General features: G+C 43.2%; 3 protein-coding genes across 11 annotated transcripts in view; all 3 read left to right on the top strand.

Annotated features, from left to right (window-relative positions):
• Nucleotides 1–22,158, top strand: part of Syn2 (synapsin II) — a 155,698-nt gene extending 133,540 nt beyond the window's left edge. The window contains exons 9-13 of the mRNA XM_075983116.1: nucleotides 1–54; nucleotides 1,288–1,437; nucleotides 14,409–14,469; nucleotides 18,314–18,563; nucleotides 21,281–22,158. The exon at nucleotides 1–54 is cut by the window's left edge and continues 49 nt beyond it. Coding sequence (XP_075839231.1) covers nucleotides 1–54; nucleotides 1,288–1,437; nucleotides 14,409–14,469; nucleotides 18,314–18,563; nucleotides 21,281–21,416 — 651 coding nt within the window. The 3' untranslated portion in view covers nucleotides 21,417–22,158. The remainder of the gene's footprint in view (nucleotides 55–1,287; nucleotides 1,438–14,408; nucleotides 14,470–18,313; nucleotides 18,564–21,280) is intronic.
• A 5,772-nt stretch (nucleotides 22,159–27,930) lies between these two features.
• On the top strand, nucleotides 27,931–28,469 carry LOC142855494 (small ribosomal subunit protein uS11-like). The gene has a single exon (XM_075981990.1). The coding sequence runs from the start codon at nucleotides 27,947–27,949 to the stop codon at nucleotides 28,367–28,369; it is 423 nt and encodes a 140-aa protein (XP_075838105.1). The 5' UTR covers nucleotides 27,931–27,946; the 3' UTR covers nucleotides 28,370–28,469.
• Nucleotides 28,470–105,102: 76,633 nt separating this feature from the next.
• Nucleotides 105,103–236,710, top strand: Pparg (peroxisome proliferator activated receptor gamma). Of its 9 annotated transcripts, none has more exons than XM_075983111.1 (8): nucleotides 105,103–105,121; nucleotides 129,967–130,039; nucleotides 184,249–184,476; nucleotides 185,825–185,994; nucleotides 196,792–196,930; nucleotides 209,670–209,869; nucleotides 219,189–219,639; nucleotides 236,261–236,710. In XM_075983111.1, exons 3-8 carry the CDS (start codon nucleotides 184,257–184,259, stop codon nucleotides 236,506–236,508), a joined length of 1,428 nt encoding a protein of 475 aa, XP_075839226.1. In that variant the 5' UTR covers nucleotides 105,103–105,121; nucleotides 129,967–130,039; nucleotides 184,249–184,256; the 3' UTR covers nucleotides 236,509–236,710. The 9 variants fall into 9 exon arrangements, with proteins under 9 accessions (XP_075839226.1, XP_075839230.1, XP_075839222.1 ...); XM_075983107.1 differs by lacking the exon at nucleotides 105,103–105,121 and adding an exon at nucleotides 105,300–105,609; XM_075983109.1 differs by lacking the exon at nucleotides 105,103–105,121 and adding an exon at nucleotides 105,314–105,436.
• Nucleotides 236,711–279,525: the final 42,815 nt, after the last annotated feature.

Below are 279,525 nucleotides of genomic sequence, written 5' to 3'. Positions count from 1 at the left end.
ATCTGTGCAGTCAAAGCTGTGCATGGCAAAGATGGGAAAGACTACATTTTTGAGGTGAGTCTGGTCCAAGGAACAGGTCAGTAGGCAGTGACATCCAGACTGGGACCAGACTTTTGGCTCAAAAGTTGTGTGAGAATCTCACACCACATTTAGAGTCTTCTATTATGAATGTCCATAACCATTCTGGAATGTCCATAGTCCAGATCTGCATAGCCAGCTTCCTTTCCAAGTGGAGGGCTGTTGGCCACATCACACAATAGTACTAGATGGCACTTCTAGGTGCCTGGTTCCTAGCCTACTTTGTTATGAAGGCATCGTAGTGATTGTATCATTTTTCCTCTGAGAAAGCCACCTTTGAGAATCATTCAGTCAAACCTAAATCACTATTAGATGAGGCATTGGGTCCTCTTTACCATGGATGTGTGCTTGTGACCGCAGGGTGAATTGGTTTCAACTTGGCACCTGAATGCAGATGATTCTTTCTAACATCTCTTAGCCTTAGTGATATTGTACTCTGCCTGGTCCCCTAACCCAGCTTTGCTAACTCTCCTTCCCCTGTTAAAGGCAAAGCTGTGGCAGTGAGAGCCCCACAGTACCCCCTCACTGGACTCAGTCTTCCTGGAAGTACAGGAGTTGGTGTTTCCTGAATAGTAGTGTCAGGAGGCCCCAGTGGGTTTCAGATTGAAAATATACTCCATAGCCTGATTAGCATGGAACTTTCTAGATAACCATGCCACCCTCTCTGGGTAAGCCTGTTCATCATCTGCACATGAGAGATGAACCACAGAGATAGGGGGATCATAGGATCCCCATAAAGCAGACATTTCCTAAAGAGAGGAAGTATTGCTGTAGATACAGAATCAAGATCAGTGACAAGCAGAGAAGCTGTCCTGGTCAGGAGCAAGGCAGGAATCAGGCTGTTCAATGAGCAGAATGTTTGGGGACAGACTGAAAAGTCAAAGGATGCAAGCTGCCTGCTCTAAGGCATTCCCTTCCGTGTCTTCCTGCTCTTGTAAACTTCCAGCCCCGGGCCATACCCTCTCCTGCTCTTTTGCCTCTTCCCACTGCCAGCACTCTGCATCCCAGAGCTCTGCTCTGGGTGAATGAACAGGAAAGGGGTCATGGCAAATGTTTGCAGCAGGAGCAAGTGATCCCTGTTGCTGCTGAGGAATGCAGTTCCAGCCAACCTACCTACTTTGCTGCCTTAAAATGTATCCATTCCCACAAAGCACAGCGGGCCTTTATATTTCCAGACCTTTTCCTTACCTGGGCCACATCTTCCACCAGGTCATGGACTGTAGCATGCCACTGATTGGGGACCACCAAGTGGAGGACAGACAACTCATCACCGATCTAGTCATCAGCAGAATGAACCAGATGTTGTCCAGGACTCCTGCCCTGTCTCCTCAGAGACCCTTAACCACCCAGCAGCCACAGGTAAGAAACCACAGGCAAAGACACCCAGCGCAGTCGTGAACCACTGCTTCAGACACTGTGGCTCAAGAAGCAGAGGTCAATACCTATAAAGCTAGCTGAGATCCAAGGGCTTCCCCCTCTTCCTTCTCTTCCATTTCTTCCTCTCTGGCCTCCTCCTCAGCAGTTGGCAGTATCAGCTATGGAACTGTGCAGAGGTAGAGTCCTGGATCTCTGCCCTGAAGACTCCAGAGAAGTACATCCCACTTTCCTGTGACTTGGGATGTCTTGGTTTGAATTAGGAGATCTCTGAGGGAAGCCTGAACCAGATAGTTCACTGGCTCTTTATTGCTATGTGTATAAGATCATCTTTCTGAGAAGGCTGTAGGTTCAGAAGGAAGGGAAAGCTAGACCCCAGTTCTGGGGGAGACTGACATGGTGAAATTCAAATTAGAAATATGCTTTTGTTCCTCTGAGAGAGAGGTGGTCTTCTCCAGTTGATGTGGTACATGACTCTCATCACAGTGGCAGTGTCTCAGGTACAGAGCTCCTGGAAAATCTACACAAACTTCTGTAGAGCCTTAGGCCCAGGAGCTCTACAATAGGCCAAAGAATGGATAGCACCTTGGGCCTGAAGGTCAAAAATATATCCAGGACTCTCACCTCTGAACTTTTATATAATAGAGCGGTAAGAACCTGCACAGTGAATCCATGAGTCTTAGCGAACTTTCCCCTAAACATTGGTGTAACTATGTAAGGAATCATTTCCCTTTAATGAAAGTCAGGTTTTGACATTTTTGTTAGAATTCTCTTAGAAACCTTTCCTTCAAAATTCAACCTGAAATAGTTTAGGGGAATAGAATAGAATAGAATAGAATAGAATAGAATAGAATAGAATAGAGTGTTAGCTTTGAAATGAACATCTCCCAAGTTAGGAATTCTAGACCTGCTTCTGTTAGCTTTATGGCCTTGGACAAGGTCCATAGCAGTAGATAAATAAAAGTAACCATAGTCCACGTCCCTAGAGTGTTATGAGAATTAAAAGAAAAGAAAAAAACCCTAAACTAAGGCGGAACGATATGAGGCACCCAGTGATGGCTAATGTATGTGGTCAGCACATTCTGGGTTTCGATCCTGCAGTCTGAGGCCTGGAGAAACATCAGCACCTTATCTAGAGATGAGCGAATGCCCTCTAAGATTACACTGCACTCAGTTGCAAACCATCAGCTTTCCAGAAATACTTCAGTGGGGAAGAATAAAGGCTGGGAGTTTATACTGGGCAGGGAGAATCAGACTGGGATATTTAGGGTAGGTGCTAATTACCCTAGACACTCAGTCATTGTAGAATCATAGAGGGAGATGTTGATATTCAGGATAATGAGCCTGAACTACCAAGAGAAGAAATTGGATATTTTAGGCAGTAGTATATATGCCACTTAAGGTAGGCAGAAACATGATGTATAGTAAATATTTTCCTGTAGTAATAGGAGCTGCGGGTTGTATTCTGCCACCCAGCTCCTGCCACCGGCTAGCTTTACCAGAAATAACAACACACAAATTATATTCTTTTAAACACTGCTTGGCCCATTAACTCTAGCCCTTATAGGCTAATTCTCATATCCCAATCAACCCATCTCTAATAATCTGTGTAGCATCAGTCTTACTTGGAAAGATTCAGCATGTCTGACCTGGCAGCTGGCTGCATCACGTATCCCCAGGAGAGGGGAGCATGGCCTCTGAGCTCACTTCCTCTTCCTCCCAGCATTCTGTTCTGTTTACTCCTCCCACCTATGTTTTAACCTATGAGACCAAGCAGTTTCTTTATTATTTAACCAATGACCTTCCTCCATCATTTTCCCCCAAAGTACCTAAATTGAAACAATGTGCCATTTGGTAAGTTGGATCTGTTTGTCCAGTTGATTCAATCTAATATCTTTTGTTTTCTAAAATGTTCTTTAGAGCCAGCCCTGGTGGCACACACCTTTAATCACAGCACTGGAGAGACAGAGGCAAGAGGATCTCTGTGGGTCCCAGTGTTACCTTCTGGTGTATAGGCCTTAGTAGATCATTAATTACGGCCTGCAATCACATTGCAGATTTAATTTCCGCACAGGAAGCCTAACGGGACACACCCAAATCATATCTAAACCATACTATCCCTTCTTTTACAAACACTGAATACTTAAGCTTAAGCATCTTATCACACCACGCTGGAAACCTGGATACTTGGGGCGATTCCCTGCTCTATTATAACATCCCCTTATCTCCAGACTGTTTCCTCACTTGTGAAATGGAGTTAAAGTGGGTGATTTTTAGATCTTGTCCGATACCAAGGCTACCTGAAGTTAGCCAGACCACAAAGTCTGAGGCCATAATCCTTCATAAGACTGCCTTCTCTCCTGACATCAGCTGAAAGTTCTGGAATTCCAACAACCCCCGGGGCTGACTAGAGCTTTGCAGGAATCAGGGAACTCACTGGAATTGTATTCACAGGCACTGTTGTCATAGAAAACGACTCAGATTAAAACCAAGTCACATGAAGTTGCACAGCGAAGAATCTGAGAGATCACAGCAGGGCATGCCTCCCTCCTTTCATCTGTATACCATAGCACACAGGAGTATTGGCAACCAGAGCAGCTGCCTGAGCTTCACTGTTCAGTTATGACTGGGACTTCATTAGTGAACCCTGATTGATTGATCTGATTGGACTGTCTACACATCCCGCCTTTTCTAGATGTCAAACTAACGCATGTGGTCTAAGGGGTCCACCATGAATAACAAAGACCCTTTATACCTCAGAAAACCATGGGAGTTTAGAAGCTTCTTCCTGTAAGCCTGATGTAAAAGCTAAGCACCCCCCCCCACTTTCCACTCCCCCTTCCCAAGACAGGGTTTCCCTGTGTAACAGCCCTAGCTGTCCTGGAACTTGCCCTGTAGACCAGGCTGGCCTCGAACTCATAGAGATCCACCTGCCTCTACCTCCAAAGTGCTGGGATTAAAAACCTGTGCCAGTACCGCCAAGCCTCGATTAAGGCAGGGCTGAATTCTTTCCTGCACATGCAATTAAGTTAATATAAATTTCCCAAACGCTTCCTTCTCCTGTGAGCAGTGGCGAGGTTGGCTCTGTGTTTTTCCTTGATTAACGGAGGCCTAATAACCTTAGGACATATGTAGTGGGTGAGATGCGGTTTTGCCCAAAATCTGTTTGTGTCCTGACTTGAAGAGGTGACGGTGACTGGATTCCTGCCTGAGCAGCTTCTTCTGTGCCTTCTGTTAACTTCCTCCTAGTCTGTGCTCTGACCTTATGCTGACCAGAAGCCAATGGACACCCAGTAACAGTCTAACACCTGGCAAGATGTGGTGATGGCCCTTAAGCCACAACTGTACTGGTCACATTTCCAGACCCTGTTTTGTTTTGATAAGGACACTCACCTGATGACTGGGAAGACTTTCGTCATCTAAGCCCAGGCTCACGGGCCAGTCACACCTGCAGACCAGCTGCCTTCTTAACCCTGTTGTCACACCTCCCTGCCCCCTGTACCTTCCCCACATGTGTTTAAGGCTCGGTCTCTGCCTGTGCAGGTCCCACCTTTGCCTTTAAAGTGGTCCCTCTCTTTCCTTCTTAGTTTATCCTTTCCCAAATGCTCACATCCATCTATGAACATCTCCCATTGGAAAACAAAGAACAAGAAAATACCCTTCAAGCCCCGCTCCCTCTAGCTACCAATCAATCTCCCCTGCATTGTTTTCCCACTGACACCTCTTTGTCATACCACATTTCCTCTTCAGTCCACTCCAACCAGCATTCTCCCCCACCATCCCACTGAAACTGCTCTTAGCAGACTCATTTCTGGGTTACCCATTCTGATCGCCACGTCTCTTCTTGCCTTGGTTTCACAATGGCCTTCGATACAGCTGACTCCTTCAAGACAGTCCTTGCTGGGCCTCCGGGAGTGCCCTCTTGCTCCTTTATCCTCTGCCTCCGTGGCTCCTTGTCATGAGAACGCTACATCAGAACAGACAAACACGTTTGCATTTCCACAATGTCACAATTGATTGAGCCATAAATTCTCAGGGTGCAGTGCTTTTAACGGAGACAGTGTGCCAGATAGTCCCACCTTTCCACGGTAACTTAGCTAAGGCAACACACGCTCTTTCCTTACAACCTTAATTGCAAACATTAACTCTATGATGGCGCATCACACACCACACAGCATCTTTCTAGGTGCGTGGAGATTAAAGAGTGACTGCAGCAGTTTAAGCCCAAGAGCTTCTCAGAAGGAGGCTGACAGCAATGTAAAGAAAATCTAAATTGACGAGAGGAGGAACCCCAGCCTCGCTGCAGGGAGAGCAGCTGTCATGTCAGCCACAGGTGTCAGCTGCAGGTCTGAGAGTGGAGGGTGGAGCTGAGTCTGACTGCAGGGGCTGAAGGGCGGGACAGGCCGAGAGGAAGGAATAAACATGGGATGAATGGCAGGTCCCGGCTGTATGGGCAGAAGGAAGTTGACTAGCCATGTCAACAGTGGGGACTGAGCTGAAGATCAGGGATAGTCGGGAGTTCTGTCTGCCAGTCCTCCGTGCACACACATGCTGGCCAGATGACAGGTTAGTGGGACATCACCATTGACGGTCTGGGTGTCTACCTCTGGGCCCAGTGAGAGAGTTAAACCCTTTCTTGTCAGTGTGTCTGTTAAAGTCTTAGGCCCAGGTTCCCTGGTGTGATTTAATACACCCTGATAAATTTCCAAGGTGGTACCCTTTTCACTCCCGGAACAAGTCCTTTGTCAGGCGCTGCTGAAGAGATGGTACTGTGTGTATATGCATCCAAGGGCACAGGCGTCCTCCATCTTCAGCCAAAAGCTACCCATGCAATGGAGTCCCCCGGGGAAAGGCACGGCTGTTTTATGCAGTGTGGAGTAACTTAAACCATGGCAGCATGATCTTAACATTTCCTTCCCAGCTTTCTTTTCTGACCTTCCCACTTCTGATAAATCTCTAGACATACTCTGAACTTGTGAATTCCCTGGGGAGCTTGGCCAGCCCCTGTCTGATTCCTGCCTTGACCACGCCTTGCAATTCCAAGTCACACGTCTAAGGCTTAACACCTTTGCTTACCTGTCTGACTACAGCACAGCCAGAGCACGGATCTTGCATTTCCACCAACGCCTTATCCTTCCCTTTGCCTAAATTTCCCCAGGCTGTTACATAGCCTCTCACCCACCTCTCACCCATGTGCCATCCTACCCTCTATACCTTAGCTAGGTGGGTCCCAAAGGCCTGTGTAGCCCATTTAGCCTCCCCTAAAATGTTTTCCCTCCTTTTTTTTTTTTGGCTCAGCTCACTGTTGGGTACAGAAACTTTCACGACAGTGTGACATTTCTTCAACCACCCAAAGTTGCTATTGCTTAGCTGCTGCTTCCTTTCTCGAGTTCTGATTTCCCACTTCCTGTCAGCTGATTCTTTCATTAGTTTGTTTGTTTGTCACTTCTCCTAGAATGCAAACTCTTTGAAAGTTGGAACTTGTTCACCATTTCATCTCAAGGGCTTAGCAAAGCCTCTGAACTCTGCTATCCATTGAAGATACTCGCGTGGGGCTCTACAGCTGGGATGCTCCTGGAGAGTTTCGATCTCAAGTGACTTCATCAGTGTAGCTCAGGCCTATATAAACTAAGAGGCCATGACATCACTAGGCAGTGTGGCCAATCACTGAGCTAAATATTGTTATGCAGTATATAACTAAATATCACAGGTGTTCCAAAAGGGCGGTTGAGAGCAGTTTCCCCAGGTTGTAGTCGCTTGTTTTGGGAAAATGTAAAGCCAAGTAACAAATGTAAATCTATTTTTAGTATCTCCGCATTTAGTAACAGCTCTTTAAAAATGACAAGGGTACAGTGTTCTTCCTCTCCAGGCAAATCGCTTCCACCACTTTTGTCCCTGTGGTAGGCTTCACAGAACATAATTGATCACGTATCCCCATTTGAAATCAATGCCTTTGATAGCCCTATCATCCTGTATCTAGATCCTAAGGAAGCCTTGGTAGTGCAAGCAGAAGAGATAAAAACCAAGAAACGTTGCCTGGATCCCAGCCTACATGTCATGTTTCCTGCCAGGCCCCTTCATGTGTCATGTATGCCATTTCTCAGTCAAACCACTCTTGTTAGCTTCTTTTGTGGCCATGGAACCACAGGCTGAAAGAGAAAGAACTTCTTGCTTGCATTACATAGGTCTATGATCTACTCTGCTCAGTAATATTGATAATATAGAAGAGGACCAGGACAGACTTGTGACGAGCTTGTTTGTCCCCCCCTTTCTCTGTCCACCCCTGTTCTACCTGTTGCTAGAGCATTCCTTCCTATGATAGAGATTACCTGAAGGAGGCTAAGGGAGGGAGGGAGGACAGTGAGTAGGGAGTATGTTTGCCTGGCTGTAAGCCCGCTCCTTACCTGAAGTGGATACAACATGGAGAACACAAGCTAGCTAACTGTTGTGCATCCTTCCAAGAATCAGGGAGGTATTGATCACATCACCAAAGGCAGAGAGGTGAATAACAAAGCTTTGGATGCCAATGCCTTAGCCTCGGCCTGCGCGGACTTCTAGCTTCCGGGCTGCCCCAGGCAACTGAACCTCTACATAGGGAATACTGTTCTCAGGGTGACACCTGGTGGCCAACAGTTGCAGAGCCTCTGTTGTCTACGCTTAACTGAGCCTCTTTCCTTGTCACCCAGGCTCTCCCATCCCCCAAACAAACTCAATCTCTGAGAGTGGGAAATTGCTCACCGCTTCATCTCTAGGTCTTGGGAGAAATGGAGTACCTAAGGCTGCTGAGTGTGTCACGAACAGCTTGACAGCTGGGAAATCCCTGAGACGTGTGGGGTCTGCCAGCGGGACCTGAGCGCAGCCTGAAGCTGGGGTCTAGAGAGAGCTGCTTTCCAGACCCCCAGAAACAAGGGAGAGACATTCAGGTGGCCAGAACTTTCAGATCTTGTCGAGAGAGATGGTTTCCTTGTTTTCATGTGGCTGGGTCCTGCTTGTTTGTTTTCATGTCTCTTTACACTGATCTCACACTTTTTTATATTCCTGTAAAATCTTCCAGAGATAAAAGGCCGAACAATAATGTAGGGATTTCAGATGCTAACAAGTGAAGCAGGGCCTGGTTTTTGTCAGTGCCTTCTTCAGTGCCCCTTGCTTATGCGTTTAGCCAGCTCCTTATTTAGCTTGTGGGTAAGACCCATAGAGAACTGGTTTAAGACTAGGCCTCTGGAAGCATGAATGTGCATTTGGTACCTGGGATAGGGTAAAGCTTTCTTCTCCCTGAGCTGATTACATCACACATTGGATGTGACTTCTAGTCTGAGGGTAGTAGTATAACAGGATGGATTTGAACTAGTGTGATCAGAGGAGAGACCAGGATGTTGGTGGTTCATCTATGCTATGGACAAAAGTAGAAGGACTGAGGTAGAGGATGTAGTTCAGTTGGTAGAATACTTGCGTAGCATGCATGAAGTCCTGGGATCGAGCCCCAGCACAGGCATAAGCCAGGTATGGTGGCACACCTGCAATCCCAGCATTCGTGGTGGAGGCAGAAGAATCAAAAGCTCAAGGTATCCTTGGCTACACAGCAAGTTTGATGCTAGCTTGGGATACATGGGACCCTGCCTCCAACAAAACAAAATAAGTTAAAGGAGCTGCACTTGGCTGGCAGCTGTTTCCAGAAGCCTATGACTCAATGTCTCTAGCTTTCTGATGCCGTCACGGATTAGAAATGGTCCTAGAGGCAAATTTGCTGGGAGACAGGCTTTGACCTTGTATAAGGAATCAACTCACCGATACTGAGAGCCGAAACTGTCGCTCTGGACCGTGTGACTGTCACATTAATGTTCAGGCTTCAGCGGAGTAAGCCGCTTATTAGGGAGGTAGAGAAAGGGCAGGTGGGAGCGAATGGAGCAAGTAAGACTCAGAATCTTCCAGAGCTAGAGTGTTGTGCTCCAGGATGCGTGCAACCGCCAGATCTGGGAGAAGTAGCAGGAAGAGTTCAGAATAAAAGGTCTGAGGAGTTGGGGAGATGGCTCAGTGGCTAAGAGCACTGGCTGCTCTTGTAGAGGACCTAGGCTCAGTTACTAACTCACAGCTGTGTACCAGGAGATAGTGACACTTTTCTCTGACCACTGTGGGCACTAAGTACACGCGTGGTACCCATACATGCATGGCGGCAAACATTCCTACACATAAAATATAATAAATAAATTTTCCCGTGAGCTTGTAAGTACTAGGACACTAAGACTGAGAGGGACTCTCTTCACTCTGAGAAGCGCAGCCCCTTAGGGAGGGGCACAACTGTCCCTTGGATCCCACTTGTCCTACGAGGTAAAGTTAGGACAAGCCAAAGCCTTCCTGCTTCCCACAGCAGGGCTGGCTTCAGAGAACGTGTTCCCCAGTGACTAGAAGCTGAGAACTCAGGGAGATTGGGGGCAGGTTCAGATAAAGCCACCAGTGACTAGATCCCTTAACGAACTATTAAGAGAAACCGGCTATTTTGGGACTGTCTTTACTTTCAGGGACATCTTTAATCACTCGAAACTGACATTCTGACCTAGGGTGGCCTGATCCTCAGAGCCCCCATAGGACTTGTGGCCCCTGTGGACCATTTCTGGTGTCCTCAGGTTATGGGAGGACCACAAGCCAGGCGATGGTCTTTGCCTGAAGAGTGGCTCCCCCGGGAAGGAAGGAGCATCAGCTCATCCCTGGATACCTTTTATACCCTTGCGGAGGAAGGAAGGGGGTGAGTCCGGAAAGGTCTCAAGGTGCTGAAAACATACCGTCCCCTTTGCTCTACAACCTCCTGACCACATTCCTTCCTGCTGCTTCATTCTCCCTGGAGTCCTGGACCGGGGAAGCGAGGCCTGGGGGAGCTGATCAGAATAGTTCTGTGGCGTGGCCAGCAAGGAGCTTGGCCTGGCCCCTTTCCTGGGGCCAGACCCTGGGACCCTTTCCCAATTTCCTGTCTCAGATCTGCTGAGCAAGCACAGACCTTCCTCCTGGTGGGGGCAGCTGGTGTTAAGCCTACAATTCTCAAAAGTTGAGTCACTCAATGTCTTTCCTTCCTCAGCTTTCCGTCCTGTTGGGGCCTCACTCAAATAGGGGCTCCTCTGCCAGTCTGTCTACTGAAAGCCACGGGTGGAAAATTAGAGGTGCCGTTAGCGAAACCCCACAGATCTTCAGTCATGGGCTTGGTTTCTCTCCTAGGCCAGTGATTTCCTCTCCAGTCACCTCAGGAGCCATTTACTCTTCCTAATCTGATGGTGTTTTTTTTCAACCGAGTGTATCTTTCTAAAACTAAGACATTGATACACAGGGGGAAGGCCTGGTCTAACCTAATTGGGTTAGAAGCCTCCGTGTAAGAACTACTACACACAAGATGGCAGGAAACTATCCAGCTATGCTATGTCTTCTCCACTGATGCATGACATAGATTTATTCTTCCGTAAATAAAAACAATTCTGTTGACTTATTATTTGCTGGCTAGGACTTCACAGTATGTAAAGCTCATCTGTTGTTTCTAAGCCGCATGACCCTTAGGTGAGATAGTGGGCTAGTTACTCTGAGTGTGTTCACGTGTCAGGAAAAGACAATGAAGATGGTTATCCTGAGTCAGCTGGCTGCTAAGCAGAGCTGGATCTCACCCCAGCTCGGGAGGCTCTGTGCAATACCATGTACCATGGCTTTCTGATGTGCCTATGAGGGCATGGGGGAAGGAAAGAAAGAGAAAACCGGGCATCTGTGGTCCTGTATGAGGAAAGCTGCTTTCTCCCTTGATAGCGAAATGCTCACCGGGTCACCTTGAGAGTGTATTTCACCAGCTGCTTCATGGGACCTTCATCTGTCCTGCCCACTGGCTCTCTTGATTGCTAAAGCCCTCTAACCCAGCAGAGTAGGACATTAGCCTCATTAGCCTCGGTGGGCAGCAGCACACTCTCCTCACCGAGTCCCTCCAAGCCTGTGCCTGCAGGATATCTCTGGTCAGGCCCAGCAGCCCTGGGGTTCTGCTTGCCTCAAGACTGTACTGCTAAGAAGGGCTTATCTTTGCACAAAAGAAAATTAATGGAAGCCTGGAGTCAGAAGAGCCAGCAGAAGTCATCTGCCTGTGACGACTTGTGTCCCCTGCACAGTATCTCTAGGTGCTGGTTGAAGAGCTCATGGAGGGAAAGCCACCGTTACCTAGGCTACCCTTGACATGGTTCACATGCCACCCTGGTGCTGCCATGGTCACATCATTTAATCCTTGTAGTCTGACCATTTGGGGAAATTGAGATTCAGAGATGAAGTAACTTGCAAAAAGTCACATAAGGAAAGATGTTTCCAGTCTCTCAACCTCACCTTGCCAATGTCAATGCACCCCTTCAAAGAGGTGCCCGGATGTGGTGACAGTGCTTTCTGGTGAGGACTGACCAAACAGGAAGGCAATGGATCTGTCTCTCCTTATTGAGACACAAATGCACCTTCAGCCGCATCAGTTTTGGCAGCGGCATTAGACTGACACCCTCTAGCCGCCATTCCCTAAGCCCAGAGCTTCGCGAGGCTTCGTTCCCTCCCTTTCTTTGTGTATATGATCACAGGAGCTGGACGAAACATTCTTACCTGTTTGAGTCAACCAGCTTCCCGAGAGCAACCCGGCCGCTCAGGCTGACCATGAGTTCCTGCCTTGGGCTGGCTATAGGCCAAATTTTGGCAGTGACGCCAGAGTGGCCAGACTTCTGTGGAATTCAGCATCCCAGGAGGCTCTTGGTGACTGGAGACAGATCTCGTGGTAGCCAAACCCCACAGGGAATAAGCCCTCAGCCTCTAGCAGACAGCAGGCTTGTGGGAGGAGCCAGGGTGTCTCTGCCTGGCAAGGGACAGTCCTAAGGGACTCTCCTCCTGGCCTCCCTCAGCCCCTGAGAAGTCCAGTCCACAAGCTCAGTGGAAGCAGGGGCAGGAGAAGCTCTTTAGGCGCCATCAAGAGTAGCTGAGGCTCATTCCCAGGCTCTTGCCCTGAGGACTGCCTCTGGGACCTATTCTCCCAAAGCTTTGGGGAGGGCACTTTGACTTTCATTTTCTCCTTGAAGGTCTCACATGTATATTTCTGTGGCTGAGGAGAACCAGGATCAGCCTGCCTGGTGAGTGCCTTCTGGAAGGCCTGAGGAAGACAACAGGCAAGAATGAGTCTAGATGCTCCACAGGTTTGGCTTGCCCTGCCCTATGCCTGAGTAGCTGTCTTAGAAAATGAGAGGCCATGACACTGAACAAATGGCCTAGAAAAGAAACCAAATAATAAGGTTCGGCCCAGAAGGCATAGGTATTTTTCGGATATGTAGGGAATGGAGGCTAGAAAGGTTGATTCCAGCAGTGCTGAAGCGATTGGGAATGTTAGTAAAGCAATATCTACCCCATACAGCCATTGTTAGGTGTAAGGGAGAGAACACATAAAGGGCACATGGTAAACACCCAGGGAACTTCAGTTATAAACTGAGAGAAACTAAGAGGCACAACTAGGGAGAGGTTTTAGGAGGGTGACAGTGGCGGTGAAGAAGGAAGAGCAGAGGTGACTGAAAGGATTAGGGAACTCTCGTGTAAGCCAAACCTGACAATGCTTAACCAAAAATGGCAAATGGAAGATGATGCGGGGGGAAGGATGGAGGAGCCCTGGGGATGAATGGGTTGGGTGCCCACCAGCTGGCTTAATGGGGGGAGGGGCTCAGTGTCAGGACTCAAAGCAGGTCTCCCTCAACCAGTTAGAGTGCTTGGACGAGAGGGCTGAAAGGCTGGTGTCTGTGGTGGTGGTGGTGAAGGTGGCTGATAGGTAAGATGGGCTTCCCTGACGAGGGGTACTAAGGACACCACAAAGGTCATGCCTGTTAGTGAACAAAATCCCGTACCGTGGGAGATGATGCCATCATCGAAAGACTGAGGTACTGAGAAGGCGAACGCTTCTACTTCCAGGTAGGAGCTGGGAACTGGCCATAGGAAGCTAGAGAGAAATGGCCAGACTCACACCCCGGGGAAGTGGGAAGCAGGAGGTGAAAGGGCACTGAGGTGGGAATAGGGCTTATCTCCAGGAGTGAAGGGCACCGAGAGGGAAGTGAGAGCCAGTTCGAAGGCACATTTAGCCCACTTCACAGCGCTGGGTGGGGAGGTCCACTCTGACATCACCATCGGCCCACTTGGCACACCTTGCCTTTAGAGAGTGTTTCCGGCGCACTGAAGACAAGCTCCACACGTGCCTGAAACCCAAGTGTGAGACAAACCAGTCACACGCATCTTTGATCCTGTCAGGACATAATCAGAATCACAGCTGGGCGGAGAGGAAGCGTGGGAGTGGAGCCATGTCGTCAGGCAGGACTGTAATTCTGCAGTTCGAGACAGCAAAACAACGTGGCCTTGAGCACATTACCCGTGTTAGCGTCTTACCCTTCCTTCTGGGTAAGAAGGTTCTGAGAAACAAGCAGCGGCCCCCTCCTTCAGCTCCTTCTCCCTCAAGGGTACAGCCTAGCCCAAAGAGTGGCTCAGACCCCTAGTGAGTCCCCAAACTGAACCCACCCTCCAGTTCATCCCGATGAGAAAGAAACTACATCAGAACTCACGCATCGACCCCGCCCTACCCCAGTCCCCATCACCACCCCTCCTATCAGAAGCCAGGCCTGTGAGTACAAAGTGAACTGGATGTGCGGTGGGAGAACGAAGCACAAAAACTCAAGCAAGGCTGCAGTGAGTAAAATGAAAGAGGCTTGAGGAGGGCTTAGGCTCCCATCAGTAATTCCAAGCCCCGCACGGCCTACTCCTTAACCAGCAGCAGTCCAGAGGCTGAGGGTCCTCGAGGTCTAAAATCTGGATGTCCTGAGCAGACCCGGAGACCCCAGTGCAGCCTTGACACTGCGCTTCTCTTTGGTGTTTGCTTGGAACCTTGTTTGTTTTAATCTCTTGTGGCTTTCTTTTTTGTTTGTTTTGTTTTTGTCTTCCAGAGTGGAGCTCTGAAGGAACCCGACTCCAGCAAGACCCCACCTCAGCGGCCACCGCCCCAAGGTTGTTTACAGTATATTCTCGACTGTAATGGCATTGCAGTAGGTCCAAAACAAGTCCAAGCTTCTTAAAGAGATCGGTAGTTAATTTTTCAAAGCAGAAAATTTAAGCCAAAAACAAAGAGAAGAGAAAAGAAAGGAAGGCAGGGAGGGGAGCGGCGGACCCTCCGGCCAGTGCCGCCGCCATGTCCTTTCAGTGCTGACTGGACTGTTCCTCCTATGCAGGGTCAGCTCCTTGTCCGGTTGTTTACCTGTCGCTGTCTGTGCTTGTAACGCTTCTACGTTTTCTGTATAACTCGTGGTTCCAGGGCTGTTTGTCACCAGTGTACAAAAGAATCGTGCCTCTTGAGTCCAGTGTGACTATCTTCTGGGTGGTTTGATAGTGTTTCTTAAGCATCACACAGTGAGGGCTGAGATCTGAGCCCTGCAGTGGATGGGGAGAAACAGCCACCCACAAAAAGACAGCCAGGCTCCTCTCCTCCTCCCCCAGGCTCCCACTCACCTCCTCCCACTTACCTCCACGAGTGCTTGGGATCTTCAGTGAACTGTGTTTTACTTCCTCCCTGCATGACTAGGGTAAATAGATAGCACTTCTAAGAGATTTTTTCAAGGTCTACTTTTCATAGTTCCATCCATTGGATCTGAAGGCATCCATCTTTTTCTCCATTCGCTATGATCTGGTGCAGTTTGAGTTTGTGTGAATAAGCTGGCTATGCCTGTAGAACTCTTGTGTTTTTAGTGACGAAATACAAAGAAGCAGCTGCTTCCAGGAATGTGTTCTGTATTTTAAGTACCCGTGTTCCCTTCATTTTATTAACTAGCTACAAGGTTAAAAAACTAAGGGGCCGCCAATGTGCAATATCCAAGTGATCTCCTATTCTCTGTGTGTCGATTCTCAGTGCCTGCAGTTGTTTCTTTGTTGTTGCTGTTTCTAAACTGGCCACGTGTGCTTCTGTGGAACTGGGGCTGCTGTGTATTCCTCAAAGCTTGACCTATGAAGAGAGCTGGCTTTCCAGCAGTGCTGAAGAGAGACCCCAGGGAACAACTGACCTGAGAGGGAGTTAATCATTCCCCAGGCTTCCTAACAGGAGACCGAGTCAGCTACGTCTCCTGTCACCTGAGTGGGTTCTCTAGCTACCTAGCTCTGGTCTTGACCACTTTAGTTCTTAGCCTGGCCTCTTTGGAGAACCCAAACCAGAGAGCTTTCTGGAAAACTCTGGCCCAGGTGTTGGTATGTGTGTTGGACAGAGGCCCCATACTTTGGAGAACCCTTGCCAGTGTGTCTGTCCTTCCATCTGACCAAGAACCTTGGGCAGATGATGTAGTTGTTAATTAAGCCAGAAATTGAGGTTCAGTGCCTCATCTTGCCATCTGCAGGCAGAGCTGGGGATGGAATGAGAGGCCTTCTTCAGCCCCAGAGCCCATCCAGGAGCTCAGGTCAGCTTCTGGCTCTACTTTTACATTCCCCACCTTTCTGGCGACATGGCCAGGTTCTGGACTGCCAGGTCTGAGGAAGGAGTAGTATTGGTTGTCAGGGGGCACATGCCCTGGTTTCTCTTCTGGCTTCTGGAAAATTCTGAGGCTCTAGAAAAATGTGTATAATGCGGATGGTGGTCAATCAGTTGTGTGTGTGTGTGTGTATATATATATATATATATATTAAGCATATATATATATGCATATATGCACTTCCAGATGGGTTAAGAATCAGGTCCTTAAACACCTCCTAGTCTAAAGAACTGCTCAAAGAGAGGAAAGGAACATTTCACAGAATGGAGGAATACATTTTTTGTTTTTAAACTTTTTTTTTTTATGTCTAAGCGGTGCGCTGATGGTGATGTTGCTTCTCTGCATGTTATCATTGTGTTACATCCAGGTGCTTTTCATGTGACATTTGTGAGCCACAAAAACAAAGTTGCCATTTGAATTCAGTCAGGCTACAGGATGGTGTCAGCCAAGGCCTCCCCCAGGTGGGGGTTAGCCGCTGATTACAGTTCCCACTGCCACACGCAAGCAGACAGCATCACCTGACTATCACGTTCCCTCAGGCAGCATGCTAAAGGACAACTCTGTGGCCTGGGGGGCACTTTTGTCACATTGTAGGGTTTCTGTTCAGGTGTTCTGTTCCCATTTCTTTTCCAATGTCGTCCCCCTGTTTTGTACTGATCTGGCTGGGACATCATCAGCCGATGCCAGAAGTGTGATGAAGCCCCTCTCTTTTGTGATTCTCTTGTACAGCTCAATGTGCAATAAAGGAAAAGTTATATCTGTCTGCAGTGTTAAGTTGTAAAGTTTCTGGCTACTCGATTACCTCTGTACAAGTGGGGAAGCACTCAGGTTTGTGATACAAGAGGCTGAGCTCTCACCCTGGAAGACACGCTGATGCAGTAACGATGCTCATGCAGGAATAGTCTTGGTGTCAGACTTCAGGGGACAGAAGCTGGTTAACATGAAACAATTGGCAGGTCGTGTAGTTACCTGATGTGGCTTTGAACTCCTTAAACGTCCAGAATTCCACATATCTTACATACGTCTTTTTATGTGTAACATCCCCTGCTATTAATTGGTAACTGATGATAAAGGGGAGCCCGTACCTAGAAGGAAGATGAGCTGGCCATCCCCGGTTCACAGTAGCATAGACACGCTTCAGCCTCCTCAGAGGACATAGGAGTGTTCTGGATTCTAGGAAACTAACAGGGCCAGCCTTAGCTGTGGCAAGCCCACAAGTGTAAACTCGGATGAGGCGAGAAACTGGATTTTCCAGGATAATTGGGAGTCATTTCCACTAGGCAAAGTGTGTCCATGAAGTCATCTTTTGACTTCAAAGATGTGCAGATCCCCTTCTGAGGAGTTTGAATTGATTCCACACCTTCCGTCCTTCACCTCTTAGACAAAGGAGGGCTTTTTTGTCAACAGGCCATCTATCTGATGGTTCTGTGTCTCATGTTGGGTAAAAGGCATGCTGTTATTAAGGGGGCTGTTTGCCAGATAGTGCCCACAACATCCCTGGGGGAGCCTAGGGCTTGAATGTCTGGAGAATTTCCCCCCACACCTGAGCGGTTTGTCATGTCAGGGCCCCCAGGATGGCACTCAGGTAAAGAGGGCCTGGGAAGAAAGGATTGATCCTGGTCGTGGGAGTTAATGCACCAGTGAAGCCCAGGTGGGGTGGGTGTGGCAATCAGACACCTGCAGGCTTGGAGCAAGATGAAGGTAGCCCCATGGAAACAATGTCAGTCAGTGATGATCTTAGAGCACAGAGCCTTTTCTGAACAACTTTCTCATCCGTTATCATCTTTGGAACAACTACTAGCTTTAAAAGATAATTGTAGGACTTTTAAATGGGTTATGTTTGGAGAGACTGAGGCCCAGAGAGGCTTGGCATCTTGTTGGGGGAGTGTCACTGGCAGAGAATCTCTTAAGTGTTCCGGTTCTTATTCCAGTGTCTGTGCCCTGCTCTCTCCCGCATCTTCTGTGTAGATTTGGGGGTTCCTTAGAAGTCCTCAGTGCAGGGTGGCTTCTTCCTGAGGACTTTGTGAGGCAGAGCAGAGTCCTTCTGGTCTGGGGCCTTCTGTAAGGAAGCTTCTTTTTGTGGGGCTTCCCAACCCTTTGCCTTTGTCCCTGCCCTCCTGCCTTCTGCTGTGACTTAAATGGCCAGTCTCTGAGAAGGAGCAAACAGTGATGCTGTTTTGTCTAAAAATTCCCTTCCCTGCCCTCAGAGCCTTGGGTAGCTACTTACAATATTGCTTATCCTTTAGCAATGATCTAACCACACAGTTTGAGATATAGATTCTACTAAGGAAACCCTTTGATATGGTTAAATTATGAAGTTTTTCTTGTACTGAACCTAGGGGGCCCTGGGCAACCCCAAGGAATGCAGCCCCCAGGCAAGGTGCTGCCTCCACGTCGGCTCCCTTCGGGACCATCACTGCCATCTTCCTCTTCCTCCTCCTCCTCCTCTTCCTCTTCCTTGGCTCCTCAGAGGCCGGGCGGCCCCACCGCCACCCACGGAGATGCATCCTCCAGCAGCAGCTCCCTGGCAGAGGCCCAGCCACCCCAGGCTGCTCCACCACAGAAGCCCCAGCCTCACCCACAGCTCAAGTAAGATAACCCAGCAGTTCCTCACCCCCTTCCTGTCCCTCCTTATGGGCTGCGGGCCTCTGACCTGCTATAGAATCACCTTCAGGTTGCCACAGATAGTTGATGATTTGGGGGAGAGATTGTTGGTGGTGATGGTTGTGGGTGTTGTGTTTGTTTGCTCTTTGCTGTGTGTGAGAAGGATGCCTAGATTGACTTGGGAGGGGAGAAAAGAAGGAAATTCAGTTTTGCCTCAGGGTGAGCTAGCTGCTGACACCCACTGCTTTCTTCACAAGGGAATGTGGCAGTGCTGATCCATCTGTCTAGCCAACCACGAACGTGGGGCTCCCACTCTTTTCCCCCCACATGCCTGCCTCCTAAACTTAAAAACAAACAAAAACCTTCAAGTCTTTCCTACTACTGACCCAAGGGTACACAATCAGAAAGGCTACCCAAAGGAAAGGGGAGAGATAGTTAACGCCCTCCCAACGCTGGCCTTCCGCTGTCTGGAGAAAGGGTAGGTAAGGTACCAAAGATGGCACTAGTAGAAGTTCAAAAGAGGGCCATCCTCTCTGGTGCCCCTCCGCGCTGTTCTGCTGCTGCACAGAGAGCCGTCGAGAGCCCTTAGGAAGCAGTAGCTCTGTCCTTGGGAGGGCAGCCCCAGTACAGTCTGCCCCACCCACTCCCCAGAGCCACACACGCTAGTCTTAATATCTCTCTGCAAACTACGTCACCACTCCTGGCAGAGATAGCAACAGCTCTGGGGACATCGGAGTGACCTGCTTGTAGGTCAAAAGCGGTTCTCAACCTGTGGGACATGACCCTTTGGGGGGTTAAATGACCCTTTCACAGGCACCGCCTAAGATATTTACATTATGATTCATAATAGTAGCAAAATCATTACAGTTAGGAAGTAGCAATGAAGATAAAAATTTTATGTTTGTGGTCACTACAACATGAGGAACTGTATTAAAGAGTCGCAGCATTAGGAAGGTTGAGAACCTTGCTCTAAGTGCTGGATACTAGAGAGAGGCTGTGAACTTTCAGAGTCCAGGGAGAACCTGTAGATTTCACACACAGAAGAAAACTTTGCTCAGAGCCCCCATCGACATCAGTGGCAATGTCATGATTGGTGCCTGAGTGTCCAGATGGGCACTTCTCTAAGCGGCATGGCTACTCTTGTTCTCCAGCTCAAACCAGTAGTCCTTCTTATAGCCGACTCTGCGTCACCTCCTCAGTTCAGCAGTTTGTCCTTGCTGATTGGGATCATCCCAGCTGCCCTGGCCGCAGTATAAAAGCGAGCCTTTGGGTTGTCATCGCCTCTGGGCTGAAGCTGACGAGCAGAGGCAGCCTCTGATGAGCTAGAGGCTCGTACCCGGTGCCCTCTGCTTGTGCAGGCAGAAGGCTCCTTCCCCAGAGGCCCACATGCTAGGGCTTGTCACCAGCTTCAGTGAAAGGCAGGACACCTGTCCGCAGTCCCTGTGGGAGGAGAGAATGACACACAGGTGGGACTTTCCTGGATGCACCCAGCATTTAGAGAAGGACGGAGGGCCCAAAGCAGGTCCTAGAGCCAGAAAGACCCAGTGGGAATCAAGAGACAAGCCAGGCCGCCAGGGAAGCCAAACCTCATGTTTCCTCCTGTATTGTGGTGTTGGCTTCCCCCCAGATGCAAGCCTTCAGAGTTTTTCTTTCTGAATCACTTGTTATGAAAGGATAAGTTCCTAAAGTATGTGTGTGTGTGTGTGTGTGTGTGTGTGTGTGTGTGTGTGTGTGTGTAGGGGTGGTTGGGTTTTGTTTTCATTATAGTATTGCTTAATAATCATGGCCCATTAAGGTGCCTCTTTTGCTCCTTTATACCCTGAATCTAACAAAGTGCATATCAAGGTTCCTCTGAGGAAGGCTACGGGGGTGACTGTGATCACAGAAAGGACAAGGACATGGGCTAGAGATGTAGCAGGATGTACAATGCTTGCCTCCCATCCCTGCATAAAACATGGTGTGGTGGGACATGCCTGTCATCCAGCACTTAGGAGATAGAGGCCCAAGGGTATACTCACTGCACAGGGAGTTCTAGGTTAGCCTGAGCTACAGGAGAGCCTGTCTCTAAAAAAAATAATAAATGCAAGACCAGGGAAATGGAGCCATTAGACTTTGTGGATCAGGCTGAAGGTTCCTTTGAAATAAGAGAGAAATAGGAGAAGCCAAGAGAACTCAGAGGTCCTCATTCTACCAGAATCTTCATGCCACACACAAAAAGCCCAGGGTCAGAGTGACACACGGCTCGCCTGAGGTCACTTGGTGGCAGAATCAAGTCTCTGAAGTTGAGTCCATCTTGACAGTGGATGAAAAATAGAGGCCAGACGCCCAAAAGTGCTGGTGTCTCCTTTTATCAGAGGAAAGGGGTGTGAGATGCCTAGATCCATACTTAGAAGCTGAGAACTCTTAGCCTCAAATAAAAGACCCAGCCTTTGAGTCACCCATTCTTCCTGTTTCCCCTCTCACTTTTGCCCTCCTCTCTGGTCCCACACTGCTCCCACCTCTTCCTGTTTCAGTCGCTCTGAAGGTGAGGAAGTAGCGAAGGGCTTCCTAGCGCCTTGCGCAGCTCTCCCGGCCCGTCTCTAGCTACCCAATCCTCCCCGGGGCGGGAGTGGGGAGTTCTTGTTGTCCACCTTCCTCTGACAGCCCTTCGCAGTCTCACCAGGAACACCCTCCTCATGTTCTCTCTGGTTTTTATCTTCAAGCAAGTCGCAGTCCCTGACAAATGCGTTCAGCTTCTCTGAGTCCTCCTTCTTCCGGTCTTCAGCCAATGAGGATGAAGCCAAAGCGGAGACCATCCGGAGCTTGAGGAAGTCCTTTGCCAGCCTCTTTTCAGATTAGCTCTTCAGGTACACGAGGGCACCCGGCCCAACCAGGAGAGGCATCTAAGACATTCACCAACAACAACAGTCTGCCATGTTTGGTGGCGATGTCCCATGACTTGACATGTGTGGCCCCTTCCTCTGTCCCTTGTGCTCAGTAAATTTGTGCAGCCCAGAGATGACCAGGTGACAGTCTCAGGGCAGGTGCCTACCCTGAAAGGTACTGACAGGAGAGGGAAGGGCTGTTCCCCTGTAGTCTTAAGAGCTTTATTCTGAAGTCATCGTTGCTGTGAATTTAGTGGCCTTATTGTGACAGAGCCATTGTGTCTTACCCTTCCCTGTGAAGCCAGGATCTCCATAATGGAGGACACCTGGTAGCTGAACCCAGCTCAGACACAGAACTCAGCATGTCCTTGTAGTCAGTGCTACCTGTGGGAAGTATATACTTAGAAGTACTATTGGCTCTGAGTTTTAGGAGTTCCCCCCCAGAGCCGGGTGTCCTGCAGCACCTTCGAAAGCACACTCGCCTGACCCCGCCCTCTCTAGAATGCTGTGGTGGTGAGGGTCCTTCTGTCTGTTGAAACAAGAGGATGAGGACTGCAGTATCGCCTTTCTCCCCTCCAGAGAGCAGTTTTGTTGTGTGACCTCCCAAAACTTTGCTGTGGAAGAGAATGCATGCCGCTGTAACAGCAGTACACCCACCTCTGTGTTCCTCACCTTGTGATGTCAAGACCGTGGTGTAATAAAAGCGTTAACCGGCATCTGATTCAGCCCTGAGGTCCCCCAACCCTGCCCCGTCTAGGTTGAGCACATACGTGGAGCATGATGGTGCGTCTGTGAGTAGGGAGTGAAAAGTGTAGGAGGGTGAAACTGTGCGTGTGTGTGTGTGCGTGTGTGTGTGTGTGTGTGTGTGTGTGAGAGAGAGAGAGAGAGAGAGATGGCAGGTGTCTCTGTCTGTGCGGAGACTGTGTCTGTACCTTAAATCACATACTGGCACTCCTGACAGCTCCCCAGTGGATCTGTCTATCCTAGAACCACCGGCTTTCCACCAACAGCTCGGCATTTCCACCCATTTGAGTCAGTTCAGACTCTACTGCGCATCACACCCCTGCCTGCATACCGGCCAAGGCGGGCCCACTCCCCGTCTTTCATCAGTATCCTCAGCTACAGTCCCCAGGGCAGGGCTAACAAGACAGAAGCAACTGACTCTGGTGGAGGTGGTCCCCCAGCTGTAGCTCAGGGGGCCTGAAGGCTGCTGCTGGGATGGGCTCTGGGGGATTTTATCCGACATCCTCACAATTCCCTGAGGAAGTTTCCAAAGACAATGCTCTGGAGATAAATTTCACATGTACACATGTTTAAGAAGGATCAATGTGTTAGCATTTTAGCTACACAATTCCCTGTATGTGATACGAATTCAACATGTTAACGTTCCTTAAAATGCCACTGTCGAACCCCTGCTCACAAGCAGGGGTTCCAGGAAGTTGGAGAATGAATTTCAGTGGTACCAGGTCCCCTTTCTGAGTCACATCTATCCTGTGTTGTAGAAGCTAAGGACTGAAGCGGGTAAGACAAAAATGGCATCCCTCCTTGCACAGTACAAATACTTAGACACTTAGGGTACAGACAGGCAAACAAATGACAAGGAGAATCGGAATCAATCTCTCTCCCTCCACCCCCCCTCTCTCGATGGAACCCAGGGCCTCAGGGCCTGCCTCATGCTAGGCAAGCACTGTCTCTCTGCCTGCATCCTAGATCAGCATATGCATTCTGTTTTTATTCCTACTTGTGTGTCTTCATAAGACAAGTGAAGATCCAAAGAAGTTATTAGATCTAAAACATACATATATACCAATGGAAATGATAACTTGAGGATGTAAACATACAAAGGGGTCTGGTCTAAAGCCATGAGCTATGGGAAAGGAATTTGGATACACACAGGGAGATAGTGAAGGGGAAGGGCCACACATCTTAGGCTTTGTTTGAAGAAATGACAGTGCTCCAAAATCCAATAACTTGTTGAAGGTTGTCCAGTTGGCCATGCGGTGGAACGAAGATCTAAACCCAAACAATGGGGGCTCTGAATGTGGCTCCTCGGGTATAGCACCTGCTACATGAGTATGAAGACCAATGTTTGGATCCTCAGATTTCATGACGGGAAAGAAAATCCAGGTAGGCATGGTAGCCTGCCTATAATCCCAGAGTGTGGGAGTCAGAGACAGGAAATCCTCAGAGCAAACTGGCTACCCTGACTAGCTCAGACAGTTCTAGATTCAGCCAGTGACCTTCTCTCAATATATAACATGGAGAACAAAGAAGAAAGACATCCAGAGTCAACCTCAGGCATCCACATGTGTTCACACATATGTATGCACACCTGCATATATGTGTTCACACATGCAGAAGCATACACACATGCACACTACAAAGAGAAAGCCAAGCAATAGCACAGAAGGGCATATGGCCTTAATCACTTAACTGTATTTTATTTAATCTTGCAGGGTCGATAAGAAATAGTTTTTCTGGGTGGCGGTGTCGCACATGTTTAGTTACAGCACTTGGGAGGCAGAGGCAGGTGGATCTCAGTGAGTTCAAGGGCAGCCTGATCTATAAATGAGTTCCAGGACAGCCAGGACTGTTACACAGAGAAACCCTGCCAAAAAAAAAAAAGAAGAAGAAAGAATTTTATCAAATTTTCATAGGGTAACCACATAATAAGGTATATACAAACCTAGCCAAGGGGAAAGAGGGTGAGAGGTTGGTGGGCTTGTCACCAGAGTTGACCCATTGACCTAAAACCATGAGTAACATGCACTGTGTGTCTTATTCTGATCAAATATAATTCTTGTTCTTTAAAAATTACTCATTCTTCCACATGTGATGTCAAAACCAAAACCACAAGGAGCTTATTTAGAAAATGAGTCACCCTGGAGGGACTGTTGGGGCAACAGAAGGGGGGTGTTATATACCAGAGTCATGCAGCACCCTAGTCTAAGGGACACAGGGGTTCTACCCAGAGCCTACTAGTAGATCTGAACCAGGGGTGGGAGTGTTCCATTGAGAGACAGACCTCTTGGTATTTACAAAAGATGGTCCCAGAGCCTTGGGAAACAGTGCCTCCTAATAATCAAACAGCCCATGAAAAGTGCAGGCAAAACGGTCAAAAGTTGGGTCAAGTGGTTGCTCCTAGTCTGCTGTAGATTTGTAGGCATTTGGTCCATAGGCCAACTGCTGCCCTGTAGATTAGATTGCCTCTCTGTAGCTTATTGGAATTCCTTCTGACGTCCTCAGCCCAGATGAGTAAAGCAATCTTCATCCCTGCCCTCGTGGGGCACCCCAGCTCCCCGATCAAGGTGAATAAATTCTGTTTGTTATGTATTTGTTGGTATTTCTTTGTTGTGTACTTACTGGGCTCAACAAATTTCATGGGAAGAATATAAAACTGAGCTACACAAGGTTTCTGCATTCATGAACTCCACAACTGTCAGGGGAGATGATGTAGAAGGAACGGAAAGTGTGCTGTCTTCAAGGAATGCAGTCATGGTATCAGCTTGGAAAATGCTAAAACTCGCTGGTTATCGATGAGAATGTGGGAAACCCTACCCTTCCACACTGCTGGTGGGAACATGTGGGCACTACCACTGTGGGGGATCATTCCCTACATCCAGTCAGTGCCCAACTTCAGGAGTCTCACTTCTGAACACTTCTAAAGACTTCATATACACAAGGAAGCAAACAAAAGAGTGTTGTTGCAACATGAAAAAAACAAAAACAAAAGCCAAACATGGGAACAAACAGCTGTCCCCCATGGAAGAATTAAATCATATATTGTACTCCTTCATAAACAAGAATACTTTATGGCTTAAAATACGTGAGGAATTCAGATAGGTTCTGATAAAATATAGAAAGAGAACGAGTAAGATGAGCTACGCCAGCGGAAGATGGACAGCAAGCAGTACGTGTCTCAGCGGAGCATATGTCTAGCTCCAGGTCAGAAAAGCCTATGCGGAAGGTAGGCCACAAGATCAGGAGGCCTGTCTGCTGGGAGGGGAATGGATGTAAAAAAAATTCACTGGGTTTTACAGTTGAAAGCAGCAGCTTGTCTTATCGCCTCTTTACGGATGAGGACATTTACTACAGTCCTGAAGGGAGTAGTGACAGACAAGTAAATGAGCTTTAGTCCTGTCACCACGGTTGTTCAGAACGGGTCCTTCCTGAGACAAATGGAAAGGGTTTCATTCCCAAGGAGAGTGTAGCAAGGCAGGTGACAGGCCAAGAGGAAGTGGGAAGGCAATTTTAGCTGGTGGCAAGAGCCTGAGTCAATCTGAGTCTGTACCCAGGCTCTGGTAATTATTGGTTAATTGATTTGACCTTACAAGTGATTAGCTTTTCTGTCTCAAGTTTCCCTTTCCTGGGTGAGTTTAAGGATTAAATTAGCTAAATAGCTGCTCCTAACAGTGGCTGTTTCTGAGACTATCGTAATAAATTCCACCTCTGTCTATCTCAAAGAACACCCTTGTCAGCACCCCGTCCCCTTTCCTATGACTCCTCCCAAGGCAGCCAAGTACTTTTCTCCAGCTCCCAGATTGGTGGGCTTCTAGGGCAATTTAAGCCCAGCTGAAGTGACTCGAGGCTGTAGCTGTTGAAGAATTAGAGTTGAGGGTGGACACCTGGAGAAACAGATGCAGCTGCCAGGCTTCCCACTGGCAATGATATATCGTGAGTGCACAGATGCAGACACACACACACACAAACACACACACACACACACACATTCACACACACCAGTAACCTTTGCAGGTATAGAAATGAGAATCCCATTAAATGTTCGTGGAATATTAAATTAGATTTTATTTTTTAAAAGAGAGGGTCTCATTATGTAGCCTTGTTTAGCCTAGAACTCACTACTACCAGGTTAGTCTTAACTCACAGAGATTGATCTGCCTCTGCCTCCCAAGACCTGGGAGGAAAGAGCAGGTAGCACTATGCCTGGCTCATAGTTTTCCAGTATATATTTTTTATATTTATTTAAATTTTTATTTTTTTAACGTGTGTGTATGTGTGTGAGGGGTGTGCCATATGTGAATACTGGTGCCCAAATAAGACAGAAACCTGAGATGGCCCTGGAACTGGAGTTCCAGGCAGTTGTGAGCCAAACTCCTAGCTGAACTGGGAATTGTACTCAGGTTCGCTGGGAGAGCGATGCAGGTGCTTTGCATCTGAGCCGTCTCTCCATCCTACGGTGGTCTAAACACACCTCCTACACCGTCACTCCCGCCATGGTTTGGATTCCTCCAAAGCAACCCCTCTGGGAGACAAAAACATGTATTCTAGCCAGACTGCTGCTTAGACGCAAAGGATAATTGCCTTCAGACCTGTTGTAAGTACATTATTTGAATTTCTGTGACTTTTCAGAAGATCGGGAATTTGAAACCTAGGAATCCAGAGATTTCCTTCATAAACTGTTCTGTGCATTCTCTGTGTGTTTTAGCAGAGTTTTGACACCCAGAGAATAATTGAGAATTGTTGTTTTAGGAATAAATTGGGACTTAAAGGAAACACTCCCTCTGGGAATCAAATCGAAAGGTTGTGAGGTCCAAAGCGTGATGGGACTATAAATGGGTGAGAACTTTTTTTTTTAAAGACAGGGTCTAATAATTGAATGCTCTGTTTCCACTCAGCCTGTCGACTGTGAATATGTAGAAAAACAATTCACTTAATCATCCCTTCTGGTTTAGCCTCTTACTCAACACGCCAGCAGTTTGAGAATTTGCTGTTTCTCTCACAGTTGCACACACTTTATCCACTAGTCCACTGGGCTATGTTTTCAGGCCTCTTCTACTCTGACTTTGTGGACCCTATTCCCCCTCTGCTTTTGTCGGGGTGATAACCTGATGGACAGTGGGGGGGCCATCGGAGACCTGGTACGGGGATTCACCCCATTTGTAGATGAATGCTCCCCAAGGAACACTCCTCTGGTCCTTTCCAGCCACTTCTATATCCACACCCATCTCTTGTGATAAGAGTTTCCACCCGTCAGCTAAATCCTCCAGGCAGAAAGCTCCTCTGGCAGATCAGGTTAAGTTCCGTGACCCTGTTTTTTTTTTTTTTTAAAAAAAAGGCAAAAAAGAAACTTCTAGTTCTAAATCTACTTTTCAGGGGAAGGTTGGCTCTGTTGGATCAATCCTGGGACAGCCATGGCTTGGGTTCTTGACTCCTGGAGATCCGCTGTAATGACAGGAAGTCACAAGATTAGGTCCATCAACAAGTCCAAAAAGGATGAACTACTAAAGAGGAGGTCTCAACCACCCTGGCCCCTGATTAGCTGGGGCAGAGGACTGGAATAAATTTAGGCTGCTCCTTTTGCCTTGGAAGTTTCACTAGGGCTGACACTCCATAACCCTAATCTAGAGAGACTTTTTGGGTTTGCGTACTTAGCATTAATACCAAGGGCTCAGCTGGTAGGGTGCTTACCTAGCGTGAACGCGGCCCTGGATTCGACTCCCCGCACTGTATGTAGAAATGGCTGTGCGGAGACGATGTTCAGAGATGGCACCTCGCAAGGGGAAGGAAAAGAAGGAAGAACAGGTCATCAGCCTTGGGCCTCAAGTGGCTGAAGGAGAGAATGTATTTGGTGTCTGCCACATGTTTGCGTCCTTCAATAACACCTTTGTCCATGTTACCGATCTTTCTGACAAGGAAACCATCTGCTGGGTGATGGGTGGAATGAAGGTCAAGGCTGACAGAGACGAGTCCTCTCCATATGCAGCCATGTTTTCTGCCCAGGATGTGGCCCAGAGGTGCAAGGAGCTGGGCATCACTGCCCTGCATATCAAACTCCGTGCCACAGGAGGAAACAGGACCAAGACCCCTGAACCTGAAGCCCAGTCAGCCCTCAGAGCTCTTGCTCGCTCAGGGATGAATATTGGGTGGATTGTGGATGTCACCCCCATTCCCTCTGGCAGCACCTGAAGGAAGGGGGGTCGTCGTGGTCGCCGTCTGTGAACAGGACTTCTCAAGTTATTTTCTGTTAATAAATTGCTTTGTATCAGCAAAAGAAAAAAAAGAAAAAAGAAAAGAAATGGTGGTGCAAGCTCAAATCCTCAGCATTTGGGAGGTGAAGGTGGGCGGAGTCAAAGTTCCAGGCCATCTTTGGCTGCATAGATTGAGAGCCTCCTGGGCTCCATGAGGCCCTGTCTCTAAAACAAACGAGTCAATATCACAGCAAATAACTGTTCAATATAGTCCACATATGTGAGAAAGACAGTCGGTTATTTCTTCTTGAGACCATTCTTTTGCTCGGCTGGTCTTCCGTATTAGGGCTTCAGTCCACACCCCCACTATTATAGCTTCTTCACGGGGCTTCCTGCTGTACTCTCCTACCCATTTCTACCAGACACACTCTGTCTAAAATATCTGACCTTGTCACTTCCTGATCAGAATCTTCTCAGTGAATCCCCAGGCTTAGGAAGCAGAGTTCAAACTCCTGAACTTGGCGTTGAAGGCCCTGTGGAGGGAGAGTAATCTTTATTTCCCAGGGAGATAGCACGCACATCTACAGGCCGTGGGGTGGTGTTGGTACGTGGTCTCCCACTCACCTGCTGGGAAACTTTCCTCATTAGCCACGCCTGTGGTAGGAATAGCACCTACCTCCTGTGGTTGTTGTAAAGATTTAATGTGATAGCATATTCCAAGCTTCCCGCTGGCCCCTGACGCAAAAGAGGAAGAGCTCCGAGCTGTCTGACTCTCCTCAGTGCGGCTTTCCAACTTTATCTCCCACTTCAGTTGCAACTACATTGATAGAAACTTCAAGATCCTTGTTCCTGCCTTCTTGCTCCACCCACAGGCTCAGGCTACCACTCTGCCCTCTTGTCAGCTCCTTGAAGCTGAGTGCGTGTGTGTGTGTGTGTGTGTGTGTGTGTGTGTGTGCGTGTGCGTGCGTGTGTGTGTTTGTGCGTGTGCATGCATGTATGTGCATGCATCACAGAATGCACGTGCAGGCCAGAGGGTAATTTACAGAAGTCCTTTCTCTCCTTCTGCCATGTGAGTTCTGGGGATCAGACTGGGAAGGCCTGGTGGCAAGTGCCTTGATCCATGGAGCTGTCTTTGCCAAACCCCAAATTGCTTTTCTTGTGTTCATTGCCTCAAAACTATATACATCCTTCAAGGCCCAGCTGTAATAACACCTATCTCATGAAATACTTTCTGCCCCATTAACTAGTCTCCCACGAAGGCTCCCCTTCCTCTGATCTTTTCAGATCTACCCATCACCTCTGATAGTTATATAATGATCTATTTGAATGCTCATACCATTTTGTTAAAAATGTACCATCTATTTTAGCTCATCTTTCATTATTTTAACCACGCTTGCTGATTTTTTTAGTGTGTACATGCTTTGTGACAAGTGTGCTCACTTGTGTGTGCACCTGTCGGGGTCAGAGGACAACTTTTGGGAGTCAGTTCTCGCCGTGTACCATGTGGGTCTGGAGGATTGAACTGAAGTTGTCAGACTCGGTGGCAAGCACCTTTACCTGCTGAACTGATCAAAATGACCTTATGCTTTTGCTTTTTTTGGGGGGGGGTGTCCCTCACTGAGTCTCGAGTTTACCCTTTCAGAGAGGGATCCACCCATCCCCTCCTGCACAGTTGCTAATGCACACCCCAGTGCCCAGATTTCTCAAGGATCTGAGTTTGGGTCCTCGTGCTGGTGTAGAGCCTGCGGGTTTCTATTGCTGTGAAGAGACACCATGACCATGGAAACACTTACAAAGGAAAACATTTCATTTGCACTGGCCTACAGGTCAGTAGTTTAGTGCATTCTCGTCTTGGCAGGAAGCATGGTGGCCTGCAGACAGACATGGTGCTGGAGAGGTAGCTGAGAGTTCTCTATCTGGATCCACAGGCAGCAGGGAGCAACAGTGACACACTGGCCAGGCTTGTGTTTCTGAAACATCAAAGTCCACCCCACAGTGACACACCTCCAACAAAGCCACACCTACTCCAACAAGGCCACACCCTATGGGCCTGGGGGGGATATTCTTTTCAAACCACCACGTGTAGCAAGCACTTCACTCACTGAGCCACTCCCCAGCCCATTATTATTCATTTTTAGTGTTATGTATGCACACATGCAAGTGTGTGTGTGTGTGTATGTGTGTTTATTTGAGTGAGGGTACATGTGTGTGCTTGTACCAGTGAGCCTACAGACCAGAGGTCAGCCTTGGGCATTGTTCCTCAGGTCTTGTCCACCTTGTTTTTGAGAAAAAAAACTGGGAATCAAGTTCAGGTCCTTATGCTTGCCCCACATAGACACTTTACCCCCTGAGCCCCAACTCTCTTGGTGATTTTTAACATTAATTGTTTCTTCAGCTTTTCTTTAAAGGCCTCGTTTGTATCTGAACCCCTTGTTTTCCACAGATTTTTATTACAAAGATTTTCAGAGAGTCTCACCGAACAGCAAACATCTTGTACCCACCGCCTCTATGTACAACTAAAATGTCCCTGTCCTGATTCTCCCACGTGCATGCTTCGCATGGCTTCTGCGAGGCTGTTTATTCGAGTACGCTCTGTAGCCAGTCGCGGCTATCAGTCAGCCTCAGGGATCACTCATACAAAGCAGATCTATCTGCTAAGAACTTTGAAGACGACCCGATTCATCCACCTATCCACATTAAAAAAAACTAACATCCTAAGATATCAAGCGATTAGTTTAACGTTGTTTAACCAAAGACTACAAACTGATCGTCGACTATTCTGCCAGGTCCCAGAAACAAAACAAACAAAGGCTCTGCGCTTGTGGACTGTGCAGTTTAGCGAGGAAGACTGGTGTTGGCCGGACACTATAAAGAGGAAAGAAGTAGTGACGGATCCAGCCGGGTTTGGGGTTAGAGAGAAACTCTAGCAATGAGTTGTTCAAGAATGCAAAGACATCCCAAAAGGTAAGTGCCAGGCCTTTAACGCTGATCTCCAAATGCTTTCATGTGTCAGTCATCTCTTTATCTCCCGCGAGACCTGGTGGCGAGACCGTGAAATTGTTGTAATGGCAGCACATGCCTCCCACGACCCTGCAGAGGAGAGCACGTGCTCAGAGGCAGACAGCAAAGTGCAGCCTGGGCAGGAAGCTGTGGGGCTGTCCTCCTGGCTCCGCAGCTAAAGCAGAGACCATCAGCCTGTGGGGAGCTAGGAAAGGGAGGCCGAGACAAGGTCCCAGGAGGGCTAGGAACTCTCAGGCAAAAGACTTTAGACTCTGGGAGTATGGCTAGGGTAAGAGCAAAGGATCACGGAGGAAACGATTTAACTATGAGGGGTCCCAGAGCTAGGCCTTACTTTCCCAACATTACTGAGAACATATGAAAGAAACATGGCTCTTCCTTAGAACGGTCATGGGTTTCACTCCTGCTGAATGTTTGGCACTTTGTGGTGTTTCCTTCAAGTGTGTGTGACTGGGTTCTCTCTGACACCTGGAAGGTAAAGAAATGGATGCATATCTGATGTGAAGGAAATCAGAGCCAGGGCTGTAGCTCAGTGGCAGAGCACTTGTCTGGCGTGTGTGAGGCCCTGGGTTCGACCCCTCCCCTCGGCACCAGAAAGGCAAGAGGAAGCTAGAGAAGTGTCCCATCAATAAAGACAGTCTTTATACTTCTGATGTCACCGTTTAACCAGGAAACACAACGAAAGGGCTGGCCAAACACATCCTCAGTGAGATCATTTCCAAAGGTGCCTGCGTATCCAGACAGACAAGATTTCCAGGGTTCCTTCCTTTTTTATTTATTTCACATTTACTAAATACACTAGTAATAGACAGTCCTCAGATTTTGCCTAGCGATTAGATGTGAGCAGTGTCTTGGATTCTTCACTGTCCTTTCCTGTTAAGTTGTTGATATGGTCCCACCACTGCCAAGTGAGTCTGCCTTCCTCTCCCTGGCATGAGACTGTGTGCTAGGACCTTCTCAGCCAGTGCCTTGGGAGACAGCGCAATTACTCTACACTTGGAGCAACTCACTGCGCTCTTCCAGGACCACAGAAACAGCCGCCCTGGGCCTCAGAATGGATGGGCAGGTGCAACCCAGCCACAGCCAGCTTGCAGCTGCCGGCATCTGGCTGATAAATACATGCCTATGTTGTAAGAAATCGGCATTTCATACCACAGCTGAGTGATAAATATCAACAAGAATGTATTAAGAATAGGCCTCCCCTGGAGTTTTGCCTCAGGTGGGTGAGATTTCTCAAAAAGCTACTTTTTGAGCTGGTCATTGCAACATGACGTTGCAAGCAGGTGGCTTGGACATGAAAGGAGACGGGCTTGAGTTAAGTGGGTAGCATTCGAGGTGTGAGGCAGACACCCAGGGCAACGCATTTATGGAAATTTCACATATTTGTGTTAGTTTTTGTCTTCATCTTACCCTTGGAGCTCATTCTCTCAGAAGAATGGTGGCCCTTTGAAATAACAGAATTACTGAGAGGGGATTGTTTTTAGTATTTGATGTTCTTTCAAGCACTCTACCCCCCAAATAAACCCCCTCAAAGAGCTGCCCGGTGCCACAGACGCCAACAGGCTTTCTTGTTGGGTTCGTTTTGATTGGTTTCGTGCTCTGGTCCAACCCAGAGCTCTGACATGCTCAGGGCATGCTCTACCACCGAGCTACACCCCAACCCAGGCTTTCTTGGTTTGTTTCTGAAAACACGATACTAGATCTTCTTGTGATAAAATTGGTCACGGAGCAAATCTAGAGAAACTTTCCATCTGGAAGGGCAGTCTAACTTAACCAGGCCTTCTGCACCATCTCCCGAACCTTGAGGGGATGGACCGGCACAAGGGATGGAATGAGTATTTTCTTGCCAAACCAGCCAACCTGCATCTCCAGCTACTCATTAATTAGGCCACCATTTTGGACTTTGATGTTGCAGTTTTCAAAAGCAAACACTGCCTTTGTTTAAGACCCCACACTCTAGCCCCATAGTACGCTTGCAACTCCAAGAATCAGCTTCCCCCATCCTTTCTCAAATGTTAGCCCAGATAAAGAGCCCGGAGCGGTGCTTTCGTCATCGCGCATCCCTGACTCATACCCAGAATAATTCCCCACAGCCTAGGGCACAAACACCACTCTGCCGCTTATCATCAAGGCCCCCAGCAAACAGAAGCCAAATCTACCCTGAACTGCTGCCCCCAAAGTCCCGTGCTCTCCAAACTGTCCCCCGCTACAACCTGAGCTCTCCTGCCAGCTCACATCTGCTCCTCGGGGTTCCTTGTCCACATACTCCCCACCGTTAGAGCCCCCTCTCACAGTTCGCCATGAAACTATCTCTGATGACCCAGTGAGCAGGGGTCCCGGCCTATCTCTGCTGTACCTGACATGAGGCTGCTGAGAACCCATTGTCTGCCTGAAAGAAGTCAAAGAGGAGCTGGAGAGATGGTCCAGCTGCTAAGGGCTAGACTCACAACCAAAAAGAAGTTAAAAAATAAAGAAAAAGAAAACACCCTGTAATTTGTGGGTTTTGTTCCCTTAGGGGCTGGAGCTTGAGCTAAATGTAAAGACTACTCCTAGCTTTCCAGGCTCTTCTGTAGGTCCGGATTCAGCCCCTAAGTGCTCACTAAGAAGCTATTCATTTATTTAGAATTAGAGATAAATCCAAACACCCAAAGCACCTCTTTAAAGCATTGAACATCTGCTCAAAATCCTTTGAGAATCTGGAGCTCCATTCAAAGTTCTGAGTCCTCAGGACACATGGAGAGACAGCCCTGTAAGACAGGGTGTGTGCTAGGAAATCCATAAACCATAATGCCATTTTTAATCCAGTCGCTGTTAAGCTTTCTTTCTTTGGTTCTTGAATACTACTTCTTTTTGTTTGTTTGTTTTGTTTTATTTATTTGATTGTTTGAAGCAGGATTTCTCTGTGTAGCACTGGCAATCCTGGAACTCACTCTCTACACCAGACTGAACTCAGAGATCCACCTGCCTCCGCCTCCAGAGTGCTGGGATTAGAGGTGTGAACCACCACTTCCTGGCTTTGAATACTATTTCTTAAAAAGGTTTTGATGCAGAATTTAAATGTGCAGAACTGTAATGAATTTCTTCTGATTATTCAGGGATGGGAGTCAGACACACCCCTGGTGGCGTTAGTCTCTCCGTAGTTCCCATACTATGTCCTAAGGTGATCCTTGTCCTCTGGATCTTCAAACACAGTTTATTACTGCTGTGGTCCCCACTAGAGCCAGCGCTGCTACCCAGTGTATGTGACAGGTGGTTGTTCCCCAGCCCATCTCCAAATCCCAGGTAGGCATCCCAGCTCAGCTGCAGCTAAGCAGAGTATCGTTACCAACAGAAAGAGGCAGATGTGGCTCAATTCAAACTCCTCCTGGATGCAAAGGGCCTGATGCTTCAACAGAGAATAAAAGGTGTGTGTGTGTGTGCGCTCATGCATGCATGTGTGCATGTGCCTATGTGTGCATGTGTGTGTGTGTGCGTGCGTGCATGCGTGTGTGTGTGTGTACCCAATGCAGCATCTGCAGTGGTGGGAGAGCCCGAATTGCATCTGGATTGGTGCCCACAGCCTCCAACTCAGAGGAGGTGGGCCAGCAGCAGGAGGTGCTCCGCAGACAGCAAGCACCTTGGAAAATAGGATTGGGTTCTCTGGCAGTATTTTATCTTTACCACCGCTTCGAGCCTGGGGCTGCTGGCTGATTAAAGTATCATTTTAATTAAAACATTTACCTGAAGTGACAGGAGCAGTTTAATGAGAGATTACCAAGACTAAGCCCAGGATTAAAACTGTGTCCGTACCCTGCAATTCTGTCACAACAGCGCTCACAAGCCTCCCTTCCGTGAGGAAAGCCAATATCTCAGTAGATGGGGGGGGGGTGGCAGTGGTTAGCAACACTGGTTGCTCTTGCAAAGGACCCAGGTTTGATTCCCAGAACCCACAAGACAGGTCACAACCGCCTGTAACTTCAGTTCTAGGGGATCTGACACCCTGTCTGGCCTCCATGGGCACCTGAATGCATGTGGTGCACATATATGAACACACGTACATAAACACCAATACACATTAATCTAAAAAGATAAAAAACAGATTAGCTAGCTATGATCCGAATATACATTAATTGCTAAGAAGATGGGGTTTAGACAGCTGGGCATGGTTCCCAATACTCGGGAGGCAGAGGCAGACAGATCTCACTGAATCTGAGGCCAGCATGAACTACAGAGTAAGTTCCAGGATAGCCAGAGCTATGCAAAGAAACACTATCTCAAAAAAAAAAAAAGAATAAAAGAAAGAAAGAAAAGAAAAATAAGAAGAAAGAAAAGAAGGGATGGAATAGAGATGTCATGTGAAAGGCATTGTGGGAAGAGAGCATCTTTGTACTGAGTTCCCTGTGCCGGAACTGGGCACAAGTATGCTTTGACATATGTGTAGGAGCAGTGTGGGGAACTAAGCTCCCTACTAGTGGTTTTCCAGAACCTTTCAGTATAACCCCAGGCAGGGCAAAACCAGAACCCCGTCAGCCCTGACGTAGGTGTTATTGCCTTCGGAGGAGCCCTGGGCTCTCAAAGGCCTGAGGGCTCAGAGACAGAGGGAAAGAAAAGGCGTAACTTTATATGAAGGAAGTGACTTGTTCAAAAATCTAAATGGCTCTTCTTATCCTTATTCTGGGTTCCACATCAATGGCTCAGGCTGGCATACACTGCTACCCTGGGATGGTGGCAACTGTACTGAAGACACACAGACCACTTGTTTGTCATTATTTCCTAGACAATACAAAACACCTATACCTGTGGTGTTCCCATGGCGCTGGGCCTGATGGGAAGTTAGGAGGATGTGCCAGATGTATGCAAACATCGCACCGTGTTGTAGAGGGGACTTGAACGTCTGTGGGGTTTCAGCAACACAGGAATCCTGGAGCCAATCTTTAGATAATACTGTGTTTTAAAGACAGCCTGAAAGCCTGGTAAGTAAGGTCGTGGCCACTGAAGCCAAATTAGGAAAAAGCAAGATGGCCAAGGTTAGATTTCTGTACGTATGTTCTAGTCCATGGGTCAAACACCTCTAAGCGCCAGATGGGAACACCGATATCAAAAAACCATGCACAAAAAACGTTTCCGAGAGGAAAAAAGTTTGCAAATCTTCTGAACATAGAGTTCAAGTGGTCATGTGGCAGCAGGAAGTAAACCTTTCTACATCAAATGAACTTCATGGTTCCTACTGAAAACAGTAGCAGCATTGGGCTACAGACCAACGAGGCACAGGCCAAGGTACCAGCACAGCACCAGCGTGGATTGGGACTGACAGACCATCCTGGCTGCATAGCTCAGGTAGAAATAGTGTGCAAGAGTCACTCCGAAGAGACCACAGCATGACCAGCCTGTGGTGGGATGAAGTGCCACAAGTTAGGAGCCCTGCAACCCGAGATCTCTGCTTGGTGGTGGCCAGATTGGGCTTGGAATCTCCCATGTTTACCACCCATGCTTTGTCCTAAGCTCACCTCCTTGAAGAAGTTTTATACCCAGTTGAAGTCACTCCACTCCGCCCCGCAGCCAGGCTAGGCATGAGTCAGGGTATGAAGACACCGGTTTCCTCAGCAAGCAGAAAATCTTTCTAAAGAGAGAAGCAGTCATTAAAATCAGATTTTTTTTACCCTGATCTGCATGTGCATGAAGATAATAGACCCTGAGAACTGGAAGGGATGTCAGAGGCCATCAAGCCCCAACGTACCCATCGCAAACTTGGCACGGAGCTGTGCAAATCAGGTTTGCAAGTAGCCACAGATCAGCAGCAAAACTTCATGCTTTCAAATCCTGTTATTTCCAATTTTGCAATATTGCAAAAGGCATGGAAAAAGATAAAAGAAACGGGAAAGCTTCTATTCTTGAAAATATATTATCAAAGAGCTCTGGGATCAAAGGAGAAACATGAAATGATTCCTTAAATTTTCTAGAAAACGGGTATTTTAGAATCTCAGCAGTATGGTTAAGCAGTGCCAGAAAGAAATTGAAAAGTAAATACCGGTGTTAATGAATATTGAAATAAATTAATTATGTAACGAAGAGGTAGAATCATCAGTGGGAAAGAAATAAAGGGAAAATCAGTAAGAATAAAGGCAGAAGATAAAATTAAAACTGAAATTAAATTTAAAAAGCTGGTTCAGTTGAAAGAATTAGCTAACTTATTTTTTTTAATTCATTGTGTCAGTTGTATTCATGAGTATTGACCACGAACAAGAGTAAACTGAAAAATTAAAAGTCATTTATTGGGTACAGACCTAAACAGAGAACTCTCAACAGAGGAATCTAAAATGGTTGAAAGACACTTAAGGAAATGCTCGACATCCTTAGCAGTCACAGAAATGCAAATCAAAACAACTCTGAGATTCTATCTTACACCTGTAAGAATGGCCAAGATCAAAAACACTGATGACAACTTATGCTGGAGAGGTTGTGGGGTAAAGGGAACACTTCTGCGTTGCTGGTGTGAGTGTAAACTGGTACAGCCCCTTTGGACATCAATATGGTGATTTCTCAGAAAATTAGAAAACAACCTAACTCAAGACCCAGCAATACCACTGTTGGGTATATACCCATAGGATATTCAATGGTACCACAAAAACATGTGCTCAATTATGTTCATAGCAGCATTATTTGTCATAGCCAGAACCTGGAAACAACCTAAATGCCTCTCGACTGAAGAATAGATAAGGAAAATGTGGTACATTTTCACAATGGAATACTATACAGCAGAAAAATATAATGACATCTTGAAATTTGCAGGCAAATGGATGGATCTAGAAAACATCATATTGAGTGAGGTAACCCAGACCCAGAAAGACAAATACCATATGTACTCACTCATAACTGGATTTTAAACATAAAGCAAACAATAACAACAGCAACAACAAAAGAACAACAGCCTACAATTCACAATCCCAGAGAACCTAGACAACAAAGAAGACCCTAAGAGAGACATATATGAATCTAATGTACATGAGACGTAGAAAAAGACAAGATCTCCTGAGTAAATTGGGAGTGTGGGGACCATAGGAGGGGGTAGAAGAGGAGGGGAGAGAAAGGGAGGGGAGCAGGAAAAAAATATAGCTCTATAAAAACAATTCAAAAAATAATTTATCATATTGATTAGGAAGTTAGTTAACTCTTGATATCAGTTTGGAAAGAACTGATACATTTGCAAAGCTAGCACACTAGTCCGCGAGTATGCTATGTCCCATCTATCCAGGTGTTTCATTTCCTAAGTGACTTCCTGTGGTTTTCTCTGTGCAGCTCTCTCATACCTCTGCCAGATCTCTTCTTTGAGTTTCATCTTTTTCCTATTGTGCAGGTACAATTCTAAAATTTGTATTCTCTTAGCAGAGCCTGGTGTTGCAGGCCTGTAATCTCAGCTGTTTGGGAGGCTGAAACAGGAGGATTGCAACTTTATGGCCTTTCTGGCTATAGAGATTTGGAGGCCAGTCTGGGCAACTTAGTGAGAGTCTTGTCTGAAACCTGAAAGGAAGAAGAGGCCTAGGGTACAGCTCAGGACTCGGAGACTTGTCTAACACACACGACACCTTAGGTAGGTCTCCAGTGCTGATAGCAATGAATCATGTTCACTTACTTATGCCTAGCATATAGAATACAACAGATGCTTTTGTAGCTCAACCTGGTACCCAGTAATCCCAACTCATATACTTTAGCAGTTGGATTATCTTGGATTCTACATATTGCAGTCTTAATATTTGTGGACCATGACTTGTCCATTTCCTTTTGTTCTTGTCTGTATGCTTATTTTTTTTCTCTCTGGTCTTGAACTTCTTGTATGCCTTATGTTGATATAGCAGTTACTGTGTAATTTGAAAATTTTTCGTATTTCCCCATCAAAGACAACCTGGTGATTTTTTTCTTTTCTTCAACACACCTTTATCAGATTAAGGAAGTGTCCCTGTATTAACCGTTTATCACATTTTAAACTGTGAATGGATTTTATCCAGTGATGTTTGCCCCTTTGGCAGACCTTCACTAGGGTTTTCATCTTCACACCGTTCATTTGTGAATTAGATTATTTGGTTTTCAAGTTGTAAATCGACTTCTAATTCCTGGGATTAACAAGACAGGAATTGGGGGTGGCGGGAGCTGGAAAGATGGCTTAGTGATTAAGAACATTGTGCTTGCAGAGGTCCGGGTTCAGTTCCCAGCACCCATATGGTGGCTCACAACTGTCTGTGACTCCGGTTATGTATATCAGATGCCCTCTTCTGGCCTGCATGTATGTGGTGCCCATACACACATGCGGTTAAAACATTCACCCACATAAAATAAAAATATATAAATCTTTTTTTTAAAAAAAAGACTTGAGCCGGCCAGTGGTGGCGTACCCCTTTAGTTCCAGCACTCAGGAAGCAGAGGCAGGTGGATCTTTGAGCCTGAGGCCAATCTGGTCTACAGAGTGAGTTCCAGGACAGGCTCCAAAGCTATACCGTGAAACCCTGTCTCAAAAAACAATGCCAAACAAAAAACAGCAACAGCAGCTACAACAACAAAACCCTCAAAACCAAAAACAAACAAATAAAAAACCAAGACTTGGTTATAATGTGTTATTCTTTTAATTTCACACTGGATTTTGTTGGCCAATGTTCTGTTTGCTTCCTATGTGAAGCGTGGCTTCCTTACTGACTTTTAGTATCATCACTGCACTGGGTGGATGAAACCGGCTGGGACAGGATCTCTTCATTTCTTTTCTCTGAGAAAGATTTTCAGGAGTGTAAGTTTTTCCCTTAAATATCTGGGAAGTTTACTGCTGAAGCAGTCTGAGCCTGGAATCTTCTTCACGGGAAGGTAGTTCATCACGATCAGTTTTTTAGTCAATATAACAAAATTCATTTTTCTATGCTTTCTTATGTTGATAGTGGAAGGATGTGTTTTAGAAGAAAATTTTCCATTTTTTTAAGACTTCAATTGTTTTTTAGGATAGAGATTTTTCCACAATGGCTGGCCTCAGATACCATCTGTGTCAGTCTTTGTCATTGGTGATGTTACTCTCTGTGGTGTTGTTGATAGCTACAACAGTTCTCTTCTATTAGAATTTCTGAGATCTCATCTCTACTTTTCTGTGACCCTAGAAAGGTATCTTAGAAGCCACTAATAGTTGGATATAATATTCATTTACTTTGGTAATCTCTCTTTTCCCTTCTGGGAGAGGGCCTTTGTGCTATGACGCAATGTGAATATCATAGACAACTTGAGGGGTCCATGCTTTCCTTCCGCTGTGTGAACCCCCATAATGGAAGCCACTCTTAGTCAGCAGTGCCTTTCCCCCACCGAGCCACCAGCTGGACAGCAGCCTCCCTTCAAACAGAGATGCTCCTTGTGATTGAACTAATCGCACAGTATTTGGGCTCCATCGATCACCTTTTTTCTTATTTGTCAAATAGGCCACTCCCCCCTCTTCATGTTTTCTTTTGAGCCACTCAGAAATTGTTTATTGTCCTCTTGTTTTCTCTATCTTGTATTTTTAATTTGTATTCTCATGTACTACTTAAGGATGTGTTCATAACCAGCTTTATTGACATATACAAGTTCTGTACAAGTCACCTGCTTTTGCTTTAGGTGCAAATTCAGTACTTTTCAGTATGTTCACAGGTTTATGCACGATTGAAATCGAAGCTTAGCACATTCCCGTCACTCAGAAGGAAAGCATGTAGCTGCTGGCAATTGCTCCCTGCTCCTCCTCAGCTTCAGAGGGCCGTAATCTACCATATGTCTTTATAGACTTGCCCATGCTGGGCATTCTCCATAGCAGAGTCAGACAAGAGGCATTTTCTTTGTGGGTGTGCTTGCACATGTGTGTGCATGTGTGTGCGCATGAAGTGTATGTGAGTGTGGAGATCAGGAGGTGACGTTGGGTGTCTTCCCCAATTGTTATCCTCTTCATTCTTTCCCCCCACCCCCACCCCCAAAAATAGGGTTTCTCCGTGTAACTCTAGCTATCCTGGAACTCACTCTGTAGACCAGGCTGGCTTCAAAGTCACAGAGATCCATCTGCCTCTGCCTTCCAAGTGCTGAAATTATAGGCATGTTCCACCAAGCCTGCACCCTCTTCATTCTTTGAAGCCAGGGGCTTTTATTGGACTTGGAGGACCCTTGCTGCCTAGATTGGCTGGGTGGACAAACCTCTTGTCTCTGCCTCCTGAAGCTGGGATTGTAACTGCACTCTTCAGGGTGCACTCTTTGGGGTTCACTCTTCCCTGGCTTTATGTCTGGGTGCTGAGGATTTGAACTCAGGTCTCAATGCTTACAGAGCAAGCACCTCACCAACCGTTCTACCTCTTCAACCACGGTATGTTGCTTTTCTTTCTTTTCAAAAATTTGTTAGGTTTTGCTTTGCTGTTTTGTTTTGTTGAAGACAGGCTCTTGCTTTGTAGCCTAAGCCAGTCTTGAACTCCTGATCCTCCCGCCGTCACCTCTCAGGTGCTGAGATCACAAGTGTGTGTCACCGTACCAGGCACCAAAATAGGTCTTTTGTCATTCAATTCTTTGATTCATCATTTTTTCCAAAATTCATCTATGTTGTAGACTTGACTTTATTCTCTTTGGCCTAATCTACTTTAGGACTCTCTTCCTATCTTCCCCCAGTGACACACACATTGATCTTTCCTTCCTTCCCTTCTTGTCTGATGCACTCAGTTATTCTTGGGGAGGACTGGGTTCCAAGAATCTGTACAGATACCAAAACCCGCAGAGCTCCATTCCCTTACACAAAATGGCATAGCAATGGAACATACCCTACACACATCCTCCTGCGTACTAAATTCTTGTGAGATCCATTACCCAACTCACCATAAGTCTTATATAAAGACTTGATCATGCTGTATTGTTTAGGGAACAATGGCAAGGAAAAACGTCTGTGTGTCCAATACTGAGAATTGTTTGAAATGCTTTTTGGTCCACCAACAGCTGAATGTAAGGATGCATATCTGTAAGTGTTGAGGGTGGTGGTGTGTGTCCCGATTTCTGGAGAGAATAAAATCAGAAAATGGACATTTATTAAGAAAGGGTATCAGCAAGAAATGATTTAAAGTACTACAGGGAATGCCATCATCTAGGTTAATCTCTAGCTATAAATAATTGATATTTCTGACAGCAAAGCATCCATCTTAGGACCTGGTGCTTGGGCCTAAGTGAAATACCTTAAATGGCTGCTGAAGGATTGATAAAAGCAAAGACGTGTCTACAAGGAAGTCATCCCCAGACTTTGTGGCGCTCTAGAATGATCTAAATCCCAGGGCTATGTCGCCAGAGATATTAGAAACGGAAAAGTCTGTCTGACCCAGAAACCTTTATTTGTGTTACACAGGTAACTCTACTGAGCAGACGTGTGTCTGGAAACTAGGGCTTTCCCCCCCTTTCTTTCTTTTCCTTTTTCTTTCTTTCTTCCTTTCTTTTATTTTTACTTTCTTTCTTTCTTTCTTTCTTTTTTCTTTTTTTTTTTTTTGATAGAGGCTCTCACTATGTAACCTTGGCTGACCTGGAACTCACTTTATAAACCAGGTTGGAAAAAAAAAAATAAACCAGGTTGGCCTCAAACTCAGAGATATGCCTGCCTCTGTCTCCTAAATATTGGTATTAAAGGCATATACCACCACACCTTAAAATACTAGCTAGAAACTAGTATTTTAAACGTTCCTAACCGTTTGTTTGTTTGTTTTTTCATTAATGAATTAATTTCTTTAGTTACTGCTGTACTGAGGATTGAAGCCAGGCTGCCTGTGTGCTAGGGAGACAAGGTACCCTCTTAGCTACATCCCCAGCTCCAAGCAATTTTATATAAAGCCAGCCCTAGTTTGCATACATTTATCATGGTCATCAGAATTAAGCTTTCTTGTTTGGAGGGACTTGGATGTAATTCCCTCATTTGATCTCCACAAAGTTCTATAGTATGTATATGTTATTAGGTAAGTCTAAAATAAAAAGGAGAAAGAAACCTAGTATTTATCTTATTATTTCCAAATGCCATGCTAAGTTGTTTTTGCTTGAATTATCTCATTTCATCTTTATTACAGCCCTCTTTAAATTAGTCTTGCCTCCGAGTCTTGCTAGAGGCTCTGAGATCTTGTTACTTGCCCAGGGACATGCAGCTGAAAAATTCTGAACTGTAATTTGAAGCAGGAAAACAGTTTAGAAGTAGGGCTCCAGCATCAGTACTCGAGCTGAATTCCTGTATTTTTTTTTAAGTTCTTGTATAAGTATGGTCGAAAATGCTCACCCTTCCAAGTCTTCCATTGCCCACTCTGTCGCGGGTGATAAGAGAAGCCGGTCCCGTTTCACTGACTCCCATGGGAAGGGTCAGCGACGTAAGGGAGAAGAGTGGTTAGTGTCTGCTGCCAGGAGCCTGTATTGGCCCTCATAAGGACCAGTGGTTGCTATTATTATTAGAATTATTAGGTTTAGCTGCACGTTTGTTCCATCTTGTTAGTTCCTCTCCAAAATGGGATGTACGGAGGTGAAGAATGCAGAAGACCACTGGGTCTTCACCATGGGTTGTCGTTAATGCTGAAGGCCTGAATTACTCAGCACCCTCTCGGGACAGAAGTTTCCACATGTGCTCTGCTTTTTGCTGTATGTTTGCAACCAGCGGTCTCAGGCTGGCATTTTTCTGACTGCCTCGTTGCTCTGATACTCTTACTACTTGACTTTCTATACTGTCTTAACTTGCTTATGTCACTTTGGGGTGTCTGAGGGGCTCACTTCTACCCCGTTCTCGCCGTCACTTGGTATTCTCCGTCTTGTTTATTGCCATCCCAGTGACTACGCACTTCACAGGTGGCTGGAGATGCTAAGCATCTCTTTATGTTCTTCCTGACAATGTCAATCAGTTGTCTGTGACTGAAGCAAAATAATCAAGACACACAAGAGGAGGAAAGCTTTGTTTTGGTTTGAGAGCTTTCCGTTTATGGTCAATTGGCCCATCCCTTTGGGCTTCTGCATCATGGTGGGAGACACACAGTGAGGGGCACACAGTGGGGCTACTGAGAAGCAAAGAGGAAGAGGCTTGAGTCCCAATATATCCTCACAGGGCACACTTCATGGATGTACTTCCTCCTCCAACTGTTCCCCCTGAATTTTCTAGTCACTCCCCACGATGCCATCTGCCAAGGACCAAGCCTTCAATATGTGACCTTTGTGATGAGGGAAAGGTGAAGTTAAAACTTAAAACTGTATTGTTGTTCACCCACCCCCACCCCCTTTTTGGAGAAGTATCTAGTCATATAATTGCCTATTTTTAATTGTTTTATTTGTCTCTTATCACTTAATTATTAGTGTTTCTTTTTGAAATTTTTTATACTTGTTTATCTGTGTGTGTAGGGGTCATGGAACAGTTGCGGAGGTCAGAGGACAACTTATAAGAGCTGGTTCTCTCTTTCCACCATGTGCATCTGAGAGCTTGGGTTAAGGTATTTCACCTTAGTAACAGACATCTCTACCCTCTGAGTCATCTTGCCAGCCCAAGTTATTGTGTGTGTGTGCACGCATGTGTGTATGTGTATGTATGATATTTTAGCTGTGTCTTCATATTTAAAATGTGTTTTTTCTAAAGAACATACAGTTGATTTCACAGATTAGTGGGGCTTGGTGTAATGTTTCCACACATATATCCATTAGCCAGTCACTCTTTCTCCTTCATTCCCCTACCCTGACGCCCCCCTAGAACCCCTTTCCCCACCACTGTTCCAGTCGATAGATGTTTCAATACCTTTTTATCCCTCCTCCCTGCTTCCTGGATTTTAAAAGGAACATCGCCCTTTGATTAGAATGTTCAAACCATTTACATTATATTTATATTTACATTTTTGTAATTGGGTATGGTCAAATTTAGACTGTTGTCTTGCTACCTGTTTCTTCATTGCTGTTGCAATGAATGAGTGAATGAGTTAGAAATGGGGGTTTTACTACGCTGCCTAGGGAGCTTGAACTCTTAATCCCCCTGCCTCTGGTTCCTGAGTAGCTGAATTAGTCATACATCTCTGTACCCAGCTTCTTGTTTTCATTTCTCCCAACTGCTCTCTGTTCCTTTTTTGGTTCTTTTCCTGCCTCTCTTTGAGTTAACCTAACATTTTTAGAACGCTAGCTTTTATCACAACCTGATTGGCATCTGGCCTGCCGCTCTGTGTGTTGCTTTCTGAGTCTGCAGTATGCATCTTTGTGTTAGCACAGCCCAGTGATAGTCTACCTTCCATGCACAGTGTGGTGTCTGAACAAGATGTATGTTCTGGTAATAGAAGCGGAGTAGGTAGCCCCAGAACTCAGCCGGCCACATAGATAAGCATTAAACTGCAAACCACAGTGATCAGAATGGACTCTTTCAGAGCTCTGGAACCTGATCTGACCTTCATATTAGCCACAAGAACACTCAGTAAGGAAGGAGGTTAATGGATCTTAGGAAGAGAATTGGTGTAGATTCAGCCACCCTCTCCTATGCTTCTACTCCACACTGCTGTAGGGTTGGCATCCATACCTCTAGGACACCTCCTTGGAGACAGTGTAAATGGTAAGGACTTTATGTCCCCAAGTCTCTTGTGGTACATTTTGGCTGACATGGTAGTCCTCTGAAGGACTGGATATAGACACTCTGTTTCAACTCCCTTAGGCTATATTGTATTTCTGATGTCTATCAGAAAGTTTAAGGAGACAGAACCTTCCTCCCTTTCAACCTGTGGTCCAGGGACTATATATGTGCCAGGACAGCTAGGAACAGTTTGTAGATCTCAATGTCATGTTGCACTGTCAAAAGGTTGGGTGCCTCTACATTAGGTCCCAGGCTCAGCTCATAGATATCAGAAGAGAAATGACAGTCATCTGCAGCCATCAGTCCCTAAGGAGAGGGTGGCTCTAGCTTCCAAGTAACCACATTATGATATTCAAAACAACTTGATCTAAATAAAAACACTAGACACCGCGTACTGGAACACATGAAGTCATCTGTGTAAATACACTTCATCAACCGAACACTAGCAGACATTTGATGGCATATAATAAGTGAATAAAAATGAATAATGGCACGAAATTTGTAAAAATAATAAAATTCTAGAACTAAGTCCAATACCCAAAACAGCAACAATAACAACAACAAAAACCACACACAGAGAGAAGACACAAACTACCAACCATTTGCAAGCAGCCAATGGCCAAGAAGATGAGAAACTCCGATAGCCCCGTGTGTAGAATGGAAATAAAAACAAGGAGGAGGAAAAAAATTAGAGAAGCAGAGGCACAGTGGGAATAACATCAAATGTGTCAACACATAGGAAAAGAGAAAAGGGAAAAATATTAACCAAGAGTGGCCCAAACTCCTCAGTTTGATGAAAGACATGAACCAAACCTGATTAGCAAACCCTAGGCAGAACAAACTCAAAGCCACAGGAAGGCCATGAGAAAGGAGCAGTTGATGTCCAGAAACCTCCAGTAGGTCACCTGGTCTCTCCTCAGAAACTCCAGAGCCCAGGAGGCATGGTGAAGCCAGACAGATGTAAAGTCCTGAAAGAAAAAAAAAAATTAAAAGAAAAAAACCCAACCCCAAGTCCCATTTCTATAAAACCATCCTTTTAGAAGAGAAAGTAGCACCCTCTTGAATAACTAGAAGTTGGTGGGTCCCTAAACTATGTCTAAGAGCCTCCTTCAGGTAGGGAGGAAATGACAGCAGACACAACCCAAAGCAACATGGAAAATGGGATAAAGGTAACTTCACAGACGAAGATAACATCCTGGGTGATTGTACTTTTGTTGTGTAATCGTTCTTTTCTTCTACGTAGTTTAACAAGCAAATACGTGAAGCCACTGTTTAGATCCGTGGACGGACGCACCAGCTCTAAAGACATAATGTGTGGCAATCACTATCAGACGGGATGGGAAATGAAAATGTCTAGGGGCCAGGTGTGTGTCTAGTTGGAAAACCAAGCTGGCCGTGTGTGAGCAAGGTTGTCGCAAGCATTCGATGTTAATAGCAAACTCCAGATCAGTCACAGGAGAGAGTAGCTGGAAAATGCACAGAAATGAAAGACGAGGGATTCAAACAGTGCTGTGAGGGACAGAAGGCACAAGACAGAGCATAGGAAGAAAGAGAAGTCTTCCCTTGTCTGTGATTGAATTGAGTAAGTAAGGGAAACTCAACGTCAAAAGGCAGAGATTGGCAGAGTGACTTTAAAACATGATCATCTCCACAGTGTGTGCAGGAAATCATAATTGAAAACACCGAGGCTTTTGGGGTAAATGGACCGAAAAAGCTTGTGCCGTGCGGAGAGTAGCTAGGGAGAACTGGATGGCTTCGTTATTACCAGATAATGTAGATTTTTGCATAAATCAAAGTTTACAGAGCACATGCCAGTGAATTTTGATAAAGGCTCAACCCAAGAAGAAATAACAATTGTGTGTGTGTGTGTGTGTGTGTATGTGTATGTATGTATGGAGACCCAAAATATATAAAGCAAAAATGGACAGAATGAAAGGTGACAAACGGACAACTGTGGTAGCCCTTGGAGACGTGAGCAACACACTTTCAATAACAGTAAAACAAGATAGAACCAATAAGGAAATGGGGGACTTGAACAGCCCTAATAAACCAATTAACCCTAACAGACAGGCATATAGCACTCCATCTAATGACTGTGAAATAAGAAACACTCTCAAGGGTAGAACATGTCCAACACTAGAAAACAAGTCTCAATAAATCTAAAAGGGAAGCAGGGAAATAGGTGGAACTCCATAGCCAGAGGGCCAAAGCGGGGACATTGAAGTTTATGGATGTGATAGAAGCTGTACCGAGATGGGAAATTATAGGTAAAACCCACCCCGAAAAAGAGGAAAGCCTTCAGTCAGTAACCTAACCGAATAACCTAAGGGTTTAGGACAAGAAGAACAAAGAGAACCCGAGCTAACAGGAGGAAGAGAACGCTAAACGTCAAAACAAATAGAAACAGAATGAGGAGTGATAAAAACCATAGGAAACATTAGCAAAACCTAAAGACAGCTCTGGAAAAAGGTTGGCAAGACCATTAGTAAGGTGACATGAAAAACCTGAAATAGATTAATCCGAAGCCATTATTGATGACTTTATGTGTGTGTGTGTGGAGCGGGGGATTGTAAGAGAGTATGAGAAATATTTTCACACAAACCGAGTAACCTAGGTAAACTACCAAAAGTGATTCAAGAAGAGATCAACAATCTAAACAGACATATAATACGCAGGGTTGAATCACTAATTAAAAAAACTCCTAGACAAAGAAAGGGCCTGATTCACAGTGGCTACGGTTCCCTGCATGACGGAGGGAGGGGCTCACGCCTGCATGGATGGCTGTTGTCAGCTAAGGGCTGCTAAAGGAGCAGGAACCATTTTCTTGAGCAGTTTAGCCGCTGGCAAATTTCCCATGCTCCAGTAACTACCCCCGGCTCATGTTCCTGTAAACATACTGATCTGTTGGGGATGGATGTCCCCTTGTCTGTCTCCTGGTCACTATTGTATCTTTATATTTCAGAGATATTTTTGCTACGTATCTTTTTCTTTCAGCATTAAAACTCATCTGGCTTGTGTGATTTCTGAAGACAAGTCAGAAGTCACTGTGTCTCTCTTCCCTGGCTGCTTTGAAATATTCTCTTTATACCTTTTGGCTAAATGATTACATTATATTTTGATGTCGCTTCCTTGGTGTTTCTCTTAGTGGGGATTCAGGGAGCCTTCTGGGTTTTCAGGTTGTAAAGGTGTTTTTTTAATTTGCTCTGTGATGCTACAATGAAATACACTAAACGAAAACAACTTAGGAAGAGAAAGGGTTTATTTCATCTTATGCTTCCAGGTCCCGGGGCATCGCTGAAGAAAGTCACGGAGAAATGCTGCTGCCCAGCCTTGCTTTCTCTGGCAAGCTCAGCCTGCTTTCTTAAGTAGTCTACGTCTTCCTGCCTAGGGCTAGTGCCTCCCAAAGTGGACAGAGCCACTCCACAGCAATCACCAATCAAGACAGTTCCCCACAGGCATTCCCATAGGCCAATCTGATGGAGGCGGTTCCTCAGTTGATGTCCCCTCTTCTCAGGTGACTCTGTTTGTATCAATGACAATAATAAAACTAACCAGCGCAAGAGCTTGGGTTGTTTCCCCCCTTCCTCCAACTTTTGCAGTAAATTGGCTTGTCTTTCCTTTTTTTTATTTATTTTTGTTTGGTTATTTTTTGTTTTGTGTTTGAGATCCTCCTGCCTCTACCTCCTCAGTGCTACGATTTTGCAGGTTTACACCTGTACCTGGTATCCTTTATTCATAGTGTTTCTGTCCTTTTTTTTTCTATAACATTAGAGATGCTAATATTTACGTTAGACTACTTAATATTAATGTTTGGTTACTTAACATTCATGTTAGAATACTTCATATTTGTGTTAAGAGTACTTAATATCCATGTGAGGCCACTTCATATTGTCACACAAGCTCCAAAGACTTTCCCTATTTTCTCATGTTTTCCTGCGTGTTTCCCTTTATTTGTTTGTTTATGTGTGATTTGGAAGAGAGGGGCTCGTGCATGCTAGACAGGTATCCCTAGCCCTCTTTGCTGTCCATAACTTCTACAGTTACAGCTTTGATTTTCCTGGTCTGATATCGTATCATCTAAAGTGTTATTAGACCTATCCAGCGGATTTTCCGTATCATGTGTTGTGTTTTTCAACTCGAAGATGCTCTTTTAGCTCTTTAACACATCTTCCGCTTCATCTGAAAGCCTTGCATATGTTTACAGAAACTTCAAGTTCTTGTCTGGCGATTCCATCACCTCCGCCACTTGTAGGGCTGTCTCTGTTGACTTTTATTGTACTTTTAGGTCATACTTCCTGATTCTTCGAGTCTAGTAATGTTTTATGGGATAGTGGATATCATGACGTTTGTCCTAAGTGTATATAGATTGTGTATCTTCCTTCAAAGAGTGTTGTGAAGGTTAGCAGGAGCTATTAAAATACTTTATGATCAGCTTGATCCTTTCTAGGACGTTAAGATTTTTTTTCTTATGTAGCCACAGAACAATCTTTTTTGCTTGTTTGTTTTTCAGACAGTCCTGGCTGTCCTAGAACTCGCTTTGTAGACCAAAATGGCATCGAACTCACAGAGATCTGCCTGCCTCTGCCTCCCAAGTGCTGGGATTAAAGGCATGCACCACCAACACCAGGCTTTACCATAGAACAATCTTAATTTATGGACAATTTAATTCTCTCCCTCCCCCCCTCTCTCTCCTGTGTGTGTATGTGTGTATGTATGTGTATGTGTGTGTGTGTATGTGTGTGTGTATGTGTGTGTTTGTGTGTGTATATGTGTGTATGTGTGTGTATGTGTGTATATGTGTGTGTATGTGTGTGTGTCTGTGTGTGTCTGTGTGTGTGTGTATGTGTGTGTGTCTGTGTATGTATGTGTGTATGTGTGTGTGTCTGTGTGTGTATGTGTGTGTGTGTATGTGTGTGTGTCTGTGTATGTATGTGTGTGTATGTGTGTATATGTGTGTATGTGTGTGTATGTATGTGTGTGTATGTGTGTGTATGTGTGTGTGTGTCTGTGTGTGTCTGTGTATGTGTGTGTATGTGTGTGTATGTGTGTGTGTATGTGTGTCTGTGTGTGTCTGTGTGTGTATGTATGTGTGTGTATGTGTGTGTGTATGTGTGTGTATGTGTGTGTATGTCTGTGTGTATGTATGTGTGTGTATGTGTGTGTGTATGTGTGTGTATGTGTATGTGTGTGTATATGTGTGTGTATGTGTGTGTATGTGTGTGTGTATGTGTGTGTCTGTGTGTGTATGTGTGTGTATGTGTGTGTGTGTATGTGTGTGTGTATGTGTGTGTGTATGTGTGTGTGTGTGTGTGCATGCTGAGTCATGCCACTGCCAGGTATGGAGGCCAGAACACAACTTTTGGGAATTGGTTCTCCTCCTTCAGCTTGTGCATGCTGGGGCTCAAATCCAGGGGGTCATTCTTACCAGCAAGCACCATTACCCACAGAGCCATCTGGCCAGCTCCAAGTTAGCCCTGGTTTTAAGGCTTAGCTTTTCTGAAGTCTCTGACTGAATACCCTGGATATTTGAAGAGGACTATATTTAGTCAGGCTTGGTGATACATGCCTGTAATTCTAAAATTCTGAGAAGCAGAGGTAGGAGGATCAGGATTCAGAGCCAGCCTCAGCTACATACTGAGCTCAAGACCAGCCTTAGCTACCCATTCAACCCATTTCAAAAAACAGAGACGTCTCCTATCGTATTTTAGCTCCTTGAACTGTCTTAGAACATCTGAGAGCTGTGCTCTTTCCAGGGGTTTTGCCTCTGGTAGGGTCATCCTATGGACGTTTGATTTACTATTCAGCCACAAACTAAAGGACTCAGACAATAGTTCTGAAACTTTCCTTCCTCATGAAAAGCTCTACCTCACCAGTCTCCTGGAACTCTAACCTCCGTCTCCGTGTTCAATAAGACTTGCACACTCTTCACACATGTTCCACCCGCCCCGCTTCCCAGGCAGCGGTTCCTGACAGCCAGGGTAAGATCCATTCATCCCTGAGGCCAGGCACACCAGAAATTGTCCTTTCATGATGGGCTTTTAATTAATCATTAGCACCACAGAATGCTGCCTCCAATGGCACTGTCATATTCGCTCCAGCTCTTAAAAGGTGACAGGTGTGGAGTAAGTTCCAATACTGCCTGCTCTACTAAAGAACAAACACAGAGTTCCAGTTTGCTTGGTAATATCAGGAATCAGTCTGTGCTATCCAGGACAGGCACGTTCGTTTTTGTTTTTTGTTTTTTTATCATTTTATAGAGGGGAGAAATTACACAATTTCTTCACAAAAATCTAAGATTCTGCTTTGGGGATTACGGCCACCTGCCTCTCTTGACTTACAATCAGCACACGTAGGGATGTGGTTACTGTTTTGTGTCTCCATGTTTTCTGGTAGATGGCTTTCTCTCTGGGGTCTGTCATGCATTTTATGCTATATCTGAGGGAAAAAAAATTAACCATGCAACTGACTTTTTTGGATTCACCTATACTATGTCTGCTGAGTACCCAGGAAGAGGCTGAAGCGGGTGAGGGAGACCCTGTATTTTCACGTTCATCTGCCCTCAGCATTCCTCAGCCTCGGAGGAATCATTGTTGCTGCAGCTCTTAGAAGGATTTAGTTAGGGGAGATTGTTCAGGTATGGGATCAAGCAACTCACTGCCTATAACTGCAGCATCAGGGGGGTGGGATGTCTCACACGCCCACATGCCGTACAACACACACACACACACACACACACACACACACACACACACACACACACACAAAACTTTAGAAAACTTCTTAAAGAAGACTAAAAACATTTTAGGCTTTAAAAATTTAAGTCCAGTCCTTTAATTTCAGTGCCTCCTACTGCTTTGACTTTATGAATGGAAAAGGTGGCATGTATCCACTAGCTTAATCTAAGGTGTCAACAATCCCTCTCTGAAGTTATTGAAGTAAGGGGAGTGCCCACAATTACTAAAGATCTTCCGGAGATAAAAGAGCAATTGCATAAACTTCTGGCTCCATGCATCACAATGAGTCAGCGTTTCACGAAAAGCTCAACTCCATTGGCTGTCCAGCTCCATACATTCTGAGGAATCATTTCTCCTCACATGTAGGTGAGTCACTGGGGAGGCACAGATACACACGGCTGCAGCAGCCAAGGCTGCCCAGAGATCTACCTCTACCAGGGTTCCCTTTGTCCACTTTCTTTTGGATATTCACTTTTGACCAGAGATGATGACTTGGCCAAGACAGAATTCTCTCTTCTGGCAGTTAAGTTCCGAGCTTACCTAGGGAGAGGAGACAGGATGGCTGTAGAGGCAAAGAGCTGCCTCAAACTCGTTGTCATTAAACTAAGGCACTTACTTGCTGCCAAGCTTTGACAACCTGAGTTCATTTCCCAGAACCCACATGGTGGAAGGAGAGCACTGACTCCCCGAAGTTCCTCTCACCTCTATATGCATATGTGGTATGCGTAGACATATACATACTCTCTCACATGAAATAAGTAAGTAAATAAATAAATGTTTTTAAAAACGTCTACTTCACCCGGGAGATTGTGTACCTGGTCCTATGCTTATCTGTCATGCTCCGTAGGGGGCCTGATTAGGAAGGAAGGAAATAGGATATAGAGGCATGGTACCAGGACACCCTGCCAACAGTCCCAGACTTTGCTGAAGCTGTGCCCATTAACCTCTGCCTTCTGTCCACACACAGAGAAAAACTGGCCCCTCACAACCCTCAGAGGAGGAGTGCAGTCTGGGTAGCCTGGTTTCCTGGTCACGAAGAAGCAGCCAAGCTTATAAAATAGGATCCTTGGCTGGGGTGTGGCTCACGGGAGAGCGTGTGTTTAGCCTTCTGGAGGCCCAGAGTTCCATCCCCGGCACCATAACATAAACATTCCAGGAAGGAAATCCTCCTGACATTGTTTTTTTTCTCCCTTATAAATAAAATAAAGAGTACCATTTTCTTGAAGACATACTCTAAATTATCGGTTGCAATGAACCACAGTGCAGCAGGACCCTTAAGCAGAGCAAGGCACTTAGACGTCTTTCCCAGCCCTGAATAGTTCTAGACTTCTATTCCCCGTACTTATGTTTTCCTCCCGAGTGCCATTCTCTCTGGTCCTTTTCTCGCAGATACATTGAGAGTGGTCACATCTTCTTGTTAGGAAGAAGATATCAAATTGAACTAACTTTAAATAAAAAATCTAACTTCAACTGAATGTGGCATAGAAACTATTATTATCAGATTTTATGTACGGCTTTTATAAAAATAAAGTTCATTAGATTGGGAGCACAGACTTCAGGACACCCATTGTCTGCTTAACTCTGTTTTTCTTTTTTAAAATTGTTTTTATTGAACTATATATCCACCTCCCTCCTTTCCTCTTCCCTCCCCTTCTACCCTCTCCCAGCAAAGCCTAGTTTATAAATTCATATAAAGATATTAACACAAAAAGAGACTAACAATGATGAATAATAAAATAGAAAATTATATACAGTGACAAAAGTTACATGAATGGAGTATCTCTCCCTCCTTCCTTAGGCCCTCCCTTTCTGTCTTTCTATTCTTTCTTTGACGTAGGGCCTCATGTAACACAGGCTAACCTCAAACTAATTTGTAGGTGACAACAATCTCAAACTTTCAATCCTCCTGCATCAGCCTCCCAAATGCTGGGTTTAAGGGGGTGCATCACCATACATGGCCCTTATAACACTTGTACCATTTTACTCAATGGAAGCACCTCTTTTTAAAATAATTTACTTTTATTTTATGTGCATTGGTGTTTTGTCTGCATGTCTATCTGTGTGAAGGCGTCAGATCTTGCAGTTACAGACAGTTACTAGCTGCTGTGTAGGTGCTGGGAATTGAACCCCAGTGCTCTTAACTGTTGAGCCATCTCTCCAGCCCTCCCTCAGTGGACGCACTTGACAGCTTTGCTACTATCGTGTACAACATTCAGGCTGATAACTGAGATGACTACCAAGTGACACACGGGCAGGTAGCGTTCGCAGCATGGATATGACAGACTAAGAGGTGACTCAGGTCTGGGGTGGGACAGGGTGGAACAGGGAGATTTAAAAGTACAACTTAAAACTGAATAATTACCTAACTTCTGGAACTTTCTGTTTCCAGAAAATGACTTCCTATGTAACTCACATCGGCCCCTTGGACTCCATATTCTTCTTCCTAAGTTCCCGTGTGCTGAGATTACAGGTGTCACCTCCACACCTGGCCGCATTTAATATTTGGGGGCCACAGTTGGCACGACAGGTGTCTGAGACTGGAAATCAAACCATGGATAAATCAGATCACTGTGTCAGCTAAGGTTTGCACAAAGAGGCACCATCCCTGACTGGGGTTCTGCCTGCTTATGGCCATGAAGTATCAAGGGTATTTTTATGTTATATAGCCTTGTTGCTACGGTATTAGAAATGTTCCTTTTCATTATCCTGGGTTTTTTTTTTAATTCTTTTAAACCAAAGATTTGCTTTTAAATTATGAATATATATTATCTCCTTTCTTGGTCTTGGAATTCTCTAGCTAGGTTAAGCCTTATATGTTCACTATTTTTTTTTTGATTCCAATATCTGCCCCCACTATTTTGACAGTTGGCTCTGATAACCTCCCTCTGGCATTGATTTCAACTAGAGGTTTCTAGTTCAAAACTATTTAAGTAGTCTGGTTAACCAAGTTGAATATAGGGATTAGAAAAGCCACTGAAGAAAAATCCCAAGCATTCTAATGCAGTACAAAATTTAATTTAGTTAAATCATTTATAAACAAAAAAAAGTGTATCACTGCCCCTAATCAACACGCCATAGACTACTATGACCTGTTTCCCAGATTAGCAGCCACGGAAGGGGGCTTGGACACCAGCCAACCCAACAGATCATTCTACGGTGCAGAGCCCAGATAGTGAGCTCCCTAGGAGATCACACACATGGGGTGGGTACGATAGTCACGAGAGCTGGAATGCACCATCGGATCTCAATAGACTCTTTTATCACGGAAGCGCGGAATTCCTTCTCCTTTCTCTTCAAGTCTCTCTGTGAACCCGGAGTGTTTTCTTGACTCCATTCTTTGGTGACCACAGTTATTCTAACTTTGTTGCCTTTTCAACCTCAAGTGGGTTTCTGGTATTCTTAGTTCCTAATTCAGTTATGCAAGTCCTCAGCATAATTTAACCAACACGAGTTAGCGGGGGTGAGAAACTATGTAGACACTTTCATCAATATCAGCTTTTTTCTAATAGCCTGCTAAGGCTTTTTTATGAGCTCCAATGGCATGTGCTAGACTGATGATCAGAACGTGTGCAAGTTCCTTTCAGAAGGAACTTTGTAACACATTTCTTCTGTGATGGCCTGTGGCCTGTGGTGGGCTGAAACACCTTCTGATCAAAAGTAAGTGCAATCGGATACACTTCCCATGAAATAGGCTCCATCTGAATAAATCGATTCATTAATGGAGAAAGAGAGAAATATCCAGCTATATAGAGAGTGACCATGGGAAGGCATGGGGTGAGCTCTCAACTTAAACGAATCTTAGAATTTCTCAAGGAAGACCAGGGTGGTGCCGAGGAGAGGGAGCAGGGGCCCCGATTTGCTTTTGCAAATATTTTCCTTTCCTATCTCTACTCTTTGTCAATCTCTCTGGAGTCACCAGGCTGACAAGAAATGGACAGCTTCTCTGAGCAAATCATTTTTGCCTAGAAATCCGGCAGGACGGGTATGGCTTGACTTCGCTGCAAGTGATAATCTAGCAATGTTGTTATACAAGTTCCATGGGACCTGAGGGAGCGCAAAGTTTCCTGCTGTGTGGTCTTGATATCTTCCCAGGAAAGCGATTAAGAACCCTGGTGTCCTGGAGAGGGAGAGGGGTGAGGGGGGCAATGTTTCCTTTGAATTCTAGCATGACACCGAAGGCTAGAATTCTCCACAGCTCATCATTTGGGTTAACCTATTTAGAGAAACCCAAATCTTGCCTTGACCTGACTTCTAGCTTCAGTCTCTAGCCACATCGCCAAAGATACCTTAGACTACAAAGATCTTAATTGCAGCAATGTCTCCCTGGTTTCTTATGAAATCTCTTCAGCTGGCTTCTTAATGAATGCTCTTATGCTTTAAGTAGGCAAACCCCACTCTGCTTCTTTTATCTACCTGAAGTGGGTAGCCTACTTCAAGAATGACCATGTCCCCATCCTGGACTTGCCAGGTGCTGACAGCTGTCACTCAGACATGTCAGTATCATACTGTTTCCCTGAAATCAGGCAGTCTTATTGAGAAATCCTTGAGCATCTTCGTATGCCAACCTCCCACCCACCCCAGCATCGCCACCACAGATGCTAACCCCCTGGCATCCTCCTCTTCGGCACCAGCACTCAGGCTGAGACCTGCTTCCTGACAAAGGTGTTTCCTTCCTATCTGGCACATCCCAGGCAGAAATCACGTTTCATAATGTCTCTCTCCTTTTGTTCTCGGATGGCTCCTTGCAGCTCGTGTCCCTGTTAGCACACCTGGGCCAGAGCTGGCTCCCAGAACAAGGGAAGAGACTTGCCAGCAAACTTGCCTAGGATGTCCCTGCAGGAGCAATCTTGGGACTGGGGCCTATTTAGAAATACCAGAGATAATGTGGGAAAAGAAACGCCAACGCCTCCTATCCGAACAAGCCAGAAAACCACATCGATCCTTAAAAAGATGCCAGGCGTAAGGGGGTGGCAGGTGCCCCTTCTTGGTGAGGGTATTTTGTTCTGTGTCTGTTGTCCTGGCTGAAGCAGGTTATCTCTGACCTTCTTAGGACATCCACTGCATAGCTGGGGTCCAGCCACCAGAGGCACGTGGAAAGGCCCTCGAATGCCTGCAAGCATGAGAAGCCCCTCCCTCCACTCTATCTTTTCAATCGCTAAGAATGTTGATTCATTAAAGTCCAAACTTTTGCTGGCACCATCTGGGCCTCCCATGCCCTGCCTTGGTCTCTCATGGTCACCTCCATAAAAGCTCTGGGTGAGTCAGCAGTCTGAGAGAAAAGGAAAGAGGTGTGTTTCTGGCTCTCGCACACATGACTCTGAGCGAGCGAGGGCTGCAAACAAAGGCTTCGAGCTGAAACCCAAGGGTGTGGGAAGTTTTACAGTGAGGAGCAAGCAAGGTTGAAGCGGCGTGTTCAGCAGGTCGGGCATGTGTGCTTGCTTTCCATTTAATAATTAGGAAGGAATTAAGTCCCCACTGAAGTGCGGGCCAGCTTCTGATGGTTCTTGTGGAAAATGCCACTGAGACAATGCCAGGCGTCAAAACGCTGGTCCTAGCCAGAGGTCGGATCTCTTTCTTCCCTGCAGTGAAGTCTCATTTTTGGTCCTTAGTCACTTGTGGTCTTGAACATGGATCCTTTACGTTTGCCTGCTCCGGTTGGTTTCGCCAGAGGTAGTTTTTGAGCGGAAGCAGCTGAACTAGCACAGTGGAGTCTCCCTTACAGCCAAGGATACACCAAGTTCCTCTGACCCATGTCAAAGGTGTGTTTGTGGCCTCGAAGTTCCAGCCTTCAGTGCCATTCAAGTTCTGTGCGACTAGAAGCTGTCTATATCTGCCCAAGACTATGTTAGCCTTCTCACACCTCACGGAATGCTGCTAGGTGAGAGATGAAGACTCCATCCCAGACCTCGAGTCTCCCGTGTCCCCTCATGGACCAGGAGATACTTTGCAAGAATCTTGGATTGTCACCCTCGATGTGAAGCTTAAATATCCAGAGAAACATTATGAAATCTGATTTCTATCTTCCTGGCATAGGGGGCAGCATGGTATTTGGTTGTAAAAGCACACACACACACAACACTGTGGGGGACAGGTCTCAGCCTGTTTCTGCATCTAAGAACCCCTATTACATCCCAGGGGACAGAGAGAAAGTGCTAAGCAGGCCTGCCCCGGTACAAATCCCAACTCGGTCAATGATTAAGTATGAGCCCACGGGCAAGCTACTTGAGCTCCTCTTGAGCAGACCCCACTCCTGTTCAATGGGAATGACCGCAACCTCTGCTTTGCAGGGCCATTGTAAGCATTAAATTATATTTGTAAAATGTTTCAAGAAAAGTACATCATAAAGTGTGTGTTGCGGGACTGGGGAGAGAGGTCAGTGGGTAGAGCGCTGGCTGTGTGAGCTCCAGGACCTGAGTTCAGATCCCCAGCACTCTTGTGAAAAGCCAGGCATGGCGTGGTTTTCTGTGAGCCCAATACTGAGAAGCAGAGACAGGCAGATCCTGGGAGCTTGCTACCCAGACCATCTAACCTGAGCTCCAGGCTCAGTGAAAGACCCTGTCTCAAGAAATACGGTAGAGACACGATGGAGGAAAACACTCTGTGCTGACCTCTGGCCTCCACAGTGTCTGTGTGGATACAGGCACCCCCACACCACAACCATTGTTGAGTAAGCTGAAGTTATGCAATGCGATGTATCAGTGTGTGACAGTTGCTGTAACAAAACGCTACAGGCTCAAACAGCAGCAGTGTGAGAGGGAGATGAGGGCAAGATGCAGCCCACCTAAAGATTCCTTTCAACGCCCGCAGACGGCCCCTTCTCTATCCACCACAAGGCTTTTCCATCTGTGTCTGTGTCCAAAGTTCCTCTTTATGTAAGGACACCAGGAATACTGGATTCAAGTTGGCCCTAATGGCCTCTTTTTATTTTTTTAAGATTTATTTCCATCTCTCTCTACATATAGAGGTCTCTGAGTATATGCCCTGTGTATGTGTGTGTGTGTGTGTGTGTGTGTGTGTGTGTGTGTGTGTGTGTGTGTGCTCACACGCATGCAGCCATTTAAGCCAATTTAATCGAATCATTCTCATAAAAACTGTCAAACCCATCACATTCTGAGTACCGTGGGTTAGGACAGCAGCCCACGAATTTGCTTGCTCCTCCAGGGGCGGTCACATGACACATAGCTGCTCAGGCACATGGGAAGGAGCGCCTTCCCTCCTTTGTTTCTAGCTCAGTGGCTTTTTTTTTTAATCTCACACCCACTTAACCCTCACACGCTGTGTCATCTCCCAAGGACTCCATAAGCAAGCCCGTTTCTTTTTCTTCCCTCTTTGTTGTATAAAATTTATATAAAAGCCACCATTTTAATCCTTCTCAGATGTGCATCCCTGTGGCAGTAATTGTCCTCACCAGCCGGCTCTAGAGCCTCCTTACTGCCCCAGCTGAGATTCTGTGTTCATTAAACACCGGCCATAAAAAGGAGTGCGCTTCTGACGCATGCTGCACTGCAGGTGAACCTGGAGAACAGGTGGTAATGTCACCAGAGGGCAGGTACTGGCCGGCTCCGCTCACATGAGGCTCCTAGAATCGTCAAGTCAGGTTTCTAGAGACACACTGGGCTGAGGACCGGGACTAGGAAAGAGAGGAAGTTACGATTTCATCGGGACGGAGTTTCGGTTTTGTAACGCATTAACCAGAAGTGCAGAATAATAGGAAGATGAAGTTTCTTGCAGGAGGTTTCTTCCCCTTGCTTGCTGCAGGCATCCTGGCAGAGCTCTGACAGGCCAAAGACACTCACTGGATTGGAAGCAGAGACTCCATCTGTCCGGGCCTCAGCCTTCGCTTGCAGAACATCCTCTGCTTGGTCTCTGCACCGGCACCTGTTGCCCACCGTCCGTGTGCCATCCCTCCTTTCCTAGTGTGTCACTGTCTCTCACACGTGCTGTTCACATTTGCTCTCTCAACTGCCACGCTAAAACATAGAACCAGCAGGCAGAAGTCCTACTCTAGGGGTGGGAATGTTGTGCCCCCCCCCACTTGGAGAATCTTTGAAATCTTAGCCACAGGGTGGGGCGGAGGGGAGGGCAGGCCTGGGGAAAGTGACTCCAGAATAATACAGGGCTGCAAAGTCCCTGCCCTAAAGACACAATTCTGCCTCTTCCTTATTTCTCCACTTCCAAGCCAGGTCCACAGATGAGTCTGTAGTCTGAGCATCCCTGACCGAACCTCCCTGACGGTGGCCTCAGTCTCTGTGGTAGAATAGCAGGAGCAGGAGAGAGCTCTTGAGATGTTCTGATGTTTGGCCTCATGTCAGAGTTCAAGGGACAAAGTCCATACTTTTATAGTTTATAGTCCCTATTTACAGATATGCTGAGCTCAAAACGGCTGTTCCTTCATGTGCCAACTCTGAAACCATTTACACACACACACACACACACACACACACACACACCCCTATTTTACTGGGAGTGCTAAATGACTATTTTACTGAAAGTGAATTAGTAAAACCTTCCTTTTAAAACAACCCCTTGCATTGCTCTTATGAAATCCTGGAGGGGAACCTTTGGAAGTCAGTTCTCCACCAAAAAGCATTTCCATCAGTGGCGCATAGATCTTTCAAAATTGCCAGAGTTCAAGCCCTGGGGTTAGCTCCCGGCTGGCATTAGAGCTGAGGAGATTTAGTAGCCGCTCTGGATACAGGAATATAAACATGCCATCTCCACATAAGCCTTTTTAATGATAGCTCAGCTATTGTTTTGGAGTGAGACACTCAGAGCCGAGCGTCAGTCTTCAGCCGAATGAATGGCTTTCTGTTCTCCCGCACCTTGAATTATGTGAAGAAAAGATCAGATCTCTTTAATACGTTGTTTTTAATTGCACTTGGCCTAAGGGATCTGCCAACCCCCATCTTTCTCCTTATTGCTCTTTTCTTGAAGTGTCAAGCCAAGGAAAGCAAGACTCTTTCCTCTCGCGTACTTAAAGCCGCCCCAGCTGAAGCGCTGACATGTAGCAGGAGAAAGTTGAAAATGTGAATGTGTTGTCCTAGGAAAAACAACACAGAGAAATCGCAGACTACAATCAGCAAGTAAGAGCAATGCAAACAACTAATAAAACAATGGCCTATCTGGCTGCACCAGCTCTCTGGGTGATAGACACCGGAGCTCCTGCAAACCACAAACCCAACCTTATAGCAGGCAGAGCCGAACCAGCACTCCCAAGGAGCCCAGCAATGTCCAGCTGTTCTGTTTTCTTCTCTAGACTTAGGCATCCTTTTTGTCCTTTGTCATTGTACTAGTGATTCACGTTGGCTGAGTAAGTCACCTTGAGCCTGCAACTTTCATTTTAAAACATAAAGTGCACTGCACATCTTGAATACTAGTGAACTCGTCATGGCAAGTCCCAGAGTCATATACCTAAATAAGATTCATTTTTGGGTTTTTGAAACAAGGTCTTGCTATTGTTCAGGTTGGTCTAGAATGAAAGCAACTCTCCTGCCTCTGCCTCCCAAATTGTTGGGATTACAAGCATGCATCACCATGCCAACTTCAACCTTAGGGAAATTTATAAACAAATGTCCTTCTAGTCCTTTAAAACTTTATATTCGTGTGGGGGGGGGGAGAGATACACTTGCTGTGGTGTCCATGAAGAAGTCAGAGGACAGCTTTATAAAACTGGTTCTCTCCTACTTTATGTGGGTTCTGGGGATCAAACTTGGGTCATCAGGCTCTCGAAGCAAGTACTTTTGCCCAGGGAGCCATCTTGCTGGCCCATTGTTTTATTGGGTTTTGTTGTTGTTTCTTTTAAACATACTAAAGTAAGTAATATATTCATTTTTCCTGGGAGCTAAAACCTTAGCCTCTATTTCAAGTCCCCCTTAACTTGAATTTCAGTGCAGTTGGGGAGACTGAGCATAACCTGAACATTAGAGGCGGGGAGTGGAAGGAGGTTTTTCTAGGATTCCCTTAAACCTCAATTAATACTTCCGCTTTGGCCAGATCTGTCGTTTTTAAGCACGATGCCCAGAGAAGAAGGAAGAAGCATCTCTGCAGGTCAGGTGCCAGGGTGTTTGCGTCTGCAGCACATTTGATTACTGTTGCCATCATCGCCCTGAAAAGTCCTTATTAAGCCAGTGTGTCTCCGCGGTGCTGTGGTAAGCAGTGTGAAGGGAGAAGTACACGGAGGCAATTCCCATTTTGGTGGGCACGAGAGGAAGCTGATGCAGAGGCAACCCGAGAGATGCAGGCGTGCTCCAGGGAGAGGGCATTAGGAGTTGAAGAAGAAGGGGGGAGGGGTGCGGGAGAGTCCTTCAGTGGTACAGTGGGCACTTAGCCTAGCGAGGGCTCAGTTACTAGCACCAAAAAGAAAAGAAATTGGGGTGTTTCTTGTTTGTTTTCAGAAATGAATTTCTTTACAAAGAGAAGAATCGGCTGGGCCAGGTGGCCGCGCCTTTATTCCCAGCACTCAGGAGGCAGAAGCAAGAAGATCTCTGTGAGTTCAGCCTCCAGCCTGGTCTACATAGGGAATTCCTGGCTAGCCAGTGCTACACAGTGAAGCCCTGCCTAAAACAATAACAAAAGCCTAAAAACAAGGAAAGCAACCGTGGAACTATAAAGCAGAGTAGGCCCAGGCTAACCCTCTGATTTTATAGTTCAGAAGAGTGATAATGGGCAGATAAAGATTACAGCAGCTACCGAAAACTGGACATCCCCGGGGTACAGACTGGCTCTCCTAGTTCTGAACAGAATGTTCCACCCACCACTCTGTTTTGCCTTCGTGCTTGCTAAACACAGTCAGAGTGGTATATAGATGCTCTCTCAGCCAAGATCCAAACTTTTCTTAAAGTTAGCAATTGAAAGATTTGTTTAAAGTGGGTGGTGGTGGTAGGGGTGGCAGGCACATGCCTTTAATTCCAGGCAGAGGCAGGTAGATCTCTGAGTTAGAGGCCAACCTGGTCTACAGAGTGAGTTCCAGCACAGCCAAGGCCACATACAGAAACCCTGTCTTGAAAAATAAAAACAAAAATAAACAAAAAAAAATGTTATTTAAGAAGACAAAGGTTAAAAACAAGAGACAAGGGAAAAATAAGACTGAGAGAAAGATAAGCCGAAGATGAGGGAGTGAGGGCAGGCTGCCCTCCTCCAGGGAGAAGTCGCCACATCTGCAGAGATCAGGGAACTGGGCACAGGGGCCAGCAGGCCTGCAGAATGGCTCTGGCTGTAGGACCACAGGCTGGTCACATCAGCCCTCCATGCCGGCTTCCTCTGCAGATCCTGCTGCAATCTCCTGCCCTGATCTACTTTGCTCTCTGTCTATTCCTCCAGCACAGAAAAGCCGGGCAGTTCCTGAAAGAGAACCGGGAAGAATGAGAGAATGAACAAGCTTCCCGAGGGAGCCTCAGCAGCCTGAGAACAGGAAGGACTGTTTCAGTCCTGGCAACTTCTTGACTCTGGTCACATGTGTTAGAACTGTGAGAGGTAAAGCCTTTGCTGTTGGACTCTAGGGCACTCATAGGTATGTAAACATACATGTTAATAAAGCTGTAGAAAGAGACTCACTTCCTCCTCCTTCCTTCCTACCCCTTCCCTCATCTTTCCTATCTCCCTTCCCCCTCCTCCTTCCCTCTCCCCCTTCTCCTCTCCCCTTTTCCTTTCCCTTCCTTGTTCTTCCCTTTCCTTTACCCTCCATTCTTTCCTTCCTTCCTCCCTCTCTCCCCTCCTGATTCTTACACATGGGCAAATAGGTGAGTTAGGTGAATGGCTCTCCCATCTTAACAAAGTTGCCTTTGGCTGTTGCCTTTTCAGAACAGTGCTGAGGCTCCCAAAATATTCAATTTTGTATTGGCTTTGGGTTTCTATTTTCATTTTTAATAACAATTAGGGCACCCTGACTGGCTGCTTTCTACCGCACTAAAAGCAAACAAAAACTTCCTCTAGCTGTCCACTCAAGTCAAAGTTGACTACTGAACTGAACAAGTCCCTGGTCTGGCTGGGAAGTCTTGGTCTGCAAATCTTTCTGGTTTTTGACTGTGCAAAACACAACAAACTGATAAATGCATATGACCATAAAATAAAGAGTCCCGGTCATAACTGCCGTCAGCAAAGAGCCCAACCTAACTTGAGACAGATTAAAACAAAGCCCAGAGCTCCACACGGCCCATTTCTCGAGACCTGAGATAAGTTGTGTGAGCGTCCTGCCAAACCATCTTGAGCATGCAGAAATAGCTGCAAGGCTCGGTGTTGGGGGCTTCTGTGTGCATGTTTTTTTCTACATGCCACAGAACACCCAGATGACAGACTTGAGGGGTTTTGTTTGATGTGACATTTCCCAATATAACAAAGAAATATTCCCAATTGATAATCGACACTAATAACTTTCAAGAAAGCACCCGCCTCAGTTTTCTTCAAGTGGACATGAGAGAGGAAAGGATGGCCCAGTTGTGTGGAGTTGGGTGTTCATTTTCCATTTGCAGGCATGAAAAGCCTGAAGCTTTGTTTGTTGTTTTTAGAATATTCTTCCTCGTCGCCTGTTTTCTGTCTTTTCTCCCCCCCCCCCCCCCACTTTTTAAACATTAAAACTTGTTCTTTGACTTATTGGAAAGATAAAGAAGGCTGAAGCTGGACAGCCTGTGTTGATCCCGCTCAGTCCCTGTACTTGCACAGCTGGACTGAGACATCACTGGTACCCTTACAGGTGGCTGTTTTTGTTCTGTTTTCTTGACCAAGAAAAGTCAGCACATTTCTTCTTGGCTTTCATATTTCGACCAATGGGGGCTGGGAGGGGGTTGAGGGTAACGGGATGACTGTATACCACCCACACTCTACTCAACTCTCCAGGAAATTTCAGTCCAAAAGGGAACGGAAAGAGTGTATCTTGCTTGGTGGTACCTGCCCTGCTGCTGTGTTTCCCCCTTTATACCCTATGTTCAAAGACCAGAGATAGTAGCTTTTTGTTTTAATTTGAACACTTGACTTTGCTCTTCCCCCATACACCTTCAGCTTTTCAGACACCCCACTATGCAGGAGACTTGGCATTCTTGCACATGAGTTGACTTTGGAGCTTTTCTGGATATAGATTTCATACTTTAGCTCTGTAAGCAACAGCCGTATCCAACCCCAAAGCCTCCCTCAACCCCCCCCCTCTCAAAACCAATTTACATATACTCACCATTTGCAGGCACATAGACCTTTTGGAAATTTAGGGTAATTAGTCTGTTTGGTTCTACTTCTGTAGAATACTGAGGCTAGATAATTGCAGAATAAAGACTTAGCAGGGTGTAGTGTAATCCTCAAGACCTAATCACTTTGTAAAGGCTCCACTTTGCACTGGGGAGTAAGTTTTTCAACACAGGGATTTCTTGGGTCATGTGAAAACCACAATAAACTAAGCTTTATCTTAAATATTTTCTATGGAGCTCTCATCTTTGCTTAGGTTGTATTTTGGTAGCATCTAAAAGAATGGAAACACAGCAAAGAGGTATACAGAGCTTAGAGGTAGGTGTTTGTCCAGCATGCATGAGGCCCCAGGTTCTATTTTCTGCACCCTAATATACCACTAAAAATAACTGAAATACAAAATATTGTGTTGGTAGTAATCATAGCAAGCAGATTTGGGAGTTTTAAAATGTTTATCCAAACATTGTACACATGTCTACAAAGTAAACACAATAACCCTTAGGGAATCATGATTCAAGAGGGGACAGAGGGGTTGTAAAGATCCAGAGACCCAGTGAAGTCCTGGGCAAAACTGTCTCCTAAGCATAACGGGACCAAGACACCCATGAGCTCACAGCATTGTAGCTGCCTGCACAAGGCTCAAATAAGATCTAGCCAGTCAACATTCCAGCATGGAGGGAGGAGGGGCTCACGGGTTCCCACCCTTAGGAATAGCTGTAGACAGTTGATGGCTTTTGGAGAGGGAAGCCAATTTTTGTTAAGGGTGTAACCCCTGGTAAATCAAACATGCTCCAGGGATATATGGACAGCACAAATTGAGATGGGGAGGTGGGGGTGGATCTGGGGGGAATTAGGGTTGAGTACAATCAAAATATAGGAAATTCTCAAGGAATTAATAAAGTTTTTAAAAGAAATCATAATTCACTTCCCTACACCACTAACCCAAAATTCTGTTTTTCAGCTACTTGTTCTAGACCTTCACCCTTTCTTGCTTCACCCACCTTCTTTCCTGATTTTCCCTTGATATTTCTAGCCTATCTGCTCAGGAAGCTTTTTCTTTAACCATCAACTTGGGCGTGGTCCAGGTTGAAATTGTGGAAGGAGTGAATCAACACTCTTACTCCCTTGTTCTTTTTCCCTCCCTGCACAGCCCTCTCCTTTCTTTCATTCTCTAAATGTAATGTTATCATAATTTGGAGGTGTGTGTGAACATTTATTTGCATTATTATTGCTGTGTAAATACGTCACAGTTGAGCCAAGTGAGTCAACCATGAGTATGGCCCACCCCTTTCTTACAGGTTTGCCTTTCCCTAGGGTTGATCACCGCCTCCTCCTTTAGTTTGTCTTGGGTACTAATTGTACTTCCCACCTTCTCCAAAAGAAACTCCTTCCAGCACAAACACATCAGGCAATTGATCTGAAGGTATCTTTCAGAATGTTGGAGAGACATCTCTCTGGCAGTTCCTCCAACACCACCCCAGGCAGGATTAACCGTTCTTGCTGGCTGGCTGTACAGTGTCAGCCTGGCCTTCAGTCATCCTGAGAATGTCTCTTCCTTTCTCCAGGGCTGATTCTTCTGTTTCCCGGATTCTTGTACTCCATTCTTTTGTTAGAGCACATCCTCCAATAGCATCTTCAGAAAAGGTGAGTGGAAGGCAATTTAAAAAAACTCTTTGTAAATACCTTTAATTTTGCAGAAAAGCTACAAGAATAGTACATCAAATATTCACCTCCCTTCTGTTCCAAACACTTTTCCCACTTTGTTGTTATTTGTTTTTGTACATACAAACAGAAGAGAAGGAGAGGGAAGGGGGAAGGAGAGAGGTTGAGAGAGTAGGGGGAGAAAGTACATCTGTATTAAATAAAAAAATTCTGAACTTTATGGAGCTAGCATCTGTGCAAATGGCTCTTTATCCCTAATTGTCAACATCGTCCACATGACTAAAAGTATCATTTTATATATCAGCAACTTTGGTAAATATAATATTGATGTAATAATTTTATCAGATTTTCTCCTCCTCATTCTAACCTAAACTGATCAGAATTGTGCAATGCGTCTCTCTCTGTCCCACCATTCACCTCATAAATAATGACAGAGACTTCTTATTAATTATAAAGATTGGCCTATAGCTTAGGCTTGTTTCTAACTAGCTCTTATAACTTAAATAACACATTTGCATTAGTCTGTGTTCAATCACATGGCATTACCTCTCTTCTATCTTATAACTTCTGTTTCCTCTCCATGTCTCCTGGTGTCTCCTCTGCACCTAGATTCTCCTCCTCTTCCTTTCTCTCCCTGGAAATTCTTCTTGTACTCATGCCTAGCTATTGGCCATTCAACTTTTTATTACACCAATCACAACAATACATCTTCAATCAATGTACAAATATCCCACAACATTTCCCCATTTTTGTCTAAAAGGGAAATTATTATTATTATTATATAAATTATATAGTCTTACTATATACAATAAGAATAATTTATCAGATAAGAATAGAATTGCTTTCACAATGTCCATTGTATTCGTATTTGGCAAATTCAGAGAAAATACTGTATTATCTATCTTATCTTAATGAGTCCAAAGTTTTGTGTCTAATTCACTTTCTACCCTAACTTGTATTAACCAACTCAAAACTATCTTTTCAGACCTCAAAATATTTTCTTAGATAAACAATTTAAGATTTTATATCTCTTAATCTTAAACACTTTATATCTCTTATGTATTTTTAAAAAAATGGTAATAACAAAGACTGTAACTTTTGCTATCTAGTCTTCAATCACATAAAAGACCTGAGGAGATAATATTACCTGAGTAAACAAGAAGAGCAGAGCAAGCAACTTCCAAAACTACAGAAATGACAGGAACAGCTGACTGCCTAGACAATCACTTAAGGTTCTTCTGCAATGGTATGGCATCCATCTTTGGCCTAGAATAACTGATAGACTTTTCTGTGATGTAGGAACTTTGAAGAACTGTCATGTCTTGTCTTCAGCAGTTGCCTTCTTTTGTGCCCTGCTTGTCAAGTTTGGACAGCACTGTCAGCAGTTGAGGCAAGAGACGTTTTTTGCCCAGTGGTTAATTGTGCCACATTGAAAGCAAACTCTATATGGAGGTTCTTCAATGTCCACCATTTTTTTAAGTAAATTGTTGCTGCCAGCAACAGATGTCTCTTGTCATGAAAAACTTTGTTATTAGAATATTTAAATGCCATATTCTACAGGTCTCTGAAGTGTTTGAAGACTACCTATCTATCTCTGTTTAACCTTGAAAACATATCTAACATGACTTCAAGTTTGATTATTATAAACAAATAGCTACTAACCTGTATTTCTTAATTATTATAAATCATTTCAAGGACTAGAACTTTATATTACATTTTTAAATGAGCTACAAAAGTACATTACCTTACACAAGAATAGAAACATATACAGTATAACAAAATAACCTTAAATTTGCATCAACATATGAAATTCAATACTAATGTAATATATTTGAAACTAGTGGTTATTCAAAAGTAGATTCAACAATCTACCCTTTTATCCCATCATTTCTATACTGTATCCTCTTTCCCCCTTCAGAAATCACTGAATCTAGTTTCCTTCATTCATATTTTTCCTGACTGTTACCAATAACAATTTGTAACCACCCCACAATGATGAAAAACATCTATAACCCACGGAATAACCAAAAACTACCCATTTTACTTATTGGGAATATGGGTTTCATGTTCTATAAACTGTTTTTTGTTGTCTGAGGGTGATGGCATTTTTAGAGGACCCTGAGAAAATTGATATAATAGTCAAGTCCTAGAAGAGATTGCTGTTATTATTTGTTTTCCAGTCTCTATGAAATAGAAAAGTACAGGGCTTATCTGAAGTTGTGGCTGGAGTAGTCTGTGAGGCTGAGCCATCTCCTCCAGAAGTTTTGAAATTTTGAAGAAATTGTAACAGAAGCATTTTGAGAGGCTGGATCACCTAGGCGACTTGTCTTTATTTGTGTCTGGTCTTTATTTTCTGAAAACACAAACTTTTAAAGGTAACATATATCTGTATTAACAGAAGTATGGAATATGCAGTGTGCACAAGTCAGTTAAAGATGATTTTTTGCTTTATGTTTTAGCAGGTAAAAGGCATCTGTTAAAGTTTGTTTTAACTGTATAACCAAACCACTATCCATGCCATATGAAAGGATGGCATGTAATAATTCATGAGGACTCTGTAACCAACAAGATTTATCATGTTTCATCTAGTCTCAGAGCTGCTCCCATAGTAGAAGTATCAGCATATATTTCACCTGTCCTGTAGCTTTTCTTGATTTCTTTTTTGCAGGTCCACAGTGGCCAAGAGCCTTGTCTCTGTATGCCAATGAACATGGGCCCACTTGAGAGACTATAGGACGTTGGCTCCTTGTAGTCAGGGGCTGCTCATTCATTTCCCAGGCACCCAGGCCTGAAATAATCACATAGAAATTGTATTATTACAACCATGCTTGGCCCATTAGCTCATGCTTCTTCTTAGCTAGCTCTTATATCTTAAATTAACCCATTTCTATTAATCTGTGTATTGCCATGTAGTTGTGGCCTACCTATAAGGTTCTGTCTGGTGTCTGGCATCTGTTTCCCATGGCAGCTACATGGCTTCTCATAGACTCCACCTACTCTCTCGTCCTCTCTCTGCTCAGAACTCCCACCTTGCCCTACTCTGTGCTGCAATAGGCCCAAAGCAGCTTCTTTATTAATCAATGGTATTTACAGCATACAGAGGGAAATCCCACATCAGCTCCTTGCCCAGAATGTTTCTTAGCTGTCTCAGACCCTATGTTTGGATATTTGGGCCTCTACATTGGACACCATATGTAGACAGATTTTTCTTTGGGACACCAGTTTACAAAAAATGACACAGAGACTTATTAGTAATTAGGAAAGCATGACCTATAGCAAAGGCTTATTCCTAAGTAGCTCTTATACCTGAAATTAACCCATTTATATTACTCTATGTTCTATCACATGGTGTTACCTCTCTTCCATCTTGCACCTCTTATTTTCTCTCTGGTTTTCTCCTGGCTTCTTCTGTATGCCTACATTTTCCCTTTCCCTGGAAATTCCACCTATACCCTCTGCCTATCTATTGGCCATTTAGCTTTTTTTTATTACATCAATCACATCAAGTACATCTTCACACGGTGTATAAATATCCCACAACAGAAATGTTTTATGTATATTTCTTAGAATCCAGTCTAGGTTTCCATGTTGCATTTAGCTATCCTGAGTCTTCATCTCCTTTTATTTGAAATATTGCCACAGCCTAACTTAGTCTTTTATGAACTTAAAATAACCAAAATAACCCTGTCCTTATACTTATTAGAATTCTCCTCCTTTTGATGTCTTCACGCTTTCTAGTGGTTAGATCCAGGTAATACATTCCTGCTCAAAACACCATTATCAGTGATCCTGTGTTCTCCTCAGGACATCAGATTTGAGTGTCTCTCAGAACCCATCTGCCCTGCATTAGTGATGTTGAGTTTGGCAACCTGGTTAAGATGCTGTTTATTTTTGTTTTGTGTAGTTATTTGTTTCTTCCTGTACCAAATGGTATGGGAAGGCCCTTCAAAACCATGCTGATATCCTCTTAACCATTAAAGTTTCTCCTGCCTTTGCATCTAGTAATGATTCCTGCCAGAATCAATATTTACTGATACAGTAAGTGATTTATGGTTGCCCTCCTTTCACCTGGTCAGCAAATCCTCCACATGCTGTCAAAGCAAGCACCCTGCAGCCTGCCTCAAAGGCATCTCCAAAGGCCAATGTGCTACATTAGCACCCAGCCTGGTACCCCAACCTTTAAGCAGTGGTGATGTGGGAGTCTTCTGTTTTGTGTTGATTTTATTGGTTAAATAAAGAGACTGCCTTAGCCCTTTAATAGAACAGAAAATTAGGTAGGCGGAGTAAACAGAACAGAATGCTGGGAGAAAGAAGCTGAGTCAGGCAGTCACCATGATTCTCCCACTCCAGACAGATGCAGGTTAAGATCTTTCCTGGTAAGCCAGCTCGTGGAGCTACACATATTATTAGAAATGGATTAGATCGATATGTAAGAGCTAGCCAATGGGCCAGGCAGTGTTTAAAAGAATACAGTTTTCGTGTAATTATTTCTGGTAAAGCTAGCCATGCAGAGCTGGGCGGGAACACAGCCCACCGCAGCTCCTTCAACAGAGTGGAGCCTCGCCACTCCTAATACATCACAGTGGGGCCTCCTAGGTGTTTTAAGTCATTAGAGGGACGGTGGGCCCCAGGCTTTTGTTCTCTTTCCCTTTGCCACCACCAAATGAACAGTATTGCTCAGCTATCCTCCCCTGTCATGGTGAAATTAGCCCACATCAAAACCCTAAAGGCAGGAACTCTAGCCAACCGTGGACTCAAATGTCTAAAGTAGGAGCCCTAACGAAAAAGGATTGTCTGGGGCATTTTGTTACAGGGCTAGAAAGCTGGCACCTCCCTTTCCTTCCTCTCATTCGTCCATGTTGTCACCACCCTCTACATAGCGTGCATCTACTGTCCATCCTTGGTACGGATTCTTAGTTTTTTTTTCTTCAGTGGTTTCTAATTAATTTGAAAACCTTCTTTACCTTTAGAATTCTTGTTTTCCAAACACTTAAACAAGTCTTTTATCTTCTTATCTTTTCTTCCTCTTTTTGCACCTGGGTCTTCTAGTTCTTTCTGTAAGTTCTAATCCTTGTGTCAACCATTTCATCTTTAGCTATGATCTTTGTAAATTTTAAGAGCTCTTGTTTTTATTCATATTGCTTTGTGGATGCAGTGAGTTTTTTTTCTCTCTCTCAGATATTATTGGCCCTCTATTTTTTCAGTCTTCCAATCTCTCTCTCTCTCTCTCTCTCTCTCTCTCTCTCTCTCTCTCTCTCTCTCTCTCTCTCTGTTTGTCTTCTGTTTGTCTCCTTAGTGTGACCTTCACATTGGCAATGTTCCTCACAGGGGGCCAGTGGTCTTTGGCAGAGTATGTCTCAGAAGAGGGATGGGCAGGATCTGTAGGCTTCTTTGGAGAACAGGATGTTTAGATGTTTGTCACATGGTGGTTCTCTGGGGAGAATCATCTGATCCTATACTTGGGAAGAGTGGGGGAGGGGAAGAAAAAGGGTTGGACAAATAGTTAAGGGAAATGAACTGGGATGCTGGACCCAAAGGCAGGGCTTTTCTCTCCTGCTCAAGTACACCCTCCATCATGCCTACAGTCATGTACCCCAAACCTCTGTCTCTTCCTGTCCTTCCCAAGAATAAGTCTCCTTTCTTCTATAGGGCAGAGAAAAACACTGTTGAGCTGGGCAGACTACTGGAAGAGTCAGAGAAATTAAGTGTTCTGGAAACAGAGTTTAACCAGTCTTAAATTTTCCTGCTCTGGTTTCACTTCTGTTGCTGTGAGGGGAAAAAAAATCATAAGAAAAACCCCACTCTGACAAAAAAGCAACATAGAGGAGGAAAGATTTGTTTGGCTTACAATTCCGAGTCATAGTCCATCGTTTTGGTGAAGTCAAGGCAGGAACTCAAGAAGTTAGTCATATGACATCCACAAGCCAGAGCAAAGAGGGAGCAAACACGTCCCTACTGCCTTGCTCTCGGCTTGACCTCTCTGCTCTTATGCTGCTCAGTACCCCTGGGTAGGGAATGGTGTTGCTCCTTGCCTGAGTCTCCCTATATCACTTGGCAACCAAGACTGCCCTGCCCCCACACATAAAGACATGCCTGCAGGCCAACCTGACCTAAATAATTCCCCATCAAAACTCTCTTCCCAGGTAACCCTAAGCTATAGCCAACCAGCACGCTCTCCTTCCCAAGGCCACCTGATATACTTATTCTGTCACTCTGATAGTGTTTCAAGGGGGAACAGAGGGAAAGGAATGTGTTTGAGCCACTGTGTTTCTCTGGAACATGGATGCACACCTGCCTCCAGACAAAGGAAGCAAAGTATAAAGTTACTGTCAGCGATGGCGGCCTCGTACACGCCTCTCAGAACAGCACCTGAGCTTCAGTGTTGTTAAGTTTGTGTTGTGGTCTTAAGGAAAGACACGACCCTAAAAGTCCCATTTGGGGTGTGGTGTGATGCAGCTGCTCAGGAAAGGATGTAAGGTTATGTTCTATTCCCCTGTTGCACCAGCTTGTGCATGTGTGTGCGTGCACAAGTACACACACATTTCTCATCTATACCACTCCATACAGCTTTGCAAGACAAAAAGAGAAAAACAGAGCAACTTTAGAAGACCCAGGACATGAGGGCCTCATGACAGTGTTAGACCGATGATTAACATGTCACCCTTTACAACAATAATCAGGGGCTGCATTGCTGAACACACATGAATACCCAAGAATTCAGGATCTGTCTCAAAAAAATAAGGTAGGGGGCAGATAGATGGCTCAACAGGTAGGGAAGTTTGTTGCCAAGTCTGACAACCTGAGTTTGATCCCCAGAACCCACATGGTAGAAGGGGAGAACCAACTCCCACAAATTTGTTTTCTGAACTCCACATGGGTTCCATGGTACAAAGTTGTTTTTTTTTTAAAAAAAAAAATAAGGTAGAATATCACAGAGGGAAGTATCAACCCCAACCTCTGACCTTTATTGGGTACATGTATAAGCAGACACACATATAACACCCCCAAATAATGCAAAACTGGAACATAGGGAGAGGCCTGGTAGGAAGTTCCACCAGAAAAGCAGCTATTGACCGTGCACTGGGTGCCTTTTCTATTTGATGGGAGCTAGCAGCTCATTTCCTGGGCTGGTCTTGCTTAGGTTACCATTAACATCTGCAGCAAGAGGAAACCAGTGCTTGACAGGAGCCAGACAAACCCAAGTCCCTGTGTGGCCCTAGGTCGTGGAGCAATTAAGAAGAGTAAACTCCCTGCGACTTGCCCCACAGGACATGAGAGTTAGGTCATAAAATATAACCTAGGAGCCTGCTTTATGATTCCATCACTTACTAGAAACTCCACAATTTGACAGAAATAATGGCAGATTTGTAAACGTTGACTGATTTGTATGAAATCACAGCCAATGACTTAGTTGTGTTTGATTTTTCTAGTGGATGAAGCCAAGCAACAAAGGGCAGGTCCATTGCATGACTCACCAAATGGCCGCAGAGAGAAGCCATTTATCACCTGGTACTCCAGGAAAGCTTAACTAAATCTGAGTGCATACATCCACCAAGGTAGAAATGATGGTGCCTATGACAATTCCTTCCCAGGGTTTATGGGCCTTGGTGTAATGTTCAACTCCCAAGGCAAGGAGTTGCTGCTTAGGTTCGTGAGAAGCACTGTATTAAAGGAGATCTGCCCATTTGCAATTGACTTACACAGCAATAAACAGAGCATAAACAGAGAGGAGGAAAGAGATGTATAAATCGCTCAGAAAATACCAGCAGAGAAATTCAGCTCTACTGGAAATCACAGTTCTGCGATAGGAAACATGCCTGATTGCTTCCATCCATGATCAATTAATACTTACCGTCAGGAGCTAGAGAGATGGCTCTGTGGCTAAGAGTACATATCGCTCTTGTAGAGAACCCAGGTTCAGTTCCCAGCACCCACAGGGGTAGCTTACAACCATCAATGATTCCAGTTCAGGAGAATCTGATGTCCTTTCTGACCTCCTGTAGCACACTGTATGCCACACATGTAGGCAAACAGTCAAACACTAAAATAAAAGCAGACACAACTTTTAAAGTGTGTTGCTGGAATTCAAGGATGTTTCAACAGATGCTAATCATTGAATGTGACAAGCCAGATTAGCAAAATGAAGATAACAGCTCATTTATCAATAGTAATAGAAGCATTCGACAAAATTTATGTGGAGTCAGAAAGCTTCCACCCAGCAGAGGCAGAAATAATAGACAGAAGATACAGCCTATGAAACAGGAGGCAATATTTGAAGATTATAGCTCTGAGGAGGGCCTACTATCCAGAACATGCTAGGAAACCAGTACCACTCCTTAGCAAAACACAAACAAATATAATCTGACTGAAAAGCAAGTAAAAGACCCAACAAAGATGTGCAAACAACCATCAGGTTCATGAGAAAAATGCTCAGTGTCACAAATCACCAGAGAAAAAATGCAAGTCAAGATCATCACATCCCCTCATCCCAGTTGGAGCAGCTGCTATGACAAAAAAGGACAAACATGGAGAAATAGGGACATCCGCACACCACGTGAGATTGTGCAGTTTATGGAAGATATACAGATTCCCAGGGAACTAACAGTCGAGCTCCATATGATCCAGCTTCCAGTCTGTGTTCAAAGGATTTGAAATCAGTATGTCTAAGACACATGTGCATGCGCATGTCTGCAATGGCGAGTAAGAAGCAGGCCGATGTGCACGCACGGGTGAAGCAAATGTGGCGTATGTATACCTTGGACTACTATACATTCCTTACAAAGAAGGAATCCTACCGTTTTGATGATGAATCTAGTTTACTGAGACAAACCCTGGGAGCTGGGGAGTGAGGAACCAGACAAACCATTCAGCATGATCTCACTTGTGCATAGAACCTAAAATAGTCAACTAGCAGACATGAAAATGCAGAGTAGCGGTTTCCATGGGCTGCGGGAGAGTTTGAGGGAGTAGATGCTGGTGAAGGATTCCAGATGAAAGGGCTTAAGTTAGTGTCCTGCTGCACTGCATGGTGACTGTGGTTAGTGGTGTGTTGTGAGCTTTGAAATTGGTAATTGTCTTTAGTCCTCTTCACACACACACACACACACACACACGGTGTAGTAGCACACACCTTTAATCCCAACACTTGGGGCCAGAGGCAGATAGATGTCTCTGAATTCCAGGAGCAGCCTGGTCTACACAGTGAACTCTGGGAGCAGCCTGGTCTACATAATAAGTTCCAGGAGCAGCCTGGCCTACATAGTGAGCTCCGGGAGCAGCCCGAGCTACACAGTGAGATTCTGTCTCAAAAAAAAAAGGAAGTTTTGAGGTGGAGTACATGTTAATTAGCTTGATTTGTTCTTCCTATACTCCATAACCAACTAAAAGTTTGTATTGTACTCTAAAAACAATTATTTTTCAGTGAAAAGTTAAATAAAATAAAACAAAAATATGTCTGCTTGACAGAGTGGCAGAGGTAAAGGGAGCTGAATTCTAAACACTGAAGAGAATACACTGCTCGACTCCCATGTAAGGCCAAAGCGCCTCTCCAGAAGGGAACGTGAGGAGATAGAGTGCTTCACCTCTCGAGCTGACAGTCTACTGTCGGGAAACTATCTGTAAGGGACACTCAGAGCAGAATGTAGGTAAGAGATATGAGAACATACATCGTTCTTCTAGAATGTAAAAACTTCAAAGAACCTAACGTCACTGTACCAAAGGAATTACCTACAGACATTGTGCAACTGAGGCCTGGATGCTCTGCGGTGTTAACGCTGTTCTGGAAGAATTGTCTGAGCATGAGAAGAATGTGTGATGGGAAAGCTCAGTGGTCAGAGCAGATCCTCATGTTAACTAATGATCTGCCAGGCACTGAACAACCTCTGGGACTGGTGTGACATGGCTCTGTGGTAGTTGGCTTGCCTAGTATGTCTGAGGTCCTGGAACCTCCCCCGCCACCAGACCAATCAGAACAATAAATAGATACATTTCTTTTTCTGCTTAAATTATTACATATTAAGCATGCGCCATCTGTTTGCTTGTTTACTTATAGATGGGATTTCATTGTGTGGCTCTGGCTGGGCTAGGATTCTCCCTGTGTGTAGACCAGGCATCAAACTCACAGAAATCTGATGCCTCTGCCTCTGGAGTGCCGGGAATAAAGGATAAAGGTGTCCACCACCACTCCCAGCTTGTTTATTTTTATACTGTTTGTATTGTTTGTTTCGCTAGCCAGGCAAAAGCACACCCTACACCCTTCTGGTGACACGCAGGCCATTTGTGATGTATTTCTCATTTAGCTTTTGAGTTGTATCATTTGCTCTTCTTGGGGTTTTCCCGTTTCCTTTCAGTCCCCTAAAGTCCCAGACATGACGTGTTTGTTCTTGTCGCAGCATCTCTCCACAAGTCACGTATTTTGTTTTGTTTTCCCCGAAAGTCCTAGAGTCTGTATTAGGAGCAGAGCGGTTCATTTCTTCAGAGGAAAGGGTCCTAAGAACAAGACAGGGCCTCCAATCTAGGGAGCTGGGACATCACTCAAAGCAGAACTCAGGAAGATGGCCTGGGAAGAGCCCCTCTTAGGAAAATCCAAGAAACACATTGAAATTAGAGGCAGAGATGCTTGATGCAGCGCCCCCAGTACTGGGCTGATGGCCTCCTGCGATCATTCCTTTAAGCTATTGGGGATGTCCCAATTAATCTGAAAACTAATCTAGATGCTGAAGCTAAATTCAAAAAAAAAAAAAAAAAAGGAATGTCTTGGAATGTCAGTCTTTGTGAATTTTTCGAGTTCTCCGTCCTCATTGAACAAAACCACACTTAGGTGCCGTCTCTGTCAAGACTGATGTAAATACGAGCTTCCCCATTTTTTCACATCATGTAGCTCGTGCAAACCGACTTTCTTTTATGATGCAGAGGGGTTTGTCTCCCAGGCCTGTGTAGACAAAGATGATGAGCCCTGGGTCTCTGTGGGCCCCAGCCCTGGCTGGCTTCCCTTGGGGCTGAAGTGATCGCTATCACAGCCCACCTGGCCTGCTGTCCAGGCAGTGGAAAACTTAGTCTGCTAGCAAATGTCCTCAGGGAGAAAAAAAAAAAAAAAGAAAAAAAAATCTTGGCTCTCCTCCTCAGGTACATTTTCTCTTTAGCTCTTCCTCATTGACCACTAGAACAGCAGCCTCAGTCTCTCTTTTGAACCACACATTTGAACACTTCGGCCACCACAGTCTTATTATTTCTCTGACACTGCGCACAGAACCCAGGACTTCAGGCATTCAGGACAGTCGCTATATCCCCAGTCTCGTGCTTGCATTCCTAAAAGAAGCAACTTCCTGACGTGTTTTCGGTGCTGTGGCATCCTGATGTGACATAGACCTTACCCACAGCGATCCAATTCTGGCTGCCATCTGCAGAGATCTCTTGGTAAATGTGTCTTTTTCTCGGGAGTCAGCAAAGCTCAAAGTAGCTCCAGTCATGTGTGCGTGTGATGTGTGTGCCTGTGCATGTGTTGTGGGGTGGGAGGGCTTCAATAGAACCTTCCAGAAGAGCAAAAGAGAAGGGATAGCAAGAGTACCCATCACAACTTCCTGGTGTTCAGAGCAGACCAAGGTCCTCCATTCTTACTCTCTGCTTAAAGTCTAGTCCTAAAATTGCTCTGCTTGATTTTGGTCATTAAATCTCAAAGGGCATGGATAACGTATGTACGGAGATGCACAATCTAGTACTTACCTTAAAATCTTACTGTTTATTTGCTTGGATGTGTGTGAGACTGCATGAGTGTGTGCACCATATGAGCGCAGGAGCCCATAGAGGCCAGACTGTCTTTTCTGTTTTCCTCTTTTCGTGAGACAGGGTTTCCCTGGGTAGCCCTGGCTATCCTGGAACACCAGGCTGGCTTCAGACTCATAGAGATCCACCTTCCTCTGCCTCCTGAGGGCCGAGATTAAAGGCATGTGCCACCACCTAGTATTGGTAATTTTTTTGTTTGTTTATTTGATTGGTTGGTGGATTGGTTTTGGGAGGGTTTTGTTTGTTTTGGTTTTGTTTGTTTTGGTTTGACACAGGGTTTCTTTGGGTAGCCTTGGCTGTTCTAAAACTCTCTCAGTAGACCAGGCTGGCCTTGAACTCATAGAGATCCACCTCTGCCTCCTGAGTGTGGGTGTCACGCATGCGCCACTACTGCCTGACCCTAGTACTTGTTTTTAAAGGAATAATTTAAATGCTATTCACAAAGCATGTGATAGGGAAAGGATCAAATTATTGGCAGAGTTTTTCTGTGTTCCAGCAGCTGCTTCCCAAATAACTGACACAGCGGCTTAACATTGATTATAAGTGCTTGACAGAGAGCTTAGGCTTGTTACTACCCAACTCTTACATTTCAATTAACCCATATTTCTTATCTATGCTTTGCCATGTGGTTCATAATGTATTACCTTGTTTCCTACACATCCTGCTTCCTCGGTGCTCCTCTGACTGTCATGGACACTCCGGTGTCTCTCTGACTCCTCCCCTTCTTCCTCCCATCATTCTCCTAGTCTGGTTGTCCCACCTATAATTCCTGCCTGGCTACCAGCCAATCAGCTTTCTATTAACAATAAGAGCAACACATTTTCACGATGTACAAGATTATTTCACAGCATCAAATATTGAAATCAAATTTTATTTATTTATTCATGTGGCTGTGTGGGTGTGCGTGTGCATGCACACACTCAACCCATCCGTGAAGGTCAGACAGCAACTTTCAGGAGTGGCTCCTTCCTTCTACCCCATGACTCCTGGGGATCAAACTCAGGTCTTCAGGCCTGGCAGCAAGCATCTTAATCCAACGAACCATCTTGCCAGCCCGTTAAATATTTTTTGACTCTCTGGGTAGAGTGGTACATGTCTGTAGACCCGGAGATTTTAGAGGTGGAGGCACAGATCCCAAGTTTGAGATCAGCACAAGGACAAATAGAAGGAGAACCCACAAACAGGCAAATAGAGTCTCAGTTCTTTAAACTTGCTGATTACATGAACTGTCCTGCATGGTTAATGGGAAGAACTGGTAGTCTAGACGTTACACTCCTTGCTGTCTTTTTGCCCCCATTTCCCCCAGTGCACACAAGTTAGTGCTAAAGATTGTGTATCATTACATAGTGCTAAACACTATCCAAACCATCATATTTTTTACTCTAGTGCTTCCCTAAAGTGAGCACATACTCTGCCCACCCCCACTTTGGAAAGCAATAGTTTCTGGCTTCCCTACCTCCTGATGTCTTTGTAAATAGTCCCAGTAGTGAGTGCGACAACCTCAGAAATGGTTCTGGAAGGGGACTGTGGCTCCAAAAAGAATTTGTCAAATGAAAACTGAAAGCATTCACTGTGTCCAGTGTGGTGATTTTGTGTGTATATGCTTTATGTAGTGGTCACCTCAATCAAATTAATCAACAAGCTAGCTGACAACACTCCTGTAATCCCCATGCCTCTGGAGACTGAGACAAGAGAATTGAGAGTTTAAGGCCAGCCTGGCCATAAGCTGGTGAGACTTCATCACAACCAGAACAAAAGCCAGCGCAGTGCAGTGTGCCCGTCACCGTTCTTGCTGTTCGTTAGAGTTCCTGAACTGACTTTACAACCAAAGTTTGTATTCAGCATATCCTTATAACCTTGCCATCTCTGGCAATCACCCCTAACCTTTGGCCTGTGGCTCCTTCCTTTCCTAGCTCCTTCAGACATATACATGAATTTGTAAGTACTCTGATTGCTTAGCGTCACATCCTCCACATTATATCCTTGTCCGAAAATGGGCTTCTTTCTTTTCTAATGGCTGAATACTATTCCTTTGTCCATAAGTACTGAATGAAGTCCCTGTGCTTGCAGTTTGGGTACCTTCCAGCCGATGAGGAGCAGGACCCACGTTATGGTTTTATGTAGGGCAATCAGCTCATTTCTGGATAGCCAAAGACAGGGACATCCCACAGCACAGTCAGGCACGGTTTTCTTCCTGTGAAATAACTCCAGGAAGGCCACACCTAGGTATTTAGCCAAGAGAATGAAAACACATCTTCACGTAAAAACTGGTACAATGAAGTTCCTGCCAACATATTCATAGAAACTTTCACAGTGCAAACAACCCAAAATGTCTGTCAGTGGAGATACGGTGTGTCACTCAACTTCCCACTGCCATAAAGAAGAAAGCAGCAATCCCTTCTGTCATCTGTAAAGAGAAAGCTGATCTAGCTCCCGTCCTTAGAGGTTTCAGTCTGAGATTGGCTGTCCACACCATTTGTGGGGACTGTGGCAGGCAGTTTATCATGAGCTGGAGGACAACTTGGATCAAAACTGTTCACCTTGGGGCCAAGAAATAAGAGTGGGAAGGGCTGAGTGACCCTGGTTAAGTAGCAAAGGTGACTCACCAGAGGCAAAGCAAAATCCAAGTGGCCCATCTGTGAAGCATGAAGATTTTACCAAATGTTGAATGAGAAGGGCAGAGCTTAAGAAGACATTGGTGGACAGGTGGTGGCGGCGCATGCCTTTAATCCCTGCACTCGGGAGGCAAAGGCAGGTGGATCTCTGAGTTCAAGACCAGCCTGGTCTACAAGAGCTAGTTCCAGGACAGGCTCCAAAGCTACAGAGAAACGCTGTCTTGAAAAACAAGAAGGAGGAGGAGGAGGAGGAAGAAGAAGAAGACATTTATGAACTGTTGATTGGTTTATCATTTAAAAAATGACAAACAAGGGACTGGAGGAGGGAAAGCTCAGTGTCAGAGTGTAAACCTGGCACATATGGGGCCATTGGTTCAGCCTTCAGCACATATACACCAAATCTTAAAAGCAAGTAAAGAAATATGCAAAGATATGGCATTTTACTATTGAGAATAGGAAGGTTAATTTCTGTTTCATGTATCTATTTTTAAAATGTGTTTGAATGTTTGCTTGCATGTGTGTATGCGTACCATGTGTGTGCAGTGCCTGAAGAGGCCAAAAGAGGGCATCAGATCCCCTAGGACTAGAGTTACAGATAGTTGTGAGCTGCCATATGAGTGCTGGGAACTGAGCCTGAGTCCTCTGCAAGAGCAGCCAGTGCTCTTAACCACAGAGCCATCCCTCCAGGATCTCGTGTGTCTATTTTTAAACACATGGCTATAGACATTTCAGAGGACAAATTCCTTCCACAGTAATAAAAATAAATTCTAAACACTGCCTTAATTGAAGTGTGCATTCAAATTCCATCTTCCATGTGCCCATTATGTGAGGAAAAGTGACTCAAATTATGTAGCAAGAATGGTGAGAAGCCTGTACGCACTTGTTTAATTTAGAAAGAGGGCTGGAAAGGAGCCAATAAATTTCTTGGCTTTAAATAATACCCTGGTGACATGTCTCATTTTGATTTCTGAGATTAATTAATTATGGGAAAAAAGCATTTATTTAAAGGGTCACATGGGAAAAGTCGTACACCAGGAAAGGCCTGAACTGAGACTAAGGGACATTTCCAGGATGGGATGATTGGCTGGTGGAAAAGTACTAGGAAAGAAATAATGCCGAATGCTCCTAGTTTCCAAATTAGAAAAGGGAAATTTATTTTTGATGCCACTGTTGTGTTTGAGTCTTTAATAACTTTTGTGTGGGGCAAGATTATGGAGTACCCTGCAAAATGAAAACTTTCTGAGTTGTTCGTTGCTATCTAGCACAGTAGTGGATTTATGCATGTGATTGTATTTATTATGCATTGTCATGCATATGGAAAGGTCAGAGGTTATACCATCAAACATGTAAACGGAAGAGAGAACCTTCCAGGGCAGTTTCTGGCAGTGATACACACAGAAATTGAAAATAAGACTGAATGAAGAAAGAAATGCAACATTGTACCGGGTAGGAACCGGTTGCAACAAAGCCCTGAAGCATTTGTTAAGATCCCTGCAGAAGGGAGCAAAACCCTACTTGCTGCTTTTACAGAATATGGAGTTCAGATCCCAACACCCAGATAGCCTCAGCTACTGCGTATGTGCAGTGGATATACATACATACTGGTATACACACATAAAATAGCAATAACTAGATCTCGTTTTAGTTTTGTTTTATTATTTTCAACTAAGTGCATGTGTGTGAGTATGTACATGTGAGTGAGGTCTCCACGAAGGCCAGAGGTACTGGATCCCTGAAGTCCCTGAAGCTAGAGTCACAGGCAGTTGTGAGCTGCCTGGCATAGGTGCTGGGGACTGAATTTCACTCTGGTTCTTTGCAAGAGCAGTACATGCTCTTAATGGCTGAGCTATTGTTGCAGCTTTGATTTTTTTTTTTAAGGTCAAAACAACAACAGCAACCAGTATTGTTTGGTCTGTTTGTTCTTTTGAAATAGGTCTCATCATGTAGCCTGGTATGACGTAGGAGCCATCATCCTTCTGCCTCAGTTACTTGAGTGCTACAGGAGATTTTTTTTTTTTTTTTGAGACAGGGTTTCTCTGTAGCTTTGGGGCCTGTCCTGAAACTAGCTCTTGTAGACCAGGCCTGCCTCTGCCTCCTGAGTGCTGGGATTAAAGGCGTGCGCCACCACTGCCCGGCTCTACATAAGATTTTAAAGAAACCTGCAATGTTTCTGTTAACATTTAAGATGGCTTAATAAAGCTTATTTATTAGCACACATTTACTATTAAAAAAGAAACTTTAAGGTCTAGCATTTTTATCATTCCACATTGTTAGATGTGTGTTCATTATCTCACTAAGTCCCACATATATAATTCATAACAATGCAACAATGAAAATTTTTAAAAAGAAATTTAAAACACAAGTCTTCTATCTGTGTGTCTGAAAATAGTTTTATATACTAAATGCCCCCCCCTTTTTCCAAGCTGAAGAATGTTTGAGAGATTTTTCTATCATGAAATACTAACAAATTACCTCGGGGATGGGATCCACAAGCCAAAGATCTCTTGAAGAAGCTAAATTTTAACTTGTCTTCCCTTCTGTTCTCTCTCCTCTTTAGTCTGAGGTTTGAAGAAAAGAACCATAATGGCCAAGTCACATGTCGGTCACACACCCGGGTTCTCTGTCAGTTTCCCTCTTTATCACTTGCCTTTTCTCCCCTGTCAGAATTCTTTGACAATCCTGAAACATTTGGGGAGGTCGTAATCACAGTTTGTCCCACATTAACAACTTTTACTTAAAAAAAAAAAGCTTTAGTCACACTTTGACTTCTTTTTAACATCTGCCTGCAACTTGGGATTTTGCCGCTGTCCTCCAAGACTGCCTCCTACATGCCTCTGAAAACGCGCTCTCCTCGTGTTGTCAGACACAGCCCTCGGTTGTGGGCTACACCCTTTCTTCCTGCTTGGTTAACAGGGTAATAAAAGCTGTGCAGAGTACCTGCTCAGTAATGGCTGTCCTGCAGATTCCAGCAGCTTTACACCAAGAACAAAACTTTCACTTTTCTGCACAGTAGCGAGTGGGAAAGTTGACTAAATATTTTTCCTAATTTAGGGCGAGTATTTATTCAGTGGCTGCATTTTGTTGGCGGTGCGTGGGGATACAGGTGCAGTTCCTTTCTAGGTTTTGCATTGTCTGGAATGTTCCATGTTTTGGTCCAAAATACACTTTTACGTTCCTCAAATGAAGGGAAGAGCCTGGAGGTCGGTGTTGGTGATTTTTACAAACACCGGGGCTGAGTTTTGTAATTCTCCAGCATGGTTCACGGGCTAGTGCTTAGCCAGAGTGATGCGCTTGCCCAGGTTTGACCTTCTCTGTTTTACAAACTCTAGAACTAAAGGCTGAATTTCTACAAAATACAAAAACTATCAAGGAAAAAAAAATCACCAGGACTTGGTGCCTCATTGTGGAGATCTTTTTCACAACGTGGCTTCTTTGAGTTCTCAGCTCATTGAAAATGTGACACAAGTTCCATGTGCTGCTTGTGAGTATTGCCCCACACGGCCTCTGCTTCTGACAACCTACGGTGCACGGGTGTGGGGCGTGGGCGTGGTTTCGAGTTACTATTTCCCCCTTGCAAGTGGCCTAGGATTTGATTATATAAAATCGACAGGGTGGGAGACACGTCAGGGATAAAAATAGGTGGGGTTAGTGTGACAACCGTTTGTGACGGGGGACAGTGCATATGCTAACAGCACGCCAAGTTGCTTTAGCGGATCTTTGAAGGGTGTGAATCTCACCCCACTTGAGTCCTCACCAGTAATTTTAAATTTCAATCTGAAAGGTTAGTTATTGGTGGGCAAGCATTCAGAAAAGTATCGGGGTATTGAGAAATATTCCCTGGTGGGTTTAAGTCCCAAGCACTGTTTCTTATTTTCCAAAACCCATCTGATTTCAGTAAAGAGAAATTCCTTCCCTCAACATGTAATCATGTAGCGTCTTGACCATAGTGACCAAAGCCCAAGGTATCACAAGTATGCTGCCTTTCTTAGACAATGCACTCGGCTTCCAGGCTGTCACAGTTCCCTGCTTCAATATCCGCCGTTCCAGGAGAGCAGATCTGCTCATATCTGCCAGGACAGACAGCTTATTTTGTGGAGATATTGGTATATGTTTTTAGCTTTTTTTTTCCTTTTCTGTATTTGATGCTCTATTCCCTCCTGTATTAATGGTCTGAGGGACTTCCTTCAACTTGGATATGTTCTTCATGATTTTCAATCAAATTTATCAAAATGACACCACATGTTGACCTTTGCTCTTTATTTCCCTCCAGTACACATTAGCTAATTCTTGAAGCTGGGAATTTTTTGTGAAGGTCTAGAAAAAGAACACAAGGACACTGTTGCCAAATATCAGGGAGTAAACGGGGATCGTATTTTTGTAAGCGCTGTGTTGATGTGGAGGGCAGTTTCCGCAGAAATAGCTCTTGGTTTCTCAGGCGTTTTATAGCAGAAATTACTACGGTCTCCCACAATACAAAAAAATAATGTCACAAAGGTGAATCTAAGATACATACTGACAATAAAGAGCTGAAAGGACCCAGTGGGCGAAAGTCCTAACTAACTTGAAAAATATTTAACTGAACAATAATGGAGCCTTGCCAGATGCTAAAAGTCACCAGAGATAATTTTAATTGTTGTAGGTATAATGGTGTTCAATGACAGCTGTTTTGGAACAAAAAGGTTACTTCCTGCAAATTTCAGTAGGTTTTCTCCTAAAATAAACTCTCATTGATTGTTAAAAATTACCAATTGTCCTTAATGGCAATGAACACTGACGTCGGCTTTAAACATGGAGTCACTTCTCCCTGCTCATTTGTAAACATTATCTGGAGGAAAAATTAAAGGCATGATGTGGCCCTGGGTTATTTCTCCCTATGGAGAGATTACAGGGCTCTTATGTAAGAGAAGTCATTGAAAAAAAAACAAACAAACAAACTAAGGCAAAAACTCCTTGCAAGCTGTTGCAGCTTCCCTACCGAGTCCAGCTTTCCTGATGTTTTCGCTTTCAAACAAATGCAAGGTGACGATAGGCATTTTAAAATTATAATTGAAAAAGTATTAGTGGTAATTCAACTATGTAAATAAATGTATGAGTATTAGCAGTAATTTAACAAATTTAAGCTAGTATGTGTGTTGTATGTTGGCCCAGTGCTACTAAAGGAAACTGCTTTAGATGTATTTTTCTACGTGTTAAAAATCCATCTTTATTTTTTTTTAACCTAAGACTATAATTGTATGCATTGTTCTTAAATGACCAAAGAAATTTACTTTGTTTTTTTCTTTTGGTGCAGGGCATAGTGCCCAGGACCTTGTATTTATGTGTATGGCGAGCACTGAGCACTGAGTTATACGGCTACCCTGCTCTGTGTTCTCAGATATGTTAAAGATACGTCTTGATACCTACTTTAAGTAAAAGTTGGGGAAATGCCAACATAAGGAGGTTCCATCTTTCAAGTTTTTGGTTTGAGACAGAATGTCTCGAATTTGCTGTGTAGCCGAGGATTACAGATATTCGCCACCGTGCCGTCCTCTGCAGCGCTGAGATTACACTTCTGTCAATTAAAATCTTTACAGATGAATCAAACTCTGGCACCAGTTACTAGGGAGGTCGAAGTGGGAGTTCTAGGCCAAATAGCATTTGCTATGAATTCACTTTAATGCTTCAGTTTTGTTTTAAGTAGGAAAACCAATGTGTGTTTATTGTTTTTTAAATTGGGAGATTCGGAACAAGAGGAAGAGAGTGACCTGGGTACACACAGTGGACAGAGAAAGCTCCTGTTCACACAGGAACTTACGTTCTCATGAGTATGCGCAAATCCAACCTTAAGTGGGAACTGATGAAGACTTAGTGTTAGAGGCAGGGTCTCACCGTGCACCCTTTACTAGCCTGACGCTTAAGTTGTAGACCAAGCGGGCCTCAAACTCACAAAACTCAGCCTGCTTCTGCCTCTTCAGTCCTAGAATTAAAGGCATGTGACACCATGTCTAGATAAAGTTTGTTTTTTTTTTTTGAAAAATATTTTAGTTATCAGCTGAACCACGGTTGCTAACAGATTTTAAAAGAATAATCATTGTTCGTGGATACTGTAAGAGTTCCCATCATCCTAAAGTTATTTAGTGTTTCCCTTTTAATTTCTGCCTTATGAGATACACAGTATTAAGTCATACCTTCTCACTGAATAGAATTCCACCATTTTCTACTGAAACATCTCTTTTAGGAACACTTGGTTTTAAGCACAAATAAGGCCTTTTGTCTATCAGAACAGCACACTAAAACGCATGTTTTTAAAAGAGTAATATAAGAAAATGTTTATGAGTATATAGTCTCAAGTAAGTAATTAAACATGGAAATAGTTTGACGCAATTGCTGACATTTGCTAATTAAGGGCCTTAGAGCACAATTGTCTTTATTTCATTCTTTTACATAGGATAAATCCTAAGCTTTATTCTGTGCATCGCTGACCACAAGCAAACAAATATCACATGTTCTCACCCATAGTGGGAGCCACCGGTCTCATAATAAGAAAATGGAGCGGTGGTCAGCAGACTCTCGGAAGGAGGGGTGAGGTAGGGAGTGAATGAATCATAACCCTGAAATACACTCAGGAGGGATAATGCTAAAGTTCAGGGGGTGAGTATGGTTTAGAACAATTAATTTTCAGTTTATTTTATCTCACCCCAGGGATTAAACCATAGTTCTGGGGATACCAAGCACATATTGTAGCATTTAGCCACGTCTCTATACCAATTAAATTTTTGTAAAGAACTCTGAAAAAATTGAACCCTTTCAACACACAGAAACAAGAAAATGTTAAGCAAATAGAAATATTGATTACCCTGATACGACATATATGTGTATCATTTTGACACTGTACTTCATAAATATGTATAACTTTGTGTCAACTAAAATTTTATAAATGAAGCAGGGCAGTGGTGGTGCACACCTTTAATCCCAGCACTGGGGAGGCAGAGGCAGGCGGATCTCTGTGAGTTCAAGGTCAGCCTGGTCTACAGAGTGAGTTCCAGGACAGCTAGGTCTGTTACACAGAGAAACCCTGTCTTGAAAAAACAATTATAAATGAATATGATTATAGTACCAGTTACTTCAGAGACCAAAGTAAAAGAATCTTGAGTTCTAGGCCAGCATGGGCAATATAGGGAGATGGCATCTCAAACAAATAAATGCAAATTTTCAAAAGTAAAACATACACAAAATTTACCAAGGATAGTTTGATATGTTCTTGAAGGACGATTAATGAAAACTAAGAGACAGATAGATATTGTGGTTCAACATGAAGGTCAGAAAAGCAAAGCAGCCAACCTCTGGCTCTTTCCTCAATCTCAGTTCAAAAATGGCCATCCTGCCTCTAGGTATCTCAGAATGAGACTGAGACTGAGAGCTGTCTCCTCCCGTTTGACAATCCTCTCTTGAGCTGGGATTAAAGGCATGCACCACCCAGTTTCTATGGCAACTAGTGTGGCTATTGGAATTAAAGGTGTGTGTTACCATTGCCTGGTCTGTGAGACTGACCAGTGGGGCTCTTTTACTCTCTGATCTTCAGGCAAGCTTTATAAAACTACAAATGAAATGCTACTACGTGTTCTGATACGAAGAAGGCGCTTTCAAAAGGGAAGCATTCACAGAAAGGTGCACTTAGCATAGCATATGCTAAACACCAATAAAGGTGTGCATGTGCTAAAGCGTGTGTGTGTGTGTGTGTGTGTGTGTGTGTGTGCGTGCGTGTGTGTGTGTAAATACTCTTGCAGACAAGAGACTTGAGAAAAAAGTCTCATTTAGGCAATGAAGTAGATGGTGGTGGTGATGGTAGCGGGGAAGCACCGGTGATGGAGGAAGGTCATTGGTTAAAATAAAAGAAGCTGCTTGGCTCTCATTGGTTAGGAGATAGGTGGGAGGAGTAAACAGAACAGAATGCCGGGAGGAAGAGGAAGTGAGGTCAGACTCCACAGCTCTGCTTTCCGGAGCAGACACCTCAGGAGAGACGCCATGCTACCTGCTCCAGGGAAGACGCCATGCTACCTGCTCCAGGGAAGACGCACGCTATGAAGCTCCGACCCAGGATGGACTTAGGCTAGAATCTTCCCGGTAAGCGCACCTAGGGGCGCTACACAGATGATTAGAAATGGGCTAAATTAATATGTGAGAATTAGCCTAGAAGAGGCTAGATAGAAATGGGCCAGAGCAGTGTTTAAAAGAATACAGTGTCCGTGTAATTATTTGGGGCATAAGCTAGCCGAGCCGGGCGGCTGGGGTATTGGGGACGCAGCCCTGCCGCTGCTCATATTACTACACACCGGCAATTGTTCTAGAGATTTTTGTCGTCCTTTCAATAAAAAGCAAAGCCATACAACAGAGAATAATTATTTTGAGGAAGATGAAATAAGGCAACCCAACACAGTTGGTGGTAGGTACTCTGAATTGCTTTTCCGTTCTGGGAACCGAAAGATGACCTAGCGCATGCTCAGTGAGCACTTTACTGTTGTGATGCGTCCCAGCCTTCCAGTCATAACTCAAACAATTTAATCTCCTCCAAAAAGGTCAAAATCTTGTAAACTGAGCAAAACCGTCACCTGGAGGAATTGACCAAAAGCTCTGAATATGGATTTGCTTATACATCCTTGTGATAAAATTACAAACAAAAACCGGAATGAGTATTTTTGTTCGTAATTATGGGACATTGATCTAAACAATGCTTAAGCGTGTTTGGCGTCATAGGGATAAATTCGGGGGGGGGGGTCAGGGGTCAGGATGCTAATCATTTTCAGGAGCACAACAGCATCTACAGAAAGCACCTCACAGCACCAAGGATCTCTGGGTAACTCTGTCATGTAGCTGCGGTGGAAAGGGGACAGGGAGGCGTTCTCGGAGCCCAGCTCCTTCGCATTCATCCTGGGTCCTGGTAGAATAGGCCTGGGGTATGCAGAAAGGAAGTTCTGAGATGTGAACAAGAATGAGATCTACTTCTCCCTAAATTACACCCATTAGATCAGTCAATTCCAAGTTCCATTGTTTGTGACTTTCTTTCTTTCTTTCTTTCTTTCTTTCTTTCTTTCTTTCTTTCTTTCTTTCTTTCTTTCTTTCTTTCTTCCCCCGAGACAGGATCTCACTGTATGCCTGGTTGGACCTTATCCTTTCTTTTGATGCTTGGGATTTGAACCCAAGGCTTTGTACTTGCCCCACCCCTGAGCTCTGCCCCCTGGTCAGTCCGTCCACTCCTGGGCTTTCTCTGTTGTTTCCCTTAGCATATGGCATGTTCAGGTCTCCTTCCTATTAAAGACAAAGACGTGCTGTTGAGAATTAGTGTCCACTTGTAATCTGCCCTCCTTGTTCCACTGGCAAGACTCAGAGTAGTTCCTTATTCTATACCTGTGCTTTCTCAAGACTGCTGCTGACCAGCAAAGGCCAAGAGCTGCAATCAAAAAATTAGATGAATTCACAGACATCCTCCTGCATCCACCTCATGAGCTCTGGGATTAAAGACTTGTGTCGCTATTCTAAAAAAACAACAAAAATTAACCTGTTTTTTTTAAAAAAAAAAAAAAAGCAAAAAGAAAAACAAACCCAAAACAATAACAAGTACACAAAGAAAGCTAGGTGGAGCCCAGTTAGGGTGGTTGAGGCTGTAATCCCACCACTTGTGATGCTGAAGCAGGAGGATTGCTAAGAGCTTGAAACCAGCCCAAACTACAAAATGAAGCTCTATTTCAAAATACAAAATACAAGAGTGTAATTGCACACGCTTTTATCTCAGCACTTAGGAGGCAGAGGCAGAGGCAGAGGCAGATGGATCTCTGAGAGTTTGAGGCCAGCCTCATCTACAGAGGGAGTTCCAAGACAGCCAGGGGTGCAAAGTGAGACCCTTCCTGCCTTGGAAACAAAATCACCAAGAAGTGGGGCGGAACTATAACCTTAAACCTATCCCCAACTAGTTCTACATCTGTAGTTGAGGTCTTTCTGTGCCTCAGTTTCCTCATCTGTAATTTCGAAATGGCACGTCTGACCATGTGTCTACAGCAGATGTTCAGCAAACTGCCCTGACGGTTTCCACCTTGCCTCCTGCTAAAGCCACCAGGCTGCCCTGATTTACCTCATTGTGTCACATGACAGTATTCTCCACAAGAGTTCGCTCTTGCTGTCTCTACCCCTCCCTCATTTCTCTACCTTCCCTTCTTTTTTCTCCTGCTCCCCTCTTCCCTCTCTCTTTCTCCCACTTGCCCTGGAGACAGATCTCTTTAAATCATCCAGGCTAGCATTGAACTTGAGAGCCTCCTCCTGTGACCTCATAAATGGGATTACAGGCCTTCACCACAATGCATGGATCACACTCTTTTTTTTCTCTTTCTTCTTTCTCAAGCTTGCCTTCCTCTTGCATGAGACTCTTCGAAAGCAGGAATTCTGTCTTTCATGCTAACAGTAGACAGGGCAGAATAACATATCCTGTAGTGTTGGAAAGCGAGCCCTGGCCCAGCCCACCATTTAGCTCAATTAACCACATGGGTGTCTTAGTCATACTCCTATAAGCCTAGAATTTAGCCAGATGATGGCGAGATGGCTCAATAACATTCCAAAGAATTTACCAGAGACTCAATCTGTTCTGAGGTAATTAAGAGTTAACTATATACTAGAGTCCAAGGGAATCTTGCCAAGTCAATAAATTACTTGCTGTTTACTGAATACCAACTGTTTCCTCCACACACTGAATATGTTTACGGTTTCCACAGCTTGCCTTTCTTACCGAGAGCTATTGGGATTACACATTTTTTTTTTCCGTGAGAAGGGAAAGATTCTTTCTGCGAGATAGCATCATAAGTGATGGCTCTCAGATGGTTGGGAAGGCAGTTCTCTGCCTTGACTGGGGCTCAGACTCAGCAATTCACACAATCAAGCACAGCAATGAATTTCTGGCTTGGGCCTTGAGCTCTAGGATGTTTTTGGTTTTTCCATCTCAGAGATGGTGGTCCAGTTTTCTTGTGCATAAGGAGCACTGAATCACTGAAGGAGAAATAGCACCTGGATGTGAAATGAGAATTTGACTTTACCTTCCAATTCCGGAAGACTGCAGGAGGTAAGAATGCTCCATGTAGTTGTTGGAAGACCTAAGTTAAATTCCTAGAGCCCACATTGGTTGGCTCATAACTGCCTGTAACTCTAGCTCTAGGTGTGTCTGGCCTCTGCTGACGCCTGCACAAGTCACACATGTACACCTTATTTTTAAAAAATAAAAATAAACCTTAATACTTCCCATGTCTTATTTGTTTGTTGTGTGTGTATGTGTGCACTCGTGTGCCACAGCCCAGGTAAAGAGATTAGAGGTAGTTCTCTCCCCCCACCAGGTGACTCCTTGTGTTTGAACTTAGGTCATTAGACCTGGTAGCAAGTGCCTTTATCTGTTGAGCCATATCAGCTCCCCCTTCCTATATTTCAACAAGAAAAAAATATTTATGAATATTTGTATGGCTAAATTCAAACCTCTCAGAATCACCTCCAATGCTCAGCTATTGGGTTTCTGAACTTAACCGGGTGGCTCTAATGAGCCCCTGAGTCCTGGGACCCACCTCTCAGGATGAGAAACAAAACAGAACACTAAACATTGGATGTTCAGCCATATTTTCAAAATCCTGATGCTTGGTTGTTAAATTTTTTAGAATCTTAAATGTCAATGGTTCTGGAGTAATATGTCACAAGCGAGTGAGTCAAATAGCAAGCATTACTGAAGAAAACTATCAGTTCAAAGCACTACAGTTGCCGGGCAGTGGTGGCGCACGTCTTAAATCCCAGCACTCAGGAGGCAGAGGTAGGCGGATCTCTGGTCTACAAGAGCTAGTTCTGGGACAGGTACCAAGCTACAGAGAAACCCTGTCTCGAAAAAAACAACAACAACAACGAAAAAAAGCTACAGTTAACACTAAGCCAAACAGCTGCTGACATGCCAGGATTCTTAGATTTATTTCAGTGGTCCAAACTACACCATGTTTTTTTTTCCTTCAGAAAATTTCTCTTCTCCAATGTCAGGTGAGTTAAGGACCTAGGAAGTTCAGTGGACATCGGCTATTATAATCTTTAGGCACCGCAACTAAATAACATTGGTCTCCATTTATTCATATTTATTCACCAACAAACATTGCCAACTTCCAGGACCACAAGCACTCGATATGTCCAGTACTAGGATTTCAGGCTCTTTCTGTTTGGAAGAGAGTGTAACTTTGAACGTAATAGTAATTTAATAAATGTATGCTGAGCCATTGATTCGATTTCATGTAGAAAATACAATTATTTGAGCTCTTTCGAAATCGACAGAGGGATGGATATTTTCAGAGTGGCCTCCAGAGCAGTGACTCCAGAAACCCTCTGGGTCTCAGCATATGTCAGTTCTGAGCCTGGATCCGGCTTAGAGGGGCCACAGTGTGAGTTCCTGAAGGCCTTCTGAACAGAAGAGAAAGTCAGTGTGAAGGAGCTGAACACGCAAGCCAGAAGCCTGTTCTTCAGATGAATCAGACAGCTGGGCAGTGACCTTTGATCCCAGTCCTTAGGACACATTGGCAGGCAGATCTCTGTGAGCTTGGGACCTGGTCTATGGGGACTCTGTCTCAAAAGAAAAACAAAGACTAGCCAGATGATTTTCAACCCAGTTTGCTAAAAGAAGGTTAAGGGGCGCTCCACTCAGGAGGAGGACTTAGAGTGTAAATCGTGATGCTGATCATAGTCATATGAAGGCCCTGATTTCAGATTCAGGATTGAAGACCCTCCCAGCCCTGAATGCTCATGAAAAGACCAAGGTCACTGCTGGACACTCTCTGTGAACCAAAGAGAGGGAGGCCCTTCTTTCAGGAGGATGAAAAGGGTCTTGGATTTCAGCTCCATTGTGTACTCGGTTGGTTACTTTCTGACAAAATCACAACCTACCTAGTACAGGCTGGGAACATGGCAGGCAGGTGGAGAAGGCTAACGAAGAAACAAGTGAGCTTCTGCCTGGTAAGGAGAGGGAGGGTGCAGAGACATGCTGTTTCTCAACATTGTTGTTTAAATAGATTCCTGTTGAGATATGATTCATGTTTTTATTTTATTTTACTATGTAGACAAGGCTAGCCTTGATTTCACGGTCCTACTGTCTTAGACTCCCTAAGGCTATGATCCACCATGCCCAGGCTAAATGCATGACTTAAGCAGCTTTCATATAAACTGTTACTGTCTCATTCTAGAGAGTGGCTCTCACCCTTCCTAATGCTGAGACCCTTTAATACCATTCTTCATGATGTGGTGACTCTCAACCATAAAATTATTTTCATTGCTATTTCATAACTGTAATTTTGCTATGGTTATAAATCATAATATAAGTATCTGTGTTTTCTAATTGTCTCAGGCAACCCTTGTGAAAGGGTCATTAGACCCCCAAGGGTCACGTTCCACAGTTTGAAAACCACTGTTCTAGAGTATTCCATCACCCTCAAAGACACCCTCTGTTATCTGCCATTCAGTTTCCTTCCCCTAAACCCAGGAGCCGCTCCTCTACTTCCATCTCTGAGTCTGCCTGTTGTAGCCACTGCACTATAAAAGGAATCTTATGCTCTCAATGTTTATGTGTCTGGCTTTTTACTCTTAGCTTGTTTGGGGCATCATCCATATTTCAGCACCATTGGTACTTCATTCCATGATGGGGGGATGTAGGAACCTGGGGCCCTGAGCATGCTGGGATAGTGCTTTACCACTGCCACCTCCCTTTTCTGACCAAATAATGACTTGTCTGTCACGAGTTAGCTGCCTCTGTTTATCTGCCCGCCTGCTGATAGACATCCATGGTGATTATCCATAGCCAACACTCTGCAATGCTTCTAATGCTGCGGTGAGAACTCACACACAGGCTCTCTTTCATTGGGAAGTTTCTGTGACCTCTGACATCCAAAGGCACCTGTATACACACGGTGCATATAAATTCATGAAGGCATGCAGTATACATAAAAATATACAAATAGATTTTTATAAAAGATAAGCAAGTCTATTTATCTGCATTAGGAGACTGTAAAAACAATTTTACTAAGATTATAAGTGGATTTTATAAGAGCCTAATACCAGAAAAATACTTTGGGAAGAGAAAAATTTATCTATGCAAGAAAAGACACTGCCAAAATGTTTTGTCAATGAAGTATCCCCCACCCAGTGCATCCTTCCTCACCCTCCCCTCCCTCATGCCATACTACTTTACAAATCTGTCTAAATATGTAAATGTGAGGCATGACGAACCTACTCGTCCCCCGAACATCAAAAAATCCAGCAAAATGCAAAACAGAGCTCCAGCCTGTGCCAAATCATCACACCCCAGAAACGAATTCCAAATTCCACATCCTAAATGTATGGAAAATGCTGCTTTGGGTGTGGATGCCAGGGCTGGCACCTCGAAGACTGGAAGGGAAGTCATTCCAATGGTTGCCGGGGCAGCAAGAATTGTGGAAGCCACTTGACTCACACACCTCAGCTTCTGGTGCAAGAAGCAGGCACCCAAGTGCAGGCGGAGGGGAACCTCTCCTGGAAAGAAGTGGGGGACAGGATTCTGAAGCCACACCCTGAGAAAGCCCAGGTCTGAAACTGTGCACAACTAAGGTCAGGCTTCCCTCAAGAGCAAAGTGGACAGTTGGGTCTAAACATTCTTAAGAAGAAATATCTCTAAAAACAGAGGTTCGTGGTTACCTAAGTAAGGTCCAGATCAGAGGCTGAGCCTGGGAACGGGTTTTTACAAACACCATCAGCTTAATAAATAAGAAGGATAAAGCTTACGACTTTAAGATTTTTTTTAATTCTTTGAAAACTTCCTACATGTGTATAACATATTTTGACCATATTCATCCACCACAACTCTCTCCAACTCCCCCTAGCCCCCTCACCCTATCTTTCTTCCACACTCATGTCTTATTATTATCATTGTTGTTATCATCATCCATCATCATCATTAATCTGAGACAGAGTTTCTCCATATAACCCTGATTGCCCTTGAACTCAGAGAGATCCTCCTGACTTTGCCTCCTAAATTCTGGAATTAGAGGCGTGTGCCACCATGCCTGCCCCTCCCTTCTTACATTTGCTGATAATAACCCATTAAATCTAATTAATATTGCCCATATGTGCACAGGTGTGGGGGCATCCGCCAGGGCTTGGGCAATCTACCGGTGACTTTGTACCCAGAAGAGAGAGAGTGACTCTCCCCAGAAACCATCAGCTGCCAATATCTCCTCTGCTAGGGACAGGGCCTCAAAGCATAACACTTCTGTAAGTGATGAAGTTTACTACTATTTTAAAAAAAATTGACTTTACTTCTGTATTAATAAAATAGGGGTATAGGGTGTCAAGTCTTGGCCTCAACTCCCTACCAGGTTCAGATTTACATGCTTAGCACTCAGAATCTGCCATAGATTACCCACTTATTGGGTCGGAGTCACAGTAGATACAGTGGGTCTGGGTATAAAAGGATGAATCAAGTTTGATTTCTGCTCTCTAGATACTTACATTTCAATAAGGAAGAGAGACCTCTCCAGTACAACCCCCCAAATAACATGAACCAGAGCACTGCACTCCAGGTAGAAGCATGTCCGCATCTCTACGTCATCTGGAAGACACAGCACACATGTAGCAGTCTTCAAGGTAATGAGCACAGTTAGCAACATGCTGGCAATAGACATTAGCTCTTTACTATTTTACTAGACAAAATGATAAACCCAGGATCTTCCAGAAAAAAGGGGGATGCTTCTCAATATTTTCCTTTATTTGCCCCTCCCTCCCTTCTTTCTTCCATTCTTTCATTTTAGCAGACAGAGCTGTCCTCAAACTTTTCCTCAGCCCCCTGTGTGCTGGGTGTACACCACCCACCCTGTACTTCTCAACTTTTAAAAAAAAGAGCAAAATTTTGAGTCAGGTTAGAAGTCTCGTGATGAAATTCACCATCTGGCATTTGCTTCAGAATTATATTTGAGGAAGAATGAGGATGAGAGGGTTTTTTTCCCCCAAGACAGGGTTTCTCTATAGCTTTGGAGCCTGTTCTGGAACTAGCTCTTGTAGACCAGGCTGGCCTCGAACTCACAGAGATCCGCCTGCCTCTGCCTCCCAAGTGCTGGGATTAAGGTGTGTGCCACCACAGCATGGCAAGGATGAGAGTTTTAATAAAGCAAGATTGACATGGAATTCATTGATATTCTGCCTGTTTATGCATGCTTTGAATTTTCATAAAAATCATCTATTCATATTTATGTGTATGTATGTGCATGTGCATACATCTGCACTCGTAAGGGAGTTTTATGTGCACTATGTGTATGTAGTACCCAAGGAGACCAGAAGAGAGCATTGGATTCCCTACAACTGAAGCTACAGATATTTGGAAGCTGCCTGATATGGGTGCCTAAACCCTGGTCCTCTGTAAGAACTTTTAACTTCTGAACCATCTCTCCAGCCCATACTAGTATTTTCTATTTTATATTTAATAGATAATGTATTATAAATACATTTCTTTTAAAAATATATATTAGAAAAATATACATATGTATTTAGTTTTTTATTATAAGGTCAAGGATTTAAATTCTTTCTCCTCTTTCTCTCTCTCTCTCTCTCTCTCTCTCTCTCTCTCTCTCTCTCTCTCACACACACACACACACACACACACACACACTTATACTAGAAAACCATTTTCATAAGGAAATCTTGAATTTGTAGCTTTTTTTATTCATCAGATGGGACTTGTTTTGCATTTATCAGAAAGAGATACAGAAGTAGAATGCCCTTGTAGAATCTGTACTGTAGAGGGGAAGCTAGGAGGGAAACAGCATATGAAAACCATTACATGGTGCTCTGAAATTCATGAGTAACTATCAGAAAGAGATTCGCAATGCTTTTGCACGCTTGATGAATAACAGTTTTTGAGATCCTGCTGGGAGCCTAGACGTGGCATATTCTCATGTCTTCTCACTGACGGAATTTTGAAAATATATTATGATTCTATTGTATAAGTGAGAAGACTAAGCTTCAAGAAGATGAAGTAGGGTCACAATGAGCAAAAATAAAGATCAGGCATTTAAAATTCTTGTGCTGACTTCAGCAATATATACAGAGTGGAGGGGCTGGATCTTGTATGTTTGTTTCAAGACCAGGTCTCATGTGTAGCACACCCTGACTTAGACCTCATAGTCTTCCTCCTCAGCCTCCTGTGTGCTGGAAGTGCAGGTGTGAGCAGATGGACCGTAGACAGCAGAGCCTGGGGGCAGAACACAGGGACAGGGACACCACATGACAGAGGGGTGATGGCCAGCTGTTCCCAAAACCAAGACTTTTCTTTTTAAACTTTACTTACCACTTGTCCTACCCCAGAGACCTGAGAAACCAATCTGATGCACCACCATGGTGGTCCGTGGATAAGGGAAAGCAGAGGAAATAAGAAGGCTGGGCAAGAGGCCCTCCTTTTAAATCTCCTGGAAACCTAAAGTATTATCCAACCGTTCACCATGCTTTCAAACCATTAGAAGCTTAAAATCTAGTCTAACTCAAAGCAGTTCAAATCACCAAATGGAATTTCCTCAAGTTTCCTTAATGATATCATAGGTGTTTACAAATCCTGAGAAATGGAAACTAATGTTTCAGCCACTGAACGAGTAGAAGAAGGCATATGGCTTTACTGTCTGGAGTGTTTCTGAAGAAGTGGTCTGAATGCCGTGTTTCCTTCAGCTTGCTCCTAGAAGCTCTAAGTTGAGATAGTTACATTCTTCATGTATTTTTGCTTGTGTGTTAGTTTTGCTTTGTTTTGAGATGGGGGGGCAATGTATATCAGGGTAGCCCCAAACTAAAGCCCTCCTGCCTCAGTCTCTTGAGGTCCGGATAACAGGTGGGAGCCATTTCGACCAGCAAGTTGACAACACTCCTGACTAATGGGACTTTTGTTTTTTGTTTTCTTTTTCTTTTTTAATTCAGTCCCTGATCAAACCCAGGCCCTGTAACTGCTAGGCAAGTGCCCTAGTACTGAAGAGCTAAATAAGCCAGCCGAACTTAAAGATTCTTCAATTAAAATGTTCCAGGGTTTTTTTTAATTATTTATAAATAACCACTCAAAACAAAAATATAATGCTGAGCTAAGCAGAGATGACAAAAAGATCAAACACTCTGAATGCAGAAGAAAAGTTCCAAGCTTGCCTTTGGGACATGAGAGCTTTTAACAGAACTCATTAATAAAGGAGGAAAAGGACCCTGATAAAATTCAGAGTAAAATTGGGAAGCTGCAGGGAAAATCTCATGTGGAAGCGTGTTGAGAATTACTCAAATGGTAGACATGTCTGTGGAAGTGTGTGTGTGTGTGTGTGTGTGTGTGTGTGTGTGTGTGTGTGTGACTTGCTGATCATGTTGAACTGGTTTTGATCTTTAATTTTGAGTGAAGATCCTTTGAAGTCTCCCTGGAGATTGATCATGGTTGCCTGGGATAGAGAGAAGGGACAAATATCAGGGTTGTGTCCAGCAACTGTAAAGAACAGAGCAATGCTCTCTGGAAAGATGCCCCCCTCATAGTGAAATATCATCACTAATGCCAAAGCCATTTTACAGGACTCTTGGAAAAGAGAGAAAAATAATTTTGTTATTTTAAATGCCACCCTGTAAAAACTAATGTGATACTATTTTTAAATTCTTGGGGACTACACAGTTAAAATACAGTCATCGCTCACTCCTCGACTGGGCTCCCTTCCCAGCAGCATACAAACGGCATGTGAGTGTTGACCTGGGGACAAGTGCCACCCTGTAGACAAAAGTTAATATGTAATAAACATCAAAAGAAAGAAACAAACGAACAGAAACCTAGACACCTTTTTGAATGTTATGGGGAATCAGCACCAACATTTGGAGGAAATTCTTGTGGTTGGGGAAACTGAATCAGGCACAAGCCCTTGTCCCTAGAAACTCCATAAAAACCACTCTCACAGTGTGGCAACCACATGCTGATTACCACACAGTGTGACAACCACGTCCTGCCTACCACACAGTGTGGCGATCGTGTCCTGCTTACCACACAGTGTGGCGATCGTGTCCTGCTTACCACACAGTGTGACAACCACGTCCTGCCTACCACACAGTGTGGCGATCGTGTCCTGCTTACCACACAGTGTGACAACCACGTCCTGCCTACCACACAGTGTGGCGATCGTGTCCTGCTTACCACACAGTGTGGCAACCACATGCTGCTTACCACACAGTGTGGCGACCATGCCCTGCCTGCCACACAGTGTGGCGACCACACACTGCTTACCACATAGTATGGCAACTGTGTCCTGCCTGCCACACAGTGTGGCAACCATGCGCTGCCTACCAATATCACACAGTGTGGCAGCCATGCACTGCCTACCACACAGTGTGGTGATTGTGCACTACTTACCACACACAGTGTGGCGACCATGCACTGCCCTGCTTGTCACACAGTGTGGCGACCATGCACTGCCCTGCTTGTCACACAGTGTGGCGACCATGCACTGCCCTGCTTGTCACACAGTGTGGCGACCATGCACTGCCCTGCTTGTCACACAGTGTGGCGAGCGTGCCCTGCCCATCATTTTATCCCCCGCACTTAGTAGAGGACCTGGCACGAGATCCACATTCAATAAATGTTTGTGGAACAGGAGAACCCTGAAAGTATAGTTTATACAGTGTTTTCCCACCTTTTAAAAATGTCATCTGTGCTTACAAAATCCATGTTATACCAACTCCTGGTACACGTAAACACACGCATCTAAGAACGCCAAAGCCACACTTTCTTTCACATGGGATCCGCGTTCTGAGAGTGTGTTTTCTAGTCTGTTCTTTTTATTTGATTTGAAAAGTATGGGCTTTAAACCGCTAAATTGATTTCACAAGCCACTAATGGCAAGGCCGCAGGTTTGAACACTTAGACTATTTCTTGTCTATTGTTGACTCACTTGTATTTGTAGGTTTTACTAGCCACAGACACTGAAAATAACAGACGTTTTGATCCAGGAGACAAATTGTTTAGAAAAAGTGCAGATCAACTTTTTGCTCCATTTATGAATTCTTTGTGGTGGAATTTCCCCTTCATGGCTGTTGGTGAATTATAGGAATTTCCCTCACTAAGAGTTGATTGTCCCCAACATCACACCATATACAAAATTTATCTCAGAATAGAGTACAGACCTACATTTAAGACCCTAGCTTAGAATTAAACCAAATAATATTTATAGCATTGAATTTATCTTTAATATGACACCAAAATGAAAAAAATTAAAGTTAAAATAGACTTAAAAAATTTAAATCTTGTACCTTTATGTCAAAGGAAGAGCTAGGCATAGAGGTACACAGCAGAGATCTCTGGAAGCTGAAGCAGAAGATCTGCAGTTGGAGGCTGGCCTGGGCCACATAGCAAGTTCTTGGCTAAAAACAAACAAACAGAATAACCAACAAGGCAGCTTATAGATGGGAGAAAATATTTGCAAATTATATACCTGAAAAAGGATTTGTATGCATAAGATGTAAATAGCTGTTCCATACAAAACCAAAAATAAAGTGATTTTAAAATGAGCAAAGTATTTGAATAACCTTTTCTTCAGGAAGGTACACAAATGACCAGCGACGATGTGATTAGTCATTTAGGAAATGCAAATCAAAGGAGCAAGATGCCATTTCTACCTATTAGATAAGCTAAACTTTTTAATAAGTGTTAACAAAAATGTGGAGAAATCAGGCCCCTCGTGCATTGCTGGTGGAAAAACACAATGCTATTAGACATTCCTACAGGCAATGTCTAAATTCCTTTAAAACATATTGTTACCATATCCATGAAATGAAATGAAAACACACACAAACAGCATTGTCTACCACTGGTTATAGCAGCATGGTTCATAGTACCCCGTAGTAGGAGCGGGGCTGGAGCTATAGATCAGTTAAAAAGTGTTTGCTTTGAAAGTTTGATCCCCAGAGCCTACATAAAAAGCAAGGGAAAGTGGAGGGGTGCGCAGGATAGTAATTCTGTATTGGGAAGACAGAGACAGGGAGGCTTCCAGAGTCTTACTGCCAGATAGTCAAAACAAGGAGCTCCAGGTCCAGGGAGAGGCCCTGTCTCAAAAAAAAAACAAGACGAAGGACTCAAGAGATGGTTCAGCTGTTACTGCTTTTGCAGAGGACCCAGACTCAGTCCCAGAATCCATATGGTAGCTCATAGTTGCCCATAACTGCAGTTCTAGAGAATCGGGTGCTCTTTTCTGACATTTGCAGACTCACGCATGCATGTGGTACACATACATACACGTACAATAAAATAAATTTTAAAAAGCTAAGGTGGAGAGCAATTGAGGTCTGGTCTCTACTTGCAACTGCACATACACATGCACATAGAAGAAAAGTAGCAACAGCCTAGAGCAATAGACAGATAAACAAACATTTCCTGTCATATAATAGGATATTAGTTTATAATAAAGAAAATGAAATGCTGTCAGCCATGCCTCTAATTCTATCCTGCAAAAGGCTGGAGGCAGGAGGATTACAAGTTCAAGGCTAGCCTGGGCTGCATAAAGAGACACTGTCTCAAATAAACAAAGGATGGAAATAATACAAGCTACAGCCCAGGTGGGCCTTGACAACAACAGTATGCTAAGTGAAAGAAAGCGATCACACAGGACTTCATATCGTATGATTCCATTCGTGTGAAATGTTTAGAATCGGAAGCTCTACCCAGGCTGAAAGAAGATGGGCAATGAACCTAGGACTGACGAGAATGACTGTCCCCGAGGAGGAAGTTTCTCTGTAGGGTGGTACAAGTGTTCTAAAATTAGGTTATGCTGATAATGACGCAATTTTGTAAATAAGCCAAAACTCAGTGAATGAATCTTGAATGTATGACATTTGCATTTCAGATTATGTAAATCATATCTCAATAATATATTAAAATGTCACAAGGGGTGGTATAGGCCTCAGGAGAACAGCAATGAGTTCAGGGCCAGTCAGGGCTACACAGCAACACCTTCTCAAAAGTTTCATCAACACAAAACCAAAACCAAACGAGAACAAATAGCTTGGAACTCCTGGGTGAGCGAGAAGTTGGCCACATACTTCCTACATACATACTGCATATGTACATACTTCCCTCTGGGTGTAGGTTGCTGAGCAGAATCAACCTGGCCACTTCATGACAGGCACAGGAATGGAGTCTTTCCACGGCTAGCAGAGAAAGACCATCTCTCCAGTGGTCTTCAGAGTCCCATGAGCCTGACCCGTGTCTTACAGTTTTAGGGCTTGAGGGTGGAGGCCATGAATCTGTTGACTCAGGCTCTGAACTTTCTCCATAATGTCACCCTCACAAACGCTCGCTGGAAAGCACCGGTGAGAGCTTTTTCTACCAGAATAAAGAATTTCATATCCGCCAACAAATAAAGATGCTAAGAGTGGAGGAATGTCCTGAGCAAGAAGCACAATTATGAAATCCCAGGAGTCAGTGCCTCCCAAAGAGAGCCAGACATAGACTAAGATTTTCAATCAATAAGATTGGAAGAGGATAAAAGGAAGGGCCTCTGGCGTCCTGGACACCACACCTTTGGGATGGATCATGACAGAGAGAACTGAGAGGAAAGGAACTGTCCATCACGTGCACATGGGGCTCCTGGGACAAGGAGCCTCCATATTCTCTCTAACTTAAAACAAGAGAATCCCAAGTTCTCCCCATCCTGTGTGTGAGGTCGCCAGTACAAGAAATACTGCTAAAGAATTTAAGAAATCCAGTGAACAAGTTTTAAGAAATAGAGAAAAAATAGAGGGCTGGAGAGAAGTTAGGAACAGTTAGTGTTTGTCCAGAGGACCTGTGTTCGGTTCCAGGCATCAACCACCAGCTCCAGAGGAGTCAACGCCTCTCCATTCACGTGTGAGCTTGTGCAACCCCCCACCACAATTTTTAAAAAAGGAAATTGTCCGAATGATTAACACTAAAGTGGTCACTTTATGAAGGTGTTCACCTTCATAGCGTTCTGAGATTTAAAAAACCCAAGAGATCTTAAATACACTTATATATTATTAATTATATTATATTATATATAATATATATTGTTATTGAAAAGAACTTCTAGAGACAACCAAACTTCCGTTAAACCAGGGGGTCAGGGCACCGGGACGGGCCATGGGCATCGGTCTGGGGGACACCGGACCTTCCTGGGTCGCCTCCCAGCGGCTGTGAGGAGCAAGGCGGCCAGGTAGGCGGCGGGGGGCGCGGGCGCGGGGCTGGAGGGCCACGAGGGCCCCGTGGACGCCGGCCTCCAGGTCGTGGGCGCGGGGCCTCCGGCCTCTCGCTGGGCGCCGCCCCCGGCCCGGCCCGGCCCGGTCGCTCGGCTCGGCTCGGCCAGGCGGGGCTCCTCGCACTCGGAGCGGCAGCCGCCTGGGGCGCTCGGGTCGGGTCGGCCGCGGGGACGCTCAGCTCCCGCCAAGTCGCCGCCTCAGGTCAGAGTCGCCCCGGGCCACGCGGCCGGCCGGAGGGACGCGGAAGGAGAGACCCGAGGCGCTGCGCTGGGGTACGGGGTCGTGCGCGGCCTGAGGGGACCGTGTGTGACGACAAAGTGACCGGACTGAGGAGCGGTTACCACACTCTGACAGGACTCTTGTGTGACTGACAGCCTGACGGCGGGCGGCGGCGGCGGCTCTCGGCTGAGGGGACGCGGACTGACAGGACTGTGTGACAGACAAGGTGAGGGGGTCTCGGCCTGAGGGGACGGGTCTGACCGACAAGGTGGCGGGGTCTGCGCGGACTCCAGCTGAGAAGTCACACTCTGACAGGACGGTGTGACTGACAGCCTAACCCGGTTTCAACCAGAGGGGACGCGGTGGGGAAGTCACACTCTGACAGGACCGCGAGCCTGACAAAGTAACAGAATCTTGACTGAGGGGACCCGGCTGAGGAGAAGTCACACTCTGACAGCACCAACTGCGACAAGGTGACGGAGTCTGGGTTTGAGAGGGACGCGGGCTGAGAAGTCACGCTCGGAGAAGAGCGAGCGAGCGAGCGTGATAGCTGGGCGGGGTTGGGGACCGAGGGACGGAGCGAGGGGTCTCGGCTGAGGAGGGCCGAGTGTGACAGACAAGGGTGCCTGTCCTCGGGCTGCGGGGCACGGGCCCAGCGCGGACGGTCACAGCCGAGCTACCTCAGGCTCCCTGGGAGGGTGCGCAGACGGGCGCGAGCGAGCGAGCGAGCTCGGAGCAGGGTGGCGGTCACCCGCCAGCCCCTGACAGGAAAACCCGGTCTCGGCACGGTCCAGAACTCCGCGGGGACCGCGTCGTGCCGACCTTGGTGACAGTTTTCAGAGAGGGGCTCGCCTGCAGCCGCCCGGAGAGAGCCCCGAGGCGCTGGAGCGGGGAGACGTGTGCGGGTGATCACTCTGGAGACTTAGCCCGGGGGCTCCCCTCGGCGCTGGCCCAGGTGTGGGGAAGCTGGGGTCACTGTCACCAAGGCGCCTCCCCATCAGTGCCCCCCTTACAGTCTACCGAGGGGGCGAGCCCAGGCACAGGCTCACCGCAGTGGGCAGCCCGCGTGGTGGGGGTGGAAGGTGGGTGTGTAGCTCCGGTGCTTTATGGCTTGGGGTTGGGGAGGAGCCTAAGGTGAGGAGGCAGAAACTGGGAGTAGCCAGGACTGCTTTTATATAAGGGACGCGGGCAGGTCAAGAAGGGGCCTGGACCTCTGCTGGGGATCAGAAGGCTGCAGCTCTAAATTCTTCTTAACTCCCATTGCTTAGGTGAGTGGCCCCACTGTCACCGCGTTTTGTCGGAGCGAGTTGTGAGGTGGCCAAGCTGGCCCAAGTTCGTACGTATCAGGATAGCTTTGCCTTGTTCTCGTAGGACAGAAAGAATCTCTTCTGAGGCTAACGGTAGGGAAAGTTGAGTCACTATGTCAGGACAAAAAAGAGAGAGAGAGAATCAAGTCATCTATCAGGAATAAGCTAAAGTCTTTCTTCTTTGCAGGATGAAAGACAAAATATAAAATTAAAAGATCATTTGAGGAGAATAAAAACCCAGATGAACCAAGTTGTAGGATAGATAACAGTTGGAAAGCTTCTTGATTTTGAAGTTCTGTAATGCCAACTCTTTATTATCATGCACGAAGCAAATTGTTAACTGGAGTTATTAAATGAATAACTCGGTGTTGGACTTGGGCAGGTCTTCCACAGATATCAGGTGCTCTGTGGGAGTCTTCCTGTCCACAGCTAAGTGATCAATTGCTGCGTGAAAACATGGTTTAGAAAACCTAGCTAGTAGGAACTGACATTTTCTCTGGCTTATCAAAGAGATATCTCTCTTGAAAATTTGATAGAAATATTCATAGATGCTAAGAGTGTTTGGAGTGATGGTCCAGAGATTCAGCCTCAACTTTAAAATAAGTTCTCTGCTGCCTCCCTTCAACCAGATTGCTCTAAAATTGAATACATGTCTGAAATTACTATTTTAATAAATGAAAATTTGAAATCAGCCTCACACATTAGCTGGAGTGAATATTATAAAGTATTATAAAGCCATCCATTTTTATCTTCCTGTGTGTCTTGTGTAAATTTGCTCCTGGCAATGTACTATTTCATATTTAACTTCCTGAGAACTACATCTTCAGTGAGAAGATCTGAGAAGCAACTGGTGGTCCTCTCAGTCTTCTGCAACTCCCTAGAAGGAAAAAATTGACAGTTTTATTTTTAAGAAGAAAATTCTTTTTCGCATGTCAAGGTTTCGGACTCATAACTGCTATAGAGCAGTGGCAGCGGTGAAGGCTGAAGTTCTGCAGGCCTTCAGGCTGAAGACTTTCAGACGCTGCTTCCTCATTCTTGTTTATTTCAAAGAATATAAGCTCTTTAAAAATTGGAGCTAAAATACCAAAAAAATTCATATCTTTTATGACTTTTTGTGACAACTATTTTTAATAATTAAATATAATATTTCTTTTAGAGGGACTGGTTTTCTTAACGTTCATGTCACTACATTTCTCAGAACCACTTTTGTAAAAAATTCCAAATTACTTTTAAAAATCATATTATTAATTTCAAAGTCCCCCTGATGTCTAAAATTCATATACGAAAAAGCATGACTTTAAAATCTTGATGTAGAAATAGATTGCTGAGTATGTGACTAGCTGTTTTCAGTTAGTAAATTTCACATATTTCAACAAGTAATGTTTTCTTTCATTTGTAATTTTCTGAAAATAAGGGTCTTTGTCAGCCTTGTTGAGATCCTCCTGTGCGGGGAAGCCATGTAAAGGCCTCACTGTGAAAACAGCAGCTTTAGCGATGGATTTCATCTCCTTTTCAGATTATGAAGCAGTTGCTAACAGTAGGAGACTTTCATAAAAATTTTGTTAAAATAATTTCCCCAAATATTTCCATATTTTCACAGCCTTCATGGGGTCTTCCCGGTGCATACGCTGGCCATTCTAATTTGTGTCTTTTTTGCTGGGTTTATTGTCATGTGAACTTGGAAATATTCTCTGTGTCATAAAGTGAGGCAAATACACTGGAAGAAATTTTTGCTTTCATAAGATTCTACTAAGTAAATATTTGTAGAAGATTAAAAAAATACACTAGTCAAGACAATTTGATTTAAATCAATAATATGTAATTTTAAACATATGCTCAGCCCACACATTGTCAAACTGAATTTGTTTCTTGCCTTTCTTATTTTTGTGGCAGATTTCCCTGTTATCTGTTACTTAACTTTGCTTTCTTTCTTAACGCCTAAAAGCAGCAAAACAAGCAGCGGTGTGATTGCCTACAGAGCTCATTAAAAACTGAACTAAGTTGGCCAAATCCAGCAAGACTGGGTAATGTGCCATAGAGAGGCCTCATATACCATACATGAGTTAGTTTCATAGCTTATGAGGAGTTTCTAATTAATTTTAATTTTTTAAAAAGCTTTCTGGGTTTTGTCTACTATTTGTAGTGTTTCCACAATACAGAAGTAGATTTCGGAGAGTTATAGAGTATATATTTAAAAGCTATTATTTAATAAAATATTATATTTTAAATTTTATTTATCCAACATACTTAACTGCGTTTAGAAGGAGATCTCAAACACAATAGGCCGTTATTTTGGTGAACTGTATGATTCAAGTTAAGATAATATCCACCACTGGCATAGTATATTCTTAAATCATTGTCTCAAGACCTACGTTTATGCATTCTTACTATTTTATTCAAATATACATACATGTCAATATTTTAATCTCAAATATTCAGTTCAGAGTAGGGATGTTTATACTGTTTATTTCATTAATTATATTCTTTCAACCTTCTGTATTTGGAAAGTTGGGAGTTTTAAAGTTATTAATATTTGGTTTTGTTTGTTTGTTTGTTTGTTTTTGGTATGGCTTTAAGACTTTTATCAGCAAGCCTGGATCTCTTAAATGATAAGAGCGTGGCCCTGAGTTTAACTGAGCTGCTCTCCTAGAGGCGGCCCACACGCCTATCTAGGTCAGCGCTAACTCGCTCACAGATCTGACTAGTTTGCTTTCTCGCTGCCTTTGAGATAACTGTTAAGAAAGATAATAATGCCTGCCATATTATAGCCAATTCAAGAGAAGTTTATGGTTTAGAGAAATATTCCATTTTCAGCTACAAATCATATTTCCAACTCCCTGAAGATTTTGGACAAAAACAAGCAGAACAGTTTTTATTCTGTCTTTGTGAGTCCTTCATAGACAAGTAGTCTTTGTGCTCGAACTAGTTTCCAGGGAGACAGGCTTGTGCATTTATTTGATAAAGCCTGTTCTTTGTGTGTTTTTATGGCACACTTTGAGAGCGTTGAATATATGTTATCCAGGGCAAGTTTATTTTACCAAGCATAGTGGTATCTGTCAGCTCCAAACACAGTTTGCTACCAACACCTAAAAAACAAGTGCCTGTGCTAGTCAGTACAAGTGTTTGTTTGTGTTTGCAACAAACAATATCCAAAATTAGCTTTCAAAAGAACTTGGTAAGTCTCTTGTGCCTGCTAATAGGACCCTCACTTACTCTCAGGGGGCAACTGGACCAACATGTAAATGGCCATGCTTGAAGTCCTCCGCGGATTAACTAATACATATTATTTTAAGAGGCTTTCCTATGCGAGAAACATCCTTGGACTGGATGCGGCAGTGTAGGTGGATCCCAATTAGTACCTTGGTGAACTGCGTGCTTGCCGAGTGGGACTGAAGAGGCTTGTGCGCCGTTCTGCAGTGCTGGGGGAAATTGCTGTGGGGCTTGAATTCCACATCACTGGGGGTTGGGGGAAGAACCTTCCAAGACCTGGAATTACCAGGCACTGGTGACGGAGCTGTGAGGTTAGGGCTATGGAGGCAGAAAAAGGCTCACGCTGACGCTTGTAAGTAGGGATGTCTGTGGACTTCTCCTTGGGACTGGGAGCCTGGATTCTCATTAACTTCTACCCTCTTACTAGCAAATATTGTTGGGGCTCCCCAAGAGTCTCAGCTCTCCTTTGAAGCACGCCAGTGACCAGGACGGGGCCTGAGAAATGGATTTTTCTCCACTGCACCATTTCAGACACAAAAGAAAGATACCATCAATCCTTGCAACTTGTACTGGTTACAATACATTTAAACCTTTCGGGCAGAGTGTAAATTAGATAATAGAATGGGGCTTTGTTGTATTCCATCATTTATTTCCCTATTGGAAGTCAAACCATGGCCCCCCTCCCATGCAAAATAGTGCTCTGCTACAGTTACACCCTTAGGCCCCACTTTATTGTTTCTATGCTGTATGTTTTGCTTTGAGGTACTGGTAAGTGAACTCATGGCCTTGCATAGGCTTAGGCGAGTGTTTTACCACCCTCCAGCTATTGCATTATATGTTTTATGCATATGGTTGCTTTGCCTGCATGTATGTCTGTGTACCACTTGTGTGCCTGGTCCCTCTAGAGACTGGAAGAAGGTGTCCAGTCCCCCAGAACTGACATTACAGATGGTTGTGAGTCACTGTGTGTATTCTGGGACTCAAACCTGGGTCCTCTAAAAGAGCCAGTGCTCCTAACTGTGGAGCCATCTCTCCAGCTCTGCTTTATTATTTTTAGAAAAAACAGTTTACTGCTAGGTTTAACTACTTAAAAAATCTCATTCTTTGGACTTATCTAGAATTATAATATGGAGATAAAATTATCTGACCCCTAGGGAGAGTTCATATTGGCATGGGCCTAGAGCGAGGAGTCCTTCTCAGTGTGCTACAGATAAGGACAAGGGCAATATGAGGGAAGTGGAGAAAAGGGGAATACCCTGAGCAGGAGGGTGTAGGAGTAGAACATGCAGATCCTGGTCTTCTCTGCTCTCAGCCACAGGCTGTGTGCTTCCCGTGCTCTAGAATGTAAGGTTAGGCTGAAAGAATTCTCCCTTCTCCTTGGTGATATCTCAGGCTTCTAGAATCACTGAAATGCTAAGGTTGTCTCTCACTGCTTGTTGCTCTTTGTGGAGAGAATCTAGCAAAGGAAGTGCAGACAGGCTATTCTTTCACCCGTGTGTTTAAGCAATACATTCTCCCTTATAGTGGGGGCAATTGGGAAACAGGACTGTGAGACCGTGTGCTGGATGAAGTTCTGGGAAGAACCCCTTAACTTTGACCCCACCCCTGCAGCTGTCATTCCACCACTAAAGTGCTGTTGTCATTTGAAGGTCTGGAGTCCACTTTAAAAAGCCTGAGTTCCAGGCAGCATTAACTGACCACGTCAGTATCAGAAAAAAGGAGGGTTGCTTCCTTGATTTCTTGTTCTCTGAAAACACAGGTAACATTCATGGGGAGTTGGAAAAGAAAGCAGAAATCATGTTTGGTGAATGCCTAGAATCACTGCACTTAGTAGGGGGAAGAAGGGTTGGGTTGGGGAGGGGGAACTCACTTACATGTAGAATTGGATAAAGTGGTTTAAAAGAAAGGAAATAAAATAAGGTAAATACGTCGTCCTTGGCAACAAAACATAAATGAGACCACTATGTGGAATAGCAGTGATAAGAAAAGATAAATGATTTGTTTGCCTTGCATACATAGTTTTTCTTTTAAAAATCAAGACACGTACCTAAGAGATGGCTCATTGGGTAAAAGTACTTGAAGCCAAGCCCGGCAACCTGAGTTTCATCCCCAGGACCCATGTGGTAGGAGGAAAGAATGGACTCCGGAAGGTTATCCTCTGAACACACATACAACAAATACATGTAATTTTAAAAATTTAAATCAAGACAGATTGCAGATGTTCCTCAAACTATTTTCAACGCCAAAGAAAAATAAGCAGTTATAGTGCAATGGCATTTTACCTAGGAAACATCATGGAAATTACGAGCTGTGCGCTGGCAGTTAGATAATTTAACCAAGCACTGTACTATCATCCCTCGCTATGCCCTTGATTTCCTCCCTGATGTCATACTAATCCCCTGCCGTCATCATGAGTTCGTTCTACCAGACCTTTGAAGTCACTTCCTAGTAGATTGCAGTGAAAGGGGGTTTTCAATCACTTCGTTGGGAAAACTTGCCTAAGAAGAAATAGTGTTTAATGCTTTGGTAGATCACTTCATACATATTCTGTTTTCTTCTCTTTTGTCTTGAAATAGTTACAGCATCTCAATGAAACTCTGTTAGGAACCAAAGCTTGGTGACCACTTCCAAATCAGCCTTAGTAGTTCTGTGAGTCAGCTGATTGGTGGGATAGAAGTTAAGAATGGCCACCATCACACCCAGTTCTAAGCATTACCTGACATTAGTGTTTTACAAAACCTTTCTAGTTTATGAACTTAAAACTGAGAATCCCAAAGCCTCACCTGACTATATATTGTCTCTTTCTTGTAGTTTATAACTACCCATGTAAACAAGCTCTTGAGTGTGGAAAAGTATACCCATATGAATTCTTTTTCTTGTTTTATATACTGGTTAAGGTTAATAAAAAGAGAAAACAAATGTGAATGATATAAATATAAGTGAAGCTGAAACTTCAAAAATTATTTGCATATGTCAAAATAATCCATAAAAGTAGAAAGTGCACCCAGTCAAGCGTTTGGCAATGGAAGATTGCTACATGTTTCCTTGAAGCATTTGGAACAACTTAGTAACATCCTGATTTTATTTAAAGGCAATGTAATATTTTAAATTTTGTGTTCAGCAGTGTTCAAATTTGCTGGCTTTTAGGACTGCACAAGTAATAGATGAAAAGTTTCTTAAAGGAAGGTACCAATGGAGTTTTATTCATCTGTCTCCATCATATAGCATGACTAGTAGGTGCTCAGTAAGGAAGGTTAGGGATGTAGCTAAGTTGGTAGAGTGCTTGCCTAGCTCGCAGAACACTTTAGATTCTAGCCCCAACATCAAATTAAAAACAAACAAACCAACAAACAACTAACTTGGAATCTTAGTACTCAGGAGGTAAAAGCCAGAAGATCAGAGGTTCACCATATTCCTCCATACTCCACAGTGAATTTAGCCACTGGGCTGTCTTCTTATCCATAGCTTATGTGAAGTTATTTGCTGTATTTCACTTCATTCATAGGATCCCTGGGAACTGTCCTGTAAAAATCAGCCTCACTGGCTAGCTAGATTGCTTAGAAAAACTCAGTGCTGTAGTCTATAAGTTCCTGCCAAGGTTAGACCAATTGGTTGTTTGTGGTTCCTGCTGCTGTAGGCTAACTGGATCTCTGAGACAGGGCCTCACTGGTTCTTTTTTCTTTGAGTGGCAGTTAGGAATTCTGGGTCTCAAAAATTAGATTTAATACTGTCACAAAAAAAAAAGATCTAACCCTGGAGGACTGATCTATGTTAAGTCAATAAAGCGGTTCTCAATTCCAGTTTAATTAAGGTTGATAATGAGCCTTTCCTAGAGATTTTTAGCAACGGTTTTGTTTCTTACTCTAAAATTCTATGATTTGGGAACTGCAGCCAGGGGTGTGGCTCAAGGCTAGAGGGGTCGTCTAGCAGGCAAGGTCATGTGGACAACACACTATGATTTAGGAGCTGAAGAAATTTGTATTTACGTATTTCTGATGTCACTGTAATTTAGTTCAGGCTGCTTGGAAAGCGGTTGAGCAATGTGTCGCACACCGTAATGCTATACCTCTACTTCTGCGTCTTTTGCCAGAGGGCTAGAGGATACAGGAAAAGGCAGATACAAGAACTTTGTGAGAGCATTGTTTAAGAAGCCGTATATGAGCCATCTGCGGTGGTACACACCTATAATCCCAGCACTAGCAAGATGATAGCAGGAGGAGTGCATGCTTGAAGCTAGCCTGGGCCACATAGGAGGATCCTATCTAAAAACCATACTTGGAAGTGACGCAGATATTCAGCAACAGAGAAAATGGCTAACTTTTTAGTTTCTCTCAGATCCTGGTCAGTAAAGATCAAGGCAGAGCCTAGGAACCCTCTAGCTAGATAACCGTAAAGGCACTGGATGAGTGTTTATGCTATACCCAAATTTTATACCATACTTAGCTTTTTTCCCCATATTGGATTTACCTGTGCTCTTTTTTATTTACATGGTTTAATTGGGAAGGAGAAAAAAAATCTTAAAGTCCATTTTTTAACAGCCTCATAATGTTCACAGCCATATATATGGTTCAATTTTGCAGATTTCTTGTGGTTTGTGATCTTTTTGATCTTTAGTGAATACTGTCAAATAGAGTTTTAAAAAATAGTTTTTAGAATTACTTTCTTTTAAAACACTCCTCTTTTAGTTTTTTCTTAAAAATCTATGTATGTATTATGGTCCCTTTTTTTCTTTCTCTTTTTATCTAAAACTGAATGACCAGTGAGAGAATTATTTGGTTTCCCAACTCCTGGCAGAATGTTAAACATGTAATCATGAATAGTCACTGAAGAAACTTCCGTTATCTATGAGACATTGATATAAAATGTGGTAGAAATACTGAAGATAATGTCTTGAAAATAGCAAGAAGTAGGTTTTCCCAAATCCCAGAGAACCGTACAAAAATCACATATATTTACACAGCTATGCACACATACATACAGAATACAGCAATAGTTCTTGGACTTTTTTTCTTTTCTGATGTATTGTTCTAGAAATCCCAGAAGAAGCAATTAACTGGTTTGCCTTGGACCTAGTTCTATATTGTTCTTGTCACTTTTTCATTTTATTTGGGAAACACACACACATCTATATCTTGTATCAGCCTTATGGCTCAGAATATTCTTTCCAACTTAAAATGTTAAGAATCTTTTAGACTTTTATATCAGTGATACTAAATATTTTCTTTCTTTGGCTCCCAAGTTCCTGCTGTTATGGTTCCCAATGTCAGCCAGTATGAACTGCAGCTAATAAGACTTTAATTTCTAGATCTTAGAATCTAATGGTAAAACAGACTCGATGTGGTGACACCTCAGAGTCAATCCACCCAAGCTTATCTGTGAATGGACTCATATTGGGCATCAAATCCTGAGTCTTGAACATGCTAGGGAAACCGTTCACCACGGAGCCACCTCCTTGGCACCCCCTATCCTATGTAGAATGACCATTCCCTAATCTAGTTATTATAACTATTTCACATTTATGAATTCATAAATTGCCTTATTACCGTTTATGTCTAGTATTTTAAAAGATGGAAAATGTCTGGTTGACCACTTAGAAATAAATTCTGAACATGAATGAGGGCAGTATAAAAGGAAAACACATTTTGAAAGAATTTATGTGAAAACAGATAGAATTTATTTCCCATACACAGTGCTATGAAATATTAAGAGAACCTCAATGTAGGCATAACAAAAACTTTCAGACTGGACAAATGTTGCCAGTGTGTTTCTTGTGTCTTTACTGAATGACCACTGACTTTAAGAACCATGTATATTTACATTGGGATCAAAATCTGTTTTCTGAAAACACAGCCACATAAGTGGTGAGGCTGGAGCTTAGGAGCCTAAAGATCACAACGTGCCAAATCTTCACCTAAATGAAATGTAAGTGGAAGATAGTGTATCATATCACATTTGCCAACTTATGGGGACTATTATTTCTTTTCATGTTTATGTTCCTGTCATGTTTTAATAGAGTATAAAATTGTGTACCATAGTTCTTGTCATTCTTTTTACTGCTTTGTGCACTATAAACCTTCCTACTTCCGGCCTGTAGCAACCTAAGTCATTTGTATGTATTTTTCAATGATTTTTAAGAACAAGTATGTGCTTTTTCAGTAGCATTTATACATGATTCTTAATATTATTACCCCCAAAGCTTTAGGGAAATTCCAGAGCCTCTTTTTAATGTTAATTCACATTCTATGTAACATTTTTAGGACGTGGAATTAATGTCAAAAGAAACTTCATTCTGCTCACTCTGATCCTATGAGCGGGTAAAGTGAGACATGAATAAGGGGAAATGTTAATTATGGACTTCAGCATTCTGCATTAGCTCTCTTTGTTGTTCTGGTCAGAGGAGCAGGTTTCATAACGGCCTAGGGGCCCGAGCACTGTTTCTTTCATTCTTGTTTGGAGACTCCCAATGGCAACTGTGACAAATTCTGTTTAGTACTCCAGCTGGGAAGAGTTTGTAATAATGCACACACAAATGTTGCTGAGACTGTACAATGGATCGTGTAAGACTGACTCCCTTTCATACTTCTTATCAGACTTCAGATTTTAACCTATCCATTGGCTTAGAATAGACAGTAATTTTTTTTTTTTTTACTAGCAGGGTTTCTCTGTGTGGCCCTGGATGTCTTGGAACTCATTCTGTAGACCATGCTGGGCTCAAACTCAGAGATTTGCCTGCCTTTCCCCTCTGAGAAGCGGATTAAAGGTGTGTGCCACCATGCCCAGCTTTTAATAGATGGTAGTTTAATTACCCAGTAATTTTATATATGAACAAAAAGTACCATCGTCACAGTTATTTAATAGTTAATCTTTTCCAAGGAAGATATGTATTAATGAACAACTTCAAAGTATCAGACTGAGAAACTGATTTACATATAAAAGCAAAAGCAAAAAGTGAGCCTCTTTAAAATATTGCCTTGTGACATCTCCGGACCCCCAATTCTTCCTTGTAGGCCTGTAGATATGGAGTGAAGGTAGGAGTTATTTGCTAAAGCTGAGTGCAGGGAACCTGCCCCTTCTCCACCGTTGGGCAACCTGCCATTTTCCCCCTGTTCTCACACCTGTTCAGCTACTAGGGCAAAGAAACACTGACTAGATCCTACATTCCCTTTTCTTCCCGAAAGAGAGCCCCACAGGAAGAATAAAGAGCCAAAGAGAGTTGAGACGCTCTCTCATTTAATTATCCAAACTTCAGTTTCATTTTAGTGCTCTTAATTAAACACATCTTAGGTGGTTATTGGCTCAGAGAAAGACACAGAATGCCATAGCTGGGAACCTTGAATTTACCTCAGTCCTAAAGGGGTGCAGCTGAAATAGTTTACTAGCAACCCACAGCAGCATGGTAATTCAGGGCAGAAGATGAATGTAACTGAGATTCAAAGAAGGGAACGGGTAGCCAGGAAAAGCCCTGCAGAGAAGAGTTCAGAAGAGTTCAAGAGGGTAGCCTTAAGAAAACCAATACAAAAAATGTACAGGGACAGAAATAACAAAGGAGCCAAACAGAGCAGGTCACTTCACAAAGAAGGTAGGATGGAGTCACTGCTTCATAAACACAGGTTTCCTTTGGGATGGGGATGCTTTGGAATTATATACAAGGAGACTTAGAGCTGCCTTTCTTTTCTTTTTAATGCAGTACTGAGAATCAAACGCAGGCCCATGCGCGTGCTAGGCAAGCAGTTCCTGGCTGCATGGCTTTTCCAGTGTTCTAGCCAGTGTCCCTGATCTGACCACTGCACATTGTGAACATATATTGAAATATCATTCTGTACCCTACATTGTATACAATCATTATGTGTCAACTAAAAACAAAATAGATAAGAATATATTAGAAACTGCTGTGTTATACACTCTGAAATGGATAATTTTGTTTCCTCAAAAATTAATATTCCTGACTTGAGATAGTCAAAGAGAAAGAAAAAGTAATCTCCAGTGTAAGAAAACCAAGGCTGGAATAGTGACTAAACACAGTCCCAGGGGACTCCACACGAGCCAACTGGAGGTGGAGAATACAGGGATATGAGCAGTCAGAAATGGGGCTGGAAATGTAGATCTTTCAGACTGATGATAAATGATCTGGAATGCAGATGGAGGAGTAGGGGTTTTATCTTAGCAGTGGGGAGACTCCAGATCTTAAGAAGTTGGGGATGATTTAGTCAGAAGATTAACCTGGCAGCTGTGTACAGAGAAAGTCATCAGGAAGCTGTTACAAAACCTGGACATACTACCTGTGGAAATGAAGACAAAGGCCTAGTCTGCTATCAGGCCACTGATACACACTGACCTGGGCAAGCGGAGGACAGCTTTGAGGTGATATTGTCATAGAATTCAAGCATATAATTTGACCTTTCGTAAAAGTATCCACAGTACATTGCAGAGAGAATGCCCTCCACCCTCAAATTAGATCCATACTTTCTTGAAGAATAAACTATTCTGGGGACTTGCCATAGATTTTAGGGTACCCTCTTTGTGTATCACATTATATGTTGGACACAGAGGCAAGACAGCGCTGGTTCCTTTCTTTATGGTCACACAGTCTTTATTTATCAAAGGATAGCCAGACATTAAAGAGAGTCATAGTTCAGCTCAGTATAAGGAAAGAATTGTAATGACTATAGCTATCCAGCAGTAGGAAAGGCTGCGTGAGCAGAAAATGCTTTGTCATTAGAGCCCAAGTGAGTCTCTTCTAAGATGGCTTCCCACACACACTTCCTTCATTATTAGTTACTTTGGAACATTTATGCTAAGTTTTTAGCTTTTTCATCAGTTCTTGTAAATAAGCTTATGTGCAATTTAGATTTTTAAATGTATCCTACAGCTAGTTTCATGACTGAATTTGTGTGGATTTGTGTTTGTGTATGGTGGTGTGTGTGTGTATTTGTGTGTTTGTGTGTGTGCGCGTGCGTGCCTGGGAACTGAAACCAGTCTCCTATATGCTAAACACATGCTATACCAATGAAACACACCCCCCCACACTCTAGTTCTCCAATTCTTTTTAAAGAAACTATTATTTTCCAATGCTTTCTCAGCCGTTCATTTATTTCCAACTTTAATATTTATAGTAAGTTCCTCTTTCACGTGATGTTTTTCACAAGTAATGCAAATTCCTGCAGAAACGAGTTACGTAAATCTAAGTCAAGCTACTGACCTTTAAGTCATTTGTGTTTCTCTCCTGTGATGTAATGCCATGCTTAAATAGAACCTGATGTGACTACCCACTTGAATGTATCTCTGGGGTGCCGTCTTTTTCATTTTTAAAAATTAGTTCTTTGAGAATTCCATACGATGTCTTTTGGTCGCTTTCACCCTCCTACTTTTCCTTCGCTGCCCACTCAATTTGGTGTCCTTTTTTTTTATTTTCACCTATCAAGTCCAGTTTGTGCTGCCTGTGAGCTGCTGGATATATAACACTGGAGCACATAGACCTAGCAGGGACAACACTGTTGAAAGGAACTGACTCTTCCTCTCCCGGCAGCTACTAGTTTCCAACAGGTTCTTAACAAGGGGTGGGACTTGGTGCCCACCTCCCTTTTCCATGCTGGAGTGGGATGCTATTTTGATGTATGAGAATAGATAGCCTTTATTATTCAGCCTATCTGACTTAGTCATTATAAACTTTAAATTGTTTCTCTAAATGTCGAGTAACTAGACTTACTACTGATTAGTGCATTTTATAACATTGTAACTTTTTAGGCTCATATAGAAGTGATATCCTCAGTATGATTTTTGACAAATGCTAAAATGTTTTAACCCAGATGAGGGACATTCTTTTCATGGTGATTATTTTAGTGCTTATAATATCAAGTGAAAAAAAGTTGTCTGCAGAAGAAAAATGCATTTTATTTTATCTCTAGTAAAATACCTTGTTAAAAGTTGACCACTTCCTTATGGTGTGTGAGTTAAACAAGTTATGCTTCTCACCAAAATGTATATACAATTTTGCTATGTGCCTAGAACATTCCCTGATAGATAGTAGACACTCAAATATTTATTGAACATTATTCAGTTCTGTGAAGTGACAATAGATCAAACATCTCAAGTGAAAAAATAGTGTCTAAGCAGGCTTAGTAGTAAGCAGGGAGAGTTTAAGTTTTGAGGAAAACTAAGACACTTTTGTTAAGGTGGCATTTAGATTTCATTACCAATGTGAAAGATTAGATTAAATAGTTTTGGTGTATCTTAATGCCTATGCAATATTTAAAATGCCAATGATAACTAATTCTGATGGTTAATCTGAAGTGAATAGCTGAATCTGAGCACACACGGTATTACTTCTAAATGGCCAGAACCTCTGAGCCTCTCTTCTCTTTCTGTCATCTTCCCTCCTGCCCTTTTTCCTTACTTCCCTTTCTCCCTTTCCTCCTTTTTGTATCTCCCTCCCTCATCCCCCACCTCTCTTTCCCCTCACTTCTTACAGTAGCTCTGGTTATTCATCCCTCTTCCCTTCCTGAAGCTTCTTATATTTCCTTTCCTGGGGTTTTACAACTACTTCTTTTGTTTTTGTTTTTATTTTTTTTAATTATTTATTAAAGATATCTGCCTCCTCCCCGCCACCGCCTCCCATTTCCCTCCCCCTCCCCCGATCAAGTCCCCCTCCCTCCTCAGCTCAAAGGGCAATCAGGGTTCCCTGCCCTGTGGGAAGTCCAAGGACCACCCACCTCCATCCAGGTCTAGTAAGGTGAGCATCCAAACTGCCTAGGCTCCCCCAAAGCCAGTATGTGCAGTAGGATCAAAAACCCAGTGCCATTGTTCTTGAGTTCTCAGTAGTCCTCATTGTCCACTATGTTCAGCCAGTCCGGATTTATCCCATGCTTTTTCAGACCCAGGCCAGCTGGCCTTGGTGAGTTCCCGATAGAACATCCCATTGTCTCAGTGTGTGGGTGCACCCCTCACTGTCCTGAGTTCCTTGCTCGTGCTCTCTCTCCATCTGCTCCTGATTTGGACCTTGAGATTACAGTCCGGTGCTCCAATGTGGGTCTCTGTCTCTGTCTCCTTTCATCGCCTGATGAAGGTTAATATTCAGGAGGATGCCTATATGTTTTTCTTTGGGTTTACCTTCTTATTTAGCTTCTCTAGGATCACGAATTATAGGCTCAATGTCCTTTATTTATGGCTAGAAACCAAATATGAGTGAGAACAACCCATGTTCCTCTTTTTGGGTCTGGCTTACCTCACTCAGGATAGTGTTTTCTATTTCCGTCCATTTGTATGCAAAATTCAAGAAGTCATTGTTTTTTACTGCTGAGTAGTACTCTAATATGTATATATTCCATACTTTCTTCATCCATTCCTCCACTGAAGGGCATCTAGGTTGTTTCCAGGTTCTGGCTATTACAAACAATGCTGCTATGAACATAGTTGAGCATATACTTTTGTTGTATGATAGGGCATCTCTTGGGTATATTCCCAAGAGTGGTATTGCTGTGTCCAGGGGTAGGTTGATCCCGAATTTCCTGAGAAACGGCCACACTGCTTTCCAAAGTGGTTGCACAAGTTTGCATTCCCACCAGCAATGGATGAGTGTACCCCTTTCTCCACAACCTCTCCAGCAAAGGCTATCATTGGTGTTTTTTATTTTAGCCATTCTGACAGGTATCTTAAAGTTGTCTTGATTTGCATTTCCCTGATCGCTAAGGAAGTTGAGCATGATCTTAAGTGTCTTTTGGCCATTTGAACTTCTTCTGTTGAGAATTCTCTGTTCAGCTCAGTGCCCCATTTTATAATTGGGTTGATTAGCCTTTTACGGTCTAGTTTCTTCAGTTCTTTATATATTTTGGAAATCAGACCTTTGTCAGTTGTGGGGTTGGTGAAGATCTTCTCCCAGTCAGTGGGTTGCCTTTTTGTCTTAGTGACAGTGTCTTTTGCTTTACAGAAGCTTCTCAGTCTCAGGAGGTCCCATTTATTCAATGATGCCCTTAGTGTCTGTGCTGCTGGGGTTATACGTAGGAAGTGGTCTCCTGTGCCCATGTGCTGTAGAGTACTTCCCACTTTCTCTTCTATCAGGTTCAGTGTGTTCGGACTGATATTGAGGTCTTTAATCCATTTGGACTTGAGTTTTGTGCATGATGATAGGTATGGATCTATTTTCATTCTTCTACAGATTGACATCCGGTTTTGCCAGCACAATTTGTTGAAGATGCTCTCTTTTTCTCCATTGTATACTTTTAGCTCCTTTATCGAAAATCAGGTGTTCATAGGTTTGTGGGTTAATGTCCGGGTCTTCTATTCGATTCCATTGGTCGACTTCTCTGTTTTTATGCCAATACCAACTTGTTTTCAATACTGTAGCTCTCTAATAGAGTTTGAAGTAAGGGATGGTAATGCCTCCAGAAGTTCCTTTATTGTATAAGATTGTTTTGGCTATCCTGGGTTTTTTGTTTTTCCATATAAAGTTGATTATTGTCTTCTCAAGGTCTGTGAAGAATTTTGATGGGATTTTGATGGGGATTGCATTGAATCTATAGATTGCTTTTGGTAGCTCTGACCAAGGAAGTGAAAGATCTATTTGACAACTACTTCTTTTGAAGAGTCTTCCTTTGAGTCTGTTTCTCAAAGCCTATTACTATCTCTTCCTTTGGTCAAGACTTTGACTACAATGTGAAACTAATGGTACTTTTAATAATCAAAAGATCAAAAATGGGGACGCCTCTATTCTGAAATTGTTGTTGGTCTTTCTGACAGAATGTGGTTTCCATGGATTGTTTCCCAAATGGGTTTTAAAGTATCAAATCACTAATTCTCAAACTGTCCATAGGGGTCAATAGGCCCTGAGTCACTGGTGTCTAAGTCAGGGTTACTATTGCTGTGATGAAGCACCATGACCAAGAAGTAGGATGGGCAGGAAAGGGTTTATTCGGTTTACACTTTCAGAGCACTGATGATCATTAAAGGAAATCAGGACAGGAACTCAAACAGGCAGGACTCTGGAAGCAGGAGCTGATGCAGAGACCATGGAGAGGGGTGCTGCTCACTGGCTTGCTCAGCCTGCTTTCTTATAGAGTGCAGTGGACTGAGCCCTCCCCCGTCAAGAAGTAGTTAAGAAAATGCCTTACAGCTGGATTTTAGGGAGGATGATTTTTCTCTGATGGCTCTAGTTTGTGTCAAGCTGACATAAACCCAGCCAGTACAACTGGTAAATGCTTGGAAAGCACAGTAGCTTGTTGAAGCAACTCCCCACTGTCTCTAACAACTTTCATTTCTACCTTCTTTTTCCAAACAGCACAGAGAGCAGTAGATCCTTGAACCACTGATTTTGGGCTGTGTCATTCCTCACATGTGCAGTTACACAAGAGTCTGCCATGTTCGTCCTGCAGCTCCTTGTCTAGAGCACCCCTAATAAATAGCAGATGCTCAGCAGATAACTGCTGCTTTAATATCTCCTACCCACAGTCTGACTCTCTTTCCCAGTCCTCAATCGCACTCTAAGTCTCTTGTGTAAAATCACTCATTAGGGCAGCTTAGCCTGTAAATTACTTATAAATGGAAGTGTGTGATTCCCTGCTTAGAGCATTTTTTAACCATTCAGTTTCCTGCTTAGCCTATCACATAGTTTAAATATTAAGCCAAAATATCACTTAATCATCTTGCTGAGGGCCTGTTTCTTAATTAACTCAAGCAACAAAAAGATAAGCTAGTTTTTGAGAGTTATCATTAATATTTATTGATCAGCAAACCTGTTTCAAGCTCTATTTAAAGCACATTGGTACACTATCTTATTTTATTCTACCAACAGTCATATATTATATATAATACTAAGGCTATATAGTGGGATAGGATATAGCTCAATCTACATCTACAAGTCTAGCATGCATAAGACTGGGCTCCATCCCCAGAACTGTGTAAACTAGGGATGGTGGCACATGTCTGTATCTCAGCCTTTGGGAAAATCAGAAATTTAAGATCATCCTTGGTTACATAGTGAGTTTAAGTTTAGTCTGACCTACAGAAGACCCTGTCTCAAAAGAAGGTGGGTGCATGCTGTTTATTTCATACATTAGTTAGGCCAGTGAAAAAATAAAAAGAAACCAACTAACCAGCCAAATGAGAAAGCTAGGATTTGAACCCAAGCAGTCTAAACCAAGCCACCAAGTCCTGCAAAGAGAGCCTAATTTTACAGAGTTCCAAGAGAATGAAATATCTATAGGCACATGCCCCCCTACTACCATGCCTTGTATAACAGTTAGATGTAACACAGGCTAGTTCTAGTTCACTGAAAATCAGTTTAGCATGTGATAGTGACTTGAAAATACAGCGTGCCTTTGTGTTGTTCATGACAAGGCAAATAAGATCACCAGATCTTCCTTGCATATTCAGAACCTCCACTATTACTTAAACTCAGTGGGGACAACCACTGTTAAAATTCTCTCTCTCTCTCTCTCTCTCTCTCTCTCTCTCTCTCTCTCTCTCTCTCTCTCTCTCTCTGTGCTAGGTGGTGGTGGTGGTACAGCCTTTAATTCCAAGCAGAGGAAGCAAATCTCTGCATTCAAGGCCAGCCTGGTCTGCAGAGAAAGTTCCAGAACAGCCAGGGCTACACAGAGAAACCCTGCCTTGAAAAAGGGGGAAAAAATTTCATTCTCTCTTTCCCCCACACCATTTCCCTCTGCTTTTTAATACAAATAAAGTCATTTTATCTTTTTATCTGAGGATATAACCGTCAACTGAATAGTAAATCTTCTAAGGTTCCTTAAAAATCTAAGGGAGGTTAACTGGCCTTGGTTGAGTTATACGTTCATAGTAAGAGGGGATAGGGCAGTAAAAAGTTCAGTGGAGTTTATATACATGTGAACAGGCTCCAAAATTTATATGAAATTTAGTATTTACATATAATGTATCCATATATTCCTATTGCTCTAAATTCCCTTTAGAAGTCCTATTATATGTAACACAGTGTAAATGCAAGAGAAATTGTTCTACTGTGTTGTTTAGGGAACAATAACAATACAAAGGTTGTTACATATTCAGTATAGGCACAGTATTTTTAGAATATTTATAATTATCATAGGTATGTATGATATGCGAGTTTGGATATACACAGGCCACAACACGAGTGTGGAGGCCAGAGAATGGCTTGTGGAGTTGGCTCTCTCCTTCTACCTTTCCATAGGCTCCGAGGGTTGAATTCAAGTCATCAAGTGCTTTCCCTGCTGACCCAACTTGCTAGCAATGTATTTTTTAAAAATATCCTCAACATGTAGTTCAATAAATCTTAGGATACAAAATCCTCAGACATGGAGGAATGACTACATTTATCTTGGAATTAAAATTACTAATTTGAATATGTTTGCATGCTTCCTACCTTCCCCCAACACACTGTGAGTTACACTGTATGACAGAACAAGATCACTCCCCCTACCTTTAAGAAAAGATACAGCTCAGTTTGCCTATCATGTATGAACTCCTAAATTCAATCTCTAATATCACACAGGTGTGTGCATACATGCACGTGTGCACACACACACTCTATCTTCCCATGTCAGTTCCTAGACTTTTGTGATAAGGTATTAGTAAAAAGGCACTGGCCATGAGGAGCTGGCAAAACTGTAAGTTGATGTGCTAAATCAAGGCTCAAAAAAGAAGAAAAGGAGAGGTCTTGAGTTTGCTAAGCTGGCAATGGAGGAAATGGTTAGGTAGCAGGGCCTTGATGGAGACTACAGAGAATGTGAAAAGAATTGAAGGGGAAGACAGAGAGGACTACTTGTGGGTATGAACTGAATGAATCCTATGCACTGGACTTTTCAAAGACCCAGGTACAAAACTTGGAAATGTCTTGAATGTTTTGAAGAATGAACAATATTTCCATTAAGTGACCAGTTGTGTTATCTTTTAGCTGTCTCCCCCACACCTCCTGCCTCAGTTTACCCATGCTGTTTAGGCTGAGGTCCACCCTCCAGCTCATATTCTTTAATTGTGCTTCATTGATATTTCAGAGGGAGAAGATAGGTTTGCTTAGTTTTTTGAGATGTTTTAGCCATAGTGACAAAAAGATTTAGAACTCTTTCTTATTTAGTTTGGGTTGGGTTGGTTTTTGTTTTTGAATCAAAATCTTGCTATGTAGCTTAGAACTCATTGTCATGCTGATTCAGTCTTGTAAATGCAAGGATTATAAACCTGACCACCATGTCCAGCTCAAACAAAGTTCTTGAGAGGAGTTTAAAGACAATGCATAAGAAACTGTGCCATGCTTAAGAGTAGTAAGAAGAAATCCAAGGAACTTTTAGAATGTAATAGTAGGAAAATCTCAGAACAGGAACAAGAGAGTAAGAAGTAACTGAAAGGCAGGATGAAGCAGCAGTATTCAGGAGCCCACTCAGATCAGCTTGTAGAAATTAATTGTAAAATTTAAGGTTCTTACTAAACTAATTGTTAGAGACTTCTTTTAAGTATTAAATTATATAAACTTATAATCAGACAGGTTATGGTAAAAAAAAAAAGGTAGTAGATACACACACAGAAAGTTTATTTCCTAGCTCCTACATTGCTGAGATATGTCAACTTATGTCTGTGTGGTGGACATCCTGCTTCAGAAACGTTGTGTTAGAAGCTTGAAACCCATGTCTTACACCATAGAAATTCACAAATCCTCCAACAAGACCATTCTCTGCATGTCAGGAGGGCTAATTAAGCATTTTCTAGCACACCATTGGAAAATAGAAATCAAGAAGTCTAATGGGTTAACAACAAAGCAGTTTGTAGCTAGTTTCGGTAGAAAGCTGTGTGACGTCACCCAAGTGCAATGTACAGAGGAACAGAAAAATGGCAAGTGTGAACCCAATGTTCAGATAAAGTTGGGAATAATGAAGCTGAGTGAGTTGCTATTGATGATGTTGTTATTTAATTGTGAAGCTTACGGAGTACTTATATTTTAATGTCTTTTATAACTCTCCAAAACACACTACACACATATTTATTTTCTAGTGAAACCTTCACTGTTAGAAAAGGAACTGGTTATTTATAGACTACACCCCAGGAAATGCCACTGTCATATTTCACAATAAGAGCATATTAGTTGTATGTTTGAGATAGATTCTTACTATTCAACTGTCTTAGTTTTTCAAAGAAATATTATTAAGAACAAATGTTGAATTAGTACTGTTTGGTGCTGGGGTGTAAGACCCAGGTCCTTGAACATATTAGGTTAAGAATTGTACCACTGAGATACACGCCCAGCCCAAAGGTAGAATTGTATATAGTACTGTTTTTGTATGTTTTGAGATAATCATATGGCTTGTTTTAAAACTGGGTTAATGCCATAACATGAATTTATCAATTTTTGATATTAAATTGCCTTTGCTTTTCTGAGATAAGTGCAATTTGATCAAGTAGTTTATTTTTTAGCATATTATTAAATTAATTAGCTTTACTTCTAATTTTAAATTAATAACAATAGCTAGAACTGATATTTTAGTGGGCCTTTGTTACATTAGTTTATATGTTTATATATGTGTGTGTATATATACATACACACATAGATGTGTGCCATATATATATCTGTGGCATTGTACACATGGTGAAGGTTAGAGGACAACTTGTGGAAATTGGTTCTCTCCTTCCACTACGGAGATTCTAGGAATTGACCAGAAACTTCTCTATCCACTCAGCCATTTCAATAGCCCTTTTTTGATGTTTTCTTTTGCAGGGAGGGGGAAGTGTCAAACTTTTATATCAATATTATGGTAATTAAAAATTAATATGGTCAATGTAAAAGGTTTTACTCAAAGTTTAAATATGACATCTTTTTCTACAGCATTTTAAAAGAACATCTGTAAAATTACATTTTGGGAGAGGTTTTGTTTTGTTTTGTTTCTTCAGCAGTGATAGACATTAAACCCAGAGGCTTTGGGGTGTTAGGCAACTGGTCCACCATTGAGTTATACCTGCAACCCTTTGGGGATGTAATTCCTGGATAAGTTCTCAGTGATTCGGGTTTTCTTTTCCCTAACTCTTGGGTTCATTTTCATTGTTCATTTCATTTCAGGTCAATTAATCTGAATAAATTGCTCTTGGCCTGCATTTTTATCTACTATGATTCTAGCAGAAAGTCCTATTTCAGGATTTTGTATATGAAGCAGTTGAATGGGTATGCAGAAACAGTCTGGCCTATTGAGAGCTTTGTGGAAGTGCAAGGCTGCGATATCTTTCTTCACAGCCTTAGTGCCTCGGTTTTACAGATTTAAATAGATTGGCCATCATCTGAATGTGAAGGAGCTCAATACACTGTCCTCAGACTGCCTTTGTCTTATGTCAGTAAGGCTATGCCTTGGTGGCACAGAACAGTCTGAGTGGACCCAAGGAGTGGAATGGGGTATGGAATACTGCCTGCCTCCAGAGGTAGTAGGAGCTGGTCTTGTTTTCTGTTTGATCTAATTCTTAGGGTCTCAAGGCTTGAATAGATAGCAGTTTCTACATTTTTGTGTATTTTTTAAGAGAGAGAAAGGACATGAAGTTGGATGGGGAAGGATTATGGAGGAATTATAGGATGGGAAGGAGTATGATCAAAATATACATGTGAACATTTTTAAATAATAAATAAATATTACTTTCTTTTTGTCTAATCTTAATGAGAGCATATGTATTTAAGGAGGACCAGGCACAAGTGTCAAGGAAACTAATATTGGTTAATCTTAACCTAGAATCTTTACATTTATTTTTTTGAGGTAGTGATTTTGTTCATTAGTTTATTGTTATTTTTCTTTTGTTTTCGTATTTCTGAAATTTTTATCTTATATGCTTTTTTTAAAGTCAGAGTAGTGATTTCTTATAGATAAAACAGTTTTCCTTGTGTTGAACATGCTATTCGTAATAAGCAGTTTCTGTGTGGATGCTGTCTTCCTTGCTGACTAGCAAATTAGAGTGTTTATGCAAATCATTATGGTGGAGGTCAGCAGTCACAGCCAAAAGACAGAGTACAGGCAGAGAGTGCTGACAAATGAGCTCTTCCTGTAGAAGACTGTCCGGCTCTGAGAGCAGAACTGCAGTTTACTATCGACACTGAGATGCCGTTAAAACTCTCGCTTCCAAGCAGCAGTACTACACAATGCTGGGGAACACCAGCAATCAAAGCTCACTGGCCGTAGTTCATAACAGAATGAGAAAACGTTCATCTCCATGATGTAACATTTTTACACCATGCATCACGTAACAGAACAGTTTCTGTCAGTTCCAAGAAATCGGAAAAACAGGCATTGGAGTTTTGTGTGTGTCGAGCGTGCAGAAGGTTGGGTCTGCAAGCTGGGCCTCCCCGGCCCTCCAGATAAGGCTCTTGGCACCGGATGCTGTTTTGTCTTTACTGAATGTCCTATTCTGGGCTCCCTGAGCATTTTAAGAGACAAGGATGTGAATCATTATTTAGACAATCTGCTCCCTGGACCTTCCTCTGAAAAGCCTGCTTAGCGTGGTGTGTGCTGCATCTCCCATACTCAAGCAGGCTGGCCACTCTACTGTGACCTTAGACTTCTCAACTATGTAGCTTCCAGATGAAATCAAATTTCAGTAAACATCAGCTTTGCAATGTATAACTTTTATCAAACTTGCATCACCTCCCACCCCAGAAATGGATATGAACAGCAGCTTATGGTGTGGCTTTTATCAATAAGCCATATCCAGAGTTCCAGCCCCCTGTCTTTTGAGGTTGCTAATCCCTTTAAAGGTCTAGTTTTTTTCCTAAGTCTGGGTGGTGATATTGTTATTATTAATTTGATGTGTTAAATGGGTGCAATAAAAAAAGTTTTGCATCATGTTGACGATCTGACTGGTAAAGCAAGAGAAGCGTATCAAAGTTCCTTCTGTCTCTTTTATGCAACTGTTCTGAGATTTTTTTTTTCATCTTGCTTGATGCACAACGAGTCATTTGACAGTATGCTGGTTATTTCTAGAGAATATAAAGCTTTATATGTGCAAGAGAAAGAAATACTGGAATGAAAATTAATGTGTATATTTGCATTTTGGCAGCCTGGGTGGCCTAAGGATTTTGAGTACCAATAAAATTTGAAAATATTATTTATTTTTTAATTATTCAGATTTGAAAGAGGCTAACTGCGAACCACTGATATCCAAGAAAGACATTTTTTAAACAAGGACTACCCTTTACAGGTAAGTATGTCAGAATTTATTATATTATATTTGTATTTTAAACACTTCTATTTTTTCACTGCCTCTTATTTTCTTCTACATAATTTGCCTGTTAGTTGTAGTTTATAATAGCATACTTGTCTAAGACAAAACAAAGATATGAAAATGTCCTAGAAGTTGGGTACAACACAAATCTTTAAAAATAACTCTCTAACCTCTTATTCTTATACCCATGTAATGACTCCAAGTTCTTTATTTTAGATTCTTATACTTATGGTTAAAATTAGGTAGCTATATCTTGTCTGGTCCTCATAGGCCACGCAGTCCTAACCTCTGGTCAGACAGAAGTAGGCTCATATATATGAAACATGTGTTTTTGAACAGAATTGTTGACTTTAGCTTGTACCTACATGAAGGTACTTCTTCCTTGGTACTGGCTAGCATAAGATATGGCTTCAGGGCCTATGGACAGAGTTCTGGGAAATCCATCATCCCTTCGAGACCTACTCTAGTGTGCCTTTTTGCCTGGAGATGTAAGTTACTCTGAAATTTTATGTGGTTTTAGGACTATTGATTATAGTCAACAAGGAAAGTCACAGGATGGCCCATTTTTCTGAAACCTGCAGATGTATTGAAAAAAGAACTGTCAGATAAATAATTTACAAATTAATGCAGATTTTGTGTGCAAATGTGTCAGTGCATGTGTGCATTTTCCTTAGCTCTGTTCCCTGAAAGGACCAAGATAAGAGCCTCCTCAGAGCCCAGCAATGTTGGCACATGCCTTTAATCCCATCAGTCGAGAGGCATAGGCAGGCTGATCTCTGTGAGTTCAAGGCCAGCCTGGTCTACAAGAGTCTAGTTCCAGGACAGGCTCCAAAGCTACACAGAGAAACCCTGTCTCGAAAAACCAATAAAACAAAACAAAAAAGAGCCTCCTTAGTAGCAGACCAGACTATGATGTCCAAATGCCATTTTCTCCCAAAAGAAAGTGGAGTTCTTTGTAGAAGAGGTTGGTTTGAAAACTGAGGAAAAAACAGCCCAGAACAAGCCTGGAGGCCCGTGTGGTGCCAGAAGCCAGGGTGTGCTCCAGAAGAGTCAGCGTAGCTGGAGACAGCCCAGTAGTCAAGCTGAGACAATTTGAGCAATAAAACCACTAACTGTGGAACTGCATTATAGCTCCCCAAGTGAAATATATGCAAGAGTTCTGACTGGGTAAATGGATAAATGGAGACGGAGAGAATGATGACTCTTCTTTACAGAACTTAGAAGTGAGGGCAATAGAAAGTTGTTGTCAGAGAACCATAGCAACCTTTGCTGCAGGTTGGATCCACCAATGAGTACTGACTTTAGTGGGTGGGTAAGAACTTAAGGAGAAACAGGATATTTGCACAGCTTCCAAGTATTTCCCCCATGCGTGTTAATTACAAACGGGAATGAAGAGACTTACAGTGCAGAGTCCTGGCAGACACCAACCATACCAAACAGCCGAGGTCAGTATCAACAATAGTAATCTGTAGTGAGCTGTCTGGCCTGTGAGGTGTCCTGAGAGGGACACAGAACCTGTTTGGTGTTCTTCCCAAAATTCTGTAACCTCAGCTGAATTAGACAGCATTAGACATACCCTGAACAGAGACAACTTAAGAATACCTGAGCAACATGCTTCAACAGCATCAGAGGCATAAAAGACAGGCCAAGATGGGAACCAACACACACTTAAAAGAAGGCAAGGAGACATAGCAAGAGAGTGTGGTGGATCCTGGAGCTGGAGAGGGACTAATAGTAGTGAGAAAACTGGAGAAGTCCAAATAAAGGGGTGAATATGACTATGTCAGCTTATTTTTGATAATTGTGCTAGGGTTTGAACATGTGAACTGTGGGGAAAGTTCCACAAGGTTGAGATCTGTCATCTTTTTATCTTTTCTGTAAGCCTTAAGCTAAATCATTTCCCAGTTATAAAATGTTTTAGTCATGATTTTATTATTTATTTAATTTATTGCCGTTTTGGGGATCAAATTCAGGGGCTTGAACGTCCACTGTTACATCCTACCCTAACCACTGAATATGAAGATTCCAGCTTCACAAATATGCGCCTCGCTGGGAACTCACTTTTAGCAAATGGTTTAATCCAGCTGGGGACAGGATAGGATGCAAATGTTAAAAGAAGAACCTCTCAAGGTTTGTTTTTGTTTCCTAAATCTCATCCATAAACTCTAGATCCCCGCTCTATTGCCTAGAATCTTATATTTGAGCAATGAGATGGGTGAAGACTGAGTGTTAGTAAGATTGTTGGGGAGTGCGGCTGAGAACAAGTAACATGAAGAGAGCTTAGATATCTAAAGGAAATCAATAACCGCCTTGAGTTTGTTTTGAAAATTGATTTAACCTTAGAAAAGTATAAAGTGATTGAAAGCAGAGAGACCAAGCCCTTCAAAATGAGACAAATACGCACTTTGGCATCTGAAGGAATGATCTAAATTCAGTTATTTGGCATGAAAATTAAATGCTAAGTATTTGGAGTTTGACCCTGAATTTTTTTTTTAAACTCACTTGCATGTTTACCCAACTTAGTAAACTGCATCAGTTATCAGATTTTAGGTGAAAGGAAGCCTAGCAGAAGATGTTCCTAATGCAGCTTAGAGTCCTAGACAACAGAGCGAGGGCTGCTGAGGCTGGGGCAGGAGTGAGGCATGAGCGTGGAATGGGAACAATTTCCATCTTACACTGAAAGGTTTCTGATGACGCCCACTCGCCATGACAAATGTACTTTACCACGACTGAACTGACATTTTGGAGGGACTTAAAACACGTAAAAATAGCTAAAATGCTAAATTTATATAATGTTACTATATTGGAAAAAAAGAAATTACAGAAGTCTTCAATAGTTATATTTCATTTCTTTGCTATGGTGCCTTTACCCTTGGGATCATTTGTTTTTTAACCTAGGGATGATTTTCTGAACATAATTTGCCCCCCGGCAGTTTAAATGGCCCCTGTGCCATAAATTGTGAAGTTCAAAGAAAAACCCAATGAGTTGCCCGTGGGTTAATTTACAACTAAGGCGGATGAATCTATACAAAGAAGAAAAGCCCCCAAAAGAAGTACGTTAACGGATGGTGAGGGAGACAGTGTGTAGATCAAAGATATTTGAACTTGTTTGGTACCAGTGATTTTATGACAGAGGAATTCAACTATAGCTGTACTGGGTAGAGCGAATCACAACTCTATAAATCGCTAATAAGACACAGCGATCTTTATCAGTTTCTCTATGTGACAGAGGCAGCATTGGGACGTGCTTTCTGTACACAGCTCTGCCTAGCTGCCCTCTATGCCTGAATTCAGAGCTTCGGGTTGAAACACCGATCATACATGGCATTGAAACCTTAAGGGTAGGCAAGTGCTATGTTTGCAGCAATATGTGAAGCTAACATAAATTACTAGTTATGTTAGAATTTTAGCTAATGGGTTTGTTTTGCTATACTTTTTTTCTTCTTTTTCTTAATTTGATTGTGTTGGGGATTAGACCCAGTGCTTCCCAAACTCTTAGGTACACATTTTACTACAGAGCTGCAGTCAAGGTTTACAGTAGTTTCTTTTCCTTTTTGTTTGTATTTTTAGACTCATTTTTAGTAATTTAATTACTCATAGGTATGCATGTGCTTGTGGAAGCCAAAGGTGTTGGATACCCTGGAGCTGGAGTTATAGACAGTTGTGAGTTGCTTGATGTAGATGCTGGGAAATGAACTCTGGTGTTCTGGAAGTGCAGCAAATGCTCATAATCATTGAACCATATCTCTAGCCCTTTTGTTGTTTTATGAGACAGGACTTCGTGTACCCTAGACTGGTCTGGAATTCACTATATAGCTCAAACTGTCTTTACACTTGTGACAATTTTCTTGTCTCACCTCCAAAGTGCTGGGATTTTAGGCCACACTGTCCCCATTTATCATCTGTCTATCTATCTATCTATCTATCTATCTATCTATCTATCTATCTATCTATCCATCTGTCATTTATCTCACTCTCTGCCTCTCTCTCTTAAGAATGAGTCTCATCACAAGATTTTCATACAAATATACACTATACCTCTAACATATTCATTTGCCCCCTTTGTCCCTCTTATCATTTCATTCTAAACACTTTTATTCTTAGAAATCTATGAAAATGTATTTAAAATAAAAAATATCACAATCACACAAAAACTTTCTCCCATAATTTTGGAACACGTTTTCCTCTTGTATGTCCCACTTGGCTCATCTTACTCTGCTGCTAGAACATTTACATTTTCTCTAGTTTCTGCCTGATTACAGATATGTTGTTATGGCAACAAGACTTTCCATTGTAGTGACTGTAGTGACATTACCTAATTTACTAAGCCAAGTTTTTTGTGCTGTTTGGTTTTTGTTTGTTTGCTTGTTTTGATTTGGTTTTTGGATGAAATAACTGTTTATGCTATTATGTATTACAATTAGTTCCTGGCACATACTCCGTTTAATTTTCAAGTTTGTCTTCTTCAGTTAAGAGGAATCATTAATGGAATTGCTTGGATAATTATATTGTTTTTGCTTCATTAGGGTACACTAGTGACAAATGAACAAGTTCAAATAACTTCTTTTTTGTTCTCCACCTCCCAAAAGTTAGGATTACAGAACTGTGTCTCATCATAACCAGCTTGTTTAAATGAATTAGCTCTTACAGAGTTTACCAGTTATTTAGGAATAAAGTAACACAAGTGATTTTGTTGTTGTTTTTCTAAAAAACAAAACAAAAACCCAGTAGGGTTGGGATATAGCTGAAGTGGTAGAGGGGTTTCTCCTTTGCACAAGCTCTTGAGCCCCATCCCTCCAAGTCAAACAAACAAACCAACCCTATCAACCAATAAAACCAACAATTGACTTTATAACAAGGATTATTTCCTACAGAATATTTCCTGAGGCTATGTAGATTTAAATAAAATGTAACACAACATGTGCTGAAGACTAAATCTATGTACTGCTGACTAAGAGGAAGGAATAACAACTTCTGAGAATGTAGATCTGATAAAATAGAATACAACCCAACTTTGAAATTATATATATTTAACGAAGCATGATAGCACAGGCCTGTAATCCCAGCATTCAGGAGACTGAGACAAGGAGATCTCAAATTCAAGGACAACTTGAGCTATATGGGGAGATCATTTCTCAAAAATACTTTTTCATCAATTAAAAAAATGATTATAGGGGGCTGGAGACATGGTTCAGTGATTAAGAGTTCAATTCCTAGCACCCACATGGAACCTCACATAGTCTGTAACTCTAGTTCCAGGAGATCCAGTCCCCTTTCTGGCCTCCTTGGGCACCAGACATATACACAGTATACAGACATAGATACACTCATACACATAAAATAAAAATAAATAAATATTTAAAATATATTATTAACCATTTTAAGGTGATAATGGTCTTAGTACCTTAATCAACTCTTTTAAATTTATACTTTAAATATTTGGAAGGATATTTTTAGGGTAAAGAAAGCATAAGAGGAAAATTGAAGATAGAAACATTTGCAGTTAAAATAAATAGGAAAAATACTAGTTTATGGTTGAAATTCATTTTTATTGTTAGCTCTTTCAGAGGTTAAGTCTGTGTGTATGTATGCACACGCCTGTGAGCACCTGCCTTTTAGTTCCTGCCAATCATTTGTATGTTGCAAATAATGCATATAAATCACACACACTTATGAAAACTACTATTATTCAGTGGGGCAAAGCTATGATCTCTTTCATTTTATTTTAGTTTTTTTCTTTAAGCTTGTAAACTCCTTGTTCTCTAGATCCTATGATCTGAAATCATTTAAATTATTTGATGTTTTTAACCTTTTATACTCCCTGTAGGCAGGACATAGGAAATCAAGTGACGTAAACGTCTTTAATAATCTTTAAAAGTCACAAGACTTAGCCAGGACAAGAAACAATCAGGAATAAATTTCAGGGAAATACCATAATGGCACGAGTTTTGTTTTCTTTTGTTAGCAAACCACGTGGCTTTTCCTTTCAAATCCAAGAACACGTAGTGTGGTCTCCTTTTAAGATTTCATTTTCATCTGCATCGCAGAAATATATATTTCCCTGAATTTACTCACTGTAATTTGTGATTGCTTTTGCTTATCTGTGAAGGAAGTACAGCAGCTCCCACTGGGGAAATACCATGTTAACTTGATCCTAAAATAAGAAATCTAAGGGAAAGGTCACATCCTAATAACTTGTGCAAATCTAAATTCCCATGGAGCTTTGAAATCGTCCTGTAGAAGTTGAGTGTTCACAACGTGTTATTCGATTTCTTCTAGAGAGTGCTGTAAGGCCGAAGCGCCTCTGCGTCCAGAAGTAACCACTGGAGTTTACATGCAGTTGACAAGGCCTAGTTTTGTTAGTTTTCTACAGTAAATACCCTCAGTAATTTAGCATGACTAATAAACCACAAGGCCTGTTTTTGTTAATTTCACTAGACTATGAGGATTGTTATTGGGAAGTAGTATAATCATGCAGTGAGAACGGCCTTTCCTGCTGCTGTAGACGTGCCTCATCCTCAGCTTTTCACTAACTGGCTTCTAGAACCTCCTCTATAATTCCAGAAAAACGCACTGCCTGGGAAGTCAACAAATGTGATCTCTTCAGTGAACTGGTTAGTTCTCAAAGACTTTAGACCTCAGTTTCTTTATCTGTTAAGTAGGAGAGTGTGTTTATTTCTAGAATCAAGTAAGAACAGATTAATAAAGAACTCAGAAACTGTTACAGGACTGTTCTTAGAGTATTAGCATTATCATGACTTTTCCTCTTTTCCCCAAAAGAAATAAAAGCAGAAGTGAGTCACTGATTATAGAGACCTCATCCATAATCTCTTACACACCTCTGTCTGACCCTTCTTACTGCCAAGTCCAAGTCATTCCTGAAAAGGGTGGACTTCTCATGGAAGCCAACACATTATACCAAGTACAAGAGATTTACAACAAGAGCTGTTTTCTAGACCATACTAATTTTTTTCTGAAGATGTTAGAAAAACATCTTAGAGATGTCTTTATTGATTTGGAGCAATGTGCATTATTATTCCTGAGTCTCTCCTTAAGTATTACAAAACAAAGCAAAGCACAGTGTGTGAATTTTGTCTCTTCCCAGTTTTGTGGGCTTTGTCGTTTGATGTACTGTTATCTATCTGTTTTATGATGAGAGTGTACTTCCAGTAATTAAAGATATCTGGGTGCCTTGCTTCCTGGGATTCAGTCTGTGGCAAGAGCTAGCTGTTTGTTAAGATTACTTACATATACCTGCATTTGTTTTTCAGTTCCAGACCTCATAGTATAATAATTTTGTACAATAAGAAACACACACGGTTTACTTAGGGACTTGGGATATCTTTGATTTTCAATAGTAGAGTCCATACTTAGCATATATGAGGTCCAATCCCTAAGCATCAAAAACAAAATAAAATTAACCCCCAAAACAACAACTTATTTGCTTAACTGTTTATCTATGTGATATGAGTTCAGAGAATTCCTGGAACTCTTCAATGTCTCACAAATAATCTTCACTCAGGAAAAGTTTTAAGTTCATTGTTCATGTTAATTATTGCTACAAACCAACACGAAAAGCATGAAGATGTAGGAGGCCTTGGCACCCTACTGTACATTACCAGAGTAAGCTGCATTGTGCTAACAGTACGCAGCCACTCTCTTAAAAGTGTGAATCCCTGAGCCTGACAGAGCACTCAGCCCCTGCAGATTCACATCTTACTGAAGAGAAACTGGCCTGGGACAGTGGCAGCTAGCATATGCTAAACTAACATGATATGTGATGAGTTTCTAATCATCTTGCCAAGGCATATTCTTATTTTGTAAAGTCACTCTTTTATCTACTAGACTCCATAACAAAAGCAATAATAACAGTGAACAAGCATCTCAGAATACATATTTTCATTTACTCTGCTCTCAGGTACTAAATGCTACTGGGTGGAAAAACCTTCCTTGCTTTTAATTTTGATTGTAGATGTATGCCCAGATGAATATTCCATCATCTAATTTTATTTTCACTGCAGAGCCACCTTCTGTGCCTCTCTAAAACTCCAAGGTGGTGTTCTGCCCCCTCTGAAGGGAGTCTGTACTGTAGTGTGGTTACCTCCAATGGTCTGACACCAGACTCTCAATAGCTTTGAGCTCTTAACTGGACGGGACCAATTATATCCTATTATTGTTGGTATGAGTAAATTTTTCTGTAGTACCCTTTATTCTTCTCTCATATATTACATCCCAATTGCTGTCTCTCTTCCCTTATCTTTCCCTGGTCCCCCTCACCTATCCTCTTCCCCAGATCAATGTACCTCTGTCTCCCCTCAAAAAAGAACAGGCCTCCCAGGGACATCAACCAAACACTGCATAATATGCTACAATAAGGGAGTGGCGGGGGCAGTCTCTGACTCTTTTTTTTTTTAATGATCTCTCTGCCTTTATTTTTGCCCTTGCATGGTTTAGTTGACCTAAAACATCCAGAATTGTCTTTTTTTTTTTTGAATTCCTGCTAATTAGTGCAGGATTTTTTTTTATTGAAAAGAAAAAAAAATTTCCGCCTCCTCCCAGCCTCCCATTTCCCTCCCCCTCCTCCCACTCCTCTCCCCTTCCCCCATTACTCTCCCCCTCCCTCTCCAGCCTACTTTTGGAACACTTTTCCTCCCACTGAGTTGCCTCATCTGGCTTTGATGTGATGGTATGTGCCTGGTCTTACTGTAGTACACTTCTTAAGAACGCTGACTATCTAGTGCTTAACACAATTCCTAGCTAACATTCAGTTATAAAATTATAATTCAACTGATATTAAATTATTCAAACATCTTTGTTTCTAATAAATAAGCATAGTATTATTAGCGGTCTTCACTAAGAATTATGTGTGCTAGAGAGTGAATGTGAAAGTCAGAGGTCAGCCTCCAGTGTCCTTGTTGAGGAGCCATTCACCTTGATTCTTGCTGGTTTTCCTTCACTGGGATTGTGAGTGTACCCATGATGAGGAGGTGCATAAAGTCAGAGGACAGTTTTGTGCAGTAGGTTCTCTCCTACCTTTACATGGTTCTGAAGCATAGACATGTCACCAAGCTTGTGGGGCGAGTGCCTTTACCAAGAGAGCCATCTCACTGAACTGTCTTCCCAGCCCTATTTAAAAATTTATTTTTAAATTTATCAACCTGCAATCCAAAGTATGCTATAGGACTGTATTATGTTTTTAAATTCTATAACTGATCAGCTCTAATCTGAACATCTGAAAGCTAACATGATAATACAAACAGAAAATTCACACCTAACCTTGTGTGACAGGTTGCTGTTAATAGATAGGTGCACAAAAGATACTGTATAAAACTACTTTCAAACTGTAGACCTGAGGTGTTCATGGGGTATAAATGAACTTTGTGCATAGTCTGGAGTCTGTCATCCAAGATATCTCAGCATATAAATGCAAATATTCAAAAATATGAAATTCAAAACACCCCTATTGGATAAAAGGTATATATTGAGGATGGAGAAATGACATCATACCCCATAACTTTTGACAGATGTACAGAAATAGAGGTATGAAAAGAAACAGGAATGAAGCTGTGTTTAGGAAGATGAGCTAATTCTGGACTTGTTGAAATTGAAGTGAAGGTGGAATAGCTGATAGAAAGGCCAAGAGTGAAACGAAGATACATGACTGAGCCTCATCTCAGATGTCTAAAGTAGACGTGTCAGTTTGCATGTCTGCAGTACCTATTGAAGAACTCATTGAAAGATGAGCCCCTATGAATCAATTCAGAAGCTAGGTGTGACACACATACCTATAATCTCAGCACTTAGGAGTTCAAAACCTGAGCTATGGAGGGAATTCCAGACTAGCCTGAGTTACACAATGAAACCTTATTTCAAAGAAAAACAAAAACAAAGGAGCAAACAGTTAGTTGGTAAATGTCTATGTATTTTCCTAACTGTAAAATGATTTTTGGAAGCAAAATCAACATCATCTTCATTATAATTAATATACAGTATAGTATATGACTCTTAATAGCTAATCAGTAAATATTTATTAAATGAATGAAAGTTAAATCACAAGTGGCGCCAACAAAGAGGCTTTATGTTGTTTCTTTCCTCTTGCTCTCTCAGTCTCTTTCATGAAAATTTAGGGGCTTGTCAATCATGTTTAAATGTTGCTTTTCATGACTAACTGGTTTTGCGTGCTTTTAATTGAGTTTTTCATTTGGCTGCTATGGTAGTTTGAAAGAAAATGGCCCCCAAAGGGAGTGGCACTATTGGGAGGTGTGACTTTGTTGGAGTAGGTATAGTCTTATTAGAGAAAGTGTGTCACTGTGGAGGTGAGCTTTGAAATCTCATATATGCTCAAGTCACACCCAGTGTCACAGACCGTTTTCTGTTACCTACAAGTCAAGATGTAGGACACTCAACTCCCTCTCCAGCACCATGTCTGCCTGCATGCCACCATGTCACACCGTGATGATAATGGACTAAACCTCTGAAAATGTAAGATACCCCAATGAAATGTTTTTCCTTTATAAGAGTTGCTGTGGTCATGGTGTCTCTTCACAGCAATCAAAACTCTAAGACAACCGTTATATTAACTTTTTGTTAAAAGGAAGCCAAACTCAGGAATTGATCTAATTTAATGGAAATAAGATTTTTAAAAATGCCCACTGTAGTAACTTAAAAGTCAATTTGCTTCTTGGTGTTTTTTTTCTCCTTTGGTTAATTTAAAATGTGCCAAGAATGTTTTTATTATACAAAGGAGCTATGGTTATATTTTCATGAGAATATTAACTAAAAAAAACCATAAATTTATATCTGAACAAATCTAGTGATGTTGGTTAAAGAAAACACACACATACACAGAAACACACGCACACACGTCATCCCAAATTCAGTAATTTTCCCATTAAACCCATGATTTCAGTTGTCCTCCAGATATCACTACAATACTTTTTACTTCCTGTTGGTTTTTACAACCCCTCCAAACCCCAAAATGTGGTGGGCTGAGTTGTTAAAAACCCCAAAGTCGGACAATATAGCCTATTGCACTTGTATTGGAAGTGTTTTGCCAGGATTAACTGTGGGCTAGAGAAATGCATCTGAACTTACAAGAGTCCAGTGAATACCGAATAACCTTTTCCAGACCACTCCAGCACCAAGCCAGCATGAAGCCTCAATACTCTGTACAGGGGAAAAATTACAGCTGCACCCATGTCAGCAGAGCCCTCTGGTTAATGTTGGAAGTGAGAAAACTGTCTGCAAGAATATTTGTCCAAACCCATTTTGTATACTTTTGCTGTCCCAGAACATTATCACTTATCATATTATCTTGGAGGTCAATGATTCTTTCCATTTTTCTGATTAGGAATGAGCAGAGTCATACACTTCACACTTGGCAGGCCAGTTCCAGCCAACTGGTGATTTGAAGACATCTTTGTCTCTTTTCATTATGGAGTTTCAAGCTTGGCAGTTTATCTCTCAAACTCCCTTTCCCTCAGGTAGAAATTTAGAGTATTTGTTTATATAAAGTGAAATACAGATTTTCATAAATGGCTCTTTGGTTCTTGGGTAGAAACTAAAACTCTAAGCAGGACAGCCAGGCAACTACAAACTGAAGGTTCATTGGGAACTGCTGAGAAGGCTGGTAGAAGTGGCCAGCCTGCTAAAATACTTGGTAATTGGTTAAAGGGCTGTTCAGTTATAAATACTAGCTTATTTCTCAATATGGACTATCACATTATCTTTATAAGAGTGACCAATTTGCTGTGATATACATAGAAATAACCTTGGAAGAAATGATCTTGCAGTTTGAGGGATGAGGTGAAATGAACATACTGGTAGAAAAGACAGAAATTCATTGTTTTAACCAAGGCTGCCTTGTCCTCCCTGGCCTAAAAGTCAGTGGTTCATTTGCCTCCCAAAGACAGAGCCGTGGTGACCCCATGTGTGGGAGTCTGCACACCTATAAATCAGCAGTCTAAGTGGAATCTTGGCAGATGAGACCTTACTCAGGAAAGCAGCATTTTGTTTATATTTAGATAATTTTAGCACATGGTCCCTGGGCGCATGGTAAGAACTCCAGCAAAAAGAAGCCTGAAAAACAGAGCATTTGCTGTGAGTAGTCACCTTTACCCCTTTCCACTGGGTTTAGTCCCATGTAGCCTCAGAGGTAGAATGAGGGGGCAGGGGGCAGCAACTAAGACCGCAGAGTGTTAGGATGGTGGCTGAGGGAATGACTTTGCAGCCCTGCTGAGAGGGGCATCCTTCCTCCATAGCAACAAGCTGCTGATTCCTGAATAATTTATGTTCTGAGATTAGAATTAACTTAGAGTTGAAAATGGTCAATCAGTAAACAGCAAGCTGTTCATCTCTCCTTTTTATTGTAAAAAATACTAAAGAAAAAATTACCATGTTAACTAAACTCAGGGGCATTAATGATATTCACACTGTTGTACAGCTGTCCCTTATATCTATTTCTAAAACTTTTCTGTCATGGAAACTCAAGTTCTGTACCTTCTGAACAGTAACCCCCACCCCATTGCTCATCCCTACCTTTGGGACTACCTCTCTTCTGCTTTCTGCCTCTTTGAATTTGCCTATCCCAATTGTTTCATATCAATGGAAATCATACCATATGTGTGGTTTTACTCATGGTTTGTTTCACTTAGCACAATGTCTTTAAGGTTCACTCATGTATCATAACATTCTCTTTTGTTACTGAACAATACTCCATTTTATGTGTGTATCACATTTTATTCATCTGTTGCACTTAACTTTTTTAAATCTTTTCCTTTGCAAATTGCACTGCAATGACTATTGATATTCACCAGTGTGTTGAAGTTTCTGCTCTCAGTTCTTTAAGATATAATATACTTAGGTGTTGTATTAGGAGCAGCGGGCTACTTTCCCGGCACCCAGTCACCCGCACGGCTAGCTTTACCCGAAATAATTACACGGAAACTGTATTCTTTTAAACACTGCCTGGCCCATTAGTTTCAGCCTCTTAACCCATTTCTAATAATCTATGTAGCACCACGAGGTGCGCTTACCAGGAAAGATCTTAACCTGCGGCTGTGTTGGGAGTGAGAATCATGGCGACTCCTGACTCAGCTTCTTTCTCCCAGCATTCTGTTCTGTTTACTCCACCCACCTAAGGGTTGGCCTATCAAATGGGCCTAGGCAGTTTCTTTATTAATTAACCAATGAAAGCAACAGATTAGAAAGAAATCACTCCCACATCATTTCCCCTTTTTCTGTTTAAACAAAAAAGAAGGCTTTCATTTCAACATAGTAAAATTACATTTAGCAAAACAGTTATCAAGCAAGAATTACAGTTACAATATTTATATATATTTTATCTTTTATCATAACCAAGGAAAACTATAACTAACCATTCTTCAACTCCATCAAAGACTCCAGAAGGATATAATATTACCTAAGCAAACAAGAAATCCAAAGCTCTAGAAATGACAGAGACATCTCGCTGCCTGTACAGTCACCCGAAGCTCCTCTGTATCGTTGGGGCATCCATATTCAGCCTTCAGGCCCATAGTATCCAGCAGACATTTCCATGAAGCAGGAAAATTCAAAGACAGTTCAGTCACTATCTGCTGTGTCCTCTTTTATGAAGCAGCAACCCTGAAAGACCATCTCACCTTTAGGCAAGTTCAGCAGTCCTCTCTCTGTGGGTTCTTTGTGTCCAGTTTATGCAACAGTCCAGGCAAGAGCAGTTTCTTGCCCAAATGACTATCCAACTCCATAAGGATCCTCTTCGATGCCCATCTTTCTCTCGAAGTAGATTGGTGTTGCCAGGAGCAGACATGTCTCATTGTCATGAAAAACCCCAAGTTATTAAAACATTAAATGCCATATTCTGCAGTCTTTGAAAGATATGAAGAATGCCTATCTAACTGAAACATATCTCTATATATCTAGAAAATCTAACTAACATGACTACAAGCTTTATTATTATCGATGATTATCCATTAGCAACCTATATTTCCTATTATACATTACATTTTAAATGAACTACACAATCACAAAACCTTAATCAATATCAGAAATACATATACATATAACAAAATTGACCTTAAAATCCATACCAATGTAAATTATTCATAGCTATATCATATCCCCCTTTAAATGTAAAAAAACATTTATAAACAATATTTGGGAACATGGGCGCAGTTTTTTCTCTCCAAACTGCTTCCTGCTGAATGGGGGCATCGTTAATTAGGTTTTTCGTGGTATAATCTGTGTGCCAGGGTCATCTCAGTTGGCAGTTGAGTGAAGTAATTTTTTGAGGGTGTTCACAGCAACCTTTCAGGAGGGCGAGGTCTATCATACCATATTGGAATAGAAGAAATCCACAGGGTCTCATCCTCTCTGAAAACAAAAGAAGACCCTTTCCAAAGCATCATATCCTTAGACCCAAATTCTGAAGTCATACCCTCATGATATCCATTCTTGTTCCACTTGGCAGCCCATATAATGAAATGTCTCTCTGTACTTAGTTTCTTTACAGTCAAAAATTTTAAAGAAAATACAATGTACATAATCCAGACTCTCTGTGAATTTTCCATTTTTACGTGGCTTATTTTTCTTTATTTCTTTTAATCTATAACTATCTGTACTCTGTCTCTTTAAAGACTTTACCTTTTTTTTAAACCATTAACTTTATTCTCTATATTCTTTTTCTTCTCTCTCTCAAGCCTACGTACATTGATCCAACACTGTGACTCATTTAGTGGTCTTTTATGTCTGAATCTGTTCTATTGTGAATCTGTAATTCTTTACTGTCCAGGAGCACTTCTTAAAATGTTAAGCACTTCTTAAAAACTTAAGTTGCACCACGTACAGGTAATACGGTACCGTCTGTGTCCTGCCCAGTCAAAACCTTAACTGCGCTGTTGTTACAGTAATTACGGTAGTTCCTGCTGCCCAGCACAGTTCAGCATGGAGCAGTCCCTCCTGCCTCAGATCCATTGGTGCCCCTGAGCTGTGCACAGTTCCAGGCACACAGCAAGTCCACATTGGAGCCACAGTCAGCAGTTTAATTTGAGACTGAGCGTGCGGCACAGAAACTCTTTTCATCCAAGTTACAGCCAAATCTGACATGCAGAGCACTGCGCAGTCTGAAAACACGTCTCTGTATGGCGTCAGGAATCCGCCATGTTTTTCCGCCTGCCTAAGCCTGATTCTGCCGTCTGCCCAGGCAGGAAGAGCTGAGCCAAGGGCATGGTCTCAGCTACTTTCCTCCAGATCCCGAGCAGGAACACAAACATCTAGTTCCATAAGCCATTGAAATGATTTAAAGCCAGAGTTTGCACTGGCTGTTCAGCCCAGGAAGCTGCGTTTTAAACCCGCGCAGCTTTTTTCCTGCTAAGGCTGCTGAGTCAGGGAAATTTCTTTGCAGCACGCCCTAGCAAACAGCAAAAAGCTGTGGTAAACTCTCTCTCTCCTTTTTAAGCCCTCTCAGGTTTTTAAGTGGATTTAATTGGTCATGTTGGGTGCCACTCTTTTGTAATAGGGGCGGTGGGCCACTTCCTGCCACCCAGCTAGCTTTACCCGAAATAATTACACGGAAACTGTATTCTTTTAAACACTGCCTGGCCCATTAGTTTCAGCCTCTTAACCCATTTCTAATAATCTATGTAGCACCACGAGGTGCGCTTACCAGGAAAGATCTTAACCTGTGGCTGTGTTGGGAGTGAGAATCATGGCGACTCCTTACTCAGCTTCTTTCTCCCAGCATTCTGTTCTGTTTACTCCACCCACCTAAGGGTTGGCCTATCAAATGGGCCTAGGCAGTTTCTTTATTAATTAACCAATGAAAGCAACAGATTAGAAAGAAATCACTCCCACATCACTTAGGTGTGGAACCATGGAATCACATGGTGAATTAATCCATTTTCCACTGATATAAATAAACAAGGATGGATACTCTGAAAAGAAACTTACTTTAGCTCTGAATCCTAAAGGCTGAAGGGCATAGTTCTGGCCTTGATTGGGCTATGGTGAGGACCTTGGAGAGAGTGCTTTCATAGTACCAGGAATTGTGGCGGGGACAGGACTTAGGGAAGACTGGGCAGGGCAAATCTTGCTATTTAGTAACAACTCTGTAGGGAGAACCAGCCAGGTATCACAGTCACTTCTGAAGGCAGTGTCCCCACAGGTTCCCATATCTTAACAGTCCCACCACTACTTAATATCACCACACTGAGAACCAGACTTCCAACACTTAAACCTTTAGGGAAGAACAAGCCATATCTAAACAGTGGAATTCCATGGGATTTTGTTGTTATTGTTTTGAGACAGGGTCTTATTTGTACAGGCTTGCCTTGCACTTGACATCCTCCTGCCTCTCAGGCTCTTAACTATTGAGCTAAAAGGCATGCGTGGCTTGTTTCATGTTTTAAAGAACTGTCAAGCTGATTTCCACTACCAAGTCAGCAGCCTATTTTCCAACCAACAATATATTTGGGTTTAAAGTTTCTATGTACTTTGCAGCTGTATAGCAGCCATCTTGTTAGGTGTGAAATATTATCTCACTATGGTTTTGATTTGCTTTTTGTTGATGACTAATGACTCTTGAGAATCTTCTCATGTATCATTGGTTGTTTATACATCTTCTTTGGAAAAAAACTGTCCTTTGCCCAATTTTTAATTTCTTTGTTTGCCCTAGATATCTCTTGGTTTCTTTTCACATTTAAATTCATTTTCTCACATCCTTTTCCAGATAGTAAAAGTTCTCATCTCATCTGAATACAAGTAGATATTCTCATCAGCCTCCATTAGCCACACACAATGAAAAAACTGAGTGCTTCTCATGCTATTGCCTAAAAGCATTACCTAAGAGTCTGTTGCTCTTCAAATGGATTCCTCAGTGCAGTGGAATTGCATGTGTTCTTTCTAAGACCTTACTTCACAAGCCCATGTGTGGGTTTGTATCACTGAGAAGAAATCTAGAAGACAGATATCTATTTTTCTCTAAGAAATGATGAAACTTTAGATCTTAAAGAGGCAAGCCATGAGTGTCTCAGACCCACAGATTCCTGTAGATCCACACATGAATGTAAAAATAAAAATATTGTCTTTGTGTCATAACAAATCATTATAAAGACTAAATTCCACAAGTTAAGAACATATCTTAGCTGGGTGGTGGTGGTGCATGCCTTTAATCCCAGCACTCAGGAGGTAGAGACAGGCAGATCTCTGTGAGTCCAAGGCCAGTCAGGTCTACAAAGTGAATTCCAGGACGTCCAGGACTATTACACAGAGAAACCCTGTCCCGGGGTGGGGGGTGGGGGAAGGAAGGAAGGAAAGAAAAGAGAAGAAAAGGAAAGGAAAACACCACAAAAACAAACAAGCAAATAAAAGCATGTCTTTGGTGCTGGAGAAGACTTGGTGGTTAAAAGTGCTTGCTGCTTTTCTAGAGGACACCAAGTTATGTTTCCAGCACCCACAGAAATGGCTCATAGCTTCCTGTAACTCCAGCTCCAGGGAATCTGACACCCTCTTCTGACCTCCATGGGCATTGCTCACATGTGCCATATATACACACACATAAATGAAAAATAAAATAGGGCTGGTTAAGTAACTTGCATAACCCTAAACTCTACTGGGCACTGTTTTTTGTTGCTGGCACTGTGCCACAGCAATGAGTCTACAGTGTGGTGGGAAGGCAGAAGGCAAGCAAGTTGTCATGAAATGATGAGTACCATAAGGGAGGAGAGGAAATATGGTAAGTTATTTAGAACAGGAGGGGACTATCAGGTCTTTGTTGGAAGAAGTGATTTTTATACACTACCAATTGACGTGGAGAATTACCTTAGGGAGTCATGAGAACAGCAGGAGATAAAGTGAGGTGTGGAGGCTCTGAACTGGGAAAAGCTTCTCTCTTACTGACTTAAGAGGAAAGGAGTCAACTAAGGCTTCAGAGAAAATGGAAGTTTGGGTTTAAGGCAGAAGTCAGCAAGAAGTTAAACTGAGGGTAGGGGAGTGACGTTTTCTAATTGGCATCCTTAGAGGATCCCTCTGGCCAACAGCAAGTGAATTGGCTGGAGGAGATTAGAGTAGATGGGACACCTGATAGGAAGGTGTGTGTGTGTGTGTGTGTGTGTGTGTGTGTGTGTGTGTGTTTGTACGGGTGGGGGTATGTAAGAGGTGGCTGGCCTGAATTACAAGGATAAGGAGGCAGAGAAGGAGTCATATGTAAATACTTAACAAGTGGAGTCAAAAAGCTATAGCTGTTAGCACAGACATGTATGACCTTTTGCAGATGGTCGGCAGGGAGATGCACCCAACCATTTAGAAAGTAGAACTAAATGAAAGAGGATGGTATTAGGGGAATTGATGTAAATTCAGTTGATGACCATTAACTCTGAGTTGCCTATGAGATATTTGGATGGAGATGTCAAATAGATATTTGTCTATGGGGCTGAGTCACAGAGATAGTACTGATACAGAAACATAATTCAGTACCACGCATCTCTGATATTTTCAAAACTTACATGCCAAGGTGGTTTTATGCCAATGACTGTCAGGTTGAACAGTTTTCCAGTTCTTTTATTAGAGTCTTATCATATGAAAAGGTGGTCAACCCATGCAAGGAATAGATTATTCTTGGTAAAACTCCTATTATTTTTTTATTTCTAGACAAGTGCTGGAATTGAACTCTGGGCCTCAAGCATGCCAGTACTCACCCACTCTGGCACTGTATTCCACCATAGGCCCCTGTTCCTGATAAAATTAAGTCTCTGGCTAACTCAATGCACAAGAAGGCTCTTTTTATTTCCATTTGTATAAAATCTTTCTTCATAGTAAGCCATTTTGATAACTATTAGAGGAAAACTAAAATATACATTAAATTTAGATAGTCCAAAATTTATGAGTTTGGAACTTTTAATATCATCATTTCATTTTGATTAATAACATTTAACTCTAGGTATAAAAACATACAAGGTTATTTCAGGAAACACTCTAGAAGAGTGGCTTTTATCCTTTGCGTCTCAACCCCTTTGGAGTCAAATGACTCTTTCACAGGGATTGCCTACCACCATCTTGCATATCAGTTATTTGTATTATGATTCATAACAGTAGCAAAATTATAGAATTATAGTTATGGAGTAGCAAATGAATTTTTTGTTGTTGTTGTTTTTTCGAGACAGTGTTTCTTTATAGCTTTGGAGCCTGTCCTGGAACTAGCTCTTGTAGACCAGGCTGGCCTTGAACTCACAGAGATCTGCCTGCCTCTGTCTTCCAAGTGCTGGTATTATAGGCATGTGCCACCATGGCGTGGCCTACGGAAATAATTTTATGGTCTGTGGTCACCACAACATGAGTAACTGTATTAAAGGGTAGCAGCGTTAGGAAGGTTAAGAACCACTGCTCTAGAAGCTACTTTTAAAGAAATCACTTTTCAGCCTCTGTTCCCCCTTTAGCATCTGTCCGTTTTTTTCTAAAGATGTGCAAACGACTTGATGAACCAGTGCTGTGCTGCTAACTGGTTGGTCACCGGCTACTGAAATAATAAGTTTTGTAGAAGGGAAATAGTTCATTCATAAGGCAGGCAAACATGAGGAGACAGAAAGCCCAAGCTCCAAGCCTGTCTCCTGGAGGAGAAAGCTTGGGGTACTTGAGGAAAAGTGAAGCAGGTTGGTGGGCAGCATGGAGAAAGGAAATTGAAGGGAAGGGACGGTGGAAAGGCAGTGTAATTGAGCTTCATGGTTCTTCCTAAATATGTGTTCAGAACATGGTGGTTCTAGCATACCTCAAAATGGGGTTTTGATTTCTTACATCACAAGGTCACCCAGTGGACACTACTTGCATGAGCCTTACTTAAGTGTCCCTATTCTCAACCAGTTTGAACTACACAAAAGCAGCCTCTGAGTTCCCAAAAAAGAATTTAGACAATTTGTATCATGGCTGATGTGTCAGAAATGTTGTGGACAGCAAAGCTAATAGGCATGTAGTGCTTAGCTCCCGGAGCTCTAAACTCTATAATTAAGTGAGCCAGGCCAGAGGGTTGATTCAAGTCTTCCCACTACTTCACAGCTCTCAGCAAATCCGTTAGATTTCATTTTTTTGTTTAGTACATGGGTTTTAATATAATTTCAGCTAGTATGATTAGGTATGCCAATGCATTCCCCAGTATCATTAATTTTATTTAAAAAACAACATATTTTTGATAAATGACTTAATATATAAGCCAGGTTTTTTTTTTACAGTTCCACTAACATTAAAAGTAGGTGTGTGTGTGTGTGTGTGTGTGTGTGTGTGTATTCATACAGTAAAGAGTCATTTTGTTATATTAGGTTTGAGTGAACTAAGTCATGAGGAGACTATGCCAGGAATATTTCAAATGGTGGTAATAACTTGTGTGTATGCATGTGCAGTGTGCAGTGTGAGTATGGATGCTAACATACATGGATGCAAATGTGCCTGGAGGTTAGACCCCTATATTGTGTATCTTCCTTGATTGCAAATGTGCCTGGAGGTTAGACCCCTATATTGTGTATCTTCCTTGATTGCTTTCCACATTGTTTTTTTGAGACAGTGTCTCTCACTGAACATGGAGTTTATGGGTTTGTTGAGAATGACTGGCTCGTGAGCTACAGGGATCTTCCTGTCTCTATTTTCCCAAATACCTAGTGCTGGAGTTTTGTGCACCTTCCTTTTTACATGAGTGCACGAGATTTGAACTCAGGTCTTTGTGCTTTAATGAATAGCAAGCACTTTATTGAATGAGCTGTCTCCCAGCCCTGACTTACCATTTATACTTACCATGTGACAAGCACTTTCAGTTCAGGCTCCTTTCTTTTCTTGTTTTGTTTTGTTTGAGACAGGGTTCCACTATGTAGACTTGGCTGATTTGGAACTCACAGAGATCCACCTGCCTCATCTTCCTGGGTGCTTAGATTACATGCCTGACTCTTGCTTGTTTGCTTTTTCTTTGCTTGCTTTCTTCTCCCCAAGTCCCTCTGTTGCTGAGAGTTGAACACAAACATTCAAAGATTGTGAAGACTTGAATCATACCCCTAGCCTCACATTATTTCTCTCAGTCCTCATGACATCTTCAACAGTGGTTCTCAGCCTTCCTAAGGCTGCAACCCTTTAAATACAGGTCCTTAAGTTGTGGTGACCCCCAACTGCAAAATTATTTTCATTGCTACTTCATAACTGTAATTTTGCTACTGTTATGAATCGTAATGTAAATATCTGATTGTAGGATGATCTTAGACAACCCCTGTAAAAGAGCCATTTGACCGCTAAGGGGTCACAACCCACAGGTTGAGAACTGCTGGTCTACAACAAGGAAACTGAGACTTAAATAGTTTACACACACAATTACAGCACTAGTTATAGAGGTAATGTTGGAACTCGAACTGTGATGAATTCCTCATATCTATGTCTTTATGCCTCTCTGAAGGTCCAGAGACCTGTACTGCTTTATACATACACCTTGGCTAAACCATTTATCAGACAACTTACTTTAAAGCAAAATAATTTGTTTACCTGCACTGTCTCTCCTACCCTCATCACACTTTTACTTCTTCTCTTTCCAAACATCCCGTCTTTCTTCTGCATGTGCTCATTCCTTCTGTCATTAGTCGGTCTTTATTCATAATAGTACGCTGTATCAAATGATGAAGATAGGAATAAAAATTAACATCAACACACAGTCACCTTCCTCCAGAAGCCATGCTCCTCCTAGAGTCTATACCCTGCTCTCCCTATCAGCCCTCATTGAGATCCCATATCTTCCACTGGGATTTTTCCAGAACCATCCCACTTGACATGTTCCTCTGAATCCCTGTGAAATTTTTTAATCTTCCCATTACCTTGGCAGTGAGCCAGGTCTACTTTTGACATCTCCTCTGATGTTGGCTCAATTCTTAGCCAAATCATAAACCTAATGTTGCCTAATGTTTCACTTTATTGTCACTTGCTTCTCTTGCAAGATTACAGATACTTGAAGGGCAGACTTACACTCTAGTGCATTTCCCACAGTGTCTTGTAAACAGCAAACACTTTTTAATTTGGTTTATTTTGAGACAAGGCATTTTTGTGTTGCCCAAGCTAGCCTCAAACTCCTGGGCTCTATCAATCCTCCTGCCTCACCCTGGTGCTCAAGATTTTTGTTGTTTTGTTTTGTTTGTGTGTGTCGTATTTTAAGTTGGTCTGATACATTTTTATGATTTTGATAATTTTTTTGTACACATTTCCTGATTCAATGATCTGGGCCAAGTTGCTCAGCTTTCTTGAGCTTCAACTTTTGCTAAAATGGTAGCAATCTGCACTTCTCAATATTAAATAAGGGCTCTATATAAAGCATGTTCTATAATCGCTAAAAGATTATATAGTCATGATTAGTCACTTTGAGCTTCATGGTCCCTCCTCTTGTCCTGAATCTCCAGTAAACCTTCACATCTCTGCTCTCACTTTCATTGCTCACATGATTTACTTACGTTATTTACCAGTCAACTCTTTACAGTGAACGTGACTGTTGCTTTATTTCTACTTCTTCGTTTTGTTTATTACCAAATCTAACTTTTTTTTCTTTAGACAGTCTTGCTATTTAGCCCATGGTGGCTTTGAACTTCCAATCTTCCTGCCCCAACCTTCAGAGTGCTGAGATTCCAAGTGTGCACCACACCTTGGCTTTCCCAGTCTTAATCTTATTTATGACCTTGGATTAAAATGGTGTGAACTGCACTCAGCTGGGTGGAAATGATGGCTCTCATGTTGCTGCACAGGTCCATCATTGTAAAAATCACAATCAACAACAAAAGAGCAGGAAGAGAAGTGTAAGTTTTCTTTCAAGTTAGTTTATTTACTTGAAGTTTTAGATTGACAGATTGTATCATTAGGAACTAGCTATTGAGATTTACTCTGGACTATATATATATATATATATATATATATATATATATATAGAGAGAGAGAGAGAGAGAGAGAGAGAGAGAGAGTTTTGTTGTTATTTTTGGGAGGGGGTGTCTTTGTGTTTTGTTTTGGCTAGACAACAAGATGGCCTTGATCTTGTGCAATCCTTCTGTCTTTACTTCCCAGGTTCCAACAGGAACCCCCAATCCTTCCCCAACACCAACGCCTTATCTGTATAGTCTCCAGAGAATACATTAGACCAGTACTTTAAAAATGTGTATTTAGAGATCCTCAGAAGAGCTGGAAATAACCCCCCAAAACAATCACTTTTCTAGTTGAGATATATGATTCAGACTCACCAAGTGCTAAGAATTTACTAAACTGGATTACCCTGGTTTTTGTTGGTTGAGTTAACTGTAGTCATCAAACCCAATGTTATGCTATGGCCATTGAAACTGGCCATTTTACTCATTCTTGTTTTCACTAAGGTAAGCATTTTGTCAGGTTTTTTTTTTTTTAAGTATGGTCTCCCCTTTTGGGAGCCTCAGAATGCACAAATTGACTATTGTTATTGTTATTTATGTTGAAAGACATTAAAATGAGATTTGTAATCCGAGTGGGCATTAATTATTTCACATCTGGTGGCTTGAGAAGTGGCCAGATACAACACTCCTTAATGCAAGAGAGCCTAGGGCAAAAACTGTGCAATTCCCACCTTCCTTTGCAAAACAACTGCCCGTGTGAACCTTCAACGTTTAAAAAAGAGAGAGAAGAAATTTTACAGCACTACATTCTACTACAAGTTTCTTTAAAAAAACAATGTGTTGCTACAAGTCCTCGATCAATGAGTGAAATGTCAGAAGGGGAAGGCTATGAGGAACAAACAAACAACAGCTAAGGCAGCACTGACCTAGTTGCTAGTTGCTAAGAACCAAAGGTATCAAGACACCTATCCTCTCCTCATCACCTCATCTTGCTTAATCTTAAGGTGATGATGACCTGGTTTGCCCGTGACAGTTTCAGTCCATGCCCAAAGTGCCATATGCTTGCTATCAGTGCCTGTTTCATTCCTAATATGTGTTCTGCTGGGAGTTAATTGCAGTACTTGATCGTCTTAAGTGACCCTTATCTCAGAGACACTACTAAACAAGGCTAAGAAGTGGAATAATGAGAATGAATTCAAAGGACAGTGGTTTTAAAGCTGAGATAGTGCTACAAACAAAAACTGATCAAAATTCTCAGTAAAATAAAAGCCATAGGCGGTGTCATTCCTGTTGTCAGCCCTGGCCACTCAGGATCTCAAGGTACAAAGATCATTTAAGCCAACTTCAAGACCAGCCTGGGCAACAAAGCAAGATCTCTTTTTTAAAAAAAAAATCTCAGTAATAAGATGAAGGCTGAGTTTGAAAGGCTGGTTTACATACACTCTGAGCATCACAGGAGACAGCATGATCATTCTAGGGAGCTGGGAGCAGGCAGAGAGACGTGGCAGCAGTAAAGTCAGGAGATTGTGGTATAGTTTATGCAAGGCTAATGTTAAACTTTCTGTCTGTTTTCCTCTGTCTTTCACCTCTTTGTACTTTCTGGGAACTAGTGCTACGGCTGTCTAATAGAAACACTTCAGAAAGGAAAAACAGATAAGAGATAATAGTTCCATAGAAAAATGGAAAGACTTGCACTGTTCTTGATAAATCCAGTCACTGAAAAAGCTTAACCAAACATTACTGCCATTTATCATAGCAATCTACAGAAACTTAGTTTTATCAGCTCAGCTGTGTGAGGTTTACCGTGCTTGTCTCCTCCCTTAGAGAGCTCTCCAGACTGGTAGCTGTTCTTTTTCTAACGCTGCACAGCATCCTTATTTTATGTTAAGGGAAGTGGTGATTAGCTGCTCTTGCAAAGTCTACAGAAGCACACAGAGCAAAGAGTTCCTCGTTATGAATTCCATCACCTGGAAGTAACAGCTGTTAGCATTGTGGCACAGCTGTTTCCAACTCTCAGCATACACATTTTATTTCCTTATCTGTTTGCTTACTTGTGTGTCTGTGGTGGAATCCAGGGTGTTGCTTATACTGTTCTGCCTCTTTCCTCCTCCTCCCCCCACCCCATCTCCTCTGTCCTACCCTCTTCTTTTAGTTTCTTTATGAGATGGGTATCTCATTTTATAGCCCAGGCTGGCCTCAAACTTGTGGGTAATCCTCCTGCCTCAGCATCCCAAGTGCTGGGACCATGGGCATAGGCTACTCGGCTCTTTAGCCTTGAAATTAACTAAAACATCCTTCTTTTCTCCCAGTACTATAAATACCAGATTCTAGATTAAAGATTTAGGTTATGATCATCATTTGAACATTAACAGAAAAAATATGATTTAGAAAATGAATGTTTTACATGTCAATTTCAACAGACATCTTGTTTATAAAACCACAAAAAGTTCACTGAGGTTAACATATAGAACTTAAATTCTGATAATCATAGTATTCAAGAGTTAAGTTTTAGATGCAACTCAGTCACTGACTTGCTATGTTATCCATCATAAACCACATAAATCTTTTCTGTTTTTATAAAATGAGAGGCTTGGAGCTGTAGATTTCCCAGTACCCATATTTGATTACTCACAACTGCCTATAAATCCAACTCCTAGGGTCCACTGTCCTCTTCTGGCCTTCGAGGGCACAGGTACACACTTGGCATGCACTCACACACTAAATAAATAAATATCAAGTTGGTTCCAAAGCTTTTATGGCACTGTATTGCATTATTTATTTCAAGAGAGGATATTTTTTGTGATTCTTAGTATCCATAGTATTTTATTTTAATGTAGCAAATATACATAAAATTGACTATTAATATGTGTTGTACAATTATAGTTCTTGAATATCTGTATCTATAGAACTAAAGCAAATTTAGTGTCAAGTTATAAGTCCTTTAACATTTACATTAGAAGTGCAAGTGTGGAAATGCTGCCTAGTATTTTTGTGCTATGTATATACAATTACATTATCCCTGGGATTCTTCTTTGGAACTCTGAAGTGTTCCTTCCTACAGCAACACCGGCTCTCGCTTGGCCTTCAGTAGATGCAAAATAATTATTTACATATTAAAGGTCTACCTTTGCCCTCTTCATAATCTTGTACAAAGAAAGTGGTAATTCTGGAGAATTTATAAACTGTAGCACTGAAACTTCTAAGAATTTAGTTATAAAGCCATGAAGATAATCTAAAAGAGTAATTTGTTTGTCATCAACATGAAGCAAGATTAAAATGATAGAACTGAACTTGCGGTGCAGTGCTTACTTAGAATCAACGAGACCCTGGGTGCAACCTCTAGCACTGAAACAAACAAGACCCCAAGAAACACAGAATTTGTTTCATAGAAAAATATATCTTTACTCAAAAATAAGGCAACCCAAGTGCTAATGAGCTACATAGATAGTCAAAATATTCTACGTCCATGCACAGCCTACCAGAGGTTGATACATACTAAAACTCAGGATACAACAGCCAGACAATCCCCAGCCAATTGGATTCTTCATGGCATGAGCCCGTCTGAATACATTGGTCTGATGAAAGCAGTCAGTCTCTAGAGGAAGAATTATAGATCAGTGGTTGCCTAGGATTGGCAGTAGGAGCTGAGGTTAAATATAAAGCAGTATGCATTTGGGAGACGAAAATATTGTAAAGCTAATTTATGATGATGGTGTAAAACTTGGCAAACTGAATAGCAAACAATATCAAACCTAAAATGGCAGGCCTGGTGGTACATGCCTATAATTCTAGCACTTGAAAAGGAAGATGAAGCCAGAGTACTGTTCAAGGATAGTCTGGGCTACAAAGAGAGACCTTGTCTCAAAATAGAACAACAAAATATATCTCAGTGTGTTGTTTGAAGAAATCTTTTTCTAAAGAACTGTAGTGATTCATGATGATACTTTTCTGTTAGCACTCTTTCTCCCCACATAAGGCCCAGTGATAAAAACATTACTGTTTAGTGGAATCAGAGATCAGCTCTAATAGAACATCATGGATTCTAGCTTTGATATTATCACTAAGACTGCACTACATAAAATGAGGCAATGTGTAAGTCATTCTACTTCCTTGTGCCTTGTCTGCATCATCTGTACATAAAGCACTTCTTTGTGCCTCAGTTTCCCCAGCTATTAACAAGGGGGAGGTTAGAATAGATGTCCTTAGGATTTCTTGGACATGTGAAAAGCTCCAACTACTCAATTACTGCCCCCTAAGTTTTTCAGAGCCCCATTATTCAGCCTGACATACTGATTTTTGCACTAATTCTTAGTCACCACAGCTTCCTGATTTTAATGCGTAGGTCTTTTAAGTGCACAGTTCCCAAAATGTTTATCTGAAGGTTCCCTCCTGAACTGAATGCCACATCTTCATTAGTCTCCCAGAGGCTATGTTCTCATCCTAAGTAACTCTCTTATGGAAGGTCTCCCGTAGATAACAATACACTTCCCCTTCAGGCGGTACATGGAAGAAACAATGGGCTATACAATGGAGTAGTCCTATGTGATTACAGAGAGTGAGAATCTGGCCCATTGTTTTCTTCAGCTGCCTAAGGAAGGAGCTGTACTCTTTGGATCCCCATAAAGATTTTGGCTTGTCCACCTTTTCAGACTCCCAAGTAACAAACAATTAAGCAATCTGGCCTCCTTCCCACTTCTCATTTCAATGTGTAGGATATTTGTCAACTTGCCCAGAGTGACTGTAGGCATTTTGAGCTGTTCATCTGACTGTGTGCAATAGATAACAAATAAAAACATAATTAGAGGTATTAAGTTAAGGCTCAATTTTTTATTTGTTTTAGTTGCAGAGGGAGACACCTGTTTCAGAGTTAGAAAAATGTTTCCTTTCTGTCTTCCTTTTTGGTATCCTCCTCCTTTTTGTGTTTTAATGAAATGTCTCTAAATATTTCAAATGAAGTTTGTTCAAATGAAACTCACATTTGTGAACATGTAAATAGAATATCCTCCTATATCTCGGTATATCTTCAGAAACCTAGAGAACGAAGAATAAAGAATGTAGTTGGGATGTGGTTTAATTAGTCCACAAACTTGTCAGGAATCTTAGACTCACTTTGCAAAACTTTGCTGACACTCTAGGTAACTTTGGTGGAACCAGTTGAGTTCAGTTGCTAACCTCCCCCTCCCTTTAAGGAAAACTACTTGCTAAAAACTGAAAATCCCTGTGAATGGAAACTTAGGTAAAACTGAAACACTGGTTCTGTTATTTAGGGGTTAGTAAATGGTTTTGTGTGTGATAAAAAGATTAGTGATTTGAAGGACCAAGACACATAGGTTTTACTTGTAACAGTCATTAGAGAAAGATGAAGTGGAAATAAAAATTCTCTAAAAATAGATTGAAAAAGAAAAAAAGATGTTTTGCAACACGAGTGTTCAATGAATAAGAGACACTGATATACCTAACCAAGGAAGTTATGTATTGAAATTATCCACCTTTTAATTAAAGAGAAAGAATTAAACATTTAGTCTTTCTTCCCAGTAGGAACTGCATTTCAGAGTGATTACACAACTTTACTGAAGGAACGTTTTCTCCTTAGAGAATGTTAGCTGATTTATGTATGAATGATAGAATTAAAAAGACTTCATTCTATAAACTCAAACTATTGATTTGGAGAAAAGATGATCAAGTTTATTAGAACCCTCGACAGAATGATTACTGAAACTAGAGCAGGGGAGATGGTTAGGAGTGTCTATTGTTCTTGAAGAGGCCCTGAATTCAGTTCCTAACACCCACATTGGGTGGTTCACATGTGTCTGTGTCTCCAGCTCCAGAAACCCTCTGCTGCACTCTGTGGGCCCCATGCACATGTGGCCCACATTCACAGAGATGCACATGCATACACAGAAGTATAAATAAAAAATTGTTTAAAAACCTTGACTGTCACAGTAACTGCACATATTGCTTTTTAGCTGCAAGGAGGGGGAAGTAGCCATACAAGGGAGAGATTAGAGATCAGACTACTGTTTGACCAGAATGGTAATCGGTGGACTGAAGAGACAGTTTAGCCATTAAAGGCTAGGCTCAAAACCAGAGTGTGGTTCCCAAATTAGTAATTGATCTTACTATCACTAATGTTCTCTCTCTCTCTCTCTCTCTCTCTCTCTCTCTCTCTCTCTCTCTCTCTCTGTGTGTGTGTGTGTGTGTGTGTGTTTATGTGTCTGTCTGTATGTATATATGTGTATTATGTGAGAGAGAAAGACAAAGAGAGAGAAAATGATGAGACATTGAAATAGAGGATTGACCCTACAGCTTCAGTCATCAAAGACATCAATGTTCTACCATTGAACAATACCTTCCAGTCCTTATTTTACTTTTTAAGAAAGGGTCTCACTGATCTGCACTGCCTAACCATCAATGAGTAATCCTCCTGCCTCAGCCTCCTGAGTAGCAGGGATTGCAGGCATGTCTTCTGTGGAATTGTAGGAAAAAGTGAATGTCTCCAACATTTATGGCTTTACTGTGGCACATAAACTTTGCATAAGCTATCTAATTTGTCACAAACACAGGGGATAGAGAAGTGATATAAATGATGCCACAAAAAAAATAACTGGTCTAATCCATAAGGTGGGACTTTCTAGGTGCCCACTGGCCTGATTGCTCAGTGGCCCTTAATGCTGGGAGGATTGGTGGGCATGAGGAAAAGAGAAATTGTGCTAGATTTAGAATGGCTTAAGGAGTGTACAATCATTTCATCGTTATTGATGAAGTTTAGGTGAAAGCAAACCAACTCTAAACATTTGGGCCTAGGGAAATGTGAATAGGTACTGGGTGTTGTTTGAAATAAAAGCATAGAGACTTTAAGAAGAAAGTTACTACCAGTAAATACAAAATCTCATTTTGATGAACAATGAATGACACCTGTATTATATATGTGTGCTTATATTATGTGTATATGTTTATGATTTTACATATGAGCAGGGAAAGATTCACAGAAACACTAAGAACTCAAGATGGATGCTCTCTGGATAGTAGGAATATAATTTCACTCAGTACTCTGCATTTTCTAATTTCCAACAATGTGAATTAGTTTTGTAATGATAACAATAATAATAACTCAGTGTGTAGACCCAGATGGCCTTGAATCCTCCTTTCTTCTTACCTCAGCCTCTGAGTACTGGAATGACATATCATGTTTGCTGTGAGGAAAGAAGATATGAAAACTAGAAAACACCTTAGCCTTTCTCAGAGCAACATGCATTCAAGATCAAGGACTTGTGTTGTAAACTATTGTGCTGTATTTCCTTGAGACTCTCAATATTTTTACCACAGAGATTTCTTTTAGCTGTGCTACATGAGGATCGTATTGTTTAAAGAGTAGTTGTAAAGTGTTTGGGTTATTGGACGTTAGCCCATCTGAACTGCTTTCCTACTCCCTTGGAGTTTTGCATCAGCCACTTGTCTAATTCTCAGTTTTCTCCCATTTAATCTTGCCTTGTTCATTCCACTCTCTCTTACCACCACCCACAGTTTCTATCTCTCTGGACTATCTCAAATTTTCTTCCTATTCTTGAATTCCTTTCAGAGTTCCTTTAGTTCTATACCACTCAGATGGGCGCTGTTCATCTTCTGAACCTCATTAGTACTCAGTTTCAATTAATTTAAATACCTTCTCTGTCCTTTACTGACTTTGTGAGCTGAAACTCAATTTCCCTACCTGTAAAATAATGGCAGCATGCTGTTGCTCATGGCTTAGTTCAGCATATCCCAGGTACACAGCTGGATAGAAACTGAGTTCTCTAAACCTGCTCTGAAGCTCAGTGTGTTGTCCTTCTCCCAAAGTAGAGCTGTCATTTAAGCTCACAGAGCTGTTTTTTTTTTAAGTCTACCAGGAGTTTGTGTCTTAGGACTGCACAATACCTGGCAGAGTAGGTACTCAGTAAATACAACATCTAAATTTTAAAGCTACTTGCTGGTTTTGTTGCTGCTCCCAGCCTACTAGCTTTCAGAAACTGGAGTGGCTTTATTACATAAATTCAAACTTAGAGACCTAGACTGTAATAGAATTATATTGTGTCTAGGAAAGACCATAAGGAGATTAACCTTTAGGTAACTGACTATTACGTGGCCAATAAACCCAATTAGAAAAACTGATGTAAAAATACATTCTATGCTAATTATCATCAAAATTCAGTTTCTTTTGAGCATGTTTTAAAATTCTGTCTCATTCTCTATCAGATCTCTGTTGGCTATCATGAACAGAATGTCTGCTTCTAAGTGGATTTATAAAATTCCTACTTGATCCTGAGGATTCCATGTTCCATATACATAGTTTCTCTGTGATATATAAGTTTGTGGCTAAAATATAGGATCAGTGGGTATGTTACTTGGTGATGGTGTTGTTTATTAACCAGGAATCAAGCATAGGGGGTCAAGGTTTTGATTTTCAGAATTCATAATAATTTTGAGAGCCTGCTCCACCCTAGGCACTATTTATTTAAACCACAGCTAACTCTAGTGAGTCTCCTTCAGATGAGGGGACAGTGGCTTAATACATACACACAAAGAAAGGACGTTTGTGAGCTCCAGCACTGGAATGCAAATCCTGGTCTCTTGCACTGAGTAGACACAGGCAAACTTCTTCCCCCACTGTTCTGTGTTGCTGAAGATTGTACCTCACACATGCTAGGCAAGTTTTCTACCTCTGATCTACACCTCTATCCCCCTGGGCTCCATACAAAGCTTGATCAATCAGTTGAGGTACTATTATTTTCTACCTCTGATCTACACCTCTATCCCCCTGGGCGCCATACTGAAGCTCGATCAATAGTTGAGGTACTATTATTTCCTTATTTTGCTTTAGATAACCTCTCAGCTTAAAACTGGAAATAAAAAAAATCTGTGCAGCTCTAAGATACTTTTTGTTAGAATTTTATTACTACAAAGTAATTTTCTCATAGTAATATTATTATTTCATAAGAACAAGGGGCTATGTCATGGGAGGGACGACTGTTAGCACAGAAGAGTCCTAGAGTCTAGGACTAACCTGTAAAATCTCTAAAGGAGGGAAGAAGACATGTGTCAGCAAAATCAATTCCCAAATAGCTCTGAATGTCATCACATTTTATTAACAAGCTCCTACGAAGTGCTTCCCTTCAAGAGTCCTGGCTCTGAACTCTGTCGTGAACTCTGATTTCCATCCTAATTCATTCACATTAAGTGAGTCAGACAGCAAGATATACACAGACTGATAGGCCATGAATGGTAGAATTAAGGATAATTAATTGCAACATATATTTGAATGTTTTATTGTTTTATCTTAATGAGATAGTAGAGTATAGTTTGTAACTTTGAACTGGGAATCAAGAAACCATTTGTAACTCAAACTCTGCTACAACACTACCCTGGTAATGACCTAGGTGAGTCACTTCATTTCTTTGAAGTTCATTTGTTCTTAAAGGAAAAATTAAAGAGTTTGAGTGTATTAACTGACCCAGTACAAAGTCTTGTCAGTCAGTGATTCCAACAGTCCATCCATTTCCTTTAGTGCAATCACAGTAGTAGTAAGTTGCTCATTTTACAAAACTAAACTTATGTCTAGTTCTGTGACTCTGAATTGCTGTAACATCGGTCGATTGTCAGTGTGGTTCCCCCATAACAGGATGTTGCCTAAGAAATCTTCATACTACTGATCTTGAAAAAGCAACTGATAAAAATCAAAATTGATGGAGATACAGACTTTAGAAGGCCAGAATGTCCCACATCAATGCATGTTGATAATATAGGCCATTGTATTTTATCATGCTAGAAAACCCAATTATAGGAGAATTTCAGATGTTAGATATTACATGTAAAGACAAGTTAACAGTTTAGATAGGTTCAAAGGCATAGTAACTTAAGTATTTAGTTGAGCCCTGCAAAGTGGTTAGACAGGTTAGGTTCTTTTTCAAATGTTACAAAAGATAACTTTTGAAGGAAAGGGGGAAAAGGAGGTTTTCAGTTGTTTTGTTCACTTGAGACATTTAATTTACTATGATGCCTAGTTTCTCCTCTCTTAAGACTTTTAATTTTACTAAGAAACTTCATTTCTCCACATGAAAGGCCTTTTTTTGCTGTTATCAGCCATGTGCAGAAAGTGTATAAGTGATGCTGGCTTAGAATATAGAGAATTCCTGCTAAATTTTAAAATAATTATAGGCATTTTATTATGTATGTTAGCATCATAACGTAAAAGAACCTTGATTGTTTTCTGAAGCAGGGAGGTAACTGACCTGGGTGTTTGAGGCCAGTCTGGACAACATGGAGATCCTGGTTATATATATCCATCTGTCCATCCACCCACTGGCACTGTTGGCCACAAATTAACATCATTTTACTGAGTTATTTTTCTTTAAAACCATGTAATGTAGTTTTAATGTGTTAATTGCATTAAAAATTTACTTTCTAAAAATAGGAATGACGTTACTGTTTTTAATGAAAGAATGGGTTGTGCCTGTGAACAAAATGGCATAAATGTACTGGACAATAGCCTTCCTTGTTCTCTTCCTCTGTGAGCATCCTCAGGCTTGCTGGGATGATATCTAGGATCAGGATTGTTTCTCTCAAAGCCTGTGTTTCATTGGCACATCATTCCTCCCAAGCTGTCTCCTTGTGATGTGAAGAAACCCTGAGTTGATGCAACCAACCACTTGAAGATAAGGTTCTGAACCAGATTCATTTGAGCGAGGAAAAGGGCGGTTGTACTGGATAAGGATAGGAGGGAGTTGGGCAGTCAATCTGCCTATCACTTTAAAACATCACCAGGAAACTGAAGTCTTGTTAGGACAAGAAAAGTAAAGGATGCTGTTACCCATTTATTAGGTACTAGCCTCCTTGAATGACACATGAGACAGAAATGTGGCAAGCAACTGTTATCTCATCATCCTCATCATCAACAAAAACAATCCGACTCTGGTTGAATGCCAACCAGAGGCATTGTGCTAGGTTCTGGAGGGCAGAGAGCAGTTTCTCCCAAACTGTTAGGACCTGACATAGGTATTAACAGTACTGATAAAATTAGAGCAATTTTTGAATGAGAATATTCAAAAGATACTATTCTATACAACACAAACGTATTATTTTATACAAAAGAAACCAATCAAAGAAATTCTAAAAACTCCAAATTCAATCTGAAGGATAAAAATTCAAATTATTAAATATTAAATTATTAATTCTATATCATGGAAAGATTTTATATAAGTCATTCTATACTGGATAATGCTAAAATATTAATATTGTAATTTTACTAATGAATTTTTTATCTTTTGATATTAAATTATTCAAAATTTTATGGATCTAATGATCTTTCAAATGGACAAAAATTTAGGGTTTTTTGGCAAATAGGAGATTCTATAATTAACATTCAAGATTAGGTATTAAAGAGTAGCCTTCTCACCTAGCATGGTAGTACACTCCTGAACCTAGTACTTGGGAGGTAGAGGCAGAGTGAATAGGAGTTCCTCAGCTACAGAGTAAGTTTGAGGTCAGCCTGTCTTTAAAAAGAAAGAAAGAAAGAAAGAAAGAAAGAAAGAAAGAAAGAAAGAAGAAAGAAAGAAAGAGAAAGAAAGAAAAGAAAGGAAGAAAGGAAAGAAAGAAGAAAGAGGAAGAAGAAGAAGAAAGAGAAAGAAAAAAAGAAACATTTTAAATAGCAAACTATAAGTGTGTTTTCAGGTATTACAAACTGAGAGAGAATTAAATCAGCTTTCTGTGCTCACTTTGGCAACACATAAATTAAAAATAGGCTTTCCATCTTCTTTGTTGTATAATTTATTATCTACATTCTTTTTCTTACGAAGAATGTAATATTCAATCCACAACCAAATCCACATTCCTGATCTACCCCATATTACAGAAAGTCCTACATTCCTCCATATAAGTCAACTCCTCTCTCATGTCAGGTGTCCTTTTTCTTGACTCTCTAAAATTATCCTTCCGGGCATCTTTCCATTGAATCAGTGCTGATGATCTTCTCCACTGACGTGCAAAATTCTGATAACACTTTGGTAGTGTTAGGATGTTACTGCTGCCAGCTCCTTTGTGAAGCTCACCGTCAATTTCAAGAGTAGAACATTAGGATTATTAAGGTTTTAAAGACAAAGACATTCACCTACATGTCATAATCCTATGACATTATGAATGTTCTGGTGATTAATACTGCCCCCGATAACAACTTTACTAAAGCAAATATATTTCCTATGTTAATATATACTAATTGACTTTAAAAGTTAAGTAAGCTAAATGATCACTCTTTTGGGTTTGTTTGGATAATTTTAGTAAATATAGTTAAATGTGAACTCACTGAAGCTAAAAACTATGCCTATTAATGTGTTTATCGGGGGTGTCTACAGTAATACCTAATGGGTGGATGGATGTTGAAACTGATAGAAAACAAAATTTGTAGTCTTTCCAATATTTAAGAACAAAACAGATGGACAGTTATATAAAAATGAGATTGACTCCATTTATTTTTAACTTCTGTTTTGTTTTTTGTTTTTTTCGAGACAAGTTTTCTCTGTGTAGCAGTCCTAGCTGTTCTGGAACTAGCTCTTGTAGACCAGGCTGGCCTCAAACTCACAGAGATCCACCTGCCTCTGCCTCCCAAGTGCTGGGATTAAAGTCATGCGCCACCACCGCCCGGCTATTTTCAACTTCTGAATGTCTATGGGAACAAATTATTTCTTAAGTGACCTAGCACTACAGTATGGTAGTACAACAGATAGTAATAAACATAAACATCAGCTATCTTAAACTATATACATTATGTAACTTAGGTGTTTTGTGTATTGCATAGTTCAAATGTGCCATCAAATATGTAAGCAACATTTATTTAACCTGTCTGTTCAATGCTCTATTTTTATTTAAACTGTGACTTTTGTTTATTGGCTATTTTTGAAGCCCATAAAAGCACACCCATCTTGTTCATTAGTACCCTAGCACAAAGCTTAAGGTCTGCCATCTCTTATATTATCAATAAATACTTGTTGAACAAATGAATGAAATATAACAAATTGAATAAATAAATGTATATGATATAATTAAAAGGCTTTTGCTTTAAAATTAAAAAAGTAGGCAAGACAGAATGACAAAACACAATTCTAGGAGTATATGTAGGCAGATTTGTGTACTATGGAATAAGTAAATGCTGAAATAATTGTGTGGTTGAATAACAAACACACAATAAGAACAAGTAGACTCAGAAAGCCTAGTTAAGCAATAAATACACAAGTTATATGTTGGTAAAGGGAGAAAGGGAAGGGGGAGGGAGAGAAAGGGAAGCATTAAGCAAAGAATCCATAATTTTATCCCTTAAAGGATGGTTGGAAAGACTAGATTTTCATGGTGCCCTGGGTGGTGCCCAGCCTAGAAAATAACAGAGACTGAAACAGAACCTGAGAACCAAGTGATACCGTTGACCTTAGAAACCGAACTGAGAAGATCCACACTGAGTCACACGAAATGAATGTGCTACATCAGCATTGAGGGAATGTGAGAACATGGGAAAGAATGTATCGAAAGACCAGCCCCCAGTTTCACCATAGTCATTGGTATTGAAAATAGAATAATGTAGGTACTCATTAATATCCCTGTTAAGCCTTCTCCTCCTCTATCCTTATGGTGCCTGAGCACTGGAATTTAGTTCCAGTACTGGCCTTGCCTCTCTTTTTAATTTAGAAGACACACTTATTACCCAAGGGCCTCCCTTTCTCATCTTATCTGCACTCCTTCTAAAATGGTATCATTCTGCCATAATGTTAGCATTTCAAATACACGTGTAAACTTAAGAAGGTCTTAACGAATGTTCCCCTTTTGATGGTAGGGCACTGAGAATCAAACCCAGGGCCTACACATATCAAGAAAAAGCTTTACCGTGCTATACTTCTCCTCCTCAGCTATGTTTAAAAAGTTAAATCAGGACCCGGGAACAGGAAAAAAGGAACCAAATGACATGTTGATCTTCATAGGAAATGAGGCTGAAGTTTGCTTTCTAGACACAGATACTAGGAACATCACATAGGCATATCAATAGATAGAATGAGACTCCGGTGTTTGTTCCATTCTATTAAAACTTATTTCTGGGGGCTGGAGAGATGGCTCAGTGGTTAAGAGCATTGCCTGCTCTTCCAAAGGTCCTGAGTTCAATTCCCAGCAACCACATGGTGGCTCACAACCATCTGTAATGAGGTCTGGTGCCCTCTTCTGGCCTTCAGGCACAACGCAGAAAGGATATTGTATACATAATAAATAAATTAATTAATTAAAAAATAAAAAATAAAATAAAACTTATTTCTGCTTGTTTCTGTTCTTTACTTTAGTGATTGATTTTGACCTGTGAGTTCTACCAAGAATTTTGGAATCCATCACATCCTTAAGTATAATGTCCCTGTGTCTGTGATTCCATCCTTATGTCTGATTACTTTGTAATGTAAAGACATTTGTAAGCATTGAGAAGGAAGGAGAAATTCTTTTATTGAGAATTTAAATTAGAGATAAAACTAACCCTACTAACAGTGATTATTAACCCCATCATTTGGACTACCTTGAAACTTACTTTAGCTTGAATTATTTTAGTAGTGTTTTGAGGGGTTAAATGATCCAATTGCCAACTTCTCACTTCACCATGTGCTAGTTAGACTCCATGAGTATTTTCCCATTAAGCTATTGCTTCATGATTGACAGGGAAACTCTTGCTAGTCCCATTGAAGAATGAATAGTTACTCAACATAGATTAACTAGATATATGGTTATTCCATTTGGGGGCTATCAGGATGAATATAATTCAGGGAATTATTGCTATCTGATATACTGCCCTGTGTATGGGCTCTTTTAAAGTCTGCAAGTCACTGAATTCTATTAGGCCACTTAAGTGACAAGAGCTGCTCCCACGTTAGCAGTTTGGCACGGCTAGTGTTTTTTCTGCCAAAAAGGGCAAAGGCCTTAAGCAAGAAGCCAGCATTTTCCTGATTACAAAACTGACCACAATTCCTTGCCAACCTAGCAGGGTAATTTTTTTTCTTCTGGTAATGCATTATTCTCAGAGAGGACTCCAATTTTTTCATTGTGACAGAGCACTTTTAACATTCAGCATTAGCCATTGGAGCATTGCTGCAGTTGCTATTGGTAGATAAACACATTTAAAACAAATACTTTGATGTATAAAATTATAGCCTTACCAGGACTTTATTCTGTCAACTGTTCAGTTTTATAGAATTTGGATAGCAGTAATATTTTGAACCTTTTGTAAACTTGTTGAAAATCACCTTGAAATGTATCATTCAGTAACATGTGGATAGCAAATTTATATTTGTATATAAATGTATATGTATTTTAATTCTAGAGTTTTCTTTAATGTGATCAGAAGATTCAACTAAAGATGAATACTTAAGAAAAACTTTACTCAAATACATTTATCTGCTATTTCACAAATTAAAGAATAAAGTTTTCCATTTAAAAAGCCATTATGTGTATTTTACTACAATTTTAAAAACAATCAAATATTGAACAATCTCTGCTCTGATAATTGCAAATACTGTACAGTTCACACCCCTCACAAGACACCGAACGTGTGGGTCACTGGCGAGACAGTGTAGCAACGTTTTCCTTGTAATGTACCAAGTCTTGCCAAAGCAGCAGACAACATTATGACACACCATTTTGTCACAACTGGCTCTTGCTCAGGACAGTGCCAGCCAATTCAGGCCTGATCCTTTCTGTGTTTATTCCCACCTCTCCCAAATATTTGAAAACTGGTGTCTTGGCTCATTAGCATATTCATAAGCTCTATGACCACAAGCCTTTTTCCTTTAACAAACTGATCTTTTGCAAGACGTAGACAAAACCAGTGTGAATTACACCAAATCTGTTTTATGCTGTTATGGGTGAAACTCTGGGAGACTCGCCTGTTGACCCAGAGCCTGGTGCCTTCATTGATGCTCTGCCTGTGAGCACTTCACAAGGTAAAGTCCACTCCTGACATTGCTGCCGGGGATGCTGCGGGCACTCGTGTGTGGGTGAAATTGCATGTCTGTTTTCCACATATTCATTACAATGTTTTAATCCTTTGATCATTTCTATGGTGGTCACTTATAAACATATTCAGAGCTGTCAGCATGGAACCCTAACCTAATTCATAGCTATTTCTGTGCATGACTTCCATCTCTTGAATTATAAGTGTTGATGATATTTTGATATACAAAATCAGACCTGTTCATTTTTGTTTCCTGCATTTGCATACATGTCCCAAAAATATGTGTGAGCATTTTAGGACACTTGAAAAATCAGTTTTCCCTCTTTTATTGTGTTAGATATCTTTCATAGCAGTTCTTATCCCTCTTGTAGAATTTTTATTTTTCTTCAAGAGCATAGGAACATATTAGATTCTTTTTTTAGAATTTTTAGGATGCTCTGAGCTGAATTGAAGAATATCTGTTCTAGGCCTCTCACTTTACACACAAGGAAAATGTAAGGCTAGATCCATGCTAAACTAACAATCTGCCCTCATTTCTTCAGAGGTCTCTGTAAGGCTAGACACATGCTAAACTAATAATTCATCATCACTTCTATTTAGATTTGTTGTGCAGGGACAAAAGTCTCCTTTTCCACCCTTTTCTTCTTGCCCATTGCAAAATGTTATGTTCTCTATTTCTATAGCTCCTTCTACTGGAGTTTCTTAAGCACAACTTCTTCTATTTTGTATCATTTCTTATTTAGTTTAGTGTTTGTTTATTTTTCTCATCTCATAGATTGAATATAAACTAGGTTGTTTGAGTAGAGTGACTTGTGTTTTACAATGGAAGTGTGAAAGCATTAAAATAATCTGTTGGTTAAAATTAATAATTTTGCCCTTTAATTTTTCTGGAAGCCTAAAGTTTGAACATGTATGTCACAATTTTAAAAATATCAGTTTTGAGAGTGCAAAAAATGTTTCCTGAAATTTTATTCTGCTTTTGTTTTTGTGTATATGCTAAGAACCCAACTCAGGATTGAATGACTCTCTATCCCTGATCTGACCCCCAGTTCTGCCATTAACTCAGTGTATAATTTTGTCACCTGAGTTTTTTATACAGGAGTTTAGTTTCATTATATTCTATAAAATATTCTATTTTGCTGTAAGCTATAAAAGATATCCATATTAGTTTTAGCCTGCCTCAGGGCAAAACATCCTGCCTACATTATGAAATAGTAGATTCCAACTTTGGTGGTTTTATCTCTTTGAAAAGAACTTGTCTAAAATGTAGCACAATAAATATTTTAGGTTGACTCCAGGGTAAGTGCTGCTTATGGCAAGGGATGGTTAGATGATTTAAGATTTTTATTCTGTACCAGTCTCTATTTTGATGCCATGACTTTGTCCTAAATGTAATTTCTCTGAGTCTGAAATCTCTCTAGTATACTAACATAAGACTTTCTTTCTTCATTAAAGTGGTACAAAATAGAATCATTTGCCAGGTGTGATGCTGTGGCTTGTAGTCTCAGCTACTTGGGAGACTGGGCTAGGAGGATCTATCATGAACAAGAGTTGGGGATAGTATCTGATTTTTTTAAGTTATTAAAATATTAATTTGAGCTACTAAAGTTCAGCAACCTGTTTGTTACTTCTATTGTGTTTTGTGGTTGATCATAAAATATTTATTCCACTCCTGCTAAAACAGACAGATAAACTTGAAAATAGATCAAGTTTGCAATCATCATTAGCTGTCTAAAGCCAGCACTGATGAAGTGTCATAGAGATTCTATCGTTGACCTAGACCATCGGCTTAGGTGTGTTCATTCTTCCGCATCTGAAGCAAAGTAAATTGGGTGGTGGTACTGTAGCTGGGTACTGCTACTGAAGAAAAGAAAAGAAAGCCTACATGTTTAGTTTTGGTCCTAGAGATACAGCTGCATTGGTCATATCCATGAAGTTAAAGTCTCCTAGTTAGCCATTATACCCAAAGAGAACATCTGTACATTTTTTCCTAGGCTCCATGAGCATTCTGTCCCTTTCATCCCACTCCTTTTCTTGTTCATCAAGAGTTCTTCAGGCAACCCTAAGTAACCTCGTGCTGGCTCTGATTTCCACTAATCAAAATTGGCACAGTGGAAGGGACGCTTCCTCAGGCTCATGCTCAATACGCCTCCCGCTCTGAGTGCCAGATTCAGTCCTGTGTGGATTCTATAATTTTCGGCTGTTGCACCAGAGCTTGAAGGATGATGACACTTGTCCTCTGGATCTGATTGAGCAATGGAAGTGCGCCTCAGAGACATGACAAATGCTGCAATAGAGCCCTTCGAAACCAGAGTCCCACAGAGATGGAGCAGTGTTGATTACATACACTTCTATGGGGGACGTTTAAACTGTGTAAGGGGCTCTAGGCAATGGTATGCTAAAAACAGATAATTGAAGTTCTTACCTGGCCAGAAGGTTAAAAGGACCAAAATGTAAGGACCAGTCCTATTTTGCCTACATACAATTTTTGTGAATGGAGCAGGTTCTTTTCCTTTTTCCTTTTGGGCCTTATTTTAATGGGGTTACTGTGAAGATTGAATAGCACAGTGTTTATAAAAGCAGATCTAAAGCCCTCTGTGAAGTTTATTGTTTTCAGTCTTGTCATATTTGTTACTGGAGAATGAAACAGAAAACTTTGAGAATAGAGTATCTGATTTTTAAAGCAGTTTAAAGAATATGGAAAACAACCTGGAATCATCTACTTTGCACTAAAATGAGTAGCATTTTTTTTAATAAAAAGGCCTCTTTTTACAGCTATGCTCACTACTATCCTGCCAATGCTAAAAATGGGGCATCTTTATGAACCTCCCCTCATGAGTGCTTTAAAAAGGAAATACAAGCTTGATGAAAACAGCTCTATATCTCATCTTTAAAAAAAAACAGCAATAACAAAAACCTTTACAGTACTAGGGATGGACCTCAGGAGTTGTGTTTGCCAGGCAGGTTCTCTACCACTGAGCTTTATCTCCAGCCTTGCATTGCTTTGTTTTGTTGTGTTTAAGATGGGGAAATTGCTTCCCACTGCATTAACATTCAGCTTTGAAGAAAACAAACTGCCCAAAATTGAAATTATTCTCCGAGTTTAAATGGAAGCAGTAATTGTTCATCTTTTTCCTCAGTGACATTTTTTTTAAAAAAAACTGTCAAAGTTCTGATAGTCTTTATTTGTTGAAGTGAAAGTCCAGAAAAAATTTAGATTATTGATACAACTCCGAATTTCATAATCTCCCGTGCAATAGCAATTCAGATAACTGGAATATAGCTTGGGGGGAAGGTACTTACCTTGTATGCACAAAAACCCTGGTTCCATCCCCAGAAGTGAAGAATGAAAAACAATTCAAGGCATTTTTAGAGAATTCTGTAGTTGTTGGTATTAAGTTTTTCTTTAACTTGGCTCTAGTTCTGTCTGTATTTTCAATTTAACTGTTTTGAACTTCTTTCTTAAACTCTAAGACTTGAGTTAAGTTGATTTCTAGACTTGGTATCTTCCTAAAATGGTCAATTCTCATATATTCTCTCAATATTTGTGGAATTAAAGTATTTGAAAATTGTGAAAGAATTGTACAAGAAAGTACATTTTTTTAAAGCAGGGTCTTGCTATCAAACCTTAAATCCACACTCTTTCTGCCTCTTCCTCCTTAGTGCTAGGCTCAGGCAGGCCCGCCACAACTGGCTGACTTTTGTTAATCCCATCATAGTTGGTCTTGAAAGTAACCTAAAAGCAGTTATTCTCTCAAAGTGCTAAAATGTGAGTGCAAAATATGTAGTAAAATATGAGTGGAAAATATGTGGTATAAAATATGATCTCTTTAACAAAAAATACAATCATAGCTCTAATATTGTCAGCTCATTGTGTCCGTGAGTACACTCCCTTAGTTATACCTTTGGCCTGAAGAAGTAATGCTGGAGAAATCCTAAAATCACACTATCTTGTTATGTATGCATTCAGAGGATATCTGGGCTGAGTAAATTTCTTCACTGAATTGAGGGACCACAACTGACTCACAGTTTCATTATTTTAGCTTCTTTGGACACACTAGAGCGATATAAAAGTTAGTGGCTGCTTCCTGTCTATCTACTGGTGCCGAGTGTTTATGAAAATATATTTGATAAAGTGTTGGAGTCCTTTGAATAGAATCTAGTTTCTGTACATTTCTACTGGGATGCTCCTTCCTTTGAATACACAGTTTTGTGCCTGTAGCTGATTTACAAACACAGAAATTGCATGTGCAACTAACAGCAGCTGCAATCCCACTCTCACAACTCCAGAATGGAGGTCACGTGGCTATTTGAACACACAGTGCTTTAGACCCATGTAATTTTTATTTGAATAAGAGATTGCCAACACAAGATTAAGGTGCCCTCATGTGGAAAGCACCATGTGTGGTTAACACCATAAAGTAGATTTTAAACAGTCAACTATCAGGTACACGTGAGTTACCCCTTCTCAGTCTGTGCCAGGCTTCCTGTGTGGCCTTTCAGCTGCTCTCCCGGGCAGAAGCTCTTATGTCCACACTAGACTGGCAGATGAGCAGCCCTACAGCTGTCTCCAGCAGTCTTGACTATTACTGAGTATCCACTGCTTGCAAGGCATCATAGTGTTGTGAAGTCCATACCTTTGCCTGGCTTTCACTGCCTTTTGCTAGCATGGCTCCACTTCTTATATTTTACCTTCCTTCCCACCATATCCCAGGAAGGGACCTGTCAAGCCCTCTTCAGACAATTTCATTTTGCAAAAATAGACCCACATTCCCTCTTGCCTCCAAGTTTAGTATGTCCTTAAAAGCCTTTCCCAGTTGTCAAACCCTCCCTGTTTTTCAAGGTCAGGTTCAGGGAACTTCAACCTATTCAACCTGTGAATTGGAAGCTTTCTTCCAATTGGAAGCATGAATTTTTCTCTGAAAAGCCACGTCTATGGTTCTTGTCTCCTCCAGTCTGAAAATGTGCTCTCTCCTCTACCTCCGAGGCTGCCAAAGCCTGATCCAATATACTGCCTCTGCACTAGAAAGTGGTCTCCTGACAGATTTTATTTGTTTGTATGTTTAATGTGTCTGTCATTCCTCCAAATATTATTTTCCACCCACCTCTTATCCATCGTGTTAAAAAAGTCGGGCTTGTCCCTAGCTCAACACCCTTTAGAGGCTCCAATTCAGAGGTAATGAAAACTGTCTCCCCACCCCAGGAGACTTCTACAGTTCCTTTCTTCTCCTGTCCATCTCCCCTTGGCTGTGTTTCAACATCACTGACATTCTTTCTAGCCCCCCCCCCAATGTTCTATGCATTGTCCTGCCTGGTGTTTCTCCCTCAGCTCCTTTTCTTCCACAGGTACTTTTCCTCTGAAACATTCTTGACTGTAGCTCTGTACAAACCGTCAAAAAAATAATTGTAAAAAATACATCTGATAAAGGTCTTTTTTGGGGGGGTTGTTGGGAGGGTGTTGGTTTTTTTTTTTTTTGAGACAGGGTTTCTCTGTGTACGTCCTGGCTGTCCTGGAACTGTTTTGTATACTATTTGCTATTATAAAGAAATATTCAAATAGATATACATATTTGATGCTTCATCTTCTGCCAAATCCACTAGTGGGAAATCAAGTCAGAGAAACACTGGGTTTGACTTTTATTACAGTCCTAAGTAGACAGCAGAATGTCTACTTATGTTTTCTTATATAAAATAAACACATGGCACAACATAGAATTCATCTCTAAACCTTTCTATTTAAATTCCTGCTGTAATATCAATTAACTATGTAATGTTATGAAATTTACTTAACTCTAAGCCTATTTTTAACACTATTAGGTGGTAATAACTATATATAACTTCCTGGACCGTTTTAAATGCAAATTATACTTTATGTGTCATACACAAAAGTACATGCAAGATGGGCATAAGATATAATGCCTGCTGCTTAAGTGATTAAAAATTGTTAGCTATCATTATTAAATTATGCTTCTCTGAATGAAATTCAGAGTCATTTTCCTCCTTTGGTAAAGAAAGGCCTATGACACTAAGGAGAAGAAAGTTGATGCCGGGGTTGAGGAAGTGGCTCACTTGATAAAAGCACTTACCTAGAAGGCACAACCTGAGTTAATCCCCAGAACCCACATTTTTAAAAATCTGACACACATTTGTAATCCCACTGCTGAGGGGGCAGGAGCAGATAGATCCCTGGGGCTCAGTGGTCAGTCACACTAACCTAATTAATGGTGAGCTCCAGACTAGTGAGAGAACCTGTGTTAAAACTAGGGTGAGTGATGTCCTGAAGGCGACATCCAACATTTTCCTCTGGCTCCCACACATAACCGGGCTCCTGAACACATGGGTACAGGTGAGCAGGGGTGCACACACACATAGATGCCCACAATTCTTTAAAGTAAATAAATAGACTTTTATTTTATAAGGATGTTACTCAGAAGGAGAGTCATCTTTTAATCTATGCTTTTATTTTGATATATCTTTTCTACTTTTCTATATTATTACACAAGCATTCCTTTTTAATAACACAAAGTACATGCAAGGAATAGATTTACTCCTACTTGTTAGGTGAAATCATGGGAAAATACTACAGTTATAAGTGTTTAAGAGGTTGGGATATAGTTCAGTGGTAGAGTTAAAAATAAATTAATTTTTAATGTAATCAAATGAAGACATCATTTTTTAGAAATCGGTCAGCATAAAGATTTTAATTAAAATAATAGAGATCCCCACCAAAATAATTCTGTTTCAAAAGTACTGATATTTAACTACAGAGTTCTCTTTTGGCATTCACCTCCATGTCTTGAGAATCATGTGCTTGGCTGCTAATTTTTATACTGTGTTCCCAACTGTTAATCTCTTACTATAGAACATAAGCCTTCAACCTTTTTACTACAGTGTTGCCTTTTCCAAATACACCTTTTTCTCCTCTCACCTCCACAGTGTAGTTTCCTGTAGTTTGGAGTTAAGTTGGTTGGCCATGATTACACTGCAATAATTTTGAAAGGAATAGTTAAAAGCTCCAATATCAGTAGACTGTGGTTTCATAAGCAGTTGTCCTTCAAACATTAAACTGTAATACTGCATGTTTCTTTCCCTGAGTGTGAATCATGAGTTTAAGTCTTGCAGACAACATGTTCAACCTTGCCTAACATAGGCATTCTAAATTTGCTTGACTACCTTATATTTTTCTGTGTAATGATTTTTAAAGGAACATCATTAGCATATGTATAATACAGTTGGGGGGATGCCAAATAAGAAAGACTTTCCCTGCCACAAAGGAACAATTAAGCTTTGGAGTGAGTAACTTTGAAGAGCCAGGCACTCACTCTCCTTTACCACAGGTTTTTAAAACAGGACATCTGTTTTAGGCATAGTTCTATTCGAACAATAGAACTCTGCTGGTGTTTCTTCCTCTTCCTGTCCCCCAGAGGCCACTTTGGAGGCTTTTAGCCCACCTTTTATACGTCGATGGGACTCTGGCTACTAATATGTACAAAAATTACCACTATTGTTTATTTAGAGCTTAATAAGTATCCGTCCCCATGCTAGGTGTTTTATGTATATTATCTCATTAGTCTTCAGAACAGAGTGAGATGGCAAAATTAGCTGTAGAGAGATCATGAAACTAAGACCTCCAAGGCAGAATTTGAATCTGGGCATTGGACATAGCAATGCTCCTTCCTTCTTTATTGATAATGTTCAGAACAACAACCTACAAAAGTAACAGAAAAGGTTATCTGTATTTATTATGTGACAACTCAGATCACCACAATGCTGAACCTATTAGATGAATCATTCCTTTAACCTTCCCACTCATTTGGAGGTTATTATTTTTGTTAGTAGTGCATATTTTTCTCTTCACTGTGACCAAATGCTTGGCAAGAAATGACCTAGAAAAAGAAGGATTTATTGGGGATCCTGGTTTGAGAAGGTATCACTATGGCTAGAAATGTCAGTAGGCAGTTCAGACTTCTCAAGTCCTCACGCCTCGAGGGAACAGGAAGCAGAAAAAGACTAAATAAAGGATGAAGTGAGTCTCAAGGCTCATCAGTCAACAGCCTACTTGCTCCAGGTAGGCCCTACCTCTTGAAGGTCCCAAAACTGTGCATGCTATCTGGGTACCAAGTGCTTCAACATGTGATCCTGTAGGGTACATTTCACATTCAAGCCAGAACAGGAATAGTTATGTTGCATATTTCTTCTGTATTTTATTCTGTGACAGTCTGTCATCTGGTAAAATGGTTTCTTGCATGAGGCTTTTGAAATTTGATGGTGACTCGTATATATTAATTAAGACCAAATACATCTTGATCTATAAAAATTGGCTTAGGATAAAAGTCTCTTTTTCAACATATTATATCAATATAGTAAGAACACCATGAAGTTCAAAGGGTTCTGGGCCAGGAGACAGAAAAGATGTTTTCTTGCCCACCCAGTCTCTTACTGACTGTATTCATAAGCCGATCATTATGCCCATGTTCTTTTACTGTTAAATGGGAAACAACAATTACTACAAAATAGTTTTTTCCCCTGTAATGTTTTTGGAAGATTTTTATCTCTGGATGTTAGTTCATTGATGGGAAAGGAACCATATAATTCCCAAGTTCGTTTGTACTATGCTGTGATTTACATATATCATTAAGGAAGGGTTGGCTGAGTAAACAAGTAGGAACCATACTTGTGAGTATCATGACAATAACTAAAACAAGAAGACATTGAAAATCCATGGTTGAATGTCTCTTGAAAGTCATTGCTAACCAAGTCACTAAGCTCTAGAGATTCTATGAGATGTTGCCACACTGCTTCGTTACCCTCTGAATATATTTCTCTAAGTTATTCTTTATCACCAGCATCCTGTGTCATGCCTGGTCCAGCAGGAGCTGTTGAAATGGTTGATGACCATTCACCATAGTCCTCCACTCTACCAACTGAGCTATCGAAGGAAGCTTGGACTGAGGGGCCCCTGGCAGTAGGACCAGGATCTATCCCTGGTGCATTAGCTAGTTTGTTGAAGCCCATTCCCTATATTGGGATACAATTCTCAGCCTTAATGCAATGGGGAGGGGCTTGGTCCTACCCCAACTTAATGTGCCAGACTTTGTTGACTCCCCATGGGAGCTCTTACCCATTGGGAGGAATAGATGGGGGTGTGATGGGGAAAGGGGAGGGGAGTATGGGGGGAGAGAGAACTATGGTTGGAACATAAAATTAAATTTTAAAAAATTAATTAATTTTTAATAAAAAATGTGTTGATGGTTAGTGTAAATCTGGAAGATCAGAAAGAGAGATATTTTCCTAGGCAGAATGGTTTAGTTTAAGAGGTTAAATGTGTGAGCACAGAGTTTCAGACCTTTGTGCTCAACACCCAGCTCTTGCTAATAATTGTCCACAAATTACTTTTGTATTTGTGCCATATTTCCCTCAAAGCTTTCAGAGCTAGGCTTAGAACTCAGCCGCATATATGTTAGGCATGTGTTTTGTCACTAAGATATATCATCAGTGTTTGATTACTCGTCTTTAAGAATTCTGAGTACTTGGTGGCACATCCCTGTAATCCCAGTTCTCTAGAGGCAGAGGCAGGAGGAACTCTGTGAGTTTAAGGACAGTCTATTCTACAAAGCGAGTTCCAAGGCAGCCAGAGCTGCGCAGTAAGACCCTGTCAAAACAGAAAAAAAAAAGCAAACCAATGAAAGCATTCTGAGTATCCTGTGCAGAGCTGTTGCAAGGAGTAAAAGAGATCATTTCAGTCCGGTATCCAAGACTCGGGGCTCTTAATCAAGCACTGTAAATACTGAGGGCTGAAACATTAGCTCAGGTGTCCTTTCTCCCCCTCTCTTTCGGTGCTGGAAATTGAATCCAGGATCTTGTACGTGCTGAGCAAGCGCTCTACCACTGAGCTACAACCCCAACCTCTATAGAACTTACACCCTAGGTTTTAAAACAATCATCGTATAGATGTGATGTCATGTACCTTTTTTTTTTCTGTACTGGGGACTGAACCTGGGACTTCACTTGTGCCAGGCAAACTCTCACTAAATCACACCCCAACCCTCCCCAGGTTTCTAGTAGAATTCTTTCCCTAGAGAACAACATAATATCCCAAAGGCAAACCATATAGTCCTGGTGCTTGATTTCATAATCTGATATCTTTCTGACCCACTTCCATACTCCCAACTAGAGCCTATTCGATTAGAGAAGTCACTTTACTCTTGCGTGAAATCGATTACACTTTTGTTTGAAATGCATTATAATTTGGAGTAGTGTGAGAAGGCTGCTCATTAACCATAACAGAATTGAAAGCCAAGTTTGACGGTCAAAGAGAAACAGCGTAGAGCTGTGTCATTGCACACAAAGTGTGTCTAAAGACTTTCTTGAAAGGTTGTGAAATTGAAGGATAAGCCCTGAGGCAACAGGACTCATGTCACCCAGCTGGAAAGTTAAGACAATGAATTATTCCTAAGAAGGGCTGTTGTTCATGCAAATATTTTGTCCATTTGCTCTTTCATGGATAATTGCACGGAGTAACAAAAAACACCTACTTGACTTACAGCTTGGCAGCAACAGAAGCTTATGTTTTCTAAAGACAAAATAAGAAGCAGCTTTCCTGGACCATCTCTAAGTCAAAGTAAAATAAAGCATGTTTGGATCCCGTCCCTCTCAGTAATCATGTCCATGGAGTAATACTGTTCAGGTCAAGGTGTCCCAGAATTACAGAAAAAGGAGAGGGAGAGGAAATAATGTGTGTTAGCAATATGTCTTCTTAAAGATGAAGAGGCAAATGCTTTTCTTTCTTCCTTTGCCTCCCTTCCTAGAAAAATAAGGAAACCTGGGCTAGGGCATAACTCAGTAGTAAAGCACTTATCTATCATATGGACAATTCCAGGTTCAGTGCCCAGTATGACAAAAGAAGAAAAAAATAACTTAGTTCTAATCTTCCTGATAGTCCCCAAAGAGTTGGAGACAGGTTTTGAGCTCATGTTGTGTCTTAGTTATAACATCAAAGCTTAATCTTTTCAGGAGAGCTTACATCTTGACAAAACTAAGCCACTGAGAAAGTATCTTAATTTTCTTCTTTCTTCTCAGCAAAATGAGAAGTCATTCTATTCTTCTCCAGATAACATTATTACTTAATTAGCAAGTGTTTAGAACACAACAACCATGCAGAAGGACTAACGGAAAACCGGATGATAATGTGTCTCTTCATTCCAGACAAAATGAAAATGTAAATGCTATAGAGGCTATCGAATTTATAGCTATAGTATTATATATTATATAGATATGTTGTATCTATAGCATAGATACTTAAACAGATCAGAAATTATGTCAGCATTGAAGAAGAGGATGATTCACGGAAGGTTTCATGAAGAAAGTAGTATTTACCTTTGAAAGACAAGGAAGAGTGTGGTGCACAGAAACGAAAGATAGGAAAAAGATACAGTGACCTCAGGAACCTGCATCTATGAAGAAGGGCAAGAGTAGAGACTGCAGGGCAGGTAGACAGTGTGGCACATCTAGAGGTAGTACATGCCAAGTATGGGAAAAGGTCTGAAAAAGCAAGTTGTAGATGTGCCATGGAGGGCTTCTAATGCCAAGCTGAGATGCAAGGTGCTGTTGTCCTGCTTCCCTGACAACACATCCTTAATAACAGAGCTCAGTGAAACCGCATTCTTTAAGGGAAGGGGAGGGTGGATGTGGGAATGCAGGAGTTGGTTAGGACAGAGCACTAGTTCTGTATGGTACTGTAATGATAGACACATCACATTATACTCCTGCTAACGTCCTTAGACTTATCTACATACAGTGTGTAAGTAGACATGACTTTAGTTCATATGAGCATATCCATACTGGCTTGTTACTTGTCACAGATGTGCCACAATAGCACAGGTTAGTGGCAGGGGGGGACACCCTTTGTCTCAGAAGGTAAGATTCTATATAATAGCTTTCCTTTTACTTAATTTTATATAAACCTGAAAAGTATTTTTAAAGCCTGTAAAGCCAGACCTGATAGTGCACACTTGTAAAGCCCCTGCTCACATGGAAGGCTAAGAAAATGGTAGAGCATTTACCTAGCATGTGCAAAGTCCTGGATTCCATCCCCAAACAGAAAAAGAAGTTAACCAATAAAATGATGAATGACCAATTTTTCTGCAACCTAGTATTCCATCCTTATTTTCACTTCTCAGTGTCTATACAGAGGCATACCCACTACCTTTAACTCACGATAGATGTCAAGAGAAACATCCAACTTTAAGGATATTACTCTCTGGACAAGAAGAGATACCTTTTGAAATGAAAATGACTGATAGCAAAGGGTAAGGACATAGAGAAATGAAAATTAAACATTCTAAGGAGAGCAGCAAAGTAAATGCAGTGACTTGGTCTGGGTCCATGTAGATGGATTTTGAAGCAAACAGCATAGTTTGATGGTGCTCCTGCTAATAAGGAGCAAAGACTTCTTTCTAGATGTCACAGAGACCATGGCGTCCTCTAAGTTATCACCAACGCACATTCCTCTTTTTTGGTGTGCAGTGTTTATACCGTAGCACAGATAACTGAAGGTTGTTTGGGTACTTACTATGCAGATATCTGGCATGGGAACCCAAACGTTGCCTGATGAGCCCTCTTGCAGTCACAGAGCACATCCACAAAGCCAGTCTCCTTATTTGTGTCTACGAGGCATTTCGTTTCTCGTGAAGACTATAGATGAACCTCTTCATCCATGCAGCCTTTGTGGAAAAAAAAATGCATGCTAGAAAAAAAGCAAGAGGACCATTCCCTTGTGAGAAGAGTCCATCTTCCAGAACATTTTTATCAATGAGACATTATTTGAAAGGATAGAGTTTCTGAGTCAGCCTTCAGTTTGAATTGTCCACACCTACCTAGTCCATGGACCTTGGGCAAGTCATGTAACCTTACAGGTCAAGTCCTGTCTTATTAATCTATAAAGTGAGAATATTTCAGCACACGTGGAAAAAAAGGTAGATGTGTCTGGCATACAGTAGGTACTCAGTGGGTCTGTTTGCTTCTCTCCTTCCCTGACCCCTTTGCTAAAAGTTCACACTTTCCTCAAACCATCAAGTCATTTAATGTTTAAAGGTAAATATTTAATGAGCACCTATTGTAAGTAAAACCTTTGTCAAATGGTGCCAATATGACTATAGCAAAGATAAAACTTTATGAGGTCATTTCTTTGTCACCAGGGTTAACAACCTTGAATGTACATAGCTCTGGAGCATTTAGAGTAATTATTTTTCTAGGCACCACTTTGAATTGTGATCTCATTTCAAGTGAACTAAGTCAGACTTACAATTGCATCAAGATTTATAATCTGTACTAACCACTGACTCACAGTTCATATCCAGTACTTGGGCCCCAAATGGATCAGAGCTTTTTTTTTTTTTACTTACTATGGCGAATCAGACTTAGAAAAATGCACACTTGGTGCTCTTCCAGAGGGCCCTGGTTCGGTTCCCGGCACTTACATGACAGTTCATAACTGCCAGTAACTACAGTTCTAGGGGATCTGGCACAATCTTCTGGCCTCCACAGGCACTGGGCATTTACATGGTACACATACATACATATAGGCAAACACTCATACACATAAAAATAAATTTTAAAAAAAGAGCCAGGCATGGTGGCACACACTTTTAATCTCAGTACCTGGGAGGGAGAAGTGAAAAGAAAAAATGAGAGAGAGAGAGAGAGAGAGAGGAGAGAGGAAAGAGAGAAAAGAATCTCAAATACACAGAACTGGGAGAAGAATGACTCAGTAAAGTGCTTGTAAGCATAAGAAACTGAGTTCAATTCCCAGAACCCACATAAAAATACCAGGCATACTAGTACACACTTGTACTCCTGGGAAGTGGGGAAAAAAATATCTCTGGATCTTAACTCCAGTCATTCTAGCCTAACTGTGAACTTCAGGCCACAAGAGACCCCATCTCAAAGGCTGTGAAAGATGTGCCTGAGGATGACACCTCCCATGCACATGCACAGGGATACATGTGTGTGTGAGTGCACACACACACACATGCACACACAGATGAACACAAACACAAGAGAAATGCAAGTCAGTAACAAAACACCAAAGAGCTCAGTCCAAGACAATGCACAAAGAATATTCGTAGCCATTTCTAAAAAGAAAACATACAAATTGTCAACAGGTGTATGAAAAAGTGTTCAACATCACTAATCCCTGGGGAAAATGCAAATCAAAACTACAATAAAATATACTGTTCCATGCCTGTTAGAATGGCTGACCCATAAAGAGAAGAAAGACTATCGAGCAACAGAAACCTTTTTAGGGATATATACGGTGTACTGCGAAGCCATTATAGGACACAAGTGGAGATCCTCAGAAATCCAAAAGTAGAATTTCCATGTAATTAACAGTACCTCTGCTAGACATATGGCCAGGAAACTAAAATCACTGTGTCAAGATTTCATTATGACACTATTGGCTATTGCCGAGAGATGAAATCAACGTAAGAGTCTAAGACACATGAACAGGTAAAAACAAACAAAAAAACTTTGTGGTATGTAGATACACACATATGCAGAATGTACACACATACATATGCATGTGCACACACACACTCATACTATACTGGAGTACTGTATGGCCTTTAGAAAGGAGAAAATTCTGTCCCTTGTAGCAATATAAATGACCCAAAGAAACGTGCTAAGGAAAATAAACCAGACGCAGGAAAACAAATCCCATACACTGTTGCTGATTGCCAAGGGCTAGGCATAAGGAAAATGGGAAGGCTGGCCAGAGTTTCCATTAGGCTCTGGAGACCTGATGGACAACAAGCTGACTGCTGACTACAGTTAGGAATACTGTATCCTATGGTTGAAATTGGCTAAGGAAGCAAACCTTAAGTTTTTTCAACACAAACAAAGAAAATTCTATAAAGTGAGGAATATTTTAATTAATTTGATGATGGTAATTATTTCACAGTGTATACATATATCAAAAGAATACTATGGTGATCATTTAAATATCTTATCAGTTATATCTTAATAAAAGTGGAAGCAATATGAAGTAAGAAAAATAACCATTATCAGATCCAGCTGACCTGCTGGAGCAGACAGTGTGAGCAGAGCTCACATTTAGATTGATTTGTTCCATGTAGCTACACACTGTAGGGTGTCTGCTAGTATACTCGGGTGAAAGCTGACTTCCTTCTCCCTGTAAAGCCACCTGGAGGGTGCTAGGAAGGCAGCAATGCACTCCTCCCTCACTGGGTATAAACTCAGCTCCCTCTCTGTATGTCCCTAGAGGACTGCTCTCTCCTCCAGAACTTGACTCACACCTTGTTCTTTTTCCATTTCAGAAATTACCATGGTTGACACAGAGATGCCATTTTGGCCCACCAACTTCGGGATCAGCTCTGTGGACCTCTCTATGATGGATGAGCACTCCCATTCCTTTGACATCAAGCCCTTCACCACAGTTGATTTCTCCAGCATTTCTGCTCCACACTATGAGGATATTCCCTTCACAAGAGCTGACCCAATGGTTGCTGATTACAAATATGACCTGAAGCTCCAAGAATACCAAAGTACGTTCGCTTTCCAAACTCCTAATACTGGAATTAGACAAATCTCTGAATACCCTGGGATAGATGCTCCAGAGATTAGAACTCCAAAGAGAAAGCATCATCTCTCATTTATGCATTGCCCTTGAAGTTTGAGTATTTGAGAGGCCAAAAAGAAGCCAGTACATGAATGTCTGTTCCAACCTCTTTTCCCTTTCCTTCTCCTCCCTCCCTCCCTCCCTCCCTCCTTCTTTCCTTTCTTGATACCTTCTAAAGAGCATTTCTAACCTGATTACATTGTCAGTTGTGTCTTAGGCTGAGAGTCCATCGTGTAAACTGCATGCTCCCAGCTTCTTATGAGTTATCGTCATGATTGTAGACCAACTTTTGTGACTGGTCATCCCTAAGTTACTATTACAGTTGATATCTTTTTTTCTGATCTGTAGTTTGTGAAATTTACCCCAAACCCTAGTTTGGGGCACAAACTTACATTTTAACACTGTAGCTGATTGACATATCATCATGCCATTAAGGAAATTACCATCAAACATCAGATTTTAAAAAAAGCCAGAACTGAACTTTTCAAGATAAAGTATCATTTTTGTGATGCTGTTTCCTTGATTTTTATCTTGTGGGCTGATGTGCTGGTTTTCCAGAGTCACCCCTGTGTCAGTGGCAATCATTACTTGATCATAAGTAAGAACTTCCTGTAATTTCTAGTTGTTTTCTTTAGATAGATAGTATACGTGGTTATATTTATCTGTGTGGTTCTGGGTTAAAGCCTAATATGGAAATTCATTAGGCCTGAGCCACCGGCAAAGGCGGCACTTGCTTCACACAGGTTTCTCCCGCTCTCTATCAGAGATCACTTCACAAACCACCTCTTGACTCAACCCTGTTGATAACCTGGCACCTCGGGCTGGGCTCACTGTGACATTTTTCTCAGCCATGTTCCTCCTTCTGTGTTTCTTTTTCAAGGAAGGTTTAAAACTACTTCTAAAGAGCAGCATTTCAATAAAACCCATAATAACAGAGTGAGTGCCAGGTGCAGCCCATCCTCCTGCCAAAGAAACTGCACTGCTTCAAACTATGTGCAGTGTCTGTGGGGAGCAAGGGGGCAGACTTCAATCCCTCACTCTTAATTCCCTTCCCGCTTTATTTGTGCAGGTGAGTGTGGGGTGTTGGGACTTGCCTGAGATGATAAAGTCTACTTTTTCCTATCTGAGCACCAGATGCCTTCATGCTCCCCAGCACTTCTCCGAGATAGTAAAGTTATGGGACGAGCATATGAAGGCCACCATGGGAAGCCTCGGTGCCCTTTTAGGATTGTTTGTCATGAGATAACCATCTTCTCAAATTTTCCGATGCACAGGTGCAATCAAAGTAGAACCTGCATCCCCACCCTATTATTCTGAGAAGACCCAGCTCTACAACAGGCCTCATGAAGAGCCTTCCAACTCCCTCATGGCCATTGAGTGCCGAGTCTGCGGGGATAAGGCGTCAGGCTTCCACTATGGGGTTCACGCTTGTGAAGGATGCAAGGTAAAGACAGATTTTAAAAATCATCCAAGAATTTTCTGAAATTTTGCCTATCCCTTTTCCTGTTGTAAACCCACTCTGGGGAATTAAGATAAAATTGTAATTTTTGGCAGAACTCATTTTTCATGTAATATAATATTTGGAAATCTAAGAAAAGCTGATAAAAGCAGGGTTACTCTGCCCCTCTTCTCCTCCAAAATGACTCTTTGAGACATCCATCTACGTGTATCTTGCAGAATTTTTTAAAAGGACTTGTCCAAGGTGTCACAGCAAGACAGTGAGTGATGGGCCAGCACCAGTATCTAAATTTCCTGATTTCCCTAGTGTGTTTTTCATCATGTTATGTAATCTCTTATACAAGTAAGATTTGACAAATTATATATGTGTATCACTTGATCCATAGACTAATTCTGTAATATTGAACATATTTCTACATTATGACTGTAGAAAATGTGAATCAAAGGCATGGGGTCACGAGGGTGAGGGCTTCAGTGGTAGACCAGGTGCAAGACCCTGTATTTCATCTGAAGACTACAAAAGGAGAAACAAAATTGTGGATTGGTGAGGCTTGTCCCTACCAAGCCCTATGCTAGTACTGTGTTTCCTTAGTTCAGCAACAGCCTAAGCCTGTGTAATTAGGTGAAAAGAGACAATGACGCACTTCCTTTGTGAAAGAATACTTTAGAGAGTTAATAATATGCTGCCCCAGTTATAAGAAAAATGCTTCAATGCATTTGTGTTTTTATACAGTTTAAAACAACTTTAACATACTCAGGGATAAAATAATATTTAATCTATCATGTGCCCATATAATACATTGTTCATCAGTACTTACCTTATAAATACTGGGAAGTGCGGTAGTGCACGCCACTAATACTAGTACTAAGAAACAGAGGCATCAGCATTTCTGTGAGTTCAAGACCAGCCTGGTCTACATAGCAAGTTTCAAGCCAGCCCTATCTCAAAGAAAATAAAACATAGTTAAATGAATAAGTACTGCTTCCTTGAGCTTTTTCTGGGGAATAAAGATGAAGCATACCAGGTAGACATGAGTTAGCACTTCTGGGTTCTGGATGGATGATAGGCCAAAAAGGGAAACTAGTTTTTATTAAATTCTTACCCCCAGCAGATATTGTATAAGTGTGTGGGGGTGTGGTGATGGTAGTGGGGTGTGTGTATGTGTGTATGTGTGTGTGTGGTATGCCATTACTTAACCACATTATACAATCATTTTCTCATCTGTAAAACAATGAAATTCAGCTTTCTCTAAGGTTTTTTTTCAGCCCAAAAGCAATCAAATATGTTAAAAAGATTCAAGCCAGTCACCTCTGCCACTTTCTCAGTCATAGCCTACCAGTCACATACACGCTTTACCAGTCACCTCGTGTAGAAAATGATTTGGCTAGGTTGATAGCCAAGGTCTTACATCTCTAAGGCTTGAATTTCAAAATGAGTCCTTAAAGCACTCCTGGCAAGAGATGCTATCACTTAAAAAACTAAAGCCCGCTCATGAGTTTGTCCTGATGGCACATGCTTGGCCTGGTGGCACATGCTTGGCCTGATGGCACATGCCTTGTCCTGATGGCACATGCCTTGTCCTGATGGCACATGCCTTGTCCTGATGGCACATGCCTTGTCCTGATGGCACATGCTTGTCCTGATGGCACATGCTTGTCCTGATGGCACATGCTTGTCCTGATGGCACATGCTTGGCCTGTTGTCACATGCTTGTCCTGATGGCACATGCTTGTCCTGATGGCACATGCTTGGCCTGATGGCACATGCTTGTCCTGATGGCACATGCCTTGTCCTGATGGCACATGCCTTGTCCTGATGGCACATGCTTGTCCTGATGGCACATGCCTTGTCCTGATGGCACATGCTTGGCCTGATGGCACATGCTTGGCCTGATGGCACATGCCTTGTCCTGATGGCACATGCCTTGTCCTGATGGCACATGCTTGGCCTGATGGCACATGCCTTGTCCTGATGGCACATGCTTGGCCTGATGGCACATGCTTGGCCTGATGGCACATGCCTTGTCCTGATGGCACATGCCTTGTCCTGATGGCACATGCTTGGCCTGATGGCACATGCCTTGTCCTGATGGCACATGCTTGGCCTGATGGCACATGCTTGGCCTGATGGCACATGCTTGGCCTGATGGCACATGCTTGGCCTGATGGCACATGCTTGGCCTGATGGCACATGCTTGGCCTGATGGCACATGCTTGGTCTGTTGCTACATGCCTGTGAGCCCCACCCACAGGAGGTGGAGGCAGGACAGACAGCAAGACACTTTGTTTCAAAACACAAAAACAATGAAAAGAAATCACTCTGTGATTGAAATAGCTTTGAAGTTAAATCATTCTACAAACCCAATAATCTGAGATCCCTGTAAGTAGTAAGCATATGTTATTGTATTTAATGAGTAAAGTTTACACAGTTTTTTTTTTTGAGTTGCTGAATTCTGAGCCATATTTATCTGAAGAAACCATTCAGTTTGGGTAATGCTGCTCATGTACATTAATGAGTGTGAACTGTCTGATTGCTCAGACTTTGTAGTAATTTATTTCCTATATGTTGGTAAAGTGCCTAGAAAATTGGAACCTGCAAGCAAGCAATTTCACCCTAGCTCTAGTCACACATTCATGGGAGTTAACATTGGTGAAGACAGTTGAGAATTGAAAGTCACCAACATTTTCAGTATTTGGTGATAGAGATAAAAGTTATGCCCCAAAGACACTAAAACTCAGAAGGCAACGCAAGCAAAAAAGAAAGAGGAAGAAAAATCTAGCAGTCTTCACATTGTGATCAGGAAAGGCTAAATAGGGGACTGGAAGTGTAGCTTAGTGACAGGGCACCTGCCTAGAATGAACAAGGCTGAGTTCCATCCCCTGCAATGCCAAACAAAACAAGCAGACAAGGAAAACAGGGTGGAAGGCAGAGATGCAGAGTAAACAATAAAATTAACAAAATGCAGGTAAATCCATACCTGCCATAGACAAAACCCACCAAGCAAAAACAGTACAAAAGAACTAGGAATATTGTACTTACCTGTAATAATTTACAAGCCTCCCAAAACGTAGGAGATGGAATTCCTAGACAAAAACAAAAGAGAGTTGTGCTTCCCTAGGAAGGGAAAATAGACATGTATACATATTATTTTATTTTTTGAGACAGGCTTCAAATTCACAATCTTCCTGCCTCTGCCCATCTTGCTGGGATTGCAGGCCTGTGACACCACCCCTAGCCAAAGACCTGTACATTCTAAAGATGAGAAAAGATTAATGGGGGGAAAACGTAATGATGCATATGTATAATGATGACATAATGGGACCCATTGATTGGTGTGCACGCTTAAATTAATAACAGAAAAGTAAAAATGCGAATGAAACAATGTGATTGGCTTCTTCATGTCACAGTGCTCAGAGTTAACACAGAGCCTCAGAGGTCCATGAGACTCTTTCATGACAGCCATGGGTTTGGAATTATTCCATGGTGTTAACACTGTTTATTCACCTTCTCATTCTCATTCTTTACAAGTATAACTGAAGAGTTATAGAAACTACATGATTTGGGGTGATGACAACACTGGTAGCTAGTGGAATATTTGCTCATATGCCCTTACATGTGATTTCTCTATTGGATGCTGGTAATTGTACCAGTCACTGTTCTGTTACTGGGAAGAGCCACCATGACCACAGCAACTCTTAGAAAAGAAAGCATTTAAATGAGGGCTGGCTTACAGTTTCAAAGGTATGGTCCCTTATCATGGCAAGGAACACGGCAGCATGTGGGCAGATGCTGGAGCAGTAGCTGAGAGCTACAACCCGATTGGTAGGCAGAGAGAGGAAGACTGGAACTGGTATGGGCTTTTGAAACCTCAACGCCCACCCCCAATAACACATTTCCTCTAACAGGGCTACTCCTAATCTTTTTAATCCTATGCAACATTTTCACTTCCTGGTGACTAACCATCTAACATATGAGCCTATGGGGGTCATTCTTACTCAAACCACCACATTACTATAACGTGTACACATAGCCCCAGTTGCTGAAGAGGATGAGGAAGGAAGACCACTTGAGAACAAAAGTTTGAAACCAGTTTAGGAAACACAGATCCTGTATAAAAAATAAGTTGTTCTCAGTTTTAATTTGTCTAAGAAATATATGTAAATGAAGTCTACATAAATAAAAGCTCTTTAAAGTCATCACAATAATTTAATAAAAAAGGAGTCCTAAGACTCAAAAGTTTGATGCCCACTTATTATAGGGCGTGGAGCCTGAAGAAACACAACTTAAGCTCCAAACTGCGCCTCATTCCCAATAGGTCAATGGCCATTAAAAACAAAGATGTCCACTCAGCCTGTCACCAGTGCCTGTGAGAACTAAGGAGAAGGAAAAAAAAACCAGCAAATGTTTTTGTCTCACCTGGACATAGCTTAAAATGAACCTTGGCAATTTAATATTTGTCATTTCCATAGGGTATGGGGTACTCCCATAATTAAAATTCAGTTGACCATAAAGTTTATGGACTCATTTATGGATCAAAACGAATATTGCATACGGTGAGAAGATTAGGACGCCAGTGTATGGCTCATATCTGTGATCCCTGTCAAAATTCAAGCAGGAGCACACGGTTGGAGTTGATAAAATGAATAGTGACAGGCTCTTATGTTACTACTACAGACTTACACAAAGTAAAGCCTCCTCCATCTGAGAGCTTACACATGGCTTAGGGTTTGAAAAACTACCATTTGCTGTTTGCAAATCCACGTTTGTGGTTTTGTTTTCTTGAGTGTAATCCTTGTTTTAGGGCCCCCTTTATTAGTAAAATAGAATACCCGAGGCTTCATTCTTAAAGAGAAGAGTTCTTTGGACTCGTGGTTCTGGCTCCAGGTTGAGAGTCCACAACTGGTGACTGTTTTCTTGATGCAGAATTCTAAAGTAGTGTAGGACTTTACATGGTAAGAGACAGGAAGTGGGGTGCATGTGTTTGTGTGTGTGTGTGTGTGTGTGTGTGTGTGTCTGTCTGTCTGTCTGTCTGTCTGTCTGTGTATCTTTTAGTATCTCTTCTTCTTATAAGGTAACCAATATTCAATCACAAACTCCACCCTAAGGGCTTTATCTAATCTTAATCACTGACCAAAGGCCCCACCTCCAGCTTCAGTCAGATTAAGTTCCACCCTTTTCCATTCACGGAAAGATTAAAACTTAACACTGGAACCTTGGGAGACACACTCAAACCAGAGCAATCATACTTTGTAATCTCTTCCGAAAGATCATTTAGAACCAAGACTTACTAAAGCTCTGAGTAAATACAATCTGCACTACAGCGCAATGAACCCTACTTTTGTGTGGGGCCCTGTCTTGTGTAAATGGCTTGAATGCATTCCTGCCTGCCAAGGGTAGCTCAGTAACTCAGCTTCTACAGGCTGAGTATCTCATGAGAAGGCTGCATGCAATCCCAGCACAGAACTTTCAATCTCGTGGTAAAAGCACTACCATGCTAAGCTTGTTGTACATGAAGTTTTGTAAAAAATGGAAGAATTGTGGAGCTGGAGTTAAGAGCACTGGCTGTTCTTCCTGAGGACTCAGGTTCAGTTCCTGGCACCTTCACTGCAGTTTAGAACACCAGTCCTAGGAATTCTACACCCTCTTCTGGCTTTTGTGGGGACTACATAGGCGGGGCTTAAGGACAATGTGCTAGCGAAACACTCATACACATAAAATAAAAACAAAAAATGAATAAAATAATTAGATTGTTAACATGACTCCTCAGGTAAAGGTATTTTCTGAACAAACCCGATCACCTGAGTTAAGTACCCAGAACCTACTTAAAGTTAAAGGGAGAAAATCAGATCCACAGAGTAGTTATCTGACACCCTCCCCCACACACAATAATAATAGTTAAATAAAGCAATTAGAGTGGAGCTGATAAATATTTAAAAACAAGACATAAACAAGAGCCAGAGTCGTTTTCTCACAGGCAAATAGGAAGACACTGGAATCAACGTATACACAAGAGCAGCTTCTGAATCAGTAACCAAAAACTTTGTCCCATTCACTACATGGTATTCCAAAGAGACAGCTGTGAAAGGATAAGAAAAAGAATGCCAACTGAAAATGCACATTGTTTTATAGGCCCTAAACTGCTGAAGAGCATACTGTTGGAGTGTTTCCTTATTAGCATTATGAAGAAGTTTTGGAAAAGCCAGCTTCATTCTTCAAGTCAGTAAATAAATCCACAGGAAAATATTCAGTGAGATTCTTATATCTTCCTCATGTTTCTTGAAAGAGTTAAGTGACATGAATACAATTGCTTACCGTTAATTTAGAGGGGAATAATAGTAAAAGTAAGTTCGTAGGTATGTATTCTATATATATTCAGATTAAGAATTTAAATATGGGGTTGGGCATAGCAGCCAACCATTAGTCCATATACCATTAGTGTATCATTAGTCCTGGCATAAGGAGGCAGAGGCAGGCACATTTTATGAGTTCAAAGCCAGTCTGGTCTACACAGTGAGTTTCAGGACAACCAGGGCTACATGAGACCTTGTCTCAAAAGAATTTTTATACTGGTATAGAATACATAAATGATATCCAGGATGATTATTCTTTTAGCATTGAAGGACTCCAAATAATCCCCAAATGGTTCACTTTTGATATATATCATATGAATCAAGCTAAATTTTTTATTATCAAAATTATCAAAATCTTATTTTCAAAATTGAGCAATCAAAATTCCTCATCAGTATGGATCTGATGCATATTAACTTGCTGTTAATCATCAACATTGGCACAACCACAGTCTTGGGACCCTTTGAGTAGAAAGAGGCTTCTATTGCATCAGGTTTGTAATGGGACATACTCTTTAGGATACTGTTAATATCACAGTATTAGCACACAGGAGTAGCAGAAATTCCAAAACCATAGCAAAGACAAAACAAGCTGACAATAGAGTCTTCAGCAGGGCTTTCCTGGGGAGATGCTCACAGAGCTGGGAAGGTGTTGATTTGCCATGCTCAGTCAGAGCCAACAAGTAAGAGGAGCTGAGCTTTGGGCTTTCAGATAGAGCCAGGATTCTCAATAATATTAGGATGTCATAAGCCAGTGGTACCTGAACTTCCAGAAGAAGCATCTTCAAATTCTCTTTGAAGGAAAGAATTCCCAATTTAGACTTTATAGAATTTCTACAGTTTATGGTCAAAAGATAACGTCAAAATAAAACATCAGAAACCACATACAAAAGCAATCATTTTGAATGACATATCAGAGAAAGAAAGAAAGGAAAGAAGGGAGAAATGAAGGAAGAAAGAGAAAGAAAAACTAGTATTGACACCGTTTACTCATCTCCCAAATGCAGGTATTGGGAAGGCCTGATACAGGATAAAGAGCAGATCTGTAAGACTTGATTTAAAGGGGGATAGGAACCAAACAAACAGACCCCTTAAGAATGCCCAGGCCTAAAAACCAAATCAACTGAAACTTCTAAAAGTTAAACATACAAATATCACAATGAAAAAGCCAATGGAAAGCTCAAATATCATACTGGACACAGAGGGAAAGATGGTATTCAAATCACAAAGAATATGGAAAGAGTGTTCATTCTGGAGCTGGCCAGATTTTGAAGGCTCATTTAGTTCTCAGAGCCAGTTGCTAGTGTTGTTGAAGGTTAAAAAGGTATGTTTGCACTAAACATTATCAGAGTAAATTCAGAAAAGTTCTCACTAGTAAACTTGGTGAGAAATGTTTGTTTTTACTTCTATCAGGATAATTGGGTTTTTATGTGACCTTATTTGATTGGTGTTCTGATTTTTACATATGAAATCAATAGTAGTAAACAAATAGGGACAAGAATATGGAAAGCACAAAAGAGAAGTTCAGAAACACAAAATTAGCACAAGGAATAAGATTTGTCTAATTAGAATCCCAAAACTGATGAACAAGGGAAACCCAGAATCAGAAAACACAACCAAGGAAATAAGAAAATGAAAACCTATACCTACACACACGGTAGTAAGCCTACAGAGAAAGAGGATGTATAAAAGCAACAAGTAAGGCAGAAAGATCACCAAAACAGTTAACAGCATACTTCCCACAGCAACAATGGATACACAAACGCAACAGGATTCAAAGTGTTAAGGGGTGTGCCTATCATCTCTCAAGAATGGAAGTTAAATAAAATCTTTAAAAACTTTTACAAATCACTGAAAAATGCATTTCAGCATAAAGCCAGAGAGAAAATACCTACCAACACATGTGCAGATAGTAAATAAGCGTCTAGAACATATTAAAAAAATGCCTAATGTTCAGTTTTAGACAAGATAACCTGTTACAAACTTGGAAATGAAAAGCCAGGGAAATATGTTGAGATCATACTTACATTTTACATATAATAGATTCTCAACGAAATCTGACAACTGGGCATGGTGTCATGTACCTATGGTCACAGGAGCAAGGGAGGCTGAGGAGGGCAGCAAACATAAGGAGGTCTGACTACACCAAGCAGTAATGAGGCACTCAAATTTTTATAACAGTTTAGAGGGCTATAAAAAACATGGCCAATTTGGAAAATAATCTTGTATTATCTTATAACATATATCAATTGTGTATCATATAGTATAGAAATTCTACTAAAGAAAACCCACAAATTGTGTACAATATGAGCTGATCACAGTAGCACCTGCCTTGCAATCACAACACTTGGGAGACTAATGCAAAAATACCATAAGTTTGAAGACAGCCTGGGCTATACAGTAAGACCCTTTCTCAGAAATGGGGGTGTGGATCAGTGGTAGGTAGAGTGGTTGGAATCCTAGCACAGGAAAAAGGTAAAGAGGAACACAGGTTTAATGCTTACAGACATTGGGTCCATATGTTCCCCCAAGACCAAGATAACTTTGTATATGCAACTATTCTAGAGAATTATTTTTAATCTGAAATCCATAAACTTATGCTCCCAAGAATTTCAGATAATGGAATACTAAGCCTGTATTTAGAGAAAAGGCTAGCCACTTGAGGGAAAGAAAGGGATCAAGTAACTTCAAGAAAAAAAAGCCAATATGACTTCATGAATTTTGGCTTGAGAAACAAGGCATGGAGCTGCCCCAGCTGAATTGGAAAAGGCCACAGTAAAGGAGCTTATAGGGAGGGCCAGGATTTCATTTGCGGACAGTGAGTTGAAGGACTAGTGACCTTTCCAGTAAGGATGTCAAGCAGGCCATAGAACATGCCTATTGTTTACTGTCCAAGACATAATGCTGAAGGCAGGGAGGTAGCTCGCTGGTAACATGTACAGAAGCTCTAGGGAGGTGGAGCTGGAGAAAGTTAAAATCCACGCCAAAGCAGAGCCAATATTAACTCAGTGGGGGCTTGTGTTGTTTGTAATTAAATTTTATTTGTATTTATATTGTTGTCTGTGTATGATATTTAAGTGTGAGTATGAACATATGGCACAGTGCTCATATAGAGTCAGAGGACAACCTTGAGGGGCCCATTTGTTTCTTCCAACATGGGTTCCAGGGACCAGACTTGAATTGTTAGATTTACATGGTGCTTTTATCTGCTAAGTCATCTTGCTGACCCATTCCAAGTTTTCCATACCTAACAGGACCAGATGAATTTGAGAGAAATGAGTTTCATGAAAATTAACACAATAAGAAATGAGAAAACTATGGACATACACACACACACACAATAGAGCTAGAAGGCAACTACAATTAAATTTTCTGCAGTTCTATCCAAAATATGTAGTAAATTCAGAAGAGTACTCTCTTAGCCCTAGAAGGACGTATTTGCATCTTGAAGTAGCAGATTTTCTGAGGATTTCCCAATTGCTTCTCATATTATTTCCTGCTATCTCTTTCTGCTTGCAAGCTACAATGGTGGGGGATTCTTTCAACTACATAAATAAATAAAGCAAATTCTGCAGGAAATTGCAACATGGAGAATTCCAAAAAGTTATCCACATGTGGATTTTTATTGGCCCTGATCATACTTTAGAAGGAAATGACTATAACTTTGCCAAGCTGCTTAGCACAATTATGAAGGCCGGGGCACGCTGCTGGAATCATTTGCTGAGAGACTGGACTGATTACATGGTGTTTTATTTGCATTACATTAAATCCAGAGCACTTCTTAGAACATGCTGAAAACCAAATGTAGAGCCAAGGTACATTGCCTGACATCACTGGGATGTGCTCAGTGTCTAAGAGGTGCAAAAGGACCCTAGAGGATCCTCCTGTTCTTTGGTTTACAGTAAGCCACAGAAAGCCACTTATACAAGGCCCCCATGGAATAACTGTGTCACAAACCCACATACGTATAAGTATATGCATAAGTTCATGTATGTTTTATGTACACAGATGTGCATATGTATAGGGTACAGGTGCATATGTATATGCATGCATATAAAAGATGGAGGACAGCCTCAGGTATCATCCTTATGAATACTGTCAACCATATTTGAGACAGGATCTCCCACTGTCTTGGAGCTCACCAATTAGACTAAATTGACTGGTCAATGGGTCCCAGGATTCCTCTGGTCTCTACCTTCCAGTCCTGGAATGACAAGCATACACCACATGAGGCCCAGCATCTTTACAAAGGGACCTAAGGATTGAACTATGGCCTCAGTCTTGCAAGGCAAGCACTTTCCTGATTGAGCTATTTTCCCGATCCAAATCCACTTTTTCTGATATCCAGGTCAGTGAGTATGTCTTTATCCTCAGGCTGCTGCTTCCATGTGTCACACAGACTTAAAAATTGTTTATTTTCCATATCCCTTTGTAGGGTTTTTTCCGAAGAACCATTCGATTGAAGCTTATTTATGATAGATGTGATCTTAACTGTCGGATTCACAAAAAAAGTAGAAATAAATGTCAGTACTGTCGGTTTCAGAAGTGCCTCGCCGTGGGGATGTCTCACAATGGTAAGTGAACACTGAGGACCATGTATGCACCTTGTCACTCTCATGGCCAATGTTAGGTCCAGGTCAGTAGGCACAAGGACAGCTAATGGAAATGGGTACAATTCTTCTATAAAAATGACAGGTTTCAAACTCATCCTGATGAGAGCTTCTTTGTGTAGGCCAACTATTTCAGCTTTTACAGAGAATCCTCCTCTGTTTGGCTGGGCTGGAGAGAAGATTTAAAACTTGGGGAAAAGATCTGTGGAAAACTGTAATATTTTAACACAAATGTAAGGATAAACATGATTTTATGTTGCATTGAAATCTTTTTTAAAACAGTTTAAAAGCTAAATTATACTATTATGCATTGGTCATTAATACCCACTTTTTAAAACATATTGTCTCTGAGAGTATCAGAATTAAGTAGCATATCAGAATTTGGGCTCATGTATTTTCTTGTTGTTCTTTACCATGCAAAGATGAGCATAGCGTTGTCTTTTACTTCAGAGAACACACAGATTTGTAGAAAAAAGTCACAAATATCTTTAATTCCCACAAAATTTCAATGCTACATAAATACAAGAGGATAAAACTTCACACTTTAAGCTCTATTTAGATTCAGACTTATAGCGTGTAGCAGTGTGAAGGAGTGTTTTATAGTACATATGAGATCCTGGGTTCCATCCCCAGCATTAAAAAAAAAAAAAGATTTTGTTGGCTTCAGAGAAATAGTAGAGAAGACCATGTGTTCGTGAGCTATAGCACTCACTCTTAATAATCATAGACGATCTATGCCTGCTAAAAACAACTTCTTCATTCCCATTTGGTTCTGATTGATTGACTGGCCCACAAAACTAATTCTAGTTGTAACTTCACAGTGTTATGTTTGTCAAGTCTTATTAGTCAATTCTTTTTACAAAAAAAAAAATCCTTATGGGTTCAAGAACTAACATATACTAAAGCTATCAAATTAAGTCTGAAGTTTTATTTCATTTGATATCCAATTTTTCCCTCCCTTCCTCCCTCCCTACTTTCCTCCTTCCTTCCTTCCTTTCTCCTCCTTTCTTTCTCTCATGCAGGAGATCAGAACCAGGGCCTTGTACACACTAAGTATGCACTTTACCACTGAGCTACAACCCCAGCTCCGATCTTTACTTTCTTTTGCTTTCATCTCTCGCAAAACTGATCTGGTAAGAAGATAATCTTTGAACTTAGGGTTCATCTGTGTGGACTCTGATATATCTGTAAGGATTAATTTGTGTCCCATCTTGAAGTTGTTTGTTCCTCACAGTGGTTACCATCAAGATGCTTGTCAGTGAACAATTGGTTGATACTCTGCCCTCTTGAAAGCAGTAAAAGCTGTAGTTGTCATTATGGGCCGGTTCCTTTAAAAGCAAGAGTACATTATGAATAGAGCTATCAACAGCACTGGACAGGAAGGGAATTTGGTCCAACTTTCCTCAACATTTGACCACATCTGCTTTGTAGCAGTGTATAACTGCAGTCGTTGATTGCAAAATAATTTGCTGGTTTAATTCCATCAGTTTCCTTTTTATTTCAGACCTCATAAAACATAAGATCAAGTTTTTAAGCCAAGAACTTAATTTTAGTTGATGCAATCAAGTTGCAGCAAACTTATTTCTTTTTTTTTTTTTTTTTTTTTTTTTTTTTTTTTTTTTTTTTTTTTTTTTTTTTTTTGGTTTTTCGAGACAGGGTTTCTCTGTGGCTTTGGAGCCTGTCCTGGAACTAGCTCTGTAGACCAGGCTGGTCTCGAACTCACAGAGATCCACCTGCCTCTGCCTCCCGAGTGCTGGGATTAAAGGCGTGCGCCACCATCGCCCGGCAACTTATTTCATCTTTATGAAGAAATCATTGACTTTGAGGTCATTATCATCAAGATAGTCTCGGAAAGCATGCCAGTACTGCTTCTAATGATTATTTTGGGTTTTGCCTATTTAAAAAAATTATCATGTCTCACATTCATATGAAATATAGTTCTTAGCACTTATAGGAACCACAACACTGATGTAAAATATATTTCCTGTGGATTACAAACAAGCACACCTCACACGAAATGTATCTCCAATTCTTTAGCATTTGCAAGTAAAAATAGTATTTCAACTATATGCAGGGAGTGTGGCTTAGTGCAGAGCTTAGCATGCACAAGGCCCCAGAGTCCATTCCTAATACCCTTCTTCCCAAAAATTGGACTTATGTAATATGAATAGTATATTTTTTCCATCCAGAAAAATCAAAGAAAACTACCATGCACTTGATAATAAAGTCATCATTTGACTTTATCTAACAGTAAACTTGCACTCAGGAATCAGGGGCAGGAAGATCTGTGAGTTCGAGGTCAGCGTGGTCTATATAGCAAATTCTAGGCCAACTTGGCAGCATAGTGAGATCTTGTCTCAAAAGCAAACAAGTAAGCAAACCTATTTCACTTACTCTACCTAGAGGGGGCCGATATGAAAAGTGTGTTCAGTTTGTCCTTGCAAAAGCAAGAACCAATGGGAGTTAAATGTCAAGGTATCAGAGACCTAAGTAGTTCAACCATTAAAGAAATTAAAGGTGACTAAGAAAACTCCTTCTCGGAGGTTTTCAGAGAAGTGTGTTTGCTGAACAATAGAGGAAACATCCATATTGTCTGTACACAGGAAGGGAATCTGCAGTGGGCTTCAAATCCTGATGAGGAAACATTTCTGAATACATTTTCTTAGTGGTTGTAGTCATACGAGTCAATGTAAAGCTTCCATCCACATAAAATGGATGCCTTTCCTAAATTACAGAGGAGACATCCTGTGCATCCTACTGAACGTCATTATGGAGTTGCTGTCACTGTGCACAAGAATAAGCACGCCCCTGAGCCAACATGCCCCAGGATGTGCTGCTTTATTTCTAACTTTTATTTTATCTGTTTTATTTGGAGACAAAGTGTAGGCAGAGTTTTCTGTACTTCCAGCTGTCTCCCAAATAACCACACTGACTTATTATTAATTATAAATGCTCAGCCAATAGCACGGACTTCCTTTTAGCTAGCTCTTATAACTTAAATGAACCCATTTCTGTTTATTTACTGCTGCCATGTGACTCGTGGCTTGTTACCTCATTTTGTACATGCCCTGCTTTCCCCGCCTTTGGCTGGTGAATCCTCAGACTCCTTCCTTCTTCCCAGTGTCCTACTAGTCTGACTTCCCACCCAATCTCATCCTGCCCAACTATAGTCCAGTCGGCTCTTTATTAATCAATGAAAGTAATACATATTGACAATGTACAAAGATTGTTCCACAGCAACAAGGTCTTACTATGTAGCTCAGTTTGAGCTGGATCTCACAATCCTCCTGTCTCATTCTCCCACATATACACTGCATTCCTTTCTTCCTGTTCTTTGCCTCTGTTTAGCCCACTTAATCTGTTTAAATTCTTTAATAGCAATGCCCTTGTAGCTTTGAAGGGAGATTCTGAAGTGACTCTCAAGGAACCAAAAGGCTGTGGAGAATAATGCCCAAAGTCACAGAGCCAGTGATCACTAAACCCTTTCAGAGTTGACAATTAGCTCGTTATTTATAATGGAAAACATAATTCACTGAATTCTTCACCTTTCAGCCAGCCAGTCCATACATTTTACTAGACAATGGTAGAGTCTTCCAAAACATGTAAGCATCTGCATATCAGTTACCTGAATTTGAATGTTTCACCCATATGTTTTGGTGCCATAAAATCATAATTTGTGTGCCTGAATCAAGCTGCTCATCAGTTTGATATACTTAGCATATTGGTTGTATGATGATGCAAGGCTAGAGTAAAAACCTAAAACAATCTACCTAAAAAGTACACATGGTCCATTTCAACTTTCTCTTCAAATTTCAAATTTCACTAAAGGTTGAGCCAGGGTGGTGGTACATACTTATAACTCTAGACTCAAGAAGCTGAGGCAGAAGGATTGCCATTCAAAGCCAGCCTAGGCTACAGTGTGAGACCCTATCTCAAAATAAACAAACAAAAATAATCAAACTAAAAAAGTTTTATCTCACAGCTTCTGGGTTCTAATCCATGGTCATTTGGCCCTGTTGCCTGTAGTGAAACAGGTCGTCCTTGAGGGAGTGAAAAAGAGAAAGATAAGAACTGAGGTCACACAGTCCCCTCCAAAGACGCACACTTGAGGACCTGGAGACTTCCCACCTCTGAAAGGTTCCATTACTACCAGAGGGCAGTGACACTTGAACACTTGGGTCTTTGGTAGACACTCTAGATACAGATAATAGCCTATGGCCAAAGTTCTTCAGGTAGCACTTACAGCTCTGTTCTGTCACAGACTAGATGCTGTCGAAGGACACACTTTTAGATCCTCCTTGCTGGAAACAAGGCTGTTTCTCAAATGCCCATCTTCAGCATGGACTAGAAAAAAAAAAAACCACTGCAGGTTTCCCTGTAAATAACCAAGAGAAACATGTGCCAATTATTCTGATCATTTAAAATCTGTCATTTGCTGGACCATTTATAGTCCCACGGATTGCTTAGATGTCTTTTGCATCACTAGGCACAATCAATGTGACGCCCTGTCATAAAGCACTTTGAACAGTGACTATTTCATATTTAGAGCTACTTTTTACATATAATCTAAATACCTAGTTTTAGGGTAAATACATTTAAAAAATAGTTTGAAGTAGGAAAGAATTAGCTTGTGCTACTAATGAATCACTCAGTCAGGCTTTCCCTATAACATTGAAATTTGATAATAATGTTTTTGTATGTTTAAAAATTAGTGAAAGCTTTGCTGATCAAGATGTTCTATGATACAAATGATGTGGGGGTTTTCCTTTTATTGAAGATAAAAAGCTGACAACTTTAAAAATAGTTTCTTGTGGTTTCATAAAAATCTGAAGGAAAAAAGTGGTTTCACTATTTTTTGTGGCATTCAGCACGTCTGAGGTAGTTGTCCCAGTGCCTGGCAAACAGTAGCCCTAGAAAATAGCATGAATGCCTAAATGATAGATTTAAGCTTTATTACTCAAATAAAAAAACAAAAAAAATCTCTTTGCTGTATTTTAAATCTGAAACGAACCCAAAGGCCCATGTTGAAGGCTTGCTTGCCAGTGCCTGGTGCTGTGAAGGTGGTGGGACCTAGTGAGACTATCGGGGTGCCCCCTTGTTGAAGGGGATGTATGTGAGGCCTGGCCCCATTCTCCTCCCTTTGCCTCCTGGCCACCATGAGGTGAACAGGCCTTTTCTAACACACACATCTATCACAATGTCCTCTATCACCACATGAAAAAACAAGAGCAATGGACCTGTCTTCTTTGTGGCGTGAAGGAAAAGGTGGCAAAGCCCCTTCGTTAATGAGTCTGTGGTGGTATCTTTCTCTAGGGGCCCACTCCTATCCCCTTACCAGTTAGACTTCAGGCAAACTGTATCTTTCCGTTCCTGGAAACAATCTCTGTACTGACAAATGCTGTTCCCTCTGGATCCTGTCCTGATGCTCCCTATCAGAATCCAATTGACAGTCAAGGCCCCGTTCAAATGTCTGTTCCTGAAGACTTTTCTGATTCCTTCTGCTTGCTCTTCAAAATGGTTTGCCTCTTCCCAGTATACCATATTCTGCTGAGTTAGGCAGATACACACACACACACATACACACATAGAGAGAGACAGACACACACACATATACAGAGAGAGAGAGACATACACAGAGATGAATAGACATATACACATAGAGACAGACACAGAGAAAGGGAGACACACACACACATACAGAGAGAGAGAGAGAGAGACACAGAGAGAGAGAGACACACACACATAGAAACAAACACAGAGACACACATACACACAGAGAAACAGACACATACACATAAAGACAGACACACATGCACAGAGACAGACAGATGAGAGGAAGAGTGAGTATGATATTGTTTATTGACAGTGATCATACCACTAGCAACTATGTCTTGTGTGATTTACATGCAACAAACATGTACAAATGGAAAACCTGACTGGGAAACATATCTTAACTGTTAAAGGCCTGCTATGACTACAAACTAATCCCTTAAAAATTGAAAGAAAAAAGTCCTTTTTTTATATGATCCAACTTTATTCTTTAATTTTACCAGATTTATCTTAAAAACCCATTTTAATATGACTTATAATTAAGTAGCATCTGACTTTAATGAATTTACAATTAGGTGGGTATTTTGAAAATATGTTTGTTTACTATGTTTTAGCATACTCAGATCCAGAAAACAAGATACTTAATTATTCCACATTCCTAAAGTTTATTGTTCAATAATATCAGTACTAAATATGAGGTGATAAATCTGTCATGTGCTAATATTTTTTAGAATATGGTAATTATATCATATATGTGCTAATATATCTTTTAAGACATTAATGAGCTTTCTCAAACCTAGTCTTCCTGAAGGGACCTACCAATTCTTATACTGATTTTTTTTTTTGCTTTTTGTTTTATTTTGTTTTTAGAGACAGGGTTTCTCTGTAGCTTTGGAGCCTGTCCAGGAACTAGCTCTTGTAGACCAGGCTGGCCTCAAACTCACAGAGATCCACCTGCCTCTGCCTCCCGAGTGCTGGGATTAAAGGCATACACCACACCACCCAGCTGTGATATTTTTTTTTGTGGAATTTCTTTTTTATTTAAAAATTTCTGCCTCCTCCCCCTCTCCCAACTCCGCACGTCCCACTCTCCTCCCCCTCCCTCTCCAGACCAAAGAGCAGTCAGGGTTCCCTGCCCTGTGGGCAGTCCAAGGTCCTCCCCCCTCCATCCAGGTCTAGGAAGGTGAGCATCCAAACAGGCTAGGCTCCCACAAAGCCAGTACATGCAGTAGAATCAAAACTCAGTGCCATTGTCCTTGGCTTCTCAGCAGCCCTCATTGTCCACCATGTTCAGAGAGTGTGGTTTTATCCCATGCTTTTTCAGTCCTTGTCCAGCTGGCCTTGGTGAGCTCCCAATAGATCAGCCCCACTGTCTCAGTGGGTGGGTACCCCCCTCGCGGTCTTGACTTCCTTGCTCATGTTCTCCCTCCTTCTGCTCCTCATTTGGACCTCGGGAGCTCAGTCCAGTGCTCCAATGTGCGTCTCTGTCTCTATCTTCATCCATCGCCAGATGAAGGTTCTATGGTGATATGCAAGATATTCATTAGTATGGCTATAGGATCGGGCCATTTCAGGCTCTCTCTCCTCAGCTGCCCAAGGACCTAGTTGGGGACATCTCTCTAGACATGTGATATTTTTTTTAACTGAGATACATTTCTCTAGATAATTCTCTTTTTTTCTTTTTTTGATGCCAGCGATCAAACCTGCTAAGCACATGCTCTACCACTGGGCCATGCCAAATACTAAACTGAAGTATGTGACAAGTGCTACAACAGGCTTTGTAAAACCTCAAAGATGGAACAAGCATTGCTTTAGAAAAGAAAGCAAAAAGTGTATCCCCAAGTGCTGTGAGTGCAGTGTGGTTAGATCTTTGTAGTGTTTTAGAGCTAAATATAGAGATAAGAAGGAATCTTGAGACATCTTTTCCTAGTTCCTCTACTGCAGATAAAGCAATTGGGAACCATAGATATTGCATAATTTTCTGTAAACCATATAGCTGCTTTATCACAGAGAAGAAATCAAAAAGTTGACTTCCTGACAACAGTGGTGGTAGTGTTAATTCTGCTGCCTTCCTAAAGGCCAGACTTCTCTCTCAGTGACTCAGAGTAACACAGAGAACATTTTCCTTTTGTCTTTGGAAATTAATCATTACTGGTAGGAGACTATATATATACCTGGGCCCCAATGTATAATGGCCGTCTTTGTGTCTACACTTTAACTTCAGCCTTCTAGGAAACAACTGCCCAACTTCCTTTCCCTCCTTTGATTCTCCACTCAAAGGGTGGGAACTGGAGTGGTGATTTAGTTCCCTGACAGAACACTTGCCTCGCATGTACCAGGCCCTGGGTTCCGTCCTTGTCACATCTTAAAAATAAAAATTTAAAAAAAAATACTAAACTAAAAACACCAATCCTAACAACTTAAAAAAGTTAAGAGACCAACAGATAAACTAAATTTTGGGGTTTGTTCTTTATCTGCTGGGGGAGCAGCAGCTGCCAATCTGACCTATAATACACAGAATTTATTTTATTTATTTTTAGTTTTGAACTTGCTTTTTTATCAATACAGAATACAAGATCTAATGTTAAAGGGAGATTTCTTGTTTCAAGATATACTCACACTAGCAAGACTAAACATTAGCAAAGTTTCATATAGTCTAATAGGAACTATAGGTGCTAACAGTCATGCTTGAGATGCATTAGCAGTTGCTGCAGAAGAAAGCTGATTTATGTAAGAGACACTGATGACAACCCTTGATAAATGTTTAGGAACTATTTGTCATACTATACAAAATGTGAAAGATGGGATTACAATTGTCCTAAGCAAACAAAAATTTAAAGATACTTTTATTTATCAGATTCCACATTATATAGTGTTCACAAGTGTAAGAATTTATTGTTGGGGATGAAGCACAGCCCCACAACACTTCCACCCCAACAATAAAAGTTACATTAGGAAGCAGGTGTCTTGCTAAACCCTGCTCAATAGTCACCTGATGTGGGTGTAGCTGGAATTACACAGGACTCCAAATAAACAAATGCAACCAGCATTCTCCCCTTTAAAAAACAAAATTCCAGGTGCAGGAGCAGACTCCTACAAACTCTGGTAGCAGCAGGAGGATCAGGTGTTCAAGGTCATCCTCACTACTAGCAAGTTCAAGATTAGCCTGAGCTATATGAATCTCTGGCTTGTACAAAGAAGCAAATAAAATGTTTCTCTGCTTCAGATCTGTTACATGCAGATGTAGTTCCACCAAGCAGGACCTGTCTCCTTCCTTTGCTACACTCCTGATGTGTAAAAATGCTAATCCACCTGTGGATCAGGTTGTGCCTAACTTATAACAGAGTTATTTAGCAATATAAATAATTTATTCATGAGATTTAGCAATTTTTTAGAACTTCGGCTTATGAAAATATGCATTTGTTCAGATTCTAGTGGGGTACTACTTTAATATATTCTATTTAAAGTGATTTTGAAATGTTTTTTGGCTATTTTTGCTAGGTGAGGGAAAGCAGAACTGTCAGTGTAACAGGTGACTTTCTTTGCTTAAATTAGATATAGTGACTGCCCGCTAGGAAAGGTAAATGCATTTTAATCATGTTAATGTCCATGTATATTTATAGTTTCTACCTATAAAATTTTAATCATAGGAGGTTCAGTAATTAGGAGCACTTGCTACTCTTGCAGAGGACCCAGGTTTGGTTTCCAGCACTCACGAGGGTCAGTAGCTCTAGTTTCAAAGAATTCTATACCCTCTTCTGGCCTCATAGGCATTTCACACACAGGATGCAAAGATATATGTGCAAGCAAAATACTTATACACACTAAAAAATAAATAAATCTTCTTTAAAAGACAGAGGACCAATGAGATAGCTCAGCAGGAAAGAAGTTGGCCTTTAACCTGAGCTTAAGACAGTATCTAATATATGAGAGTCACTTAATAATTATTTAGGAAGTGAAGAGACAGTGTGGAGTGGTCTGTGAAACAGTAGATGATTCTAGTAATTTCTGTCTCACTGTATAATAACTCTGATGTTTTCCAAGGTTTTTTCACAATTTCTGTGGTGTTTGTTTTTATTTTTATTTTGTTTTATTATTTGCCATGCTGGGGAATCAAACCCAAAGCTTCATCATGCATGTTAAAAAAGCACTTTACCACTGACCCATATATCCAGTCCACAATTTCTTCATTTTTTAATATGTCATAATTCTTACTTTCTCTTATATAAACTCCCAATGTACATATTGACTCATCTGTCTATTTTTAAACTCAGTGTTTTGAAGTTTAATTCTTCACATTTTTATTATATATGTATTTTGTTATACTCAGGAACAAATAAAACCTAGTATTCATATAGCTTCTGTTCTAGCAGAATTACTATTGTAAACCCATTAGAAACTTTGTAAAAAGCCTCACACTAATATTCGTATAAAAGAAAGCCTAGCATTTAGAAAGCTTTTTCAAACCTCAAGTTTATATATTTATATATATATATAAAGTTAAATATATACATATATATGTATATATATATCCTATTTGGATATAGCGGTGGCTTATTAAAATGTTTCATGAGAGACACCTAATTTTAGAATGTTCCTAAGTGGTTCTCACATGCTCTGCCCCCTTTTCTTCCACATTACTCAAAGGACAGCAAAGCAAATGATTAGTTCTGTGTGAAAGGAGTGGTTCAGAATGGCTTTGCAGGGGACTATAAAAGGATCTTTTACACAGTCATTAAGTTGTTGTTTTGCATATATTAATTAATTAGTATAATTATGGCATTTGCATGTATACATATCATACTCACCCTATTGCTTTTCCTTGTCCCTTTTCTCTTTGAAACTAGCTAGTTCCCTTCTACTTCCATGTTATTGTCATCATCGTCCTTCTTCCTCTTCTCCTCCTCCTTCTTCCTCTTCTTCCTTTCTCTCCCTCTGCCTCCTTCCTTTATTTTGTGATTAGTGAGTTTACTCAGGATAACTTACAGAAGCGTGTGTGGGAGCTATTTTCAGGAGCTTGGCAGCTTACCAGTGGCTACACTACTGAAGAAAAGACCTCTGCCTCTACCAGCAACCATTAACTACTGATCCTTAGGGAGGGGTGGGACCTTGTTGAGCTTGGTGAATATATGTTTTATTCATTTAATTTCAAAATGCTCTATAAGTACTTAATACATGTGCCCAACAATGTACTAAGTGCTGAGTATAACAAGCAAGACGCCTGTCTTCATGGAGGACTGCAAGCTAGAGGAGAAAAGAAAAGCGTTATTGTCAACTACTGTAGCCAGAGTTATAAAACGGAAGAGGGAAGTGTCAAGATCATAGACTGAGGGAACCCAGTGGACCTGGGGCCCAGGTGGGAAGGCTTCTCACTAAGCTGACATTCCCTATCCCAGTGTAGCTAAAATGGAAGAGAATAATGAGAGGCTGCAATTTGACAAAAAAAGAAAAAAAGGCAATTGTTTAAAGATTTCTGAAGGGTCATGTACAAAAGTTATATTTATCAAAAGTATCTAAACATATCCTGATTTAATGTAAACTGAGAGGCAAACATCTCTTTCCCTCAAACTCCAAGCAAGGTCTCTACTGAGGCCTCTGTAGTGCATTAGTTTTATTAGTGATAAAGCATAGGGCCAACTGAGATGAATTTACACATATGAAACTCAAGGATACAAAGCAATCTTTTCTCTAAAACAAAATTCAGCTGAGCATGGTGGTGACCTGTAATACCAACAGCAAGGATGCTAGTGCAGGGAGTTTCAAGTTCTTGGCCACATCTCAAGAATATAATATAAAATACAATAAAAAAATAGTAAGAACTGAGTTGAAGCTCAGTAGTAGAACATGTGTTTAGCAGGCACGAGGCCCAAAAAGGTACAAAAGGAATGTCATATCCCCTAGAACTAGAGTTGTAGATGGTTGTGAGTCACCAAATGGGTACTGGAAATCAAACCAGGTCCTCTACAAGAGTAGCAAGTACTCTTCACCACTAAGCCAACTCTCTAGCACCCCCATTTTAAATTTATTTTATTACGTTTTATAATTTTTTAAACAGCAGCAAAGAATGACCCCAAAGAAAAATGTTACTCAAAGTGACATTTTTACAAATATCAGAAAGAAAGAAAAGTTACTCAAGTTGAAACCCTATAAACAGATTGTTATTAATTTGATTTTCAGGGAATGAAATGCAAGATTTTCACATGCCAAGCAAGTGTTCTGACCCCAGACAACAACTCACACAGATTAATTCCCACCTTATGCTCTATGGTCTCTCTTCAATCTTTCTTTTACATTCACACTTCCTCACCCTTTGAGAAGCCAAGGGTAAAGGTGTCTTTCTGATGCACTTCAGTAAGGGGTAGTTCTGCAGAGTTAGAGGTAAGTCCAACTCCATCCATTCCATGTCCAAGTTCCCTGGTCTACTAGAGGGATAGAGCACTATCCTTTCTTCACAACAGGGACAAGCAGATCACACAACCTGCACGAGAACAGAGAGCCTGGGTTTGTACAGCTTAGACTCCTGCATAGCTCCTTAATTCATGAAATCTGTAGGTAGATTCTCCTACCTGACCTTTGTGAAGTGTCGAAGTTACCAAGATAAATAAGACAGTGTCCCTGTCTTCGGGGCATTGTTCTACAGAGGAACATGAGGCATATAAAGTCATAATTATAGTGCCGTGTGAACATTGAAGTGTTCAGGGTGAGTGGTGTACTGGGAATAAATAGTTAGCTGTACTTGAAAGCCTTACAAAGAAGGTGACTTTACATTGGTTCCTTGTTCTTGTTGGTGTTGTTATTGTTTTTAATTTCATTTTACATTCTTTGCATTAGTTCTTCAGGGATGTATAGGAATTGTTTTTTAATTCATATCTAAATGAGTATGTATTCCTATTTGCTAAACAGATTCTTCCAATTTCCTAATAGGATCATATGTTGTCTTTTTAAGTTGAAGAAGTAAATTATTCCGGTTTTATTTTTCTGTGCTACTGTTGTGAAATAAAAACACGAGCAAAGTGGTAGATAGAAAGCAGAACCAGTGGCGGGTGGAGAGAGGAGGGGCTCGTACACTGTGGGAACCAGGGCTGGGGAGAGCACAAGGCAAAGCCATAGTAATGATCCAATGATTCATCCTGTCATTCCTCTTCCTCTGTAGCCATCAGGTTTGGGCGGATGCCACAGGCCGAGAAGGAGAAGCTGTTGGCGGAGATCTCCAGTGATATCGACCAGCTGAACCCAGAGTCTGCTGATCTCCGGGCCCTGGCGAAGCATTTGTATGACTCATACATAAAGTCCTTCCCGCTGACCAAAGCCAAGGCGAGGGCGATCTTGACAGGAAAGACAACAGACAAATCAGTTAGTTCTCTTCTGCTCTCTTCTTGGGGGTGGTTGGGGCTGGGGGTTCTTTCTTTTGACTAAATGATTTGCCTCAGTACGCATGCATATGCAGAATATAGCTCAGCTGCGGGCTGTTAAAATCTTGTGGCAGGCCGGGTCCAAAACACAGGAAATGTCTTAAATAGGATAAGTAAACACTGTTCTGAAAAAGGAGTAACTCCTCCAAGCTGTAATTTAAAAACAAAACAAAAAAAAAGAAACACACACACACAAAACACCTTTGAGAGTAGTACAAGAACTCATAGGCCATCTAACATTCATAAATGAATGTGAAGCCCTCTCAGGACCCCACCCTCTTTCTAGACTCATCTCTTTGCTCAGCATCAAAATAACTGGTCAGAACACCATGCCTCAGCAGCCATGGAGGAGGCCACGCAGGTGTGGAAGGTGTGAGGTCCCACTTTTACCTTTCTAGGTTCCCAGAGTCTTTTATCCCAAGTTCAGAGTGGGCACAAAAACATCCAGGATGAGACCTATTTCCTTACAGTACCGAGTTTTATTACTGGAAAACTGGAGCTCTATCCTTTTATTATATGTATGAATTCTAGTTTCTACAAGGATCTAAACTACCTATGCTGCTCCAATGGAATGTTTTATTTTATTATTATTTTATTTAATATTATTAAATATTATTATTTATTTATTATTATTAATGCTAAATATTGGGTTGAATTCAAGGCTTCAAGCATGCTAGGTACATGTATTATAGAGGTGAGCTGCATGCCTAAACCTCAAAAGGATCCTTATGTACCTGGAGGTTTGTTGAGTGTCATTGTTTAGAAAATTCATAATAGTTGAAAACTATTGTTGAGTTCAGTTTTCTAGAAAGCAGAAAGCTTCTGACATGAAGCTGAGAATCAGCACCAAATTACATTAAAATGAAACCTACCTGCTGCTTCCCACTCCACTGTCAGCTGGGAGTGTGACCTGGGTCACATCTCTGTCCCTCAGTTTTTACAGGCAGGGCCTGGCTTTGATGATATGGTCTACAGAATGTCCCTAAGGCAGTAAAAGCTGCAGATCCCATGCAAAAGGCCTGAATCCAGCCCTTGAAAGCCTTGGGTGTGGTCATTTATTTTCAAGTGAACAAGTCCAGGAGAGCAAGGCAACTGATAGGTAGATACATGTAACTATGTAACTATTTTTTAGAAAAAAAATCATATTTTAATGATTATCTCAGGTCTTTCTTTTTAATCAAATGACTTAGAGTGTAGTCAGCTAATAGCTGTGAGAAAGAGTCACATGTCAGTAAGAACAGTTGAGTTTCTCATTACAGGAGGGATTGATACCTATACGGTGATACACACGTATTTTATACTTTCTTTACATTCTGCCACAGGACCATCTGAAGGCAGCTGTTGTGTATCTTTGTTTAAGGGGAAGGAACTGAAGTGGAGAGGCATAAGCACATAGGAAACTGAAGGCTATGATGTAAGCTTTCTGACTGCTAGTTGGGAACACTGTCAGTGTGCTATTCCCAGGACCACAGAACACGAATCATAGTACAGTGCAGTCTGTCTACTGAGTACCAAAAACAGCCATGAAGACCTGTACATGGCTACTCTGACTTCATTCCCAGGAAGAAAGTAAAGGACGGCTGCAGCCACATGACTAACAAGAGTGAACACTTGAAGGCATATTGCAACAGCTTGCCAAGAGCAGGTGCAGGATAGAGGGCTGGAGTCTGGGATCTCAGAGCTAGGCTCTGGGGAGGGGGTTGCTGAAAGGCACTGAGTCCCATAGTGGCCAGTTCAGTTTTACCTAGAGCCATTCATTTCACAGGCTCTGGGTTTTTATTGCCTCACCTCCAGTGCACACCTGAAATCCATGCTGGAAATCTTAGCAATTAAAAACTTAAACTACTTAAAAGCTAAGTGGAAGAGAGAGAGAGAGACTACCCTAATAGGCAATAATTTAAATTTATATAATGGGTTGCCGATGTATTCCTATCTCTGCTCTGAAGGATGCAGAGACCAAACCACTGGAAATCACTTGGAAACCTCATCCCAACTGACTTTTTGGCTCTGAATCTTTGAGTTAAAAATAAGATAATTGGAGGCCCTTTGTGAAACAAATAGCTATTAAGCTATTTAAGGAAGGGGCTACAAAAGCTTGATTATAGACTTCTCAATTCAGAGGCCAAGGGTTGTCATTTTTCCCTGTAGTAAGTAGGCTCGTGCCTTGCCCATAGTAGTTACTCAGACTATTTGTTTAATTGAATTAAAGACTGTTGTTTATGCCCTTTGAAATTATGAACTTTCAACAGAGGGCTTTTCACTAGCCCAATATTTGTTCATCTAACTAGACGTCATTAGTGATTGGATAGTGACAGGATTGCCTCCAGTTGAGGTCTAGAAAAAGAAAAAGAGGCCCAGCCAAATATAAAAAACCCATTCACTGATTATACAGAACTAAAATCAAATTGTTTGGCATTGTTTTCTCCTTATCTGGTGAAATCAAACTGAGCACCAATAGAAAGAAATATTTCAGTAGAGAATATGGAAGAGAAACCCAAAATGTGATTTGCAGTGCGATTTGCTCTTTATCAGCATGGTCCTATTATTCATTTGATAGCATCTATCTCAGGGGTGTTATGTTATCTCTTGGCCAGGACTGTGAAAGCTAAGATTTGCATTGATAGGGAAAGTTTTGCTGAAGTGTGGCCTCTCGAGATGGTGGGGGATGTGAGAAAGTGGCTGAGGCTGTGAGGAGAGCAGCTTAGGTCTCATTATGCGCACAGCTTGCAGCTGATGTCAGCGGCATCAGTTAGGCCAAGCCTGGGGGAGGCTGTTCAGTGTAGTGGATGACCAATTACCCAGAACCCTTCTGAAGGAAATGATGGACTGAAGAGGCCATTCTTTATACGTTTATCTCACTGCTCAATTTAACCAGAGCTGTTAGGAACCCACCAGCTGCTGCCCTCACAGCCCTTGCCTCCAGGCCAGCAAGGGCCACTCCCCCTCCTCAGCTACACTTCCTCCTTCTATATCTTATCCCCTGGGGTCACTCACACCTTTCAAAACAGATAAATTAAGTGTTCCTGCTCTCCCCCTATCAACTTTAACATCATATCTATGGGATAAGATACCAATAATTTTCATCATCTTGCCTCCAAGAGTATGGCCTGAGTGTTCTAGGCTCAAGGGGATGTGGGCTACAGAATCACTAAAGAACTCTTAGGAGCAGTATGCCTTTTCTCTGCCCTCAAATACGGTGGAACCCATTCCCCCACCACCTGCTTTTCTTCCAGTGGTTTTCTTCAGCCACAGCCCCTCCCTCGCTGAAGATACTATAGATCTCTGAAGCCCACACATGTGCTGGAACTAGAGCCCTCATTTCTTGAAGGCAGTTTGATAACTGAATGGACTTTGGAAGTTTGGGATGTTTGACTACCACGCTGGTGCAGTGATCACGTGATCCCGTATTTGTTGATGAAAATAAACAGAGTGGTTTTCAAAAACCATTCTCAGTGCCATGGCTTGCCATAAAACAATGAATAGAAAAACCCTGGGTATGCCTGCCAACTCTTCACTATATACCTAAGAGTGGTGCCTGGTGAAGCCCTGACTGTATTCAAACTATAAATAAGAAATAAAACATTTTATTTATACTGTATTGGACTTTGGGTTCCAAGGCATCGTCTTGTTTATGATAGGCACATGTAAAGTCACTGTTCTTTTAACAACAGGGGCAAACTGGTGCCATTAGAAAAATGATCATTCTGAATAGTATATGAAATCCAAAACCACCGAATCATAAAGCCCAAGCAGAATTGTAAACTGCTGTGGAAATATTTCTCTGCCCATTTACATTTATGCTTTCTACATATACAGAGGCCGTCCCATCATACTGACTCAAATGATAGGAAAGATGTATCTTCTTAAGCCATGTCCTTAACAGATAGACAAAGCATAGCCTATCCCCTTCATCTTTGAAGATCCTGAATGAACTAGAATATTCTCCCCTGAGGAGAGAAGTATTGAGGGAGCCCTTGAAGAAGACTTAGGGGCCCCGTAAGAATAAAGCAGGAAGCAGTACTGAATAATTTCCAAGGCTGCTCAAGTTAGGTTCCTGGCATTGTTGATCCATCTATCAATAGTAATAAATAAATTCTTTCATGATCAGAGTCATTAGTAATAGCTAACAATATGACAGATCTGAACTAATAATGCTTTTTCGAGAAGAAATGAAAAGAATATTATTCTAGGTTTGGGTGTGTAACTCAGTGGTAGAACTCTTGCCTACATATACAGGGCTCAGGGTGTCATTCCCAACACCAAACAATAGCAATAATATTCAGTATAGTTGAGAAGGAAAGAATTTGGGCCTCTTTACTTATTTTTATTTATTTATTTTCGTTGTTGGATTAAGTTGGCTATTACTCTTGTTTATCTACTGAGTAACTGTTTGGCTGATATTGTACAATTTATTTAAGAGCTGTGGTTATGTGCTGGTTCATTTGAGTGTGAATAATTCTTTTTAGGCTTTCATTTGTTTGTCTTAAATCACTAAACTACATGGGGACACAGAATTACATCTGATAGACTTCCTAACTTCCATCACGAACAGCACTTGCTTATAGGAAATATCATTCAAAAGGCACTGCCCAAGGACCTCAGCACAGAAGAGCTTGGGTTTAAAAGCCCTCGTTCTTTCCAGAAAAGCGAGTGTACTGGAAAAAAGTTAAAACACATGGAGAAGCCGGGAGAGAGTGTTAAAGAAGAGAGTCAAGAGGATACGCCAGTTCTCGGCGAGGGTTCGAGGATATGCCAGTTTTCGGCCAGGGTTCGATATAAAGAACTCTTGAACTTTGAGTTTCTTCACACTTAGAGAGTAGCGACGTGTGCTTTCAGAAGAGCCTTTGCATCCTGTAGATCCCATGGTTTCACAAAGCAAAACTGAAACACAGGAGCAAGACAGAAAGGAAGTTGAGGAAACCAATGTACTTGGGGTTAGCGTTCTTTAACTGTAGAGGACAAGGTGTATGCCCAACATTATGAAAGCCAAGAAACACAAGAAGACAGGAACATATTCAAAAGATAGGCTCTAAGAAGGTAGTGTTCTTCTTTGAAAAATCTGAATATCTGGAAAGGCCCTTGAAATGAGGCCCACGTTTCCCCAAACCTGGTGTTTGTTGTTGGTTTGGTTTGGTTTGGTTTGGTTTAGAAACAGGGTCTCATGTAGCCCAGGCTGACCTAGAATTCACTCTGTAGCTAAGATGACTTTAAGCTTCAGATTCTCCTGTCATTACCTCCCAAATGCTAGGATTACAAGCAAACCAGCACCATGCCTGGTCTCCAATTCAGCTGTAATTCTGCACTGTTATTATCACGGGATTTTCTGTGAGCAGGTCAGCTAATATGCAGATGTGTGTGTGGCAAATTAGAGAAATTACTCAGAATAACCTGAGCCGTATTAGTCGATCTTTCTTACCTCCTTGAATGGGTTGTTTTATTAGTCAAGAGGAAGTGACCTAGCACTTTGTGTAGAAGCCCTTCTATAACTCAGATATTAACATGCTGATGGCTTTCTAAGAGGCACATCCACACAGTGTTACAGCCTGTGCTTGGCATTTATGAGCCCCAAGTCCAATCCTTAGCACTAAGGAAAGAGAAGGAAAGAAGGATCCTTCTGTGGTCAACAAAGCTTGGGCGTCAGAGAACCCCATTCCCAGAGCTACTGTTTTGGGAGAAACTTTGTGCTCATCGTGTGCATATTTTTCTTAGACCGTGCATGCGTTTTGAACTCTAAAAACCTAGACGGGCGCCTGAGCATGTCTAGTTGTTGTTTCCTTTACTGGTAAGTAAGGGTGCCTACCTAGCCATTTGATGCCATGTCTGAAGGTAAACACACTGTGAACTCGAACTAGAAAATCACTGAGTCAAATTTTGAAGACAATGTGACTCCTCCTGCAAATGGTGTGTCATCAAAAGACACTATATAAGTTAACCCAAAGCACCAGTTGACTTTGTGCAAAATACAAAAATGTGATTCAAGACATACAGTTCATTTTATGTAGACTACTGCACCAAAAGGAAGCTGTTTATGTTGTAGTACATTAATAACTCAGTTTTCAATAAGCAGGCAAGCCGCTGCTTTCTCAGTGGGTTTGAGGATGGGGAAGTCTTAGTGACATGTGAAAGTGGTGCCTTCGTGGATGGTTTGCGGTGTGAGAACTGGTAAGCTGGTGGCCTGGGAATCACTCTCACAGTTTGAAACATCCACATAGAAGCAGAAAGAACTTATGCAGAGTCAAAAAAAAAAAAGCATAATAAAATACAACTAGGAAAAGCAACAACAAAACCTCCACTGGTGTTCATTTGCTTGTCAGTGCTCAGAACTCTCTGCCAGCTCCCCACTTTTTCAGAAATGTCAAAAATGCTGAAGGGATTTAAAAAAAAAAAAAAGCAAAACTGGTTTGGCATGATGGTGGGGGTGCTGCCTCTTTTCTCTGTCCTTGAATATTTACTGCCAGGATATCCTGACCAACACTGATTGCCAAGGGGTTAAAGTCACATTGTTGTTAAATTGGGAGAGAAAATTAGCAGGATTTGGTGCCCTATGGTCAGCTATCCCGGAGTTTCAAAAACAGGAACCTGGGGCTTTATATGAGGGGCAGGGGAAGTCAAGGAGAATCACAAGGGTGATGGACCAGGGCAGAGTTCCAGAGAAATCGCTTACTTGGAGGTGAAAGAATCTGATGCTTATGCTCTGCCAAGAACCCACATGACTGAGCAGAAGCTCACCCAAAAGTTGAAAGGGTAGCTCTGGGTACAGTCTCCCGAGATGTGAAGAGATAGTTTACTCAGAGCCTTGAGCATTCTCGGCAAGTGCTGTATAGGGAACCATATGCCCAGCTGAGGTGATGCTTTTCTGTTCATGTTGTCAGTAGTTTAACATGTTCGGCTGAACTTCTTTCTTTGTTGTCCACGTTCATATTCTCATGAGAGTAAAGAAAGTCAAGGGGCTAGGGGTGTCACAAGCTTGGAACCCTGTACTTAATCCCCAGCAAAGCGTGAGCCAGGTGTGGTAGTGCCTGTTTAATCCCACCACTTGGGAGGTGGAGGCAGGAGGACCAGAAGTTCAGGATAATCCTCTGGTACATATCAAGTTTAAGGCCAGCCTAGGTATGTGAGACCTTATTTAAAAATGTTTAAGCCATTTACATTTTGTTAATATTAAATTATAATACACTATAAGGCTCCTAGAGCTCCAATAGAGGAGGAGGAGGCAGGGAGCTTCTGTAAAATCTTCATCCATTCAAATTTTTTCTCATGGTTAAAATCTGATCAGAATTCAGGAATAAAGAGTACATTTTAACTGATATAATTGACTGTGCCTTTCCTTATCCTCTTTTTACTGATGATGTCAATTGTGGAGTAAACAGAAGCAGGATGTCTGAAAAAAACAGTGAGCATGATTTGCTCCTCATTGTCTTGAAAAATCAAATCAAAGGCAGCAAGCATACTGCCTGAGTCCTGAGCCCTCCCACCCCCACCCAGGTGTGTTGAGCATTGTGGTTGACGTGAATTGAGGGCAGCGGTGTTTCTAGAACAACTCAACTCTGATGAGTTTGTACAATGTGTGGATTTGGAAATCTCCTCAGAGTCTAGGAGTCCTCAGAGTGGAACAGAATGAGCTTGTTGAAAATCAGGGACTCTTATCTGCAAGAGTTCATAATGAAATCTCTGGCTAGAACATCTTGAAGCTGGCTACTGTTATCACCTATGCACCTCACCCCCCAATCCTGACATTTAGCTCTCAGAACCTCTACTCAAAAGAAATTACTTTTAGTACATCAGAGAATTTGTGATCATGTGTGATCATGTGCCACATACCTCACACGCATGCGCACACACATACACACTAGAAATACAGCTAGAGTCTCCTCTAGAAAAGAAACAGAAACCTCAATTCTGTCAACTCCCTAGCAGTGATGTTGCACGCTTTTAATCCCAGTACCATTTGAGGTCATAGCCTAGACAGCCAAGGATACACAGAGAAACCCTGTTTCAAAAACAAAAACAAAACAAAACACCTTGAGACTTTGGAAGGATAAATAGCTTTCCCTAAATTACATAGTTAACCAGCCGTCACACAACACCTGACAAAGCTTACAACCCTCGGTAACCTTAGTTCCAGGGGATCTGACACAGTGTTCTGACATATACAAGCACTAGACACGCATATGGTACATTTATATGCAGACAGGTCAACACCCATACAAATAAAATAAAAATAAATCTCTGGGGGGGGGTTAATCATAGAACCAAAGCCTAATAATAGCCTCAGTTTTTATTCCAGTGCTCAAAAATATAATATTTAATAAGATTGAGGTTAGCTCTTTCTAGGGTCCAGTGCATGTAATAAGTGCAAAGTGTTCCTTCTTCCTAATTGCTCAGCCTTGAGACTTTCACAATGACCATAAGCCTTTGGCTGTTCTGTACAAAGGAACAGAGAGCAGAGTGTCATGGCAAACTTTTGAAAGCAACCTGTGGCAAACCTGATTAATTGATTCATTCATTTTATTAGTTGATCCTTAAGAATGGACATATTAAAATTTAAGTTCAGGACTGGGACTGCAGCTCAGTGATAGAGCATTTGTTTAGCATGCATGGGGCTCTATGATTAAATTTTCAAAACTATAAAAATTAAAAAGCTAAAAACCATTTTTTACTTTACAACTTTTTGCAGTGTTTTACCCACAGGCCTCCTACAGCTGCTTTTTCTGAAACAGATGGCTTCCAGAGCATTTTTTAAAAAAAGAAAGAAAGAAATAGACATTTTCTTGGCTCAATATTTTTAATCTGCTTTGAGTGATTTTATATAGTGAAATATATTTTATATGTACACTGTGTTTCCTTGTGGTCTGAGTAAATTTGATCTAAAACTGCAAGATTAGCTTATGTTCAAGTGGTTTTTTTCAATCATAACTTGCTTTAACTACTTTTTGTTTAAAAAAAGATTAAATATGTATTTTCTTGAAATTCAAGAAAACATTAGACTTTTTGTCATTTTAAAAATCTAACAAATCGAAGTTATTAGCCAGTTTCAGAATAACACAGTGATGGTACAAGTTGAAGGAAAAGCGTCAAGGAATGTTTGACCCCAGCAGATCACAGTGATGAACAGGAAGAGCCCTTTCTCCTGATTAAGTCCCTTTAGCCTTCCCAATTTTACGCAGCAAAGCAATACATCTATGGTCTCTGGACTAGGGTGGTGTTCTCCCAGAACAAGGAATCACCAACTCAGCCACTTTCTCCTTTTTCATTTGCAGCCGTTTGTCATCTACGACATGAATTCCTTAATGATGGGAGAAGATAAAATCAAGTTCAAACACATCACCCCTTTGCAGGAGCAGAGCAAAGAGGTGGCCATCCGCATTTTCCAAGGGTGCCAGTTTCGATCCGTGGAAGCCGTTCAAGAGATCACAGAATATGCCAAAAACATCCCTGGTTTCATTAACCTTGACTTGAATGACCAAGTGACTCTGCTCAAGTACGGTGTCCATGAAATCATCTATACAATGCTGGCCTCCCTGATGAATAAAGATGGAGTCCTCATATCAGAGGGTCAAGGATTCATGACCAGGGAGTTCCTCAAAAGCCTGCGGAAGCCCTTTGGTGACTTTATGGAGCCCAAGTTTGAGTTTGCTGTGAAGTTCAATGCACTGGAACTAGATGACAGTGACTTGGCCATATTTATAGCTGTCATCATTCTCAGTGGAGGTAAGAGTCATCTTTTGATTTAGATTTAGAAGAAGGTGGGATGGTGGTGGAATTGCATTTTCTCAGTGTTCTGTGTTCCTTCTTACTGACTCTGCTTCTGCGGAGCATGCCGGTGGCACAGTGCCATGAACATGTCACTGCCGAGCTGAATACCATAGACATTTGGAGTGAAGGCTGTGGGGTTCCAAGCTCCTTGTTTCTATTCATCACACTGCTTTTTTCTGGCCAAATCCAATCCTGAAAAACAAATGCCTTCTTTTCTTTTCTCACGTTATTTTTCCTTGTCTTTCCCTCTTCCTTCCCAAAAGGCCAATTCGGTCTTCAGCTCATTTTAGTAATGACGCATGTAACTTGACTTTGACAATGCTCCTGTGGTATAGAGCAGGCAACTGTGTGTGATCTTGGCCCAATTAATGCTTCCACCCACCTTCCCTGCACCAGGAATCAGGGAATGGAGACATACTAAACTCCACCTTCTCTCTCATCTGGCTTCTTATGGCTTCCCTTTTGTGCCTCTGTAAGACACTTGGCTGTGATTACCAATACACTTGAACCAAGAGCACACCACAGAGAAAGAAATTGAGCTATTTGGCAGTTTATCAAAATTTTGGCCTTGCAAATACATGATCTAACTAACCAACTCCAAAAGCCTCATTTTATATCAAATGTTGTTTTCAAGGGTCTCTCTCTCTCTCTCTCTCTCTCTCTCTCTCTTGTTTCCAGGTAAGTAGAACTTTCTGCTTTCATTTCTATCTGTAAAAATTGCTTTGAGCCAGATGTAATAGTGCACACTTAGAATCCCAGCACTGAGGAGGCTGAGACAAGAGAATCTAGGGTTGATGGCCAGTTTAGGCTACATAATGTTTTAAAAGAACAAACAAACAAAACTTTGCTTTTTAAATGGTGAATTCTTACATTGGAATTGACTTTAGATGCACGTTCTGTGTGAACTGTGCAACAACCTATTTGTGAGAACTCGCCTGTAGGGAAGGGGAATCTATAGGTGAAAAGGTGAAGTGTTGCTTCGTATAAAGAGCATGATCTCATGGTTAGTCTTGTGCATTGGAGAGCGGATGCTTTCAAGTAAGGTGCATGGTAATTACTAAGGGCAGTAAGAGACAACACCGAGGAGGTGCCTCTAATGCCAGACAGTGTTCTGAGCGCTTCCCACACAAATCCTCACCACAGCTCAGTGAGGTGAGTGCCATTTTTTAAAGTGAGGAAACCGAAGCACTGGAAGGCCTGTGCCCCTGCCCACAGTGACATAACCAGTGTCAGATGTAGCTGGGGAGTCAGACATGATGTCACATGTCTTTAATACCAGCACTCCAAAGGCAGGCAGATCGCTATGAATTCAAGGCTAGCCTGGATCTCTTTGAGTTCCAGCCCAACCAGGCAACATAGTAAGTGAAACCTGTCGAAGGATGCACTGGGATGGCTTGTCTGCTTCTAGAGCCCATGCTTCAAGCTTCTATTCTGTGAAAGCAAAGCTGCCTTATATGACTGGGGAGCAGAGAGATAAGCAGTATGGCAAGGGTTAGGCAGTATCAAGTGGTCACTCACTTTAAGACAATTTCGTGTTGTCTTTGTCGGTTGGGATGGAACCAAGAGCCAGGCATGCAGTGACCACTGACAAGAAAACATCTACTGCCCAAGCTCAGCACACCCTCAGACACTGAATCAACATGTTTTGGAATTAAGTGACTGAGTTTTGGGAGTTTTGGTACTAGGGTTTAAATTCATGGCCTTAGGCATGTCTACCACTGAATTATATTCCTGGCCCCAGAAGCACCATTAATGACTATAATGACTATAAAATACTCTATAAAGGGTTTCTTATGGACCAAATCATCTCCCTATATATTATTATTTCATTTTGAATGACAGCGAAAACATAGAAGAGTGCTTTAAGATGTGTTCCTTTATTTTATTTTTTGTTTATTTCATTATTTAAGTTTTTGAAACAAGGTCTCAAGTTACCCTGAACTCATTATGCTGCTGAGGCTGGCCTTGAACCCCTGATCCTCAGTGCTGGGATATAGGCTCTGCTTTTCTTTGGAAAGTGTTCTATATTTTGATTACTAAATATTCTTCTATATAAATTTCTATCTAATCTCAGATGATTTTGTCATTGTAAATTTCCAGAAATTGAATTCAAAGCTATGAGCATTTTAAAGTCTTTTATTTCATCATTATCATAAAGCTTGCAGTCATTTATATCCACAGACACTAAGGGAAGCATTTGGGAAAATCCATTCAAACGTCTTACTTTGTAAATAGGAAAAGTCTGAACAAGAAACAATCATGATGGGCTGGAGCAGGAGCTCAGTGGAAGAGTGATTGTCTGATACATGCAAAGGTTCCAAGCACCACAGAAATAAAAATATACACTCATACATATATACATACACATGTGCACATATACACACATGCATACACACATACATGCATACACCATTAGTTAGTTGGTCAAAAAACCATACAATAAACAATGTGCATGGATTTAATGCTGTAATTATTAGCTCATGCTAGTTCATAAAAGTTAGAATAACACCAGTGACAAGTACTCTATATAAAGAAGTTCATTTTGGCCTTTCACGGGTTGTCTTCACAAAAGCCAGGATCCAAATCTCATCCACATAACAATGAAAGATACCCCAAGGTAGCAGTCTGCCAGATTATTAAGATCTTTTAACCCTTGCGAATATTTCTAGACTTCCTAAAAGCAGCTGACTAACCACTGATATGTTCCTACAACACAGAAAGGAAAAATCCTTCCCCGACCAAAGTTGAAATTATAGATAAAGGCTAAATACAGGCAACAGACAAGAGGAAAACTGGCCCATGTTTGTAGAGCTCACAGAAATGTGATTCTCCTCTTTACTCAGGAGATTGGTTGTGTGCAGGCCAAACAAAAGCTGCCCAGTTGGCATTCCCAGTCCAAGGACTGGCTTCCAGTAAGTTCTCATCGTCCATAGATGTGAGATCAATATCCCAAGCCCAGCTTTATTAGAGACAGTTTCCAAATTAACCATTGCTTGTTGATTGTTTTTCCTTATTCTAAAATTCCAGGAAGAGAAAACATAAATAAGAGCAATTATATCCAGAAAACAGAGTTCTGTCCTTAACCAGTCTTAGCAAGAGTGATTATATCCAGAAAACGGGGTTTTGCCCCTATCCAGTCTCAGCAAGAGCGGTTATCTCTTCAGCACTTCAGAAGTTTGCTTTAGTGATTTTGGAAAGCAGTGCTTTAGGCAAGGCTCATCTGAGCCCTTCTGAGCTGGAACTTTAGCTCTGGTGAAGGCACGTAGGTGCTCAAACTGGGGAAAGGATGAGGAAGATGAGGCTGTGTAAGGAGAGGATCAGAGCTGGGGCGGTGGTTAGAGGGACCAAAGAGGAAGACTGTAGATAGAAGTGTCAATTTGACCCAACTCAGGACTTGCTGGGGAAATAAGTGTTACTACCCACTGAACACTGCGGACCCGTTGATCTGGTTCTTAGATTTGAACTGGGTTTAGCAACTCCTTGTGTACTCAGCTGTTGCAGCCAGCTTACTGAGAGAGATGACCTAGTTCTCAGTCTTCTCATCTGTCTCCTCTGAGCTGGATCAAGAAATGGAATAAAAAGAACAGTAGAGCTTGGGAGCCGATGTGTAGCACTTCTTAAGAGCAGCGCATAGTCTTCCCTGGATCCCAACGGGGCACAGGGGTTTTATTCTCACTTCACAGGCAGAGAAATAAATGAACCCGGATTTTTACAAGATCTGATGCCTATTGAATAGTAGTAGGACTGGGTTAAAAGCCAAATGTCCTGTCGCTGGGATAGCCCTATCCCCTCTACTTCCTTGCTAGAAGACCACAGTTCACTCTCTGCAGCTGGTAGCTGCACCCCGCACTCCCACCCACACGTTCCTTCCTTAAGGCCTGAACCTGGAAGCCAGCGGAGCATTTCCTTGTAATCCCAGTAAATAACAGCTTCCATTGCACCCTCTAGTCTCACTGCTGGGGTAGGTGGTGTTGAGAATAATAAAACTGAGTCCAGCAAGGAGATGTTTGCAACTGGCGCCATAGACCTATGCCAGCCTCTCTAGCGAGCTTTCAAGCCCTGCCCCATGGCCAATGCCAAGTGTGAAGCCCAGGAAATCTGGCAAACTCCAGGACACTCCACTGGACACTTTGCCCCCTTGAGTGTGTGTCGTGTGATAAAGAAAAGCCAAGGAAGGTCCAGCTGGAACTCTCCAACAGGAAAAAGGGCTTGTTAATTCAGAGCAGGTTGGAATCCATTTCGATTCATTCTAAACTTTTTAAGATTTGAGGGAGGAAACTCACTGGATTTTACAATGTATTTTTCAAGGCAAATTGCCACTGCCATCTGAGTGATAGAGAAACTACAACTATCCCTACAGCGCAATAGACAGCGAGTCCTCAACCTCCTCATTCTCTAGACTCTGGCTTGTGCCAACCACTTAAGGAGTGACCCCTGCTCTTTCCTGCAGACCTAGCAATGTTCCTTCTTCAAACAGCTCTAGACGGCTGTTCTTGGAGTGACTGACTGTTGAGTGGGTAGAAGGAGGTTGTGTTCCCATAGTTAGGCATTCGACTTGATATTATTTGTCAATCTGACCTTGTTCTGTCAAGTCAACAGCTTGAGGCCCCATGGTTTCATCATGGACTATGGCTGGGGGATACTTAATTAAGACTTCTTAATTTATTGAATATAAAACAGTCAAAGCACATCACCTAGGATGAGTTGACAGATGATTATAATAAATAAAACGGCAACAATAACTTGCATTTGTTGAGTATCCCAGAGGTCCTGAACATGTGCTCTATTCCTAGTTTCTGATATGTCTTTGCTGGAGCTGTATGTGACCTCTACCCCAGTTTACAGATGGAGAAAATGCAACTTCAGAGAGCCTAGTCACAGAGCTACTAATTGATAAGGCCAAGTTCAGACCCATTAGTATACCCAGGCTAGTGCCAGGGGCGTAGCTCAGTGACAGAGCTCACATTGAGCATGTGCAGAATTGGGTTCATCCCCCCGCCCCCAGAACTGCAATCATCCTCCTCATCATCATCATGCCCTTCCCTGTGAAATTCTGTTACCTGCTGAGTCTCTGAGATGAAGAAGGATCTTAATTGCCTTGATTTTAGGGTTCTTTAGAAGCTATCAAAAATAACTATTTCCATGTGGCCTATGAATATTTATAATTAAGAATGTTCATATATTGTCACTAATATTCGATGTCCTTCTTAAGATACAATTTTAAGTAACTAGCAAGCACTTTACCCACTGAGCCACCTTCCCAGACCCCTTGCTTGGCTGGGGCAAGGCCTAGGGCTGGTGATGTTATAGTTCTTACACCTGTCGTATAATAGGCACCTGGACACAATGATTTGCAAAGCTTCCCACAAAAGTAGACAGTAAACTTCAAATGGCTAAGTAAATATGTTTCCACTTAATGAGATACCACCATATGCCAGGTCATATGAGAGATAAACGGTTCCAAAGAAAAGTTGTAAGAGCAGGCTGGGGCGATTGTTTAGTCAGTGAAGTGCTTGCTATGCAAGCATTAGGACATGAGTTCGGATCTCCAGCACCCATGTAAAAAGCCTTCTGCTGTGACATTCGAATATGAAACCAGCACTGGAGATGCGGAGCCAGGAAGATCCCTGTGGCTTGCTGGCCAGCCCTACTAGCTGAATCCGCAGGCTCCACAGCCAATGAGAAACCCTTCCTTTCTCAAAAAGTAAGATGGAGAGTGAGGAAGACACTAGTGTCAACCTCTGACCTCCACCTGCACACCAGCATGGGCAGGGGAGAGCACAAACATTCATGCACCCGTGAGAGGGATTTAAAGCTGCTGGAATACTATCCAGTGTCTTCTCTTGCTCTAGAGAAGCAGCTGTGTAGATAGGCACTTGCCCTGTGTGGTTCAAGCAGACAGACACTCACTCAGGGGAATTGCAAGGCGCCTCATTCCGCAGCTCAGACCCCATTACCCACTGCAGATCACTTGGGGCACCAGGTTTGGGAGTGTTCCTCTATGCCCGTACCTCAGTTACCCTTTAGACCTTGGGTATCTGTGTCATGCTTACTACAGACTGCTTTCTATAAGTTACAGTGGACTCGGTATAGCCCATTTCTCTGGCAAAGAAGTGTTTGTGTCTAATAGGAGTCCTACACCAGTCACACCCTTGACTCCACTCAGCACAAGGGCCTTCATATCCTCTTCAGTCTGTGAACATTTCCCATAGTGGTTACGTGAAAAGGAGAAAAAAATCCAAACTACTTTGAAATTTAGACATTAAAATAAGTATGAATAGCAATAGTCCCACTTTGGTGTTTTGTCGTACTAGGGATTGAACTTGTGGCCTCGTGCATGCTGAGCACAGGCTTTCCCATTGAGCTACAGCCTCAGCATTATACCAGCTTCCTACTTCTTCTGTGCCAGCTAAATACTTAACTTCCTTCCCCATTGAGAAAGTTGTTTGTCCAACTGTTCTTCAGATATTGAAAATAAACAAGGACATCTAATTTCTCTTGAGCTGGACAGCCAGTGTCATCACGTCTCCTGTTGCCCATGAGGCGATGGCCATGTCACAGAGTAATAGCTGGTTTATTAAGTACTAACGTATCTAATGGGTTTTATCTGTGTATGAGGCAGCCCAATGGCTTTGAACAGTGACTCAATTTGAGTTATCAAGAAATGTTCCATTCGTTCTCTGTTTTTATAACTCATGCAATTGGTATGATAGGGGTGAGGTATACTTATGAGTTTGCAGCTGGCACCCAAATACTAAAAACCAGAGAACTGGGGGCAGGAATGGAGCAGTGAGGAAATGAAACATCTCCAAGTCAGCCCAGAGCTAGACATACATGGGAGAAGATGTATGCAGGCTCTGGTTCGCAGAGCAGAGGAAACTTCTTATCTGTAACTGCTCCAGAAGTAAAGCTTCCTCCTCCACCCAGGCTGAGCAGGCCGCCATCATCTTGAGCACTGAGCAAACAGTGGCATTTGAGACAGACATGGGACTGAAAGTTGAACTGCTGAGTCATTCCTGTCCACACTGGCAGTCTTGGAAGAGGCTCCTTAGCCAGTCACGGGTGGCTTTTTAGAGCACTTTATCATTTTGGACTCTCAAAATGTGTATTTAAACTCTGGGTGACCCCAGGCAGCCTTCCAGATAGGCACCATTCAGCTATGAGTGGGGACGAATGAACCTGGGATCCTCAGGTCACCTAACAGGGAGGTTAAGACACAGGGGCGCAAGGTGCCATGCGACCCAAAAGAAACTTCTCATCTGGTGCAGTAGCTATGGACAGGCCAAGGAGAAAGCTCCAGAACCACACAGGAGAGTCTGAAAGCCCCACTCCCCACTTCCTAGATGTGTGGTTGCAGCAATTATTTACCTCCCTGGGTCTTAACTTCCTTATCAGCTCCCCAGGCAAGTGAAATAGCATTATATGAAGCTTCTGGCACTGTGCCTGGGACACTGCTATGCACACAGTGAATGCTAATTTCCCCCTTCTCCTGTGTGATATCATTTGAAGTAGCTCCACTCCATCCTGCCAGTCGAATGGCTTGAAATTCCACCAACCGTCCTTAAAATCCCTTCCTATAATATAAATACCCCTAGGGAGCTCTCAGCTAATCCTTTTATCAGCTATCACTTTAAGGGGATTAGTTGCAGATTGAGAACAAAACCCAAAGGGAAGAGATACAGAGAAGGAGGAGGAGCCAAAGTAGGAGGCTCAAAATCCCCTAGCCCTGGGCCCCCAAGGGGGGGGGGGGAGACTTAGGACTGTGGATTCCCCCTTCCAGAATTCCCTTGACTTTGTAGGAACCTTAGGTGTTTAGAAAGTCATATCTTCCTTATCTTCCTTTTGTGATTACAAGTTCTTCTGAAAAAGAAAGAATGGGGGAGGGAGAGGGGAGGAAGGAAGAAAAGAAAGAAGGAAAAAGAAAGGAAGAAAGGAAAGAGAAAAAGAACAAAGAAGATGGGGAGGGTGCAGGAGTAGGGTGTCTAAAGTGGACAAGGCTACCGTCTCTGGATTCCTATCAAGGGTCTAAAGTCAAAAAGGTGCTCCTAGTCTCCCTTTTCTTAGCCCTTCCTCCTTTTCATCTCCTCTCCTCCCAGAGCAAGACTGAGTCACCAGGTACATTGAGGGCAGCAGTGTGTCTGACCGGAGGGACACCCAGAAGAGGGCATTTCATATCTCCTTCCACTAAACCCTCTTCCTCTACCCTGTGCTCCGACCTCAGCCAGCCATCAATCCTGAAAGAATTATCCAAAACAGAACTAGCAGAGTTGCAGCGGCCTCCTTCAGCTTCAGTGAACCACAGTAGACTGCCCCTTGGTCCTGATGAAAAAGGAGAGGGGCAGAGCACACAGCTGAATCTTGAATGACAGTACAGCGAGCTAGAAGAATCACCAGGACTTCCCAAGGCCAGGAGAGAATTCAGAGACCCATTTGCGGTCCTCAAAGACCTTGAAATAGAATCAACCCAGGCTCTGTTACCTGGGAGACTCCGTATAGAGGGGCAATCTAGCTTTAACCAACCATAAAGTAAATATCACCTGCCTGCCCCTTGTGTATTCATGTTCAGGAGCTGGCCTTGTGGTGACGGGGTCTGAGGAGTGATGATGTGGAGTTGCTACTTGATGGGCACATACTAGCAAACACTGGCTAGGCTTGACTTCATTGCAGTTTCCCCTTCCATCATCCTGCTAAATCATCTTGTTATCTACCATAGAGAGAGCACTGATTAGTGTAAAATCATTACTTGAACAGGGAACTGTGAGACTGTTTCAGTGCGTCCGAGGGAGAGTGCCGCAGCAACACGTGCTGCAGCAGGCAGACGACATCTCTCTGAAACATTCGCAAGGCTTCCGTTTTACTGCATCCTGGCTTTTCTGATAGAAGCAGTAAACCACTCCATGCCTCAAGTCATTGGTCAGACCTCTCGTTAATTTAGTTTGACTCTGCTAACATCCCTAATAAATCCTCAGCAAGGTCCAGTCCAGGACTAGGAAGAAGAAAGCATCTGGACCAGGGAAGGTGAGGGACAGCTGGAAAGAAGGGAATAGTTAAGGGAAGAAGAGCAGGAAAGAGAGGATCCAGGAAAACCAGGGGCCTGGAAGAAGGGAGACAAGCAAGGGAGTGGCAGCAGAGTTAAAAGTCCAAAGCTTGCTGTGTGCCCTGACACAATCGCTACTCAGAATGCTGTGACTTAGTTTACCATTCCAGCCCTGCTTGAAAGCACTACTTTCCTAATGAGCTGAGATAGCTCTTTTGGTAAACTACCTGTCTCCTATGCATGAAGACAGGCATGCAATTCCAAGAGCCCAGGTGGCTTTGTTTGGTTGGTTGATTCCTTAGCTGTCTATGAGGCTGCAGAGAGGATTCAGAGGTTAAGAGCACTTGCTGTTGTTCTTTCAGAGGAGTTAGTTTCCCAGCACCCAGATCAGGTGGCTCACAGTCACAACTACCTGTAACTCCAGCCCCAGGGGACTCAGCACCCTCTTCTGGCCTCCTTAGACACCCACACATACATGGCATATACTTACCATGCACACGTACATATAAATAATATAAATATATTTAAAAGCTAGATATGGCAACCTATGCTTGTAATCCCAACACTGGGAAAACAGGGACAGATGGTCCCTGGAGCACTACATGGCAAACCTAGGAAGAGGTCTTATTTCAAAGACAAAGAAAAAAGTGGAAACCACCTGTAGACTGATGCCTGAGATTTTCTCTGACCTCCATTCACACATTCACACACACGTGTGAACGAACAAAGCCATTTCTGCAATGCTATGGACGAAATTCAAGTGTGCTAGACAAGCACTCCAATACATCCACAGCCCCTTATTTTATTTCTTATACAGGTTCTTTGGGTGTTGCCCAGACTGGCCTCAAATTTCTGGGCTCAAGCAATTCAGCTTTCCCGGTCTCTGAGTATCTTGGGCTACAGGTGTGTTCCACTGAGCCAGCTTCCTTTTTAAAAACAAGAAAACTGAAGTATGGAGAGGCTTACATATCTGACCAAGGTCACCATGGGAGGAACTGCAAAGTTAGACAGTCAAAGCTTCTCAGTAAAGTGATACTGCTCTCTGAGGTCCTCACATTCAAACACCAACAGCTCTGAAACCTAGAAGATCCATCCCAGGTCAGGTAGTTGAGACACATATGTGTTGTGTTTAATCTCCCAAGTTCATTTTATTTTTTTTCTTTCTTTTTTTATTTTTTATTTATTTATTTATTTATTGGTTTTTTCGAGACAGGGTTTCTCTGTGGTTTTGGAGCCTGTCCTGGAACTAGCTCTTGTAGACCTGGCTGGTCTCGAACTCACAGAGATCCGCCTGCCTCTGCCTCCCAAGTGCTGGGATTAAAGGCGTGCGCCACCACCGCCCGGACCAAGTTCATTTTAATGTGTAGCCCGAATTGAGGATCCCTGTACTCGATCAAGCTCTCCTGCTTGATCTGTTTCTCTAGAGAGAGGACAGTGGGAGGGATGGCCATAGACCGTGCAGTGGCTTGCTTTCTCTATCCGCAGTCTGTCTCATGTTCACTGTGATTCTGAAGGTAGATTAGAAAAGCGCCCCAGAATCCTCAGTGTCATGTCTACAAGGAATCCATATCTGGACCACTGTGGCTGTTTTGCTCTGTGCCTATTCTGGAACTGTCCTGCATGCGTGTTTTCAACTATGGGAGTGAGAATTTGCCCAAGCCCCAAACATGTCTGTATTGAAAATTACTTTTCTTGTGCTCCCAAATTTCCATTCTTACCAAGAACACCTCAAACCCTTCCATTTCCCAGCTGTTGGTACTGACATGACCCCACCCTGTAGCAAAGGTTTGAACAAACACAAAGAATAAGAATTTCTAGCATTCTTACCCCTGTAACTCTCTATGGCCTTATGAGAGATGTGGCATTGTTGTCTTCAAACATAAACCATCTCCAGAAAGATCGGCTAAGCTGTCCAAAAGCACCAGAAACTTAAGTGGAAGGGAGACAATGCTCAGGTTTTCAGGTTCCACATCCAGGTCCTCTTAGAACCTATCTTGTAGCTTAAGGTATAATCCAATAAAGGGAACGATGGAGTGAGTTGGAAAAGAAGTTAAGTTGCTGAATCTCAGATAGACTTTTCTCCTCCTCAGCATCACCTCACACTTGAACTGAAGTTCTTTATGATTAGGGGTCAATGTATAGCTGCCCCACAAACCAACATCTCCCCTTAAAGGACCTAAGTAGAGTCCATTTCAAACCAACCCATCACAAAGTCAACCAGCAAGGTGGGAAAGGCTCAGACAGAATCTCTCAGAGAAGAGACAGAAGACTGGCCTTTGCTTTCCTGCCCGTCCTTCAGGAAACCTGATCTGTGGCCTGCTGCTATGGGGCCTAACTGAGCCTCCTGAGAAAACTTGGGCAAGGGGAATGTAACCCAGGTAGGTGGGTCCTAATAGGGACAAAGCATAGAGTCCGCTTCAGATAAGCCCTGTATTCAAGGCAGAATCAGATCTGGATGAAATGGAAGTTTTGTATATTTGCCTAAATCAGTTGCTCTCTAATCAGTTCCAGGACTGAATGAATGAAGACCGGAAAGGTTCTTTCCCAATTCTTCACAGCCCCAGGAGTAAGGATATAATAATTGACTCCAGCCTCCTGGAGTGCGTGAGTCAACAGGGCTTCCCCAAAGGGCCATCTGGGCAGCCTTAGCCAACAGAGAGCCCTTGACCCTGAGCCTGCTCCAGACCCGCCTCTCACCTCAAGAAGGTGCGAGGACCTCAGCTAGCCCTTCAGATGTCCTAGAAGCCCTGGGCCCCAGGGAGTAGATGGAAGGGAAAAGATGGGATGAGTCTGGGGGCTAGTCTATGGTATAATCTCAACTCAGTGAAGGTCCAATGGAATGTGGGGAGGGAGGTGGGAAGGGAAACCAGGGAAGAGAGCAGCGGAGGTCCCTAAGCCATGAAGAGCAGAAGCAGAGGAGCAATTGATAAATTCCTTTTGCCCTTGACCTAAGACCAAAAGAAGCTGCCTTTTGTTTTGGTTTTGTTTTTAAATAAGCCAGTTCTAAGTTTAATATGTAAGCTTATGAATATACTTTTCTAATTCAATTTTTATTTCCCTGGTTGAATTATGTGAATTGTGTACTAGAGGGAATTATAGATAAGAATGCATCTTAGAACTTTTGAATTAGGGATTTAGAGATCATTGATAGATTATACAGAGGAGGGACCTGAGCCCAGCAAATTTAATCAGTGGGACCCAAGGTCATAGAGCTGGTGAAAGACAAAACCGGAGAATGTGGCCCTTACTACTCTGTGGCCTCCTTCCCCAAACTGTGTGTTCCCTTGATCGGGGCTTGTGTAGGGGACAGCCAGGCTGATCATTAGATGATCTAACTTGTCACTGGAGAAAATATATTTAATCTGCAGCTACAGCATCTCAGCCCTTCAGCCAAGCGTCATCCATCACATCATAAAGAGTAACTTGCCAAAGAAGAGTTGGAAAATCCAAACCAGATCCTTCCCCACTCCTGGAGCAGCTGGTCACATTTCACTCCCCGAGCCAGGTTCCAGCCCATCCTTTGCACACTAGGGTCTTGTTGTTTGATAGAGACCCTGTGTTCATTCATATGATCCCTTCTGTGGCTTTGTCCCCACTGGTGCTGCTCAAAAAGAAGGAGAAAGGAAAGAGAGCCCAGGAGCAGAGGCTCCAGAACAGGCTGTGTGACTCAGGATGCAGCCACTCAGCTGTGCACATCCGCACAGCCTCAGATGTTGTTGGCGGAGGAGGGTCAGCAGGCATTACACTAGAGCCCCAGTTCAGAGTTCAGCTTTTCTTGAAGCCTCAGTGGTTTCTTAACTTTAAAAATTTTGCTTATTTCTTTTTAGTATATGTGAACATACATGCATATGCATGCAAGCCATGATACACATGTGTAGGTCAGAGGACAGCTCTGTGAAAGCCATCCTCCTTCTTCACGTGGTTCTCGGGATCAAATGCCAAGTGCTGGGCTTGCACAGCAACAAGAGCTTTACCTGGCCTAAGTACTTTCATTGTGGCATCACAACTGAGAAAGACACAGCCCTTCCAGAGGAGGATTCTCCAGGCCAGGACTGTTATTTGTTCTCTTCTCAGAGTCTGAGACGTTTCACTGTTGTTATTCCCTTGGTCCCACATTTAGGGCTGGAATTTCAAAGGAAACCATTTTTAATCCAATTGATGGGATATGTTAGAGAAGAAAAAAAGTCAAGCCCAAGACATGTTTCCTTCTGTAACAAAAAAGAAGTAAAATTGAGAGAATGTTCTCAAAGTCCCACCCTGAGACCACATTGTTCTCCCAAGCCTCGCAGCTGTGGATTAAAGGTTATGAGAGTTTATTAGATATGGCAAAACAAAACACCATTCATGACAGACGTCTTCACTGTGTGGTGATTCTGCCTTCAGGCTTGTTCACCAAGTAGGACGATACTCTTCCATCCGGGACTTTGGGCCAGAACAACCCCTTGCTCATTAACTCAGCCAGCTGAGGGCTGATGGGCATCCATCCACTGGTGGCTCGGAGACATCAGATCACTGCTACTGGGCACAACAGGAAAGAGAATACAAGGCTGACCGCACAAGGGGAGGACTTCAGGGTGTTGTGTTTGGAACAGAGGTGCACAGACCTGGAAAAATCAACCATTCAGTAAACGCACCTCAAATGTAGAGATCGGGTTGGTCATAAGGTGCTGTGGGGCCCAGAGCAAACGATGAGGCCCAGAGAGAAGGGATGGGGAGGAGGTGCTCCATCCCACTGGTGCTCCATTTGAAGAAGCCAAGAAGCGGTTGGAGGCACTGTGGAGGAAAGAGGCTTCAGGCAGGAAGTACTGAGTCTCTATAGCTACTCTGATAGAGCTGCATGTTTGAGGAATTTGGAATAGAAATACCTTAGTGTGCCTGAGCAGAAGGATGGCTAAAAAAACTGAGGCTAAAGTACAGAGGCAGCAGCCAAGAGAAAGATGAAGATGGGAGTAAACTTACAGTGAAGGGAGAGGAGTGCGGCCCTTAACAGAGTGAGCAGCCTGCAGGACTAAACTTTGAAACCAATACAAGACCTAAGACGTTGGGGTGTGTCCTAAATGATGCAAATGAATCCTACTTTCAGTAGAAAACTCTTACAACCTAACCAACTTAGAATACGGGAACCAAAGCCAAAACTTTTAGTTAGGAACATTAAAGTAGCAGGTGTGGCAGAGTGTGCTTTCGATCCCAGCACTCCAGAAGCAGAGGCAGGTGAATCTCTTGTGTGTTACAGACCAGCATGGTTTACAGGCTAGCCAGAATCACATAAAGAGCTGAGAGAGAGAGAGAGAGAGAGAGAGAGAGAGAGAGAGAGAGAGAGAGAGGGAGGGAGAGAGAGACAGAGAGAAATTGAAAACACACTTCTGAATAGTTCTTGGATTAAGCCAATGCTCTAAGATAGGCTGTTTTAAAAGCACAGTGAGAGCCTGTTCCTGAAAGCCTGTGGGATGAAACCAAAGTGACACTGGGAGGAAAATTTAGAGTCTTAATGAGTTCATTAGAGATCAAGAAGTCCCCAAACTAAAAGTAAAGCATTCAAATCAAGAAATTAGGAAAGGGGGAAAAAGAAAAATGGATAAATTTATTTTTAAAAAAGGAATTAAACATTGAAACAAAAATATGATTTAAACTTGATTGATGAAACTAAGGGTTATATTTTTAAATAAGGAGGACTGGACAAATGGTTTCATAGTTTAGAGATCAGGCTGCTGCTGCAGAGGACCAAGATTGAGTTCCCAGCTCTACCATGGTTCATAATCATTGGAATCTGATGTCTTCTTCTGACCTCCAAAGACAGTAATCATGGAGATGGTGTGCACGCATGTATACAGACAAAACACACACATACTCTTAAAAATTTTTAAAAAATAGGTAATTCTTTTACAAGTATGATTTTAAAATGAGAAAACAAACAGAGCATTAAGCTAAGGAGCATAAAATAGTAGATTCCACTAGTTCATAAAATAGTAGATTCCACTAGTTCATAAAATAGTAGATTCCACTAGTTCATAAAATAGTAGATTCCACTAGTTCATAAAAAGAAAAAGAAAATAGGAGAGGGGCTCATCGGGAAGGGTTCAGCGGGCATGGGAATGGTACCCTGAAGGGTCGGGGTGGGAGTACTTTATAGACATATATGGAAATGTCATGGTAGAACCCACTCACTGTGTGTACAATTAATTTAGCTAAAAGAAACATTTAGCAATATATAATAAAAATAGATTCCAGATTATAAAAGAATATTATGTATAACTCCATTCTGAAAGAATTTACTGTTTTACTTTACACATTGTAGAAAGCCTAGGTAGTGAAGGACTTGTCACCAGGGTCAGAGTGTTCTTCAACTGAATTCCAAGAAACCACAAAGGAGCAGGTCAAAACTGAAGGAAAACAGAGCTCCACTCAGCAGGCTTGTTCACAGTTACCACCGAAAAGTGGATGGCTCAGATGATAGCTCCTGGCCGTGGTGTCCACAGTTACTAAAAAGCCCAATACGATCCTAACAAATGAGCGCTACGACATAAGGAAGTCTATTCATGTAATCCATTACACTAGGTTACGATACCACCATATCTTTTCAGATATCATATCTCTTCAGATAGAAAAATTTAAAAGCCTTTAATAAAATTTAACCAATGTTCCTGACAAAAAACAAATTTAAAACTTCAAAATTCTTGGAAAACCAAAAGTAAAACAAATCCACCATAATCTACAGCAAATGTCACACTGGTGGCAATGCATTAGCAGGATTTGCCTTTGTGCTTTGGAAGGCTGACACGAGGGTGTCCTACCAAGGATGGGACTGCACTCCTCCAGTAGCTGCAGCCCAGGAGGCTGAGCCCTGGGGGGGGGGGGGAGCTGAGAGAGCCCAGGAGTTTGGGGTCTGCCTAGGCAATACAGTGAGACCTTCCTTGATAACAAAATGGAAAGGTAGAAAGGAAGCAAAGAAAAGAAACTGTTAAGACTTGATGAAGCACATCTGCAACCTCATCCCTAGGAGAAAACTCAGCCCCACTGTAGGGAGGGGAATAGCCCTCCAAAGGGAAGCAGTGCTTTATCTTTCAGTTATCCTGTTGGAAATGTGATGTTCTGTGCCACACAAAAACAACAAGGCTCACACTTGAAAGCTTTGTTTGAAACTGTTATGAGAACACAGGTAGAAGCTATGAAAAGATCAACCAGGAGGAGCAAAGGTTGGAAATGCAATTTCTGAGAAGAGAAGCATGTTGTCAAAAGAGGCCTTGGGTTGGGGACAGAATGCTCCTGATGGTGTCACATGGCGCAGTTAGTCCTGAACAGGAACTGCTTTTCCTTTCAATTCCATCCTTCAGTCTCACCCATAAGCTGCAGAGCCTTCCTCCGCTCCAGCTTAAGAAATAAGGCAGAGACACAGGGAGGTGGGGGCAGGAGCATGAGCCTGGCAGCTTGAGGACTGGGTCTCATCTCTGGCTTGGGGAGAGAGTAGCCTGAAGCTGCCGAGGCCTCAGAGCCAGCCCGGAGAACCTTTGACAGAGCCTTTTGTCTTTTCATTTCTCCCAGATCGCCCAGGCTTGCTGAATGTGAAGCCCATTGAGGACATCCAAGACAACCTGCTGCAGGCCCTGGAGCTCCAGCTCAAGCTGAACCACCCGGAGTCCTCACAGCTGTTCGCCAAGGTGCTCCAGAAGATGACAGACCTCAGGCAGATCGTCACAGAGCATGTGCAGCTATTGCATGTCATCAAGAAGACGGAGACGGACATGAGCCTTCACCCCCTGCTCCAGGAGATCTACAAGGATTTATATTAGCAGGAAAGTCCTGCCCGCTGGCGTGTTCCTTCTTTCGATTGCACTATTATTTTGAGGGAAAAAAATCTGACACCTAGGAAATTTACTGTGAAAAAGCATTTTAAAAACAAAAGGTTTTAGAACATGATCTATTTTATGCATATTGTTTATAAAGATACATTTACAATTTACTTTTAATATTAAAAATTATCACATTATGAAACTGTTTATAGTGTCTAACGATCGACCGTGTGCTTCACATTCCGCCATTGCAGATCTGGGGCGGATTTCTCCGTCTTATTTCTTTCCTGTTCTTTGACACGTGTGTGTACTCGTGTGTGTGTGTGTGCAGGGGCTGTGCCTGTTCATGGAGGCCTAGAGGTGGCTTTAGGGACCATGCTCAGGAACATCACCTACCTAGTTTGAGAGAGGGTCTTTCAGTGGCCTGAATCCAACAAATACGGCTAGACTAGCTGGTCACTGAGACCCAAGTGGTCTCCTGTTCCACCTCCCAGCACTACCCCTCTAGCGTTTTTAAGTGGATTCTGGGGCAGAGGGATGTCAAACCCAGATCCTCATCACCGACAACTGTTTAACATATTGCCACCCCACCCCAACCCCGTAAGCATGGGGTCTGGTTCCAGGTACCAAACCCCGTGGGTGTCCACGTTTTTATAAGATAGATGTTTGTGTCTAAACTATGCACACTCTCCCCTGTCATCGAAGCCATCTCTGGGTACTTACAATACCTGAAACAGTGGAAATCTTGCGTGCTGCGATGTAGGGGGGTTTGGGGGAAAAGGACAGGAATGGGAAGAGTCCTGAAAGTCAATAATTCACCAAAATGCCCCACAAATATTTGACCCAAAAATGTAAAACCCACAGATTTGAAAGTCTGATTGTACTCCCTACTAATGAAACCCCAATTTGTCATGTCAACACTGTGATACGCTTCTGAGAGCACAAATGTTTTAATAGATAGCACCACGGGGCTGGGGATGGACCTCTGTCAATCAGAGCAGTTAGCTCTGGGTTTGCAAGAACAAAAAGCAATCCTGTGATTCTAGCATTCAGGAAATGGAGGGAGATAGTAGGATCAGGAGCTCAAGATTTTCTTTCAACATGGCCTATGTATCGAGTTCAAAGTCAGCCTAAGATACATGAGGCCCTGTCTTAAAAACAGAGGGAGGGAATGGCTGGAGAGATTACTCCATGGTTGAGAGTGCTGGCTGCCCTGTTCACTTCCCAGCAGCCATAGCAGGTGGTTTTCAACCACCTGCAACTCCTGATTCCAGGCTATCGGAAGCTTCTTTGGGCATCCACACATACATGGCATATACATACCCATAAATAAAACCGTTTTTAAGTTTAAAAAAATGAAGGGGCAGATGTCTCAGCAAATGCTAGTCATGGAAGCCTGATCAACTGATTTCCAGCCATGGAACACATATAAAAAGCCACTGCTAGCACACGTCTGTGATCCCAACACTCGTGTGGTGAGGTGGGGGCAGAGATAAGAGAATGTCCTAGAAGCTCTCAGCCCACTTAGCTGGACATTCATAGCAGTAGAAACAAGAAAATCCCCACTTCAAAAGGGGGCAAGTCAAAAACAAGCTCACAAAAGTTGTTTTCTGACCTCCACACACAAATAAAAAGTAGAAAAAGAAATACTCTCAAGGCTTTAAAGAGTTGAGGTCTGCCAAAATGAGCCTACCATTGAACTGAGAAGAAAAATACGACTCTTTATCGTGAGCGTAATTAATTATGTGCCAGATGAATGGTCAGGTGCTCAGCCGTGTGCTAGGGAATAGTTTGCAGGAAGTGAGATACCTGAAGATTGGAAAATCAGAGTGGAACCTGTGGACTTGGAGGCAGGCCTCAAGGATGGTGCTGAATTAAGAATCTGCAAGAAAGACAACAAACGACTTTATAGGAAAGCAAAAGACCAGGAATATCAGAGCAGAAGAGGGGAGGGTCCTGCTGGCCCTAGTTGTAGACAGCAGGGAGCCTCCTGAGGGTCGTTTGCCCAGAGGTCCTCACTTTACTGAACCTGAAGGCTCATGACACATCATGTTTGCAAAAAATGCCAGCAAGCAAATTATGAACTGTTTCCCAGCAGCAGAGGCCTCTGGGTTGGTTACAGCTACCAGATTCACATTGAATCTTTGAAGCGTGTCCCGTGACTGAACGACCATGAGGCTCTGCTCTCCAGGATGACTGCTCCCATGCCCTGACTCACTCCTTCATTTACCTTAACACGTGGTGTTTCTACCCAGGAGGCTATGACTTTAGAGTTGGGACTGTCAAGCCAAAACATCAAGCTTTCCGTCCTCTTCTTGGAAAGAAGTGCACCTCATCTCCAAAGAGTGAGATTATGAAAGTGAGTCTTGACTCCAGCCCTAAACTATACAATCCCTAAGTCCCTCAGAAAGACTACCTCGGAGTCCAAACCTTTAAAACCCCAGGCAGGGTCTGAGTGACATCCAAACATTTGGAAGGAAGGTGACAAATTCACTAGGCCATATGGTGGTTTCTCTCTGCCTGGATGCAGAACATCGGGGATTTTGAAACATCCAGATGACTGTCGGGTGTCTTCACAGTGTTGGCGCCACACTGGGAGTTTATCGGGGCGATGGCAGGAGAAAATGTGCAAGCCACAGGCAAGGTGGGGCTCTCAGAGGGACCTGGGAGGAGATCCCTTGTTTACAAGGTTCTCAAACAAAAAGCCTTTCAGCTCTCTGACTGATCTCTGTTCCCACCAGTGCTCCGCAGCCCAGCCAAGCCCTTTCCACATTTTCAAGCTGTGTTGCCAGTGGAGTGGGGAGAAGGGATGCTCTCAGCTCTTTGGCACCAACGCTTAGCATTAAATAGCTTTTAAATCCTGGCAGCTTTCAAATTCCCATCTCTCGGATTTTTCCCTGTGGCTTGGATGAGCATTTGCTAAATATTTTACAACACATTATATTCATCTCTAAAGCTCCTGCTCCCCCCGCAGGCATGATTCACAAGTTAATCAACACATGCATCATTGGTTATTCATAGCACAAACATATTTAGGGATGCCTGTTAATAAAAATAGGAAGAAAGATAACTATGGTCAAGAGTTAAGACCTTGTCCCACACCTCCACTGTCCATGGCCCAGCACCCTTTGACTTCGGTCTGCAATGAGTGGGATACCAGGATAGCAGGCTCCTCAAGAAACCAGAGCGCCACAACCTTTTCTCCAGCCACGGGAAACCTGAGCTGACCTGCATTTCTGGGCTTTTGTTGTTCTGCCTTTTGTTTTGTCTCTTTGGCTTATGTGTTTCATCTAAGTAAGGAGCAAGAAGGTTCAGCGAGAAGTGTGGTGTGTGTGCGTGCGTGCGCGCAGCAATGTCTCAAAGGTAGAGCATCTGCTTAGCCTGTGTGAGGTCCCCAGTTCTATCCAGTGTGCCCCTGTACAGCGTTGTTAGCTGGTGTCACACTGAGATTCCCAGTTGTGCATCTGAAGTCAGAAAGCAGAGGGATGCTGGCAAAAGGAGGCAGCTGCCATGGCATTCCAGGGACTTTTTCTCAGCCATCAAGGAGCAAGTCCTCGACATGAGTGGGGTACTACAACTGAAGGAAAGTGGCGGGATTGACAGAGGCTGGGTACCTATTGCAGGGGCAGGAGGAGGTCAGGATAGGGAATCCTGAGTGCAAGAATCATAGTTCATTTCCATCATGACACCACAGTGCTATGAGGTCAGAGCTGAAGAATTTGACCTTCACTAGATAGATACTTCCCCTCCTTTCCTCTTTCCTCACCACATATTGGTTCTTAGCCTGGCCCCTGGGTATCTCTGTGTGTGTCATTATCCTATTATCTGCAAATTCCCATCCCTCACCCATCAGCACACTTGGACACACACACACATACAGAGAGAGAAAGAAAGAGAGAGAAAGAGAGAGTAAATAAATAGGTTTTTAAAACTTTATTAAGAAGCAGGTGCATGGTAGTTCCAGCTAGTTAGGAGGCTGGCACAAGAAAATTGTTTGAACCTAGAAATTTGAGGACAGCCTGGACAACAAAGCCAAATCTTGAATCAAAAATGAATAAAGATTGACTGGGGAGGTGGTTTAGCAAGCAAACTACTCGCTGTACAAACTTGAAGACCTGAGTTCAGATCCCCAATGTCCATGTAGAAGCTGTATGCTGGAGAGAACAAGACAGGAGGACCACAGATCTCAAGGACACAGTGGCCAGCCAGCCTAGCCAAACAGCAAGCTCCATGTTGAGTGAGGGGCCATGCCTTCAAATAAATAACTAAATAAATAAGGTAGAGGAAAGCACCCAACATCAACCTGTGGCCTTCACTCATGCACACACATGCTTCAACACACATCAATAAAGCCAGGCGTAGTACACATCTGTAATCCCAGCACTTGTGAATAGGATAATAGGCAAGATAATTAGGAAATCAAAGCTAGTCCCAGCTAGGGAGTTCAAGGACAATCTAGGCTACTTGAGACCCTGTCTCAAAAGGAAAAATAACATTATATATATTCAAACAAAATGACAGGATCTTAGAGTTAGAAGATGACCAGTCCCATCCAATTCATACTTGACAAAGTCTACCTAGGAATGAAGGCGAGGCTGTCCCTCAAGGGGTCATAGTCTGTGGACGAGTAGGTATAACCCGGAAGTGACAGCTACCCAGAGATGCAGATGCACGAGGGTTAAGGTGGGTACAGGAATGTCCCCACTCTCCAAGAGGGTCAGGGTGGAAAGTCAGAGAGGCCAAGCCTGTGTCAGGCTAGGACACGAATCTACCCCATGGTAAGGAGATCCCTTGGACTGTCTGGAGACCACGGGGATCCAGAGGAAGCTGCCAAGCAGCAGAGGGATGTGATCAAATTTGAAGCTTGGAAAGCACGCTTCCCAAAAGTCAGCACTGCCCAAAGGATAAATTCCCTCTCCAAAGCTCCCCAGGATGGCCCGGCCCTGGATGGCTACCTGGAGGGATGGAGCCCTTGGGAGACCTCCAGCCCTTAGGTCTGGTTCTGCTCCTTGGTTCCCACATATCATGCATCATGTACCCTTAGATTCTGAATCACTTAACCCTCGACTGCAGTGACAATCTTCTGACCCACACAATGGCATTCTCTCCCTAACTCACCATCCCTCCTGTTCCCGGGAGCCAGGGCCTCACACACCCCCAATCTTCAAAGTTCTCCTGATGCTCCCCACTTTACCTCCACAGCTTCACCCAGTTCACCAACATCTCAAGGTCAGTTCTACCCCTGTGCCTCAAACCTACTTCAACATCTGTTTTTCAGAAGGATCCTTTGGCTGAGAATTAGGGCTGCGGTCACACTTCGTGGTCAAACACTTGCCTAGCATGTATGAGGCCCTGGGTTCAGTCTTCAATACCACAGCAAAGTAGTTAGGTAAGTCCTGAAACCCTAGGCATCAGCCAGCCGAGATTCACATCTTCAAAATGTTGTGACACACATGCTCTTTCCACACACCAGCATCACCCTCAGAGGGTCTGCTAGCGTGAGCGACAGCAGAAAGGAAGGGAAAGATGGAGACGGAGCAAACTTCCTGGCGGAGCATGGCTGTAAGCTCAGAGATTGCTACCTAAGGCTGGTGAGAGCCTGACATGCGTCCAAATAACTGCATCCTGGTGCAGACTTCGGAGTTATACCGACTGGGGTTAAAATTTCAACTCTACCGAGTACCAGTCTAATGTCCGTGAGGATATGGCCAGCATCTTAATCTCTTTAGGTAAATTGCCCTCAAATGTAAAATGGGGTAATAACACCATCTCCAGGGTTATTGTGAGGATTAGAGGTAATGATGACTGTAAAGCAATTCTCGGGGTTTCTTGGCACATCTCAGTCAGTCTTGCTTGCAGGCAGCAATATTACTGCCATTACTAACGTGCCCTTCATGGGCTGGGGTGTGCCCCTCAGAGACGGAGCCTTGCCTAGTGTGCAGGAGGTCTTGGATTTATCCCCAGCACCACAGACTGTAATTAACTTAATTTAATTTAAAAATAAAACACCCAAGAGCTAGAGAGATGGCTCAGCAGTTGAGAGCACATACTGCTCTTGCAGAGGACCTGAATTTGGTTGCCAGTTCTCACATCTGGCGGCTCACAACCACCTGGAACTCTAGCTTCCAATGAACTGATGCCCTCTTCTGGTCTCTGCAGGCACTGCACTCACATGCACATACTACAACCACACACACACACAAACAGAAAGAGAGAGAGAGAGAGAGAGAGAGAGAGAGAGAGAGAGAGAGAGAGAGAGAGAATGAATAAGGAGTATTTAAAAAATAGCTGTATAAGATAATACCTTGGCCCACGGAGGAGGTTCTTCTGTCTTAGCGTCCTTGAGACCAGAATATGCCACAAGATAAAAACAAGAATTTTGTTTTGTTTTGTTGGTTTTTGTTTGTTTGTTTTAGTTTTTCAAGACAGGGTTTCTCTGTGCAACCCTGGCTGTCCTGGAACTCACCCTGTTGATCAAACTGGCCTCAAACTCAGAGATCCACCTGCCTCTGCCTCCCAAGTGCTGGGACTACAGACGTGCGCCTCTACTCCCTGGATGCCAGTCTGCATTTTTAAGAGTAGAGTGAAAATATATTCAGAAGAGTTTGTCCCCAATCCACAAGTATTTGGAGGGAAATATTTGAGAGGCAACTGTCCTGTGCTCTGATTTAGAACAAACACGAAGGATGAGGCTAAGGGAACATTTCCTCCAAAAGCAGCAGGGCCTTTCTCCGGCGACTTCTGCTCCTAATTTTAGATATATATTACATAGTTTGAATTTCCAGAGCGGTTATAATGAATAAGAAAATTGCTAATTTGAGTCTGTAGGGAGTGGGTTGGGATATTTCCATCCCTCCAGAGTTTTGTAAATATGTTCCAGGGCAAATGTTCCCAGGAGAATGCCATTTCTGGGATCTGTTTAGAGCCAAAGGCTAGTCTTGAGGACAGCGCAAGTGACTCCCCGCAAGAGCTGGACAGCAGATCCCCAGGCCCATTTTCCACACCACCTCAGACCATGGAGTAGGAGTGAGAAGTCGCCTGCGTGGTCAGACTGACAGACCTGCCGCTATTGAAGTATGAGACTGTGGGGACGTCTTCCCTGGAGAGCTGGTACCTGGCCTGGGAAGTCTCTCAACAGCCATTCCTCTTGAGTTGAGGATGGGCCCCGTGCCCCCCTATCTCTGCTAGTGGTAATTAGCTCACACCTCTCCTGGAAGATCAAATAAAGGAACCAGGACCAAAACCTTATCAGTGCTGATTGCAGATAAGAAAGTTAGACACCCAGTGAGCCCAAGGAGCTAGGAGGCCCACACCGGCCAGGTTATCTTTCTTAGTTGAGCTACTTGGGAAAGTGAAAGAGCGTGAGCCTGGGGAGGCAGGAACCAATTAGATTTGAATGCTGGCACAGCCATGTACCTGCTGCGACTACAAGCATGGTGATTCCTCTCTGGGCCTAGGTTTCTCCATCTACACAGTCAGAAAGCTGTTCTGTCTTCTAGCCCTAACGTCCCGAGACCTCAGGCCTCCTGCGGAGGCAGGCCAGAGGACAGAACTCTGGCTGCCCATCAGAGGCCTAGTTCTTTGCTGCCTGAGCGTGTGTTTCTCAGCTCAGAGCGACGACCCAGGCTTGGGCCAGGCCACAACCAGCGCTCATTAAGGGTCTGGGGCTGCTCCAGCCTGAGCTGGCTGCCTCCAAGGGCAGGGGAGGGGACACCGGATGGCTGGTTGGTTCCCACCCGAAGCCAAGCTGCTGAGAGAAGGGCGTTGTGCTGAGTCAGTTGTTGGCAACTCGGCCTGGGGTCCCTGGCCACCCCGCTTGCCAGATGGACCAGCGCCAGGAAGGCCTCGGAGGAGCCCATGTTATCGACGAGGCTGCCGCTGCTGCCACAGTGGTGGGCAACATGCCTTGGAAAAGCTGCGCAGCGGCCAGGCCTCCCAGGGCTCCTGGGGCGGGACAGTTGCTGATGAAGGGGGGCGGTTTTTTTAGGAGCTGCCTCCTACTGGCAAGATGCTAGCCAAGGTTGTCTCCTTGCTCGGTCCCCTGATGAGGGGGTGACTGTTCTCTCAAACACCACGCACATGCTTTGCTTATACACTGCCTTCCACCTCCTGAGTCCTGACTCAAGCTGAGTAAGGCAATGTATGGGTCAGGACTCATACGACAAGGGCACCGATGGCAGAGGAACCCCCACTGCAGAGGCCACGTGGGAAGTGCAGGCAGTGATCAGAGAAACCGGTGGAAGAGGCTGATCAAGGCATGCTGGGAGGTGAGAGAAACAATATCAGCCCAGACTCTAAAGGACAAGGGGTTGGCAAGGCCCTCAGACCTCCAGAAAACCACAGCCTTGCTCCTAGGCAGAGGCTGCAGCCTGAGGGAGGACCCAGAAAAGACCAGGAAGGAAATAGCCCATAGGAAACAGTTTGCTGAGGCCCCAGCCCAAGGGAGACAAGTGGGAACGTATTTGCCGGTCACACCATTCTGAGAACCAAAGCACATGCCTGGGTTCCAGCCCTGAAATCCACAGATGGTGTGGACGGGTGTGTAAGACAGCACAGTATTTGCCCTGGCCCCTCAAACACCTAGCTGTAGATGTGAAACCATGCCTGCATTAGGATACTCGGCCTAGAGAAGTGCCGGATGAACAGGTGGCAAAGCAGTTTAGGAACCAACGACCCAAGCCTGCACATCCTCGGGACACACACAGTTTTTTCCCTAATAGTATTGCACAGATGTTTGAGCGCACTTAGGCGGAAGCCATGGATACCAGGAGCTGACTATCTTTTTGTAAGTTTTAAAATCATGCTTAAGGGGCTGGAGAGATGGCTCAGCGGTTAAGAGCACTGCCTGCTCTTCCAAAGGTCCTGAGTTCAATTCCCAGCAACCACATGGTGCCTCACAACCATCTGTAGTGAGATATGGTGCCCTCTTCTGGCATGCAAGGATACATGCAGACAGAATACTGACAATACTGTACACATAATAAATAAATAAATCTAAAAAAATAAATAAATAAATAAAATCATGCTTAAAACATCACTGGAAAGTCAAATTGTCTCACTTGACTCTATCTACCCCCAAGGAGTTCAAAAAGAAAAACTCTCTCCAAGATGGGGTGCTCCCTTTCTCTTATGGCTTTATACGGCTATAAGACAGGGCTGTGTACCCCACTTTAAGAGAAACAAGCCCTATTGACCTATAGAGAAAGACTTGACTTGCCTGATGTCACCCAGGTGACACCACACACACACACCACACACACACACACACACACACACACAGACACGATAGTCTCCTCTAGCCACAAAGAGTCGCCATTGAAGAGTCTGAGCTTGGGGAGAGGCAAAGGAGGGTGGAGGTAACCTGAGGTCAGCAGAGGGAAGAAGAGGAAAAGATAGGGCCCAGTGTCAGTAAATGGCCTTGCCTGTCCCCTGCTCTCCTCGGTCTCTAAGGACACACAGATAAGGCTGGTGTGACTCAGGCCACCAAAGAACTCACTTTCATGGAGATAAACACAGAAACTGGCAGCAACAGGACGCGCTGGCAAGCAGGAGAAGCCCGAGGGCTGGAGGCAGGGCGGGTGCAGCTGAATAACCTTGGGCAAGACTTTCTAGAACCTTCTTGTGATCCCTCTTCTATAGGTTAGGGAGTGCATGGATACCCCTGGAGGTCACAGCGAGGAGAGAAGAGGCAGAGCAGCCCAGCACTGCCCACCCTACTCCACCCCCTGAAGTGTTAGTGTGAGGAACAATTGAAGCATCATCCGACTGGTATCACCTGCCATCTGATATCATAAGACATTACTCGAAATGTCCCAGGCAGTCTGAGAAGCAGGCTTTCCGTTGCTGTGGAAGTGGGGAAGAGGGTCAACTTGGGTGCGGGAAGAGAAGGAGGCGTCACAGAGACAGAGATGTGTCTTCGCGTCTGAGACGGAGTCGGGGGGACTTAGGAATGGCCTAGGTAAAGAAGAAAGAAAGAAATGCTAGGTGAGGGGCTCGTGTGCAAAGGTGCATTGCCTATGGGAAAGAGAAGTCTTTCCGTCTGAATGAAGTCTAGGGTACTTGGAGGAGAAGCCAAAACAGCAGAATAGCATCGGTCAGGCTAAGAGAGAGGCAAACTAGACTAACGGTCGGACTTTGTCCTAGGGAAAGAGGGAAGCCACGGGAGAGTTTTAGCAGGTGTGTTAGCTCTCCAGAGAAGTCGCATTTAAAAGGGGGAAAAGGGAAAGGTTAGCTCTGGCTCACGGTCATGGGGGAGCCAGGGGATTCAGATCCATGAGTGGTTGGTCATGTTGCTTTGGGCTGTGAAGAGGCTGCACACAGTGGTGGTTACATCACAAACCAGAAAGCCCCATAGTCCCCTCCAGGAACACCCCTGATGGCCTAAGACCTCCGAGGCCCTGCTTCTCCAAGGTCCCATTTCCTCCTCACAGAATCACCCTGGAGACCAGGCCTTTAACACACATGGGCCTTGGGGGAACATCCAAGATCCAAACTTCCAGGGCAGATACTCACTCTAGCCATGCCTTGGCAGCCACTGGGAAGACACGTGTGTGGGGAAGACCACCACAAGGCTGTGACTGGCACGTACCCAGTGGCAGGCCCAGTGTGGGAGAGGAAGGCACTGGCCATAGGGTTAGAGCGAGCAGACAGAAACAGCCAAGGAAGAGCATAGAAGACAAAGATCCGGTTTTGCTTTTGTTTTATTGTTTTTATTGGGCTATATATTTTTCTCCACTCCCCTCCATTCCTCTCCCCTCCCCTTCTACCCTCTCCCATGATCTCCATGCTCCAAATTTACTCAGGAGATCTTGTCTTTTTGTACTTCCTATGTAGATTAGAACCATGTATGTCTCTTAGAGTCTTCTTTGTTGTCTAGGTTCTCTAGAATTATGATTTGTAGGCTGGTTTTTCTTTGTTTTATGTCTAAAAGCCACTTATGAGCAAGTACATATTTGTCTTTCTGGGTCTGGGTTACTTCACTCAAGTTTTCTAGATTCGTCCATTTGCCTGCAAATCTCAAGTTGTCATTTTTTTCTGCTGTGTAGTACTCTATTGTGTAAATGTACCACATTTTCCTTATTCATTCTTTGTTCGAGGGGCATTTAGGTTATTTCCAGGTTCTGGCTATGACAAACAATGCTGCTATGAACATAGTTGAGCACATGTCCTTGTGGCACAATTGAGCAAAAGATTGGGTTTTGACCTGGTGACACAGGCTAGGAGACAGGGACCCCGGAGAGGTATTTACTTCCTGAGGGAGAAGTACCTGCAAGGCCCAGGGTAGGTTTCTAGATGACTGTGGGACGCATGGGGTCTGGCTCTTTGGGGTGCAATAAGCTAGAAGATATTGAAGAGTCATGGAAGGAAGGATTAGCGGCCACAGTGAAGGGCAGTGGAGGATCCTTCTTGACTCTCCAGCCCCATTTCCCCACTGAAGTGATCAGGCGGCCTGACACAATATTTTTTTCTTATTTTCTTTTTATCCTTGAAGAGATTCTCCAAATAGTTATTGTGCTGCTGCTATGGAGAAGCCACCCCCCACCCCCACCTCTCACCCCCACCCCACCTACACCCCACCCCCTACCCACCTACACCCCACCCCACCCCCACCCTCTACCCCACCCCACCAGCTGCCAGTTCTTAAGTCTTCCCTAGAAGATGCGTGCTGTCTTTCCACAGCCAGGTCATACTGTTTGCATTCCAAAGTTTCCTTCAACAGCTAGTAAGCGCTGTAAGGGATGGAGCTGAGATTTGAAGTTAAGTCTTCTAAGATCAGTGACAGGGACAACCCTTCAAACACGTAGAGCCAAGGGCCCCCAGGAATGGAGGGTTAAAGGCCTCCATGGACCCTGGTCCTCATCCCAGCCCCCAGTCCTCCCTCCAGGTCTCCACACACAGACACACAGCACACAGAGGGTGTGCCTTGGCCGCCTCCTTCATAAAACTTTATTCTCTCTGGTCACTGGCTTCCCAGAGTATCTTACCTTCTGGAGAGAGCTTTACAACCACAGAGCTGGGCCCCAGACAGGTGCCAAGGCCCCGGGGCATAGTCCTTTCACTCCTAAGTCGCTCTTCCCTGTTGGTCCAAGTCTAGTTCCCAGCTCAGGAAACTCCCCCGGGCACCTCCACCTGTGACCCTGGACCCAAGCCAGGGTCCAAACTCAGGTTTGCACAGCAGACACTGAGCAGCCCCGTCAGTCTCTACAGCTTCCTCCCACCGTTTTCTGTCCTGAAACTCTGCAGCCTGTGTTCTCCTCCATGGGGTGGAGGTGAGGGCCTTGTCCCAGGTCCTACAAGGCCATCTCGGATTCCCATGGGATGCTGGGAAGAGAAAGGTCTCGGAGAGCCTTAGAGTTGCTGTAACTTGGCTTAGGGCTGCTGTCTGCACCAACCTCAACCTTGCCAGAGTCAAGCCTCAGGGCAGCTTCTCCAGGGTGGAACTAACACTTGGCTCCTGGGCTGGGGCCAGGTGTTCTCCCTTGGAGATACCGAGGTCCTGAGTTTATGGGCACCCCTGAGAGGGCTGGTGCCATGACTAATCCCCATCACTGGCTTCCTGTGTTACCCTGCCTGCCATGCAGGAAGTCAGCAGGCCTCAACTGCGCCCCCCCCCCCACTTAATCACTGCCACCTCCCCATGACCCGCCTCAATCACATCTCTTTACAGTTGGGCAGAGCCGGCTGGGCCTCCTCAAACTTCCATATCTGCGCCTCAAGATCACTGATAGGCCTAATGGCGTTTGCTCGCCTCCACGCCCTGGGCCCAGCATTCCGGGAGTCACGCAATCCCACAGGCCCAGGGAGGAAACGGTTCCCACAGCCAGTCGCAGGGCCTTGGGGCCTGGGGAGCCTCCCCACCCCACACAGCATATAAAATGAGCTTTCTTTAGGGCCACCTGCCCAGGCAGCCTCAGTCATGGCTAACTTCCCTCTTCCCCAGTCCTGCCCACCTCTACTCCTTCTGCCCCCCCTCGCATATATATATGCATATATCATATACACATCTCATATATACATATATATAATATGCACACACATATGTGTGTGTATATATATATATATTTCTCAATCTTTTCTTCCCCTTTCCTTCCCCTCTCCCCTTTCCCTCTCTCCTTTCTTTCCCTTCTCATTTGAACTCCTTCCCAGGGGTCTATGGAGTCCTGATTTATTCTCCCAGAGAGAAAAAGTTTACTAACATGACCAGCACTCCATTTAATGTCTTATCCACTACTTCATTCCTTCCTTTTCCTCAGACTTACTGAGCGTCTCTGGGTCAGGCCCTCTTGCTGAATGGTGGAAATATAAAGACCAGTGATCCAGATCCTACACAGCACAGAGTTGAGGCTGCAATGGGCGCTCCAGGGGAGGGAGGTCATATAGAGGCTGTCACAGTGACATCCCTTGCCTTCCACCTAGCTCCCAGCCTGCCAACCCCACTGCCTCTGCCTGAGCCCCTTCTCAAGCCAGGATTCTGCTTTGACACCCCATATGACAGACTGGGCTTGCCAGGGTCCCCACATTCCCCCAGCAGCCCTCACCCTGCTCAGAAGTAGGTGGAATAGATACCTCAGTCCCTTCCTTCTCAATGTCCACCCCCCAGCTTCATCAGTTACACCCACATCTCTGAGTGCGAACCCCAACCATGATATCAGGTTAACATTCATGGTAGTCAACATGAGGGCAGTACACACACCCAAGAACATGGCGAGCATGTGTAGAGCACCTACTGTATACCAGATCCTGGGTGCTGGGGCACTCAGGTAATGTGTTACAGGCCTGGCCCAGCTAGGGCAACAAGGTGAAGATAGAACTATTGAGATTCTGTGGGAACCAAACGGATCCCCAACCCAGTCTGAAGCTCAGCTGGAAGGCCATCCGAAGTTGCTCTGGAGGAGACAGTGCTGAAGGGTTTTGTAGGTAGAAGAAGCAGGAATACACAGTCACAGAAGCATAAGCAATCATGCCTGGACCTGGAAGTGCTGTTTCCGTTGTCTGCTGGGGGTGACCCACGGGACTCTCACAACGTCACAGTGGGAAATGAAGCCGAGTGTAGATGCTGAATGTCCTCTCGGCCACCGGCATGTCTGCAGTTTCTAAAGGGAAGTGCGAGCGGAGGAGCAGAGGAAGTCCAAGCTCAAGGAAACCCACTGGGGAGTGAGGACCTCAGACTCCCAGGGACTCTGGTGCTGCAGAAGCCTCTTCGCTGCTGCCTCTGTTTCCTGAAGCTTCCAGGCTTGGCTGCGAGTGCTTGGCTGCTGTTCGCAAAGGCTGCTGGGGCTGTCTCCCATGGTGATTGCCAAGGCTTTGGAGGAAAGATTAGACTGGGAAGATGAGCACCACCGGCCCCTCCAATCCTCCCAGCGTGATACTTCCCTGGCCCACTCTGGGAAAGTTTGAGCTACACTTCTGGGAGGCTGGCACCTGCAGGTCCCTCTTGTGAACCAGTAGAGCAGAGTCCCTGAGCCAGGACAGCAAGCACCTGCTCAGGAGTTAGGGTCACACAGTTCCAGGAGCCAGTGGGAAAACAAAGCCTGGGTACAGAGAGGTGCAATCAGACTTAGGAGGCTCTCCCACCTCCCCATGGACCAGCTCCACTGATTGACACCTGGGCCCCAGAACAGACACGGCCCCCGGACAGACAAAGGTTGATTTTAAGCCTCTGTTTCAGGTTCTTTCCATGAACTGATTTCCAAAGAATCCACTCAGGATACCTGCTAACCCCTGTGCCTGCCACCATGCCTGCTTGGTGCATGCATGGAAACAGGGGCCTCCCCTGAGCTAGGAAAGATGCCATTTAGCCACACCCCAGAGCCACCATGCCCCGCTTTAAGAAGTAACTGAGCCACAGAATTATCGAGTTTTGTCCAAAGGCATAGATTCTTTTAAACTGGCTGAGGAAAAGATGGAGACATTGGCCCACGTTGCACCTCAGCTCAAGAGGAAGTTTTAATGTCACCCAAAGCTCAAGACCAGCATGGAAGGCTCAGGCCAGACACTGCAGGGATTCCCAGGTAGCCCCTGTCAAACGTCAACACGGTTGGCCAAGCCAAGGTCGCTTAATGCAATACACAGTCGCTGTGTCTGAGGGTGGCAGAGTACCAAGGAGCTTCTTTTGATGTCACGTGTCCATCAGCACAGCTAGCTAGAGCCTCCTATCACGCTGTGGTGGGTGGGGCCACTTGGAAGTGACCTGGGAAAGAACACAGGGCTAATAACCACTGCAGTCACTTGAGCAGTGTGTCACTCTCTCCACCCCAGCAAGGGACCTGCCAAAGAACAAACAGCAGCTCACTGGAGCCAGGTCGCTGGAGGACCATTTACTGGTAGAACCAGGGCTTGAGTGAGTGACCGAGACCCAGAACATGGAAGAGAACGTCTAGGAAAAAGACAGCTTGCCAAGAGCCCGACTTTGGTCCAGAAAGGTAGCCAGACCATCAGAACCTCCAGAGAAGGAGTCTGGAGAATAAGCCCCAGGTCCATTCCTTTGACTTTCTGGGGATCCTGTGGGCCCTGTGGACTAAAGCCATCCAGAGCCAATGGGTTAGGACAGCGCTGATGAAAACTGCACAGTCCAGAGTAAGGCCTTCCCTAGGGCACAGTAGGGTGGAGATACTTGAGTGTGGGCTGGGAAGAGCCTTGAAAGGCATTCCATTTGTCTTCTATCTCAGCAACTTTTGGAAACAGGGCCTTGGCTCATGAACTGAGAAACTCTGGAAGCAGCATTCTCCATGGAAGGGTTTTCTAAGGCCCACCCAGAAAGTGTTCAAAAGCCTGAGCCAGAGCTTCAAGCCCTAAGTCTTTCCCCACCCTCTGTAGGTCCTTTAGAAGAGAAAGTTGGGGAACAGGCTTGAACTTGTGGGCACAGGAAAGGACTCTTCTGAACAGAACACTGAGGCTACAGGCATTAAGACCAACAATCAGCAAAGAGGTCCTCGTGAAGCTGAAAAGCTTCTATACAGCAAATGATGCCATCCTTTGGGCAAAGTGGCAGCCTACACAATGGGAAAAGATCTTTACCAATTATACATCTGAGGGAGGGTTAGTATCTAGAATATATAAAGAACTCAAAAAGCTGAGCATCAAGAAAACAAACCACCCAGTTTTTAAAATGGGCTACAGAACTAGACAGAGTTCCCAAAAGGTGGACCGCATGGCAAAGAAGCAAAGGAATGGCCACCATCCTTAGGGAAATGCAAATGGAAACTTCTCTGAGATTTCCTCTTATCCCAATCACAGTGGCCAAGATCAATAAAACAAATGGCAGCACGTGCCGCCGAGGATCCAGGGAAAGAGGAACGCTTATCTATTGCCGGTGGGGGTGCAAGCTTTTATGGCCTCTGCAGGAAGCAGAGTGGCAGATCCTCAGGAGGCGAGGAATAGATCTACTTCAAGACCCAGATCTACCACGCTTGGGCAAACAGCCAAAGGGCTCTACGTCTGCTGCAGAGAATCTCACTCAGCCATGTTCACTGCTGCTCTGCTCACAACAGCCAGAAACTGGAAACAGCCTGGATGTCTATAAACTGTATGAATGTAGTACATTTGCACAATGGAATATTGTTCAGCAGTTAGGAAAAGTGAAATTATAAAATTTGTAGGTAAAGAGATGAAGCTAGAAACAGTCATCCTGAATGAAGTAACCCAGACCCCCCCCCCCAAAAAAAGACAAATATTGCCTGTTTTCTCTTATAGGTGGGTGTTAGTTTTAAGTTTTCCATACTGCAATCTGAATAACCACAGAAGTTAGTTACCTAGTAAGGGACGAGGGCAAAAGAGAAGCTCTCCCAAGGAAAGGCAAGTAAATACAATGTCCTGGAAAGAAACGGGGAAACTAGAAGAGGAGGATTAGCTAGGGAGAGGAATTGGGGAGGACGGTAAAACAGGGAGCACAGGATGGAGAACTAACATCAAAGGCCATCTGAAAACCCACATGAAAACTTGCCACTGCTTTCTCAAATACATCCACACAACAAAGAACTCAAATAGCAGAGGAGACAGTGCCCCAACTAGACAGCTTATGCCACCAAGTAAAACCTTCAGGGCCATGAATGGGCCACACATTGTGGAGTCATTGGCCAAAGGAATTCCATGGAACTCCTCAAACATCAAAGGTTATTGGTTGTTCTCCACACCCTGATGGTGAGGACCTTTTGCTGAGGACAGCACTCACATCACCAAACATGGAAGAGTTGAATTGGTACCTACCTAGAAGCTTCGTCCCTGCTAAGTGATGTTTGAGGTACTGACCTTACACGCCACAGAGGAGAAAGGGAACCAGCAATGTCATGCAGCTATGAACCCTGCGATCTACTGCAGTGACCTGTCTGCAAGATGCACTGGTGCAATAGTGGTGCAAACGTGATGGGTGCAATTGGCCACTTTGTTTGTTTATATTAAAGACCCAGTCTGCCGGGTGGTGGTGGCCCACTCCTTTAATCCCAGCACTCGGGAGGCAGAGGCAGGCGGATCTCTGTGAGTTCGAGACCAGCCTGTTCTACAAGAGCTAGTTCCAGGACAGGCTCCAAAACCACAGAGAAACCCTGTCTCGAAAAACCAAAAAAAAAAGAAAAAGAAAAAAAAGACCCAGTCTATGACATGGAACCCATCCCTGGTGCTGCTGAAGTGGTCAAGAACCTGAGACTACCCAGGCAGTGGTGGCACACATCTTTAATCACAGAGTTCAAGGTCAGCCTGGTCTACAAAGTGAGTTCCAGGACAGATAGGACTCCACAGAGAAACCCTGTTTTGAAAAACTTTAAAAAAAAAAGACTCTGATACGAGAGAGGACATGGGCATATAGGAAAACTTACTGTTGTTCTACTAAAGGATAATAACACTAAATGACCCCTACTGACATAGTGCTATTACCACAGATCAGTGCCTCGCCCAGGCCACACCAGAGAAGCTTCTCTTAACACAGAGACCTACAGCTGGACAATAGAAAGAGAATGAGGGACTCTGGAGCACTCAGTCCTAAACAGGTTGTAGTCATCAAACTCCTCCCCACAAGGCTCTGATACCTGTAGGCAAAAGGAAAATCAATTTTCTCCAAAGAAGTATCACTTGATTTATCAACCACTCTCCAGGACAGGCCACATGGCCATAAGCAGTTGACCAACACAAATGGTCCCCATGTTTTTTGGGGGGTTTTCTTTGAGGGGTTATCTTTTTGCTTCATTTTGTTTTGTTTGATAATTTTGTCTTTGTTTGTTTGTTTTGATTTGATTTGGGGGGGTTGAGAGAAAGGGAGAGAGAGAATATGACATTGGATGGGTGGGGAGGTGGGGAGAAATTGAAGGAAGGGAAATAGGATTAAAATACATTGTATGAAAAATTATAAGTAAAAATTTTCAAAAAACTGTAAATATATTGATTTGAGTTTTTAGGTGGCTGGGATGGTTCCACACGCGCCATGGCATATGTGCGGACATTGGAGAATAACTTGTAACAGTCAATTCTTTCCTTTCACCACACACGTCCCTAGGATCAAACTAGGGTCATCAGGCTTGGTAGCAAGTGCCTCTACCCACTGAGGCAGCTTGCCAGCCTCCAGTAGGTCTTACAATGAGGTCCCCAGAAGGCAGAGCCTAAGACAGGGTCTGGGTGGGTGGAGCAGGGGGCTGGAGGAAGTGAAGCAGTGGAACTGGGAGAGGTTGTTTCTGTCCGTGGAAGGTGCTGCCTGCCCGCATCAGTACCCATCCACTAGCCAAGGCTCATCCCCAGGCATCCTGGGTAAAGATCCACTGGGAAGTCTCCACAGAGCCTTAACCTCACAGTGTCTGAGGATCAGAGAGTTGAGGGCAGGTTAGCTGAGGAGTTGGGATGGCAGCATCTGAAGGTGTCTGCTTCCAAGACCACTCACTCCCGTGATGCTCTGAACTGACTTGTGCTCCCCTAACATTCCCGTGTTGAAATCCCATCTCTCAGGGTGATTGCACCAGGAGGTAGGACCTTCAAGCAGGCGATCAAGGTTAACTGGGGTCAGGAAGATGGTCTCAATCCAGAAAGAATGTGTCCTTACCAGAGGAGAGGACAGATGCATGCGCACAGAGAAAGGTCAAAAGAGAGCACAGCGAGAAGCCAACCAGCCATCTTCAAGCCACAGCCCTTGCAGCAACCAGCCCTGCTGGCACCTTGGTCTTGGTCTTCAGGCCTCTTGAACCAAGAAAAAGAAAAAAGTGGTCTGTGTTGTTTAAGCCACCCAGACTGTGGTGTTTTATGGTGGCCTTCACAGACTGGGACCCAAGGCTAATAGCAGGGGATCGCAGTTTCCCCACACCCGCTGCGTGAGTGTCCTGGTCTGGCAGCTGGCCTCCTCACACAGCTCAAACACAAGCTAGGGTGCAGCCCAGTAGTATAGTGCTTTCCCAGCATGCAGGAAGTTCTGGGCTTGGCCCCCAGTGCCATAAAACAAACAAACCATAAACGAAGCGTTTATGGCATAGGCTTGGAGGAAGTAGGGGTCTACCACTCCCTCCAGGTCTTCTGGGTTCCAGGGGCCAGGCTGCTCGCTGAGGGGTCAGTGCGGGACCACGTATAGCAGAAGCCACCCAGCACGTTGGCCACCCCCTCTCAGAGGTGGAATAGATGGTAGGTATGGGTTCCCAGATGGCTTGGGTCACTACTAACTGCAAGCCAGCACAGGGCAATGCCTACGCCTCAAGAGCTTGAATTACATTTGAAAGTTAATCAAGAGATTGAACGAGAAAGCTTCCAGGGACTGAACCTTGACATAAATCACAGATTGGGACCCAACCGTGCCCCAATTAGGGCCCCACAGAGGGAGTAACCTCCTTAATGCTTAGAAGTTGGGTATGAGAAGTCACAGGCCTCTTTGTCACTTGCCCTCAAGTGAGTGACATTTTGCTTGTTCTGCATCTGTTTTGTTGTGTTTCTCCCAGTAGTTGACGCCAAGATTATCCAGTTTGGGACCAGCTCTGAGACTCTGAGAGCTGGAGAAGCCCCCAGAGGGCATCAGACATCATGCATAGAGAAACTGAACTCCAGAGCAAGAAAAAAAATTGATCCAAGGTCACCAGGGAAATTGTAGCATGCTCAGCTCCTACTTTGGACAGGGTCTAGGGTGGACTCTTCCATCCGTCCTGTTTCTATGGGCAAGGGAGAAGTGTGCTGCCCATGGCTCAGGCTTGTACTTGGGGACCCTAGACAGGAGCTCGGGCCTTCATAGTAGAGAATGGCCCCTTACCCATGTCAGACCCTGAGAAGGGTATGTATTCCTAGTCTTGGCCTGAGCTCCCTGAATAGTGCTAGGGTCACAGGCAGTGTTTAGCAATTCGTTAGCAGAGCAACCCGCCTGGGACACAGGGCACATGGACACCAGCTCCTGGCCAGCTCCATACCCATTGCAAGAAGAGCAGCCACCATGTGAAGCAATGATTGCCACATGCACAGAACCCAGCGTCTTAGGATCAGGCCACAGGGACTCAGGGGACCCAAGTTCTGGCGCAAAGGCTCATATGACCAGGATCGGCATTGAGCAACAGTTTGGGTCAAGGGTTTGCCAGTCAGAGGCTGCAGTAAACAGTGCTGGGCTCCCTGGATACAGACAAAGCAAGCCTGGTCCATGGAGTAGCAGCCACAGCACATGGCAGTGGACCTACAGGATTCGATGGGCACACAGGCTTTCCCATATTCCCAGCATTCCCAGGATGCATGAGATATCATCACTTCCTCCTACAGCTGACCAATCGAGGCCAGGCACAGGGCCTGGCAAGCCAAGACCTCAGGTTACTAAGAGCAAAGATAAGAGTTCAAGACTTTCTCCATAGTGGTTCCTGAGACGATGGAATGGGATGGAGTGGGATCATCAGATTGCACTAGCCCCACGGTCCTTATCATAGCCCCTCCAGGTTCTCAGCCAGGCCCAGGGGACAAATGGAGGACAGTCAAGCCTACAGTCTCATGCCCTATCCTACCCAATTGGCAGCCTAATGACTTCAGTCAAGTCCTTTGACCTGCCCTTGACCTGAGTGAATCACTTCCTCATACCTGGAGGAGGTACAGGAGCCACAGGGCTGCAGGCTGCCAGGAGAATTCAGTCAGCCCATTGCTGCCCCTGGACAGCCTGTTGGAGGCGCCAGAAATGGTTGTCTTCCCAGGGATACTTTTAAATATTTTTTTAAAACCACGAAAAACTTTGTGCGTGTGCGTGTGCGTGTGTATATATAGTATATTTTTTATATACATATGTATATCCCAGATACATTTTTGGGAATACACATACACCTCACACATAAATGCACTCAGTTCACTGGCATACTGATGGTTGGGTTTTTTACTATGTAAGACAATGTACATGTGTGTAGGTGCATATATGTGTGGGTATGTTCAGAGACCAGAAGACAACCTCGGATGCCATCTTCAGGAATGCCACTCACCTCCTTCGACACATGGTATCTCACTGGCCTGGAGAGCACCACTTCCTATAGACTGGTTGGCCAGCCAGCCCCAAGGGTCCTACATGCTCAGCAGCCTTTACATGGGTTCTGGGGCTTGAACTCGGATCCTCGTGCTTGTGAGCAAGTCTGGACTAGCTGAACTATCTCCCTGGCCCTTATTAGTGATTTTAATCAACTCAGACTTCTGCTGTCCTGAGAGACCAGGATTCAGGGGCTCCATATAAGACCTACCGTTGCAAATGAGTCTCCAGCCTTCATGGGTACAGAACACGGTACAGTATTCCGTTGCCATGGCAAAGCTGAGTATCACTGTACAGGGAGGAAAGGTTAATCTGGGCTCACAGCTTCAGGTGTTGCAGCCTCTGTTTGGTTGCCCCCATTGCTTTTCAGCTGTGGCGGGGCGGGGCAGAACATAAGGGCGGGGATCAGGTGACACTTGCCTCACAGCAGCCAAGAGAGCCGGAGGACGGTTACGATCCCTCCGTCCTAAGGATTTGCTATTTTACTCATTGCTATGGCAGGATACCTGACAGAAGCATCTTAAGAGAAGACAGTTTTCTCTTGACTCCCAGTTCGAGGTTAGCGTCCGTCATGGCAGGGCAGGCAGGGCAGCAGAGCGTGAGGCAGCCACTTCCTCTGCGTCTTCCATCAGTGAGCAGTGACAAACGCTGAGGCTCAACTCGTGAGCTTCTTCTTTCATTCACTCTGGGACCCCAGCCTAGGAGATGGTGCCACCCACATTTAGAGTGGTTAACCTAATCTAGGTAATTTCTCACAGATGTGCCCAGATGTGTCTCTATGGTGATTCTAGATCCTGTCCAGTTGGCAATTATCAACTATCTCGGTTTCCATGGGCGTAACTCCAATGGCCAAACTTTCTCCCACTAAAAAAACCCCATAAAAGTTCCATCGTTTCCCTAGAATATATAGTTATAGAAAAGCACTGGGAAGATAGGACAGGAGCATCAAGTGGAGAGAGGAAGGAAGAAGGGGATAAAGGAAAGAATAGCAGGAGAGATAACGTAACACTAAGGGTCATATGAGGGGCTAGATAGAAACCTACTACTGTGGAAGTGTCCTAAAATATATACACATATTAAAGCCGGGCAGTGGTGGTGCACGCCTTTAATCCCAGCACTCGGGAGGCAGAGGCAGGAGGATCTCTGTGAGTTCGAGGCCAGCCTGGTATACAAGAGCTAGTTCCAGGACCGGAACCAAAAAGGCTATGGAGAAACCCTGTCTCGAAAATTAAAATATATATATTTTATATATGTGTGTATATGTATATAATTATATATTATGTGTATAATATATACACATATTAAATAAATCCAAATGCACTGTCAAATAGCAAGGGAGATAATGTCCCAACTAAACATCTTCTGCCACCAAATGAAACATCCAGGGCCTGAACAATCTGAGTTGTTGACCAAAGGGGCCCATGGGAACCCCTAAACAACTCAGGACATTGCCTAGGCTATTAGTTGCTCCCCACAAATTAGTGGTAAAGCCTTTTTACTGACACAACACTACATACCTCGTTGAACATGGAGAAGTCAAGCTGGTGCCTAACTATAGCCGTCACCCCTTCTGACTAGTAGTGTTCATGGTACTGGAAGGTACTCTGCATGCTACCAGAAGAGAAAGGCAGGCACCAGCCCAGCTAGAGACCCTGTCATCTACGATGGTGTCCTGCCTGCATGTTACACTACTGCAATAATGGCACAAACATTGTGCAAGCAACCAACTACTATGTGCTTGGATTTAAGGCCTACTCCACAAAATGAAACCAATGCCTGACATTGTAAAAGTGGACAAAACCCTGAGACTAGGCAGGGCAGTGGTGGCGCACGCCTTTAATCCCAGCATTCGGGAGGCAGAGGCAGGCAGATCTCTGTGAGTTTGAGGCCAACCTGGCCAGCAAAGCGAGTTCCTGGATAGCAAGGGCTCTTATCCAGAGAAACTCTGTCTTGGAAAACAAAACAACAACAACAACAAAACCTGAGACTAGATAGGCCGTAGACTTAAGGGAAAACCAAATACTATTGTTCTGCTAAAGGAACATAACAATAAAATAACTCCTAACGGCACACTGCTATGTATATGTATATGTATATGTATATGTATGTGTATATCAGCGTCTCACTGAGCTATCATCTGAGAAACTTCCCCTTGCAGGAGATGGGAACAAATTCAGAGACCCACAGCTGGACAAGGTGCAGAGAGAGAGACTTTGGAGCACTCAAGGGATGTCTTCGTCAAACCCCTCGCCTCAGGGCTCAGGGAACTATGCGGAAGAGGAATGGAAAGGTTGTAAGAGCCAGAGGGGATGGATGACGTCAAGGAAACTGTCTTCCAGACTCAGGAGGACTGACGCACATCTAAACTCACAGAGACTGTGACAGCCTGTGCAGGGTCTGCACAGCTTCCAGCCAGAAGGGTTCTAGCACTGAGAGGGGGAAGTGGATACAATCTCCCATCCCTAATCAGGAAGTTATCTCCAATTGACAACTGCTTGCAAAGGAAAAAGAATCAGAGTTTCACTAGGAATTTAAACCATATTTGAGGGCAGGCCCCATGCCCAGAATGGATGGCCAACACAAAACAACCCAGCGGCATTTTTGTAGACTTTTTTTGTTTCATATTGCTTCATTCGGACATTTTTTATACAGATTTTTTGCTTGTATATTATGGTTTCCAATTTTGTGTTTTTATGGGTTTTGTTTTGTGTGTTTCTTGTGCTATTTTTATTTTTTGATTCTGTTTTTTTTTTGTTATTGTTGTTGGGTTTTTGTTTTGTTTTGCCCATTTGTTTTCTAAAGGGAGAAAAAGAAGGTGCGGAGTTGGATGGGTGGGAAAATGGGAAGGGATCTGGGATGACCTGAGGGAGGGGAAACTGTAATCAGAATGTATTTTTGAATTTTCAATCAAAATAAAATATCATAATGAAACTCACAAGGGAAAAAAAAGGTTCCATCATCTCCCAATAGCTCTGAACTGGAGACCAGCTTCAACACAAGGACCTCTGGAAACATACCAGATCTAAACTGCATCAGTCACTGTCTTCGGAACCCATTCATCTGCTTAACATGGAGCCCCGCCTATGCCCTAGGATGTGCCAAAGCCCATTGTAAATGTCCCCACCTCACAGAAGCCGCCCTTGGTTTATTATCTCCATTACCACGTTCTCAAGTCTGGGAGGATAACAGACTTGTGAATGCTCTTCCGAGGAGTCTGTCTCTCCAGGTAGGGCTACTGTAAGAGGCCCAAAGGAGGACATAGGGCCTGGCCTCTATAAGGTATCTATGCCTGCCATCACTGCATGGGGGCAGGGCTTGTCTGTGCATGACCCCATCTGAGGCTGGTGACAGCTCCTGCCGAGGTGCTCACATCCCTACCATCCTTACTGAGGACTGAGCTAAAGCTCAGAGAAGTGATGTAACTAGCTGAAAGCTGCACAGCAAGGAAGAGGCGGAACTAGGATTCCAACTCCGGTCTGTCCGAAGAAGCTCATTTATATACTGTCCACCAGTGCTATCACACTCATCTCTGAATTGCACAGCCTAGCACGGCAGAGATGCAATGGATGGCTCTAGAATGACGGTCGCTAAGACACCCCTGTCCTGTAGGATGGCGGTCTCTGAGATACTCCATCCAGGAACCAAAACCTTCCAACTGCACCCTTGTGCATAAACAGAAGCCCTTTTATCCAAGGTTTGATGCAGATGCCCACACTGGAACTGGCTGCAGGGTGATTCTGTCATCCTCAGGCCTTTGCTTAGTTCTGAGACCTCCTTCTTGTTTGGACTGGGAAGGGAGGCAGGGACTCCTCACGTCTCCTGTAGAAAATGGTTGTGTCTCTTCCTTTTGCAATTCATCTTATTACAGGGAGAGGGGAAAGTCAAGAGAGAATAAATGAATCCATTGCAACTCTTCATTTCAAACTGAGGAAAGGGGAACTAGAAATGAGCAGCCTGTAGCCTGAGCACCCAGAGATGGCGCCCTTCATAAAAGACACCCCAACACAACCCTTTCTGTCTAAGTGGATACACACACATAATTTTAACCAAGATTCTGTTTGAAATCCTGCTCAACCCTCTGAAAATGCTTTAGTTCTTACACTCAGCTTTTCCTATTTTGTTTTCTTTTTGCGACAGGGTCTCATGGAAAGCAGGCTAGCTCCAAACTTGCTACGCAGCCAAGGATGACCTTGAACTCCTGATTCCCCTGCTTCCGTCTCCTGTGTGTTAGAATTACACGTGCGGACCACCACACCTGGCTTAAAATGTTTTATGTTAAGAATGCTTTCAGCCAGGTGTAAGGGCACACACCTGGGGGATGAGCAATGAGACGATTTCTGGGCTATATAGGCAGTCTCTGTCTCAATGATAATGATTAATAATAATAATAATAATAAATTCCTGCTTATTTTAGACATAGCACACACTGAAGCCGCCAGGATGAGTGTACACAGCTGTTGCTGGTCTCAATTGTGTCCTCCAAAGTCAGGCCTGTGTCTGTGCAATCAGAGAATACCCAAGCATAAAAATGAGCATATTAAGAGTTTGTCTTTAATGGGAAAAGATCTTCACTAACCCCACATCAGACAGAGGTCTGATCTCTAAAATATACAAAGAACTCAAGAAATTGGACACCAAAAGAACGCATAATCCAATAAAAAAAATGGAGTACAGACCTAAACAGAGAAGTCTCAACAGAGGAATCTAAAATGGCTGAAAGACACTTAAGGAAATGTTCAACATCCTTAGGCATCAGAGAAATGCAAATCAAAACAACTCTGAGATTCCATCTTACACCTGTAAGAATGGCCAAGATCAAAAACACTGATGACAACTTATACTGGAGAGGTTGTGGGGAAAAGGGAACACTTCTGCATTGCTGGTGGGAATGCAAGCTGGCACAACCCCTTTGGATGTCAGTGTGGCAATTTCTCAGAAAATTATGAAACAACTTTCCTGAAGACCCAGTAATATCACTTTTGGGTATATATCCAAAGGATGCTCAATCGTGCCACAAGGACATGTGCTCAACTATGTTCTGTTTTGTTTTGTTTTTGGTTTTTCGAGACAGGGTTTCTCTGTGGCTTTGGAGCCTGTCCTGGAACTAGCTCTGTAGGCCAGGCTGGTCTCAAACTCACAGAGATCCGCCTGCCTCTGCCTCCCGAGTGCTGGGATTAAAGGCGTGCGCCACCATCGCCCGGCTCAACTATGTTCATAGCAGCTTTGTTTGTCATAGCCAGAACCTGGAAACAACCTAAATGCCCCTTTACCGAAGAATGGATAAGGAAAATGTGGTACATTTACACAATAGAGTACTACACAGAGGAAAAAAATAATGACATCTTGAATTTTGCAGAAAAATGGATGGATCTAGAAAACATTATTTTGAGTGAGGTAACCCAGACACAGAAAGACAATTATCACATGTACTCACTCATAGATGGTTTTTATTTTTTGTCTAATGAAACATTTATTTCAAAACGCACACTCATAATTAAGAACATTCTTCCTTTCGGAATACACACCTCATTTTTCACTTATCTGCCTGATATTTATTTGCTGGAGGAAAACCAATTGTTATGTACTTTGAATTACAAAAGAGAAATCTTAAAATCAGCAATATAAATATAGAGGTGGCAATATATTTTAGAAAGTGCAATATCTTGTATTACTCTTTTAAAACTTAATGTATTTCAAATTTTTATCTGGATGATTTATTTTAGCACTTCCCCATGCCTGTGCTGTAGAGGAAACTGGAAGGAAAATTCCTGATTGAGTGATTATAGGTAGTTTCTAAACATAAAGCAAAGAAAACCAGCCTACAAACCACAATCCCAGAGAACCTAGACAACAATGAGGACACTAAGAGAGACTTACATAGATCTAATCTACATGAGAAGTAGAAAGTAGAAAAAGACAAGATCTCCTGAGTAAATTGGGAGCATGGGGACCTTGGGGGAGGATTGAAGGGGGAAGGGGGGAGGTAGGGAGGGGAGCAGAGAAAAATGTAGAGCTCAATAAAAATCAATAAAAAAAAGAGTTTGTCTTTAAAAATATATGTGTCATGTGTGTGTGCGCGCACGTGTTTGTGTGTCTGTATGTGTGTCTGTGTGTGTGCGTCTGTTTGTGGGTCTGTGTGTGTGTGTCTGTGTGTCTGTGTTTGTGTGTCTATGTCTGTGGGACTCTGTGTGTGTGTGTTTCTTCTAGCTCAGATGGGTATATATTTGGGGTGGGGCATCAGGAAACTGAAAGAGGGTCTCAAGACCCTTCCCCCTGGCACTTGATTATGGCTGCCACTGGCAACTCAGTGACGTCAGAGTTTTGTTCCTGAAGGTCACACCCAAGTGGAGAACAGGTCTTTTCCAGGGTCCCCAGACTCCAATGTCTATCCCAGGTCTGTGTCACCAGCAGCAGCTTAGTGACTTCCAGGCCCATCCCATCCTTCCTCCCCAGGCTTTCTGTGCCATCCATTTCTGAGCTGCCTCCTAGAGCAGCCCACCTCTGTCGCCATGGAAGCAAAGGGGATGCTGGAGAGAATTCTCCCACTTTCTTGGGCCTTTTACATTCATAAGAACAAGTCAGAAATTGGCAGGTTTGGTGTTATAGGCTAGACTCAGAAGCTGAAGACAGGAGCACTCCAATTCCTAACGCCAAATTAATGAGTTCCTGTTTCGCTGTCCCGAACCATTTAAAAAGTGTTTAAAGGTCTGGGTGGGAGCTGAGAGACAGCTCAGTGTAAAACGCTTGCTGTCCAAGTGGGAGGAACACATTTAGATCCCCAGAAACCATGGAAAAAATGAGCAGGCCATGTAGCCTCCTGTAGTCCCCATTCACAGAACCCCCAGAACAAGCTGCCTGCAGACTAGCAGACATCATGAGCTCTAAGTTCAGTGAGAGAGCCTGCCTCACCATAGGAGGTGAGGAGTGATGGATTAAAACACCAGGCGTCAAGCTCAGGCCTCTACACGCATGTGCACATACATAGATGAACACCATAGACATGTAAATACACACACACACAGGAGGGATACAGAGGAGTGACAGAAAGCCTGCCTAGCATGCAGGAGGCTCTAAGATCAATCCCTAGTACAATTTTATGAGAGAGAGAGAGAGAGAGAGAGAGAGAGAGAGAGAGAGAGAGAGAGAGAGAGAGATCAGAATGCACGCACTCTCCTGGCAAGAACATCAGCCCGCACTGAACCAGAGATGTCCACAGAGCTTCGTGATGCTCCCCTCCCTTCTCCATCCTCCTCAGTTACCAGTCATGGTTACCCCCTTCCTGCCACCCTTGCCCAACTCTTTTGAGACCTTACACTACAGGATGAAGGATCTTGGAGTCCCCAGAGGAGAACTTGAGCCACGACTATCCACACTGGGTTGAGACGTGTGGTGTGAAAGTGTCCCCAAAGGACCCTGCACTGCGAACTCCATCCCAGGACTGTGGCATGGAGAGGCGAGGCTGATGTAAACGCTGTGCTCTGAGCCTAACAGCCACTACCATCTTCATCAGAGCAACGTGACCACTCGCCACTCTCAGAATCAGGCCTGTTGCCAATCCCTCATGGAAGGAATGGGTGATGAGACCGTAGTCTCAGGAGGTGTTAGGGTACATCGAAGGGGACGGTTCACTGAAGGTTCCATCTACGCAGCTACAAAGACATGGTCAGTTGTGCTGTGGGGAGACTTCACAGTGATTCGGTTTTTCGGGGGCTCACCTATGCACCTTTAAGTAAACCCAGTGAGCTCATGGGGTTGCCAAGCTGGGCTTGAATGGAGCCATTGCTTTGGTCTGTCGCTGATGCCCTATCTGGGGTGAGTAGATGTTTGCTCATGTGTCAGCAGAGACAGTTCACACACAGGATCCTTTAGAAGTGATTTAGGTCATGAGGGCTCTACCCCAGCAAGGGTATTGAGTTTATTACTAATAGAAAGATGAACTTGCCCCTATGCCCCCTTTCCCTTTCCCTCTACCCATCCCTCCACCTCTCCCCTTTCCAAGTGATATTCTCCATCATGTTATGACATAGCACAAGCCCTCATCCGGTTCACCCCCTAGATCTTGCATCTTCCAGCCTCCAGAACCTTCTGTTCTTCATAAGCAATCAAGCTTCGGGTATTCCATTATAGCAACTGAAACAAAATTACAGCAGAGAGCATTAACATGCTACAGGTTCAGGTCTGTGCCTGTCTCGGTCCTGACTGAGCAGAAGCAGTTCTCCCCTAAAAGCCACACAGTCAAGTAGTGACCGTCTAACCCGACATCCCACCTCCACCAGCAGAGTGTGGAAGTCCCTGCTAGGATGTACCAACTGAGCCAGGGCAGCAAGGGAGAACTCAGCGTCTTTGGCTCCAGTAGGATAATGGGTAAGCCAGGTGAGGCTATATGTTCCTTTTCTACATCACAACCACACTGAGGCACCTTCGGGGGCTCCTATGTCCTCCATGATAATGTCAGAATGTCCCACTCTTCAAAACCCTCCCCATCTAACTTCAGCTGCCTCCTGCCTCATCTCCTGCCCCCCAAATTCCAGCCAAACAAAGCCTGGCTCAGCTGTCCGTACCCCAGGACACTCATCCTCCAATGCCAGAGTCCCCCTCAGTTTCTCCATCTCTCTTTGACTCTCATCCTCGGGAAAAGCAAAACCTCAGCTACCACAGGACTTTGTTCTGACCCTAAACTGGAACCTCTTGGAGGTGTGTTGGCTCTATTTCTATATTCTCAATGGCCCGAGTTCCCAAAGCACCAAGGAGGCAGCTTCTCTGCTTACAATGAAGACCTAGCAACTGTCTCCAAATGGTTCATGAATTCAAGTCTGCCGAGCAGCGAAGGCAGCAGAGCTCTGGAACGTGCGTGGCATGAGTATTCCTCAGACACAATAACCTCTGACCTCCCGACGCAAGGAGGAGCCTTAGTCCACCTGGGGGTGTTTGGGGGCACCCCTTCCAAATGAAGCACTCACAGCATCTTTACTAAATTTTATTTTCTAGTCGTCTGGAGTCATGGCAGCCACGTGAACAAGCTTTGGACAGAAGGGCAAAGACAGCACACGGGCAGGTGGCATCGTGATAAGTCCCTTCCTTCCTTCCTTCCTTTCTGGGTGTGTGGCCTCATGAAGCCAGTTGATGCGGACTGGGAGGGGAGCCTCCACCTCACAAGACTCCTCCTGTCTGGACAGGAGGGGAAGCAGCCCCCAGGTTGCTGAGGAGACGCGTGTGTTGTGGGCTCTTGGGAAACGCTGGGGCCAGGGAGGAGGGAGCAGCCGGCCATCGCAGGCGCCTTAAGCAAGCTCCAGGCAGTTGCTCCATCCACAGAACAGGGCGATGAGGCCCCAGGGTGGGGCGTTGCATCACATTCTTAGAAAGCTGTCTCTGTACCCACATTTCCATCTGGGGCCTGGATGGGGTTTCTTTAATTGCTGCTTTTTCACTTCCAAGTTTCTGAGGACAAATCTGGACACAGCTGTGGTGAAATTGACAGTTATTAGCCAACCTTCCCGAGCGGTTAATCAGAGCTGTGTACAGCTGCGACTCCTGTGGGTGATCTTTGGGGAATCCACGCACTCTCCTCCGCGGAGGGGATGACACTGGCCCTCAGAGAAACTGAGGCAAACCCAGGGAGATTAAGCAGTTTGCCCCTAGCCGTACAGCGTATGCATGGTGGAGCCTGGGAGTGGACTCTGCTTTGCTCTGAGACTGTTAACTATTCCTTAGCGCTGCCCTTCTTGAAAGACAGTGATCTGGCCTGTGGGGTCAGACTGTGGTAGTGTTGGAGCAGTGCTGTGGACCCCTTATTATCAGAGATGCCCTTTCTCTTCTCTCTCCAAGACTCAGTTTTCCCATCTGTAAAGTGGGAAGCTTGAATAGACCACTGGTTATCAAGTTTTGATTTTCCCTTGTGCTTTCATTTGCTAGAGGTGTGACCTAGGGCCTTGTTCACACTGAACCATGCTTTCTCACTGAGGAACAGACCCTTACCCTCTCTATCTCTCTGTTTCTCTCTGTCTCTCTCTCTCCCTGTGAGACAGGGAGTCTCTGTATAGCCCTGAATGATCTGGAACTCACTGTGTAGACTGCCTCAGACTTAAGAGCCCTGCCTGCCTCTGCCTCCTGAGTGCTGGGGTTAAAGGTATTCGCCACCACACTGGGCTCTGTCTTCACTTCCTAAGCACCAGAATGCTTCACACTAAAGTTGGCTGCGAACAAGCAGGAGGAAGCTCTGTGGGATGCGGAGACCTTCGAACACAGGACTATGGCAACAGCTGTGCAATTCTGTGTGTTTTCTAGTAGACTGTATACTCACAATGAGGGAATTTTATGGTCTGTAAATTATACTTCAATAAGGCTATAAAGAACAAAAGGAATGCTCTTTGGAACACCAGCATTCAGCCCCCGGGCTCCACGGATCCTTGAAAACCCAGTGGCTGCACCAAGGTGGATGGCCTCACTGCTAGCCCTTCCAGGGTGCTGAGAACATAGACCAGAAGGTTCCACTAAGGCTCCCATCCCACCTTGCGCGGCCTACCCAGCTCCCTCACAGCTGGAGGCTCTCGAGTCCTTGCTGGAAGAGAGAACGACCAAAGGAAGAGCTCTGTGCACCGTCCTCAAAAATAATTTTTAGTTTTTTGTTTTGTTTTAGTGTGTGTGTGTGTGTGTGTGTGAGAGAGAGAGAAAGAGAGAGAGAGAGAGAGAGAGAGAGAGAGAGAGAGAGAGAGAGAGAGAGAGGTCAGAAGAGGGTATCAGACCCCCTGGAGCTGGAGTTACAGGTAGTTATAAGAAGCCAGAAGTGGATTCTGGGAACTGAACCCAGGTCTCCCACAAGAGCAGCCAGTGCTCTTAACCCCTGGACCACCTCTCCAACCCTCCCTGTGAATTTTTTACCTGAGACAGTCTGGAAGTGGGTAGGTGTGTCCACGACTAATCCTCCGCTCCTTCCAGCACTGACCTAGTGACCCCCAGCAGGTGTGTGAGAGTGGGCTGTTGACTATATAAAGCAGTGAGGGAATGAATGAATGAGTGAGTGAATGAATGAATGAGTGGATGAGTGGATGCTTGGCTCAGTACCTCTCCTGAGACCGTAGAGGGAATGTATCTGCAAGTACGGGCACATTGGATGTTGCTCCAAACACCGGACTTGCAAGGAGCAGCCAGCTGAGCAGAGGGCATAATTCACTGGGATGGTGACAAGATGAGCAACCAAAGCCAGGCCTTGGGGTGGCAGAGGGATCAAGCACAGCATCCAGGTCTAGTAGCGACTTGCCTCTTTTTTCTTTTCCTTTCTTTTTAGCTGTACAGGGGATCAAACTCAGGGCCTAGGTACTAGGCAAGCACCCTGCCACTGAACTATATCCCCGGCCCTCCCTTTGGGCAGCCGCACAGGCTTACAAGGCTCCAGTCTTGCATTATTCCCTTGAGGTACGGATTCCGAAAGGGCCCCTGATGGGTGTCGCGTGAGCCAGAGACCCTCCCTTGGCCAAAACTCATTGGGTGCCTGTCCTAACAGTCCTGTGAGGACAGCAACTAATGACGGGCTGAGGAGTGGGCCTCCGAGCCAAACATGGGCTCTGATTTTGCAAGAAGAGGAGAAAAATGCTGGGCAGATCAAAATAACTTGTCTCCTTAACCCAGTGGAAAGTTCCACCGCGACAGAAGACGAGAGTGTCTAAATCAAGAGCAAGCAGGGGGTTCACAACGCCAGGTAAGCTGGGGCCCCCGAGCATGGGACACGCCTGGGGCCACAGTCAGTGCAGGAGCAGACGGAACTGTAGACAGGCTAGAAATGGAAGCCAAGGAGAACCGAATGAACACACTCCTTCTTTCTCCCTTTATACCTCTTGACTAAGTTACTGACTTCATACCGACAGTCTCATCTACACCAGGGCCATTTCCTCTGTCCTAAAACCTTTAGGAGCCCTGTGGCTCTGATGAATAGGTGTCCGAGGGGACCATCTGAGACAGGCACACGGACAGTACTTACCCATACACCCCTGTTCCAACTTAGATCAAGAGTGAATAAGAACTGGGTGGTGGTGGTGCACACCTTTAATCCCAGCACTTGGGAGACAGAGACAGGCGGGTCTCTGTGAGTTCAAGGCCATCCTGGTCTAAGGAGTGAGTTCCAGGAGAGCCAGGGCAACACAAAGAAACCCTGTCTTGAGAGGGGAAAAAAGAAGAGTAAACAGGAATGGATGAGGTCGACCAACGCCTCCATTGCACATGCTACATACCTGGTCAGTCAAGGGTCCACGGGAGAAAACTGTGGACCCATTTGGTGGTGGAAACAACTGAGGCTGAAGTGACTGACCCACTGATGAGAGGCAGGATTAGAATTTGAACCCAAGACTGACTAGCTCCAAAGACCCTGCTTTAGTCTCTGTAACTATTGTCAGACAACACCACCTCTCCAGACTTCCTCAGCTACAAACAACAAAAAACTGAGAGGATCAGCCCTCTGGGTAGATTGAGAAGGAACACGCTAGGTGGGGCAGCCATCGTGACCAGGTGGGGTGTGTGTGTGTGTGTGTGTGTGTGTGTGTGTGTGTGTGACGTGGTCTTCACATCTGAAGACGACTGGCTAACGAATCTCTTCAGCTGGAGAACCAACTCTCCACGGGCTGGAGATGAGGCGGAGCCTGTGAGTCACCATCCTCTGTCTGCCACCTAAAGGACAGCGATAACCCCTGCCTGGCCCCCCCAGCCCCTGCTCTCCACCCTCAGGAGTGTCCGTCCACCAGGCCGACACACTCGGAGTCAATCTGGAGTACGTGCTCAATCACACAGACTCCACAAACAATGCAGGGAAATAAAGTTCTGACAGGAAACGTCATCATATTGACTCACGTTAGGCCCATCTATAAAACAACTGGGGTACCTGGGCCAGCTCGGGACGCACACACGGGCCTCTCTCCTGAGCCAGGAGGAAGTAGGTGCTGCTGGGGGCAGGACAGCTTCCCCTGGCTTTCTGGTCGGGGTTCTGTATTATTCGTGAAAAAAGGGGAAAAAAATATGTTTTTTAAAAGAACGAGTCTCAGATCATTGTGGTCTCCATGCCTCGTCTCAGAGGCCTATTGCAAAAGCCCCTCTTCAGACCAAGGAGTTTTGCAAGCCATTTGCCCTGTTCAGGAGAGAAACACGGCCCTCTCCGGGGACCTGTGTCTTCATCTGTCCTCCTTGGCAAAGCGGGCCCTGCTGTGGCCTGGATCCAAGTCTATTCTCGGACGCGGGAGGCTGCACAGTGCAGGACTGAAGTGCGCAATGCACGCAGTTACCTAGGACCTTGGATTCCTCATCTGCAGAGTGGGAATGAAGCAAGAGCCCAGGTGCTGATCGCTCGGCACCACGCACCCTTTCCTGACCTTTCCTGAGCAACAGCCTGGAAGCACAGCCTGGGTCTAGAGATCACCCTGCCTTTATCCAGGGAGCTTGGGCAGGCCCCTCTCTGCCGTGACCTCTGCAGCAGTGGCCTGCCAGCCTCCCAGGCTGTGACACGACTGTAGGAAATGTCTGTCCCTCAGGCTCCGGACACTGACCTGGGAAGATCTGAGGACCAAGGTGATATACCTGCCTACTGCCATGGCACTCCTCAGCTGTGCAATGGTCATTTTTCTGTCCTGGAATTGGAGCGACTGAGAGTTTGGGCGAGTCTGTGTCCCCTCTTGGTGGCTGAGACTTGAGCTGGTAGCTCTGGGTGGAAGTACAGCAGGTAACTTCCTGTCCTTTGAGAGTGCAACCAGGCGCCTTCCAGGCCCCAGTCCTGGCACGGCTTTGGAATATCGCATGCCCCTGGCCATGCCTAGCACTGGTTAGGCCTTTGTGTGATAACACGCTAACCCTGCTCTCACCGTCGATTGCCACACGTGGAGGCCAAAGTGCCCTCTCAAGACCATGCTCTGAACAGGCCACTCCCCTGCTCCGGCACTCTCAAGTAATAGCCCAGACTCCTTGATTTAGCCCGCAAGTTTCCTTGAATCCTGGCCTCTACTGAACTCACCAGCTTTCTGCCACCATGCTACAGACTCATCCACACACATGCAGGTCCCTAACCCTAGCATGGTTTCCACCCGGTGCCTCATGCTCTTTTCCATCTTTCTAGAATATTTCATTGAACTTATATTTACCCCTCAAAGCCAGCTCAAATGTTTCCCTTTCTATAAAGACAGCCCTAAACCATTGTCCACAAATGTTCCTTTCTCCTCTGCTTCCTCACATGCCCTGGGCATGGTCCCACCTCCTCTGCTGCCTTAGATTTGCACCAGGAGCGCAATAGGATAAGGCCTTGGTCTGCTTTGTCACCAGCCTCCCAGGCTGCAGGTTAGCCTAGCGAGCAGAGGTATTGACTGGAGGGAGACAGGCCTGGAGAAGGTGTTTGCAGGCCTGGCGCTGACCTCCTTCTGAACTCCTCCTACAGGAAGTGGCAAACACTGATGCTCTTCGGTTTCTTCTTCAAAACCTTCTTCAGCACAGAATGCTATCCTGAGGCTGGAATGTTCCTCAAAACCCAAGCAAGGTGTATGGGGCTGGGGAAAGAGCTGGACACAGTTGGGGAGAGGCGAGGGGTGTCAGGGCTCGGGCTGGGTCGTACCCTATCCTGTCCAGCTCTCAGGAGGCTGTGCTGCTCCTACACCCCTGCCTGGCAGTCTGTAAGAGTGTGGCAGTAACTGACTTTCCAGGGTTAGGTGAGACTGTAGAGGTCAAAGGTTGTACAGACTCCAGGGGTCATTTTCAACATGTTTCAAGCCTTCTGCTCTGGACTTTTTCTGTTCATGTGTGTCTGTGTGTCTGTGGAGGCCAGAGGGTCAATCTTGAGTTTTGTTCTTCAAGTGCCAGCTCCCCGCCCCAACCCTTCTTCCTTCTCCTTCTCTTCCTCCCCTTCCTCTGTGTCACCAGTGCTATCTGAACTGGAACTTGCAGTATAGACCAGGATGGCTGACCTAAAGCTCACAGAGAGCTGTCTCCCTCTGCTTCAGATCCGCTTCAAATGTGCTGGAATTCAAGTCATGCACCACCACCCCTGGCCATTTGTTTTTTCTCTTCTTCTTATTTTAGACTTCATCTCTCACTGACCTGAAGCCGGCCACCGTGTAGGCAAAGCCAGAGAGCCCCAGGGATCTGCCTGTCTCTGCCTTCGGAGACCCTGGAGTTACAAATCTCCCCCACCGTGACCTGCTGTTTTGTCTTTTAACTGTGGGTTCTGAGGGTTGCAATCGGGTCCTCTTCTGTGCAAGGCCAACACTACTGATTGAACCACCTTCCCAGCCCCACTGGCTATCCCAAACACCGCACTGCCTCAGGCAGCGTTCCTCCCTCCAACAGCGACTGAGCAAGCTGTCCCAGCATCAGGACTCTTGCAGAAGCTCAAACATACAGCCCCTGTCTACCGAGACAGCGTCGCCTGGAAGCCCCATTAACTTGTTTGTCCACTGGGATTGTGTGGCCAGCGCCCATGCCAGCCGTTGCATGCCTGCATTTTAAAAGGTTTTAATGTGTCACTGTTTAACTCTTCCAGGGGAGATATTTTCTAGGCGATAGTGATATTTTGTAAATAATATACTTATTTAGTATCGAGACCGTGGGGGAAGGCAAGGTCAGGACGCAGCCAGCGAAGCTCCTTTGCAGCCCAGGTCAGGTGGAAAGTGAAGAAGAAGGCTCCTGAGGCCTGAGCAGTGGTTTCTAGGAACTACAGTAGGTCCGACCAGGCAGTGTCTGGGACACTTCTGTGGACCATGACCTGTAGAGGCAAGTGTGAAGACATATTAAAGGAAATCAAAAACAAGTGGCTGAGAGATTCCAGCTGTTACAAAAAACAAAGGCAGCCAGCTAGGACCGCACAGTCAGCCTCCCCAAGAGACCTCCCCTCCCAACCCAAGCACACTTGACTTTGCTTCACCTGACTTTCCACCACTAATACACACTTGCCTGCAGGTGTGGCATTTGTTTCGTTGCTTTTTTTGTTTTTTTTTTTTTTCTGGGACAGGATCACATGGAGTCTAGACTGGCCTCAAACTCAAAATGCATTCAAGGATGGCCCTGGACCCCTAATTTTCCTGCCTATACCCTCCAAATCCTGGGATTGCAAGTATGCACTCCCGTGCCAGGATAATATGGTGGTGGGGATGGAGCTCGGGGCAAAGAACCCAGGGAATTTACTGTTTGGCTGGACCCAGGTGGGTGATCTCCACCTGAGAAAGTGGGTGACCAGAAACAAAGCAGGGTTTTCCAAGATTCAGATAGCTGGACTGGGCCCTTCAGCTTGTGACTCTCCAAACATGCTGTTTGTGCCACAGGCTGCAGACGAGGAGCCCGTGGGCAGCAGCACAAGGAACAGAGGTGCCCTGCAGAGCAATAACTGGAGGAGTGGAAGCAAGCAGCAGTGGGATGGCCCAGCAGAGGGGGCATCTAAGGAGCAGCTGGTTAACACTACTCCTCAACTGGGGGACGGGAGTTGACGACCACAGGGGATTTCTTTCCCACTCAGTATATTCAGAGTAGTAGTTTCACTCCTTGGTTGTTGATTTGGCTGCCTAGTGGCTTGCATGCTTGTTTGGTCAGTTGGCTTGTTGATAGACTAATGATTCAGTTGGTTAGTAGATTGGTTGGTTGGTTAATTGGTTAGTTGGTTGGTTAATTGGCTGGTGGTTTGGTTGGTTGGATGGTTATTGATTGTTCAGTTGGTTAGGTGTTCCATTGGTTGGTTGGTTGATCAGTTGGTTAATTAGTTGATGGATTGGTTATTCAGTTCATTGGTTAGTTGGTGGGTTGGGTGTTCCTTTAATTGTTTGTTCAGTTGGTTGTCTAGTAGTTTAATTAGTTGATTGTACAGTTGGTTGAGTGGTTTGTCTGTTGTTCAGTAGGTTAGTTGGTTGTTTGACTGGTTATCTGGTTTGTGACTCAGCTAGTTGTTTGGTTAGTGGGTGGGTGGGTGTGTGGTTCATCTGGTTGGTTAGTTGGTTGGTTGGTGGGTGGGTGGATAGGTTGGGGGATTATCAATATGGACAAACATTAGGTTCTGTTGCCTATCTGAAGTATTTTCTGTACTTCATGACTTAAGAACATTCCATCAGAGGCTGGGATGTAGCCTAGTGGTGGGGCACTTGCCTAACATGTAAAAGGCCATGGCGTCCATCTCAGCACTACAAAGCAAACAGAGGAGGAGTGGCAAGAGTGGGGAAACGGAGAGGGCCAGGGCAGCAGTTCCAGAACCTAATCTGCCTCCCGCTTACACACAAGCCTTAGTCCACTATAGAGAGATTCATCCGGGCCCCCGCTTACAGCCATGAATCTGTGCCCTCTCTTACAGCCCTGTGTAGGCCATGTGATGATGTAAACTCCTTATTAAAGTTCATGCAGTTTGTCCACAAAGGAGTTTCACTTTAGTGCCACGGTCATGGATGTAGTAGGGGTGCTACCCACCAGGGACTGTGCACGTCTCAAACACACACACGCACACATACACATACACACGCTCCCCTGCCTCACCATGAGCAGGCTGGAGGCATCTAGAAAGCTCTCAAGGTCTCTGGGCTGCCAGGCACGCCTCCTGGTCTCCATCAGGTCTGGCCTTTGCTGATGGCTGGCGATAGGGCTCCTCCATGGGCCAACCTCCTCTGCCTTGCTTTTCAGCAAACATTCCAGGGGGGTTGGTCAGCCTGTGGTTAAAGCAGATTGTCATTCATTTCATCTGTATCACAGCCTGGAAGCAAAAAAGCAAAACAAACAGAAAGCTGTGGAAAAAAAAAAAGAAAAGAAAAGAACCTAAATTAAGTCATAAAGGCACAGAGTGTCTGGTTGAATTTGTGAAAACAGATTTGCTAATTCCTTTGTCTTCTGTGCTGTGCAGGGGCCAGCATGGAGGCGGCGCACTCTTCTGATAGGAAGACCAGGGCAGCTCCAGACTGTTTCTGGCTTCCTGAACTCTGCTGGGGTCCTCCATGTCTCTCTAAAAGGAAAGGGTCCAGTGGGCACAAAAGCAAATAGGGCCTAAACTGCCTGCAGGATCCCAGGCTGCATGGTCACAAGGCAGGCACTTTGAAGAGAACCTTTTCACCCAGCAGAGCCCCCAGTTGGGGGGTGCTGGGGAGCCATTTTGAGAATGCTATGAGCCAGAGTAGGCCTAACAGAAGGCCTGCCTCTCCCCTGTCAGGACCCAGGCCCTGTGTAGGCCACTTACATCTGTCCCTTTATCCTCAGAGCGAGCCAATGGGGTAGCGCTCCTCAGGTGGCCTTCTTTCTCTGCAGTTTCTCCATGAGGCATGACTGGAAAACATTCAGGGCAAAGGAAGGCATCTGTACTGAGCATACACAGATGTTTACCCATGTGGTTGTCCCTAAACACAGTAGATTGTCCATCCCTTCAACATGTGCACCCCATTTAGCATTTCATATAACCAAGCAGATTTAAGGATCTCAGGAAGAAGTCCACAGGCTCCATGCAAATACACCTTAGTACTACGCAGAGAGTGTTGGAGTCTCAACCCCATCCCAAGGATGTGGGGGAGGGGAGGGCCGATCCTCCTCTGTCAGAAGAGCTACATGAAGCTTCAGCAAGTCACCCTGTGCTGGGGTCACTGTACCTGGGGTCAGAGCAGGCTGTGAGTTCTGCTAATAGCAGCCAGGGGCCCAACTCTGAAGTGAGCCAGCAGTTTTCAAAGAACCCCCAGCCTTGCTATCCTGCTTCATCTTCCTGCACCGGGGTTTCTCTATGTCTCACCAGCCTGTTGGTACAAATGAGTCACCTAGCCAGCCAGTAATCATCTCACTAGCCCAGCCCCACCCTGCCCCCACTCACCTGGTACTTTGGCACCCACCTCAGCACTTCAAAGAGCAGGAGTCCCCAAGATGTTCATGGACTCTCTTCCTTCAAGGTTTACTCCGGAGAGGGCGCTGTCAAGGAATCTGGCAGAGGGGGCCTTCAGGACCTAGAGAGATGGGACCCACTAGAAGGAGGGGACCAGGGCTCTGGTGGCCCCGTGGGTGAACAACCTCACTGCTACCCCCACCCTCTGGAACCTTTGCTTTTCTTATCTCTAGGGGAGAGGGGTCCTTTTGGGTCTCAGTATGTCCTCCGAACAGCTGCAGACTGGACGTGGGCCTCGGTAAGACATACTAATAGTTACACCACACCAGCCATGTGCAGTGCGAAAGGGAATAAGGCTATGGTGGGAAGGGATACTCCTGGCTGGGGAGAGGCCTGTACCACCAGTCACACAGGACTTAACTGACCAGGTTCTCCGCTCTGGGCTTTCACTAGCACTACCCCACTTGTTCCCCCAAACCAAGTGGAGCAGGAACAAGCGAAAATGAGGCTCTGTCTGACCAAGCCACTGATCGAAGTCACTAAGCTAATGAAGAGTGGGCTCCTGTAGAATCAGATCTGAGGAACACTCTTGAATGTGGTCTTTCTGGGAGACCCAACACTGAGGAATCAGCTCGGCTCACGTGATCTCCAGGAGAAGCCCTTGCTGCACTGACTGCAGTTCTCAGGACAGGATCTCCCCACCCACCCACGCTGTCAGCAGCACAGGAATTCCCTCAGTTCCTGCAGGAACCCGGGGGGGGGGGGCTTCACTCTGGAGCTGGGGATGCAGCTCCGCTGGTAGAACACATGCCTGGCATGTTCGAAGCCCTGGATTCTATCCCTAGCACTTCATAAAGTAGGCATGGGATGCAAGCCTGTAATCCCAGAACACAGGAAGCGAAAGCAGAAAAATCAGAAGTTTAAGGTCATCTGTACCTACTCAGGGAGTTTGAGCCAGTTTGGCTACATGGGACTATCTCAGAAGGGGGGGGGGATATAAACATTGGTGAGTGAGACTGAATGACCTTTCTATCCTGAGTGACCATTTCAGGGGGAACCAAAATGCCCATCTCCCACTTGTGTCTTGTAAGTTTTGCACACAGTAGGTGCTCAGTAAACATTTAGGAACAAATTCAGGAAGTGGTTCCTCTGGCTGTGCTGTGTATGCACACAAGTATGTGTGCGTGTGTGCGCACATGTGTGTTCTTGTGTGGAGGTGTTGGCACACGTGTGCCACAGTGTACGTGTAGTGTGTGTGTTCTTGTGTAGGAGTGTTGTCACTTGTGTGCCACAGTGCACATGTACTGTGCGTATCTGTGTGTGTTTGTTCTTGGATGTGAGTGTTGGCACATGTATATCACAGTGCACATGTGCTGTGCGTATCTGTGTGTGTTTGTTCTTGGATGTGAGTGTTGGCACATGTATATCACAGTGCACATGTGCTGTGCGCATCTGTGTGTGTGTTCTTGTATGTGTTGGCACATGTGTACCACAGTCCACTTACAGAGACCAAAGGATGAACTTCAGGTGTTGGTCCCACTTTTCTGCTTTGTTTGCAACATAGACGGTCTCTTTGTTCTTGCACAAGCCAGGCTAGCTGGCCTTCCGTTCATTCCCCTGTCTCTGCTTCCCATCTCCTAGCAGTGGATGCTGGGATTGCCACCATTCAGACTAACACTTTTACGTGCATGCTGGAGACCTGAACTCAGCTCTTCAGTCTTGTGTGCCTGCCCAGTGGGCCTTCTCCCCAGCCCCTTCTGCAGATGTCAGTGTCTCGGATGATCCTGTAAAGTCCTGAAGAACTGCACTCTAAGAGGCTGGGCCACCTGCCTGGCATGCCAGGGGCCCTGGGTACCCTCCCCAGCACTGCAAACATACCTAAGGAAAGAAACCAAAATAACATACATGAAGAGACCCAATGTTTCAGGGCCTTGCAGGCAGCAAGAGTGTGCCCCTTATACCTGCCTTTCTTTGCATTATGTTTTGACTCCAGAAAACTGTCTTGAGAACAACTGTGGTGGCCCAAGTCTTTAATCCCAGCTCTGAGGCAGAAGCAAGCAGATCTCTGGGTTTGAGGCCAGCATGGTCTACAAAGCAAGCTCCAGAACAGCCAGGGCTACACAGAGAAGCCTGTCTGGGGGTGGGGGTGGGAGGAATTAAGAGGCTTAAGGCTGGAGAGATGGCTCAGGGGCTAAGAGCACACACTGCTTTTCCAGAAGACCTGCATTTTGTTCCTAGCATCCATATCAGGTGACTCACACATGCCTGGAACTCCAGCTCCAGGTGCAGCTATCCTCCTCTGCCCCTCCCCCCACCATGCTGCACTCACACGCCAGACGTATCTACTTTATTTTCTTTATTATTTGTTTTTTAATTTTTTTAAAAAATTGTTTTAAAATAGAAGTTTCCAGATGTGGTGGTGCACGCTTTTAATCCCAGCACTCAGGGAACAGAGACAGGCGAATCTCTGTGGGCTTGAGGCCAGCCTGGTCTACATAGCAAGTCCCAGGGTAGTCAAGGCAACCTGGTGAGACCCTGTCTCAAAACCAAGCAAATCAGTCTTTTCCGATTGAGGGGGTTGGAGACTATCCGAGCTGGAGTTTGCATTTACGTTTCCTCGGATCCCAGAGAGGAAGAACTTTTATGTTACACATTAGTCACTTCCATGGCTTCTTCTGGGGATTATCTGTTCCCAATTTACTAATTTACAGCGAAAAATGTCACTGCCAAAGGGACCGGATACATGTGTCCTGCTGCCAGCACTTGAGCTCCCTGTAGGGACAGCACA

The sequence above is a fragment of the Microtus pennsylvanicus genome, chromosome 8 (genome assembly GCF_037038515.1).
Source record: "Microtus pennsylvanicus isolate mMicPen1 chromosome 8, mMicPen1.hap1, whole genome shotgun sequence".
In the NCBI taxonomy this organism is placed as follows: Eukaryota; Metazoa; Chordata; class Mammalia; order Rodentia; family Cricetidae; genus Microtus; species Microtus pennsylvanicus.
This window is presented reverse-complemented; position numbering and strand designations above follow the sequence as displayed.

Bases quoted from the DNA above. Each gene is read 5' to 3' on its own strand.
- LOC142855494 (XM_075981990.1), top strand. From the start codon at position 27,947: ATGGCACCTCGCAAGGGGAAGGAAAAGAAGGAAGAACAGGTCATCAGC.
- Pparg (XM_075983106.1), top strand. From the start codon at position 168,821: ATGGGTGAAACTCTGGGAGACTCGCCTGTTGACCCAGAGCCTGGTGCC. The intron at 168,903-184,248 runs GTAAAGTCCACT...TTTCCATTTCAG, and splicing joins GCCTGTGAGCACTTCACAAG to AAATTACCATGGTTGACACA. The intron at 196,931-209,669 runs GTAAGTGAACAC...CTTCCTCTGTAG, and splicing joins CGTGGGGATGTCTCACAATG to CCATCAGGTTTGGGCGGATG.